This window comes from Somniosus microcephalus, chromosome 19 (assembly GCF_052327205.1).
Source record: "Somniosus microcephalus isolate GS21.2 chromosome 19, FLI_Smic_1.0, whole genome shotgun sequence".
NCBI classification, from domain to species: Eukaryota; Metazoa; Chordata; class Chondrichthyes; order Squaliformes; family Somniosidae; genus Somniosus; species Somniosus microcephalus.
In genome coordinates, this window is record NC_141005.1 from 65,825,825 (window position 1) to 66,087,373 (window position 261,549).

The 261,549-nt window shown below is 45.6% G+C and overlaps 2 protein-coding genes across 3 annotated transcripts; one reads left to right on the forward strand and one right to left on the reverse strand.

Moving 5' to 3' along the window:
• Positions 1-12,974: 12,974 nt before the first annotated feature.
• Positions 12,975-190,351, reverse strand: LOC147104559 (septin-2). 2 transcript variants are annotated; one of them, XM_085961955.1, is made up of 14 exons: positions 190,165-190,349; positions 164,399-164,561; positions 161,108-161,160; positions 133,158-133,257; positions 129,149-129,235; positions 127,115-127,238; positions 111,893-112,027; positions 109,259-109,376; positions 91,769-91,870; positions 90,438-90,583; positions 70,809-70,892; positions 59,193-59,250; positions 25,302-25,412; positions 12,975-15,684 (listed from the first exon to the last, which is right to left on the reverse strand). In XM_085961955.1, the coding sequence occupies exons 3-13, from the start codon at positions 161,126-161,128 to the stop codon at positions 25,332-25,334; spliced, it is 1,056 nt and encodes a 351-aa protein (XP_085818081.1). In that variant the 5' UTR covers positions 161,129-161,160; positions 164,399-164,561; positions 190,165-190,349; the 3' UTR covers positions 12,975-15,684; positions 25,302-25,331. The 2 variants fall into 2 exon arrangements, 1 of the variants encoding a protein (XP_085818081.1); XR_015072360.1 differs by lacking the exons at positions 12,975-15,684; positions 25,302-25,412; positions 59,193-59,250 and adding an exon at positions 82,217-82,335 and having other exon boundaries at positions 70,806-70,892; positions 190,165-190,351.
• A 44,486-nt stretch (positions 190,352-234,837) lies between these two features.
• cldn5a (claudin 5a) lies at positions 234,838-239,322 on the forward strand. The gene has a single exon (XM_085961956.1). The coding sequence runs from the start codon at positions 234,978-234,980 to the stop codon at positions 235,626-235,628; it is 651 nt and encodes a 216-aa protein (XP_085818082.1). The 5' UTR covers positions 234,838-234,977; the 3' UTR covers positions 235,629-239,322.
• The last annotated feature ends 22,227 nt before the right edge of the window (positions 239,323-261,549 follow it).

A 261,549-nucleotide genomic window follows, 5' to 3' on the forward strand; every position in this document is an offset into this window, starting at 1 on the left:
CCGAAAGAGCCCTGCATAGCTGTCATTGATAAGAATATAAAGAGTCATTCATCATGATCCAATTTTGTGTCCACTCACAGGTGCAGATCAATAAAAATCGGAGGAGATGTAAAACGGGCTGCTGACTCGCTAGCACCCATTTTACACTATCACAAAGTCAAGATCTATTCTACAGTGTCTTGCATCCAGCTGCTCAGCTCCACCAAACTTACCAAGATGTTAGTGTATTCTAGGAGGCTGCAATGCCATGTCCCACCGAAGGCCCTGAAAGTGTCATGGCCTGCTCCTCTAAACTTATGCTAGGTGCTGAGAGGATCAGTCAACTGAGAAGCACAGGACTGAGAGAAACACAAGATGACCACTTTGTTGGTGGGCAGATTCATTTGTTGCCAAAGCTTTTCATTCCCTATTACTCTGTCCCTGTAGCTCAGTCTGACCCTACGTGTAACTGTCTTTGTATAGCACATAATTTCATGTACTCTTCTGTGTCCCAGCTGTTATTTTAATCTTGTATGCTACCTCAATTCCATGTATATTCCTACCAATCCCCTGTGTACTGCCCTACCAGAGCCAGCAGGATGAAACTGAATGTAGGACACGCTGGTGCTGGCAGAATGGCAACTACTATTCTAGAAATTCTTTTGAGATTTTTTCCTGCTGTTGGCCAGTAGCATTAACAGACCATTTCCAAATTCTTTTTTTGACTCTGACATTAATCCATTACATCTAATTGGATTCATTCGATTGGTGCGAGACAAAAGTTTTTTTTTTAAGTTAAGTCTTAGTTGCGTCTTAAGGACATGGGAACAGGGCACTTGGAAAAATCACAATATGATTAGGCAGAGTCAACATGGTTTTATGAAAGGGAAATTGTTTGACAAATCTATTAGAATTTTTTCAAGGTGTAACTAGTAGGGTAGATAAGGGGGAACCAGTGGATGTAGTATATTTGGATTTTCAGAAGGCATTTGATAAGATGCCATACAAGAGTGTGTTACTCAAGATTAGGGTGAATATATTAGCATGGATTGAGGATTGGTTAACAGACAGAAAACAGAGAGTAGGAATAAACGGGTCATTTTTGGGATGGCAGGGTATAACTAGTGATATGCTGCAAGGATCAGTGCTTGGTCCTCAGCTATTTACAATCTATATCAGTGAAATAGAGGAGGGGACTGAAAGAGGCTGCAAAGGGATATAGACCGGTTAAGTGAGTTGGCAAGGTGGCAGATGGAGTATGTGGGGAAGTGTGAAATTATCCACTTTGGTAGGAAGAATGGAAAAGCAGAATATTTTTAAAAGGTGAGAGACTAGTAAATGTTGGTATTCAGAGGGATTTGGGTGTTCTTGTACACAAATCACAGGAAGTTAACATGCAGGTACGGCAAGCAATTCACAAGGCAAATGGTATGTTAGCCTTTATTGCAAGGGGGTTTGAGTATAAGAGTAAGGAAGTCTTGCTGCAATTATATAGGGCTTTGGTGAGACCACACCTGGAGTATTGTGTACAGTTTGGTCTCCTTACCCAAGGAAGGATATACTTGCCTTACAGGGCATGCAACGAAGGTTCACGAGATTGATTCCTGGGAGGGTGGGAATTTTCCTGAGGAGAGATTGAGTAGAATGGGCCTAAATTCTCTGGAGTTTAGAAGAATGAGAGGTGAACTCATTGAAATGTATAAAATTCTTAGAGGGCTTGACAGGGTAGATGCTGAGACATCGTTTCCCCTGGCTGGACAGTCTAGAACTAGGGGTCATAGTCTCAGGATAAGGGGTTGGCCATTTAGGACTGAGATGAGGAGAAATTTCTTCACTCAGAGGGTGGTGAATCTTTGGAATTCTTGACCCCGGAGGGCCGTGGAGGCTCAGTCATTGAGTATATTCAAGACCGAGATCAATAGATTTTTGGGCATTAACGGAGTCAAGGGATACGGGGATAGGGCGGGAAAGAGGAGTTGAGGTGGAAGATCAGCCATGATCTGTTTGAATGGCGGAGCAGGCTCAAGGGGCCGAATGGCCGACTCCTGCTCCTAGTACTTACGCTCTTAACACAAGCAGATCGGAGGGTTGATGGGCCTTTTTTGAAATTAAATTCTGACTTTGTAAGAATTATTATCCTCAAGTGCCAAGTGAAAACATAGAGAAAATATCGTGCTATAATATTTACTGCCAAATGGGCATCTCTGTATTTAGCGATACACTACAGTGCAAGCCTGTGCCATCTGTTTTACTGATGCACATACAAATCATTTAAAAGGCAACTAACTAACCTGAATCTGAACTACTGTATCTAGCGCACAATATTTCACACATTCATTAAACAGAAATGTCTGTCCTGTATTTCTAGCACTTCATTAAGAACATGACAGTCAAGGAGTTAACTCATCAGCAAAAACTATATTTCCATGTGAATAAATTGCACTCCTTAATCTAGATTTATGCCCACAATTTATTTTCCATTAAACAACAATGAACTTCCTACAAACCAGCGGGGACTCAAGAGGAGTTGAACACACTGCAAAACAAAACTATAATACCTTGTAAGGCTGATGTAAGAAGTCACACAACACCAGGTTATAGTCCAACAGCTTTATTTGAAATCACAAGCTTTCGGAGCGCTGCTCCTTCGTCAGGTGAAGTGGAGAGATGCATAAAAACACAGCTTATATAGTCAGAGAATGTCAGATGTTTACAGGTAATCTTTCTAACTGCCATTTATCACACCTCGGCAGAGAGATAATCACAGCAATCAAGGGTGTGAATGGTGTCCAAACAGGTCAGTCAGGAAAACATTACATCAAAGAACAATGAGGTGGGGTCACAAGGGGTCAAATGTTGCAGATGTTGGGGTCTGTATGAAAAACAAAAAAAGACAAAAAACATTTTTTTTGCTGGAAATCACAACAGGTCCTGCCGCATCTGTGTGGAGAGAACAAGCCAACGACGACTCGAGTCTGGATGACCCTACATCAGGTGGGGTTACATGTAGCATGACATGAACCCAAGATCCCGGTTGAGGCCGTCCTCATGGTTGCGGAACTTGGCTATCAGTTTCTGCTCGACGATTTTGCGTTGTCGTGTGTCTCGAAGGCCGCCTTGGAGAATGCTTACCCGAAGATCGGAGGCTGAACGGACACCGCGCAACAATCGCCAGGCAGGAGTGTTCCCTCCCAGTCGGGGAACACTTCAGCAGTCAAGGACATTCAGCCTCCGATCTTCGGGTAAGCATTCTCCAAGGCGGCTTTCGAGACACACGACAACGCAAAATCATCGAGCAGAAACTGATAGCCAAGTTCCGCACCCATGAGGACGGCCTCAACCAGGATCTTGGGTTCATGTCATGCTACATGTAACCCCACCTGATGTAGGGTCATCCAGACTCGAGTCATCGGTGGCTTGTTCTCTCCACACAGATGCGGCCAGACCTGCTGTGATTTCCAGCAAAAAAAATGTTTTTTTGTCTGTTTTTTTATTTTTCATACAGACCCCAACATCTGCAACATTTGACCCCTTGTGACCCCACCTCATTATTCTTTGATGTAATGTTTTCCTGACTGACCTGTTTGGACACCATTCACACCCTTGATTGCTGTGATTATCTCTCTGCCGAGGTGTGATAAATGGCAGTTAGAAAGATTACCTGTAAACATCCGACATTATTCTCTGACTATAAAAGCTGTGTTTTTATGCATCTCTCCACTTCACCTGACGAAGGAGCAGTGCTCCGAAAGCTTGTGATTTCAAATAAAGCTGTTGGACTATAACCTGGTGTTGTGTGACTTCTTACATTTGTCCACCCCAGTCCAACTCCGGCATCTCCACACCATGGCTTGTAAGGCTGATGAAGAGATGTAGGTCTGGTGGACCTCTGTCTTCACTTTAAATCACTCTGAATTTTTTCCACTCAATCATCTCACAAACTCTTCGCTCATAGACAAAAGCAAAACACTGCGGATGCTGGAAATCTGAAATAAAAACAGAAAATGCTGGAAATACTCAGCAGGTTAGGCAGCTTCTGTGGAGAGAGAAACAGAGTTAATGTTTCAGGCCGACGACCTTTCATCGGAACTGGAAGGGAAGAAGCTTCGGCCTTTGAACTCCCTTAGCTGTCTGGCAATGTTTTCGCCTACTTCAGCAACCACTGGACAAAATGGAGCAGATTTTACTCATCCGTGGCCATTGCATGGATGAGATTAGGATTGAGATGAGAAGAAATTTCTTCACTGGGAATGCATATCAGGAATGTGGAGATGAAGGTCAGTGGGCTCAACAGGACTTTCGATCCAGTCCTGATATTTGTAAAATTCACTCATCTCTCCGCACTCAGCTGTATGCCTGTTTAAAATGTATCAAACTCATCTGTGTTTTCAATCATCTGTCTTAGCTGGTAGATCTGTTCAGTATATCCAAGTCATGTTCGGAAGCTGCATTGAATTTGCTGCATGTTACAACATGAATTCCTACAGTGCTCCTTACATGTGGGAAGATATCTCAAAGCATTTTATACTAAGGAGCAGAAAACAATTGACATTTTGCAACAGGGGGAAAATAGAAAGAGTTAGGGTAAGGGACCAAGGCATGGTCGAAGAAAAGAGTTTTGAGGAAGTTTTTGAGAGCAGGAAGAAAAGTGACAATGAGGAAGGATTGGGACAGGGAGTTCGAGAAGGATGGGGCATAATGGTTAAATGAGCAGCCATCAGTGATGGAGCATAGAGAATTGGGGGAAGCGGAAGGCTATGAGAAACAAAATTAACAAAAAAAAGACAATAAGAGGATTTTGCATTAGTAGCAAGAGAATGGTCAAGGTTAGGGGTAGGCTGCTAAGAGATTAAGGAGGCAAGCTTGCTGTGGTAAATGAAGGAATGGCAGAAATATTAAAGCACAGTCTCAGTTTTCATAGAGGAGGTGGGAATAGAACAGTTAGCGAGGCTGATTATTCATAGGGAGATGGTACGACAGGTGCTACTCAATTCAATGAGATCGTGGCTGATCTGTAACTCAAATCCATTTATCCACCTTTTCACCATATCCCTCGATAGTCTTTCCTAACAAGAATCTATCGATTTCAATCTTGAAAATTCCAATGGGCCCAGCATCCACAGCCTTTTGGGGCAGAACGTTCCAGATTTCCACTGCCATTTGTGGGGGTGAAAAATCCTCTCTTATTTCAGTCCTAAATGACCTAGCTCTAATTTCACGATTGGATTTCCCCACCAGAAGAACACGTTTCTCTGTATCTACCTTATTGAATCCCTTATCATTTTAAACACCTTGATTAGATCAGCCTCAACCTTCTAAACGCAAGAGAATACAAATCAACTTTATGCAAGCTGCCCTCAATTAAACTTTTAAGCCCTGGTTTCATTCTGCTGAATCTACGCTGTACCCCCTTCAATTAAATATATCTTTCCTGAGGTGTGGTGTCTGAATACTTTTTGTATTTCAAATTCCAGTAGCCTTTTTGATTACCTTTTCTACTGGTGCATTAGCTTTTAGTGATTTGTGTACATGGACACCCAAATCCTTTTGCTCCCCCACAGCTCCTAGTCTCTCAGCATTTAGAAAAATTCTGAATCATCTTTCCTGGATCCAAAGTGGATGATCTCCCACTTCCCCACAATGAACTCCATCAGCCATAGTTTTTCCCCACTCACTTAATCTGTCTATGCCCTCTGCAACTTCCTGCTCCTATCTACACAACTTACTGATATCCTAACTTAGTGCCATTTGCAAGCTTGGATATACAGGAAACTCTTAACCGGCACCTAAATATCCGGAAATCTCTCTTAACCGGCAAAATTCAGGAGTAGGTTCAGGTAAGTTTTACTATATATTAGTGGCCGTGTAACCGGGGTTCCTGCACCTGTGGCCGTGCAACAGGGACTCCTGGATCTGTGGCCGTGTAACCGGGACTCCTGCACAAGTGCCGTGTAACCGGGGCTCCTGCACCTGTGGCCGTGTACGGGGCTCTTGTACCTTGGTAAGTATACCTCTCTGTAATCCGGACTTTTTGATCAACCGGCACCATGCCGGTCCCGTCGGTGCCGGATAAAGAAAGAGTTTCCTGTACAACTCTATTTCTTCATCCAAGTCATTAATGGCCCGGCTTTTGCAGTGGTAATGTTGGTGAAACTGTCAGCATTCGCCGTCATTACCCCTCTGAAACGGACAGCAACTTCAGGATTTAGCACATGCACAGATAAATGTGGAAATTCTGAAGTTGCGGTCAGTCATTCGCTGCTCCGGCACATGTTGCGCTGTGGAACTCCCCAGAGCCGGCAATCAATTCAAATCACTTGAACTAACGAAAATGTTCCCTTTTACAAGGGAATATCACTATTTAAAAAAAAAAAAACCTAAAACATTAAGCCTTGTTGAAAGAGGTTTTTAACAGCATTATGACAGCTGAACAACTGTTCTGGCCCTGAAAAACTAATTTTATATTTGTGGAATGTCAAATTTTTCCATTAATATGATTAAGAATTACAAGTTGTGATATAACTTTTTTTTAAAAAATATTTCAGCTTCTACCTGAATCCTATGCTCTTTCGAAGAGCAATCCAGTTAGTCCTACACCCCCGCTCTTTCCCCATATCCTGCAATTTTTTCTCCTTCAAGTATTTATCCAATTCCCTTTTGAAGGCTACTATTGAATCTGTATCCACCACCCTATCAGGCGGTGCATTCCAAATCCTAATCACTTGTTGCGTTAAAAAAGTTCTCTCATATGTCGCCTCTGGTTCTTTTGCCAATCACCTTAAATCTGTGCCCTCTGGTTATCGAACCTTCAGCCATTGGAAACCGTTTCTTTTTATTTACTCTATCTAAACCCTTCATGATTTTAAGCACCTCTATCAAATCTCCTCTCAGCCTTCTCTGCTCTAAGGAGAACAACCCCCAGCTTCTCCAGTCTATCCACGGAACTGTAATCCTTCATCTCGGGAACCATTCCAGTAAATCTGTGTGTACCCTCTCCAAAGCCTTCACGTACTCCCTAAAGTGCGGTGCCCAGAATTGAACATAATGTTCCAACTGGGGCCAAACTAGTGGTTTATATAGGTTTAGCAAAACTTCCTGGCTTTTGTATTTTGTATTCTGTGCCTCTATTTATAAAACCCAGGATCCCATGTGTGTTGTTAACTGCTTTGTTAACCTGTCCTGCCACTTTCAAAGATTTGTGCACAAACACCCCCAGGTCCCTCTCTTCCTACACCCCCTTTAAAATTGTACCATTTACATTCTTCCTACCAAAATGTATCACCTCATTTTTCTGTGTTGAATTTCATCTGCCATGTGTCCGCCCATTCCACCAGCCTGTCTATATCCTCTTGAAGTCTATTACTATCTTCCTGACTGTTTACTACACTTCCAAGATTTGTGTCATCTGCAAATTTCAAAATTGTGCACTGTACCCCCAATTCAAAGTCATTAATGTATATCAATATACATTACATAACATAACTTTGGAGAACATCAAACTTTGCTGGGGACACCAGACTGGGGAATGCGACAAATTTTGATGAGAACTGCGAGAGTGACAACCAGCATCACTAAAGTACATTAACTGGTCGTTATCACATTGCCGTTTGTGGGACCTTGCTGTGCGCAAATTTGCTGCTGCGTTTTGCTACATTAAAACAACGATGACACTTCAAAAGTACTTCATTGGGCCGCCCCGAGGGTGTGATAGGCGCTACAGAAATGCAAGTTCTTCTTTATGGACACCATGCTGGCAAAGGAATACCTCTACCATCTCCCCTTGCTGTGAGGAAGACTTTTCCTCAGATTCCCCTCTCTTTCCTGCAGGGGAGGGGGTGGGGGAGGAGAGTGCCTGGACTTCACTTGGCAGCTACCTACGTTGGCAAAGTCTAATAATGTGATTTATTGCGAGCTTGTGTCATCCATAGCTGCTGCTCCAACCCAGTGCACCCCTGCCTCAACCGGTCAGTGTTCTTTTGGTATGACAACTCGCACATGATTGGAATTACATTATTAGGTTTCTTTCAATTGAGAATTCAATTCTGAGCATTCAATTGCTGCTCGATTATTTCTAAATAAAAAGGGCACATGTGACCACCACTGTGTTGAAAATGGTGACTCACAATTCCCACCCGCATGTTAAAAGTGTAGCTGGTGCTCCACAAACAGAGCACGGGAAACTGTGTAGAGCACTCTCAACACAAAGGAAAGCAGCTCACTGCACCAGGAATTGAACAAAATATTGCCTGTCCTCCATTGTTAGAGGGTCTTGAAAGAGACAGCTCATCTGAAGTTCATTTTATAAATCAACATTTTAATCTATCTGTAAACCAGCACCACTGATCAAGCTAGCATATTTCAATTTCTTTTTAAAATGATACAAGGCCATTTGATCTCCTTCCACTCCCCCCCACCCCACCATCTCCGCAATTGTACTGCAATTTAAGTCACTTATGTAAAACAAGTTCAGAAATCTTAAATGGAAATATATTCAAAGATTAACCCATAACATGGCGTAATCAGGCAGAATATTAAATCAGTTTACAGATAAACATTTATTAAAACCATCAGGGGCTGCTGGCAGCTGGTTCCTGCTGAATGGCAGAGTGATTTACAAAGTCAGATAACAGTAATGATAAAAGAGCTCAGTAATTTAAAAACATAGCAGTGTTTGAGCCATTACCTAGGCCTTTTTGCTTTCCTTACAGTCTGTTGACCACTTAGTAACTGGAATGTCCCCTTGTCCTTGACCCAGATGAATGTGTTTTCTCGATGATTTTCCTCACCATCTACTCCAGCAAGAAGTCAACCCCGCTTGGAGAGGTTTCACACGTACCGGGTGCCCTGATACCAAGCCCAATTATATACTGTATTAGCCCTCCATGAAGCTCGTGTGTCAACACTCGCTGTGAAGGCTATTTTTGCCAATTGCAAGTCAAGTGGTGGAAAAGGCTGCTTTCTGAAATTTTGCAGGCTTCTTTTCAGTCTCCTGCTGAGAGCGCTGGTGGAAAGCCCAGAGAAACGGTGCTTACAGCTAAAATGACAAGCTCCCTGGGGCTGCTGCTGACCTTCCACTGGAGTTGCAGCTAGAAACTGGAAGAACTCCCGTGGAATTTGAAAGGCCGAGATCTTTCAATTTGTGCGAACAACAGAGTCAGGAGTAGTTTACAAGATCCTCTTCCACGTCTCAACCATACAGTTGGTGAATATACTGCCCATGAAGAAAGTGAGCCATACAAAACCAAGACGGGCCCAGGTTCGATCAGTGACCTGAGCTCAGTTAGCCAATTACAGCTAGGGCAATGATGAGGGCAAAACAATTGAGTCTCAGTGCCCCTGGGGCGGACAAGGGGAAACAAATTGGCCAGTCCTGACCAGTTCCAGTGACTCCTGCTGGAAGGAGCATATTATTAGCATGTTAGGTGGTGAAACAGTCGGCCAACACCCAGTCAGGTCTCACGGGAAGAATGGCCACTTGGGCGAGGTAGCAAAGGAAACACACCAGGAGAGAAGGGGAGAAAATAACAGGGACCAAAAAAAAAGTTCTTCAGTTCTCACTTGAATTTCAAAAGTTCAATTGGTCTTGTTCATTTTTCACAAACACAACCCACAACTAAGCAGTCTGAACTACACGCCCGTGCTTTTTGGAGAAAACCAGCTGATCTAATGCCATTTTGTCACCACCAGGAGGGTTATTGATTTGGCATGCAGTGCATTGCGGGTAGACTGACAGTGGCGTGACCAGCTACTACTCTGTAGATTGTCATTGGCAAAAATAAAACTTCCCACAGAACTTTGGCTGATGAACAGAAGTTACTAGGATGTGACACGGATTTCTCTTGAAGGATTGAGCGCACAATCTGGCTTCAACTACGCCTTCCTTCTCAAAAAGCACTTGAGAGAAGCAGTGGTAATTCCCTTGGTAACAAAAGTATGTAATGTCATAGACTGGATTTCTCCAAAAAAAATCAGGACACTTGCCAGAGGACTTTATTAGTGAGTAAACTATTGGAATGTCAGATGCGACAAAAATAAAATCAAATTCTTATTTAAAATAAAGTAACAAAAAATAAACCCCTTCTCCCCACCCCTCTGAATATACAAGAGCTGGCCTTTTACAACACAATGGTAAGACATTTTAAAATCAAGTTCTTGCGCAAGATAAATCCCATTTGGTCAGGAATTATGCAATTTATAGAAAATAATTTAATAAATCGACTTTAAAAAAGCAACATTAAACAGTAATTAAACGCACCAAGAATCAGCCCTTAAAATCAGTGATTTTAATATTTTGATAACGGTCACTTTTCTTTCTTTGATCCATTAGAACAGAAATCTATAGTGTGTTTCTGGTGCTTTAATTTTATAATATTTCACAGAAGTTTAAATAAAACTCCTGGGCATGCCTTAATGTTAAGCTTTAACTCACAAGACAGATAACGGAGGCCTATTTCAGCTAATCCATCCAGAGTCCCCAACCAGTTAGCATAGGTGAAATCCCTTAATAGAACATTTTCACCAAATCCAAGGGACATGATGACAGCAAATCAAAGTTTATTGCTCCCACTGCTTTTTCTTTTGTGCATCTAAATGACATGTCCTTACCAATGCTCCTCAGCATAGGTAACATTATACTAAGATGAACATGGGTAAGAACATTGCAGGGTTGTCAATTATAATGGTTATATCACAACACCTATCATTTTTAATGTTTCTTCAATCTTGCAATTCAGCCATGATTTAATGTTTATTTTATATAGATGAGCAAATCTCCTGTGACGCTATTCATGGCAAGTCAGAGGATGCAGTTAATAAGGATAGGACCATTACCCTATGTAAAGCACAATTCTACTGTTAAAAGTGTAGGTGTGCATCCCTTTAAGGGTACTTAGTCCAATTGATTTATATGTACTAGATCAGTTCATTCAAAGATTAATTGCTGTTCAGAGATCAGAATCCTGGCTTTGTTTGTGGGAAGGTCAATTACATAGAAATTGCAACACAGAAACCATTCAATCCAACTAATCCATGTTGGTGTTTCTCCTCCATAAGTGCAGTAGTGCTAATCTCATGTACCCATATCCCACTTTCTGCCAACCACCTATCTAACCTATTCTTAAATGTTGACATGATCTCTGTTTCAACAAGTGCCTGCAGATGTTGTGGCTCTAATTCATTGAGTTCTTGTGCACTTGCAATGACACCCATTATATTTAAAAATAAGTTGCATTAAAAAAATTACAGAGGTTTGCAACAGGTAGTGTGTAATATCCCAACTGTGAATGACAAGAAATGCACGCATAGGTAAAGTTTTTATAATACTGTTGAATCTCCTGTGGTGCTACTCAAGGCAAGTCTGACCACCTCCCCATGACATTCAATGGCATTACCATTGTCAAATCCCACATCCTGGGGGGCGTCATCGGCAAGAAACTCAACCGAACCAGCAATATAAATGCCATGGCTACTAGAGCAGGTCAGAGGTTGGGTATTGTGCGTCGAATGGCTAATCCAGGCTCCCCATAGTCTCTCTACCACCTACAAGGCACAAGTCAGGAGCGGCTGGAATATTCTCCACTTGCCTGAATGGGTGCAATTGTAACAAAGTTAGAGAATGCACTGATTTACAAAGGAAAAGAACATTATACCAAGCAAAACAGAATGCATTTTTCTGTTGACGTTTAGGTGTGTTCCCCTTTAAGAATACAAATCCTAATTGATATTTAAGTAAACACAAGGTGAGTTCAGATCAGTTAACAGGCTGCAGACGTGGCTTCAGAACACACTACTGCTGAAATGTTTTGTCTGTGCAGTTCAGAATGATTACCTTGGCTTGTTTATACCTGTTTGCCAGAGAAATTTGCATTAGACAGATGTAAAGATTTTACAATACTATTTCCTAATATTTTTCTTGGTAACTCTCCACGCCTCCCATTTAAAATGTTAGTTTTCTCCTTTTCTGTCTTTCACTTCCTCCGACTGGCAACCTGCTCCCAAGGCTTGCTCAATCTCCCTTTGTAAATGGTCTCATCAGGTTTGTAACAGATGCTCCGAGCAACTTGTTCTCCAATCTTTTTCCTCCCTCCCACTGGGTACATAAGTAGCATTCGCTTTGCAACTATCCCCGAGCACTCTGCAATTTTAACTTGTTTAAGTGAAGCATCTAAATCAGACTTCCTAAGCTGAGTGAGATACAGTGAGAGTTATTAAAATAGTCCTCAAAACTAAGCAGCTGCTTAGACATGCACAGAAAGAGAAAATAATTAAAACCATATAATTGGACCATATCAAATTCCTTAAAATATGTTGACAAGCCGCTGTACTAGCAAGAAACCTCTGTTGTTCAATGGTTTAAAATTCTCTTGTTACTAGATGATTGTTTACACATCCACTACACAGCCAACTAACTGCTTCTGAGGACTAAGTGGAAGCTATTTCCTCAGCTTCGTTTTGGCTAACCTCCCAAAGACCATTGAGGAAATATCAACACAACTTCCTTTAATAAATCATTGAGTAACTATATGGGCAGAGGCTACAAACAAGGGACCATACTTCAAGCCATTATACAGACCCATGTCACATTGTAGCCCATACATCTTACTCACTCAGTTAGTATCAACACATTTTAATGACTACTTCTGGCAACCAAGCCTTATTAGTGAGCAAAAACCCTTATTAAACGGAGACATCCTGCATTACTGTTCATTTGTCACCCATGAGATCTGAGGTCTTTGCACCATATTTTTCACAGCAGGTTACCTTAATATGCCAGACATTATTAAGAAGTTTCTTCAGCTTACGGCTATCATTAAGTGCCCTGCTTCACAAAAACAAAGGAGGAAAAACATCTATATGCAGTTTTGCCCCTTCTACTAAGCTGGCATCTGTTGCGTGGTCATACAGTAGCGAGTGACCAGCACTGTCCTGCTCTCGGCTGACGGAGGCCTTGAGGGGGAAAACAGGTTAAATGTAATGAAATGATCAGAGTCAGTTGGTTCAGTCCTGTACAGTTTATTGTTGACTACTTGATACAAAAACAAATGTAGTGTACAAAGATAAAAGCATTTTTATGATTATGTCTGGAATTACTAACAAAAGCTCCTAGAGGCAGATTATTGGCATCTGGCCAAACAAAACCAATCCCACTTCCCCCCCCAAAAAAACTAAAGTAATTGTCAATCATAAGGCAATGTGGTGAACGTAACAGTGCCTGGCTATGAAAACGATATGACAAAACACTGAACTAAGCATCTAGGAATCTCCCTCCTGGCACAAATGGAATGCAACTCATTCTGTAGTATGCACAACTCCTACACAATGAACATAGCAGCCACATATACGGCAAAAACGGTGGCCACATACACCGTCAGAATGTTGGTGCTATAAAGTATCTTGACCACACTTAAATGGTCAGTTCTCGGCAACTGGGCAACTCCTGAGACAGTGATGCCCTTTGGTCAATAGGTCCTTGAAGATCAAACCAGAGTCATTTAGTGCTTTGAAACATCTCCATTTTCAAAACGGAGACACATTCCAGCTGGCTTGGTAAGTAGGCTCCTTGATGAAAGCACCAGTTACCGTCTATAGGCACCTGCTAAACTGCTGAACAGGCCTTGTAATGATAAAGTCTGCCATTTAAAAGAACTGCACATTATAGCTATTATGCTATAACCAAAGAATTGCATTAAAAAAGGTTGTAAAATGCATTAGGTATAAATCAAGTGAATGACTTTTCTCTGACATTATTGTTACTCTATTCGCGGTCTTATCATACAAGTTGAACGGTCTTGTTAGCTGAAGCCTATGAACTGATAAAGCTGCATCGTGGAGGAGCTTTAGAACACTAATAAACTTGGCCTAACTGTTCCAATAGCGACTAAAGTAGTAGTGGGAAGACAGGATGTAGCAGCTTCTCTGAAAATCAAGATTTGCACCATTTCCATTTATACATTATCCTTTAAATCAGGGATCTTTGTACACACAATCAATGAAGCTTCAAATTCAAAGAGTGCACTTAACTGCTTCATTTAAAACAAGTTTTAATTACAATCTGTACGATTTTATAATTCAAAAACCAATTCAATAATTGAGGTCACTGAATTGTGGTTTTGTGGAAGGAAGGATAGATTTGTGGCATATGATCTCAAAAAAATTGATTAAAAAATCCTGGAATGATCTGTACCAATTATAATAAAGCAAATCAGTGGTCCGGCTTAGGACACGAGCAAAAAGACAGATTTACCTTTAAATAATATCTGGAACTCTCAAATATCTCAATGCATTTCCCACACAATTAATTACTTTGAAGTGCAATACCTGTTAGGTAAACAAACATGGCAGCCACTTTGCACACTGCAAGGTGCTACAAACAGGAGTGAGGTAAACAGGTCATTTGTTATTGCTAGTGTTAATTGAGGGAAGAACGTTGGGCAGGACACTACCTTGCTCTTGGAAAGGGCCAAGAGATCTTAATCGTCCACCTGAGCCACCAAAGATCAAAATCTAATCCAAACAACGGCACCTCCAACAATGCAGTATTCCCTCAGTATGTCATGTCAGCAATAGACTATATGCTCAAGTCCTGGAGTGTGACTTGAACTCTCAACCTCCTGACTTCTGTGCAAGATTACCATCAACTGAACCAAGAACCACCTGCATTTATACAGCATCTTTCACGACCTTAGGACAAAGACAAGGCTTAAGATATTGAAAATGTGGAAGTAAATGACCAAAAGTGCAACGATAATAAATGTATGAAATGTTAATAACCTCACAGCACAGCTATCCTTCTAGATGCTACAGTGCACTGTGTGTTTAAGGGAATCCGTGGCATGTCTGAATCTCACTCTTTCAATACATTGAATTACGAGGTTTAGCTACAGGCTTCACATTTCAGCATATAGAATTTTGTAAAAAGCGCACTTGCTAGCACTAAACCTGAGGTTTTCAACCCGATAAAAAATAATTCAAGGATTGAATCTGTCTGTCACAGATCAATGAGTAAGCATTTCAGCTGCATCTGTTGCAGATTGGCAAGTAAATGGGTAAACTACTTTGGCCCTTCATCAAAGTTTAAAAAATAATGATGGGGATGGGAATTACCACCATTAATTGTGTTCACTTATCAGTGAACTTGTCAGCAGGGTTGCCACTTGTGACACAAAACAACTGTGCCAATTAGCTGGATTGGATAACGATCATGGTGTTTAATTCAGTTGGCATTTTGGGTCTTTGTCAGCATTCTATTTTTGCTTGGTTGGCAAATTAGAGAGAGGGTTGGTGTACTGGCTTTGTGTTGCTGCATTTAACCCAACGCTAATAGACGATTTTATTTCAGGGATTCCATTGGGCAGCACTGTTGGCTGTACCTTCACCTCATTGATGACCATTTATGATGTAAACGCACCAAAATCTGCCACTTGGAGGAAAGGGATTACATGCCTGTGAAAGCTCGAGAGTGTGTAGCAATAATACAAGGAGGTTTACAAACTATATAAAAACCGTAAAAAGATTCCCATTGTAATCAAGTATCAGTACAGATAGGCAAGATAGAAAATATATCTGATTACAATAGAGTGATACAGAAATTCCATGCAAGTGAAGACTGCTTCCTCTTCTGTTTTGCCATAAACTCATACAGTCAGCATTGCATCCAAGAGATAGCAAGAGTGTTTGCAGCCTCGGGACTTGCACCACATCCTATCCCTACAGAGAAAAACACAATGGCATTACTAACTGACAGCAGCTTTTAAAGAAGCTTAGACAGGGGGAAATAATTGTGTATTGCATTTATCCCGCAACTGAGGAAAGACCAGATAACCCTGGAAGCAGATTATGAAGTTCCTCCTCTCAGGACCAATAATTAATACAACCCACAGATCCTACTATATATTCATGATATACCACAGCTATTACACATTTTATACCCAAGTCTCCCATAGTAGATCTATGTATGTCACAGGTACCATACACAATTTTCTACAGCAACCCTACCAATGCATTAAAATTAATACATCCATTTAAAAGTAATTTTTCATTATCTGAACTCTTACACATGCTGGAAAGTTCATTATGTCACTAGCTATAATATGATGATATCATAATGTTACTGAACAGATACTGAATTACAGTGTGAACACCCAGAGGGAAAGGAGTCACAAAATCTTTCGGCACAGTTAAGGGGTTCAGACAAAAGTACCTACAAAGGTCCTCAGAAATTTATGTTCGATTCTGGGCATCGCACTTCAGGAAGGATGTCAAGGCCTTAGAGAGAGTGCTGAAGAGGTTTACTGTAATAGCACCAGGGATGAGGGACTTCAGTTATGTGGAGAGACTGGAGAAGCTGGAGTTGTTCTCCTTAGAGCAGAGATGGTTAAGAGGAGATTTGATAGAGATGTTTAAAATCATGAACGGTTTTGATAAGAGTAAATAAGAAGAAACTGTTTTCAGTAGTAGAAGGGTCGGCAACTAAAGGACACAGATTTAAGGCGATAAGCAAAAGAACCAGAGGCAACATGGGGACATTTCTTTTTAAACGCAGCGAGTTGCTGTGATCTGGAATGCACTGCCTGAAAGGGCGGTGGAAGCAGATTCAATACTAACATTTAAAAAGGAATTGGATAAATACTTGAAGGGAAAAAAATTTACAGGGCCATGGGGAAAGAGCAGGGGAGTGGGACTAATTGGATAGTTCTTTCAAAGAGCCGGCACAGGCACAATGGGTCAAATGGCCTCCTTCTGTGCTGTATCATTCTATGATTCAGATGATGCAGAATCTTGAACACACGTTCATCCATTGTATTTTCTATAATGGGTCGAAATGAGGACACTCCCGCATAATGTGCATGTCCAGTTTGTGTTTTTGATACATCCAGTTCCAATTCTCATTTCTAGGCAACAATTCCATTAAAAAAAAAAAAAAAATTCCATTTCTGCTTTCCTCTCCTGAAGGTGACGTCATGCTGGGCTATAGTTCTACAAGTTCCATCTGCTCTCTGGCCATTCTTTTTGAGAGTCTAGAAAGCAAGTGTCATTGATGCTATTCAACTTTGGGGAACATCGTAGTTGAGCATGATCCTGTCGTCGCCTTTTATCCACACACTCCACAACAATCAGAAATAACGTCCCATGCTGATCTTTTTCTTCCTCTTTGCCTAATTTTAACATCTGTAAAATTGCTGACTCAGATCGACTAATTTAAAACACCGACTGAGGATCAAATTTCCTGGGTCTATATTTCAGTTCCACGCTGAAAAGTGCATTCAGCAATCGAGTCTTAAGGGAGAACTCAATGCTCACTATTTTAATGAAGCTCCATTCTTGGTCACTTTCACTTGTTTTTAGGATATCCATGAGGGAGCAGAAATGGAACCTGCTTCTAGGTATCCAATACATTTCAGTGGCTAGATGGTGCATGAATGTGCCTCAGTAAGACTCACCCTGTTTTCCAATCTTTCCACCCGGAGACACTACAGCCTGGTGCACAAACTCTCTCCCCCACCCTGGTTGAGAGCTGCTAATGCAGCACTGACTGGGGAAGGAACCACTGATGTTGATGTTTTAGTTTAGTTACGCAATGCCTCCTACCAAGTCTCCTAGAGCCCACAAACGAGCAGGCTTGTTGGTTTAGAGGTATGATTCTCACTTCAGGGTTGTTGGTTAAAATATGCGAGAGGACTGGATTCAAATCTTGGATGAGCTCCAATGTTTTGGCAAAATGACCAGAGAGGAGATGAGAGGTTTTTTTATGCAGTGAGTTATGATGATCTGGAATGCGCTGCCTGAAAAGGAGTGGAAACAGATTCAATAGTAACTTTCAAAATGGAATTGGATATATACTTGAAAAGGAAAAATGTGCAGGGCTATGGCGAAAGAGCTGGGGAGTGGGACTAATTGGAGAGTTCTTTCAAAGAGCTGGCACTAGGACCAATGGGCCGAAGGCCTCCTTCTATGCAATGAAGTGAAACAAAGGGGAGTTTATATTCAAAGTTCAATTGAAAAAAACAAATATAAAGGTTAAATAAAAAAATTTAAATCTCCATTCACAAAGGGTTTTAATAACTAGACTACAGTATCATTGAATCTTAAGTCGCTGGTCTCTACATTTCTACCCTTTTTCCGATGATGAGCTCCTTTCAGCTCATTCCAACTTTTTTTTTTTATTCGCTTATGGGATGTGGGCGTCGCTGGCAAGGCCAGCATTTATTGCCCATCCCTAGTTGCCCTTGAGAAGGTGGTGGTGAACCGCCTTCTTGAACCGATGCAGTCCGTGTGGTGAAGGTACTCCCACAGTGCTGTCAGGTAGGGAGTTCCAGGATTTTGACCCAGCAACAATGAAGGATCGGCGACATACTTCTAAGTCAGGATGGTGTATGACTTGGAGGGGAACTTAGAGGTGATGGTGTTCCCATGCGCCTGCTGCCCTTGTCCTTCTAGGTGGAAGAGGTCGCGGGTTTGGGAGGTGTTGCCAAAGAAGCCTTGGCAAGTTGCAGCAGTGCATCTTGTAGATGGTACACACTGTAGCCACGGTATGCCGGTGGTGGAGGGAGTGAATGTTTCAGGTGGTGGATGGGGTGCCTATCAAACAGGCTGCTTTGTCCTGGATGGTGTCAAGCTTCTTGAGTGTTGTTGGAGCTGCACTCATCCAGGCAAGTGGAGTGTATGCCATACTTGTGCCCTGTAGATGCTGGAAAGGCTTTGGGGAGTCAGGAGGTGAGACAATCGCCACAGAATACCTAGCCTCTGAACTGCTCTTGTTGCCACAGTATTTATGTGGCTGGTCCAGTTAAGTTGCTGGTCAATGGTGACCCCCAGGATGTTGATAGTGGGGGATTCAGCGATGGTAATACCGTTGAATGTCAAGGGGCAGTGGTTAGACTCTCGCTTGTTGGAGACAGTCATTGCCTGGCACTTACTCATAATGGTAAATTGGAGAATGATGCACAAGATTAACTGCTTGGGGTAATTGTCGTCTTCACTACTTGGTCGGCAAACCGGCAGAGCGGATCGGCTGCCCGTTATAGAACCCGCCGGTTTTCAATTTCCATTGAGGTAAGTGGAAATGAAAATTAGGCAGGTCTTTAACGGTCATGTGATCCGTTTCGCTAGTTCACCGACCAAATACTGAAGGCGAAAATTACACTCTGTCAAGGCCTTGGAGAGGTTGCAGAGGAGATTTACCAGAATTATACCAGGGATGAGGGACTTCAGCTACATGGAGAAAAAGGGGAGCCATATGGCAGATGTCAGGTTGAGAATACAAGCGAGAACCAGGCTGAATATAGAAAATTCAGAGGGGAAGTGAAAAAGGAAATAAGAGGAGCAAGAGAGAGTATGAGAATAGACTGGCAGCTAACATAAGAGAATCCAAAAGTCTTCTATAGGCATATAAATAGCAAACAGGTAGTAAGGAGGGGTGGGGCCAATTAGGGACCAAAAAGGAGACAGAGGGCATGGCTGAGGTACTAAATGAGTACTTTGCATCTGTCTTTACCAAGGAAGATGATGCTGCCAAAGTCAAAGTGAAAGAGGAGGTTGTTGAGATACTGGATGGTACTAGAAAGTCTGGCTGTACTTAAAGTAGATAAGTGTCAGCTGTGGCTTAGTTAGTAGCACACTCGCCTCTGAGTCAGAAGGTTGTGGGTTAAAGTCCCACTCCAGGGACTTGAGCACATAAAGCTAGGCTGACACTCCAGTGCAGTGCTGAGGGAGTGCTGTACTGTCGGAGGTGCCGTCATTCGAATGTGATGTTAAACCACGGCCCCGACTGCTCTCTCAGTTGGATGTAAAAGATCCCATGGCACTATTTCGAAAAAGAGCAGGGGAGTTATACCCGGTGTCCTGGCCAATACTTATCCCTCAACCAACATAACGAAAAACAGATTATCTGGTCATTATCACATTGCTGTTTGTGGGAGCTTGCTGTGTGCAAATTGGCTGCCGCGTTTCCCACATTACAACAGTGAGTCCACTTCAAAAGTACTTCATTGGCTGTAAAGCGCTGAGAGATGTCCGGTGGTTGTGAAAGGCACTATATAAATGCAAGTCTTTCTTTCTTTTATACGTCACCAGGACCGGATGGGATGCATACTAGGATGCGGAGGGAAGTAAATGTGGAAATTGCAAAGGTACTGGCCAGAATCTGCCAATCCTCCTTAGATACGGGGATGGTGCCAGAGGACTAGAGAATTGCAAATGTTACACCCTTGTTCAAAAAATGGTGCAAAGATAAACCCAGCAACTACAGGCCAGTCAGCTTAACCTCGGTGGTGGGGAAGCTTTTAGAAATGATAGTCCGGGACAAAATTAACAGTCACTTGGGCAAGTGTGGATTAATTAAGGAAAGCCAGCACAGATTTGTTAAAGGCAAATAGTGTTTAACAACAACAACTTGTATTTATATAGAGCCTTTAACATAGTAAAACGTCCCCAGGCACATCACAGGAGTATTAAAAGACAAAAAAAATGACACCGAGCCACATAAGGAGAAATTAGGGCAGGTGACCAAAAAGGTAGGTTTTAAGGACCGTCTTAAAGGAGGAAAGAGGGGTAACGAGGCGGAGCGGTTTAGGCAGGGAATTCCAGGGCTTAGGGCCTAGGCAACAGAAGGCACGGCCACCAATGGTTGAGCAATTATAAATCAGGGGTGCTCAAGAGGGCAGAATTAGAGGAGCACAGATATCTCGGGGGGTTGTGGGGCTGAAGGAGATTAGAGATAGGGAGGGGTGAGGCCATGGAGGGATTTGAAAACAAGGATGAGAATTTTGAAATTGAGGTGTTGTTTAACCAGGAGCCAATGTAGGTCAGCGAGCACAGGGGTGATGGGTTAACAGGACTTCACCCAGAGCGCTGTAAGGCTGGAGGATGTTACAGAGCTAGGGAGGGACAAGAGCCGTTTCGGTACTGTGGCAAGGGCGGAAACCTGATTGGAGGGATTCAAACATGGAATTGTGGGAAAGATGGGCACGGATTTGGGAGGCGACAATACGTTCAGGGACTTGAGAGGAAAGGGACTTACTTGATTGAGATTTTTGATGAGGTAACAAAGAGGGTTGATGAGGGCAATGTGGTTTAGCTGGACTTCCAAAAGGCGAAAGTGCCACATAATGGGCTTGCCAGCAAAATGGAAGCCCATGGAATAAAAGGGACAGTGGCAGTATGGATACAAAACTAGCTAAGTGACAGGAAACAGAGAGTAGTGGTGAACGTTTTTTTTTGGACTGGAGGAAGGTACACAGTGGGTTTCTCCAGGGGTCGGTACTAGGACCACTGCTTTTCTTGATATATATAAATGACTTGGACTTTGGTGTACGGGGACAATTTCAAAATTTGCAATGGCACAAAACTTGGAAGTATAGTGAACAGTGAGGAGGATAGTGATCGACGTCAAGAGGACACAGACAGGCTGGTGGAATGGGTGGACACGTGGCAGATGAAATTCAATGCAGAAAAGTTCAAAGTGATACATTTTGGTAGGAAGAACGAACAGAGGCAATATAAACTAAAGGGTACAATCCTAAAGGGGGTGCATGAACAGAGAGGCCTGGGGATATATGTCCATAAATCGTTAAAGGTGACAGGGCAGGTTGAGAAAGCAGCTAAAAAAGCATACGGGATCCTGGGCTTCATAAAGAGAGGCATAGGGCTCGAATTTCCAAGCCCCGTGGAGGCGGGTTTGGAGGCAGGAGTGGGGGAAAATTGCTGAATCGGGGGGGCACGAACCCTGCCCGCCCCCAACCCGCCTCCATGCCCGTTTCCCAGGAGGCGGGTACCCGACCTGTGCTGGGAGCCGCCTCCCCGAGGCGGGAAGGGGATTAGTGCCAATTAACTGCCTGTTAACAGGTAGTTAACAGGCAGTTTTTGGCCTAATCCCTATTTTTAGCCCTGAAGTGTGGGCTGCCCGACGGCTCCAAACCACGCCAAGTTAGCAAGGCGGACCATCGGGCTGAAGGGTTCGAGCTGTCCGGTGTTCAGGTGAGTGATGGGTGCATGAGTGCAGAGGTAAGTGTGCTTGGTGTGTGTAAAGTGTTTAAATAAGTTTTACTTACCTTTACTTACTAATGCAGGCTTCCTTCCTTCAGGTCTCGGGAGTCCCTCATCTCACCAGCACAGAAAGCAGAATGGCCGCGAGCTGTCAAAAGTTGCAGCATTCAGCTTTCTGTTCTGGAGCAATTTCTAACCGAGTCTGTGGAGAAGGACTCAAATTAGAAGTCAGATTGTCAGTGTTTGACAGCTTCACAGAGCTGTCAAACGCTGATATTGCATCTGTCAAAAGCTCTTGACAGATGAAATGTCAATCCCTGATGTCACCTGTAACCGGGTGTCCCTTAATTGGCCTGCTGAGCCCGCTGGGCGGGCTTAACAAGGTCAATCAAGGGAAAATCACGTGGGTTGGCCACAAATCGATGACGGCGAGGCTACAACCCGAAAAGTGGGAGATCCGCCTCCATCATGTCCCCATTGACAAAATCCAGCCCATAGAGTACAAAAGCAAGGAAGTTATGATGAACCTTTATAAAATACTGGTTCAGCCACAACTGGAGTATTGTGTCCAATTCTGGGCACCGCACTTTAGGAAGAATATGAAAGCTTTAGAGCGGGTGCAGAAAAGATTTACAAGAATGGTTCCAGGGTTGAGGGACTTCAGTTACGTGGAAAGACTGGAGAAGCTGGGGTTGTTCTCCTTAGGGCAGAAGGTTGAGAGGAGATTTGATAGAGGTGTTCAAAATCATGAGGGGTCTAGTCAGATAGAGAGAAACTGTTCCAATTTGCAGAAGGGTCAAGAACCAGAGGACACAGATTTAAGGTGATTGGCAGAAGAACTAAAGGCGACATGAGGAAAAACTTGTTTTTACGCAGCGAGTGGTTAGGATCTGGAATGCACTGCCTGAAAGGGTGGTGGAGGCAGATTCAATCGTGGCTTTCAAAAGGGAATTGGATAAGTACCTGAAGGGAAAAAAATTTGCAGGGCTACAGGGAAAGGGCGGGGGAGTGGGACCAGCTGAATTGCTCTTGCAGAGAGCCGGCATGGGCTTGATGGGCCGAATGGCCTCCTTCTGTGCTGTAACCGTTCTATGATTCTATGACTAGAGCAGCTGGGATTGTTCTCCTTAGGGCAGAGATGGTTAAGGGGAAATTTAATAGAGGTGTTCAAAATTCTATGGGGTTTTGATAGAGTAGATAGGGAGAAACGGTTTCCACTGGCAGGCGAGACAGTAACCAGAGAATACAAATTTAAGATAATAAGCAGCAGGAGGGAAATGAGGATAACATTTTTACGCAGCGAGTGGTTATGATCTGGAATGCACTACCTGAAAGCATGATAGAAACAGATGCAACAGCAACTTTCAAAAGAGAAATAGATATATACTTGAAAAGGAAAAATTTGCATGGCTATGGTGAAAGAGCAGGGGCGTGGGACTAATTGGTTTGCTCTAAGAGCCGGCACGGGCATGATGAACTGAATGGGCTCCTTCTGTGCCATATGATTCAGACATATTATATCCCTCGTTACTTCCGAGAAAGACTAAAATTACTGGAATTTCAATTCCGCAGCAGAGAATAATGGGAACGCTGCTGCAGTTTTAATCTGAAGTAAAACAACAAAATTAGCTTAGTGCGCGTTCCACAATTCCACTGACAGCCCGTCCCGTCAGTCAAACTTGCATACAGTCATTATCTACAGATAAAATAACCCAAACCACCCACACTAAAAGGAAGCTGCTCAGAGATACAACTGTCAAGAGCTTGTAATTTGGAGCATGCTGAAATGTAAACACCACCCCCCCACCCCCCCCACCCGCCAAAAAAAAATGAAGGAAAAAAAAAATCAGACATATCTGCGGGTCCATTTGACCTCTGGCCAGCCTCAATTCGAATTCCACAGAACCACACAACAGCCTGATTGGGCAGCTTGAAAAACATGCCGAGGTGGAAGCAATTAAACAGAAGCAGTGGGAGGATTCTTTGGGGCATTGTTTAAAATGCAGCCGACAGAGTTTCCCCATTTTCTCCTAAGTCTCATATTTTCACATACATTCCTGTCCTAAATTAGAAACTCTGCGGTAGAACTGCACAATCCTAAACATTTATGAAAAAAATAAATCATTTTTCACTGCAGTCTTCCAGCTGTTGCTTCTTTGACTGTGCTTTGCAGTCGGACTCCATTCAACCAACAACAGGACAAAATGTTCCATAGTGAAGACCTAGCTGTGCTTTTTGATCTGGTCAAGAAAGCTTCCACATTAACCCTTTGCTGTTAAGCAGGCGTTTTCACAAAATGGTCACAAAATAAAGATGGGCCTTAATAACGAGAACCGTCTCACTATGGTCCTGAAATTCCAGGGGCTTTCACCCTCATCTCCTACCCTGCAGAAATGGCATCAATGGTTAAAGATGGCCCTTTACGTTTTTCTCTGGAGGGTACCAGCCATCTCCTGTTGAAGTTAAAGTGGGAGAGCACGAGAATCCCAGTGGAATTTCCAGGCCTTCGTATTTATATTAGGGAAACGAACTCTGGAAAGAGTGCTTATGAATAATGTTTCTGCTCATGAGAGATGGATTCATGTGGAAGATCGTTCAGGCGTGTGGATACCCAGGAGCTGGCTTCATGTAAGGGATCGTTCAGGTGTGTGAATACCCAGGAGCTGGCTTCATGAAAGGGATCGTTCAGGTGTGTGGATATCCAGGAGCTGGCTTCATGTGAGGGATCGTTCGGGTGTGTGGATATCCAGGAGCTGGCTTCATGTGAGGGATCGTTCAGGTGTGTGAATACCCAGGAGCTGGCTTCATGTGAGGGATCGTTCAGGCGTGTGGATACCCAGGAGCTGGCTTTATGTGAGGGATCGTTCAGGTGTGTGAATACCCAGGAGCTGGCTTCATGTGAGGGATCGTTCAGGTGTGTGGATATCCAGGAGCTGGCTTCATGTGAGGGATCGTTCAGGTGTGTGGATATCCAGGAGCTGGCTTCATGTGAGGGATCGTTCAGGTGTGTGGATACCCAGGAGCTGGCTTCATGTGAGGGCTCGTTCAGGTGTGTGGGTATCCAGGAGCTGGCTTCATGTGAGGGCTCGTTCAGGTGTGTAGACACCCAGGAGCTGGCTTCATGTGAGGGCTCGTTCAGGTGTGTGGATATCCAGGAGCTGGCTTCATGTGAGGGCTCGTTCAGGTGTGTAGACACCCAGGAACTGGGTTCAGGTGAGTGAGAGGTTGCTCAGGTGCAATTCCATTTGTTTAACCCGGACAGCTTGCCTCTAATTACATAACTCCGATACCCTTTCAATCCCAGAGATCGGGGATGAGCGAAGATCACCAACGGCTCTTACCTGTAAATATAAGCAGAACTGGTTCATCACTCAGTGCCCGTCTCCATTATCTGCAGGCTTCATTCGCATCTGTGCCTGCATCTGAGCGATCATTTCCTGCATTCGGCGCAACTGAGGAGAAAATAATTAGGCATTTAAGTTATGATATTATTACTGCACAGATCACTGCAAACACTTGCACAAAGGGAGCAATGTCACAATTGCACAACATCAATACAAAACACCCTAATCATTAAAAATACAGCAGCAAAATATGAGGCAGTGTGCTGTATATCGTGTACAGGCACATACTGTACATTATTAACCAAGCAGTTATTTCATTAGTAAATGAATTATAATGGTACATTTCAGTCTGTCTCAGTTACAAACACCACCTCTGATTAAAAAACGGCCCTCAATACAAGGCTCCGGGTGAGAACAGAACAGTACAGTATTTTTCTGAATACATTTTATGTTCCATCTGACGCTATTCACTGTTGCACATACTCTTTATAAACATTAAAGGGCTATGCTATAATGAGGATGGTGGGAGTGGGGGGCAGGGGTGGGGAGAGGCGGGAAAGTATACAGTCTCAGAAAGATCCTTTTACACTGAAACGGAGCACAATGCATCCTGTGCAGTACACAGCACAGAGTCTATGCTTTTAAAGGGCTCAAAATAGTTCTGTGGAGTAGATTAGCAGTTCTAATGGATTTGGATAAGCAGCTTCTATAGACTGTAGCTCCTGTCTCAAGCACAGGTTTACAGATCACAGCGTGCCAGTAATGCAGGCCTGAGACCCCAGTGCAGTTAGTCCATGTAACAGGAGGAGGCTTGTATGCTGTTGACATTTATTTTCAGAACCACTTCAGGCACCCCTCGTGACATTCTCCAAAACGTCATGTTCAGCTTTCAGTTTGTTATGCTCATCACTGACGTGTCCTTGATGGGTGGGGTCATGTTGCTGAGTGGCTGCTTATTCTGGGGCACAAATCCCAATACTTCATACATTGATAAAATGCTGTGGAGATTCTGAACAGGATTGTGAATGCATGTCACAACTTCTGCTCAAAATAATTCATGTTAAGTCCCAAACAATTGCCCATTATACTTGTGGTCCCAGATGGATTGAGTGCATCTGGAGGGAGATGCAGTCGATGTTACTTAGTGAAATTATCTGAACTCGCACGGAGATGCAGTCTTGGTCATTATGTTACGCTGATAGAACTGGTGTCTGAGCTTGTGGGAAAATGCAGTCTTGGGTTATTCAGATGGAATGGAGGCTCACAGGTCATCTCAACATACTGGAGTAGGTAGTTACTGTGTGTCTGTAACCGGATATTGTTGAGGATGTGCTGAGTACCGGTCAGTCTCCAGCTTTCCTCAGCATTCATACTCTGACAGTACTGTGCCATCCAGTGGCAAGCACTACCAATCACTTCAGCCGCTCTCTCCCTCCCTCCCCCCGACCCCACACCCGCCCCTTCCTGCAGGGCTGCTGAACACTCACAATGAAATTAAATTCCAGACCACTGACTGGGAATATTTAATTCTGTCCTCAGCAGGCAAGCCTGTACAGCCAGTGAGGAGTAAAAAAAATGCATTCTCGGGGAAAGCTTTCTGAGTAATTACACATTGCACAGACCAGAACAAAGCAGAAATGGAATGGACAGGCTCATCAGGCCTGATATTAGAGACATAGCAAGATTAGATACATTTTCTGCAGATGGAATGGTAGATTAGAAAGGTACAGAATGATGAAATCAAAGGCAAGCCAGAATGATTGACAGAATTGCAGCACAGCTACTAGAGACAGAGCATGTGTTTGCACACCAGCTAGACACCAAACAAGGTGTTTTTTTTTTTACAATTAAAGTTGAAGGAGAAGCAATGCCTGCGTAAGGGAAACACGTCCTCAACAGGGTTTGTTCCAGGAGGTTCAATGCATTGCTGTTGTAAGAGATCCCTTTGAATGGCTGGACTGAGAAATGCAGAAATGCAAAGGGCTATTGGCACCCTACGATTCAAACATCAGGTAACATCTGGGTGCTCAATTTATGCCCATCAGCCATTTGTAGCCCATGAGCTCTGCCCATTTAGTTCACAAAGCCTTCGTGACTCTTTCTATTTTGCATTTAAATTTCTTAAGCCACAGTCTTGCACCGTTACATTTCTTACGCCACTCGTCTTTCCCGTTTGAAATTTATGGATCTGTTGGTTTTGAAAGAGCTGCTCTCTCACGGATAGATTGAGGATTTGTCCCTCAAATGAGGGAACAGCATTGTTGTTTTAAATAAACAAATTTGGTGTTATAATCATTTATATGTATCTTCATGGTGCGCCATGGTCTACAAGGAGAAACGGTTCAGACACCTGCAGGAAACCCCTGCAGAATTCAGAGCCCCCATCTATAATGGGTCGATTACAGTTGTACAGGAAACTTTGGTTTATCCGGAGGTTGTATGTCCGGAAACCTCTGTTTTTTTTTAAAAACAGTCAGGCTCTGGAAAGCGTCTCTGTAGCTTAGCAACAGCTTCAGAGACGCTTCCAAGGTACGGGCCGAGTGTTTACAAGCTGTTGCTAAGCAACGGTGTTTGTTGTCAGATACGGAGATGAAAACCTCCGTATCCTTCAATATTAGTGCTGGTCTATCCGGAAGTTTTGATAGATCGGCAGCAGCTCGGTCCCGTCGGTGCCGGATATCGCGAAGTTTCCTGTACTGACTGCACAGCTCTGACAATTGGTCACCACGACTAAACTGAAGTGAGGTATTTCCTACCCTTGCACTCCATTCCAAAAATAATTTAAAACAGAAAATTACCTTCACTTTGCAGGTAACATTACATTCAGAGCCCACAGTACGGAGGTTACCGGAGCAGATCAGACTCCATTCATTCTATGCAATTTAAAAACACTCTGGTGGAAAGGTTGCTCTCAGATCAGGTACAGCAGTGGGTTAAAGCCCCCAAAGCACCTTCAACCAAAACTTTTGCACCAGTGTGGCATTTCTGTATCATCTCCCAACTGCCCTTGCGACCTTTGAGTGAGATTGCCAAGATGTAGAAAATTCATAATATATATCAATGAGGGAACCAAATGTAATATTTCCAAGTTTGCTGATGACACGAAACTAGATGGGGCTGTGAGGAGGATGAAAAGAGGCTTCAAGGCGATTTAGACAAGTTGAGTGAGTGGGCAAATACATGGCAGATGCAGTATAACGTGGATAAATGTGAAGTTATCCACTTCGGTAGGAAAAACAGAAAGGCAGAGTATTATTTAAATGGTGATAGATTGGGAAATGTTGATGTACAGAGGAACGTGGGTGTCCTTGTACACCAGTCACTGAAAGCAAACATGCAGGTGCAGCAAGCAGTTAGGAAGGCAAATGGTATGTTGGCCTTCATTGCAAGAGGATTTGAGAACAGGAGCAAGGATGTCTTACTACAGTTATACAGGGCCTTGGTGAGACCACACCTGGAGTACTGTGTGCAGTTTTGGTCTCCTTACCTAAGAAAGGATATACTTGCCATAGAGGGAGTGCAGCGAAGGTTCACCAGACTGATTCCTAAGATGGCAGGACTGTCACATGAGGAGAGATTGGGTCGACTAGGCCTGTATTCACTAGAGTTTAGAAGAATGAGAGGGGATCTCATTGAAACGTATAAAATTCTGACAGGGCTAGACAGACTGGATGCAGGGAGGATGTTTCCCCTGGCTGGGGGCCTAGAACAAGGGGTCACAGTCTCAGGATACAGGGTAGGACAGTTAGGACTGAGATGAGGAGAAATTTCTTCACTCAAGAGGGTGGTGAACCTGTGGAATTCTCTACCACAGAAGTCACTGAATATATTTATGAAGGAGATAGATAGATTTCTAGACACAAAAGGCATCAAGGGGGTATGGGGAGAGAGCGGGAATATGGTATTAAGATAGAGGATCAGCCATGATCATATTGAATGGCGGAGCAGGCTCGAAGGGCCGAATGGCCTACTCCTGCTCCTATTTTACTATCTCTGATCCAGGTACAATTCTGCACCAAATACAGAATTCAAATAGACCAGATCCTGGACCATTCCTGTTCATTATACAAAACTTTACACTTACTTTCCAGAGGCCTGTGAAGCTGCCACTACAAGGTGTGCAACATCAGCCTAGACCATCCCAACTTGAACATGCATCATTGTTCCTTCATCGTCACTGGGTCAAAATCCTGGAACACCCTACCTAACAGCACTGTTGGCCAGCTCCACAGGAGTACACATGGTGGAGGATCATCTTTCCCAAGTTAACAGTACAATAAGTGTTGAACAGTGTCATTTTCCTGTAGACTGTGTTCCAGAACGGGTGATTGAATGGACATTTACTATAAACAAACTGTCTTAATATGCTGCTTCATTTTGCCTACGCAGGGACAAAAAATCTTAAAATAACAGAGTATTACCCTCACTTTGCAACAGTTCAGATGCAGGTAACAGTACATTCAGAGCCCACATTGGTATTGAGGTTACAAGAGCAGATCACAGGCTGCAGTCATTCTATGCAATTTAAACAGTTCAGTGGAAACGTGCAACAGATCAAGGGCATTGCTGCACACAGCAAGGGTCGGAATTTTAATTTTGAAGTTGTTTTTGTCTTCATCGATGAATGCCAGTGCTTTGCGGCTGGTAGAGTAAGGAAAGCTTGTGGTTGGAAAGTGAAACAGAGACATACACCTGCAGAGCATATGTGGAAGAAACCTTTCCAAAATACCACAGGAGTTAACGGGACAATTTCCAGACACGCAGACAATGCCTGTAGTCAGCAGGAGATCGAATGGTGCAGTTACCTTACAGCCCAGATAATGGCTACAATACTGAAATGTAGAAGAAGAAACATTGCTGCTGCTAGTATAAAGAACAGCAGGAACTTGGTATTTGCATTGCCGGCCTGTACAAACCTCCTCCACCCTTTGGGGAAGAAAAGTTGCAACCACCACTTTTAAACAACTGCGCAAGTGCAGGATTGCTCCAATGCCATTGCTCATCTATCACCACCCACACTGTGCAATCCTCCAGCGATATAAACAGTCCACAGCACCAGGGGCCGCGCATACAGAACTGCTTGTACTTGAAGCAATCGCTATAATATAAAGACAATGTCAGTTTCTGTGCAAAACAACCCAGAAAGCCTGCATTACAAGATCTAACTGTATATCTGCAGTATAAAACTCAGGCAGGTTCTGGCAGAGCGAGATGCGAGCTCCAATCATTGGCATGTGTTAGGAAAAGCTGCAATATAAAAACCCTGCTGAATTCAATACAATCACAGAGTGATCACCCCTTAACCAACAGAACAAATGGAACTCCGTACCGTTACACCTACGTACAGGCTAGCAGCCTTGAAGAAATACGAGGCTAACATTACTTTTGCCTCCTTTATACTACGGAAGAGCACCAGAGGCAATCCTGTTGTGTGAAGGACCTGATGCTCTTGCTATTGCAGCTGCAGAAACATCTTTCAAGCAGGGGTTTTGCACGATATACCTTTGATAGAAAGTCCCACTGGCTGTAAAGCTATAGGACACCTGTTAGTCATATTTAGGTCAGGTCCGCCATTGTGTGTCTGGCTGCGACCTCCAACCACCCCAGACTGGCACATAATGTATTTTCCACATTGCTGGCCTGTGTAAACCTTCCCTCGTCATCAAGAATCACGCATTTGCAGCAACATAAATGGGGCCAATTCAGCATCAGAATGAGACAATTCAGTGAAAGGAACGGAAGGTTTATGGGAACCTTAATGCAAGTGCAAGTCCAAGGAATGGAGGATTTGGGTTAGGATATATGGCTGGAGATGATTCCTCAAATTGGTTGTGGGAAGTGTCGCAATGATTTAAAAATGAGGGTATTGTAGTCGAGTTACAGAGGCCTAGGTAGCTGGCGGTGCTGGGCAAGGACAAAAGGAGACAGGAGTTTGGGATTTGGAAAGGGAGAGGATTCTGATCAAAGATTTCTGGATTAGCTGAAGTTTGTGAGGAGGTGGGGAGTGCTGTGCAAAAAGCATTTGAGAAGCCAATCCTTGATGTGAACACACAGCTGAAGGTTTCACCAGTGGAGAGGTGTAATCAGCTAACGTCCAGACGGCAGAATGGGCTCTCCTTTGGCAATGGAATCGGATGCAAAGTAGAAAGCTCAGTTCAGGCTCAAGCCAAGACGGGCTCAAATAAGCAGCTGGGGAAGTCGTTTGACAGTTAATAACCTGTATAGAATAACTGCAAACATGTTAAAGATTAGACTGTTTCTCTGCAGAAAAAGGATTCCAAAGAGAAACTGTGGAGAGTAAAAGCATGAGTAATTGATCAGAGAGATTTTTTCTTTATTCGTTTATGGGATGTGAGCGTCGCTGGCAAGGGCAGCATTTATTGCCATCCCTAATTGCCCTCGAGAAGGTGGTGGTGAGCCGCCTTCTTGAACCGCTGCAGTCCGTGTGGTGAAGATACTCCCACAGTGCTGTGAGGGAGGGAGCTCCAGGATTTTGACCCAACGACAATGAAGGATCAGCGATATACTTCTAAGTCAGGATGGTGTGTGACTTGGAGGGGAACTTGGAGGTGCCGGTGTTGCCAGATTGCAAGACTAAACCTTTAACGAAAGTGTAAAGTGATGCGAATTGAATCCTCACTGCATGCAGCAAGATAGCACCATTTTCAACACTGGATTTAATTAGCCTTTTCTATCTTCTTCTGTTGGGGCATCCCCACTAATGGGCCAGGCTCTGCATCACCTCACTGCTTATTGTCCCCAAGGACCCAGTCCTGATTATTTGCTCAGTGGTGACCAGGCCATTGTTTTACATTTTCTCATTCACTGTGGCATTAAGGACACAGCTGGCGTGAAACATAAAGGGATAGACAGCACAATGTCAACCTCCAGCAAACACCAATCTAATTTCTAAATTACAAACGCCACAAAGGGCCTCTCACGAACAGCAGTTTGCAAGTACTAGTGTGCAGCCCAGCATCATCCCAGCAGCTTTTGAGAATCGCCATTTCCCCTATACATTACTAGCTTCCTGGCTTCACTTCAAATGCACAAATCGAAAGGTTTTCATCAACTGGTAATGTTTTGAACAGGTGAAATTTAGTGTGTTCGCAAGAAAACCACACCAAAGCCAACAGGAGCCCCCCCCCCCCCCCCAAACCCCTCTAAAAATAAGCCTGGTTACATAAGGGGAACATGTGTGCACAACTGCCTGGTTTCGATTTTGTTAATAATTAAACCATTCATTTCATGTTCTGCACTTGTAATTCAGTATTTTAGTGCATTCAGCTGCCACATCAATTTTCATGCTGCAATGCATTATACGAATTAACGCAAAACAGAGCGCAGAAATTCACTTCGCACACATGAAACCTCTGAAATAGTGCAATTATTGTGAACGGCCCTAAATGAAGAGACCAGGTTTACAAGAACAGGAAAATACTAACTTATCTTTAACTCGTTACAACCGAATCAAAACTAATGACTAGTGGTTAGTTTGGGGCGGGGAGAGGGGTCAAAAAAAGTTTCCACTCCAGTTCATGAAGCCGTTTGACCTTTTATATACCAATAGACAGTGTTCTCTTCTGTGTAGACATCTCTCTTTTCCTCCCTTCCACTGCAAATGTTCAACTGACGTGCTGCTGAAAAAGCAAAAAACGCTAGAAATGGTCGGTCAGTACCCAAAAGAGTAATACGATTAATGTTTTGGCCGTAATATCCAAAACCTTCATCTGTCTTCCTCTCTCAGGTGCTGATGACTTGCAGTGCATTTCTTCCTTTTTTTGTTTTTATTTCAGATCTCCAGCATTCGTGTTTTCTTTTTATTTCACCCTCCAAGTGTCAGCCATGGCTCAGTGGGTAGTACTCCTGCCCGAGTCACAAGGCTGTGGGTGCAACTCCCACTCCAGAGACTGGAGCACAAGCTGACACTCCAGTGCTGCACTGTCGGAGGTGCCGTCTTTCAGATGAGACGTTAAACCGAGGCCCTGTCCGCCCTCTCAGGTAGGCTTAAAAATCCCACAACACAATTTGAAGAAAAGCAATGGGGAGGGGGTGGGGGGCGGGGAGGTGTCTCCTGGCCAATATTCATCCCTCAACCAACATTTAAAAAAAAACAGGTGGTCTGGTCATTTATCTCATTGCAGCTTGCTGTGCTCAAATTGGCTGTCGCGTTTCCTACATTACAACAGTGACTACACTTTAAAAGTACTTCATTGGCTGTATAGCGCTTTGGGACATCCGGAGGTTGTGAAAGGCGCTGTATAAATAAAAGTCTTATAAACACATATATATACACAACTTGCTTAGTGCTTTTAATGTAGAACAAGGTCCCAAGTCATTTCACAGAGAGGTAGTGCTCTCCAAGGGGTTCCCTTACTTCACATCACCCTCACATCTGCTCCACTGTTTTCTGAAGGAAGTGGTGCAGCACAGAGCCATACAGAGCAGCTCTGTCAACAGAAACATTTATAAAACCTAGAGTTTCCACAAATCAAAACAAATGCTCGTCCCTAATAAGAGGAGCTGTCGTTTCCAAGTTCCAGTTGGTAAATCAAGGTGTACAAATGCACAGGGAGTGGTGTGTGCATTTCTAAAAATGGCACCTAACCAGAGGAAGTCAGCTCCAAACTATTAAAAGTTTTGACGTTACCCGTGTGATGGGCAATATCAGCCTAAAGGACACAAAGCCCACTAAAATGGTTTGACTAATACCATGCAAACGGCTGCAGGCCAAGAATGCTGTATTTTTACAAGAAAATTATACAGAAATGGTGTTGAACTGCAATTCTCCCGGGTCTTAAGAGACATAGTGCAATGGTTCAGGTGAGCTGCTGGAGCCAATCTAACACAGGTGAAATTAAAGTAACTTTGCAGTCTTGAACACGTGTTATCGGACACCAATGTTCATTTCTCCAAATTCGTAAAGCACAGAATCACAGAAACCCCACAGTGCAGATAGAGGCCATTTCGGCCCATCGAGCCTGCACCGACACATATCCCACCCGATCCCCGTAACCCCTACACATATCCCACCCTATCCCCGTAACCCCACGTATTTAATCCCTCTAACACGAAGGGTCAATTTTTTATCATAGCCAATCAACCTAACCCGCACATCTTTGGACTGTGGGAGGAAACCGGAGCACCCGGAGAAAACCCACGCAAACACGGGGAGAATGCGCAAACTCCACACAGACAGTCGCCCGAGGCCGGATTCGAACCCGGGTCCCTGGCGCTGTGAGGCAACAGTGCTAACCACTATGCCACCGTGCTGCCCAAGGAATAATTATCATTGATTAAAAAAAACTAATTGTAGCTTAGTGCATTTATCTTTGTGGTTTCTGATACATTCCCTATTTCAGCATGCATGAATGTATCTGGGAGAGATTCCATCCTCGGGTGACGTGGAATCTGTATGGGCAGAGCTGAGAAATACCAAGGGGCAGAAAACGTTAGTGGGAGTGGTATACAGACCCCCAAACAGTAATGCTGAGGTCAGAGATGGCATTACAAGGGAAATTAGAGACGCGTGCAATAAGGGCACAGCAGCTATCATGGGTGATTTTAATGTACATATAGATTGGGCTAACCAAATTAGTAACAATACTGTGGAGGAGGAATTCCTAGAGTGTATACGGGATTGTTTCCTGGACCAATATGTCGAGGAACCAACTACAGATCAGGCCATCTTAGACTGGGTAATATGTAATGAGAAAGGATTAATTAGCAATCTTGTTGTGCGAGGCCCCTTGGGTTGGAGCGATCATAATGAGACAGAATTCTTCATTAAGATGGAAAGTGAAGTAGTTGACTCAGAGACTAGGGTCCTGAATTTAAATGAAGGAAACTACGATGGTATGAGGCACGAGTTCGCTAGGATGGATTGGGGAACGTTACTTAAAGGGTTGACGGTGGATAGACAATGGCAAACATTTAAAAATCACATGGATGAACTACAGAATTTGTTCATCCCTGTTAGGCATAAAAATAAAACAAAAAAGGTGTCTCAACTGTGGCTAACAAGGGAAATGAGGGATAGCATAAGATCCAAGGAGAGGACATATAATTTGGCCAGAAAAAGCAGCAAACCTGAGGATTGGGAGCAGTTTAGGATTCAGCAAAGGAGGACAAAGGGATTAATTAAGAGGGGGGAAATAGAATATGAGAGTAAGCTTGCGGGGAACATAAAAACTGACTGTAAAAGCTTCTATAGATATGTGAAGAGAAAAAGATTGGTGAAGTCAAGTGTAGCTCCCTTGCAGTCAGAATCAGGGGCATTTATAATGGGGAACAAAGAAATGGCAGACCAATTAAATACATGCTTTGGTTCTGTCTTCACAAAGGAGGACACAAATAACCTCCCAGAGATGTCGGGGAACATAGGGTCTAATGAGAGGGAGGAACTGAATGAAATCAGTATTTGTAGAGAAATGGTGTTAGGAAAATTGACGGGATTGAAGGCCAATAAATCCCCAGGGCCTGATAATCTACATCCTAGGGTACTTAAGGAAGTGGCCCTAGAAATAGTAGATGCATTGCTGGTCATCTTCCAAAATTCTATAGACTCTGGAACAGTTCCCATGGATTGGAGGATAGTTAATGTAATCCCACTATTTAAAAAAAGGAGGTAGAGAGAAAATGGGGAATTATAGACCGGTAAGTCTGACATCGGTAGTGGGGGAAAATGCTAGAGTCCATTATAAAAGATGTAATAGCAGAGCACTTGGAAAACAGTGACAGGATCAGACAAAGTCAACATGGATTTACAAAAGGTAAATCATGCTTGACTAATCTACTGGAATTTTTTGAGGATGTAACTGGTAGAATAGATAAGGGAGAACCAGTGGATGTGGTGTATTTGGACTTTCAGAAGGCTTTCGATAAGGTCCCGCATAAGAGATTAGCGTGCAAAGTTAAAGCACATGGGATTGGGGGTACGGTACTGTCTTGGATAGAGAACTGGTTGGCAGACAGGAAGCAAAGAGTTGGAATAAACGGGTCTTTTTCGAGTGGCAGGCAGTGACTAGTGGGGTATCGCATATATATGATCTAGGCGAGGGAACTAGATGTAATATCTCCAAGTTTGCAGACGACACAAAGCTGGGTGGGCTTGTGTGCTGTGAGGAGGATGCAGAGAAACTCCAGTACGATTTGGACAGGTTGGGTGATTAGGCAGATGCATGGCAAATGCAGTATAATGTGGATAAATGTGAGGTTATCCACTTTGGTGGCAAAAACAGGAACACAGATTATCTGAACGGCAACAGATTGGGAAAAGGGGAAGTGCAGCAAGACCTGGTATCCTTGTGCACCAGTCGCTGAAGGTAAGCATTAGGTGCAGCAGGCGGTTAAGAAGGCAAATGGTATGTTGGCCTTCATAGCGAGAGGATTCGAGTACAGGAGCACGGATGTCTTGCTGCAGTTGTACAAGGCCTTGCTGAGACCACACCTCGAGTATTGTATGCCATTTTGGTCGCCTTATCTGAGGAAGGATGTTCTTGCCATGGAGCGAGTGCAGCGAAGATTCACCAGATTGATACCTGGGATGGCAGGAATGACGTATGAGGAGAGATTCGGTCGATTCTGCTTATATTCGCTAGAGTTTAGAAGAATGAGAGGGGATCTCATTGAAACTTATAAAATTCTAACAGGAGTAGACAGACTAGATGCAGGAAGGATGATCCCAATGGCGGGAGAGTCCAGAACCAGGGGTCACAGTCTAAGGATAAGGGGTAAGCCATTTAGGACTGAGATGAGGAGGAATTTCTTCATCCAGAGAGTGGTGAACCTGTGGAATTCTCTACCACAGAAGGCAGTTGAGGCAAATTCATTAAATATATTCAAGAAGGAGTTACATATATTTCTTAAGGCTAAAGGGATCAAGGGATATGGGGAGAAAGCAGGGACAGGGTACTGAATTTGGATGATCAGCCATGATCTCATTAAATGACGGAAGAGGCTCGAGGGGCCAAATGGCCTACTCCTGCTCCTATCTTCTATGTTTCTATGTCACCTGAGAGTATCTCCAATACACATTCCCCAAGGTGTTTATCTGCAAGCGTCACTAGGAGTCACTCTCCTTGCAGAGATGTTCTGTACAGAGGTCAATATTATGATTGGGAAACGTCAATCACCAAGGAGAAAGACTGTAATGATCCACCCCCCCGCCCCATGCGAGTAATACGTTCAAAACTGGAAAAACTCCAGGAGAGGCTTCAGCTTTCTATATTAATTGCAAGACGGGTAAACTGCTGGGAGACTACTGCATTGGAGTGATCTCAAAATGTTCAGTCTGGAACTATCGTAATGGCCATTCTTGCATTTCCTGACAAGAGTTCGAGAGATTAAACTTTCCTCTAACATCATAAAAGCAATGAGCAGTGCTTAAAGGAGGAGGTGGGCTTGGACCCGGAGGTCACATTTCCATGTCCTGGCCTCAGAAATGCTGGGAAGATGGTGGCCCTGTTTGAGAAACCAGCTACCCTGTGGTGAATTGTTTTTTGTTCAAACTTATTTTTAAAACTAATTGCAGGGTATGTTTTGCAAACACTCGAATATTAAGCCATGGTAAGGACTTAACTTGGAATATTTATTTCACACAATTCAAACAGAACCTCAGCTAACGAGCTTTAAACAGGTATGGAACACTGCAGAACAGTGATCTCAAGTAGGGAGGGTTGTTCTCATTAATAATTAGTCATATTTTACTGGTTGTGTTCTGGCAATGAATACAAAAACCTGCTTGTGACATTGATGGAGCACAGTATGTTACAAAAGCACAGAATCCCTGCACAGGGGTGATTATTGAACAGGAATTAGTGCAAGACAGGAAGCAGGCTTATGATGCTGGGCAACTTAGAGTTTGTGTATAACAATGACCAGGGAGGGTGTCAAAACAAGAGTCAGCAGAAGCTGAACCTGCAAGGTAACAAAGGCACGGTGAGGTGGGGATAAGATAGGGCAAAGACGGGAAATACTGATGAGAGTGTGCATTATTGAGTTAAGCCTGAGCAAAGCGCCAAGATGGCGGATGGGGTCATGGGCTAAGATTCAAAGTTTTTAAGGGAGCGGGACCCAAAAAGGAGCTGTTCTATTTTGATGACAATGGCTTAGAGAATAGCACAACGAAAGCCGTGGAGTTGAGAGCGGTGGCAAGGAGATAAAACTAGATATTGTAAGTATACGTAGGGAACCAGACTCATAACTTGACAATGTTGACAAAAGGAAGTATATAAATAAGGAACAGGAGGGGACCAAGAATTGATGCTTGGGCACACGACATGATTGTGCGGGTATGGGAAGAGGAGACTTTGTACATATGCTGGTATGTACACTGGAATGTATAGATGCCACAGTAGTGGAGCGGCAGTGGAGAGGGTGGAGTGGTTGACCACTGGAATCTATAGATGCCACAGAAGTTGATAGGCTGGCGTACTTGACCGCTGGCTGCACTGGAATGTATAGATGTCACAGAAGTGGAGTGGCAGTGAAGAGGATGGAGCAGTTGACCACATTAAAGACCAGAGTGGTCGAGGAGGATCACAAGAAATAAAGCACTTTTGGTGATTTTGACCAGTACTATGGGCTGAGGACTACATTCTTTTTCAGTCAAGAGGCAGCAAACGGAGACAGCATTTATGTTCCTTTTGTCCGTGCTACACCCCTATTAGGAAGTACCAGGTAAAATATCAGCACTTTTTCTACCTTTTCTGTTTTCCTCACTCTTTTCATCAGAGTGTATGCCTTGTAACAGGTCCTTTGTCACATTCTACACCTTTGGCTTGTTGTCTGTTACTTTAGATTTTGGTTCGGTAAGGGTAACAAGGGATATGGAGCCAAGGCGGGTAAATGGAGTCGAGGTACAGATCAGCCATGATCTAATTGAATGGTGGAGCAAGCTCGAGGGGCCGAATGGTTCTGTTCCTAAGTGCCTGTGAGGATATAGAATGCAAAATATGGTAACAACTCGCTTCGCATAGCCATGGACCCTGTCAATCTAAAATGGAGGATCCTGTCAGCATAAAATGGTGGTGAAATGTCGACATCGCTGAGTCACTTGCATATTGTAAGAAATGATCATGTTAACTCAAGAAACTGTGAAGGCAGCAGGAAGTAAAATAAAAGAAGCTAAACTGATCTGTGGCTGCTAATATGGCTGGCACCCACAATGTCACACCTTGCTGGTGGAAACAGTGTAGGGCGGAGTGCAGAGGTTATACAGACAATAGGCGATCAGAAAACACATTACCATGATTGCAAACGCATTACCATAATGATTAGGTGATCATGAAACCATTACCAGGATATTTACTTAACTATAAACCATTCAGTGAAATGTGACTTCTTTGTTTCATACTGCCAGGCCAGGAAATCAAATTAAATGTATACGTGTACAGCTCGGGATTGGTGCAGACTGTACGATGTGTTAATGTCTTCTCAAATGCAAGTATAATAATGTGGCACACTGTATGAAAGATTGCTTGCTCTGGTTTAACCTGTCAGACTCTTCTGGAGTCAGGACTGTGCTGTATCAGAGTAAGTCTCCCGGGATGACGGAATAAAAACTGTTGAACTCAACCAGTATTCGACTCAGTGTTTGTACTGAACCAGATGGAGGACCAAAAGAATCCTTTTCAACACCTGTAAAATCTGTTCACCAGAACCGGTTTCTTTTCTTTGCCAGTTGCTGCTGAATCCAGCACATGAAATACACCTGATCTTCCATGCAGCATTTCCTCTTTCTAGCTGCAGTGCTTTCTTGGCCTCCAGTTCTACCTCACCACCTCTCTCGACCCCTCTACAGTCTCTGATTTGTCACACTGCTTGTCCGACATCCAGTGCTGATGAATAAAAATTTCTTCCAACTAAATATTGGGAAGACTGAAGCCACGGTCTTCAGTCCCCAGCACAAACACCGTTCCCTAGTCACCAGCTCCATCCCTCTTACTGGCAACTGTCTGAGGCTGAGCCTGACTGTTTGCTACCTTGGTGTTCTATTTGACCCAGAGATGAGCTTCCGGCCACATATTGGCTCCATCACCAAGACTGCCTCCTTCCACCTCCGTAGCATTGCCCGACTCCGCCCCTGCCTCAGCTTACCTGCTGCTGAAACCCTCATCTGTGCTTTTGTTACCTCTAGACTTGACTATTTCAATGCTCTACTGGCTGGATTCCCATCTTCCACCCTACATAAACTTGAGCTCATCCAAAACAGTATCCTAACTCACACCGAGTCCCGTTCACCCATCAGCCCTGTGCTCGCTGACCTATGGCAATCGCTCAATTTTAAAATTCTCATCCTCGTTTTGAAATCTCTCCATGGCCTCGCCCCTCCCCAGCTCTGTAACCTCCTCCAGCCCTACAACCCTCCGAGATCTGTGTCCCTCCAATTCTGGTCTCTTGCGCAGCCCGAGTTTAATCGCTTCACTATTGGCGGCTGTGCTGTCAGCTGCTTAGGCCAAGCTCTGGAATTCCCTCCCTAAACATCTCCGTCTCTCTTTCTCTCCTCCTTTAAGATGCTCCTTAAAACCTGCCTATTTGATCAAGCTTTTGGTCACCTGTCACAAGATTTTATTCCGTGGCTCGGTGTCAAATTCTGTTTGATAACACTCCTGTGTGAAGTGTCTTGGGACATTTTACTATGTTAAAGGCGCTAGATAAATGCATGTTGTTGTTTAGTTAAAGCAGGAGAATTAACTAGGCCTCTCCAGATAGTAAGCAGAAAGACCAAAGGTCTTTATGCTTTCTGTTGGGAAGTATGTGGTCCCAGTTTTGACTCCAATTTTTGTGATAACTGAAGAAAGTAATGACAGTAATGACGGACCGCAAAATTTTTAGTTGAAACAGTTCCTCTGAATTCATCTCCCCTCTGCCTCAACTGTGGGCACTGGATAGCTTCACACACTGCTGGAGACAACAGAGCTACATAGGACATACGGCACAGAAACAGGCCATTCGGCCCAACTAGCCCATGCCAGCATTTATGCTCCACTCAAGTCTCCTCCCATTTTTCCTCATCTAAATCTATCAGCATAACCCTCTATTCTTCTCCCTCATATGCTTGTCTAGCCTCCCCTTAAATGCATCTATACTTTTCACTTCAACCACAAGTTCTACATTCTCACCACTCTCTGGGTAAAGAAGTTTCTTCTGAATTCCCTATTGGATTTCTTGGTGATTATCTTATATTGATGGCCTCTAGTTATGCTCTTCCCCACAAGTGGAAACATTCTCTCTGCATCCACTCTATCAAAACCTTTCATAATTTTAAAGACCTCTATTAGGTCACCCTCAGCCTTCTTTTTTCAGAAAACCCAGCCTGTTCATCCTTTCCTGATATGTATTTCTGGTATCATCCTTGTAAATCTTCTCTGCACCCTCTCCTGTGCCTCTATATCCTTTTTATAATATGGCAGCCAGAACTGTACGCAGTACTTGTTAAGTGTGGTCTAACCAAGGTTCGATACAGGTTTAGCATAACTTCCCTACTTTTCAATTCTATACCTGTAGAAATAAACCAAAGTGCTTGTTTTTTTTTTTTATGGCCTTGCTAACCTGTGTCGCAACTTTTAGTGCTTTGTGTATTTGTACACAGAGATCCTGTTTTTCCTCTACCCCACCTAGACTCGTACCCTCCAAGTAATAAGTGACCTCCCTATTCTTCCTACCAAAATGTAATAACTCACATTTATCTGTGTTGAACTTCATTTGCCAATGATATGCCCATTCTGCAAGTTTATTGATGTCCTCCTGTAATTTGTTGCACTCCTCCTCAGTACAGTATTGACTATCCCCCCAAATTTGGTGTCATCCACAAATTTAGAAATTGTGTTTTTGATTCCAAAGTCTAAATCGTTAATGTAAATTGTGAACAGCAGTGGTCCCAGCACTGATCCTGTGGAGCACCACTTCCCACCCTCTGTCACTGCGAATATTTTACCCCTACTCTTTGTCTTGAAGCCAGCTAGCTATCCATTCTGCTACTTATCCCCCGACTCCGCATTCTCTGACCTTGTTCATCAGTCTATTATGGGGTACTTTACACCTAGTTCCTCGCAATGCACGATTGCCTCCAGATTCCCTGTTTTATTACAGACACTGTGTGCATTGCTGCACAGACAGTTTAACTCATTTTTAATAAGATTTTCTCGCACTTTATGTTTAACCATCTTTTTAGACTCCTGTTCTATAACTCTATTCATTCCCTTGTCATCAATGTCTTCCCTTTTTATTCTTTCCTATGCTCTCTTTTCTGTTTTTTTTTATAATTAGGTTACGTTTCTTGTAGATCTCTCCCCCCTAGACAAAGCTGACGCATGTTTTAAGTATTTTCAAATGGACTTGCTAACAAAGTAAAAAGAATCAGTAAAATAACCACTGCCAAATTCTTGCTTTGCTTTCCCAGAAGAATTCTATTTCTGATTGGTGGAGTGAAAGGCCGCACAGCATACTCGAACTGAACTGCTCCAGTTGCCTATTGCCGTGGTTAGCAGTACCCTGTGATCTTTAATATCAGGGCTGACTTTTCTCAACGCATGTTGTCCTGGTCCCAGGGCTGCTGTTTTAGTGATTAGTGAAATGGGCAGACACATGGCAGATGCAATTTAATGCAGATAAATGTAAAGTGTTGCACTTTGGGAGAAACAACATGGAGAGGCCGTATAATCTAAATGGTACGATTCTGAGGGGGGTGCAAGAACAAAGGGACCTGAGGGTGCATATTCACAAATCACTGAAGGTGGCAGGGCAAGTTGAGAAGGCAGTTAATAAAGCATATGGGAAACTTGGCTTTGTAAATAGGGGCACTGAATACAAAAACAAGGAAGTCAGCCTAAACCTTTACAAATCTCAGGTTAGGCCTCAGCTGGAGTATTATGTACAATTCTGGGCCCCACACTTCAGGAAGCATATCAAGGCCCTGGAGAGAGCACAGAGGAGGTTTACCAGGATGATACCAGGGATAAGGGCATTCAGTTATGTGGGGAGTTTGGAGAAGCTAATAGAGGTATTCAAAATTATGAGGGCTTTTTACATAGAATATACAGCGCACAAAATATACAGCGCATAAACAGGCCATTCGGCTCAATCAGTCCATGCTGGCGTTTATGCTCCACTCGACCCTCCTCCCATCCTTCCTCATCTAACTCCATCGGCATAAACCTTTATTACCTTCTCCTTCATATGCTCATCTAGCCTCCCCTTAAAAACAGCTACACTATTTGCCTCAACCACTCCCTGTGGTAGCAAGTTCCACATTCTCACCACTCTCGGGGAATTCAGAAGAAACTGCTTTACCCAATTTGATTTATTGGTGACTATCTTATATTGATGACCTCTAGCTTTGCTCTTCTCCGCAAGTGGAAACATTCTCTCTGTATCCACTCTATCAAAACCTTTCATAATTTAAAAGACCTCCATTAGGGTCACCCCTCAGCCTTCTCTTTTCAGGAGAAAAGAGACCCAGCCTGTCCATCCTTTCTGATAGGTATAACCTTGCATTTCTGGTAGCATCCTTGTAAATTTTGATAGAGCAAGTAGGGAGAATCTATTTCCTCTGACAAGTGGGTCGGTAAACAGAGGTCCTAGATTTAAAATAACTGGCAAAAGAACTGGAGGGAAAATTAGGAGAAATTTCTTCACAAAGACAGGATTTGGAACACACTACCTGAAAGTGTGGTGGAATGAGATTCCATAGTAAGTTTCAAAAGGAACTTGCAGCATTATGGAGAAATGGCTGGGGTGTCGGACTAAATTGGACAGCTCTTTCAAAGAGCCGCCACAGGCACGACAGGCTGAATGGCTTTGTTCTGTGGTATAAGATTCTATTCTAGAGATGGCTGCAGTAAGCGCTTGTGTTGCAGCCTTTGGCAAAAGCCCCCTTTTGGTCATTACTGGAGGAGTGAGTCAGGTTTTGTATATATAAAAAGTGAAATTCTCAGACAAATCAAGCCCTGCCCACAGAAGAAATCCAAAAAGCACTCAAATTAAAAATAGTCAGCCTCTCATCGTCTTTTTTATTCTCATCTTAGTATAGTGACCTTGGTACGCTAACCCCCCCCTTCTATTTTGGTGCCAGGTGCTGGTCTCCATTTTCTACCACAAATGTACCTCATCTTGAGGCGTGCAAGCATTTATCACAAACATAAACGAATGATTGAAAACTTCCCTTTGGGCTTGTAGAGTGGACGCTCTAAGTTTTCTTAAGGCTGTGTAATTATACCAGCCACAGCACCTCAAACAGAAGTTGCTTTCCAGAGTCACCAAAACTTGCTTAATTTCCAGACTTGAGACCCAAATGGTTGGTGCTGTGTACTGCACTGGTACATGCCACATATGGCACTGAGTGATCAGCAAGGGCAGTATAAACTGTGCCAATGCCATATCCTTACTTGCTTGTGTTATATAGCAGCTGTTGCTCAGAGAAGAAAGCTATAAAGGGTTAGAACATAAGAACATAAGACGTAGGAGCAGGAGTAGGTCATTTGGCCCCTCGAGCCTGCTCCGCCATTCAATAAGATCATGGCTGATCTGATCTTGGCCTCAACTTCACTTCCCTGCCTGCTCCCCATATCCCTTTTTCCGTTATCGTTCAAAAATCTGTCTATCGCCACCTTAAATATATTCAATGACCCAGCCTCCACAGCTCTCTGGGGAAGAGAATTCCACAGATTCACAACCCTCAGAAGAAATTCCTCCTCATATCCGATTTAAAAGGGTGTCCGCTTATTCTGAAACTATGCCCCCTAGTTCTAGATTCCACCACGAGGGGAAACATCCTCTCTGCAGCTACCCTGTCGAGCCCCTTCAGAATCTTAAATGCTTCAATAAATTTGGTTGTCAACTTGCCGCCCGAGTGTAAAGCTGGCATTTTGGATGAGCCGCCTGTTATAAAAACCGCCCGCAAGTTGAAAATCTACCCCATAAAATCTGAAGCTGTAATCTGTATCAACGTAATTAGGTAATAAGTAGTCCAAATTGTGCTGGACGGCAGTCATTTTCTCTGCCGGCACATCTAGACAGGACATTTACTGCAGAAACCCAGGAACGGCTCAGGAAAGGAAGCAAGTATTTGTTTTTTTTTGAAAAATTCCAAAAGCCACAGACTGTCAGCTGATTTCCTCCCAACCCATCCAGAAAGTGTTCTGCTGATAAAGGCACATTTCACAACAGCTGAAAGATGCAACTCAGAGGCCCTTACTGTATGAAGCGATTAAAGACGATTAGGCAAAGTGGCAACACATTATATAAATGCAGTTATTTTCTTCCTTTCTGGTTGAGTCAGGTACTTCAGTTTATCATAAGTTGAGCCCCATTATAGGAGGATAAAAAACAAGTTTTATGGCCTCGCCAATATCCCCTCACTTCAATGAAAGAATATTTAACCTTCTATTAAAAATGCTGTTGTAAAAATAAAAATGTCAAAATGAATGATTGCTGCATTCAGCCCATTTTTTCCAGTCGTAAAACAGTGTGTGCATTGTATTATATAAAAAGAGGGAAAGGCAGAAGGCGTGTGTCTGTGTGCATCTGCGTGTAACCCAGCTCTCCGACTTAAAAGGACCGTATCTAACCCATTCACACTTACCGCACATTTCTCAACATTTATGGTTACAGAAATTGACAACCACAAAAACAGCTCATTAGGATTCTCTAACTGAAAGAAAAGGCTTGCATTTATATAGCGCCTTTCACGAGCATCGGACGTCCCAAAACGCTTTACAGCCAGTGAAGTACTGTTGTAATGTGGGAAACGCGGCAGCCAATTTGCGCACTGCAAGCTCCCACAAACAGCAATGTGATAATGACCAGATAATCTGTTTTTAGTGATAGTGATATTGATTGAGGGATAAATATTGGCCAGGACACCGGAGATAATCCCCCTGCTCTTCTTCAAAATAGCGCCATGGGATCTTTTATGTCCACCTGAGAGAGTAGACGGGGCCTCGGTTTAACGTCTCATCTGAAAGGCGGCACCTCCGACGGTGCAGCGCTCCCTCAGTACTGCACTGGAGTGTCAGCCTGGATTTTTGTGCTCACAGTGCCTGGAGTAGGACTTGAACCCACAACCTTCTGCCTCAAAGGCAAGGGGACTACCAACTGAGCCACGCCTAACACTTGAGAGCACCGAATAAACTGAATGAACATCATAGTTTAAGTTTATTTCACTGGAGTACTAAAGGCCAGAAGCTTAGGGTGGTTAGGAGCCAGTTAACTCCACAGCAAGATACACATTTAAACCGCACCCCTGCAATGTCAGGCTCCTGCTCCCTGAGGAAGTCAGCAGCTTGCATGTTTGCGATTAGATTAATCTTAGTGCTCCTCGCAGCCACACACACGCAATCGCCTTGCAGCTAAAGTCTAACTACAGTACCACGTAGCAACATGCCAAGCCATGCGAGCAATAAGCACATCCCAGGGCAGAGAGCACAGTAATTAGATTAGAATGGATTCATGCACAAAACAATGGTTTCACTCTAACTGCAGCTATCTGGCTGGATGGCAGTAATCAACTGAACAGATCAACTAGTGGGTATTTTTCTTCCTTGATTGGGAGAACCGATGATCCTGAATGACTGTACTGCTCTGATTAAATGACATTTGCAACAGTCTTATGCAACACGCTCTCTCTCTGGTATTACAGCCCTCTCTCTCTCGCCCTCTCTCTCTCTCTCTCTGGCCCTGCACACCTCTCTCTCTCTCTGGCCCTGCACACCTCTCTCTCTCTCTGGCCCTGCACACCTCTCTCTCTCTCTGGCCCTGCACACCTCTCTCTCTCTCTGGCCCTGCACACCTCTCTCTCTCTCTGGCCCTGCACACCTCTCTCTCTCTCTCTGGCCCTGCACACCTCTCTCTCTCTCTGGCCCTGCACACCTCTCTCTCTCTCTGGCCCTGCACACCTCTCTCTCTCTCTGGCCCTGCACACCTCTCTCTCTGGCCCTGCACACCTCTCTCTCTCTCTGGCCCTGCACACCTCTCTCTCTGGCCCTGCACACCTCTCTCTCTCTCTGGCCCTGCACACCTCTCTCTCTCTCTCTGGCCCTGCACACCTCTCTCTCTCTCTGGCCCTGCACACCTCTCTCTCTCTCTCTGGCCCTGCACACCTCTCTCTCTGGCCCTGCACACCTCTCTCTCTCTCTCTGGCCCTGCACACCTCTCTCTCTCTCTGGCCCTGCACACCTCTCTCTCTCTCTGGCCCTGCACACCTCTCTCTCTCTCTGGCCCTGCACACCTCTCTCTCTCTCTGGCCCTGCACACCTCTCTCTCTCTCTGGCCCTGCACACCTCTCTCTCTCTCTGGCCCTGCACACCTCTCTCTCTGGCCCTGCACACCTCTCTCTCTCTCTGGCCCTGCACACCTCTCTCTCTGGCCCTGCACACCTCTCTCTCTCTCTGGCCCTGCACACCTCTCTCTCTCTCTCTGGCCCTGCACACCTCTCTCTCTCTCTGGCCCTGCACACCTCTCTCTCTCTCTCTGGCCCTGCACACCTCTCTCTCTGGCCCTGCACACCTCTCTCTCTCTCTCTGGCCCTGCACACCTCTCTCTCTCTCTGGCCCTGCACACCTCTCTCTCTCTCTGGCCCTGCACACCTCTCTCTCTCTCTGGCCCTGCACACCTCTCTCTCTCTCTGGCCCTGCACACCTCTCTCTCTCTGGCCCTGCACACCTCTCTCTCTCTCTGGTCCTGCACCTCTCTCTCTCTCTGGTCCTGCACCTCCCTCTCTCTGGTCCTGCACCTCCCTCTCTCTCCAGCATTACAGCTCTCGCTCTCTCTCCAGCAATATTTCCTGTAACAAAGTGACACAAGAAGTTCAGGAAAAGGAACTGTTCGTTTGCCCACTTGTTCCATGGTATTAACTAAATTATGCCTCTCAGCTTCAACATTTAAAAAATATAATGGTCAGCTCATGATATTATGCTCTGGAGCAGCCTACATCTGAAGACAATACAATGTGGAGTGCAGATTCAGGATTGTGGCACTTTCTGGATTGGGTTTTCAACAAAGAACAGCACTGGTTAGAATTTAATAATTATACTACGGAGTTGGAAATTACCATTTTTCTCTCCCTCTCACCCCACCCCAATTACACAATTAATAATTCCTCACAGTTACACAGTGAGCAAGTGTTACCTGCTGGATTAACAGGAACTCTATGCAGTTATGTAGTGATTAGTTCTTAGCATGCTGAACAGGAAATGTGACAAAGCTTTAAAGTTCTGTCATAAGTGAGATCTGCATTAACATTTAAGGTTTAGTCTTTCTTGTTATCTGGGAATATGATGCAAAGGAAAATCGTACTTCTGAAATTGGACACATCAGTTTGTGCTGTTGTAGCCAGTGGACACCAATGAATATTATGTTGCAAGCAAGAAATATCCAGAAGCCACAATCAAGTCCCACCACAGTGCATCACTGAGAAAGCTCTCTCATTTTAATCGTCTGTGACTATCCAGTCCTAGAACAGGATTTGTGTGGAAAAGTGTTTCAGTGGTGTAAAGTTCTACAGAATAACTTACCTGTTGTCTAAAAGGAGCCAGATAGACCCCTCTAATCCTGACATTACAAAGTAGGGGAACGAGATACTGGCCGAGTTTCAGGAGAACCAAACAATGTCTATTAATTTATTCTTTTATTTGGGACATTTATGCCAACTATGCTCATTATGATACACTGTTAATGGAGATAGGGCAACACCATCCACCGCAGCCCCCCCCCCCCGGCAAATATCCAGCTTTTCTAAAACACAAATGTAAAGAACCCATCAAATAGCAGCGTTCAGTTTATGTTACAGTTGATAGAGTGGAGGGCAAGTACTTCAGCTGTTATGTTGCCCCCTCCCAAACTCCTTTCCCCACCCCCTTCACCAAAGAATCGCCCCTCCACGCTACTCCATCAACTACCAGATTTTGATTGGGACTGTTCAGGAAAGTACATCTCCTGTCTGAAGACAAAAAGTAGTTCTGAAAAACAGGGGTGATGGCAACGAGACAGCTGTAAATAATGAAACCCACCGAATTCAGAAATGTTTGCTGCTTTGCTGTCCTATTGAAGATTATTCAAAAGCAGAAAATGTAGTGTATGTACCTTTAAGGGGAGAACTACTTTTTACAGCTCCTGTATACTGTAGTACCGGCAGTGACCACACCTGTATATAAACCCTGAGTAGGGATCTGTACTATTAGTTTTAGAGTAACCCTCATCCAGTAAACACCTGTTGATTGTTCCTCTGCAGTCTCTGTCTATTTATTGAAGGACACCATACATCAAGATTCACGGATTTAACATTGGCGACGAGTGGATTCAAACCTACCTGCAACTCTGCATCACCTCCCAGGGATTCGCTCCTGGAGAACAGTGAAAGAAGAAGGCAGAGTCCAGAAATACGGGCGTCGACCATCCAGAGAGAGAAGACTTGAGCATCGCAGAGAAGGCTGTGGATAGCTGGGCTTGGTTCTCCAGTCACAACGATCCAGCGCAACAGGCTGGCAACAGGTACGGCGCAGACCCTTCCCAGACAGCGGCGGCTGGAGCCGATTGACGGCACAGAAAAAGGCCGAGCAGCGTCGACGGGGTAAGAGAGGGTAAAGCGCACAGGGCGCAGCCGGGGTTCAAGACCGAGCGGCGTCAACGAGAGAGGCGCGCAGGAAAACGCACAGAGCGCGGCCAGTGTTCAAGAGCTGAGCAGCGTCCGCGGGGGAAGAAAGGAAAGCGCGGGAGACGCCATTTTTGAGCCGCAGCGGAGAAGAAGGGAGAGCGCGGGAGACGCCATTTTGAGCCAGCGGAGAAGGGAGAGCGCGGGAGATGCCATTTTTTAGCCAGTCTAACCACACCCAGGGATGCCGAAAAGTGGCAGTGTCACAGCGTTCGACAATGAAGTCGAAGATTGGGCGACATATGTAGAACGCATAGAAGTGTACTGCAAGGCGAATGAAGTGCCAGATGCCAGGAAAGCACTGGTACTGTTGCATGGGTGCAAAAACGTATGGCTTACTGCGAAACCGAGTAACCCCAAAGAAGCCAATGGAAAAGGATTTTGAAAGCATAGTGGCAATCCTGATAGCAGAAAGATTTAAGTTTCACAAAAGGAACCAGCATAAAGACGAAAGTAATGCTGAGTATTTAACGGAACTGCGCAAGCTATCGAAACACTGCCAGTTTGGAACGGGACTAGCAGATACTTTAAGGGACAAGTTTGTGTGTGGGCTTCAAAGTGAAGGAACCCAGAAACGGCTTCTATCAGAAAAGGATCTTACGCTGGACAAGGCTTTCAGCATGGCAGTATCACACGAAGCAGCCGCACGGGGCACTGCAGAGATACAATGGAGACCGCAAGAATATGGCACAAATGAAATGTCATATGGAGCAGTGAAGTGTTATCGCTGCGGCAGAACAACACACGACCATAAGGATTGTTGGTTCAAGGACCAAGTGTGCAGTGTGGAAAAGTAGGACACATAGCAAGAGTCTGCAGGTCGGGAAAGAAAACCAGCAGCAAGAAATCTCCACAGGAGAAGTACAAAAAGGTACATAAGGTGACGGAGAGTAGTTCAGACGAACAGAAAAGTGATACAGACTCCGGAAGCAAGGAGCTGGGTTGTCTGAAACTACATAATGTAATCAAAATGGAGGATCACCAAACTATCTGGGTCACGCTCAAGATAGACGGAGTCCAAGTGAAAATGGAATTGGACACAGGATCAGCCCCAACAGTCATAAACCGAAGGGACTACAAGTGGCTATTCTCACATATACCCTTGAGAGATACAGAGATTGTCTTGAAGACGTACACGGGGCAAAAAGTCTACCCCAAAGGAAAAATAAGGGTGAACGTGATATACAACGGCAAGGAAACACCAAAAATGGACCTATATGTATTGCCAGATGGAGGACTACCACTACTAGGATGTGAATGGATCCGGAAGATACAGTTAGATTGGCATTCCATACAAGCACTGACGGTAGAGGCCAAAAAGGATGACGACGTCACACCTGGACGACTGTCAAAAATGGTAACTGACGCACAAGAAGTGTTCCAGGAGAGACTCGGAACACTAAACGGCATAACAGCAACGATCAAGATAGAGGAAAATGCAAGCCCAAAGTTTAAGGCCTTATGCAATCCGCCCAGCCGTCGAAGCAGAGCTGGAAGGTTTGGAACGTTCTGGAGTACTGTCCAAAGTGGACTGGAGCGAGTGGGCTACACCCATCGTTCCTGTAATGAAGAGGTCGTTGAGTAATACGCCTGGGGAACCAAAGAAGGTTCGCATCTGTGGGGACTTTAAGGTGACAGTGAACCCAGTCCTTCACACGGTACAATATCCGCTTCCGTGGATTGAAGATATTTTCGCCTTGCTATCTGGAGGAAAACGCTTCACTAAGATTGATCTGGCCCAGGCGTACCTGCAAATGGAGGTAGAAGAATCCTCGAAACAGTACCTCCCGATCAACACTCACAAAGGTCTCTACCAATCCAACCGGCTGGTGTTCGGGGTAGCATCAGCTCCGGCTATTTGGCAAAGGGCAATGGATCAAGTCCTGCAAGGGATTCCAGGGACCCAGTGTTATTTGGACGACATCCTGGTCACGGGCGAAAATGACAGTGATCACCTCGCCAACCTGGAGCAGGTGCTCACTAGATTGAAGGAATATGGGCTCCGAGCTAATCGCCACAAATGCAAGTTTTTCCAGAAGCAGATCTCGTATTGTGGCCATGTTATTGATAGAGGGGTTACATAAGTCCCCTGAAAAGATTGAGGCAGTAGTCAAGGCTCCAGCACCGGTAAATGTGTCACAACTGAGGTCGTTCCTCGGGCTGGTGAACTACTACCATAAGTTCTTGCCAAATTTGTCTACAGTACTACACCCACTGAACAGCCTACTGCAAACGGGGGTACCATGGAAGTGGAATGACGAATGTAAACGAGCTTTCCAGAAGTGCAAAGAATTGATCACATCAAAAGAGGTGTTGGCTCATTTCAACCCAGCACTACCAATTCGGTTGGCGTGTGATGCATCACCCTATGGTATTGGAGCGGTGCTGTCGCACAAATTCCCAGACGGCTTGGAGAGGCCAGTAGTCTTTGCGTCTCGGTCACTAACCTTAGCCGAGCGTAACTACGCCCAGATTGACAGGGAGGCCCTCAGCCTAGTGTGGGGAGTGAAAAAGTTCAACTACTATCTGCACGGGCAGAAGTTCACCTTGCTGACTGTGGTAAACCACGTTCACTATCGTATCACTGTTAGTAGTTAGCACTGTTCACCACTGTTCGTTATAACTGTATCACTGACCACTATTGTATCACGGTACGAGGTCGCCTCTTGCCACACTGCTATACCTGGGATGACCACTGCCGACTCCGCCTTGGCTCCACCCACCAGGCCAGGTATAAAGGTGAGCGACTGGCTGGTATTCCTCCTGCTTGGATCGGATCATCCACGAGAGTGGGCTCTGTTATTTAGTCAATAAAAACCTTTAGTCACCTTCGTAACTCTTCGCCTTTTTATTGGAGGAATTGATAGGTATATCAATTTTATTGACTAAATTTAATGATGTCCGACAACGAGTCACAACCGGCGGAGGAGCCACCAGCGCAGCTCCCAGGAGCACAGCCACACCAGCCAGCTTGGCTGCGAGCCCTCAGACCGCCGTACCTGGACCTGAACCCACGAGCAGCAAACTCAGCCGCAGACTTTAAACACTGGCTGGTCTGCTTCGAATCATACCTGAGAGAATCCAGCGTCCCTCAGGCATCCAAACTAAGTGTCCTGCAGGCACAACTGAGCCCGAGAGTATACACTCTCATCGAGGACATGACTACCTACGAGACCGCCATCAACCTGCTGAAACAGAAGTACCGGACCCCGGTAAACTACATGTACGCTAGGCACCTCCTAAGATCACGGCCGCAACAGCCAGGAGAATCAGTAGCCGAATTCTCACAGGCGCTATATGCACTCGCCAGGAACTGTGAGTTTAAATCGGTGTCGGCAGCCGAAAATACTGAAGATAATATCCGCGACGCATTCCTGAAAGGCCTACGGTCCGAGTACTCACGGCAAAGACTGCTGGAAGCTAAAGACCTCAGCATGGAAAAAGCTGAAGCCCTCGCTATCTCCCTGGAAGTGGCCCACCAAGATCAGGAAGCATTCACCAGGTACTGCTCGCGACCCTGGGACTCGGGCCCGACCCCTACCACAGCACCCTTCCCAGCGCCGCCCCCGGGACCTACCTCTGCGTCGGCGTCCCGGACCCGACCGGCCCCGCCACCCCCGGCACCGGCCCCGACATCGGGCATCCGCGATCGGGCCGCCGGCTGTTTTTTTTGTGGCCAGGAGAAGCACCCGAGGTCGCGCTGCCCAGCCAAGAACTCCATATGTAAAACCTGCCTGAAGAAAGGCCACTTCTCCAAGGCCTGCAGGAGCGGATCCTCAGAGGCCAGCAGTGCCGCATGCGAACTATGGGGGCGGCCATCTTCGTTTAGGGCAACTGAGGCCAGCATCCCCACACATGAGTCATGGGGGCGGCCATCTTTGTTTAGGGCAACTGAGGCCAGCATCCCCACACATGAGTCATGGGGGCGGCCATCTTTGTTTAGGGCAACTGAGGCCAGCATCCCCACACATGAGTCATGGGGGCGGCCATCTTTGATTAAGGCAACCGACCCCAATAGTGCCTCATGGGGCCCTACCTCGTGGGAGACGCCATTTTACTCACCACGCCCGACCGCCTCGCCCGCAGATGACAACGACTCGCTCAGCTACACACTAGCTTCCGTCACCCTGGACCAAGCCCGCCCGCACCATCTGTCCAAGTCAATGATGGACATCAAAGTGAACGGCCACGCCACGACCTGCCTGTTCGACAGCGGAAGCACGGAGAGCTTCATCCACCCAGACACGGTGAGCCACTACTCCCTCTCTGTCCTACCAACGCGCAGCCGAATCTCGATGGCATCGAGGTCCCACGCCACGGACATCAGCGGCTACTGTGTCGTGACCGTCGGTTAAGGGCACGGAGTATAAAAACTTTAAACTCCTCGTCCTCCCCCATCTCTGCGCTGCCGTCCTACTAGGGCTGGACTTCCAATCCCACCTCCAAAGCGTAACCCTAGCATACGGTGGACCCCTCCCCCCACTCACAGTCAACAACCAGCAAACGTTAAACCGCCCACCGCGTAACACCTGCAGCCTCTCCACCCTCAAGGTCCCGCCACCCTCTCTGTTTGCTAACCTTACCCCTGACTGCAAACCCGTCGCTACCAAAAGCAGGCGGTATAGCGCCGGGGACAGAGCCTTCATTAGCTCTGAGGTGCGGCGCCTCCTGAAAGAGGGCATTATCGAGGGGAGCAGCAGCCCCTGGCGTGCCCAGGTCGTAGTCGTAAAGACCGGCGATAAAAACCGCCTGGTCATCGACTACAGCCAGACCATAAACAGATATACCCAGCTGGACGCATACCCCCTCCCCCGCATATCTGACATGGTCAATCAGATTGCACAGTATAAAGTATTCTCGACCATCGACCTGAAGTCGGCCTACCACCAACTCCCTATCCACCCTGAGGACCGCCAGTATACCGCCTTCGAGGCGAATGGGCGCCTATACCACTTCCTTAGGGTCCCCTTCGGTGTCACTAATGGGGTCTCGGTCTTCCAAAGGGAGATGGACCAGATGGTTGACCAGAACGAACTGCAGGCTACATTCCCCCACCTAGATAACGTCACTATCTGCGGCCGCGACCGGCAGGAACATGACGCGAATCTGGAGAAATTCCTCCATACGGCCCAACGGCTGAACCTCACCTACAATAAGGAGAAATGCGTGTTTAACACCACGCGCCTTGCCATCCTCGGCTGCGTAGTGGAGAACGGAATCATCGGCCCCGACCCAGAAAGAATGCGCCCCCTCATGGAGCTACCCCTCCCCCACTGCCCTAAAGCACTTAGGAGAACCCTGGGGCTTTTCGCCTACTATGCCCAATGGGTACCCAATTACGCGGACAAAGCCAGACCCCTCCTGAAAGCCACTTCCTTCCCCCTCACGGAGGAGGCGTGCGCGGCCTTCTCCCTCATTAAGGGAGACATAGCCAAGGCCACGATGCACGCAGTGGACGAGTCCATCCCCTTTCAGGTGGAGAGCGACGCATCCGACTTCGCCTTAGCCGCCACCCTAAACCAGGAGGGGAGGCCAGTGGCCTTCTTCTCAAGGACCCTACAGGGCCCCGAGATCCGACATTCGTCGGTCGAGAAAGAGGCCCAGGCGATCGTGGAGGCAGTACGGCGCTGGAGGCACTACCTGGCAGGCAAACGATTTACCCTCCTCACCGACCAGCGTTCGGTGGCTTTCATGTTTAATAACAAGCTGAAGGGCAAAATCAAGAATGACAAGATTTTGAGATGGAGAATCGAGCTCTCCACCTACGATTATGAGATCTTGTACCGGCCAGGCAAGCTGAACGAATCCCCTGATGCCCTTTCACGAATGACATGCGCCAGCGCGCATATCGATAGGCTTCAGACCCTCCACGACCAGCTCTGCCACCCCGGAGTCACCAGACTCTACCATTTCATTAAGGCCCGCAACCTGACCTACTCCATCGAGGAGGTCAGGACCATGACCAGGAACTGCCAGACCTGTGCGGAGTGCAAACCGCACTTCTATAGGCCGGACCGAGCAAGCCTGATCAAGGCCACCCGCCCCTTCGAGCGCCTGAGCATCGACTTTAAGGGGCCCCTCCCGTCCTCTGACCGTAATGTGTACTTCCTCAACATCGTTGATGAGTACTCCCGTTTCCCCTTTGCCTTCCCCTGCCCCGACATGACCAGTAGCACGGTCATTAAGTGCCTGAATGCCCTCTTCGCCTTGTTCGGGTTCCCGAACTATATACACAGCGACCGGGGCTCCTCCTTCATGAGCGAGGAACTCCGGCAATTCCTCCTAGAGAGAGGTATTGCAGCAAGCAGGACCACCAGCTACAACCCCAGAGGTAACGGTCAGGTGGAAAGAGAGAACGCGACGGTATGGAAGGCCGTCCTCTTAGCCTTAAAGTCTAAGGGCCTCCCAACCTCCCGCTGGCAAGAAGTCCTCCCGACAGCGCTGCACTCCATCCGGTCATTACTTTGCACGGCCACTAACACCACCCCCCATGAACGAATGTTCGTTTTCCCCAGGAAGTCGACTACGGGAACCACTCTACCAACCTGGCTGACCGCCCCGGGGCCGGTCTGGCTGCGGAAACACGTGAGGACCCATAAAACGGACCCCCTGGTCGAGAGGGTGAACCTCCTGCACGCCAACCCCCAGTACGCCTACGTGGCGTACCCAGACGGGCGGGAGGACACTGTCTCCCTACGAGACCTCGCACCCTCAGCCGATCCGGAAACACCGCCACCACCCCCCCCCAACCTCAGTCCAGGTAGACGGCATGCCAGAACCCCACGAGCCCTCGCCGACCACGCAAACACCAGCATCAACACCGGATAAGGCACCAGCACCGGATAAGGCAACACCACCGCTGCGGCGATCGGAGAGGCTTACGAAGCCTCCGGACAGACTGACCTACCAGAATTGGTAGTACACTTCACCCCGCCGGACTTAATTCTAAACAAGGGGTGAATGTGGTAAACCACGTTCACTATCGTATCACTGTTAGTAGTTAGCACTGTTCACCACTGTTCGTTATAACTGTATCACTGACCACTATTGTATCACGGTACGAGGTCGCCTCTTGCCACACTGCTATACCTGGGATGACCACTGCCGACTCCGCCTTGGCTCCACCCACCAGGCCAGGTATAAAGGTGAGCGACTGGCTGGTATTCCTCCTGCTTGGATCGGATCACCCACGAGAGTGGGCTCTGTTATTTAGTCAATAAAAACCTTTAGTCACCTTCGTAACTCTTCGCCTTTTTATTGGAGGAATTGATAGGTATATCACTGACTGACCACCAACCACTTGTCTCCATCTTTAATCCAAAGAAGGGCGTTCCGGTGATGGCTGCGCAACGGCTACAAAGATGGTCCCCTTTTCTAGGGGCGAACCAATATGAAATAGAGTATAAGGGCACGAAACAGCATGGAAACGCTGATGGGCTATCACGCCTGCCACTGCCTACTGCGGAGGAAGCACCAGCAGTGGACCCTGTCGAAATATTTTATTCGACTATAATTGAACGCTTGCCAGTAACTAACGCGGATATAGAGGAGACCCGAAATGACCCGACTCTGTCTCGGGTATATGATTTGACGGTGACGGGTTGGCCAACACATGGCGACTCAGTTGCCAGCATTCTCATCCAGAAGAGAACAGCTGTCAGTATGCCAGGGGACCTTGATGTGTGGATCCCGAGTGGTAATTCCACCCAAGTTAAGGGGAGAGTGCTCAATGAGCTTCACGAAGGCCATCTGGGAGGGGTGAAAATGAAAAGCCTTGCTAGGGCTTATGTGTGGTGGCCGGGGATCGATCAGCAAATCGAGGACCTGACAAAGAGCTGCTCAGGATGCCAGAAGGTCCAAAATGCACCACCACATGCCCCTCTACACCCATGGGAGTGGCCCTCCTCTCCATGGCAACGGGTGCATATTGATTTTGCTGGTCCATTCATGGACTCAATGTTAATAGCCGTGGATGCGCACTCAAAATGGCCTGAGGTGATCAAAATGTCCTCCACCACCATGGAGAAAACGATTGCAGTCCTACGGACCATATTTGCCAGGAACGGCTTGCCAGAGCAGATTTGCTCTGATAATGGACCACAGTTTGTGTCCGAAGAGTTTCAGAAATTTATGAGAAGGAATGGGGTAAGGCATTACACATCCGCCCCGTATCATCCAGCCACAAATGGATTGGCTGAGAGGTTCGTACAAACCTTTAAAAAGGCAGTAAGGGCCATGTGCGATGACGACATTCCACTGCAGCATAAGGTGGACAATTTCCTGTTAACCTACAGAAATGCGACACATGCAGTTACCAACCAGACCCCGGCCATGATGTTCTTTAACCGAAGGTTGAGATCTCGTCTGGATTTGCTCAGACCAAATGTACGGAGAAATGTTGAGAATAAGCAATTCCAGCACATCAATGAGAAGCCGACAAGGAGCTTCAATGTAGGGCAACCAGTCTTGGCCCACGACTACCGAACAGAGAAATGGCAACCAGGAATGATATGCACACGGCAGGGGCCACTAATGTACACAGTGGATGTTGGGGAGAACATTGAGAGACGCCATGTCGACCAGATCCTAGCGTCACAGGAACGAGTCAACCCCATGTCTCGCGTACCTGGTGATGAACCCAACATACAGGTAGCATCTACCCCAGAAACAGTAGCATCGGAAGCTGATGAACCAACCGACGACAGGGGGGCAGAATCGCCTCTGCACCAAGAGGAAGACACTCAGGAAAGGTGCTATCCAGAAAGGATCAGGAAGCCGCCCCAAAGACTGAATTTATAAATGGACTATTTTCAGTTAATGTTGCATGTTAAAAGTGTTAACTGTTAAATGAATGTTATGGTACTGTTAATCTAAAAGGGGAGGAATTGTAGTGTGTATGTACCTTTAAGGGGAGAACTACTTTTTACAGCTCCTGTATACTGTAGTACCGGCAGTGACCACACCTGTATATAAACCGAGTAGGGATCTGTACTGTTAGTTTTAGAGTAACCCTCATCCAGTAAACACCTGTTGATTGTTCCTCTGCAGTCTGTCTATTTATTGAAGGACACCATACATCAAGATTCACGGATTTAACAGAAAAGGCACGCAACTTTTTTCTTTTTGCAGATGCTGTGTGGAATGAATCTATATTTGTTAAGTACCGAAAGAGTTAATGACAATGGCTTCCCTTTTCATTGATCTCTGCACATTCTCCCCTTAGAAACTGATACACTCACCTCAGCCTCCTTCTGCAGCAGCATCTTGTCCTTGTCAACCGTTTCATCTTCCGCAGTCCTGGCGGCACAAAGAGACAGAGTCAGTAACCAGGACAACTCAAGCGAGGTCACCTCATCTGCCAATCCCAGCCCAGCCTCAACAGTGACTCTCCCTATGACAGCTTTCTCCGTGGGGCAATAAGTACGTTAATTACATACAACTTCCTAGTATGAACTGGAAATTATTTGTAGATAAACTTGCACGAACGCAGTCATAATCATCATCTCCGCAGTACAATCACACACTGCCAGTCTGTATGGTAGATACAGCGACACAAAAACCTGATCTCAAGCTGAACTTAGCCACCTTACTGGATGAAAGTATTGCATTATTAAAAAATGCACTACATCCAGGAGTCATTCCAATAGTAGTTTTCATCGTGGTCAACTGTCTCTTCTGGAGTTGACAGCTTGGACTCCTGAATTAAGATTTGTAGCCACTCCCAGCCATTCATTATTCTCTGCTTATCACTGAGCCCATATAAAAGCGTGATTGTTATATTTTCGCATCAGTAGACAGCTGCAAATAATGACAAGGGGCACAACATCAGGGCACATGACTGCAAAATGGTGGGGTCTCTGGGCAGGGTAATCTGAGGAATGTGATACTTGACTATATGTGATGCTCCTCATTGTGTAAGATAATGTAATTTAATGTTATAAAAATACTCAGCAGGCCAATCAGCATCCATGGAGAGAACAAGCAAATTAGCATTTCAGGCGTGGCTTCTTTCTCAGGACTGAAAACACAAGAAATAGGAGCAGGAGTCGGCCACACGGCCCTTTGAGCCTGCTCCGCCATTCAATAAGGTCGTGAATGATCTTCAACCTCAACTCCACTTTCCCATCCGATCCCCAGGAAATCCATGGAAGAAATAACTGGGGCTCAAAATATAATTTTCCAAAATTTTATGGCGAGGAACATTAGGTCAGAGAACAGAAGGGTGAAAATAGCAACATTCTTCATAAAAGGAGACCGGGATAAGCCAGGAAATCATAGGCCAGTTAATCTTACTTCATCTGTAATACCTTACCAACAACTGAACAACATTTAAAAAGGAACAATTACATAGAATTTACTGCACACAAACAGGTCATTCAACCCAAATGTTCTACGCCAGTGTTGTTCCACACAAGCCTCCTTCCACTCCACTTCATCTAACCCTATCAGCATATCCTTCTATTCCTTATTCTTGCTTCCACAATGCATTATTTCACATTCTCTATATTAAACTCCATCTACTACAAATCTGCCCATCCTGCTAGCCTGTTCTAGTCTTCCTGTCTTTCACAATCCTTGTCACAATTTTCCAATCAACCAGGGTCATTGGTAAATTTCAATATTAGTCCCTCAATTCCTAAGTCCAAATCATTCATACATACAAGTACACCAGTCGCTGAAGGTAAGCATGCAGGTGCAGCAGGTGGTTAAGGCGGCAAATGGTATGTTGGCCTTTGTAGCGATAGGGTTTGAGTACAGGAATAAGGATGTCTTGCTGCAGTTGTACAGGGCCTTGGTGAGACCACACCTTGAGTATTGTGTGCAGTTTTGGTCGCCTTATCTGAGGAAGGATGTTCTTGCCATGGAGGGAGTGCAGCGAAGATTCACCAGGCTGATACCTAGGATGGCAGGAATGACGTATGAGGAGAGATTGGGTCGATTGGGCTTGTACTCGCTGGAGTTTAGAAGAATGAGAGGGGATCTCATTGAAACTTATAAAATTCTAACAGGACTAGACAGGCTAGATGCAGGAAGGATGTTCCCGATGGTCGGGGAGTCCAGAACCAGGGGTCACAGTCTAAGGATAAGGGGTAAGTCATTTAGGACAGAGATGAGGAGGAATTTCTTCACCCAGAGAGTGGTGAACCTGTGGAATTCTCTACCACAGAAGGCAGTAGAGGCCAATTCCAAGAAGGAGTTGGATATATTTCTTAAGGCTAAAGGGATCAAGGGATATGGGGAGAAGGCAGGGACAGGGTACTGAATTTGGATGATCAGCCATGATCGCATTGAATGGTGGAGCAGGCTCGAGGGGCCGAATGGCCTACTCCTGCTCCTATCTTCTATGTTTCTATGTTTCAGTGCCAACCTGTGCAACCACACCTTTGCAGTCTGAGAAACTCTCCTTTATCGCTACCCTTTGCTTTATATCCCCCCAACCAATCCTCTATTCATGTGGCTACATTCCTCTTAATTCCATTTGTCATTATCTTTGCTATAAGTCTTTTATGTGGTACCAGATCAAAGGTATTTTTGCCAAAAATCCATATCCGCTGTATTTTCTTTATCTGTCAGTTATTTCATTAAAGAATTCTGTAAAGTTGATCAAGCACAACCTGCCATTTAGAAATCCTTCCTAACTGGCCCGGATTAGCCCATGGCTCTCCAAGCATTTAATAATTTCATCCGATGTAGCTTACCAACAACTGAAGAAAGATTAACTGGCCTATGATTTCCTTGCTTATCCCAGTCTCCTTTTATGAAGAATGGCACACTTTTCACCTTTCTGTTCGCTGGCTTAACGTTCTCCGCCATAGAATTTTGGAAAATTATATTCCGAGCCCCAGTTATTTCTTCCGTGGATTTCCTCGGTGTTCTCGGATGTAAACCATCAGGTGCTGGTGATTTGTCTCAATTAAGTTTGAGTAATTTCTTTAGTACCATTTCTCTGAATAATAAGTTCTACACCAACCTCTACTGGCTCTTGCCACCCCTTCTGAAAACTGAGGCAAGTACTTACCAAGTATTTCTGCTATTCCCTAACTCTCCAATTTAAGCTTGCTTCTTTGATCTCGTAGCAGCTGTATCCCTACCTTGACTATCCTCCATCAATGTGCCTATAGAAACCTATTTGTTACTCCTTACGTTTTTTCTGTTATTTTTCTCTCTATCCCTTTGTGTCTTGTTAAGCTTTCTTTTTGTGTTTTTCTGACATATTCTCCATGTTTGTCCTGGATTTAATTTTTAATCACCTGTCCTGTTAGTGCTAAATGTTTTTTTTTTAAGTTTCAAATTTAACCAAATCCTTTTTTCCCCCCCTTACGAGAATATGCTTGATTTGTACCCTTTCTATCTCCTGTTTAAATATTTCCCATTGCTGGGCTATGGTTATATTTGCCATTTCCCCCCTTTCATTTAATCTGGGCAAGGTCCCTTTTTGTCTTGCTATAATTTATATTTTTCCAGTCAAATTTCATTGTCCTCGACTGTTCTCTTTTCTATTAAATTGAACCTAATTATATGGTGGTCATTGTTTCCCAGATACTCCCATCCTTTCAAGTCACCTACTTGCTCTGCTTAAATACCTAGAACTAGGCTAAGTCATGCATCCTTCCTTGTTAGAGGAACAACATACGAGGAAACAGTGCCAAATACACTGCAAACAAGCCTCTCCCTTTCCATCACAAACATTTTCCCATCTCAGTCTAGTCTTGGATATAATTAAAACATCCTACAATTATAACTTTATCGCTAATACATTTCTCTTTAAATTTGTCTGCAAATTTCAGCCTCAATTTTTTCTTCACTGCTTGGCGAGTTAGAATATATTCCCAGTAATGTGACCAATCCCTTCCTATTGCTCAGCTCAGTCCGAACGGAATCTCTTTAGTCTACGTCTCTATTTAAATCCTTACATCCTAGTCCTACGATATGGTTATGAATTAAGAGGACTACCCCTCCTCACATTTTTCCTTACTTATACCTCCTGAAAGCTTTATACCCAGGAATATTTAATTGCCAATCTTGACCCAGCTGCAGCCATGATTCAGGCACTGCGATTAGATCATAATTTTGTATTTCGATCAGATCCCCAATTAGGTTTCTTATCCTCTGTGCATTAATATACAATACATTTTAGTTTACATTCCTATATTTTGTCATTTATTCTTTTTCACTACCTTGTACTGTTCAACTTCTCTCCATATTCCCTGTGCACCTAAACTGAATTTCCCTCCCAAGCTGTTTACTCCACTCTCTTGCATTTCACCTCCCCCTGCTACAATCGATTAAACCCTCCCCCACAGCTCGTGAACCTTGTTGTGAGGGTAATGGTTACGGCTCTGTTCAGGTGTAGGCTGTCCCATTGGTGCAGCTCGCTCTTGCCCTAAAACTAACCTGAATGCCTCAGGAATCTGAGCCCTTCCTTCCTACAACACATCTCTAACCACATATACACATAGTAAGCATAAGTGACATGAATCTTGTCATTCATGTGGAAATGACTTATGAAATAATACTGGGCGGCCTGCGGGTGGCGCTGTCCAGGGAGTGTATAAATACTCGGGCACGGGCCCAGCTTGCTCGGAACATTCTTTAACAGGAACTAGTGAAGGACACAACTCGACCTCCATGTTGTAAAACAGTTGATTAAAGCTTTGTTTAACGCTTAGACCAAGTGCTTAGTAGTTTTCTTACGTCAATAAGCGCACGATCCATACCCATACATCAGACATGAGCTCCTCCCCAGCCTGAACATGTATAAAGCTGCCAGCCTCCCTTCTCCTGCCCAAGACACAAACTCAGAGTGGACACTTGCAACCCCTCTCCCCAGCGGTCAGGCATCAGCCAATGAAAAGCATAAAGGAATAAAGTAGCAGTAACACCAAAAAGATGCACTCTTTTTGACAAAAAGGGGATTTATTCTTTAAAATACCATGAATTAACTGAAATCCCATGGTTCTGTTGTTTTTCCAGTTCTGCTACACTCAACAGATGTTCAACTTAAGGAATTAGTATCTGAAAGCACTCATAAGGTTAACAGGATCTGCTGGTTGAATTATTTTCAGATATGCTGAACATGGATATTAATCATGTGACCATCTGAATGCCAGAGTGGATAAATACTGCCCTCTGCTTTTCAGTGCATGTCACCAGAGCGTACAGTCTTGTACAAGAGATACCTCAGTGTAACAGAGTACAACAAACCAGAGAGGTTCAGTGGTTGGGAGACCCTGAGTGAAGCTCTGGTGTAGCTTCTGTAAACCTCCAACACAGACAATTGAGGTACAGATGCAGGGCATCTTCCTGACCCTAATAACTGTTACCTTTAATTGTGCAACTCTTCTTAAAATTAAAATACAGGAAACTTTGGTTTATCCGGAGGTTGTATGGCCGGAAACCTCGATCTAACGGCAGAAGTCAGCAGCCGTTTTGGTTAGGTTTTTTTTCTTCTCCTAGCATTATTTTTTTTTTTTTTTATATAAAAACAGTCAAGCTCTGGAAAGCGTCTCTGTAGCTTAGCAACAGCTTCAGAGACGCTTCCAAGGTACGGGCCGAGTGTTTACAAGCTGTTGCTAAGCAACAGTGTTTGTTGTCAGATACGGAGATGAAAACCTCCGTATCCTTCAACATTAGTGCTGGTCTATCCGGAAGTTTTGATAGATCGGCAGCAGCTCGGTCCCGTCGGTGCCGGATATCGCGAAGTTTCCTGTATGTCCTTTTGTGACACATCAAAACACAAACTTTTTTTTTTTTTTTTTTTTTTAAGTTTCAGCCTTACAACTGAATGGAATATAGAAACACATGGCACGAGCGCAGAAACATCAAAATGTTAGCAGCTTTTCCAGTTGTGATAAGAGTAGATTTTTACAGAAGGGATTGCGATGAGAGATAATGTGCACTCATGAGCGACATCTCCGCACTCATTAAGCCCAACTGACTTTCAGCATCTTGGAAATCAATCCAAAACACCCTTTTAGTGACACCATTTTAAAACTTGGATTAGACTATTTGAAGCAATCCTTAAGCATTAAATTATGAAGCACATTCAAATTTAGACCAAGATTCCTGCTCGTTATTTCTGCTCGCTGAGTGGAACAATAGTAAAGCTTAGGGCAGAGGCCGACAGCTGCAGGGTTGAAGAGTGTCTTTCAAAACACACTGCACCAAGGCCAAGACATGCGTCAACACATTCCCTCCTTGGGTGGATATTATGTTCTCACTCATTTTTATCTCTCCATGGGGCCCTGCTGGGCCAGTATTCCCATCAATGTTTCAATACACAATATTAGCTGCATTATGATGTTAGACGCTGTGAAATATTCCAAATAAAGCGCATTATAATGAGGGATGTCACTTTTATTCTTAGTTTTGCCCAAAGATCTGAAACAAGATAACAGCTGTGTTGTGTGAATTTCCCACAATCATCTGCACTACACAATTACTGCAGGCACCGTATTCAAGATTACTCAGCAGCTAACACTATTAGTCACATTTATGAGTCTGACCTGAGGCTCTGACAACAATACAATCAGGTTCTGCTCAAGAGAACGTTCCAAGGAAGTGAGGTCATGGAAATAGTGAAGGCTCCTGCTGGCATATTGTTGCAAGACTACAGTCAGGTGGGTACATGGTAGCACTAATTGGCCTGGTCTGGATAATGAAGTGGAGCATGCAGGTGACCCGAGGGGAACATTTGAGATACAGTGACCACAATATAATTAGATTCAGTTTAAGATAAGAAAAGGAAAAAAAGGAAAAAGAAACAGAGTAATTGACTGAAAAAGAAAAGTCAATTAGAGCAAGATAAGAAAGGAACCTTGTCTGGATAAAATGGGGGAAAAAAATTGGCAAATAGAACTTTACATCAACAACGGGAAAATATTGAAATGCAAGGGTGCATTCGGATAAGAAAACAAGTATATCAAGCCATATTGAAAGAGATTATAGGAAGCAGAAAGCAATGGGGCAGCGGTTAAAGTAAGTTACTTAGACTGTAAAAGTGTGGTGAGTGATGCTCCACAGGGGTCTGCGTTTGGGCAACTCGGATTTACTTTATGCATAAATAATTTGGACGAACAAATTGACAGAACAATCTCAGAATATGCTGACGATTCCAAATTGGAGTATGACAAATTCTAACAAAGACTATGGAAGACTACAGAAGGTCACAGGTAGGCTAGCAGGGTGGGCAGATAGGTGACAGATGCAGTTCAATGTTGAAAAATATGAAATAATACCATTTCAGATGTATTTGTATTCCAAAATCTAACATTTTAAATGAAGTAGAGTAGCAGAGAGACTTAGGTGTGCAGATACTCTGGTCGCTATGAAGTGTTGAGTGTAAATAGTGATAGGTCGTTTCTACTGATCAGTGATATGGTAACTTGAGGACATCAATTTAAAATGAACACAAATAGAATTAAAGGGGGAGGTTAAAAAAAATATTTTCAGAGAGTGACTAGAATGTGAAATTCTCTGCCACAAACAGTTGTTGAAGGCAAATCCAGAAACACACCAAAAAAGGACGAGATAGTGGCCTTGAAAAGGAGGAATAGTGCAGGATATGGGGACCAAACTGGAGGGTAGGATTAAACTAGGTGGCTCTTGGAGAAAACAGCAGCACAGACTTGATGAGCCAAATGGCATATTTCTGTGCTGTAACATTCTAAGATTCCACAAATGTAACAATGGTACAAGTAACAATATATTGTTGAGTAGGTATCACTGATGTGCATCTCACATACACTAAAGTGGTTCAGTCCCAACACAGCTTGCCAAACAGAAAATGTTGGAAAACACTAAGCAGATCAGGCATCTTCTATGGAGAAACAGATTTAATGTTTCAGATCAACAACAGCTTGTATTTCTATAGCGCCTTTAACGTAGCAAAACATTCCCAAGGCGCTTCACATGGGTATTAAAAGACAAAAAATTTGACAGTGCCACTTAAGGAGAAATTAGGGCAGGTGGCTAAAAGCTTGGTCAAAGAGGTAGGTTTTAAGGAGCGTCTTAAAGGAGGAAAGAGAGGTAGTGAGGCGGAGAGGTTTAGGCAGGGAATTCCAGAGCTTATGGCCTAGGCAACAGAAGGCACAGCCACCAATGGTTGAGCGATTATAATCAGGGATGCTCAAGAGTGCATAATTGGAGTGCAGATTTCTCGTGGGGGGGGGGGGGGGGCGTTTGTGGGGCTGAAGGAGATTACAGAGATGGTGGGGGGTGGGGGGCGAGGCCATGGAAAGATTTGAAAACAAGGATGAGAATTTTGAAATCGAGGCGATGCTTAACCAGGAGCCAATGTAGGTCAGCGATCACAGGGGTCATGGGTGAACGGGACTTGGTGCAAGCTAGGACACAGGCAGCCGAGTTTTGGATCACCTCTAGTTTACGTAGTGTAGAATGTGGGAGGCCAGCCAGGAGTGCATTGGAATAGTCAAGTCTAGAGGTAACAAAGGCATGGATGAGGGTTTCAGCAGCGGATGAGCTGAGGCAAGGGCGGAGACGGGCAATGTTACGGAGGTGGAAATAGGCGGTCTTAGTTATGCTGCGAATATGTGATCAGAAGCTCATTTCAGGGTCAAATATGACACCAAGGTTGTGAACAGTGTGGTTCAGCCTCAGACAGATGCTAGGGAGAGGGATGGAGTCAGTGGCTTGGGAACGGAGTTTGTGGCGGGGACTGAAAACAATGGCTTCGGTCTTCCCAATATTTAATTGGAGAAAATTTCTGCTCATCCAGAACTGGATGTCGGACAAGCAGTCTGACAATTTAGAGACCGTGGAGGGGTCGAGAGAAGTGACCTTCCATCAGCAGATAATCGACCCGAAACATTAACTCTGTTTCTCTCTCCACAGATGCTGCCTAACTTGTGGAGTGCTTTCCAGCATTTTCTGTTTTTATTTCAGATTTCCAGCATCCGCAGTATTTTGCTTTTTTTCTAAGTGTTAATATGCATCTCTACAAGTGTACAAGAACAAGAACCGACACGGCCACATACACAAGTTGCACAGTTCAAGTCCCTAATGAACTGTAAGCTTTAACCCAAAGTACACTGCATGTAGCTGAAGAAACATCGAAATATCTTTCTACACTTCGTGATCAATAACTCACATTTACTTCCATCACAAAAGCTTGTATGCTGTGCTTATGAAAGTCATGATTGAGACCCCAAAGAGATGTACAAATACCATGTTTACACATTAAAAGCAATGATTTACCGCAGTTGTGCAAGCGCTTGTCTCAGTTATGACTTTTATAGAATCTATCCAACACCCACAACATATTCTGTGTAACTGCAGCATAGAAACATTACTGCTATAAACTGGTTGGCCTTTTCTCCTGCACTCACTGCAATGAGACCACACCTTGAGTATTGTGTGCAGTTTTGGTCGCCTTATCTGAGGAAGGATGTTCTTGCCATGGAGGGAGTGCAGCGAAGATTCACCAGACTGATACCTGGGATGGCAGGAATGACGTATGAGGAGAGATTGGGTCGATTAGGCTTATATTCGCTAGAGTTTAGAAGAATGAGAGGGGATCTCATTGAAACTTATAAAAATTCTAACAGGACTAGACAGACTAGATGCAGGAAGGATGTTCCCGATGGCTGGGGAGTCCAGAACCAGGGGTCACAGTCTAAGGGGTAAGCCATTTAGGACAGCGATGAGGAGGAATTTCTTCACCCAGAGTGTGGTGAACCTGTGGAATTCTCTACCACACAGGGCAGTTGAGGCCAATTCATTAAATATATTCAAGAAGGAGTTAGATATATTTCTTAAGGCTAAAGGGATCAAGGGGTATGGTGAGAAAGCAGGGACAGGGTACTGAATTTGGATGATCAGCCATGATCTCATTAAATGGCGGAACAAGCTCGAGGGGCCGAATGGCCTACTCCTGCTCCTATCTTCTATGTTTCTATGTTTAATCTACACTCTTCAACGCAGAGAACAGGAAAATGACTTTCAGGCTTGCCTACAATTACAAAGGCGCTCTTGATCTGTATTCGGCTGCAGATCTATACAGATGCGAGATAATTTTTTCCCCCGATCATAAAAACAAGCGACTTTTTTATTAAATTCGTTTATGGGATCTGGGCGTCACCGGCAAGGCCAGCATTTATTGCCCATCCCTAATTTCCCCACTATTGGCACGTGTGGAAAAAGTCTGATTGAGAATTAAGACAATGTTTTCTAAAACTTCTCCACCTATTAAAACCAGGTTAGTCCCACAACTTAAGCCAAACACAGTGCCTCATGAAGGGTTGCATCACTACCAGGTGCAATGTCACTTATTTCATCTTCCATCCTCCCCTGAATGGTCTTCTGTTTGGCCCCCTCCTTGCCATGATATCGTTATTCATATACCAATTACTTTTGGGCATCTTACCCAGGTGGCCACTATTCATCTGGAAGCCCTGACAATGAATGGTGGCAGGCTATTCAATCACAAGGACATCACACCCAAGCCTAATTCTGTCCTTGAACAGATGATCACAGGGCCAATTCGTGTTCCATACAACAACATTAGGTAACGTAGCAAAGCCTAGTGATCAAACCCGAGTCTTTCCTGGTCTGTGTGGCTCAGCTATTCAATGAGCAATGGTGGGAGTTTCAGCATTTTACATTATATACAAACCTTTATCTTTCACTTTGCACATCACAGTCAATTGGTACACTCCGGGAACATAGTAACAGGTGCAGGCCATTCAGCCCCTTGAGCCTGTTCTACCATTCAATTAGACCATGGCTGATCTGTACCTCAGCTCCATTTATCCATTGTTGCTCCATATCCCTACCCAACAAATATCTATCTAGCTCAGTCTTGAAAATTTCCATAGGTCCAGCATCCACAGCCTTCTGGGGGAAGAGAGTTCCTGATTTTTACTACTCTAATGAAAAAGTGCATCCTGATTTCACTTCTGAATGACCTAGCTCTAATTTTAAGATTATACTCTCTTGTTCTGGATTCCCTCCCCCCACTAGAGGATACAGCTTCGCTGTTCTGTATCTACCCTATCGAAGCACTTTATCCTTTTAAACACCTCGATTAGATCACCCTTCAACCTTCTAATCAAGAGAATTCAAAGTCTGACCAAGGCTCTCTACAACTGAAGCATCACTTCCTCCCCTTTGTAATCCGGCCCCTTGAGATAAAGGCCAGCATTCCATTAGCCTTTTTGAACCTGTGCACTAGGTTTTAGTGATTTGTGTACACGGACACTCAAATTCCTATGCTCCTCCGTAGTTCCAAGTCACTCACCATTAAGAAAATAACAGGCTACAGTTGGAGCTGGTCATTAATTTATAACATGCATTTTCCTCCAGTCATTTTTTCTTAGAATAGCTCTTTGCTATCCAAGTCCCCCAAAAAATGTTGTCCACTCTTCTTCAAATGGCTATGATTCAGGTTGTCGGACAGTCCGACAGGCAGCAGCAGCTCTCTCGCGCTTCACCCAAGAAGCCATATTTCATCTCAACAGGGTGTGCTTGAGGACTGCCCAATGCGGGGGCATTAAACAACGATCAAGAGCAGAAACCGTGGATTGCTTTCTTTTTGCTCCTCCCTCTGCCAAAAGGTGCAGCGGCCAACTGGAGCACAATCCATTGTTCCAGTTGGTATCGGTTAATTCAACACAGACGCAGGAGAAAAGCTGTGATTTTTATGACTCAGCACACCTCTCTATTTACCCACTAAACCATCAGCATTCTGCAATCTTTGAATTTAAATTACCCACACATTAAAAGGTCAATACTAAATTCAGACCAACTGAGCAAAAAGTGAACTTAATAGAATTTTTCTTACAGAAACCAGAAGCATACGGCGGAAAGAAAGGGGCACTAGAAATATAGTAACCAACCTGCCAACACGCTTCAGCCGCTCGGAGCGGAAATTCTCATAATGCAGATCCTGGGTGACTTCCTGTAGATCCTGCATGTGCGTCCTGAAAGAACAAAGTAAGGGTTTTAAATAAACAATTCGACCCAAGTCAATGTTCTCCCGTTCCCCTCTACTTCTTTCCTATTTTCAAACATCCATTCCTGCAAGTGCAGACTCTTGCTTGGGGGGGAGGGGGGGGGGGGGCAGTTCCTTGGGCAGTGGTGTTCCCTCAGTATTTCAACCCAGTTATTCATCATGCCAAACTGCGAGTCCTAGCAGGCCACTCAACTGTGGAGGGTCCAGCTCTAGCCATGCCCTCACGTTAGCACTTTCCAGAAGGAGTCGTTGGATAATAATCAAAAATAAGAACCCTGGCTGATTCTTTTCCAGTCTAGCTGCAGTAAGGCCAGCTGCATTGCCACACTGTACGAGATCAACCAAGTCAGTACAAACTGGGCACCAAAACTGGGATCTTCCGAGTCAGCATGGCAATACCACATCAAACATGCATTTACCTACTGCACCACTGGGGATTCCCAGTGTTTTCAAAAATACACTATCAGGTCAGTTTACAATGGGTATTTTGGTCAGACTTGATCCAGATTTCTATTCATTGGCCTTTCCATACAGCTTAGATAAAGGACTGCAGTGCTACTATGGAGGTGGCAGTGTCTTGTCCTAATGTGGACAGTCAGAACCTATCACACATTACAGCTAACAACAGCACTGGAGGGTGATAAATTTGTTCAAAGCAATGGTTCAGCCACTTCAGTGTAGTGTAGTGAGAGCCCCATTATAAAAAATACATTACAGCCAAAGAGTGCAGTAGATTCACCAGGACGATACCAGAGATGAGAAACTGTAGCTATTAGTAGAGAATCGAGATACTGGGATTATTTACGCTGTGGCAGAGAAGGCCTGGGGGAAATTTAATAGAAGGTAGGGGTCAGTGATGAGCGGACATCAATTTAAAATTATCACTAGCAGAACAAGGAGAGGTTGGAAGAAATTTATTTTCGCAGAGTTGTAAGAGTATCAGTGCTTTGCCTCAGGGAGAGGCTGAGGTCGAGATCAGTGTATCTTCAAACAGAAGAGTAGATACACATTTGAAGCAGGGGATAGAGTGTCATTGGGAGACAGCGCAGCAGCAGGATTAGTTTTGCCCTGCTCCAGCAAAGAGCAGGCACAGACACGATGAGCCAAATAACCTCCCTGTGCTGTAAATTTCCATGGTTCTATGGTCGGCAACTTATTTTGGAGGTGCTTGATTACATCATGCACTGCACAATGCCTTGTGTAAAACTGGTGAAGACACCACAGCCAAGTTTCACACCAGCAGCCAGGGTAGATCTTCCCTCAATGAGAGTGTGCTAGTATCACATGTCTCCCACCACACACACCTCACGTTCACTTCCCCATCAGGAGCCTCGTATCCCAGCTCTAATGTCGTTTAAGTTCCGTGTCACGTTCCTACTTATTCCACTAGCTCCAAAATAACAGAATACTGAACATTGAACCATGAGACAACACCCAAAATAGTTTCATAAATCTTCTAAAACTCTTGCATCAATTTAAGCCAGCGGTGTCTCATTCGTAACAGTTTACCCCCTACCCCCAATAATACTGCCCACATGTACTTGTACAGAGTAAGAAGCCCACTAGCAAATGTACTGTATGGGATAAAGCAGCAATACTGTTAATAGCACATCTTTATAATGCTATCAACTAGTGAGAGAGTGAGAAGGTAGTATAGTCCCCACCACTTATACCATCCACGCTTAGCACGGGCAGTCGCCTATATTGAACAAATGGCACTAACCATTTCCCATTACCATAGGAGTTGATTACAAAGGCGGCACTTAATGTATTTCAGCCAAATTCAGGTCTTCAAACAGTTTCGATCAGTTTTTTTACACCTTGTTAAAGTGCAATTACCTTTGTGATGAGAGCCTGGATGCAACTGTCACAAATCTCGGCTGCCCGAGTCCTAACTCGCACCAAGTCCCGTTCGCCCAACTGCCCTGTGCTCGCTGACCTACATTGGATCCCGGTTAAGCAGCACCTCGATTTCAAAATTCTCATCCTTGTTTTCAAATCCCTCCATGGCCTCGCCCCTCCCCATCTCTGTAATCTCCTCCAGCCCTACAACCACCCCCCTCCCCCAAGATATCTGCGCTCCTCTAAATCTGCCCTCTTGAGCATCCCTGATTATAAACGCTCAGCCTTTGGTGGCCGTGCCTTCTGTTGCCTAGGCCCCAAGCTCTGGAATTCCCTGCCTAAACCTCTCCGCCTCGCTACCTCTTTTTCTCCTTTAAGACGCTCCTTAAAACCTACCTCTTTGACCAAGCTTTTGGTCACCTGCCCTAATTTCTCATGTGGCTCGGTGTCAAATTTTTTGTCTTAAAATACTCCTGTGCAGCGCCGTGGGATGTTTTACGATGTTAAAGGCGCTATATAAATATATAAGTTGTTGTTGTAGCAAATAATTAGAGATGGCTGCCAAGTGAGATTTACTGGGTTTAAAAAAAAATGTTGGTTACCTTTTTGGTTTTACTGTGCACCGCGCACGCCTAACTCAACCACTCTCCTGTGTCCCAGTCCTCTAAGCTGATCACTGTAATCCTCTCAGCCACTAGAGGGCCAACTATTCCAACAATTCACTGGCAGATGCTGGAAAAGAACGATCCCTAGCGGCAATTTCACAAGTAGCCTGCTGCTGACAAGCAACACTTCATATTACTCAAGGCAGCAGAGCTTTGGTCTAACTGAAGTTTTTATTGGCTGTAGGAGCCCTACAGAAGATCCTTGAATTTGCTCCAAGACAGTAAAATAGGATTTCCGGAGCCAAGCGCGTCAACACGGATTCAAAGCCACTCACTGATCGTGTGCCAATCTCCCCATTGAGGCATCTGTCAAATTGTCCACTCAAGCCTCATAGTCTACTCAGAAGAAAATACTTCAAAGAAAAGTGTGTGCGTGATTGGCTCCAACTGGCTGCGCAGTTCATTCCTGAGCTGAAGCTGGTACTTGCTTAGCTGCAGGCAGGGTCTGGTTGATGCAGCACACACTGCTCCATGTTATACCCACCACCAACAGAGGGTACTGGTTCACCACTGAAATTATGCAGTACATAAAGGACGATTCATTTTCAAAAATTCACCATAACTTGGGAATCCATCACAAAATAGATCTTTCTTCAAAGGTCAACCAGATTTTGAACCATTTAAAAAGCCAACAGTTCCATTAACTCATTCCTTTATCAACAATGGCGTAGAAAGTAAGAAACCATGCCTTTGTTTTCCTTGTCCATTTTCTTTCTTCCTCTTCCTAGCTGGCTCCTAATGCACATCTGCTGGTTGCATGCTTATATTTTGTCCAAGTGACAGCGAGCCTTTTCCAGGCTATTTGACTACAGGAGGCATCACAGCCAAGCCCAATACTATTCTCACCTGATGTCCACACATGTGCATTTTCAGCAGGATACTGGATAGCAACCAAGAACAGGAATCCTGGCCGGCCAATGTTCCTATACCTGCACCAACATTGCAGAGGCCAATTATAATGCCTAATTGCTGTCGTGGCTGATGTCAATTAATTCAGCACAAACAGGGGATCGAAACGGGGAACTTGCTGGTCTGATGATTCTGATACTCACTGGAATAGCTCAACTGGGTTTGTGTAATAAGAAATGCCCACAGTAAGCAATACAGATACATCTCAAGTAAAACAAGTTCCAATTTCAGATAAAGTTGCAGTTGCAACATTCTAGTTTTTTACATTTACACTGCAGTACCGTAACAATAATTTGATACTTAGATTCTCTTCTACATGATAGAAGATGGCTATTATGTACAAGGTTACAACAGACGCCAGTTCATCCTACAATCCAAGAGTAAAGCTCATGTTATTTGGTCTGCAACATATGGGACAACCTTGAAATGTACTGCTGCATATTTTTCTAGTGCCTAAATATTTACAGTCCCCTCCACTTATAGCAGGCGCCTTGTAATGTTCCCTCTAATTTTCTTTTTCGTGCACGGTCCATTCAAATTTTCACGCATGCGCGGTTTCTTCCATGTAAAAGCCGGCGATCAGCCCATGTGGGACCTCCAGACCGCTGTGCGGCTTAGTGGGAACATCGGCGCCTTGGTGTTGCCGTGATTTGCCCACTGTACGCGGTGGATGGTAAAACCAAAAAAGTAAGCAACTTATTCTTCAAAAACAGGAAATCTCACTTAGCAACCACCTCTAATTGTTAACAGTTGCCTCCAGAATCTCATCACGGAGGTAATTGCACTTGAACGAGGTGTGAACAGCTGACTGAAACTGTTTGAAGACCTGACTTTGGCTGGAATCAGCAAGACCTTTTAAATGGGTAAATACTTATTGAACTGCCCAAAATAGTCAGCGCCCATAATACATCAGAAGCAATGCCTTTATAATTGAATTATATGGTAACGGGAAATTGGTTCGTGCTATTTGCCAGATATAGGTGGAGGCCCGTGCTAAGCGTGGACGGTGTAAGTGCTGGGGACTGCATATCATGTGTGATGTCATCTACACCATATTTTTCATTCTTTTCATGAAGATCACAGTATAGCTTTGGTTTTCCAAGGCTCCGTGCCAACAGCGGAGCCTCATTATGGGCGTGTGAAGCTCAAATTCAGCTGCGCGACATTGCGTGCCGGATTCGCAGCCGGACTGATTTTGCATCCAGAAGTTTTGGTGCGCAAGAGAAGGCTACAATACCAGTGAACGCAAGCCTCAATTACTTGGAGTAAGTTATTCAAAATAGGTGCTATGCCAAATTTTAAAACTTCACCCTGAGCTATGCTCCCAGCAATCACTTTGCCCATATAAAATGGGCACAATTGACCCAAAGCCTGGCCTACTGTAGGTGCTTTCTTAAAGCTAGGTTAACATTTGGATAATTGCTTTTTTCATTCATTTGCATTTTAGGACTGCTGTATTATGTACTGTTCACTTTTTAGTGAAACCCTTTGTTTTGCATCAAAAGATTTTCCTGCAGTCTTTTTATCGCTGCTGCTTTGCAACTTGTAGCTAGCAAAGTGCCGAGTGTGGCAATTTCTTTGGATGTTCCTGCTGCATTATATAAATGAGGATCATTTCACTAGGGATCACCATGTGATGACACCTCACGAGATCTTTATGCACCCATATGACTGTACCATAGCATATCTGGGGAGACCAGCTCCACCCTCACTGGAGAGTTTGTGACACAGTTAGTCCAACTGCTCCAGGCTGACCTGAAGACAACTTCAAGAACGGAGACAACTCTTCCTTTAGTTGTGAAGGCTTCAACGGTACAGGGTCGCTCTGGGCCACCACAGGGGACACATGTCAAATCAGTCCGGTGCTTGTAAATACATAAAGTGACAGATGTCATATTTGCCAGGGGAACCTTTAATGGCCTAGATGAAGGGACCGAGTGTAATGTATCCAAGTTTGATGATACAAAGCTAGGTGGGACAATAAGCTGTGAGGAGAACACACAGTCTGCAAAGGGATATAGATAAGACTAATTGAGTGGGCAGTAAGGTGGCAGATGGAGTATAATGTAGGGAAATGTGAGGTTATTCACTTTGGTAGGAAGAATAGAAGAACAGAATATTTTTTAAATGGTGAGAAACTTTTAAATGTTGGTGTTCAGAGAGATTTGGGTGTCCTCGTGCAAGAAACACAGAAAGCTGGCATGCAGGTACAGCAAGCAATAAGGAGGGCAAATGGCATGTTGGCCTTTATTGCAAGGGGGGTTTGGAGTACAAGAGTAAGGAAGTCTTGCTATAATTGTACAGGGCCTTGGTGAGACCACACCTGGAGTAGTGTGCAGTTTTGGTCTCCTTATCTAAGGAAGGATATACTTGCCTTGGAGGTGGTGCAACAAAGGTTCACTAGAATGATTCCTGGGATGAGAGGGCTGTCCTATGAGGAGAGATTGTGTAGAATGGGCCTATACTCTCTGGAGTTTAGAAGAATGAGAGGTGATCTCATTGAAACATACAAGATTCTGAAGGGGCTTGACAGGGTAGATGCGGAGAGGTTTCCCCTGGCTGGAGTGACTAGAACTAGGGGACATAGTCTCAGGCTAAGGGGTCGGCCATTCACTACCGAGATGAGGAGGAATTTCTTCACTCAGGGTTGTGAATCTTTGGAATTCTCTGCCCCAGAGGGCTGTGAATGCTGAGTCTTTGAGTCTATTAAAGGCTGAGATAGATAGATTTTTGGACTCATGGGGAATCAAGCGATATGGAGAGCGGGCGGGAAAGTGGAATTGAGGTCAATGATCAGCCATGATCTTATTGAATGGCGGAGTAGGCTCGAGGGGCCGTATGGCCTACTGCTGCTCTTATTTCTTATGTTCTTATGTTGACCACCATCATGACTTTCCTGCAGCTGGAATGGGCACAGACCTCTTCCCAGGTGGCAGGCTTCCCAAGAGTCTAGAGCATTACAGATGGCTCCCACATAGGCAATCTCCATAACTCCTTGTGTAGCATGCATGCTGCGTCTGGCAGAGATTTCAGTGCAAGTTATGATTGGACCCCACTAGAATTGAGCCCTACACCTTTGTACATTCCCCTGCCCGTTCCCTTTTATTTTTAAACCTATTATTGATTCGGTTTCCACCACTGTTTCTGGCAAGCTATTCCATGTCCCAGCAAATTATTGTACACAAAAATTTCTATTGCTCCCTCCCTTTGTTTGGGTGATGATCTCATCCCTGGTATCATCTTAGTGAATCTCTTCTACACCCTTTCCATGGCCTTAACATACTTCCTACAGTAAATGTCTAAAACTGAATATAATATTCTAACTGCACCATAACCACTGATTAGTATAGGCTTAGCATTGTTACCTCTTAGCTTTTATACACAATGCCCTATTTTTTAAAATGTAGGATCAACTTATCCTTTCACAGACAGAGAGAGAGACACAGAGAGAGAAAGAGAGAACATAACTTGCATTCATATAGTGCCTTTAACTTTAAGGAGTGTAATCAGACAAAAACTGAGCCAAAGGAGACATTAGGAGAGGTAACCAACAACTTGGTCAAAGAGATAGGTCTTAAAGGAGGGGAGGTGGCGAGGAGGGTCTTAAAGGAGGGGAGGTGGAGGTGTTTAGGAAGCGAATTCCAGAGCTTAAAGCCTAGATGGCTGAAGGAACAGCTGCCAGTGGTGAGGTGCAGGATGTGGGAGATGGACAAGAGGCCAGTGTTGGAGGAATGTAGAGTTCCCAGAGGGTTGTAGGGCTGGAGGAGGTTCCAGAGATAGGGAGGGGGCGAAGCCAGAGGGATTGAAAACAAGCTCAAGAATTTTAAAATTGAGGCGTTGCTGGACTGGGAACCAATGTAGGTCAGCGAGCACAGAGGTGATGGGTAAATGAGACTTGGTGCGAGTTAGAATACAGGCAGTAGAGTTCTGAATGACCAAGTTTATGCAGGGTGGAATTTGGGAGGCCGGCCAGGAGAGCCTTGGAATAGTCGAGTCTGGAGGTAACAAAAGTATGGATGACGGTTTCAGCAACAGACAGACTGAGGCCAGGGTGGAGGTTGCGAACTGTCTGTTAAAAAGGCATATGGGATCCTTGGCTTTATAAATAGAGGCATAGAGTTCAAAAGCAAGGAAGTTATGCTAAACCTTTAGAGAACACTGGTTAGGCCCCAGCTGGAGTATTGTGTCCAATTATGGGCACCACACTTTAGAAAGAACGTCAAGACCTTAGAGAGGGTGCAGGGGAGATTACTAGAATGGTACCAGGGATGAAAGACTTCAGTTACGTCGAGAGACTAGGGAAACTGGGGTTGTTATCCTTAGAGCAGAAAAGGTTATGGCGAGATTTGAAAGAGGTGTTCAAAATCATAGGATTTTGATAGGGTAAATAAGGAGAAACTGTTTCCAGTGGTAGAAGGTCGGTAACCAGTGGACACCGATTTAAGGTGACTGGCAAAAGAACCAGAGGCGACATGAGGAAAAACATTTGTACGCAGCAAGTTATGATGATCTGGAATACACTGCCTGAAAGGGTGGTGGAAGCAGATTTACCAATAACTTTCAAAAGGGAATTGTATAAATACTTGAAGTGGAAAAATTTGCAGGGCTATGGGAAAAGGGCAGGGGAGTGGGACCAATTGGTTATTCTTTCAAACAGCTGGCACAGGCACGAAGGGCTGAATGGCCTTCTTCTGTACTGTATCATTCTAGGATTCGATCTGCACTGCTTTTGCTGTTCGTTACAATCCTGGGCAGTTTGTAATCTTCTTGTTCCCTCTCCTCTGAGTTCACGGCCCTCCTTTCCTCCCTCAATCTCTCCCTTCATGTCAACTCCCCCACCCATATACACAGCCACTCCCTCGATCTCATCATTTCACGTGGCCTCGCCATTCCCTCCGTAACCTTCACCGATGAGGGAATCTCCGACCATTTCCTTATATCACTCTCTACCCATATTTCCCCTTCCCCCTCCTAAACCCACTTCTTTTTGTATCCGCCCCTGGAAAAAATTCTCCCTCAAGTCCCTTACCACTGCACTAATTCCCAACTACCTAGCCTTTGGCCTACAATTCTCCATGACATCTCTGCAGCTACTGACTTACTAAATCACACCCTCTCCACCACCTTTGATGCCCGTGTCCCCACGAAATTCATTACACACACTCACTCTAGTCGTTCCCTCTGGTATACCTCTCATCTCTGCTCCCTTACATCCAAGGGACGCAGACTTGAACGTCTTTGTCGGATAACTGGTCTAATCATCCATCACCAGATTTAGCTCGATCCTACAAAGCACTACCGGGTCCTGCTCTCCATCACTAAAACCACCCACTACTCAAAGATCATCCAGGACGGCAAAAATAACACCAGGCTTCTCTTCTCCACCACTAACTGTCTTCTCAAACCACCCACCCTGCCTCCTCCTCCCTCACCTCCAACAATAAATGTGAGGAGCTCATGGACTTTTGTTAAAAATATCGACAGCATCCAATCAACTGCTTCAGCTTTTAATTCCCTCCCTTCCCCGAGCCCACTGGACCGTACTTCCTCTGTTTTCCCCCTGCCCTAACCCTAAATTTGCATATTTCTCTGTCTTCCCTCTTGCCCCTTCAAAGTTCATCTCGTCAATGAGACTGACCACCTGCTCTCTCGACCCTATTCCTACTAAATTGCTGACAACCCAACTTTCCTTCCTGCTCCCATGTTAGAGGATATTGTCAATAGTTCTCTCTGCTCCAGTATGGTTCCCCCTTTCCTTCAAATCTGCCATCATCACCCCTCGCCAAAAAACAACTCTTGACCCCTCCGTCCTTGCAAACTATCACCCCATCGCCAACCTCCCCTTCCTCTCCAAAGTTCTTGAACGTATTGTCGCCTCCCAAATCCGTGCCTACCTTTCCCAGGACTCCTTGTTTAAATCCTTTCAATCAGGCTTCCGCCCCTGCCACAGTACTGAAACTGCAGACAAATGACATTCTAATTGACTCCGACAAAGGTAATCTATCCCTTCTTGTCCTTCTGGACCTGTCCGTCGCCTTTGACACAGTTGACCACAAAATTCTGCTCCAACGCCTCTCCACCGTCGTCCAGCTGGATGGGACTGCACTCGCCTGATTTCATTCCTTTCTTTCCAGCCGTAACCAAAGAATCATCTGCAATGGTTTCTCTTCCCGATCCTGCACTGTCACCTCTGGTGTCCCCCAAGGATCTATGCTTGGCCCCCTCCTATTTCTCATCTACATGCTGCCCCTCGGTGACATCGTCCGACAACACAATGCGAGTTTTCACATGTATGCTGATGATACCCAGTAGAAATTTCCTCCAATTAAATATCGGGAAGACCGAAGCCATTGTCTTTGGTTTATGCCACAAACTCCGTTCCCTTTCCACTGATTCGATCTCTCTCCCTGGCCACTGTCTAAGGCTGACCAAGTCTGTTCGCAAACTTGGTGTCATTTTTGACCACGAATTCAGCTTCCTACCTCATATCTGTTCTATCATAAGACCGACTAGTTCCACCTTCGTAATATCGCCAGACTCCGCCCTTACCTCAACTTATCTGCTGCTGAAACCTCATCCATGCCTTTATCACCACTAGACTTGACTATTCCAACAAACTCCTGGCTGGCCCCCCTAGTTCTACCCTCCATAAACTTGGTCATCCAAATCTCTGCCACCCGTGTGCTAACTCGCACCAAGTCCCATCTCTGCTTCCTGACCTACATTGGCTCCCAGTTAAAATTCTCATCCTTGTTTTCAAACCCCCTCCATGGCCTCGCCCCCTCCTTATCTCTAATCTCCTCCAGCCCTATAATCCCCCTAGGCCTCTGCGCTCCACCTATTCTGGCCTTTTGAACATCCCTGATTTTATGCTCCACCATTGGCAGTCGTGCCTTCAGATGCCTAGGTCCTAAGCTCTGAAATTCCCTCCCTAAATCTCTCCACTTCTCTTTCCTCCTTTAAGACGCTCCTTAAAACCTACCTCTGCAACCAAGCTTTTGGTCATCTGCCTCATCATCTGCTTATATGGTTTGGTGTAAAAAACATCTTTTTAATACTCCTGCGAAGCGCCTTGGGACATTTTATTACGTTAAAGGTGCTATATAAATATAGAAAGTTGTTGTTGTTCTTAATACTTCGTTCTATATTGAGCTGACCCTGCATATCCCCTTGGCTCGGGCTAGGAGCCGCCTGACCGATTTGGATTTGGGAGTCTCCTTCCCTCCTTTTTGCCTGGTTTATCAACTCTTTGCTTCACTCTCTGAATCTCGTCACTGGCCTCAAATGAAGAACCTCATCTCAAGTTTTCTCATGCAAGGACAGCAGCAGCAAGGGTAGATTGTTTGAGGAGGGGTGTGATGACGGAAGATTTAAAGAGAGGGGGACAGTACCAGAGGAGAGAGAACTGTTTACAATATTAGCCAGCACGGTGGCTAGGCAGGGAAGTTGGGTTGTCAGTTTAGTGGGAATAGAATCGAGAGAGCAGGGGGTGGATCTCATGGACAGGATTAGCTTGGAGAAGGCATGAGGGGCGAAAGCAGAGAAACTAGAAAAAGATGCAAAATAACAACAGAAAACGCTGGAAAAACTCAGCAGGCCAGGCGACATTTGTGGAGAGAGAAACAGAGTTAACGTTTCAGGTCGAAGACCCTTCGTCAGAACTGAGAAAGATGCAATTGCAGGGCTAGGGCGGGGTGCAAGAGCTTGGCTTGGTGGGCTGGGTGAGGGAGGCATGCGGCAACTGAACAGTTGGTCTAAAATTTAGTGACAAACAAGTCCATGAGTTCCTCTCACTTGTTGGAGGCGAAGATGGAGGGGGCAGGGAAGAGGGGTTTAAGGAGGTGGTTGGTAGTGGAAAAAAGAAGCCGGGGGTTACCTTTGCATTTCAAGAGGATCCTGGAGTAGGAGAAGAGCAGGACCCAATAGTACTTGATGTAGTCCAGCTAGATCTGGCAATGAATGCTTACACCAGATGTCCACCATAAGAGTTGAAATCTGTGTCCAGGGGAAGATTGGGATATAGATATAGATCTAACTTTGCAATGCGATCTACAGTTCAGGAATCCATCCTACAGACTTTACCAGATCCATATTCATAACATTTCCCCAAAACAATTAAGGCCATAGAATGTGGCTAACACAGCACCAGCAGTCTCACGAGCAACACTGAAAATGCTGCTTAAAATCATACAAGAGCTACATTAGGGATTAAGTGAAGAACAATTGGTTTTAAAAACATGACAAACATGAGAAGAAATATTTGGCTTGAGCAGGCAATGGAAATAATATGAAAAAAAGCATTAAACAGAATGCCAACGTTTAACAGATTTCCTGCAAAGGGTTGGAATTGATGCAAAAGACATGAACCTTATTAGAAACCTTCAATAGGAATGAGCTGCAGTATGAGTTGACAAAATAGACAAAAAATCATGAGTTAGACAAGGAATGGCTATATCACCCAATCTTTTTAATACATACTCTGATTTAATTAAGAGACACATCATGAATGACTTAAAAATAGTTGGGTTTGAGATCAATAAACCTGGTGAGTGTATAATACAGTAATGACTGCAGATGCAAGAGAAGGGGGGGACTTGAAAAGGTTTGGCAGAGACTGAAGTAAGTGATGAAAACACAAAACCAAGAGAACCTTTCAAAACTGACATTTAGCTGAACAATGTGGAAGTAGAGCAAGATGATAAAATTGATTACTTCATTATTCACATCATATGGGCAAAGCAACACAAGTTAAATGAAGGACAGCAACTGCGAAAGAGACCTTTAACAACATGGAGTTTCTATGCAACAAAAACATCAAGGTGGTGATAAAAAGAAAAATGCTTAAATGTTTTGTGATCAGCATTGCTCAGATGTGAAAAGTGGACCTTGAGTGTTTAAGATAGTTTAAATTATGGTATTAGGCTGAAAATTAGCTGGGTATGGCGACTGACGAATGAGAGTCTTTGAATTAACACAAGAAAAGAGAAGTGATGAGGCTTGACGCAAGAAAACTACTAGGCACTTGGTCTAAGCGTTAAACAAAGCTTTAATCAACTGTTTTACAACATGGAGGTCTAGTTGTGTCCTTCACTAGTTCCTGTTAAGAATGTCCTGCGCAAGCTGGGCCTGTGCCCGAGTATTTATACTCTCCCTGGACAAAGCCACCCGCAGGCCGCTCAGTTGATTCATGTCATGGCTGATGTTAAGAACAATGCCACAATATTCAGAATTCACAAGGAAATATGCTGGGTTGTTTCTGTTTGGAAATGGAGATCGTAATAGATCACAAGACAGGTAAAGAATAATGTGGCTAGATGATGTGAAGGAATGGGTTTGTGTGCCATCACAGACAGATACAACACTCCTGTATAGAGATGGGAAAGTGTGGCGTATACTAGTCACCAACCACTGGAATGGAAAAGGAGACGTATATAGACATACGAACAAAAAATATCTTTGAACGTATTGTTGCCTCCCAAATCCGTATGCATCTCCCCTACAACTCTGTCTGGATCTCCCCAATCAGGCTGTCATCTCTGCCACAGCACCAAAATGACCTTAACCAAAGTCACGAATGACATTCTCTATGACTGTAATCACAGTGCATCAACCCTCCTCAATTTCTCGGATACGGTCGATCATACAATCCTGTAACAAATCTCTGTTGCCATTTCTTGGTTCCACTTTTACCTATCCAATTATAGCCAAAGCATCTTCAGCAACACGTTCGTTTTCCACTACCACACTATTATCTACAGAGTACTCCAAAAATCTAGTCTTGCACCCCTTTCTCTTCCTCTACGTACTGCCCCTTGGCAATAAAATCAAGAGTCAGAGTCAGCTTCCACACATACTGATGACAATCAGCTCTACCTCTCCACCACCTGTCTCGACCCATCCATAGCCTCTTGTTGTCAAACTGCTTATCCAGCAGTGGATGCACTGAAATTTCCTCCAGCTAAACTTTGGGAAGACCACAAACTCTGTACACTTGCCACTGATTCATTCCGTCACCATCCCCGACCACCGTCTCAGGTTGAACCAGAACTTTCACAAACTTTGGCGTCCTATTCGATCCTGATCCGAGCTTCAGACCCCATATGCTCTCCGTTACATAGACTGCCTACATTGGTTCGTAACATTGCCCGCCTCCGCCCCTCTGCTGCCGAAACCCTCATCCATGCCTTTGCCACTTCCAGATTCCACAAGTCAATGTTCTCCTGGCCAATATTCCAGCTTCCACCTTCCATATCCTTTAGCTCATCCAAAACCACTGCCCATATTCTATCCCACACCAAGTCCCACTCACTAATCACCTCTACTTTCACTGACCTATATGGGTACCCAAAGCATCAAATTTAAAATTCTCATCTTTTATTTAAATCCCTTCATGGCTTCGCCCCTTCCTATCTCTATCCTCATCCAGCCCTACAAACTTCCCAACCCCCTTGCTCACCGTTTCTCTGACTATGGTCTTTTGTACAACCCCCTGCCTTCACCCCACCACTGACGGCAGTGTTTTCAGCTGCCAAGGGCGAAGCGCTGGAATTTCCTCGCTGAACCCCTCTGTCTTCACCTCGTTTAATAGCCTCCTTAAAACCCAACTCTTTGACCAATCAACCCTGCTAATATCTCCTTTGTTGGCTTGGCATCCTTTTATTGATTACACCTCAGAATTGCTTTGAATGCTCTCCTATGTTAAAAGTACTATACAAATGGAAGTAGTTGTGGAGGTTGTAGTTATAAAGACTTGTGGAATAGGATTTATCTTTCATTATTAGCCACTGACCATGAAATCACTCAGGGGTTATCAGGTCACCACACTAGTATCTTGCAGATTTCAGGTATGGATCCTATATTTTACCATATTCTTCATGAGTCTGATTAGGTTTAAAAGACGTTTTAAACACCACTAGGGTTTTTTATTCTGCAATAACCAGGGAGCTGAGCTTGGAAGATTGGTTTGCGACAGGAAAACTTGGGGCCATTCTGCATACATCAGTAAACAGCAGGTAGAACCTGTGATACTACCCTTTGGAGGCTGCTTATTTTACAAGGAAGCCAATTAAAGAAAGAAAAAGACGACTTACATTTATATAGCACCTTTTACGACCACCAGACGTCTCAAAGCGCTTTACAGCCAATGAAGTACTTTTGGAGTGGTCACTGTTGTAATGTGGGAAACGCAGCAGCCAATTTGCGCACAGCAAGCTCCCACAAACAGCAATGTGATAATGACTAGATAATCTGTTTTTATTATGTTGATTGAAGGATAAATATTGGCCAGAACACCAGGAATAACTCCCCTGCTCCTCTTCGAAATAGTGCCATGGGATCTTTTACGTCCACTTGAGAGAGCAGACGGGGTCTCGGTTTAACGTCTCATCCGAAAGACGGCACCTCCGACAGTGCAGCACACCCTCTGCACTGCACAGGAGTGTCAGCCTAGCTTAATGTGCTCAGGTCCCTGGAGTGAGACTTGAACCCACAACCTTCTGACTCAGAGGTGAGGGTGCTACCCACTGAGCCACAGCTGACACGCCAAGAGTAAAGTAACATTTTTTTAAAATGACATCAGGACAGAAGTAAAGCAGATGTACACAGGGAGAATTTAAAAGGGCAAGAGTGGAGTTTAGTGACATAAATAGACATGAAGGCAGTAAGAAACAGCAGGAGTTGACAGTTAGGATGGTCACAAAGGTGTAAAGCTAAAGCTGGGAAACTTCCTGAAAGTGGGTCTGACCATAAACGTCACGAGGTGGTTGTATTGACACATGATATCAAGATGAAGATGGACAGGAGGACAGTAAAGGCCTGGACAGCAGAAGAATGCAAGAGATAATTCTCAACCTGGGCTTGCTTTGAAAACGATGGTGCAAACAACAAAAAACACTATTGTGCACATCGAACTCCCAGAGACTCGGGGGGCCTGTATTACATGTCAGTGTCACTGCCAAACTAAACATCTTGTAAACTAATACAGAAGACAAAGTGGAGCTCATCTCAAATCAGCAGAATCTTCGACTCGCGTTAACCCTCGCATAACATATTGTTATAAACCCCCTCATTAGTAGAGTTTAACTAAGTCCGGCATTACCAGCTCTGCTTATTACAGCCTCTGCATTCTTGGTATAAAAGCAAAATATTGTGGATGCTGGAAATTCGAAATAAAAACAGAAAATGCTGGAAATACTCAGCAGGTCAGGCAGTATCTGTGGAGAGAGAAACAGAGTTAATGTTTCAGGTCGATGACTAAGGGTTATCGACCTGAAACATTAACTCTGTTTCTCCCTCCACAGATGCTGCCTGACCTGCTGAGTATTTCCAGCATTTTCTGTTGTTATTTCTGCATTCTTGGCGTTGCTTTCAGTTTCTTAAAATCTTACCTATCCCTGTGTCTCACATCCTTGCATCAAGGGGGCATGCAGGAAGCCTGCACCCACAGCTCAATGAACCCTGATCTGGCCATCAGGGGATCATATAATCTTACAGCACAGGGGGCGGACATTCGGCCCATCGCGTCTGTGCCGGCTCTTTGAAGGAGCTGTCGAATTTAGTCCCACACACTAGTTTCTCCCCGTAACCCTGCAAATTAGTCCTCTTCAAATACATGTCTAATTGCCTTTTGAAAGTTCCTTCGGAATCGGATTCCACCACACTTTCAGGTAGTGCATCCAAGATGCTAACAATCCTGAGAGTAAAAATATTTCTACTCATTTCCCCTCTAGCTCTTTTGCCAATTATTTTAAATCTGAACTCTGGTTGCCGACCCACTTGCCAGAGGAAACAGGCTCCATCAAAACCCCTCATAATTGTGAATACCTCTATTAGGTCTCCCCTTAATCTTCTCTGCTCCAAGGAGAACAATCCCAGCTTCTCCAATCTCTCCACATAAATGAAGTCCCTCATCCCTGGTAAACCTCCTCTGTACCCTCTCCAAGGCCTTGACGTCTTTCCTGAAGTGTTGTACCCAGAATTGTACACAATACTTCAGATAAGGCCTAACCAGATATTTGTAAAGATTGAGCACGACTTCCTTGTTTCCTATGTACAAAGCCCAGTATCCCACACGTTTCTTAAATCACCATATCAACTTGCCCTTCAAAGATGTGTGAATATGCACCCCAGGTCCCTCTACTCTTGCACCCCCCTAAAAATAGTAACATTTAGATTATACTGCCTCTCCATGTTATTCCTCTCAAAGTTCAGACTTATCTGCATTAAATTGCATCTGCGATTTGTCTGCCCAAGGCCTCCTGAAGTCTGCTACTATCCTGCTCACTATTTACTACGTTGCCAAGTTTTGCATCATCTGCAAACTTCAAAATTGTACTCCCTATACCAAAGTTCAGGTTATTTAAATATATAAATCAAAAAATAAGTGGTCCCAATACCGACCCTTGGGGTACCCCATTACATAGTTCTCTCAAGTCAGAAAAACATCCGTTCATCACTACTCTCTGCCTCCTATCCTTTAGCCAATTACATACCGAAGTTACTCCCATCCCTTTAATACCATGTGCTTCTATTTTACGAATAAGTCTGTTGTGTTACTTTATTAAATGTCTCTTGAAAGTCCATATATACAACCTCTACTGCACTACCTTCATCAAGCCTCTCTGTTACTTCAAAGAACTCAATCAGGTTAGCCAGACAAATTTCCTTTAACAAATCCGTGCTGGCAATCCCTTATTAGCTCATGCTTCTCCAAGTGATTTTCCCACCACTAACGTTAAACTGATTGGCCTGTCTATCCCTCTCCCCTTTTTGAACAAGGACGTAACATTTCCAATCCTCCAGTACCACTCCCAAATTCAAGGAGGATTGAAAGATTGTGGTTAGAGCTTCTGCTATCTCCACCCTTGCTTCCCTCAGCAACCTAAGACGCATCCCATCTGGACTGGGTGACTTCTTAACTTGGAGTGATGGCAACCTATTTAGCATCTCCTTTCTATCTATTTTTATCCTATCCAATATCTCTACTCGCCCCTCCTCGACTGCAACATTAATTTCATCCTCCTCTTTATGTAAAGTACACATTCAGTACCTCAGACATGCCCTTTGCCTCCACAAGATGATTTCCTTTTTTGTCCCTGTCAGCCCCCACCATTCCTTTAACTATCCTTTTACTTTTGTGTGTTTATGTCTGGCAATTTGAACTTCCCTCCCTCCCTACGGGGAAGTGAGTAGAGTCTGCTCAGTGACACTCCTATAAAACTCTCAACTCTAGCACAGCACACAAAACCACCAACTATTTGGCTCTACAAATGCAAGATATTCAAGAGGCAACTAAACTGATGGGTGGAGCTTTTATTGTCCCACCAGCAATAATCAGGTGCCACGAGGAGAGTGACAATATTGGGAAACAGTGGCAATGACAGCCAGGAGCAGTGAAAAACTGCAAAACCTTGAATTTATAGTGTACCTTTAATGTAGGAAAGCATTCCAAACCACTTAACAGAGGTGACTTCAGACAAAAATGGATGCCAAGCCAATGAAGGAGATATCAGGAAGGGTGACCAAAAGCTTGGTCAAAGAGATGGGTTTAAGTAGGGTCTTAAAGTAGAGAGAGGGAGGTGTTGTGGTGGAGAGATTTAGGGAAAGAATTCTAGAGCATAGGGCCCACGTGGCTGAAGGCATGACCGCCAATGGTGGGGTGGGGGTTGTATAGGAGACCAGAACCAGAGGAACATTGTTCTAGGAAAAGGGAGAGGTGATGATGGCCTTGAGATAGTTAGAGAAAGGGAGAGGCAAGGACATGAAAGGATTTGTGAACATGAGAATTTTAATTTTGGTGTGATGGGGACCAGGAGCCAATGTAGGTTTTGGTTGAGCTGAAATTTATGGAGGGTGGAGGATGGAAGCCCAACCAGGTGAGCATTGGAATGGTCGAGTCTGGAGATGGCAAAGGCATGGCCGAGGGTTTCAGCAGCAGAGGGGCTGAGACAGGGCAGTGGTGGGCAATATTACAGAGGTGGAAGCATAGGTCTTTGTGATGGAAAGGATATGGAAGTTCAGCTCAGCGTCGAAAAGGAAGCCAATGTTACAACCAGTCTGGTTCAACCTGATGCAGTGGCCGGGCAGGGGGATGGAACTAGTAGCAATGGTAGAGAGTTTGTGGCAGGGTGGGGCAGAAAGATGATGGGTTTGGTCTTCCCTAAGTTTAACTGGTGGAAATTGCGGCTTACCCAAGACTGGTTGTTGGACTGAGCAATCTGACAGCACAGAGGCAGTGGAGGGGTTGAAACAGAAAAATCCTGCTATCTCAAATTCCTCAGCTTCAGTGATACATTCAAACCCTTCTGAGCAACAACAAATGTAAATGGTATGAATTCAAATCAGACCTCACAAAACACAAGTGGTCAACATGGCAGAGCACAGTGTGAGCAGATTACTCCACTCAAAATCAGGTGAACCTCTGGTGTGCAAGCAAGGTGGCTCCATTTAATTGCACTCAATTACAATCAGAGCTAGAGTTCAGGCTTCTCTAGGGTCAGTTCATTCAAGTTTCAGTAAATAACAGATATTTTCTTAAGTACAGCTTATTTGGTTTGAAACAATCTGAGTGGGCTTGACTTGATTCTGTAAAGAGACTGAAACAACAACCGTAGTGCATTCTGCAGGCAGTGGAGCAAAATTTATTGCCAAGGTCTCCAAAACATTATATTCTCCATGCTGGCTGCCTCTCTCTCTTTCTCTCTAATATATCATCCATCTGCATTAAAATCATTTCCTTGAGATGAACCAGAAGACACCACTGCCAGTTCCTTCTTAATCATTTTGCAACATGATTTAGGAGTGGTGCAATTCAGGTGACAAGAGAGCAGGCACGGTCTAATGAGTCACTGAAATCAGCCCATAGGTAATCTCAGGCAGCAACAAGGACCCCATGATTCTGTCTAGCAGTGCTTCAGCACACTAACAATGCAGCAAGTGCAAGGCGGTTTGCTCCAGCTGGAACCTATGTTCAATCAGGTGCGCATCTGTAGTTCAAATATTTAATTTGATGAACCGTTATTATTGGTACAGGGTTTGCACACAGTATCTATGTTGGTTATGGTACAGAGCAAATCATTACATTAGCGAAGGATACTTACACCAGCATTGTGCGCAGTTTGAGAAAGTCGTTATGTTCTGGGTTCTCCACTTCAACCACGCCCCATGGGTACAGGCGACCTCTGATCTTTTTACCTTTCACCTCAATCAGTTGGTTGGAGCCAATCACAGCAAAGGGAACGCTGGCCTAGGAGCAAAAGGAAATTTGGATCTGGTAGACATTGAACAGGAATAGGCCATTCAGCCCTTTGAGCCTGTTCCACAATTCAGTTAGATCATGGCTGATCTGTATCTTAACTCCATCTACCAGCCTTAGTTCCGCAACTCTTAATATCCTTGCCAAACAAAAACCCATCAATCTCAGTTTTGACATTTTCAATTGTCCCCCAGCCTTAACAGCTTTTTGGAGGAAGAGAGTTCCAGATTCCCACGACCCTGTGTGTGAAGAAGTGCTTCTAGACATCACCCCTTAACGGCCTAGCTCTAATTTTAAGGTTATGTCCCCTTGTTCTCGACTCCCCCACCAGAGTAAATAGTTTCTCTCTTTCTGCCCTATCAACTCCTTTAATCATCTTAAACACCTCAATTAGATCACCCCTTAACCTTTTTTACTCAAGGGAATACAAGCTTAGCCGATGCAACCTGTCTTCATAAGTTAACCCTTTTAGCCCCAGTATGATTCTGGTGAATCTGCACTGCACCCGCTCCAAGGCCAATATATCCTTCCTGAGCTACGGTACACAGAACTGAACACAGTGCTCTAAATTGGGTCTCACCAGAGCTTTATACAACTGTAACATATCTTCCACCCCTTTATATTCCAGCCCTCTTGAGATAAAGGCCAGCACTCCATTAGCCTTTTAAATTATTTTTTGTATCTGTCCACTAGCTATTAGTGATTTCAGTACTTGGACCCCCTAAATCTCTCTGCTCGTTGACTTGGTTTGCAATGCTCAGCACCAATTCTATATGCCACGTCTAGAAGAGAACTTCCTTCCAGTTTTCGGGTCGACGTGGTATTCATGGAGAAAAGAAAAACGAAGGAGAAAAGCTAGGGAACAGCAACGTTTTCCTAACTGAAAGCATCTCAACAATTGATAGTCAACTGTCGAACAGGAACTTGTTTGAGCCAATATAAACTGCTCTCCCGCAGGTGAGTTTGGTCTGTTTCCCCTTAGAATCATCTACACAGCTATTGGATCTGCTGCCTCATCTTGAACCCACTCCAAAATAGGAGTGCTTCTACTTTCCCCAGAGACAAATTTCACTACACCCAAGTGGAATCTTCTCCCACCCCCGCAGCACCTGCTTTTCACAACCACCTCCACTAGAACCTGCTCAATTCAGCAACACCCATCCATTAATGTCTCACCTTCAGAATCATGGTCTGCTCCTTGAACTCCTCATCCTCATCAGAGTCTGCATCTGGCAGCTGGTAGATTCTGATACCATGCTCAGTGATCTCATCCAGGATCTAAGAAACAAATTACAATTAAGCATCCCAGCAATGAGACTAAAATGTAGGATGTAAAATTTCAAACTTTATAGTTAAATAATTATTAATCCATGTAAAGAATTGCATTTCAGAACTGAAGCTGAACAATAAAACAATTTGTTGTAGCATGTGAGAAAGGGTAGGTACTGGGCTGGCTAGTGAGGTAACACAGCACAGGAGGAGGCCATTCAACCCATTGTGCCAGCTCTCTGAAAGCGCCATCCAATTAGTCCCACTCCCCTGCACTTTCCCCACAGCCCTGCAAATTTTCCTTTTCAAGTATATGTCCAATTCTCTTTTGAAAGTTACTATTAAATCTGCTTTGACCACCCTTTCAGGCACTGTATCCCAAATCATCATAACTCACCGAGTAAAAAAAATTCTTATCTCCCCTCTGGTTCTTTTGCCAATTATTTTAAATCTGTGTCCTCTCGTTTCCAGCCCTCCTGCCAGTGGAAACAGTTTCCCTTTATTTACTCTATCAAAACCCCTCATAAATTTGAATGCCTCTATTACATCTCCCCTTAACCTTCTCTGCACTTTGGAGAACAATCCCAGCTTCTCCAGTCTCTCCACATAACTGAAGTTCCTCATCCCTGGTATTACTATATTAATCGCCTTCGCACCCTCTCCAAGGCCTTGACATCCTTCCTAAATTGTGGGGCCCAGAATTGGACACAATAGGTGTAATTTTAACCCCCAAAAACAGGTGGGTTTGGTTCAGGTGGGAAGTTAGAAAGCTAAAAATCTGAAACAGGTACCCAACTCGCCTTGAACCCGCTCACTTCCGCTTTGAGCGGTGGCAACCAATCCACTCTCAGGGGGCAGGTTGATCATCATTTAAATATTTTAATGAGGCTGCGTGCCTTAATTTAAATGCGATTTTATTTTTAACCAGTCGGCTGGGATTCCCTGGCCTCGGGAAACCCGGCAGGTAAAAGGTGGCGCAAAGGGCTGAATCCATAAGGTAAGTGCCTTTATTGCACTGCTTGTGGGCCAGGAGGAGCAAAAATGTTACCTCCAGGTCCAACAAGCTTACCGCTGTACCCCCCACCACCACCCTTTGTGATCTGTCTGCTCAACCGCGCCCCCCCTCCCACCCCAATGACCAGACCCGCCCCCCCGACCACCATCTCCGCTTCTCCCCCCACCCCCGACCCACCACAGCTGAGGCCTAACCAGTGATTTATAAAGGTTTAGCATAATCTCCTTGCTAATGCAGTAACACACCATGCACCTATCATTCCTTTGAAGTCTGCAGCTTTAAACAAGCTATCTATGTTTGGCCAAGTGAATCATTGATCAGTTGGGATCGGCGCTTGAGAGAGGAGGGAGGGATATCCGCAGCCTCCGCTACTGTGCACTGTGTAGAGGCTGGTTAGAGAACACATTAGCCAAGGTTACATGGCAGTAGATCTGCCTTCTCATCCCAGGAACGTGTGTGGTGCAGAAATGGGGAAGATGGGTAAGATGGAGAATATAAAGAGGAGCCAAAAAAACTTCTCAAAAGGAATAAAACATTTTGTACAAAAGCAGAAATACTGCGGATGCTGGAAATCTGAAATAAAAACAGAAAATGCTGGAAATACTCAGCAGGTCAGGCAGCATCTGTGGAGAGAGAAACAGAGTTAACGTTTCAGGTCGATGACCCTTCGTCAGAACCGACGTCAAACATTTTGTAAATGTGTCCTTACTATTGCCACCAAAAAAGGAATTACAATGCAAACATTTTAACAAGTGACCAGCCCAGAGAGCTTTCAGCATTGAGTAATTCAATTCCACAGTGCTCATAAATAGGCATGCTGATTTTCTGCAGTGAAGTAAACAGAACTAAAGTTACTTTTCAGTGTGCTCCCCAATGGCAGTTCCTAAACCAGTATAATTTCAGTTTCAGAGCATATGATAACCACGAACGCTACAGGAAATTTCAGACTGCAAATAACCGTTTCAAAAGGATAAAGGATATTAAATTTCCCAAGAACAGTGTGTGTATGGATTACTAGTATTCCATAATAGCTAATATAAAGCACTGTGGTGTATCTCAAAATAATCACAACCGCCAAAAGCGAATTGATATTTGAACATCTTCCTCATACATGTGGCAAATGTGACAACCAATCCACACTGTTATCCATAGGACATTTTGACTGAAATCACAACACTTTTGTTTCTAAAAGAGAAAACCAAGAATATTGAAGGTACCAGCATCCTGGGTTTCAACAGCCATGGTTATCATACAGAGTAACATGCAGAGGAAGGAAAGAAAGAACCTGCAACCGTCACATCCTTTGGATGGACCAATGCAGCCAATGAATTTGTTTTAGTGTGGTTACTACAAACATGTCAGCCAAGTTGCAAGCAGCAAGATCCCACAAACAGCAAAGAATTGAACAACCAGTTAATCTTTTTGGGTAGCCGTGCAGAATAAATTGATCAGAACACCGGGAGAACTCCTTGCTCTTTTTCAAAAAAGCTTCGACGAGATCTTTGAAGTTCACCTGAACTGTCAGGACCTCGGTTGAACATCTCAGCCGTGGGACAGCACCTCCAACAATGCAGCACTAAGTCAGCACTGAACTGGACTGTCAGCCTGCATTAAATCCTGGAATAGGGAATGTATCCACAACCTTCTGACTCAGAGGCAACAGCGCTGCCATTGAGCCAAATTGATACTCCAGAGAGTAAACAACATCCATGGAGAAGTGAGAATACTCCCAACCTGAGCAAAGAGAGGGTGATACTACATCTAGAAGTTTGGACAGAAGATGGAACCTCTGAAGAGATGCGAACACACTCCTGACCCATGTGGTCACACCCGTAGACAGAGAATGGAGAAACATCTGCAGAGAAGGGAGAATGCTCCATTAAGTGGGAAGTGCAAATTTCTATTATGTTATAGGTTTTGGCCCAAATCCCAGTAACCAAGTGAACAGTGCAAGAAGTGTGGTGAAGCAGCAAAAAATTCCCACTTCTAAGACACATTTAAACCTTCTTTAGATGTAGCAAGTTATCAAATGCTGTAAATGTTTCACAATTATTGTGGGTATGGTCAATATCAAAATCCATTTTTTTCTCTGTGCTGTACTGCTTCAACAGCTCTGGACTTGAACTTCCCTCACTGACCCAACACTACTGTGGCAATATAGAGATAGGCTGAAATCCAACTGATCAGTAATCGAGGTGGGCAATAAAACAACATAGAATATACAGCACAACAGATCACTCGGCCCAACTAGTCTATGCAGGTGTTTATACTCCACAGGAGTCAATAATAATCCCTCCCCATTGGGGAATTGAACCCAGGTCTCCCGCGTGACAGGCGGGGATACGGACCACTACACTAACGAAGAACATGCCATTGCCACTTCACCCTCCTTACGGCCAAATGTAACTCTCCCATTCAGTGCTCCAGGGAAGTTCATTGGACGTGTCACCCTAGTAACTGAAAGCTGCAAGACAACATTCAGGTTCAAATAAAATGCAGTTCCTGATGGAAAATGGCAAAGATCAAGATCGAGGAAAATCTAGTACATCTCACAAAAAACCACACACTTCAGTGAAAGCTTGGTATCAGCAGGAATGGCAAAACTCACTCACCATGAACTGAATCCCCTCGGATCACACTAAGCTAGCGTACATGATCCATCTGAACTTATTCTATACTTGGCATGCCCACCCCAATACATTTCGTACCTCAGCGACAGCGTCGGTGTATACAACAGATTGCTGATGTGTTATGTTCTTAGCTGAAATTATGTTGCGAGAGAGAATGAAATGGACAGGGTTAATCAGGTCTAGCCCTTTGTGTACAGCACAAGCACACTGCCTGTATATGCAAGTCTAGCTTACAGCCAATTAGTCACTAGCAATGCCCATTTCAGCTCGTTTCCATTGAACCAATGGCTGATTCTAAACTATGTAGAGTGTTGACTTTTCAGCCCCTTTCAGGGCGCACATGAATGTTTCGATGGATACCATCGCCACTCAGACAGGAGACAGTCTGTGAAATTTATTTTTCCAGTAGAAGGCAACTGACAAATTAAAATTCCAACCCTGAACTAAATTAATTTAAGTCAAAGGCCACAAGCAGCAGGGTTTTATCAGTGGCTGTATCAGGGCACAGGTTATCCTCCTCTCCAGTGTGATGTGTTTGGATTAGACCCTGCTGGAGAGCTTTCTGTTGCCCCTTATCTTTCCCTGTGCTGATTATGGATCTTGCTGACCTCCCACACCATATAATGTAAACATACTGTGGGGCTCTCACTGGGACACTGGCTCCTGTCTCGTTCCAGCTGATGCTCCTGCACAGCATCGGCTCACACCAGCTACACAGCAGGTTCTGCTAATCCTGTAATTCTACAATTAATAAACCTATTGCAGACACTGCCTAGGGACCACCAGCACACCCAGGCCCAGCAAGACCACAGCGATGTCCATGTCCTTATACTCAACGTCGGTTATCAGTGTGAAATGATCTTTTTCCTGTTTTTCTTCGTTCGGCTTAGCACATCCTGCTACATAGCTCTGTACAGAAGCTATGTACACAGAGTGTTGCCGACGCTCAATATGGCCTTGAAACAATTAGATTTGTAGCAGTTGGTCTCGACAATAAATAAGTTTCAGTAGCTACTTTATAAAGTAGTAAAAGGTAAGCTTCTACTGTTCATCCTGCACAGGGCAATACTGACCAACTTTACTTACTTCATAACATGCATCAGTGTCCAGTCCCTCATTTTAAATGTCAAAAGGGTCAAATTCATTGTAAAACCAACCATCCTTTTACCCATATGCTTGCAAAATCTCTACTCCAGAATCATCTTCAGATCAGCAATAATCAAGCCTCAGGGCGCACTAAGCAAAAAGCCAATAAACTTAGTCGCCGGCTGATATAAACTGCCAGTTTGACTACTCGCTTCCGAATCCCAACCCTCCAATCAGCACTTTCTCTGTCCTCTATTTCTTCCTCATGCCTGAAAGCAAATGCTTGTTTAATATTTTAGCCAACGTTCACATTTAAAATTCTCATTCCAGGGAGCTTGGACATGGAAGCAGAAATAGGGCAGTGAGAAACTGGCACGGGTATCAATTTTATTTCCCTCCCATCCGAAGTACGTGCATTCGTGCACAAAATGTTGGCTCACAGCTTCTTCCAAGAAGCAGTGTTAAAGCATAAAAACAGGAACAAAGGAAGACTGATGAGTACCAGTAAACATACTGGAACATTTGTAACATAAATTACAAGACAACTCAATAGAATACACAGCCTCTTCTACACAAGAGTACTTGCAGGTCCACAACTGCAACTTTTTGGAAAGATGATACACAGAGGTTTCTGCCTTTAAACAAGAGTTATTTTCCTGCTTTGAATGCAGTGACTGAGGAATTGTACAGTTCAGACAGTTAAAGTCAACCACTGTGCAAAGAAAATATTCAATTGGCTACAAAGTAGTTCCCCATAAAATGTAATGGAAAGGCAGAAGGGAATGCGACAGTATTGGCTGTTTGTGGGGGTGGCTGTCATTCAAGTCAGGTCACAAGATAAATACAGATGAGGAAAGTCATTTGACTCAACTTACTTCATCATCCAGGAAGACCCAATATTAGCCCATCACAGCATCCCAATTGTTTCTTAAAGGATTCAAGGGCACTTGCCTTGACTACTCTACCTGCAAGTCCATTTCATATGTTGATAATTCTTTGCGTGAAGAACTTCCTGATATCAGTCCTAAATTTGCCTTTTACTAGTTGTCCCTCGTCTTACTCTCAATTTTCCTTTCATGTCTCTTTGTCCTGCTCCAGTTCATTTTTAAGTAATATTTCAGCCAACCGTTTCCATATCATTTACTTTCTTGTATAACTCTATAAAAAGGTCACCTTCCCCATAGCTTCCTTTCAAAGTTACAAATCCCCAAGTTTCTCCAGCCTCTCTGCATACTTCAACCCTCTGATGCTTGGGATTGGCTTCATCACTCTTCTCTGAATGGCATCCACAGCTTGAATGTCTTGATGACCAGAGCTGGACACAGTAGCAAATTTCAGACTTATAGCAAACAAATGTATATATAATCCCTTCTTGTACAACGTGCTGGGACAGATGTTATCCTAGAAATTAGTACGGCAAACTGCTGCGATTATAATGACATTTTCTGATGAGCAGCAGTGGGGTGGGAAAGTTCATTTGACTGCCGCTCATTATGCAATCGTTAATTCCCACTTGGGTTACCTGAAAGACAATGGTGCTTCAGGTCAAACCTGTAGTAATTTAAAATCTTGAAGCAAAGGAGGAGTAAAGTTAATAACTGGTTTGGTCCTTTAAAAGCAACATGCTTCCATTTTTGAAGATTTTTAAGACTCATAATAACATTTCAACATACTTATGCAGACAAATAACAATGAAAGTGTGGTGTGACCAGAGCACTATACATGTTGGGCAAAGTTTCCTCTGACCTGTTAACCATGGTTTTGGTTATATGGTTCAAAATTCCATTTGCTTTGTTGATTGCTGCTCTGCAGTGGTTGGACATGCCATGTGTTGTCTGCCCAGTCCCCCTCTTTATCATTCGCTTTTTCAACACCATTCGTAGGGTATTACCCATTGTTACCTATTTTTCCTTCCTATGCGCTTGGGTATTTTGCCCAACTCATTCTGCAGTTTCCAATCAAGCTCCTGAGATTCAACTGCTTGACCTAGTTTGGTGTCATTTGCAAATGTGACCAAGTTCCAAAGAGTTTCCAAATCCATGCCATTTAGAAACAGTAGAGGTCTCTGTTTCCAAGATGTGCTCTAACTGCAGGAGGCCTTTCCTGCAACTGGTCACCTTCTACGTCTCCAGCACTGATCCCTTGGATATTCCACTCAACATATCCCCTATCATGATATAACTCCTAAGTAACTACCCTTCAGCCAATGTCTTATCCATCCCCAAATTTTAACCGGAATCCTTACCGCTCTGAACTTTACCAGCAACTTTTCATACAGGACTTTTGTCAAATGCTTTTTGGAAGTTAGGGTACAGCATGTGTAAGGGTTTCCACAGTCACTGTGAGACAGCACTCCCTCAAAAAAGTCAAGGAGATTGGTAGGACAGGATCTTGCCCTTCTGGATCCATATTGACTGTTTACTAGGTTATTATTCCAGAAATATTGCAGAATCCTGCATAAGTGGTGCACCTATTAGATTCAAAGAACTCTGCTACATTGACATAGTTAGCCTTAGCTGGTTTCTTCCTTAATTTGTCAAGACAGAAGGTTGGGGAGATAACTTTGTTGAGTAATAGTTGTGAATACCATTCTTAGAATGTCTGAAGCTGATAAAGTTCTGATTTTAAGAGCAGTCAAAACAGACTTGGTCCCCGACAAACACTCTTCTGAACCAACACATTGAACTTGAGTCCCGCTCATACGCACTGCACTACTTCTCACAATGGAAACATGCTCAGGATGCTCAATTTGATTGTTAAAGTTATTAATTTCAGCAGCAGCATCCTGAAAGCACACAAGTATTTCTGCGAAGATTGCTGATCATACTTTCACACTTCACAGGCATGACCCAGAGAAATGTTCTGGAGACCAGTTACAGGAAAGGCCTTCCTGCAGTCAAAGCACATCTTGAAACCAGGGCTCCAGATGTCTATAAAAAACAAACAGAAACTTATAAAACAACATCAGAGATAACAGTCTGCAAACTGAACATAATGTGATTGTCAAGAGCAAGAGATGTGCAGATTATCACAGGGCTCTACAATAATACATTTTGCAGTATAAAATGGAAAGTGAGCAGTGGTTTCCAGGTAATCAATTCATTTTGGATAGGAAAGATTCTTCGGGATGCAGTGACACAGGATCTGGTGCATTAACTTACCAAACACCAGCCTGCATACCCCATCAGTGGTAATAAAGCAACTGTGAACCGCTGGTGACTGAATACAGGTACATTTCCCATAAGGTGGGTTGAGAGATAGGAAAACACTGGGTACAACCATTATCTTGTCAAGTTTAATGCTAAAAAGAACAGATTTTGAGGATCCAAGCAGCATGTGCAAAATGCTTAGTTCATGCAGTTTAACTAAATCTAGACCGTAGTAGCAAGTAACAAAAGTAATCAATGCCACAGTAGTGTTGAGAACAGAAAAAAATGGAATGAATCCCATCATATGAAAAGCTCAGAGTAAAAAAGAAATCCTGCAATAACTTCAAAGCTACAATCTCATCCTAGTGTGTCACATGTAACGTAAACCCCTCAATAAGATTACACCCTTATAGCTTACCTCCGGGAGATACCCCACATACGATAAATGCAACATTCCAGGACACAGGCAAAAGATTCGCTTACAGGGATGGTGTTCGTAACAGAGACGGTGTTGTAACTGACTGAATACTCTCACCTTCCACCCCAAAATGAATGTTCTCCTTCTGCAACGTTCCATGTGCAGTAGCAAAGTGGCTTGAGCTGAACAGCATTTCCTTGCGAATGGATGGCTCATAAAAGGAATAGTTAGGCTCCCAAATTACAACTGCAGGGGATGCGGAAAGAAGTTCAAGTCTATTGCAGTTCAGACCTCCTTTTCTGCAATTGCACAGCCACCAGCTACCATACAGCACAGGAGTGGAGCTGGTTCATTAAAATAATTTTCTTCAAAAAAAAGTTGTTCGCTGGGTGTTAAGCAGGTGTGGCATTCAGACCAACTATATCCCGTTCCAGCAGCCTTCTAACAACTTTGCCCAAGAAAAGCCATTGAATCATTGCTGTGGCCGCGATCCTCCAGATAACACTAAGCGAAACAATGAAGGGAAAGCCCCAGCTTGGGCTGTTGAAATATTTATTACAGCCTATCTGCCTTCAGCTTTCCTGTGGAAATGTGGATTTACAACACAAGAAAGCCTGTCATTCTCTTTCCGAAACAGTCTGTTTAATTCAGTCCCGTTCCTCCCAGAAGTCGGGCTTCTTACAATTAACTTTCTCATGAGAAACAAGAAGTTCAAATATGAGTTTCCAGCTCACAAAGCACTCCCTGCAAAAGATGTTGACAATTTCTTTGCGAATGTTCATTCTGTTGTATAATTATTCAAAAACACATCGCATGTCTCCACTACTCTGCGTTACAGCTGCCACTTTCTGACACCATATGAAACTCCGTTGCATTGCTTTCACACATCCCTGCAGCAGCACATCAGGAGAGTCCAGAAGCACCAAAAATCAAGGGATTTTCTTTATTTTTCAGAAAATAAGAGTACAGGCGAATAATGTAGGACAGCACCAAGACTTAAAAGAATAAAAAAAGACTAGGTAAATCAGGAAAGTAGGATTAGGGAATGCCAAATTCGGGTTTTATGGGTAAAGACTGAAGGTAGGCTGAAGGGTATAAGGAGTTCCACAGTTTTGAGTTAGAGTAGGAGACCAATGAGTCTTAGTTTCGACAGTGAGGGCATAGGGAGGAGTAACAACCTGCATTTATATAGCGCCTTTAATGTAGTAAAACATCCCAAGGCATTTCACAGGAGTGGTTAGCAAAACAAAATTTGACACTGAGCCACATAAGGAGATATTAGGACAGGTGACCAAAAGTTTGGTCAAAGAGATAGGTTTTAAAAGGTGTCTTAAAGAATGAGAGAGGTGGAGAGGCTAAGGGAGGGAATTCCAGAGTTCAGGGCCAAGGCACGGCCACCAATGGTAGAGCGATGAAACTTGGGGACGGTAGCATAGTGGCAATGTTACTGGGCTAATAATCCGATCATCAAAATCCACGACAAGGCCTTGGACAACGTGGACCACTTTCCATACCTCGGGAGCCTACCGTCAACAAGAGCAGACGTCGATGACGAAGTCCAACACCGCCTTCAGTGTGCCAGTGCAGCCCTCGGTCGCCTGAGGAAGAATGTTTGAAGACCAGGACCTCAAACCCGGCACCAAGCTCATGGTCTAGAGCAGTAGTAATACCCGCCCTCCTGTATGCCTCAGAGACATGGACCATGTACAGCAGGCACCTGCAAATCTATTGGCAGGATAGGCGCACCAACGTCAGTGTTCTCGCTCAGGCCAACATCCCCAGCATCGAAGCTTTGACCACGCTCGATCAGCTCCGATGGACGGGTCACATCGTCCGCATGCCCGATACGAGACTCCCAAAACAAGCACTCTACTCGGAGCTCCGACATGGCAAGAGAGCCCCAGGTGGGGAGAGGAAACGCTTCAAGGACACCCTCAAAGCCTCCTTGAAAAAGTGCAACATCCCCACCGACACCTGGGAATCCCTGGCCCAAGACCGCACAAAGTGGAGGAGAAGCATCCGGGAAGGCGCCGAACACCTCGAGTCTCTTTGCCGGGAGCAAGCGGAAGCCAAGTCAAGCAACGCACGTCAACCCAAGCACCCCACCCACCCGCCCCTTCAACCACCGTCTGCCCCACCTGTGACAGGGACTGTAGGTCCCGCATTGGACTCATCAGTCACCTGCAAACTCATTTTTAATGTGGAAGCAAGTCATCCTCAGTTCCGAGGGACTGCCTAAGAAGAAGAATCCAGAGGCCTGGACTAATGATCCAGAGACGAGAGTTCAAATCCCACCACGGCAGCTGGGGAATTTAAATTCAGCTAATTAAAAAAAATCTGGAATAAAAAGCTAGTTTCAGTAATGGTAACCATGAAACTATCGAATTGTTGTAAAAACCCATCATGGTTCATTAATGTCCTTTAGGGAAGGAAATCTGCCGTCCTTATCTGGTCTGGCCTATATGTGACTCCAGACCCACAGCAATGTGGTTGACTCTTAACTGCCCTCTGAAATGGCCTAGCAAGCCACTCAGTTGTCAAGGCGGCGGCTCAACACCACCTTCTCAAGGGCAATTAGGGATAGGCAATAAATGTTGGCCTTGGCAGCAACGCCCACATCCCATAAACGAATTTTTAAAAAATCGATGATGAGCAAGAGGCCAGAATTGGAGGAGCGCAACAGCAGTTTAAGGGGAACTAGCAGAACACTGAGCACAGAGGTACTGACAACAGAGATAGACAAGAAAGGTTCTGATGGCGAGGGGGGGGACAGGAAGAGGAGATTGATTGGAGGGGGATTGCCCAATAGAAGAGATTTTTCTTGCACCCGTCAGGAATGGGAGGGATGTAATAAAAGAGCCTTCCCAGATATGGAAGCAGTATTCAAGTCTTGGGTAGGATTAGGCTTTTCTCGTAATTCCATTTTTAATTTCATAGAAGCATCCCTCGAAGAACTTGCTAGTTATATTCAATGGTCACATTTGGAACAGGAGTGCTGAATAATCTCCATGTAAATATCAGTTAGTATGTTTTTTCGAAGAGTTCGGAACAAGAATGCAGAGAAAGGCTATTTGATAGATCCAATAGACCACAACATACAATTTGCACCATGAACTCCAGATATCAATTCCACAAAGCCACTGATAGTATTCAGTTGCAGCCTACAAATGACATTCCCATAGATGCAACAGGAGTAAAAGTTTGTGTTTGTTCTTGGGATGTGGGCAATGTTAGCAAAGCCGGATTTATTGCGTATCTCCAACTTGCTTTTCGAAGGTGGTGGGCCTTCTCATTGACGACTGCAATCCTTGTGTTGATCGTGGGTGCGCAGTAGGGAACTCCAGAGTTTGGCCCCAGCAACAGTAAAGGAGCAGTGATACATGTCCAAGTCAAATTGGTGTGCAACTCGGAGGTGATGGTCTTCCCATGATCTTACCGCTTTTGTCCCTCTCAGTAGTAGAGTTTGCAAGGCTCAGCGGTACTGTTGACGTAAGCTTAGTGAGTTTCTGCAATGCATCCTGTAGACAGTTCATTATGCATTGGTGGTGGTGGGAAATGGGGGGATATGGAGTCCATAGGCAGGGGCACTGATCAAATGCACTGCTTGGTGCTGAGCTGCTGGTTGCGACTGCACCTATGCAGAAAAATGGTGAGTATTCTATCATATTCCTGACTTGAGCCTTGTGAATGGTGAAGAGGCTTGGAGGGACTTAGAAGAGTCACTTGTTGTAGGGTATCCAGCCTCTACCCAGCTCTTGATATGGCTGGTTCGGTTAAGATTCTGGTCAATGGTGACCTCCAGAATATAGAGATGGTGGTGCCATTAAAAGGTGGTCAGGGAAGGTGGTTAAGCTTTTTCTTGCTGGAGATGGTCATTGCCTGCCACTTGTATGGCATGAATGTTACCTAACATTTGTCAGCCTAAGCCTGAATGTTGTCCAGGTTCTTCTGGCCTGGGCTGCTTTATTATTGGAGCTGCTGTGAATGAAGCTCAACACTGCAGAATTGTCAGTGAACAGCCTCACTCCTGACCTGATGATGAAGTGAAGGTCATTGATGAAGAAACTGAAGATGGTTCTGACGATGATGCTGCTTTTAGAGAACAACCATTTTGCAAATAATTTACGTTGTTACAACTTACAAGCAGTTCAAGCAAATAACAGCCAGCATCAGAGATTTAAAAAAATACTAAAAAATCTACTAAATCCAACATTAATGGGACAGAAGGGTTAAAAACACAAAGTGCAATTCCTTTGAAAAATTTTGATTGTCATTATAGAAAGGCTTTTTCAAAAAAGTCAAACTCAAGCTTAGGATCATTCTCTTTATTAAGGTGTTGTGTTATAGCTAAGGAGGCCGTCAGTTATTACTGCACATCTAACAGTAGACAGCTAATATATTAAAATAAATTAAAAACACAACTTAGTTGGATCTGAATGGAAGTAAGACCGCCTACTGAATTGAGGCAGATCACATCCTTTGTTATCCTGTATCTCCGACATGGAACCAAGTATCTTGGCAGAACATCTGAACAAAACATTCAAAGAGCTATTTCAGCCACAGAAGAACCGCAAGTGGCTTGCAAGACACGGGTTAGCCATTCCTAAATGACACTGTTTGACCTGCATCATTTAGCCAATTTTTAATGCTACAAACAACATCCTTCTTTACCCTAGGGTCTTCAGGCTCCATGAAAATTATCGTATCAACTGCTATTTGAGATATGTAATAGCTGCCAATTTAGGTGCATTTGCAAAGAATTTCAAAAACATTTGTTGGCATAATCTACCTTTTATAAATCCACAGCGCTTTGGAATTATTGGGGTAGAGTTTCCGCTAGTTTTGCGCCCAGATTCCAGTTCAATCGGCCAAACCAGTGCAAAAGATCAGTAAGATAGTAAGACTGAGGATTGGGAGAGTTTCAGAAACCAGCAAAGGACGACAAAAAAAAAGTTGATAAAAAAGGGGGAAAAAATCAAAAGAAAAACTAGCAAGAAATATAAAATCAGATTGTAAGAGCTTCTACAAGTATGTAAAAAGGAAAAGAATAGCAAAAGTAAACATTGGTCCCTTAGAGACTGAGACGGGAGAAATTATTATGGGGAATAAGGAAATGGCAGGAACGTTAAACAAATATTTTGTATCTGTCTTCACAGTAGAAGACACAAAAAGCATACCAAAAATGGTGGGGAACCAAGGGTCTAATGAGGGTGAGGAACTTAACATAAATAATATAAGTAGAGAAAAAGTACTAGAGAAACTAATGGGACTAAAAGCCGACAAATCCCCTGGACCTGACGGCCTACATCCTGGGGTTCTAAGAGAGGTGGCTGAAGAGATAGTGGATGCATTGGTTTTGATCTTCCAAAATTCCCTAGATTCTAGAATGGTCCCAGCGAATTGGAAGGTTACAAATGTAAAACCACTATTCAAGAAAGGAGGGAGAGAAACAACAGGGAACTACAGGCTAGTTAGCATGGCAGCAGTCGTCAGGAAAATGCCGGAATCCATTGTTAAGGAAGTGGTATCAGGGCATTTAGAAAATCATAACATGATTGGGCAGAGTCAACATGGTTTTATGAAAGGGTAATCGTGTTTGACAAATTTATTAAAGTTTTCGGAGGATGTAACTAGCTGGGTAGGTACATGGGAACAAGTGGATATAGTATATTTGGATTTCCAAAAGGCATTAGACAAGGTGCCACATAAAAGGTTATTACACAAGATTAGGGCTCATGGGGTTGGGGGCAATATAGTAGCATAGATAGAGGATTGGTTAACGGACAGAAAACAGAGAGTAGGGATAAACGGATCTTTTTTAGATTGGCAGGCTGTAACTAGTGGGGTGCTGCAAGGATCAGTGCCTCAGCTATTTACAATCTATATTAATGACCTAGATGAAGGGACCAAGTGTAATGTATCCAAGTTTGCTGATGATACAAAGGGAAAGGAAGTCATGCTACAATTGTACAGGGCCTTGGTGAGACCACACCTGGAATACTGTGCACAGTTTTGGTCTCCTTATCTAAGGAAGGATATACTTGTCTTGGAGACGGTGCAATGAAGGTTCACTAGATTGATTCCTGGGGTGAGAGGGCTGTCCGATGATGAGAGATTGTGTAGAATGGGCCTATACTCTCTGGAGTTTAGAAGAATGAGAGGTGATCTCATTGAAACATACAAGATTCTGAAGGGGATTGACAGGGTAGATGCTGAGAGGTTGTTTCCTCTGGCTGAAGTGTCTAGAACTAGGGGGCATAGTCTCAGGCTAAGGGGCAGGCCATTTAAGACTGAGATGAGGAGGAATTTCTTCACTCAGAGGGTTGTGAATCTTTGGAATTCTTTGGCCCAGAGGACTGTGAATGCTGAGTCTTTGATTATATTCAAGGCTGAGACAGATAGATTTTTGAACTCATGGGGAATCAAGGGATATGGAGATCGAGCGGAAAAGTGGAGTTGAGGTCGATGATCAGCCAGGATCTTATTGAATGGCGGAGCAGGCACGAGGGGCCGTAAGGCCTACTCCTGCGCTGATTTCTTCTGTTCTTCTGATCAGGGAATTTAAAACGCGAGTTACGCCTAAAAACACTTATGCTCATGTTTCCGCTGGTTCAAGATTCAGTTTGCCCGAATCAGGCTCCGCCCACAAAGCTGGCCACATCCCCGGGTTGAAATTGCGAGATTCCGCTGGTTCTGGAAGCCTCTTCAAATTGCCCGCATTCTCTTAGGCGCGCAGGCACTAATAGGCATGTTTTAAAAGTTTTTTCATACCAAAAATATTTAATTTACTAAAAAAAAACTGTTAAATGGTTCAGTATAGTTCTTTTAAGTCAGTTGCAGCGATTTTAAAATCAGGTTACTTACTGGTGGCGGTCTAGACACCCTTCTAAAAATGCTGATTTTTGGTGATAACCAAAACTGAACCAGTTTACTACTCTTAAATACATCAAGGAATACTTTTTAAATGGGGAAAAAAAGGAACGATTGCGTTCTATTACGCTGCCCGTTTGCACTAGATCATAAGATTGTGTGATTATGCAAATAAATTTTAGCGCAAACTTGAACTGTAACCTAATCAGCATATTCAACATTTTGTGCCCAGATCGGAAATGCTACCCCACTGTCTTTACTCATTAAATGGAATTCAATTGCTTCCTTTATAATGCATTCCAGTATTTTCCAACTATAGGTGTCAGGCTAACCAGTCTATAATTCACATTATCGTGCTTTTGACCTTGCTCAGAAATTGGACCGTGATGTTTTGTACATATTTTAGTACTACTCTTGGAGACTGTAGGTCCTGCAAATGCAGTAACCAATGTGCTGACAGCAAGGCCTCACAAACAGTAATGAGGTGAATAAATAGGGGGGTTTTTAATTAAAAGTGGTGGTGTTTCAGGCCAGGAAACTGGGAGAATTTCCTGCTCTTTTACTTCTATCTGAAGAGGCAAATGGGGACTCTTGTTTAACATCTCATTTGAAAGACAGCACCTTCAACAATACAGCACTCACTCAGTACTGCACTAAACTGTCAACCTAGATTATATGCTCAAGTCCTGGCGTGAGGCCACAATCTTCTAACTCAGGGCAAGAGTGCTATCAACAGAGCCAAGCCGACACATTAACTGCTCAGTGAAAGATTTCTTTTCGTCTAACCCTAGCAGTACACAGAAGTCGTTTTTTCATGAATGCAACATATTCCTGGTTAACATTGTATCCACAACAGAATACGTGATGTTGTGTACCCGGTACAGAATAGAGTATACATTCCTCTGTAGAATCCAAAAGGGAAGTGGATCTCTATTTGAGAAAGGGTATGGGGCAAGGGATGAAGTGTTTAGCTCTTTCAGAGCGGGCATGAGCGTGATGGGCTGAATGGCCTCCTTCTGTGCAGCAAAATGGTGTGATTCTATGTTCATTGTTGATCATTTTTAAAACAGAAGCTTGTTTGGTCTTTTGTTTCTGTTCAGTTGCAGAATGCCTCATTGAATGGGTTTTGGTACAAATATTGCAAAGCAATTTTACAGGAGGCATTGAGTGACCCAAGCCAAAACCAAAAGAATAGGCTAACAAACTACTTTTCCCAGGATTCAAAAAGCAGTCTGCAGAGAATCAAAATCATCCTTTAAACGAAGTGTGAAAAGACACCGAATGCCTACTCGAAAAAAAATATTTTACAAAAACCATGCTGTAAAGGTATCTTTAGCACTAGCTTGTGACTTGTTGCAGTAATGGCCTGAATGTTTTGATCTAGTGTGACTTAGACGTTTTGACTTCTGCATCCATGAGAACAAGAAGTGGGACAGTGAAACGGCTGGGTCCACAATCCCTGCAACAACTTAGTTTACTGATAAAGACTTTTATGTTTCCTTGTAGCTATTACAACAGTCAGCTACAATTTATGTACTGAATGGCCCACCTACCAAGCTGCAAGGACTGCTGAAACAAAGACTTCCGTCAGAAACAAACACCTCTACTAAACCTGCTCTTAATGTTAAGCCATTCCTGCCTTGTAGCCCAAACAAAGGAGAAAAAACACACCCAAACAGCTCTGTACTGGAAACCAAGAGTAGTCGCAGAAAAGCTAGCTACAGACTTGCCCACTATTCCGGGAAATTGCTATCACATCCGGAAGGATTTAAACACTTCAGTTCAACTCACATGGCCATAGCAGTACAGCCTGAAAACAGCTACCACTGCGCTGTGCAGGACTTTGTGAGGATGGCCAGTGGGTGTGGGGGGCGAGGGGAAGAGATCCAACACCCCATACTGGAAAGGATATCACCAATCATCATCATGGATGAGGGGCTCTGGGTGCAACATTGCCATGCTACAGGGATGTGGCATCACTACACACTCCATGGAGAGCTGTGCCCAAACATTACAGGAAGGGGTTATAACGTCTCTAGAAATGGAAAAATGAAAATCTATGTTGGATACTTGTGTCCAATTTCCAGCAAAAGACAAGAGATACTTGCAGTTGAAATTTATAGCAGACAAATGGGTAAATCAAAACAGAGGAAAATGCAATAAACTGAAGACTTCATACCGCTTTATGTCGCTGCTCTCTGCAAAGATCAGAAAGCGAGAACTACTTACTCTGCGCTTCAGTCGCTCCCGTTCCCTCAGCGTCAGTGTATCCGCCTTGGCGATCACAGGTACAATATTTACTTTGGTGTGAATGGCCTTCATAAACTCCACATCTAGAGGCTTCAGGCTGCACAAGGATAGCAACAGTTAAACACTGCATATACTCTTCCACTAATTCACTGCTACATAGGAACCAGACTGTTAAAAAGTACAACTCCATATTTCCAACAAAACTGAAGTTTATTATTGGAGGAGTGAAGTCCGCAGTCATTTGGATCTTTTAGATCATTGGTTTAGCCTTGCTTTTCGTTTTGTAAAATTGGCTGTAGCTCGCTGCAGAACCGGACTCCTGCTACCAGGATCACTTGCATAAATCAATAGACATCCGAGGTATACAATACTGCAATCGCCAGTATGGAGTGCTGTGGGCACATTAACAGGCAACACCGGTGTTTAAAAAAACAGGCAAAGGAGTGCTACACTAGAGGCTTATATGGGTATATTCACCACATGCTGCTGTACTGAACCACCCTCCAGAAAGTGCCCTAGTTAGATTCATAATCTGTACCAAGTTCGCCAATCAGGAGGGAGGAAAATAACTATTTGGCCAGGATTTTTTTCTCCCAATCTTAGCCACCAATGCCTACTGCAAGTCCATATATGTGAACAGGATTCAACTTGGCTCGAAGGGCCCCCACAATGGAATAACCTGCCTAAATTCAATGACCAGGCCTCCATAAGAATGGTCACATGGACAAAGTGCCAGAAGCCAATAACACCTTTTGAAGAATGGCCCAGAATGAGCAACCATATTGAGGAGAGATGGGGCAAGGAGAGGAAAATTGCAAGCTAAATATTTTAAAAGGCCAGGATACTGAAAGACAATTTCTTCAGCACCATGTGCAGAGGAAGCAGGAGCTTGTTTATAAAATAGGAATTCTCGATTGTGTAAATAAAAGAGAGATCTGAAGAAACAACTTCAAAGAAGCAACATTAGGGGAAAAGGTTTTCAAAAAAAAAACAATAGTTCCACCAGTACATACTTGAACTCCCAAGCACAGGATCAAGAGTTCAACTCTCAGTGTTATGACCATCTAAATTCACCCGAGCACTATGGCAGTCATAGATAGCTCCACCAAGGGAGGAAAGTTGCAATAACATGGACTAGTCCCACTCTGCAGGTATTGCCCAATAGGAGTGTGCGGCTAAAAGCTCTGCAGTCAAGAAGTATCTCTATAACCTTCAATCCCTCTTCAACAGATTTCGATCCAACTCCTAACTCACCCCAAATCAACTACCTTCTTTGAAAATCTCTTCCACATATGCACTATTCTACACCTTACTTAAGGTATTCTGAATGTTGTATTTTTGTTCTTGTCCAAGTTAAATAGATTGCTTACTTCCACCACATCTTCATCAGTTATTATTTTAAGGACCTAAAATCCCATCCAAGAATATCATAAATAGTCTCTACTGAAGAACTAAACAGAAACCATCTAGTGAGAAATGTTGTAGTTGTCACTGGGTACAGAGATGAGCAAACAATGATTCCAGGTATCAGGAATCTAAAGTTATGACAAAAGATTAAGAAAGTTGGGCTAGTTTTATCTGGAAAGAGGGGTTTTGAGGTGGGCCGATTTAGGTTTAAGATTATGAAGGGAATTAAGACAGCTGCTCGATAACAATATAGATTTAAAAAGGTACAGGGAGCCAGCAGGAGAGTGAGATTAGGCTGGTGTCTCGTGGAGAAAAACACTGATGCAGATCGAATGGTCTAAATGGTTTGTTTCAGTGCTGTAACATTCTATGATTCCAAGGGACTCCCTCATACAGCTTTTCCTTACTCATGCTCCAAAGGGTGGCAACATAACACTATTGCGTGGTTACCCTTGCTCATATCGCATTGTGACATGGTCAAAACAGTTGGCATTCCTCACTCACGGTTGGCACAGCAATGTGACTCCCCAAAGCCTTTCCACCATCTACAAGGCACAAGTCAGGAGTGTGATGGAAGACTCTCCACTTGCCTGGATGAGTACAGCTCCAAACACTCAAGAAGCTCGACACCATACAGGACAAAGCAGCCCGTTTGATTGGCACCCCATCCACCACCATAAACATTCACTCCCTCCACCACTGGCGTACCGTGACTGCAGTGTGTACCATCTACAAGATGCACTTCCGCAACTCGCCAAGGCTTCTTTGGCAGCACCTCCCAAACCTGCGACCTCTTCCACCTAGAAGGACAAGGGCAGCAGGTGTATGTGAACACCACCACCTCCAAATTCTCCTCCAAGTCTCACACTATCCTGACTTGGAAGTATATCGCCGTTCCTTCATCGTCGCTAGGTCAAAATCCTGGAACTCCCTCCCTAACAGCACTGTGGGAGTACCATCACCACACGGACTGCAGCAGTTCAAGGTGGCGGCACACCTTCGAGGACAACCAGGGATGGGCAATAAATGCTGGCCTTGCCAGCGACGCCCGCATCCCATGAACGAATAATTTTTTAAAAATTAAAAAAAAAGTTTAATTACTGGGCACCCTTCCTTAAACAAGCTCTATTGCAGCGTCGACAGTGGTGGGTATGTAGACAAGCACTTTTTGGTCATATACCTTGTAGAATCAGAGCCTTTCCTTACCCATGGCCGAAGGGGGAGATGAAGTAGAAACAGCAGTGGACTCTGTTGTCTACGATATGTCGTCTGTTCAGGCCACTCTCATCATGAAGATATCGTTCAAACTGATGGTCAATGTACTGAATGATGGGTCTGAAGCTGCAGAGAGAAAAAGGGTAGGGTCTTAGAAACAATGGCACCAATCGTCATACTACTGGAAGATCTGGTCGTTGGGTACCTTAGTACTGACCCATTAACTCCCAAATGAATACTGCTATTTATAGGTGAGTCCATCAATTTTATAACAAAGCAAAGGAGATCTTGGAAATCCTCTTCTGAATATTACTGCAGTACAAGTTGAGTCATTTCATACCCGTCAGATCTTACCACACTATTAGCCTTAGTATATTTTCAAGAATGCGCCACACTGCCTTTACCAAGCCAATTTGTTCACAGCAAGGATGCACAAATGGCAAACAAGATAAAGAATCAGTGTCTCTGTTTTTGCTGATGTTAGTTGAGGGATGAATGCTGATCAGGATACCAGGAGAACTCCCTGCTCTTTTGCAAATAGTGCCATTGATCTTGCACATACATTGAACATTCATAAGGAAAATACATCTGACATCCCATCCAAAAAACACCACCTTTGACAGTGCTGAAATCCTTCAGTACTACACTGAAGTGTCAGCCTAGCCACGTGCTCAAATTCTGGAGTGGGGCTACACCCACATACTTTTGGCTCAGAGGTGAGTGCGCTACCACTGAGCCAAGCTGACACTTATTATGGCAGAGAAACAACATGATTTTACAGATCAAAATAACATCGCAATATCTTGGTAATAAATTTTAATGCAATTCATTTTCTTTTTTGGTTGGTTATTTGTAGTGACTGTGTTTTTCTATTTTCTGAACATTCTGATTTAGCAATTCTATTATACAACAATGTCCTATTGGAGCTTACAAAACACATCAAATTCTAGGAATCAGACCGATCTTAAACAAAGGTGTATAAAGAAGGACTACAGACTACGGCTGCAAATAGTGACATCACTATTCCTAGCCAAAATAGATATGATTTGTTAATTCCCCCCGTCAATCACATCTGGAGATCACACGGCTATAAATGACATGGACGCACACAATTTGTTATGCAAGTTATCCTCCACTCACTGCATTTTGCTGGAGAAATCACCCTGCTTTTATTGGGAGACATTGCTGCAGTTTCGGTCAAGAGTTCGGTTTGCTGTAGTTTGTAGGAACTCTTTTTAAATAGACTCTGTAGACTGCTGTAAAGTGCTGTTTATACAGACCTCCATTTGCTGAGTAAATAGATTTTGCTTGCTGTAAAATACATTGTTTGCTGTGAGTTCTGCCGTAAGTCCCGCCCCGCCTCCAACGTATTAGCTGAAATGGAGGTGTCAATGAACACTCTGGTCATACTCTCAGAACTAAAATTACAAGAGCACCTGCAGCTAATGGTCCTTTATTGCTGGGAAATCAGTGCACTGTCTGATTCATTAACTACTAAAAGCCCCAGTCTGGCACTGAGATCAACCACTTACTCACCACTTACTACTTAAACTAAAATATTTTTGAAAAATAAAGAACAAAAAAAAGTTTAAAATTTTCTGCAGCAACAAAAGCAAAATCCTGCGGATGCTGGAAATCTGAAATAAAGAACAGAAAATGCTGGAAATACTCAGCAGGTCAGGCAGCACCTGTAGAGAGAGAAACAGAGTTAACGTTTCAGGTTGATGACCTTTTGTCAGAACTGGAAAAAGTTTGAGATGTAACAGATTTTAAGCAAGTGCAGGGGTAGGGAAAGGTGGGGGGGGGGAAGAAAGAAGGAAAGGACAAAAGGGAAGGTTATCGACCTGAAGCATCAACTCTCCATCTCTATCTCTCTCCACAGATGCTGCCTGACCTGTTAAGTATTTCCAACAGGTTCTGTTTCTTTTATTTAAAATTAGCAGCACTTCTTTACAACTGATCTTCAGAAGAGCTCTGAAAAGGGAGACTGTCATTAAGACAGTAATGCAACATTGTGGTTTTATGCAAGTTCACAAACCGGTTGTTTTTGAAGTCATGAGAATTGAACAATTGAACTACAACATTTAACTGCCAACTGCCTATTGTCCTATACACAATGACCTCCTTAGTATGGCAATACAAATCCATTCTCCTTCACAATGTATCCGTGCAGTTAGACCTGTGATCTCTTTCCTCTGTTTGGCATTAGCCAATGTTATGCTAATGTCAGCCCACAACGGATTTCAAACTGACCTTGTGCTAACAATGAAACATGATCTTGCCACTCTCAAAATGATTCAGATCCTCACTAGTTACCAATTGAGCACACAGACCGAGAACTTCCCAGATTCGAACCTCAGCTTGTGCTGAACTAGTTGAGCTCGGTCAAGGTAGCACTTTGGCTATTCCAATTGGAGCCTCATTACTCCAAGTTAGGCACAGCCAGGGGCCCAACGCCATCACTGCTGGAAAGTTCTCAAGCATGGACCGCAGGATTAGGATCAGCTGTGACATCCCCATGAATGAACAGCTCATCAATACTAATTCTGATCTTGATTCCGACGAAGGGTCCCCGACTCGAAACGTTGACTCTGTTTCTCTCTCTCCTCGATGCTGCCCGACCTGCTGAGTGCTTCCAGCATTTTCTATTGTTTTTTCAGCTTGCCAATACTATCTAGGCTTGCACATGAATAATGGCTACTTACGCGAGATACCAAGGGAGGCTGGTGCCCCTGGAACTGTACCCAAAAGTCTGCATCTTGAGGAGGAGGAGGATCTGGCTGATTCTTCCAGAGATCCTTCTATATATATGATAGCAAAATACTGCAGATGTTGGAAATCCGAAATAACAACAGAAAATGCTGGAAAAACTCAGCAAGTCAGGCAACATCCGTGGAGAGAAATTTGAGTTGACGTTTCGGGTTTGACCCTTCTTCAAAACCCGAAACGTCAACTCAAATTTCTCTCCACGGATGTTGCCTGACTTGCTGAGTTTTTCCAGCATTTTCTGTTGTTATTTCCTTCTATATATAGTTTAGTGATGTCCTGCAGGACTACAGAGAGCAAGCTGGGCATCATGCCTGCACTTCCCAAGTCCTTCTCTTCCTCCTCCTTGCAACTAATGGTTTTCCTAAGACACAGCGTCTGCAACAGCCCATTTGTAGAAATGTAGGTCAGCAAAGAACAAATGAACAAACTTGCATTTTATATAGCACCTATCACGTCCTCAGGCAGTTCCCACTGTTCCTATGTAGGCAGTAAAATATCTGTCTTGTGGTACTGTAGGCCCAGAGTTTTGTAGCGAACATGTAAATATTTTCATATTTCAAACAGCAGCCTGAAATTCTGTTGGGAGTTCTCCCAACGTAACTGGTGGAACCCCAGTATGTCTTACATGGCTGAACATGGCCATGTATGCCGTTTCTCTGGCAGTTCCATCGGTCTCCCATCAAATTTACATCAGGAGAATCCCTGTGTAATTTGAGGACCAGCATCCCCAGATTTATAAGAAAAATCATGTTCACTGCCGAACTGCCAAAGAAATCCGAATGAAGATCCAGGAAGATATTTTGCTGGAGTGATTTCAGCAAGGACAAGCAGATGGTGGATCCACCACTCTGTTAGTTTCTCCCCCTATATGGGAAGAGGTGACCTTGTATTAAAACTTTCTCTCATTCTCACACCAGAGGGAATACCTTCCCCTCCCCCACCCCAGTTCAATTCTTCCTTTAATCCCTTCCATCTCAAAGGCAGCAATTCATGTTGGGGTACCACTCTAGGGGTAGTAGTGGCCTCTTGATCCCTCACCCAGGTCCCCAGTCTTTACATGCAGGCCCGCTCAGCAAGTGTTCGCAGCTTGATTAACCAGACAGGCCAACCAGCCACGTATAAATATACACATGCACTTCCAGAAGCGCTTGCGGGATAGTGATCAGGAATCACACCCAACAGTGCCCTGCCCAGCCAAGGCACAATCAAGCCAACTCTACTGCACCCACTGCCACCTGGGCCAAGGTCCATACAACTCAGTGCATGGCATAAGGCCCACTGAGCTATCAGCAGGCTCAGGGGCCGAAAACCTTTAATTCACAGAATCTTGGATAAGTACTTGAATGGAAAAAATCTGCACTGCTATGGGGAAAGAACAGGGAAGTGGGACTAATTGGACAGCGCTTTCAAAGAGTTGGCACAGGCGCAATGGGCCGAATGACCTCCTTCTGTGCTGCATCATTCCATGATTATATAATACCAATCAGTACGAAACCTGCTATGGTGTTACGCTGCATCTCAAAGTGCAAGAACAGCCCCTCAACAATCATGACAAATGCTCTCTTTCAATTTCCATTCCCTTTTGTGGAAATGAATTAATGGAAAATACCATTCAGCAACCTGGGAACAAAAAGAACATTCCGATCCCGTGACTACCAACTCAACATTCACAGTGCAAATATATGTGACAAGGTCCTACAGTCATAGTGAACGATAAAGGCCGCAATTACTTCATGTCTCAGGTTTGTGTTTGATATATGAAATGAAATGACACACACCCCTTGGTGCAAATTTCTATAGGGCAGCACAATTGAAAGGAAGAGAGGCCATTGTAACGCCTTACTCAAACTGCTGAGCTAACTGCTCCCATGGGAGGAAGCACATGGGCAAAATTCAATTGGGTCAAAGCAAAAAGGTATACGCAGCCTGGCTATCGGAATATAGTACAGCAATAGTTATCGTAACCTGCTGAAATACTCCCGATGCAGAGTGATGAACTGTCACGGGCCAGCCTCTCGCACCCGACGCAGTTGGCGGTGGGAGGCTGACCACAGCTCCCCACACGGACACAAGACGGGGCAGATGGTTGGGAATGACAGACTCCCAACACTATACAGGACAGGATCCCGGTTACAAGTACTCGGGTTCATGAATGTGAATCTGCATTCGTTCACTCACCAGCATGTCTTCCTCATGGGTGCACCGCACAAAAACAATTGGTGCCTGTGACAATAAGAGACCATGTCGAAATCTTAATGCTTACAAGTAAAATTGCTGCAAGCACTTTTGTTTTTAATTACATAAAAGCTGCCCCGTTATGTTCATTTTTTCCCCAAATATTGCGACGTGATTCTCATTTTAGTTTTCTCCATAACAATATGCACTGAAAGATCCCCTCCCCCACCCCCCTCAAATAATGCATCATCATCATTCCAAAGGTGGCATCGCCACTCAGAACTCAACGAGTGCATTCTTGTCAAACAGACAAAATATCTCAACAAGCAACAGAGCACGCACTCTGCAAATAGTTTATGGAGTTTCAAATCAGTTAAAAAATCCTGTAGCTGGCCTGAAATGTGCCTGCATTCTGCCAATGAAAGGAAACTTCAACAGAAAACAGTGTGGCAGAATTACAATAGTGGGTGGGTCCCTGCGGAGTCGCATTCTCTTCATTGTTGAGAAAATGGTGACAAACAATGTTTCTAACAAGTGATAAATGTTTCACAAGTCTGTGGTACATTTTTGTGATTTTAATACAGTTGCATTCGCAGAAAATCCCATTCACTGCTTCCAAATAAGGCGAGTATCTGCGTCAGTAAAACTTTCCATGCACAGCTACTAACAGACATCAACATCATGGCAAGCAGTTATTACAAAAGAACTGGCATTTACATAGCGCCTTTTACACTCAACGACATTACCATCGCCAAATCCCCCACCAACAACATCCTGGGGGTCACCATTGACCAGAAACTTAATTGAACCAGCCACATAAATACTGTGGCTACAAGAGCAGGTCAGAGACTAGTATTCTGCGGCCAGTGACTCACCTCCTGACCCCCCCCAAAAGCCTTTCCACAATCTACAAATCACAAGTCAGGAGTGTGATAGAATACTCTCCACGTGAAGCTCCAACAACACTCAAGAAGCTGCACACCATCCAGGACAAAGCAGCCCACTTGATTGGCACCCCGTCCACCACCTTAAACATTCACTCTCCCCACCATTGGCGTACCGTGGCTGCAGTGTGTACCATCTACAAAATGCACTGCAGCAACTCCCCAAGGCTTCTTTGACAACATCTCCCAAACCCGCGACCTCTACCGCCTAGAAGGACAAGGGCAGCAGGTGCATGGGAACACCACCACCTGCAAGTTCCCCTCCAAATCACACACCATCCTGACTTGGAAATATATCGCTGTTCCTTCAGTGTCAAAATCCTGGAACTCCCTCCCTAACAGCATTGTGGGAGTACCTTCACCTCTTACGATGCAGCAGTCCCTCAGTACTGCACTGAAATATCAGCTAAAAGTATATGCTCAGGTCCTGGAGTGTGGCTTGAACCCAGAATCTTTAGTTAGAAATGAGGATGCAACCACTGAGCCAAACTGCACTTCTCTCAAAACAGGATTCTCCACAGAACTCCCCTTTATACAGATACCATTCAACACCTTCTCAATTAGTGATTCTCCTGACTTTTGCAAATAGGCATTTAGAAATATATGTATTTCACAGCAATAACTTGCACTTGTGGTAAAAAAGTGATTATTCATCAGCAGAACGCTGAACATCAAATCTATTTCATCAGCATAACTCACTGTTCAGGGAACAAATTCCTTCCCCAATAGCGTGCCAGCAAACATGCTCAATATCTTGCTCATATCGAATTCTGGGATTAAAAATGACTGACTGAATTACTTCCAAACCAATAAATCATGTTCGGTAATTCAACACTCCATCTATAACTAATAATAACGAGGTCAGCTCAACCTCACCGACAGCCACATGGTGCCCAGTTGGCCACACCCCTACTCACTGCAAGTGCTTGCGATGCCTGCTTCAGGGGATAACCTCAACTCCCAGGCAGAGTTTAAATGACAACTCTTGTTGACAAATCCAGTCTTGGGAGCCACAGTGTCAGAACCCAAACTGATGCGTGCAGATTGCTGTCTTGACTTCTTCAAATTTTAAAATTCCACAGGTCAAAAGGTCCCTGGCTGGTTTTCATATGCGTCAGTACGGAAAGAAATTCTTAACACTGCGTGACCCTTGAAGAAAATTGAAATGTACCTGCTTTAACCTCAAACGGGAATTGGTATGGCAAAATTAAGGGAAATTCTCCTCAATGTCCTGGTCAATATTTATCCCTGAATCGACATCACTATAAAACAGATTATCCGGTCATTTCTCTCACTACTATTCGTGGGAGCTTGCGGTGTGCAAATTCTCTGCCACATTTCCTACATTACAATGGTGACTACACTTCAAAAGTATTTAATTAGCTGTAAAGCGCTTTGGGATGTCCTGATGTTCTTTGTTGTTGAGAGCATTTGCGTTGACCCTTAGTGTTAGGGGGATTAAATACGTGGGGTTACGGGGATAGGGTGGGATATGTGTTGGTGTAGGGGTTACAGGGATCGGGTGGGATATGTGTCGGTGCAGGCTCGATGGGCCGAAATGGCCTCTATCTGCACTGTGGGGTTTCTGTGATTCTGTGTGAAATCAAACTGTGCACATAGGAACAGAGTAGGCCATTAAGCCCTGTCATTCAATTAGATCATGGTACCTCAAGTATATTTAGCCACCTTTGCTCTATATTTGATACTGTGGAAACATGGCCATAAGAACCATCCCAGAGACTAATGGGAAAAAATAGTAAAAGAATTGACATTGCTATAAACTGCATAAACAGCAAAAAACAAGGGGATAGGGTTAGTCATATACATCAGGAGTGAGCAGTAGGTCATAGGAGTCATGTAACCACAAGAACAAGGAACAAAGGATAAAATAGGTACTGATTATGGAACTTGGGGAAGAATTTCAGTATGTACTAACATCAGGAAACAGATGGGCTTAACCCAGTGCTTATGAATGCCTTGTTGCTATAGAACTAACAGCCATGATTGGCTAAAAGAATTAAGAACGTAGGGAACTGAAAATGGAATGTTCCAGTGAGTTTAACCTACTCTAACTAGAATGTGGTGTCAAAACTGCTTTTTTACACAATTGTATAATTAACCATTACACATGGTCATATGGAACTTGTTTACTCGACTGTATAAAAATGCTGCGAAATAATTAATCTGCGGAGTTGTAGCCTCAACCTTTGATTGAGCTGCCCTCCCCTTGCTGCAAGTAAAATAAAGATCTCTTTCTGACGGTATATTTGTGTAAAGAGTCTTACTCGGAGTCGAGATTTCGACAGTACCCTTACCTAAAAAAAAATCTGTCGCTATCAGTCTTGTAAATTTCAATTGTTCTAGCATCCACAGCCTTTTAGGGGAGAGAATTTCAAATTTCTACTACCTTTTGAGAAAAAGTGCTTCCTGATTTCACTCCTAAATGGCCTAGCTCTAATGTTAAGATTTTGCCCCCTTGTTCTGGATTCCCTCACCAGAGGTAATAGTTTCTCTGTATGTACCCGGTCAAATCATTTTATCATCTTAAACATCTCAATTAGATCACCCCTCAACCTTCTAAACTCGGGAATACAACCTGTCCTCACAATTTAACCCTTTTAAGCCCTGGTATCATTCTGACACGAGTCTTCACGTCAGATGAACATACAGAGCAAAAGTTATGACTGGATTCACTTCATTAATATGTAGTATAAAATAACAAACACACTATACTTCCTACACCAGTGGGTAGCAAGAATACACCTTTGCTTAAAAAAAAACTATAGGTATATCATATTTTCTATGAAAAAGTGGTCAAGGCATCCTGAAATGTGACAGTGCGGATTTGGCTGATCATAGCAGGGGGCAGCAATTGGGTTCAATACCACTAGACTAGACGGGGGGGGGGAAATCAGGCACGTTTCCTGCTTCTGATTGCTGTTTAGTGACCCATCCTTGAAAGTGTGCGTGCACGTGTGCGCGCGCGCGTGCGCATTTCGCACGACGACACGATCAGCCTCAACTGTGATGCCCGCCACGTTCAACAGCCAGTCCACATCGATTATCTATTACCTCTACTGGAGGATCTCCAGCATCTGTGGCACCAAATCCCGACAAGAATGGGTGCTTTGAGGAAAGGATGGAGCAAAGGGAGACCATTTGTTTTTAAAATAAAAACAGAATTTGCTGAGCTAACACTGGCCCACCACTCTGAGTTCCACTGGAGCTGTGCCACTAAAAACACCAATGGGGAGGAGCCACCTGCATCCTGAAGCAGCTTTGATCATTTTTGTGGGGAGTGAGGTCACATTTTTATAACATTCTGGCAGCCATTTCAGACACGCCCAATCCCAAAACACATGCTATTAGCTGTGGACTGCTGCATGTTCAGTACCAGGAGAATTGCAACACAGGCAGCTTCAGGTTGACTCCCTGAATGATCAAAAATTAAGTCTCCCCTGAAAATGGGGGGGGGGGGGGGGGGAAATCAAGATCACTGCAGCTGCTCTGGACTGTGGCCTGACATGTTGGTCTCTGTTGGGGTAGCAAATTTTAAACCTTATTTTAAAAATGTAACAAATATGTGTTTTTTTTAAAAATACGAACATGGAGGAGCATAGAACAGAACATACCACCTCCCTGGACTTTTTCTCCTCTAAATTTTAATGCAAACCTGGAAAAAAAGAGTTAGACGTCAGGAAATTAATCCTTCAAGTGAATAAAACATACCTATGGCACAACAACTAGAAAGGAAGAACTGCAGCAAAAGGATCAAATGTAGCAAAGATAATGCACACAAAGTGCTGAACAGGGGCAGAGGGAGACGGGTACACCGCATTATTTGGAGCTGGCAACTTGCTTTATTTTCAGCTGTACAATAACTCATCTGTGGGTAGTTATTACAAATTTCTGATCTGCACTAGATATTCTCTTAGCCCCAGTGTTCTTTACGATGCTCTACTGCCCAATATCTAGGCATACGATAGCATGATCTGGGGTCATTACAACGAAACCGCTTATTGTGTGTACTGGATACTGTAATCTCACACACGCTACTACGTGCATTCGTCCCAACTTCCAGAAGGTGGGCTGATAAATACTCTAGTGAGTGGAGGCCAATTGTAAACCAACAAGCTGGTTTATTTTACATGAAATGAATGAACAGAATACAGTTTACAGTGGAATTCAATCTAATTCTTATTTTTCCAAGTCAAGTCAGTACTTACTAAACTGACTGGCTCTAACCTCAGAGAGTGATCTCTCCCCAGTGACTGTTTCCATGCCAAGTTTTTGCAGACTGTTCTCGTGTCCCAGCTAGACCGGAAGCCATAGACTTGACTGCTGGCCCTCCCCCCAGCTCTCTATGCCCAGCCATTGGCAAGTTGAGCTGCAATCAGACCTGTTACTGCCCTCCTAAGTGTGGGGTCCTGGCAGTCACTCCCCTACCAGACTCAAATGAATGAAGCCATTCCAATATAGTATGGGTGAATATTCCTGAAATATCTCAACAAAGCCAGTTGTCTCACAGTGACATGCTGTGCAAGAAACACCAACCCGGACAGAAGCTTCATCTGGATTTAATTCGCATTTTCAGAAGCAGGGTGCATTGTGGATATAAGCACTTGTGAGCTGACTTTAACATCATGGCATAATCGCAACAGAAATGAATCCAAATTCCCTCCCAGGCCAAAAAGTCAAAAATCCCAAAGCATGACAGTAGTTGGGGTAGAATCTTCCAAGTTCTCTTTATCACATCAAGGATTCCCACAATCAGAAAACCTAGTATCTCAACCAACAATACCCATGACTGGAAGCCCAAACATCACACGTCCATGCCATACCCAGAATGATTCAGTAATCCCGTATTTTGCTTCAGTAATGGCCATAGGTAACAATGTAACGTCAAATCAAATTACTCGAGTTGAAAATGGACTTAAAGAGCCAGTATATCAGGGTTGTGGGATCCAAATCAGTGTATTTTAATTATCTGTTAGAAGTCCATGTTAAACTCTAAGCTCTGTGCACTTTGGCAAAAGATATGACTACATATTAATTTGGAGAATTTAAGCAGGACAAGTCCCTAATAGAAAGAAAGCACTAAAGATTTAAATTCATATAGCACTGTATCATGTCTCTCAAACATCCCAAAAGCTTCAAATGCAATGAATTACTTGGAAGATTGTTAGGTCAGCAAACAGGTGGCAATTTGCGTATGGTATGATCCCACAAACAGCAAGTTGATGGATGATCTATTAATTTGTTTTTGGCGTCGTTGTTTGGGGGAGGAATATTGGCAAGGAAAATGCTCTGCTCTACTGCAAATAGTGTCATGGGTCCTTTAGTTTCACGTAAACCACCAAGCCGGCAGAAGAGACCTGAGTTATGTGAAGGATGGCGCCTCAGTCAATGCAGCATTTCCTCAGTGTCAGTCTAGGCTAATGCTCTGATACAATCCATAGCATAATCTAGGCTGTGCCCTGGAGCAGGATTTGAATCTATTTCTGACACAGAGGCCAAAGAGTGGTACCAACTGAACCAAGCACTTAAAGTATCAATGCTACCCACACACAGTTGTGTCAAAAGAATAATTTAGTGTATTAGCACCAATACGCTGCAGGGGGAAAAAATTGTGTACTTCAGCCAATATATATTTGTATCATACTCTTAATTCATCCCCTCAAATTGCTCCCGTCGTAACTAAATAATGGCAGTTCTGTAGCCATGCAGGTGTTCCACAACTCAATGCTCTCTCCAGAGACAGCTCAAGTTTGGAAGGGCAAAGTCCACAATTCTACTGCAGGCTGCCTTTCATAGTTTCATTGAACATTTTATACACCCAACAGCATACTTCACGGAATCCCAGTAACTACACTGTACACACATTGCACTCTGTATCCTAAACCACCCAAGAATGAAAACAAGGCTGTAATTCACATTCAGCATTTATTATTTTGCACGTGCATGGACCCCACATTCATCATTCTATGGCCAACTAATTTAATGTTTCTGCAGATGTTCTGTGATTGAACCCATGCAACCTCTAAAAGCCGAACTGGAATCCTACGACTTAAAAAGGGCCAATTCATCACAGGGAACATACACCACGAGCTGCAATACTTAGTCCACTCGAGCACTGAATATTTTACATACCCTTAGATGCCTTCTTGCTAGTCTGTGCAGGCCGAGATTATCAAATCTTTCCTCATCATTCCCCTGCTGTCAATTGGGAGCAGTCTTGTTACTTTTCTCTGTACCCTCCCCAATGTGCCTTTTGCAATGTGCTGACTGGAACTGCACACAGTACTTCATGGTCTGATAGCAAAATACTGCAGATGCTGGAAATCCAAAATAACAACAGAAAATGCTGGAAAAACTCAGCAGGCCAGGCAACATCCGTGGAGAGAAATTAGAGTGACGTTTCAGGTCTAACCCTTTTTCAAACTGGAAAGGAAATAAAATAGATCGAAGGCAGGGCTGCGATAGAACAAAAGAAGTAAGAGAAGTAAGAGACATTAAGAGGTATTCAAAACCAGATGAGATGGTAATAGGACAGTGGAGACAAAAGACGGCAAGATTAGGTGTGAAGTGTACTTCATATTCTGCCTGGTACATTGCAAAGTTCCACCTTTGGACACTTACACTGCACTGTTCTGTTCCATCTATATATTCCAGCATTCTGTTTGCTTTTTAATTGCTCCACCACATTGTCCAACGTTGAAATTAGCAAGTCTATCATTACTTTTAGGTCCTTTTCTCATCTCTCTGCCAATTCAATCAATTTTGAGACCAATGTGGAACACCTTACATTTATTTTAAAGCACATAGTACATAAGAACATAAGAAATAGGAGCAGGAGTAGGCCAATCGGCCCCTCGAGCCTGCTCCGCCATTTAATAAGATCATGGCTGATCTGATCCTAACCGCCAATCTACTATCACAGAACCATCTCCTGAATCTAACAGAATTAGACACATGAAATAGGAGCAGGATCAGGCTACACGGCCCCTGGGCCCGCTCCGCTACCCACAGGGCCATGACCGACCCGAACCTAGACTCATGTCCAAATTCCTGCCCGCTCCCCGTAACCCTTAATTCCCTTTACTTCTAGGAAACTGTCTATTTCTGTTTTAAATTTATGTAATGATGTAGCTTCTACAGCTTTTTGGGGCAGCATATTCCATGGACCTACCACCCTCTGAGTGAAGTAGTTCCTCCTCATCTCAGTTTTGAAAGAGCAGCCCCTTATTCTAAGACTATGCCCCCTAGTTCTAGTTTCACCCATCATCGGGAACATCCTCCCCGCATCCACCCGATCCAACCCCTTCACAATCTAGGCTGACACTTGAGTGCAGTCCTAAGCAACGTTCCCGCTAAGCTGCGCAGCGGTCTGAAGTTCCCGCGCAGGCCACTCGCCGGCTTTTAAATGGGAGAAACCACGCCACGCATGCACAAAAAATTGAAAATTACGGCAGTGTAAATAATAACATAACTCACTTACGCAAATTATTTCCTGGAACGTCTATGCTGGAATAATTGCACAAGCCACGAATGTGTAGTTACTATGGCGCACGTTTCTAGGAATTTCGGACCAATGAAATTATCCTCAGGAATAGGTTAGTGGAGTAGCCGTATAGTTAATAGCTTAATAAGCAACAGCAAGCATGCATTTAGATGGGGAAGACCCTGCTTGACAAACCTCCTTGACATTTTTGAATACATTAGAGAGAAAATAGATAGCGGAAGTCCCTACAATAGTGTTTATTTGGACTTCCAGAAAGCTACGGACAATGCCCCACATGAAAGATTAATTCAATTAAAGTGATGGGAATGCAAGGTGTAAGATAGGACTGGATAATATGTGGATTAATGCAACAGAAAGCAGACAGTATTCACGAAAGACATAGTGTAAGACTGGTGGGGGGGGGGGGGGGGGGGGGGGGGGGGGAGAGATGTGGAGAAGACCAGAAGGATTAGTGCTTGGACCTTTGGCACAGATCTACATAAATGACCTGGTTGCACAAACCAATTATAAGCTTGTTAAATTTGCAGACAACACAAAGGTAGTTTTCTCCACATTTGCACCCAGATACACCTGTAATCTGGGCGCAAACCAATTATGTATCTTAAAAGATTGTGGAATTTCAGGTGTAAGTGAGTTACGTCGTAACTACATTATGCCCAAGTCTCCTCGATCTTTTGCGTCCGCCCATCAAACCTTCCATCGGAACGAATCTCCGCCCACAAAACTGGCCAGGGCCCTGACTCTGACTCTCAAAAGTGAGTATCCTCTAATTGTGCTTGTTTGGGGATCTCTCAACATTGCAACCAGATTTTCAGAATCAGCAGGAAACAAAGTTATTTTTCTGGTCTATTAGTTGCAAATTTGGAGTTTAGTTAGAGAAAGATGAAGAAGTCAAGGTTTTGCAGAATAATTCAGATTGATTATGCAACAGGGCAGAAAAATAGCAAATGAAACTTAAAGACAAATGTGGTTTGCATATCGGAAGAGAAATGGGCAACACAGATATACTGTGAAAGGGAACAGGGAAACTTTGAAATGGCCTTCTCGCCCATAACTTTTTTGTTATGTTCTTATGATTTCCTTAGCAACCATACAGCTGCTAGTTAACATACTAAATGCAGGAAGTCTAGATTAAACCAATTAAAAACAGCCTGAAGAATGACAGACATGACACCTGAAGGACAAACACACCAATCATAAGCAATCAAATTGCAACAACACATTCTTATTGGATCATTTTCTAAAAAGCAACTGCACTTATTAACAACCAGAAAAGTATATTTATCTTCACTTTTATCAATTTCTTTAGCAGATGTAAAAGTTAGTTTCCACTTCTGCAGGGATTGGCACCATTCTAGTTTTGGAAATTTCTAATGAAAATAGAACAAAAGAAAAACACAAATCCATTTTCCCCGCTTACTTTTTTGTCTTATATTATCACAACATTGATTTTAAATTAAGTTTTCAGTAAATTTTCATTATGAGCAAAGTAAATATCAAAGCTTAAGCAGTGGCACATCCAATTCTGGTGCCAACCATAGTTTTGAAACAAACAACAAAAAGCACAATAGGATACAACTTTTTAACAGAATCCTCATGTAATTCATTCACAACACAGACTCGTTTACCCATAATGTAGATGTCCTTTAAGAGTTTCACAATGCAATTCACATATATAACTGCTGGGACCAACTCCTGCACTAAATTAAAATCAAAGTGTGAACCTTCAGCTGCTTAACAGATTGAGATACAGCAAGGAAATTGCTTGCTAGCTCTGCATTATTTCAGACACCAGGAACTTACCAATCCTGGCTGTTGATGGCATCACCATATCCTGGGGTGTCCACAACGGTCAGGCGAAGTTTCACTCCTCGCTCCTCAATTTCCACCGTTGAGGCTTCAATTTGGACTGTCCTTTCGATCTTTTCTGTGAAAATAATCATTAACACATTAAGCTCACCATCTTAAACACAACCCCTTCCAACTCCACTCAAAATCACTAATGATACTGTTACATAACCCCCAAAGCAGCCAATAGCTTTCTAGGAGTCACACCATTAAGGTTTTGATTGAAATTTGCTTCATAATTTAACATATAAATATGCATTGAAACTTATGAGGCTCAAAAGTTAGATGCAATAACAGTTTGCATATACTGTGTCTGTCATCGAAGTTAATTTGAATTGCACTTTAATTCCTACTGAATTAAAACTCCAATTTTTTTTTTTTACATTTTACATCCAACCCCTTTGTCTATTTGTAATTAGCTGCATTTTTGACCCTATTTATCTGTTCTTGAAGAATACTTCTTGCTCTTCCAATTCTGGAGGAAAACATTTATAGCCACTAGCAGCAGGTTTTCAGGTCCTGTTGCGTTTTGTCAACAGCCAGAAATATTAACAGTTGAGGAAGGCTACTATCTCGTGACCCAGGGTTGTTTAAATTCTCTTACAATCTCCCAAAAAAATAAGTATGGCTTCTCATACTGGACTGTGTCCAACTCCTCAAATCATTCCACTGGGGACAGGCTGTCATGTGGTTAACTGCAAATGAAAGAGGTAGGTGAAAAAGATTAATGGTCTCTCTTCTGGAAACTGTTAACTCCAACATGAGGAGATGGATGAGAGGGGGCCATTTGGCCTCATACGACAGGCGAATTACCATTGGCCTCATGAATGTAAATATGTCCCTTCCAGTACTCTGTTCCTCAAAAATGCAAATATGCAACTGGAAAGAAATTCACATGACCATTTAAGGATCTGCGGCTGGGCTATGCTGAAAGGAATCGGAGACCACAACGAGCCAAGCTCAGGGCCACACATCATCAGAATCATGTGTCAGAATCCTCATCAATCTGTGCACATAGAAATCACCCTTCTCTGGGGAGTCACATATTATCCCCATCCGACTCCATATTTGTTGTTTATTATCTATTGGAGATTTATGTTGCTTTTTGAGGAGGGAGGTAGGGTTTTTAAAAAAAGAGGCAAAAGGGGCCAACATAAATGTTTAGTTAACTTGGCACCACTTCACAACGCCTCTGCTGCAGGAAATTATCGAATTATCTGAGGGAAAACAATGATATTTTGAAAAGATAACATTAACTCCAAACATATGGAGGAGTTTTGATAACCAGTATGAAAGCTATCACATTGCACTCAGCAACAGGATTTCAGCATGACAGACAGCTCACCAGTTTGACCTGCAAACCCAAACAAGGATGGAACTCTTTAGGAAAACCACAAACACCAGCTCCAAATGTACTGCAGCTGTTTTTTTAAAAACTTTTCCCACAGCCCACTTACCTTTTCACTTTTCCTTCCCTGAAGGGGTCAACTTTTTCTGGGGTACAGTTTCAATAGCGCCCACAGCCCTCCAGTGTCACTCAAAAGGCTGTTCTGCCTGTTTAAGCCTAGATCGTGAGTGCCAGTTGGCTATTCAACTTTAGAGGGGTGTTACATGTGACCCTCATCCTAACCCTCATCTCATATGCATACACAAACACATTCCAGGATGGATCACTAGATATTTATCAGGAACACAGACCCTGGCTATTTTTCCCCTCCCTATTTCAGAGGCCCAATTGCAGCATCTGAACTTCTGTCCCAGCTCAGACTAGCTGACTTTGCAGAAAGCAGCGATTAAACCCGACCATTTTCTGTTGCATATGGTACACGCAGGTTATTGTTACTGTGATGTCACGCCTATGTTACTGACAGTTATAATTTGATGAAATTAAATTGTTGTATATGGTACACGCAGGTTATTGTTACTGTGATGTCACGCCTATGTTACTGACAGTTATAATTTGATGAAACTCTCCAATAATTCACTCACCTGCAGCTCCAGGTACATAGCGCTCAGGATAGAGATCGGTCAGGAACAGGCTGTTGATCAACGTGGACTTTCCAAGACCAGACTCACCTGAGAAAGGAGAAACGTGGCAAAATAAACACAGAAGAGTGATGAAATGCAAGGCAAAGGGAATCATACATAAGCTAAAAGAAAAAAATGAAGATACAGGTAGGAAAAAATTAAGGGATGAGTAGAAAGGAACAATTTGCACGATTCAATTTATTTTTCTGAATAACAGAAATGTTTTTTTGTTAACTTAATAGTATTTTTATTCCACATTGACATCTCCTATTTAAAACTGCTGATAGTGAATTATACCAATCTGACAAGCGTAAAGAAAATCCTTCAAATTACAATAGTCCATTTATACAAGACTATCTTAATAGAATCCCAGAATAGCGCAGCAGAAGGAGGCCATACGGCCCTTCAAGTCTGCGCTGGCTCTCTCAAAGAGCAAGCCAGTTAGTCCCACTCCCCTGATCCGTCCCATATCCCGGCAGTTTTTTCTCCTTCAAGTATTTATCCAATTTACTTCTGAAGGCTAATATTAAATCAGCTTCCATTACCCGACTAGTCAGTGCATTCCAAATCTTAACCAATCGTTTACACAAAAAACATTTTTCCTCGTGTCGCCTCTGGTTCTTTTGTCAATCACCTTAAATCTGTGCCCTCTTGTTATTGACCCATCAGCCATTGGAAACAGTTTCTCTATCTAAACCCTTCATGATTGTAAACGCCTCTATCAAATCTCCTCTTAGCCTTCTCTGCTCTAAGGAGAACAACCCCAGCTTCTCCAGTAACTGTAATCCCTCATTCCTGGAACCACTCCAGTAAATCGGATCTGTACCTCTTATATAGGTTTAGCATAACTTCCTGGCTTTTGTACTTTATGCCCCTATTTATAAAGCCCAGGATCCCATCTGCTTTATTAACTGCTTTATTAATCTGTCCTGCCACTTTCAAAGATTTGTGCACAAGCACACCCCAGGTCTCTCTCCTCTTGCACCCCCTTTAAAATTGTATCGTTGAGCATGTATAGTCTCTCCTCATTCTTCCTACCAAAATGTACCACCTCATTCTTTTCTGCGTTGAATTTCATCGGTCATCTGTCTGCCCATTCCACCAGCCTCTCTATGTCTTCTTGAAGTCTATTACTATCATCCACAGTGTTTACTACACTTCCAAGTTTAATATAACTCGTTTTCAGTTTGCTCACAGACGGAGTCAAGAGCAAGCAAATGATGGACATGCTGGGCAGAGCAGTCCAAATGATGCTACAGTACAAAGATCAGACAGAATCACTGGCCGGAATTTTAATCAGGAGGCAGGTAGGGAGCGGGCGGGAAAACTAGGAGAACAGGTTTCCCGCAGGCTGTGCCGAATTTAACAGCAGGGTCTGATTTGCATTTGAAACCTCTGTTTCCCACCTGCAGCCAGACACATGGAGAGGCTGGCTGGCTGCGGGTGGGTAGGCCTGCGGCACTAGGCCGCAAAGAGGAAGGAGGGAAGGATTGGTTCGGGGGCCGGGGGTGATCAGGGGAGCCAGAGGATGATCGGGGTGGGGGGGGGGGAAGCCGATAAGGAGATCGGAGGCCTGCAAGGGGGAGGGGGGGAATCTGAGGCCTCGTGGGGGGTCTCCGATTGCGGAGGGTGGGTTAGGCAGAGATGCTGGATCCAGGAGGTAAGTGTCTGCAAAACCTGACCAGCCACAGTTAAATTTAAAATGGTGGTTAAATCTGAAGCACAACAGCCTCATTATAACATTTAAAGGAGCAACCCACCTCCTGCAATTTTTAAAAGATCTTCTGAGGGAATGAGATTCCACACTTATAAAATTAGTTTTTCAGGGCCAGAGAAGTTGTTCAGCAGTAAGTATGACTTAGTACTCCGTTAAAAACTCAGTTACTCATGATTGAATAAGGCTTAATATTTTCACTGGTTTGTATAGCAGAAAGTGCGCTGAAATAATTAAAGTTCACTACAAATCAGTGATTTCGAATGTGGAGGAGCAGGGTATCACTGACAGCAACTTCCGGAGTTCCACATTTAACTGCGCATGTGCGGACGCCAGAAGTTGCTGTCACTTTTACACGATAATAATGGCGAGTGCCGACAGTCGCGCCGTTATTACTACCGCAAATTCCATTAATATATTTACAATATACATTAATGATCTAGACGAGGGAATTAGATGTAATATCTCCAAGTTTGCAGGCGACACAAAGCTGGGTGGGAGTGTGTGTGCTGTAAGGAGGATGCCGAGAAACTCCAGTATGATTTGGACAGGTTGGGTGATTATATTGCATCTGCCATGCTTCTGCACAATGTGGATAAATGCGAGGTTATCCACTTTGGTGTCAAAAACAGGAAGGCAGATTATTATCTGAATGGCAATAGATTGGGAGAAGGGGGAAGTGCAACGAGACCTGGGTGTCCTTGTGCACCAGTCGCTGAAGGTAAGCATGCAGGTGCAGCAGGCGGTTAAGAAGGCAAATGGTATGTTGGCCTTCGTGGCGAGAGGGTTCGAGTACAAGAACAAGGATGTCTTGATGCAGTTGTACAGGGCCTTGGTGTGACCACACCTGGAGTATTGTGTGCAGTTTTGGTCACCTTATCTGAAGAAGGATGTTCTTGCCATGGAGGGAGTTCAGCAAAGATTCACCAGGCTGATACCTGGGATGGCAGGAATGACATACGAGGAGAGATTGGGTTGATTGGACTTATACTCGCTGGAGTTTAGAAGAATGAGAGGGGATCTCATTGAAAATTATAAAATACTAACAGGACTAGATAGACTGGATGCAGGAAGGATGTTCCCAATGGCCGGGGAGTCCAGAACCAGGGGTCACAGTCTAAGGATAAGGGGTAAGCCATTTAGGACTGAGATGAGGAGGAATTTCTTCACCCAGAGAGTGGTGAACCACAGAAGGCAGTAGAGGCCAATTCATTACAGGAAACTTTGTGCTATCCGGCACCGACGGGACCGAGCTGTTGCCGTCACATCAAAACTGCCGGACAAACCAGCGTTAATGTTGAAACATACGGAGATTTTGAGCTCCGTATCTGGCAACAAACCCTGAACAGCTTCTAAACAGTCAGCCATACCTTGCAAGCGTCTCTGTAGCTTAGCAACAGCGAGACCTTGCAGAGCCTGACTGGTGAAAAAAAACCTAACAAAACGGCTCCTGATTTTTGCCGGTGCCTCGAGCATTCCGGACAGTTAACCTCCGGATAAACCAAAGTTTCCTGTAAATATACTCAAGAAGGAGTTAGATATATTTCTTAAGGCTAAAGGGATCAAGGGATATGGGGAGAAGGCAGGGACAGGGTACTGAATTTGGATGATCAGCCATGATCGCATTGAATGGCGGAGCAGGCTCGAGGGGCCGAATGGCCTACTCCTGCTCCTATCTTTCTATGTTTCCGGGTCAGTATGTAGATATGCCAACACCGCCACCGAAGTACAACAATTCTATTCCATCTACTTGAAAAAACAAAAAGGAATTGTGAATAAAAATGAAAGTGTTTTTTTTTCTTTTTTTTTTAAAATGTACCCACGCATAAACCAGTGTCGATACAGCTTACTCCAGATACACAATCAACTTAAAATTGGTTTCATCTTTAAACCCATTCATTGCAAGGCCACTTGCTGCAGGCTGCACCCCCATTCAGGACAACTGCAATGTCACTACTTGCTATTAGAAAAGACTACAACAGGAACAATGAATGGCATTTTTAGATGTGAAAGATTTGAGGGGCAATACACACTCTCCTCATTCTCCTCCCCTCACACACGATTATTTATAAATTTCACTTTCAATGTTTTTTAAAAAATTTTGAAAAAAATTACCTTCACACTTTCAAAATGATATCAAAGCATCTTAACACTCGTTGAACTCAAAAATTCATAAAAAATACGCTGCAGCAATTAAATTAGATATCAGACAGCAGTGTGAGTGCACTCGCAGCCTAAACAGGCGGCACAACATACCGACTACCATCAACGTGAATTCAAATCCTTTCTTCACTGATTTTCGATGGACCTGGTTGGGCAGATTTGCAAATCCCACGTACCCAGCTACATCTGGAAACTGTCAAGAGAGAAAAGGATTCCAATCAGTTCAATTATTTAAGCAAGTTGCAATGGAATTGCGGAAAGACGTGCAGCAACACAAGCAATTTTTCTTTCCCCGCTCCAGTTTCTTTCTCTCCCTCGGAGTCCAATTCTCTCTCCCTCTGAGACACGCAAACACCTCGATCCAACCGCCCAGCCCCCCACATCTTCAAACAACCCAACATATTCAGTTCCCCCCCTTCCCAACCTAGAAAGCAAGAGCCCCATCACAGGTTTTACAATGTACTACATCTTTCTACTGCCCCACCCCGCCATGCCAACCTGACTGCACAGGAGCCAACAGAGGCATTGCCTACTAAGTCATATATTGAACACAATCAGGCTGCACCGAACAGTGCAACAGACTTTCATTGATGGTATTTGAATGAAACGAATATATTCCTCCCGATTACATTTTTAGTCCAATAGGTATAGCATCATAATCCCATCAGGCTGCACAGACGCAGGGATATGAGTGCACTCAGAGCATTTGTCCAAGGCCCAATTTGGGAGGGGCAGAAAGGGAAGAAAAGTAGTTACAAGATTTCAGCTGTGCTCAATACTGTGCTGCTGTAGCTCTTGATTTCTGCTATTACAGGCTGTTACAGTATTGAGTTACGACAACAGTAAAGTGCCTCGAATAGCAGTGCAGCACTACTAGAATACCATTTCCTCAGAGGTGCATCAGACTTTGTCTTAACATAGTCAACAGGCCCAGAACATGTGCCTGTTATGGAGAACCAGTTATGGGTCCAGTCTTGAAACAGACTTTAAAATGCTGTGCATCATCTAAGCTTCTTTACCGGTCCCTTATATGTTTAGCTTGCAACAGATACAGACCAACTGGTTATCTCAAATGGCTTGTTTTCTAGTTATCAACAAACAAAGCTTTGTCGATTAATAAAGGAAGTCTCCCCACCAACAATAACAATTCTAATGTACACAAATTAATATCCGATTCTGCGACCATCTTTGTTCCATTTTCTTTCATCTGAAAGTTTAACCGCTGTTAAATCTGTTGTTTTTCTGCTCATAAACTTGGAGCCTATTGTTTGTACTCCTTTGAGAATCTCATTTTCAGGTGCAGTGAATGCAAAGTGCCAACTGCTTAGCTGCAGAATAAGAAACGCAACAAGTTCTTACAACAAAGTGATTCCTGGTTTATTTATCTACAAAAAAGGTTTCCTTTTTGTGTGTGTACGTGTCATGATCCGCATCATTGACAATTTTAGGAAATAAATCAGACGGCAGAAAGTAATGATTCTGCCACCAGCTAAAACCGCCTCCATCTGAGACTGAACACAGCTTTGCAAAAGGACTTTGGGCCTCAAATACATCCTATCGGGAGCCACTTTTCATATAGTCACTTTTCACAAGTCCCTTCCCACCCCCTAATATTTCTGTGACCTTGCAATTACTCTCTTATGACCAAGACCACAAGCAGCCTCGTGACTACACGAGAGCATTACATTTAGCTTCATCCAAGTGTTATACAGCTGTGGCTGCTGAGGCTTGGATTAGTCTCCAACAATGCCTTGAAGAAAAACAGCGAGGTGGGAGGGTTGACAGAATTTTTTTTTTTTTTTTTTTTATTTGTTCAAACTTTCCAGCGATAGGATCATCCAAAGACATCGAACAAAAACAAAGAAAAAAAAATTGTGTCAGAATAATACATGCAATTTTCTTTGGCAAAAACAAGGTCACTCCATTTCTAGCAGTCAGTGTTGTTCCGCTCCCTGTTCCCTCAGTGAGAAGGCAAAACAAGCAGTCAGCTCCATAATCGTCACCACACTGAACAGTTACAACCCAATGCCTGGCACAAAGAAAACACACATCCATCAAATGAACCATTTTGGTTTATGAAAATAAGCTACATTGATGCATCGCAGTCTGACTAGCCAACCCCGCTGCACAGAATTAAAGGGTTTTGCAAGTCAGCCTCATTCGTCAGGATCATAAATCTCACTCCTAGTAAATCTCTCATACACTGTTAGACAGGGAGGCAGCAAATCAATCAACTTAGCCAGGGCAGACATTGTAAGAGAGAGAGAGAGAGAGAGGAAGAAAAAGACAGGGGCAGGGCCTGGACCACTGTTGAAGTAAAAGTCTCAATACAACCATTTGCTAAATCACAAAATAGGACAATAAATCAAACCTAGGTAGCGAAGGAAAACTACAGAAGTGTTGCACACAAAGAAATGTGGCCTATTGAGTATTAGAAATGTAGAAATGCACGAACTTCCCTCCCTCCCCCGCCCCACACCACCCCCATAAACTGAGTAATTCCTTCTGGATTCAGGAGATGGTTATCAGTCCAGGGCATGACCCAAATTCCTCTACACAAGCCACTGTAAAGCCATGGTAAACATGGATTGCTTCTAAATTTACAACCATTTACAATGAAACTGTAGCGAGTAAACACTGCTGTCATTTACATGACACTTTCCTCTCCTCTGCTTTAACAACAACCTCAAGCAAAGGGATGAACTGCATATGTGGAGAGTGCAGAAATCTATCCGACTTGGTCAGGCTGGTTTCCTGTTGAGCGTATGCCAGCACGCATATAGTACAAATCTATCATATGTTTTTAATTTTTTTTTTTTTTTAATTTTTTTAAACTAGTCCCATGAATTGGTTTTTTTCTAAGAATGGATTCCCAGCAATTCCCATGGGGAAGTTATTGTCTCTGCAGCTTGGTATGCAAAGTCAGGGTCAAGAAAACGAATGCAGATGCCACTTCAAAAGTAGTTCTCGGACAACTGTTTATGTGGATTGCTTAACCAAGATTAGGAGACACAAAGTCTGTCACGCGACAGAAATAATTAATTGACCAACATGCTACTGATCACTCATCCATCTATGGCCTTTGCAAGTGTCCCATCAGTGAGTCCTGCGAGCAAGACTCTCAGTTTGGTGGTTTTGAAGGTGTATGAACTGCTTTTCTGCTTTCCAGGTGACTGCCCCGATACCTGTGAACTTGGTCTGTCACTGTTTTGCAGTCAGTTCGCTTTGATTGATTGTTCACAATCTCTAGCTGTCTTCCTTTCGTACCAGCCTAGACCAATGGGTAGAAAGTATATAAATGATACTGGTACATATGTTCCTCAGTTCCCTTCTTGGTATATCACTAGGCTGATGACAGCAAATGAAGAACTTCACAGGGTTCATTTCTTATGTAAAAGCTTTCTCCAAAAATGCATGATCCCGGCTATTTAAAAGAATTGCAAAGAACCGCTAAGGGTTTCTTTGTTGTTTTGAAAGACACTGGATTACGCGGAGTATTCTAATGTAGCAAAAAATGTTCTGCTCGTTTTAATCTTGCTCCTGTTAATCTTACTTCTTAATAAACTTGATTTATAGTTTTTTGTCCAAGTCTTATGGACCATTAGGGTGTTCATCTGCCATCAGTTGGGGAGTTAATGTGTGTATGGTGGGATTTCCATATTGTTTCCAGCGCACATCTTATGAAAAGGGTTAACTATTCACCCTGCAGACAGCTATCCAATAATACATCACAAACATCATTATATTCAGATTCAAAGGGAATGCAGATTTGCCTGTGGAAGTAGAATTATGTGATGGGCAGGAGCCTTAGATACAGGGGTGGTGCCAGATGACTGGAGGATTGAAAACGTTACACCCTTGTTCAAAAGAGGGGAGAAGGATAAACCTGGCAATTACAGTAAGTTTAACATCGGTGGTGGGGAAGCTTTTAGATACAGTAATCCAGGAGAAAATTAACAGCCACTTGGACAAGCATGGACTAATAAAAGGAGAGCCAGCACAGATTTGTGAAGTGCAACTTGTGTTTGACTGAGTTTTTTCATAAGGTAACAGAGTGGATGAGGGTAGTAGAGTTGATGTTGTGTATATGGACATTCAAAAGACGTTTGATCAAGTACCACATAATAGGCTGGTTAGCAAAATTGAAGCCCGTGGAATAAAAGGGGCAGTAGCAGCATGGACACAAAATCGGCTAAGGGGTAGAAAACCGAGGGTTGTGGTGAATAGCTGTTTTTCGGAATGGAGGGAGGTATACAGTGGTGTTCCCTAGGGATCAGTACTAGGACTACTACTGTTTCTGATAGACATTATGGCCCAGAAATTCGGGTCTCCACAGGTGAGTACGCACAGGGTACTCACCCGTAAGCCCAATGGAAGTGCCGGTTTCCTGCATGCACTGCGCATGTGCAGGCAACCGGCACTTCCGTTCCCCTGAACGAAGAGGTTCAGAGGTTGAACGCATGCGCAGGAGAGGCTGCGCGTGCGTATCGAACTTGGTTTTTTTTTTTTATATACAGGTTTTCCCAGGAGGGCAAGTCTCCAGAAGTTAAGACATGTAAAAAGCAGGCGTAAGGCCTGCTTTTCACAAGGTAAGTGGTGAATTAATTAAAATTAAAACATTTTTTCCACAGGTTTATTATTTTTAAATACTTGAACGCAAGGTAAGTTTATTTTTAGCCCCGTTAAAAAATAAAATTATTTTTTTCAAAAATTTAAATTATTGTTTAAGTTATTTCATGTAATTTATTAGTTTGTTTAAAAAATGTGATTTCTTTTTTTAACTTTTGAAGATTTAGTGCTGTTTTGGGGCTGTCGTATTTATAACTTTTGACAGGTCTTCCTGTCAATCTTATGAATGGAGCATTCCCTGCTCCAATTGGCTCCCCACGGCCCACGTGATCCCAGGGGACGCTTCGAACTAACTGCGCCCCTGGGATACGCAAGCACTGCGCGCCGGCAGCTGGACCAGGCCCCGGAACGGAATTCCACGGGGGCCCACAGCTCAACGGCCGCCGCGCAAGGCAAGTGCAGGTCGGAGGCTTGCACCCACGGGAAGCCCGCGACCCGAAATTCTGGGCCATTAATTATTTGGACCTGGTGGTACAGGGCACAATTTCAAATTTGCAGATGACAAGAAACTTGGAAGTGTAGTAAACAATGAGGAATTTAGTAATAGACTTAAGAAGACAGTATTTGTAGGGAAATGGTGTTAAGAGAAATTGACAAGATTGAAGGCCGATAAATCCCCAGGGCCTGATAATCTACATCCTAGGGTACTTCAGCAAGTGGCCCTAGAAATAGTAGATGCATTGCTGGTCATCTTCCAAAATTCGATAGACTCTGGAACAGTACCCATGGATTGGAGGGTAGCTAATGTTACCCCACTGTTCAAAAAAGGTGGTAGAGAGAAAACGGGGAATTACAGACCAGTAAGCCTGACATCAGTAGTGGGGAAAATGCTGGAGTCCATTATAAAAGATGTAATAGCAGAGCACTTGGAAAACAGTGACCGGATCGGACAAAGTCAACATGGATTTACAAAAGGTAAATCGTGCTTGACTAATCTACAGGAATTTTTGAGGATGTAACTGGTAAAATAGACAAGGGAGAACCAGTGGATGTGGTGTATTTGGACTTTCAAAAGGCTTTCGATAAGGTCCCGCATAAGAGAGATTAGTGTGTAAAGTTAAGGCACATGGGATTGGGGGCAAGGTATTGACTTGGATAGAGAACTGGTTGGCAGACAAAAAGCAAAGAGTTGGAATAAACGACTCTTTTTCCGAGTGGCAGCCAGTGACTAGTGGGGTACCGCAGGGATCGGTCCTTGGACGCCAGCTATTCACAATATATATTAATGATCTGGACGAGGGAACTAGATGTAATATCTCCAAGTTTGCAGACGACACAAAGCTGGGTGAGCGTGTGTGCTGTGAGGAGGATGCCGAGAAACTCCAGTATGATTTGGACAGGTTGGGTGATTGGGCAGAAGCATGGCAGATGCAATATAACGTGGATAAATGCAAGGTTATCCACTTTGGTGTCAAAAACAAGGCGGCAGATTATTATCTGAATGGCAATAGATTGGGAGAAGGGGAAGTGCAACGAGACCTGGGCGTCCTTGTGCACCAGTCGCTGAAGGTAAGCATGCAGGTGCAGCAGGCGGTTAAGAAGGCAAATGGTATGTTGGCCTTCATAGCGAGAGGGTTTGAGTACAGGAACAAGGGTGTCTTGCTGCAGTTGTACAGGGCCTTGGTGAGACCACATCTTGAGTATTGTGTGCAGTGTTGGTCGCCTTATCCGAGGAAGGATGTTCTTGCCATGGAAGGAGTTCAGCGAAGGTTCACCAGGCTGATACCTGGGAGAGTTTAAGCTAAAATGGCAGGGGGTTGGGAACCTGAGCAGGGAGACAGAGAAAAGGGAAACAAGGATAAAAGCAAAAGATAGGAAGGAGAAAAACAAAAGTGGCAGTCAGAGAAATCAACAGTTTAAATCAAACATGGCCACAGTAAATACTAATTCTAATAGGTCTAAGAGCGTTAAAAAAACAAGCCTGAAGGCTTTGTGTCTTAATGCGAGGAGCATTCGTAAGGTGGATGAATTGGCTGCGCAAATAGAGGTAAACAAATATGATTTGGTTCGGATTACGGAAACGTGGCTCAAGGATGGCCAAGGCTGGGAACTCAACATCCAGGGGTGTTCGATATTCAGGAAAGATAGGCAAAAAGGAAAGGGAGGTGGGGTAGCATTACTGGTTAAAGAAGGGATTAACACAATTGTAAGGAAGGATATTAGCTCTGATGATGTGGAATCTGTATGGGTAGAATTGAGAAATACTAAGGGGCAGAAAACGTTAGTGAGAGTGGTATATAGACCTCCAAACAGTAAGGCAGAGGTTGGGGATGGCATTAAAAGGGAAATTAAAGAAGCGTGCAATAAGGGCACAGCAGTCATCATGGGTGACTTTAATCTACATATAGATTGGGCTAACCAAATTAGTAACAATACTGTGGAGGAGAAATTCCTGGAGTGTTTACGGGATGGTTTCCTGGACCAATATATCGAGGAACCAACCAGAGATCAGGCCATCTTAGACTGGGTATTATGTAACGAGAAAGGATTAATTAGCAATCTTGTTGTACGAGGCCCCTTGGGTCAGCGCGATCATAATATGATCGAATTCTTCATTAAGATGGAGAATGAAGTAGTTGACTCAGAGACTAGGGTCCTGAATTTAAATAAAGGAAACTACGATGGTCTGAGGAGCGAGTTGGGTAGGATTGATTGGGGAATAGCACTCAAAGGGTTGACGGTGGATAGGCAATGGCAAACATTCAAAGACTGAATGGATGCACCACAGAATTTGTTCATCCCAGTTTGGCATAAAAATAAAACAAAAAAGGTGACTCAACCGTGGCTAACAAGGGAAATTAGGGATAGCATAAGATCCAAGGAGAGGACATATAAATTGGCCAGAAAAAGCAATAATCCTGAGGATTGGGAGCAGTTTAGGTTTCAACAAAGGAGGACAATGGGATTAATTAAGAGGAAAATAGAATGAGAGTAAGCTTGCAGGTAACATAAAAACTGACTGGAAAAGCTTTTATAGATATGTGAAGAGAAAAAGATTGGTGAAGTCAAGCGTAGGTCCCTTGCAGTCAGAATCAGGGGAATTTATAATGGGGAACAAAGAAATGGCTGACCAACTAAATACATATTTTGGTTCTGTCTTCACAAAGGAGGACACAAATAACCTCCCAGAGATGCCGGGGAACATAGGGTCTGATGAAAGGGTGGAACTGAAAGAATCCAGTATTTGTAGGGAAATGGTGTTAGGAAAATTGATGGGACTGAAGGCTGATAAATCCCCAGGGCCTGATAATCTACATCCTAGGGTACTTAAGGAAGTGGCCCTAGAAATAGTAGATGCATTGCTGGTCCTCTTCCAGAACTCGATAGACTCTGGAACAGTACCTATGGATTGGAGGGTAGCTAATGTTACCCAACTATTCAAAAAAGGTGGTAGAGAAAAAGCGGGGAATTATAGACCGGTAAGCCTGACATCGGTAGTGGGGAAAATGCTAGAGTCCATTATAAAAGATGTAACAGCAGAGCACTTGGAAAGCAGCGACAGGATCGGACAAAGTCAACATGGATTTACAAAAGGTAAATCGTGCTGGACTAATCTACTGGAATTTTTTGAGGATGTAACTGGTAAAATAGATAAGGGAGAACCAGTGGATGTGGTGTATTTGGACTTTCAGAAGGCTTTCGATAAGGTCCCGCATAAGAGATTAGCGTGCAAAATTAAGGCACATGGGATTGGGGGCAAGGTATTGACTTGGATAGAGAACTGGTTGGCGGATAGAAAGCAAAGAGTTGGAATAAACGGGTCGTTTTCCAAGTGGCAGGCAGTGACTAGTGGGGTACCGCAAGGTTCGGTCCTAGGACCCCAGCTGTTCACAATATATATTAATGATCTGGACGAGTGAATTGGATGGAATATCTCCAAATTTGCAGATGACACAAAGCTGGGTGGGAGGGTATGCTGTGAGGAGGATGTCGTGAAACTCCAGTACGAATTGGACAGGTTCGGTGATTCGGCAGAAACATGGCAAATGCACTATAATGTGGATAAATGTGAGGTTATCCACTTTGGTGGCAAAAACAGGAAGGCAGACTATTATTTGAATGGCAATAGATTGGGAGAAGGGGAAGTGCAAAGAGACCTGGGTGTTCTTGTGCACCAGTCGCTGAAGGTAAGCAGGCAGGTGCAGCAGGCGGTTAAAGAAGGCAAATGGTATGTTGGCCTTCGTAGCAAGAGCGTTCGAGTACAGGAACAAGGATGTCTTGCTGCAGTTGTACAGGGCCTTGGTGAGACCGCACCTTGAGTATTGTGTGCAGTTTTGGTCGCCTTATCGGAGGAAGGACGTTCTTGCCATGGAAGGAGTGCAGCGAAGATTCACCAGGCTGATACCTGGGATGGCAGGAATGATGTATGAGGAGAGATTGTGTCGATTGGGCTTATACTCACTGGAGTTTAGAAGATTGAGAGGGGATCTCATCGAAACCTCTAAAATTCTGTCAGGCCTGGACAGACTAGATGCAGGAAGGATGTTTCCGATGGCCAGGGAGTCCAGAACCAGGGGTCATAGTCTAAGGGGTAAGCCATTTAGGACTGAAATGAGGAGGAACTTCTTCACCCAGAGTGTGGTGAACCTGTGGAATTCTCTGCCACAGAGGGCAGTGGAGGCCAGTTCATTAAATATATTCAAGAAGGAGTTGGATATATTTCTTAAGGCTAAAGGGATCAAGGGATATGGGGAGAAGGCAGGGACAGGGTACTGAATTTAGATGATCAGCCATGATCTCATTGAATGGCAGAGCAGGCTCAAGGGGCCGAATGGCCTACTCCTGCTCCTATCTTCTATGTTTCTATGATGGCAGGAATGACATATGAGGAGAGATTAGGTCAATTGGGCTTGTACTCGCTGGAGTTTAGAAGAATGAGAGGGGATCTCATTGAAACTTATAAAATTCTAACAGGACTGGACAGACTAGATGCTGGAAGGATGTTCCCGATGGTCGGGGAGTCCAGAACCAGGGGTCACAGTCTAAGGATAAGGGGTAGGCCATTTAGGACAGAGATGAGGAGGAATTTCTTCAACAAGAGAGTGGTGAACCTGTGGAATTCTCTACCACAAAAGGCAGTTGAGGCCAATTCATTAAATATATTCAAGAAGGAGTTGGATATATTTCTTAAGGCTAAAGGGATCAAGGGATATGGGGAGAAAGCAGGGACAGGGTACTGAATTTGGATGATCAGCAATGATTGCATTGAACGGCGGAGCAGTCTCAAGGGGCCAAATGGCCTATTCCTATCTTCTATGTTTCTATAGACAGGCTGGTGGAATGGGCAGACACATGGCAGATGAAATTCAATGTAGAAAAGTGTGAGTTGATACATTTTGGTAGGAAGAATGATGAGAGACAATACATGCTAAATGGTAGAATTTTAAAGGGGGTGCAAAAATAGAGACACGTGGGGGGGCTTGTGCACAAATCTTTGAAGGTGGCAGGACAAGTTAACAAAGCAGCTAATAAAGCATATAGGATCCTGGGCTTTATAAATAGGGGCATGAAGTACAAAAGCCCGGAAGTTATGCTCAACTATTTATAACACTCGTTTGGCCTGAGCTGGAGTGGTGTATCCAATTCTGGGCACCACACTTTAGGAAGGACGTGAAGGCTTTGGAGAGGGTGCAGAAGAGATTTACTGGAACGGTTCCAGGGATGAGGGATTACAGTTACGTGGACAGACTGGAGAAGCTGGGGTTGTTCTCCTTAGAGCAGAGGAAGCCAAGAGGAGATTTGATGGAGGTGTTTAAAATCATGAAGGCTTAGATCGAGAAAATAAAGAGAAACTGTTTCCAATGGCTGAAGTGTCAATAACCAGATTTAAGGGCCCAGAAATTCAGGTCGGGGGCTTCCCGCGGGTGTAAGCCCCCGATCTGCACTTACCTGGCGCGCCGGCCGTTGAGCTGTAGGGCCCCGTGGAATTCCGATCCGGGGCCTGGTCCAGCTGCCAGCGCGCAGTGCTTGTGTATCCCAGGAGTGCAGTTAGTTCAATGCATCCCCTGGGATCACGTGGGCCATGGGGAGCCAATCAGAGCAGGGAATGCTCCATTCATAAGATTGACAGGAAGAGCTGTCAAGACTTATAAATACTACGGCCCCAAAACAACACTAAATCTTCAAATAAATTTAAAAGAACATCACAATTTTTAAATAAACTATAAATTACATGAAATAACTATTTTAAACAATAATTTAAATTTTTGAAAAAAAAATTATTTTCTAACGGGGCTAAAAATAAACTTACCTTGCTTTAAAGTATTTAAAAGTAATAAACCTGTGGAAAAAATGTTTTCATTTTAATTAATTCACCACTTACCTTGTAAAAAGCAGGCCTTACGCCTGCTTTTTACATGTCTAACTTCTGGAGACTTAGCCTCCTGGGAAAACCTGTAAAAAAAAAACAAAGTTCGATGCGCACGCGCTGCCTCTCCTGTGCACGTGTTCAACCTCTGAACCCCTTCGTTCAGGGGATCAGAAGTGCCGGTTTCCCGCGCATGCGCAATGCATGCAGAAAACCGGCACTTCCATTGAGCTTACGGGCGAGTACCCAGTGTGTACTCACCCGTGGAGACCCGAATTTCTGGGCCGTGGGACTAACTGGATTGCTTTTCGAAAGAGCTGGCACAGACTCGATGCGCCAAATGGTCCCCTTCGGTGCTGTACATTTCAATGATTCTAGGAAGAACAGACATCTGGAGCAAGCTCAAATCGTCACAAGCACGTCAGCTTTTGCGACAGAGCAGAAAGTAAGTGCAAAGAGAATATAACACACTTCTTTACCATACACCATTGAAGGAAGCAGAGCAGGCTGTGGTCCAGAGCACCCTGTCATTTTTGTAGACCATACAAACGATCTTCTCCATTCCTCAAATCTTCTCTGCTACAAAGAAGAATCAGAGCTTTGCAATCAAACACAGCGCTTAGCTGTATTTGACATTTAGTGAAACTGCTCAATTGCTGCAAATATATTGCCGAAATAAAACGGTGGGCAGTAGCACCCAGCATCACCACTGGCAGCACTGGAGTCAGGCAGTAAAACCATCTGCTTCCAGCAATAAGTATGCCACTAGACTAATACTTTTAAAAGTTCATTCTTGGGATATGGGCGTCACTAGGAAGGGCCAGCATTTATTGCCCATCCCGAGCTGCCCTTAAGAAAGTGGCATTGAGCCACCTTCTTGAACCGCTGCAGTCCACAGTTGTAGCCCCAGAGGCATGGCTGCGGTATACTATAAATGTTCAAGCACAAGATACCCGCAAAGAGTAAGCCCTCACCCATTTTAGCCATAAGTATTTTGAAAAATGTAGTGTCTACATACAATATGCTGCCCCATACACTTTCAGCTTCTGAAACTTAAATTATTTCACCAGGTATCGCTCATGTAGCAGTATGAACAGCCCATGAGCAGCACACTGTCACTGAACAGAAAATTCCCACCAACTTGGAAGAGAGACTTACCCAGTTTCAGAAAATCACATTAGAATCATAGAATTGTTACAGCACAGGAAGAGTCCACTCGGCCCGTTGAGCCAGTGCCGGCTCTCTGCAGGAGCACGTCAGCTGGTCCCACTCTCCCGCCCTTTCTTCGTAGCCCTGCAAATTATTTCCCTTCAGGTACTTATCTAATTCCCTTTTGAAAGCCACGATTGAATCTGCCTCCACCACCCTTTCAGGCAGTGCATTCCAGATTATAACCACTCGCTGCGCAAAAAAGTTATTCCTCATGTCGCTTTTGGATCTTCTGCCAATCACATTAAATCTGTGTCCTCTGGTTCTCGACCCTTCTGCCAATGGGAACAGTTTCTCTCTATCTACTCTGTCTAGACCCCTCATGATTTTGAACACCTATCAAATCTCCTCTCAATCTTCTCTGCTCTAAGGAGAACAACCCCAGCTTCTCCAGTCTATCCACGTAACTGAAGTCCCTCATCCCTGGAACCATTCTTGTAAATCTTTTCTGCACCCTCTCTAAAGCCTTCACATCCTTCCTAAAGTGCCCAGAATTGGACACAATGCTCCAGTTGTGGCTGAACCAGTGTTTTATAAAGGTTCATCATAACTTCCTTGCTTTTGTACTCTGCCTCTATTTATAAAGCCCAGGATCCTGTATGCTTTTTTCAATTGCTTTCTCAACCTGCCCTGCCACCTTCAATGATTTGTGCACATACACCCCCAGGTCTCTGTTCATGCACCCCCTTTAGAATTGTTCTCCTCATTCTTCCTACCAAAATGTATCACTTTACACTTTTCTGCGTTAAAGTTGATCTGCTGTGCGACCGCCCATTCCACCAGTTTGTTTATGTCCTCTTGAAGTCTATCCCACCCTAGTTCACTATACTTCCAAGTTTTGTGTCATCTGCAAATTTTGAAATAGTGCCCTGTACACCCAAGCCCAAATCATTAATATACATCAAGAAAAGCAGTGGTCCTAGTACTGGGGAACACCACTGTATACTTTCCCCCAGTCCGAAAAACAAGCGTTCACCACTACTCTGTTTCCTGTCACTTAGCCAATTTCGTATCCATACTGCCACTGTCCCTTTTATTCCATGGGCTTTAACTTTGCTGGCAAGCCTATTATGTGGCACTTTATCAAACGCCTTTTGGAAGTCCAGGTACACCACATCAACCCTCTCCAATACCTCATCAAAAAATTCAATCAAGTTCGTTAAACACGATTTGCCTTTAACAAATCCGTGCTGGCTTCCCTCAATTAATCCACCCTTGTCCAAGTGACTGTTAATTTTGTCCCAGATTATCATTTCGAAAAGCTTCCCCACCACCGAGGTTAAGCTGACTGGCCTGTAGTTGCTGGGTTTATCCTTACATCCTTTTTTGAACAAGGGTGTAACATTTGCAATTCCCCAGTCCTCTGGCACCAGCCCCATATCCAAGGAGGATTGGAAGATTATGGCCAGTACCTCCGTAATTTCCACCTTTACTTCCCTCAGCATCCTAGGATGTATCCCATCCGGTCCTGGTGACTTATCTGCTTTAAGTACAGCCAGACTTTCTACTACATCTTCCAAAATTCTATAGATTATGGAACAGTTCCTGCAGATTGGAGGGTGGCAAATGTAATCCCACTATTTAAAAAAGGAGCGAGAGAGAAAACAGGGAACTACAGACCGATTAGCCTAACATCAGTAGTAGGGAAAATGCTAGAGTCTATTATAAAAGGATGCGATAACAGGACACTTAGAAAATATCAACAGGATTAGACAAAGTCAACAGGGGTTTATGAAAGGGAAATCGTGTTTGACAAACCTACTGGAGTTTTTTTTGAGGATGTAACTGGTAGAATAGATAAGGGAGAATCAGTGGATGTGGTGTATTTGGATTTTCAGAAGGCCTTTGATAAAGTCCCACATAAGAGATTAGTGTGCAAAATTAAAACATTGGGGGTAATATACTGGCATGGACTGAAAATTGGTTAACAGACAGGAAACAGAGAGGAATAAATGGGTCTTTTTCGGGGTGGCAGGCGGTGACGAGTGGGGTACCGCAGGGATCAGTGCTTGGGCCCCAGCTATTCACAATATATATCAATGATTTGGATGAGGGAACCAAATGTAATATTTCCAAGTTTGCTGACGACACAAAACTAGGCGGGATTGCGAGTTGTGAGGAGGATGCAAAGAGGCTTCAAGGTGATTTAGACAAGTTGAATGAGTGGGCAAATACATGGCAGATGCAGTATAACGTGGATAAATGTGAAGTTATCCACTTCGGTAGGAAAAACAGAAAGGCAGAGTATTACTTAAATGGTGATAGATTGGGAAATGTTGATGTACAGAGGGACTTGGGTGTCCTTGTACACCAGTCACTGAAAGCAAACATCCAGGTGCAGCAAGCAGTTAGGAAGGCAAATGGTATGTTGGCATTCATTGCAAGAGGATTTGAGTACAGGAGCGAGGATGTCTTACTACAGTTATACAGGGCCTTGGTGAGACCACACCTGGAGTACTGTGTGCAGTTTTGGTCTTCTTACCTAAGAAAGGATATACTTGCCATAGAGGGAGTGCAGTGAAGGTTCACCAGACTGATTCCTGGGATGGCAGGACTGTCGTATGAGGAGAGATTGGGTCGACTAGGCCTGTATTCACTAGAGTTTAGAAGAATGAGAGGGGATCTCATTGAAACGTATAAAATTCTGACAGGGCTAGACAGACTGGATGTAGGGAGGATGTTTCACCTGGCTGGGGTTCTAGAACGAGGGGGTACAGTCTCAGGATACGGGGTAGGACATTTAAGACTGAGATGAGGAGAAATTTCTTCACTCAGAGGGTGGAATTCTCTACCACAGAAGGCTGTGGAAGCCAAGTCACTGAATATATTTAAGGAGATAAATAGATTTCTAGACACAAAAGGCATCAAGGGGTATGGGGAGAGAGCGGGAATATGGTATTGAGATAGAGGATCAGCCATGATCATATTGAATGGCGGAGCAGGCTCGAAGGGCCGAATGGCCTACTCCTGCTCCTATTTTTTTATGTTTCTACCTCCTCTATCAATTTTTATCCCATCCAATATCTCAACTACCTCCTCTTTCACTATGACTTTGGCAGCATCATCTTCCTTGGTAAAGACAGATGCAAAGTACTCATTTAGTACAAAAGCAAAATACTGCAGATGCTGGAAATCTGAAATAAACACAGAAAATGCTGGAAATACTCTTAGTACCTTAGCCATGCCCTCTACCTCAGCTGTGCCCAGGTTTCCTTTTTGGTCCCTAATCAGCCCCACCCCTCCTCTTACTACCCGTTTACTATTTATATGCCTATAGACTTTTGGATTTCTTTTTATGTTAGCTGCCAGTCTATTCTCATACTCCTTCTTAATTTCCATTTTCACTTCCCCCTCTGAACTTTCTGTATTCAGCCTGGTTCTCATTTGTATTCACAACTCGACATCTGTCATACCCCTCTTTTTTCTGCTTTATCTTACTCTATCTCTTTCATCATCCAGGGAGCTCTGGCTTTGGTTGCCCTACCTTTCCCCCTCGTGGGAATGTACCTCGATTGCACCCGAACCATCTCTTCTTTAAAGGCAGGCAATTGTTCAATTATAGTTTTGCCTGCCAATCTTTGATTCCAATTTACCCGGGCCAGGTCCGTTCTCAAGCCACTGAAATTGGCCCTCCTCCAATTAAGTATTTTTTTCTCTAGATTGCTCTTTGTCCTTTTCCATAGCTAACCTAAACTTTATGATACAATGAACACTGTTCCCTAAATGTTCCCCTACTGAAACTTGATCCACCTGACCCACCTCATTCCCCAGAACCAAATCCAGCAATGCCTCCTTCCTCGTTGGGCCGGAAACGTGATCAAGAAAGTTCTCCTGAACACACTTCAGAAATTCTTCCCCCTCTGTCCTTTACACTATTACTATCCCAGTCTATGTTAGGATAATTGAAGTCCCCATTATCAGTACTCTATAGCTCTTGCAGCTCTTTGTAATTTCCCTGCAAATTTGCTCCTCTATATCTTTCCCACTAGTTGTTGGCCTATAGAATACACCTAGTAGTGTAATGGCACCTCTATTGTTTCTTAACTCTAACCAAATAGATTCTGTCCTTGACCCCTCCAGGACATCCTCTCTCTCTCCAGCACAATAATATTCGTCTTAATCAATACTGCCACCCCACCTCCTTTCTTTCCGTCCCTATCTTTCCTGAACACCTTATATCCAGGATTATTTAGTACCCAATCCTGCCCTTTTTTGAGCCAGGTCTCCGTTATCACCACAATATCATACTCCCAAGTGGCTATTTGCACCTGCAGCTCACCAACGCTTTGTGCATTTACGTACATGCACTGTAAACCTATCGTGTATTCTCTCTTAGTCTGACCGCACCCAATACCGTACTCTCTCTTACTCTAGTGCTATCTGTCTCTTCCACTCTTTTCTACAGGAGCACAAAAAGAAATGCAATTCCGAGCTTTCGTCCACTGGAAAAGCTGAACGCAATCCACGCACAACTGATATACTGTATAAATGTACTTTTGCCTCGAGGGCGTACAATTTCCATCACCACTGTTTTGCATGAAAGGGCGCAGTTCATTGTAAACGCTCACATATACAGCAGACATAACAAATTTACCATACATCATATTTAAAAAGTAAACACAACTGAAGAAAAGTTTCTGAGGGCACTCGTGAGAATGCAAACTAAGGAATGGATGGACAAAGCGTTGAATTTGTGTTTGATCAGGGCAGTGTAGGATAATGGATTTGATGCTCTCCTTAATATTAAACATTCTTTCCTCATCTTGGATTCAGTCAGGCGTCGCAGAATGCCTTCTATAAACAAAGAGCTACCAAAAAAAACAAAGCTCACTAAGTGGAGATTTTCAGGGGAATGAAGGCAAGACATAAGAAATATTCAGCCCTTTGAGCCTGCTCCGCCATTCACTAAGATCACGGCTGATCTTCTACCTCAACTTCACTTTCCTGCAATATCCCCATATCCCTTGATTCCCTTAGTATTCAAAAATCTATCGATCTGTCTTGAATATACTCAACAACTGAGCATCCACAGCCCTCTGGGGTAGAGAATTCCAAAGATTCACCAAACTCTGAAGAAATTTCTCCTCATTTCGGTCGTAAATGGCCAACCCCTTATTCTGAGACTGTGACCCCCTAGTTCTATACTCCCCAGCCAGAGGAAACATCCTCCCAGCATCTACCCCATCAAGCCCCGTAAGAATTTTATATCTTTCAATTAGATCACCTCTCATTCTTCCAAACTCTATGGAATATAGACCTACTGTACTCAATCTCTCCTCATAGGATAATCCCCTCATCCCAGAAATCAGTCGAGTGAACCTTCGTTGCACTCCCTCGGAGGCAACTTTATATTTCCTTCGGTAAGGAGACCAAAACTATACAAAGTACTCCAGGTGTGGTCTCATCAAGGCCCAATATAACTGCAGTGAGACTTCTTTACTCTTACACTCCAATCCCGTTGGGCACAATCTTGCCAGCCCTGGGGAGGCGGGACTGCTGGGAAAATGGTAGAATTTGGGGGCTGGTGCCCAACCCGCTCCCCAACCCGTCTCCATGCCATCTTCCCGGGAGGCGGGTAGCCGTCCCGCGCCAGGTCCCATCTCCTTGGAGGCGGGAAGGGATTAAAGCCTGTTAACAGGTAGTTAACAGGCAGAAGATAGGATTATCCCCTTTTTGCCCTCACAAATGCAAGCTTCCCGAAGGCTCCGAAACCCGCCAGGTCAGCGAGGCGAGTAGGGGATCTGCGGGGGTGCAAAAGTGTGCCGTGAAGGTAAGTGATGAGAGGTGAGTATCTGAGGTAAGTGCAAAGTGTTAGTAAGTGTACTTACCTTTGTTTCTTCCTGCAGACTTCAGTCGGTGTGTATGCGGAGAGTCTCGGATCTCCGCGGTAGAGATGACAGATGGCCGTTGCATTCTCCAATGCAACAACCATCTCATTTCTGTAAAAGAAAGAAGTTTGATGAGGTCTTCAATTCAAGACCTCATCAAACTACAGAGAATGTCACTGTTTGACAGCTTCACAGAGCTGTCAAACGATGACAATTCATCAGTCAAAAATTTTTCACAGATGAAACGCCATACGTTGACATTCTCTGCAACTGGCTTTCCCTTAATTGGCCTGCTAAGCCCGCCGGGTCAAGGTCAATCAAGGGAAAATAGCATGGGTTGGCCAGAAGTTGTTGGAGGCGGGACTGAAACCCGACAAGTGGGAGTCCCATCTCCAAAAGCTCTAAATTGATAAAATCACTCCCTTTGTAATAAAGGTTAACATACTATTTGCTTTCCTAATTACTTGCTGTACCTGCATGTTACCTTTGTGATTCGTGTACAAGCACACCCAGGTCCATCTGAATATCAACATTTCCCAGTCTCTCACCATTTAAAAAATATTCCGCTTTTCTATTTTTCCTACCAAAGTAGATAACTTCACATTTCTCCACGTTATATTTAATCTGCCAAGTTCTTGCCCACTCACTTAAACTAAAAAAAAAAGGGGGGGGGGGGGGAAGGGGTCAGGTGAGGGGAAATTTAGGAATCTAAAGAGAAAGGTCAAGGCAATGGAGCAGTGTAGCGATTTGGGTAAAAATAAGCAGAGTGCGACAAGAAGGGACAGAGAGTTTAACGGTTGCAGTGCAGCAGGAAATAAGGTCAAAGCAGGGAATAATGGTAAAAAATGTGATTGAAAGGCTCTTTATCTGAATGCACAAACCATTCGTAACAAGATAGATGAACTAGTGGCACAAATAGAGATAAATGGGTTTGATCTAATAGCCATTACAGAGATGTGGTTGCAAGGTGGCCAAGGTTGGGAACTAAACATTCCAGGGTACTTGACGTTTCGAAAAGACAGGCAGAAAGGAAAAGGAGGAGGAGTCCTGATAATGAAGGATGACATAAGGACAGTAGCGAGAAAGGATCTCGGTTCGGAAGATCAGGAAGTAGAATCAGTATGGGTGGAGATAAGGATAACAAGGGGCAGAAAACACTGGTAGTAGTAGTAGTATATAGGCCCCCTAACAGTAGCTATACTGTTGGACAGAATATTAATCAAGAAATAGTAGGAGCTTGTGACAAAGGTAATGCAATAATCTTGGGGGACTTTAATCTTCATATAGACTGGACAAATCAAATTGGCAAAAGTAGTCTGGAGGACGAGTTCATGGTATGCATTCGGGACAGTTTCCTAGAACAATGTGTCATGGAACCAAACAGGGAACAGGCTATTTTAGATCTTGTATTGTGTAATGAGACAGGATTAATTAGAAATCTCACAGTAAAGGATCCTCTGAGGCAGAACGATCAAAGGAACTGTCAAAAGTATGAATGGGGATTACTGAAAAAAGACACTAAAACATTAAATAATTTTTTTAAAAACCATCACGTTTTTAAAATGAGTTAAAATTACATTAAATTAAATATTTTAAATAAAAATTTAATTTTTTGAAAAAAATAATTAAGGTTTTTTATGGGGCTAAAAATAAACTTACCTTTTTTTGAAGTATTTCTAAATTATAAATGAGTTTACTTTTTTAAACTCATATGCTGGTAAAAGCAGGCCTTACGCTTTTACCAGGCGTAAGATTTTTAAGTGATTTCAGCGGGCGGAGGTTCTGCAGAAAGTGGAACGCTCCACCCGCAGAGGCCCTTCTCCAGGGCAGGCATCCGATCTGTCAAGAGGATTCTTGACAGATTAGAAATGCCGGTTTTCAGTGCATGCGTTTCGCATGCCTGAAACCGGCATTTCCAATGTCCCTATGGGCGTGTACACAGCTTGTACACAACCGTAGCCATCGGAAAATATGGGCCAATATGATGAGCTTAATGTGAAATTCTGAGAGTGGCTTGCCTAAGTCCAAAACTAGAGTCTTAAACTTAAATAAAGCTAATTACATAGGTATGAGGGGTGAGTTGGCTAATGTAGATTGGAAAAATAGATTGAAAGGTATGGCGGTAGATAAGCAGTGGCTAGCATTTAAAGAAATATTTCATAATTCTCAAAAAAATACATTCCATTGAGAAACAAAAACTCCACGGAAAAGTGATCCAACTGTGATTAACTAAAGAAGTTAAGGATAGCATTAGATTGAAAGAAGCTTATAATGTTGCAAAGAATAATAGTAAGCCTGAGGATTGGGAGAGATTCAGAAATCAGCAAAAGTTGACCAAAAAATTGAAAAAAAAGGAAAACGGGAATGAGAGAAAACTAGCAAGAAATATAAAATCAGATTTTAAGAGCTTCTACAAGTATGTAAAAAGGAAGAGAGAGTAGCAAAAGTAAACGTTGGTCCGTTAGAGACTGCGACAGGAGAAATTATTATGGAGAATAAGGGAATGGCAGAAACGTTAAACAAATATTTTGTATCTGTCTTCACAGTAGAAGACACAAAAAGCATACCAAAAATGGTGGGGAACCAACGTAATTAATATAAGTAGAGAAAAAGTACTAGAGAAACTAATGGGACTAAAAGCCGACAAATCCCCTGGACCTGACGGCCTACATCCTAGGGTTCTAAAAGAGGTGGCTGAAGAGATAGTGGATGCATTGGTTTTGATCTTCCAAAATTCCCTAGATTCTGGAATGGTCCCAGCGAACTGGAAGGTCGCAAATGTAACACCGCTATTCAAGAAAGGAGGGAGAGAAAAAACAGGGAACTACAGGCCAGTTAGCTTGACAGCAGTCGTTGGGAAAATGCCGGAATCCATTGTTAAGGAAGTGGTATCAAGTCACTTAGAAACATAGAAGATAGGAGCAGGAGTAGGCCATTCGGCCCCTCAAGCCTGCTCCACCATTCAATGCGATCATGGCTGATCATCCAAGTTCAGTACCCGGTACCTGCTTTCTCCCTATACCCCTTGATCCTTTTAGCCTCAAGAAATATATCCAACTCCTTCTTGAATATATTTGATGAATTGGCCTCTATTGCCTTCTGTGGTAGAGAATTCCACAGGTTCACCACTCTGGGTGAAGAAATTCCTCCTAATTTCTGTCCTAAAAGGCCTACCCCTTATCCTTAGACTGTGACCCCTGGTTCTGGATTCCCCGACCATCGGGAACATCCTCCCTGCATCTAGTCTGTCCAGTCCTGCCAGAATTTTATAAGTTTCAATGAGATCCCCTCTCAATCTTCTAAACTCCAGCGAGTACAAGCCCAATCGACCCAATCTCTCCTCATACGTCATTCCTGCCATCCCAGGTATCAGCCTGGTGAATCTTCGCTGAATTCCTTCCATGGCAAGAACATCCTTCCTCAGATAAGGCGACCAAAACTGCACACAATACTCAAGATGGTCTCACCAAGGCCCTGTACAACTGTAGCAAGACATCCTTGTTCCTGTACTCAAACCCTCTCGCTATGAAGGCCAACATACCATTTGCCTTCTTAACCGCCTGCTGCACCTGCGTACTTACCTTCAGCGACTGGTGCACAAGGACACCCAAGTCTCGTTGCACTTCCCCTTCTCCCAATCTATTGCCATTCAGATAATATTCTGCCTTCCTGTTTTTGACACCAAAGTGGATAACCTCGCATTTATCCACGTTATATTGCATCTGCCATGCTTCTGCCAAATCACCCAACCTGTCCAAATCATCCTGTAGTTTTTTGGCATCCTCCTCACAGCACACACGTCCACCCAGCTTTGTGTCATCTGCAAATTTGGAGATATTACATCTAGTTCCCTTGTCTAGATCATTAATATATATTGTGAATAGCTGGGGTCCAAGGACCGATCCCTGCAGTACCCCACTAGTCACTGCCTGCCACTCGGAAAAATACCCGTTTATTCCAACTCTTTGCTTTCTATCTGCCAACCAGTTCTCTATCCAAGTCAATACCTTGCCCCCAATCCCATGTGCCTTAACTTTGCACGCTAATCTCTTATGTGGGACCTTATCGAAAGCCTTCTGAAAGTCCAAATACACCACATCCACTGGTTCTCCCTTATCTATTTTACCAGTTACATCCTCAAAAAATTCCAGTAGATTAGTCAAGTACGATTTACCTTTTGTAAATCCATGTTGACTTTGTCCGATCCTGTCACTGTTTTCCAAGTGATCTGCTATTACATCTTTTATAATGGACTCTAGCATTTTCCCCACTACCGATGTCAGGCTTACCGGTCTGTAATTCCCAGTTTTCTCTCTGCCACCTTTTTTGAATAGTGGGGTAACATTAGCTACCCTCCAATCCATAGGTACTGTCCCAGATTCCATCGAATGTTGGAAGATAATCAGCAATGCATCTACTATTTCTAGGGCCACTTCCTTAAGTACCCTAGGATGTAGATTATCAGGCCCTGGGGATTTATCAGCCTTCAATCCCATCAATTTCCCTAACACCATTTCCCTACAAATACTGATTTCATTCAGTTCCTCCCTTTCATCAGACCCTATGTTCCCTGACATTTCTGGGAGGTTATTTGTGTGCTCCTTTGTGAAGACAGAACCAAAATATGTATTTAATTGGTCCGCCATTTCTTTGTTCCCCATTATAAAGTCCACTAATTCTGACTGCAAGGGACCTACGCTTGACTTCACCAATCTTTTTCTCTTCACATATCTATAAAAGCTTTTACAGTCAGTTTTTATGTTGCCTGCTAGCTTACTCTCATATTCTATTTTACCTTTCTTAATTAATCCCTTTGTCCTCCTTTGTTGAATCCTAAACTGCTCCCAATCCTCTGGATTACTGCTTTTTCTGGCCAATTTAGATGTCCTCTCCCTGGATCTTATGCTATCCCTAATTTCCCTCGTTAGCCACGGTTGAGTCACCTTTTTTGTTTTATTTTTATGCCAAACTGGGATGAACAAATTCTGTAGTTCATTCATGCGGTCTTTGAATGTTTGCCATTGCCTATCCACCATTAACCCTTTGAGTGACATTCCCCAATCAATCCCACCTAATTCGCGCCTCAGACCATCGTAGTTTCCTTTATTTAAATTCAGGACCCTAGTCTCTGAGTCAACTACTTCATTCTCCATCTTAATGAAGAATTCGATCATATTATGATCTCTCCGACCCAAGGGGTCTCGTACAACAAGATTGCTAATTAATCCTTTCTCGTTACATAATACCCAGTCTAAGATGGCCTGATCCCTGGTTGGTTCCTCGACATATTGGTCCAGGAAACCATCCCGTAAACACTCCAGGAATTCCTCCGCCACAGTATTGTTACTAATTTGGTTAGCCCAATCTATATGTAGATTAAAGTCACCCATGATGACTGCTGTGCCCTTTTTGCACGCTTCTCTAATTTCCCTTTTAATGCCATCCCCAACCTCCGCCTTACTGTTTCGAGGTCTATATACCACTCCCACTAACGTTTTCTGCCCCTTGGTATTTCTCAGTTCTACCCATACAGATTCCACATCATCAGAGGTAATATCCTCCCTTACAATTGTGTTAATCCCTTCTTTAACCAGTAATGCTACCCCACCTCCCTTTCCTTTTTGCCTATCTTTCCTGAATATTGAATACCCCTGGATGTTGAGTTCCCAGCCTTGTCCACCCTGGAGCCATGTTTCCGTAATCCCAATCAAATCATATTCGTTTACCTCTATTTGCGTAGCTAATTCATCCACCTTATTACGAATGCTCCTCGCATTAGAAAATCATAACATGATTAGGCAAAGTCAACATGGTTTTATGAAAGGGTAATCGTGTTTGACAAATTTATTAGAGTTTTTTGAGGATGTAATTAGTTGGGTAGGTACATGGGAACCAGTGGATATAGTATATTTGGATTTCCAAAAGGCATTCAATAAGGTTCCACATAAAAGGTTATTACACAAGATTAGGGCTCATGGGGTTGGGGGCAATATAGTAGCATGGATAGAGGATTGGTTAACGGACAGAAAGCAGAGAGTAGGGATAAACGGATCTTTTTCAGGTTGGCAGGCTGTAACTAGTGGGATGCCACAAGGATCAGTGTTGGGACCTCAGCTATTTACAATCTATATTACAACTATATTAATGACCTAGATGAAGTAACCGAGTGCAATGCATCCAAGTTTGCTGATGATACAAAGAGAAAGGAAGTCTTGCTACAATTGTACAGGGCCTTGGCGAGACCACACCTGGAATACTGTGCACAGTTTTGGTCTCCTTATCGAAGGAAGGATATGTTTGCTTTGGAGGCGGTGCAACGAAGGTTCACTAGATTGATTCCTGGGATGAGAGAGTGTCCCATGATGAGAGATTGTGTAGAATGGGCCTATACTCTCTGGAGTTTAGAAGAATGAGAGGTGATCACATTGAAACAAGATTCTGAAGGGGATTGACAGGGTAGATGCTGAGAGGTAGGGGGCATAGTCTCATGATAAGGGGTTGGCCATTTAAGACTGAGATGAGGAGGAATTTCTTCACTCAGAGGGTTGTGAATCTTTGGAATTATCTGCCCCAGAGGGCTGTGAATGCTGAGTCTTTGAGTATATTCAAGGCTGAGATAGGTAGATTTTTGGACTCTAGGGGAATCAAGTGATATGGCGATCGGGTGGGAAAGTGAAGTTGAGGCCGATGATCAGCCATGATCTTATTGAATGTCAGAGCAGGCTCGAGGGGCTGTATGGCCTACTCCTGCTCTTATTTATTATGTTCTTAACCTGTCTATATCCTTTGGCAGCCTCTTCGCATCCTCCTCACTACTTACTTTCCCACCTAGCTTTGTAACGTCAGCAAACTTGGATACATTACACTCGGTTCCCTCATCTATGTCATTGATATAAATTGAAATAGCCGAGACCCAAGCACTAATCCTTAGGGTACACGATGACCCACTAGCTACAGCTTGCCAACCCGAAAAAGACCCGTTTATTCCTACTCTTGTAGTCTATCCATTAACCAATCCATTTTAATATATTACCCCCAATCCCATGAGCTCTAATTTTGTGTAATAACCTGTTGTGTGGCACCTTATCGAATGCTTTCTGAAAATCCAAATACACTACTGTGGTAAACCACTGTTATACCTGTCTGTGTCTGTATGTGTATTCCACTAGGTACAGGTCTGGACATGCCTCGGCTGACTCCTCCCACTATTCCAGGTATATAAGTGACTACCTCCCAGTCCCTTAGTATTCTGGACGGGTCGACCTCTCGAGACAAGACCTTCATTCTTTAGTTAATAAAAGCCTGGTTGTTACTCGCTTAACCTCAGTCTTTTGAGTAATTGATGGCGCATCAACTACATCCACTGATTCCCCTTTATCTACCCTGCTAGTTACCATGTCAAATAAAATTTCCCTTTCATAAATCCGTGTTGACTGCCGAATCATATTATGTTTTTCTAAGTGCCCTGTTACCACATCCCTAATAATAGATTCTAGCATTTTCCCTACTGGCTTACAGTTCCCCATTTTCTCTCTCCCTTTCTTGAATAGCGGGGTTACATTTGCTACCTTCCAATCTGCAACAACCACTCTGAAAGCTAGGGAATTCTGGAAGGTCAAAACCAGTGCATCCATTACCTCTGTAGCCACCTCTTTTAAAACCCTAGGATGTAGGCCATCAGGTCCAGGAAATTTGTCAGCTTTTAGTCCCACTAATTTCTCCAGTACTATTTCTTTACTATTAAACTAATTTCTTTAAGTTCCTGATTCTGAATAGACCCTTGGTTTCCCACTATTTCCGGAATGTTTTTCATGTCTTGTACTGTGAAGAGAAAAACAAAGTGTCTTTTTAATGTCACTTTTCTTATTCCCATTATAATCTCTCCTGTCTCTGCCTGTAAGGGACACACGTTTACTTTCACTGATCTGTTCCTTTTTACATACATATAGAATCTTTTACAATTTTTTTTTGTCTCTCGCTAGTTTACTCTCATTCTATTTTTTTCCTCTATCAATTTCTTGGTCATCCTTTTTGCTGAATTCTAAAATCCTCCCAATCCTCAGGCTTACAACTCTTTTTGGCAACATTAGAAGCCTCTTCCTTTAATCTAATACTATCTTTAACTTCTGTTGTTAGCCACGGTTGGTCCACAAATCCCGTGGGGTTTTTAATTCCTTAACAGAATGTATATTATTTGCAAATTATGAACTATTTCTTTAAATGTTTGCCATTGCTTATGTATCATCATATCTTTTAATCTAATTTCCCCATGTACCTTAGCCAACTCGCCCTCATACCTACATAGTTTACTTTGTTCAGATTTAAGACCCTCATTTTGGAATTAACTAAATCACTCTCAAACTCAACACAACATTCTATCATATTATGATCACTACCCCAGAGGCGCCTTTACTACAATTAATTAACTCTATCTCATGGCACAATACTAGATCTAAAATAGCCTGTAGAAAAGGGCGAGGCAGGGAACGGCGTGGTAGTAAAGGGCAAGGCCAAGAGCAGAGCGGTAGAAGAGGGTGAGGCCAAGAGCGGAGCACATATTGCAGCTGCTGAATGCAGCTTTGAACTAATCGATGAAGGCCACTCTGTAATTAAAGTGTAATAGTCGGAGCAACGATGCAACCACTTTCACGGAAGTTTCTTCCAGAGATGGAGTTCCCAACAGAGAACGGATGCATGAAGAACACTGGATCCACAAATGACTGTGAACGGCTTCAAAAAAATGCTACGTAGCGAACGCCATGAGTCGCATTGAAGATGATGTTCTGCAGGAGGGGGGCGAGCCTCAGCTTGAACAGATATGTGAAAACAGCATTGACGGCAACAGCTAAAATGTGGACAACTTACGAGACGCTAACTGCGTGCACTGCTCAGCGAATCCCATTCTTCTGAATGAAGGCTCCTGGAAGCTCTTTCCACAGTTACTGTTACATCCGGTTTTGACATATCTTGCAGTTTCAGTTAGATGCACATATTGTACTTTAAGTTCAATAAACCTTGGGTTCACCATTGCTCAGGAATCTTGTGTATTGTTCATATTCCCCAAATTAGATTTTTTTTCAGGTGGGGCAGGGATGAGAAAGTGTGTTACAATAGAAAATTTACAGCAAAAAGAATATACAACTGCATACAGCAGAGAGGACAGTGTAAATACTGGAAGGGTTGGATTCAAGCTCGAGAAATAGGAGCATACACAGAACTACTGGCCAGGTCTCCATTCACACAGATCAATAGCTATCTGGGAAGCTTCTTACTGTTCGTGTGGTTTGGAAGAATTGCATGTTGTATGCCTCGGCATGGATCAGTTCCAGACAATTTCACTCAAACACTTCATACACATGGTAAAGCCTTCCCGAGACAGGGGATTTATGTTAATATCAGGGGATCAAGGGTAGATTCCAGCTCTTTCTTTACATCTACTTTTTTTTTTTTTTTTTTAAAAACAGGTGACAAAAAAGTAAATCAAACGGAAAATGGCCATGTGGATCTGCAATTGGGAGCTCAATATTCATCACAATCAGCAAGCTAAACTGTTATGGAAACAGTAGCACTAAACTGTAGTCCCTTTCCCAGCAACCCAGAACTGGAACAATTTCCTATCCCCCCAAACCAATTGTTCAATGATTAAGCACTTGAGAGATTGTTAATAGCGATACAAAACAGTACATGTCTTATCTACTGTTTATATGTAATACTAAACTCAAGGCCATTGTCATTTATAATGTTCCACCTGCCTCCACCCTTCCCACAATCATCTGACATCCATACATATCAGAAGCACAGAACCAACCCACTTAATCCTCCCACACGCGCACACACCACTTCCCCCAAACCATCTCACAGCAACACACCGTATAAGCTCATGACCAATCCCCCCCATAATTCTACAGTAGTCACTTTTGAGCATTTCACTCAGCAGCATCTTTCAGGGATGTTTACATCCAAAAGATATTTAAAATCATTCCACTGTGTAATAAAAAAAACCATCACTACTGTATTCCAGAGTCAGGCCAGCAAGTGCAACCATATAACTACACAATGAAGTTGCTCACCTTTGCCTTTTCTGTCGACATACTGGCGTTAAAACTTCACAGCTCTCAACAACCTGCAGGAAAAATACACACACACGGCATTAACAAGATGTATTAGGAATCTCTGCACACCCCAGCACAGAGCAGAGCACACAAGCAAATTAGAGTCACAAAGCAATTACAGACTTCATTGAACGTTTAGGCACCATGTTATTTCAGGGTCAGCACAAAGCATGGCACAGTTAAATCATCGACAGCTGTGGGTCGTTGCCGCATAGCCACCCAGTGCAACCACCTGCATTTGAGATATATTCCCAAGGTAAAACTTCTAATTGGAATCACAACTAGAGCTGTGAATGGAACCACGTCGTCAGCATATGCTAGATTGGAGAAAAGGAATGCACCAATGAGAGGCTCAAGACACTCCAGGAGCCAGAACACATGCAACACTTAACCACAGTACAAAAGCTGAAAGAACTTAGAGCGTAGCTGTGCTCGAAGAGGTAAGAATAGAACTGCGTCTCTCGTTGCAGATTTGGCAACAGGGTCAGATGTGGTTTTCTGACTTATAACTACATACAGTAAGTAGCCATTGCAAAATGATGTCCCCGCAAATCTTTCTAGGCGACATTGCACGTTGGTAGTTGACGTATTCAATTGGTGCACCTTCTCAAGAGGACAGGATGGTGTTTCCTTCCATTCTTTGTAGACAGATCCACTTGCAGCTGAATTACGAGGGAGGATAACATGAACTCAAGAGATTTAATTACATCCTTTAATTCACCTTGATGATTATGGATTCTATCTTGTTGTGCATCAGGAAGTAATCAAAGGTATTCTTTATCATGCAGTAAAAACTGGGTCTGCTGAGCAACTGGCTGCACCACAGAGCACCTGTTGCATATTTGAGCTGTAAAAGGCACAGGAGGTTCTACAGTTTTGAGAACCACAAGCCTGTACAAAGCCCTTTCCATACTGGCTCCGCTGCACAACCATCCCAGAATTCCCATGTTCCATAGCATACCGGAAATAAAAGCAAAGATCTTTTCATTCCTGACACAGCTGCTAAGTTGATTTGAAATCCCACTGGCTCACTCAATCAGTGCGGAAGAAAAGCAGTTTGGAGCATGGTTGAGATTAGAGGGTGCCTGCACGGAAAGCAGCACCTTCTGTGCGACATTCCATAATCCGTGTAAATTTATTTTTGAGAACAAATACACACAAAGCGTAATGCCCTGCTCTGGCAGTGACTGCGGAGTTCAATCTCCAAACTAATCACTCTGTTGGGAGTCACAGGGATCAATGGGTTTTTCATTCCACCAAGAACCCATCCCCAAAAGTGCGTACTCACAGTATAACTGCATTTAACCAACAATTTACATTTATATTGTGCCTTTAACATAGAAAACTGTCCCAAGGCACTTCACAGAGGATGCTTTTGTGGCAGAAATTGTAACATAACCTATCAATTGGCAGTACTATACTGGGAGGGTGTAATTAGAGCATGTCAAGTTTACATAACAACAACTTGTATTTATATAGCGCCTTTAACATAGTAAAACGTCCCAAGGCGCTTCATAGGAACGTTATCAAACAAAATTGGACATGGAGTCACATAAGACAATAATAGGGCAGATGAGGTAGGTTTTAAGGAGTGTCTTAAAGGAGAAAAGAGAGGCAGGGTGGTTTCGGCAGGGAATTCCAGAGCTTAGGGCCCTGGCAGCCGCCAATAGTGGAGTGATTAAAATCGGGGATGCTCAGGAGGCCAGAATTGCAGATATCTCGGAGGGTTGTAGGGCTGGAGCAGGTTACAGAGATGGGGAGGGGCGAGGCTACAGAGGGATTTGAAATCAAGGATGAGAATTTTAAAATCGAGGCGTTGCTTAACCAGGAGCCAATGTAGGTCAGCGAGCACAGGGATGATGGGTGAACAGGACTTGGTGCGAGTTAAGACACGCGCAGCAGAGCTTTGGATGACCTCAAGTTTACAGAGGGTAGAAAATGAGAGGCCAGCCAGGGTTGCGTTGGAATAGTCGTCTAGAGGTAGCAAAGGCATGGATGAGGATTTCAGCAGCAGATGAGCTGAGGCAAGGGCAGAGATGGGCGATGTTACGGAGGTGGAAATAGGCGGTCTTAGTGACGGCGCGGATATGTGGTCAGAAGCTCATCTCGGGGTCAAATATGAAACCAAGGTTGCGAACAGTGTGGTTCAGCCTCAGACAGATGTTAGGGAGAGGGATGGAGTTGGTGGCTAGGGAACGGCGTTTGTGGCGGGGACCGAAAACAATGGCTTCGGTCTTCCCAATATTTAGTTGGAGGAAATTTCTGCTCATCCAGTACTGGATGATGGACAAGCAGACTGACAATTTAGAGACAGTGGAGGGGTCGAGAGGTGTGGTGGTGAGGTCGAGCTGGGTGTTGTCAGCGTACATGTGGAAACGGATGCTGTGTTTTCGAATGACGTTGCCGAGGGGCAGCATGTAGATGAGAAATCGGAGGGAGCCAATTATAGATAGTTGAGGGACACCAGAGGTAACGGTTTAGGAGTGGGAAGAAAAGCCATTGCAGGTGATTCTCTGGATAGATAAGAATGGAACCAGGAGAGTGCAGTCCCACGCAGCTGGACAATGGTGGAGAGGTGTTGGAGGAGGATGGTGTGGTCAAACTGTCGAAGGCTGCAGGCAGGTCAAGAAGGATGAAGAAGAAGAATTACCATTGTCACAGTCACATAGGATGTCATTTGTGACTTTAATACATAGGTAGTTTCCTTTATAAATTCCCAAGTCCATATTTGTAATGGGAAAAGCTGAAAGGAAGTCTGCCCAGATGGAAGGTTTCTAATATATTACTAGTCGATTTGGCACATGAGGAGTCATGACTAAGTGCAGTCTTCTGGTGAAGTGAGGCTAGAGGGCAGGGGAAAGTTGGATCGAGGCGGAGATATAATTCAATCCCCATTTTAAAGTCATACATTCTGTCCTTATGTTTATGTTTCCATTACAGATTCCTATGTCCACATTTATAATAGAAAACTGCCTCTGCAAACTTGTCACACGATAACTACCCCATCCTGGCAGTGATTGCACTGCAGCATCTTCACCCAGAGATAGGGGAAGGGGGAGACAATGTAATTACAGTCTGACAAGCTTTACATAGACAGTTTCAATCATAACTGCAGCCACAGGAGTTCATAATGGGAAAGTTAACAGGAAGTGTGTGCACATGCAATATTTTTAATATATTAAATAGATATGCACATAGATTAATCCCTCTAATTTTCTGCCCTTCATTGATTACAAGTCTTCCCTGTACCTCTGGTATTTTTGTTGTTCACTGCGAAGGCTGACGCAAGGCTCCCCAGCTGGCTCAGAAAGGTTCTGCAGTGGTTAACAGACTTCAGGGAACTCCTAGGTCCGATTCCCAATCGTTAGAGTTAGCCGATCACAGGCAGGGCACTCAGTTGGTCTCAGCAATCCTTGTAGAAAGGGGAAAAAAAAGATCAGCCAGGGTTACTACCACTGATTACTACCAGGACAGGCATATTGTAGGTCACTGGGTCCCATCATAAAAGCAGATAAGGGTAGAAATTCATCATAGGCGGTCGCGCAAAGCAGGAGTTAGAGAATCGGCTGCTATAGTTATATGTCTCACCCGATATTTAGTTCCATTGACTGAATATCACACGGGGCGTATAACGGGCGGCCGTTTTGCGCAACCACCCAAGACAAATTTCTACCCCACAGACTTTACAGAATATCATGCCTCTTAATTGTGAAAATCCTGGGAAGTCTCCATTTCGGATTCCCCCTACTAACTAACATGGACTAAATGAAATATTATTAGTTATAGGTTCAAGTTTGTATTAAGTAACTGTTACGCGATGTATGCCGATTCTTGAATAATCATGCTTTTAAACTTCTGCAATATGCCCTGGGTAGACCCGATTAGGTTTAAAATAGAAGAAACCAAGGCACTGGGCCTTGCTTGGCCAAATTAAAGATGCAGTCAGCAGCTTTCCTAGCAGAAAAGACAACAGCCTGTTCATGGGACCCAAGGCTAAAGAATTAATGGAATTCCAGGGACTGAGATAAGACACAAAGGGACTGTAAGATTATCATGGATAAGTTGATTTTTAGAATACTTGTTTCAATATCGCAAAACCATTAATATCTTACAATCATCGGTAATGGATTTATAATCGTGTGTAAGAATTAAATGTAGAAGTTTGTAATCATCAACTGTATGCAATGATAACCTGAATTATACATGACGTGTAACCCTTTTGCTTATAATTAAAGTCTAAGTAAGCTGTAACCAGACAGCATGGGGTAAGAAAGAGGGTTGCCATGGCCGAAGAGTGCAGCTAGCCTGGGAAGCAAGGTCATTTTTAGCTGCCACCGTGTTGGAATGTTATGATCTTTGCAGTGAATTAAAAACGTAGGCAAACAGCAAGGGCGCCATATCTCTACACATGTTGCCATAACTACCCCAGATATGGGTCCTGATGGTCAAAAACAGATGATGCAAGGGTGTCATAAGACTAAGAACCTACGTAAACCAGGGTGCTGCAGACGTACAATCTTTATGATTGGATTTTGGGTGTAGGCCAGTGATTGGCTCAGGAGGACTCCATAGGTTTTGAATGAGAGTAAGGGTATAAGAAGGGGTCTCTCAGATACTTGGGTTGTAGAGGCATTCGGCCAAGAGCTTGGGAACATCCACCAGATGAGCCGAGGAGGGATTAGAGTCGGCGGAGGACCCACAGGCGACACACCGGGTGGACCCATGAGCCTAGAGCCAACAGGGGTAGACTCGTGGAGATGGGGACTTCTACCCAGGGCATCATAACGAGTAATATAACTCACGACTACGCCCTGTTATACTGCTCAGATGCTGTAACGTATCAAGTCTCACTTGCACTGAACAAAATATAATCACTGTCACAATACGGGTCAAGTCCAATCTTTTGGAACTTAGCAGTGAAAGGGTTAATTGGCCAGAACCCCATAAACTTCAAGTATTAAATATTTTAAAAAGAAAAACAGCCAAAGCCAAATCCAGTCTTTCAACCACCTATAGACCAACTGCCTAGTCAACACGCTCAATATATCCAGAGCACTTTTCTGCTACACTGAGGGTAGCATACAAGTGTGTTAAAATGTTTATGCTAGAGCAATCCTGAAAAACACAACCATTTTCCCAGGACTAATAGTTCCATTCCTCCATTAAAATAAATGGCAAAAAAGGTGCGGTTTCTCAGGGTGACATTTGGGCACACTGGAAATGCTGGAAGTCAGCCCACTAGGATTCAAGTAGCTAAGAGACACAGCATCAGTCATACGGTTGAAGAAGTATTTAAGATCTGTGTACCAAGAAGCAGTCAGGAAATTATGTAACATTCCCACGTCCTAGCACTTTTAAATATCAGTTGCAGACACTCGCGACTATATATTTCACCGGCTGCAGGCTGAACTGATGCCGAAGGGAACAATCTCCAAACATTAAAAGTCTTCAGAACCAGCTGTGCTGGTCAGCACAGTACAGAATCTGTGCACCACATCGCTGGTTTGTCACCTCACTCAATGGTTTGATGCAATTTACTGATTTCCAATGTCACTGCCTTAGTTAGTCCAGAAAGAACGTCATGCTTCAAGGATAGAATTATTAGGATTATTACAGCAGAGGCAGGCTCTGCAGCCCACCACACCAGTACCACCGCGCACTCTTTAACTGGAATTAACTACTTTAACGCCATTTCCCTGCCCTTTCCTTGTGTTCTTCGATGCTCTGCCTTTTCAAATACTTAACTAATTCCCTTTTAAATGGTGTTATAAATCTTGGCTCAAGGCTGTTTGTGGTAAAGTATTCCATGGTCTAATGACCAACTGTGAAAGCATTGCTTCTGACGCACACCCCTTTGTTCTATTGATAATCCGGAGTTTTGGCCAGTTACTGATTCTCCAACCAGTGGAAACAAGCTTCTATTATTTACCCTCTCAAAACCTTTCATAAATTTGAAAACCTCTGTTACATCCAATTTCTCTGTTCCAATGAAAAAGCTCCAGTTTATTGAGCCTTTCTTCATAACTATATCCTGAAATCATTCTAGTCAATCTACCATTATTGAAAGGATATTAGAACCCTTTATTGGGCTGCCCAGAACAGCACACAGTAAAAAGAAACAATTTGCATTTATATAGCACCTTTCACAACCTCAGGGCATCCCAAAGTGCTTCACGGTCAAAGGAGTACTTATGAAGTGTCATCACTGTTGTAATGTAGGGAAACACAACCTCCAATTTGCGCACAGCAAGCCCGACAAACAGCAATGTGTTAATAACCAGATAATCTGTTTTAGTGATGTTGGTTGAGGGATAAATGTTGCTCAGGACACTGAACAAACTCCCACACTCTTCTTGGAATTGAAGAATGAGAGGTGATCTCATTGAAACATACAACATTTTTACAGGGCTTGACAGGGTAGATGCAGGGAGGATGTCTCCCTTGGCTGGGGAGTCTAGAACCAGGGGTCACAGTCTCAGAATAAGGGGTCGGCCATTTAGGACTGAGATGAGGAGACATTTCTTCACTCAGAGGGTGGTGAAGCTTTGGAATTCTCTACCCCAGAGGGCTGTGAATGCTCAGTCGTTGAGTATATTCAAGACAGAGATCGATAGATTTTTGGGTATTAAGGGAATCAATGGATATGGGGATAGTGCAGGAAAGTGTTGTTGAGGTCGTAGATCAGCCATGATCTTATTGAATGGCGGAGCAGGCTCGAGAGGCCAAATGGCCTACTCCTGCTCCTATTTCTTATGTGCCATTGGATCTTTTACATCGACCCAAGAGGAGAAATGGGGTCTCAGTTTAAAATCTTATCCTAAAGACAGTATGTCCCTCAGTACTGCATTGACGTGTCAGCCAAGATAAGGTGCTCAAGTCTCTGCTGCAGGACTTGAATCCATGGAGTCCTGACAGAGGCAAAAGTGCTACCCATGAGCCGAGGCTGACACCCCGTTAAGCCCGTGAATCATGCACTATTCTCTAACTAAAAGTACCAACAGAAGAAGTGATCCCAGTCCACAGCCAATGCTTGAAAAATTAAACTGATTTAATTAGACATGACTTGCTCATTGCAAGTCCTTGCTGACAGTCCCCGATTAGCCCACACCATTCTACGCGTTCACCAATTTCAGCCTGTAGTATGGACTCCACAAGTACCCACTACATGGGTAAGACTAACTATTTTCAGGCTTACCCTTTTCCCCTTTCTTGAACAGCAATTTAAAGATTTGCCACCCTCCAGCACAATTCCTGTTTCCAAATATGTTTTTTGAAAATTATGGTTAATGTCCGTGCTGTCTGTAGCCCGTCGTCCCTCCTATTGGTTGAATAATGACTGGAATGAATGTTTACATACTGCCTACCAGGCTCTCTTCAAAACTCAGCCAACAAAAAGAGTGCAGTTATAAGAATTCAGCAAATGCGATTTAGACATCGTCAAAAATAAAAGTTCTGGACTTCAAACATACTGCACAATGCAGTGAAAGATCACAGGTTCATGCGCTCAGCTCCCCAGTGGGATGCAGATCGCATCTGTACCATTGTATAGAGAAGCAATGGAAAATTGCAAATATTAGACTGGACTACGGACACATCACATCTGTCTGTCTGTCTGCTATACACTCAAAAGTTATAGAGCGTATCTACACATGTTATATCAAAAGAAAGCTTATGATTAGGGGAGTCTCATAGGCGTATTTACTTTTTGGTCAGACAAAAATTGTTCGGACAGTATACAAAAATGTTCAAAAATCCGCTCATTAGCGGTTGACCAATCCTACCACTCATTAGCGTTGAGTGACGTGATGGTTGACCAATCCTACAGTTCAGTGACCTGACGGTTGACCAATCGGTGCGTCACGGGGGGGCGTTTCATTCCGTGTGTGGGCGGGACCTAATCCTGCAGCTTCCCGAAACTTAGCCGCCATTTTTTTCACTACTTTTACTCAACAGCGAGCGGGGCAGCTGCGGCGGCCCGCCGGAGCGGGAGGGGAGTTGGGGTCACTCGGGCCGGGCCTGACAACCACTCGGCCCGAGACACAGCGGGGGAGCGGCAGCGGCCGGCCGTCAACCGGGCGGCCCTGTAAACTGCCGTTTTACAAAAAAGCCTTGTCAACGCCGGCCCCCCCCCCCACCCCCCTGCTAGTTTTCAATAAAAAAGTACTCTCCATTTATATAATTAAAAATAGAACAGACATTTCATAAGGATGTAGCTTTGATGTTGCATTTCATTCTCCTTCACTCACTCCTCCTCCCATATATCTATTTTTAGTCTCTTCTGAAATCTAAACCATTCTGATGGTTGTGGGAACCCAAAAGCCATTTGGAGTGCCATTTACTGCAGAGCAGTTTCAGTTTTTGCAAAATCCCAGTGCAAACATGTTCCAAGGCAAGTTGGTGGTATTCTTGATTGTCAGTTGTCTGTACATCATTGCAACTGGCTGTCTGAATTTCATTAGGTTAACTTGCGTTTAGTAATATATCACAAGAAGAAATAATAATGTCCTATGCAGTCGCGACCGGGAGTTCCGAAGGCTGTGTTGTTAACCAGGGTTAAGGATATCTCCTCGCGGCTGGAGAAGAACTTGGAGTGGGAAGGGGAGGATCCAGATGTTGTAGTCCACGTAGGAACCAATGGCATAGGTAGAACTAGGAATGAGGTACTGCTGAGAGAGTTTGAGGAGCTAGGGTCGAAATTAAAATGCAGAACCTCAAAAGGTATTAATCTCTGGATTGTTACCCAAGCCACGCACAATTTGGCATGGGGCAAGCAGATTAGAAGGTTAAATGCGTGGCTGAAAGAGTGGTGTGGAAGGCAGGAGTTTCAGTTCATGGGGCACTGGCACCAGTACTGGAGAAAGAGGAAGCTGTTCCATTGGGACAGGCTGGGACCAGTGTTCTAGCAAATCAAATAACTAGGGTGGTAGATAGGGCTTTAAAGTAATGAAGGCAGGGGTGGGAGGATTCAGGAAAGGGTAAATTCAAAAGCAGCAAGAGAAATGTCAAGGCTGTATAGCAGAGTAGCGATCTGGGTAAAAATAAGCAGAGTGGGTCAGGAAGGGACAGAAAGCTTAACAAAGGTAAAAGGGCATCAGTGACGAAGGTGTCATCGGGGAAAAATAGAAAAAAATTTAAAGCTTAAGGCACTATATCTGAAGGCACGAAGCATTCGTAACAAAAATAAATGAATTCATCGCACAGATAGAAATAAATGGGTTTGATTTAATAACCATTATGAAGACGTGGTTACAGAATGACCACGGTTCTGAACTAAATATTCCAGGATAATTGACTTTTAGAAGAGATAGGCAGAATGGGAAATGAGGGGGGTTAGCCCTGATAATAAAGGATGGGATTAAGACAGTTAAAAAGGATCTTAGCTCAGAAAAATAAGATGTAGAATCACTTTGGGTAGAGTTAAGAAATAACAAGGGGCAGAAAACACTGGTGGGAGTAGTTTATAGGCCCCCTACCAGTAGTTGTAGTAGTAGAACAGTATAAATCAGGAAATTAGAGGTGCCTGTAATGAGGGTAATACAGTAATCATGCAGGACTTCAATTTTCATATAGACTGGGCAAACCAAATTTGCAGTAATAGTGCAGAGGACGAGTTCATGGAATGCATTCAACATAGTTTTCTAGATCAGTATGTCGACGAACCAACTAGGGAACAGGTTATTTTAGATCTAGTATTGTACACTGAGTCAAGGTTAATTAATAACCTTGTAGTAAAGGAGTCTCTGGGGTGCAGTGATCATGATATGATAGAATTTTATATTGAGTTTGAGAGTGATTTAGTTAAGTCCGAAACTAGGGTCTTAAATCTGAACAAAGCAAACTACATAGATATGAGAGGCAAGTTGGCTAAGTAGATTAAAATATATAACAGTAGATAAGCAATGGCAAACATTTAAAGAAATAATTCATAATTCACAATGAATATACATTCCCTTAAGGAATTAAAAACCCCACGGGGAAAAATGGTCCAATCGTGGCTAACAAGAAAAGTTAAAGATAGTTTTAGATTAAAGGAAGAGGCTTATAATGTTGCCAGAAAGCGTAGTAAGCCTGAGGATTGGGAGGGTTTTAGAATTCAGCAAAGGATGACCAAGAAATTGATAAAGAAAGGGAAAATAGAATGAGAGTAAACTAGCAAGAGACAAAAAGAATGTACAAGCTTAAAAGGTACATAAAAAGGAAGAGATTAGCTAAAGTAAACGTGGGTCCCTTGCAGGCAGCGACAGGAGAAATTATAATGGGAAATAAGGAAATGGCAGAGACATTAAACAAATACTTTGTGTATGTCTTCATGGAAGAAGACACAAAACATTCAGGAAATAGTGGGGAACCAAGGATCTGGTGAGAATGAGGAAATTAAAGAATTGACTATTAGCAAAAAAAATAGTACTAGAGAAATTAATGAGACTAAAAGCCGACAAATTCCCTGGCCTACATCAGAGGTGGCTACAGAGATAGTGGATGCATTGGTTTTGATCTTCCAGAATTCCGTGGATTCTAGAATGTCCCCACAGATTGGAAGGTAGCAAATGTAACCCCGCTATTCAAGAAAGGAGGGAGAAAGAAAACAGGGAACAGGCCAGTTAGCCTGACATTTGTCAAAAAGATGCTGGAATCCATTATTAGGGACATGATTACAGGGCACTTAGAAAATCATAATATGATTGGGCAGAGTCAACACGGATTTATGAAAGGGAAATTGTGCTTGACAAATCTGTTAGTTTTTTTGAGGTTGTAACTAGCAGGGTAGATAAGGGGAACCAGTGGATGTGCTGTATTTGGATTTTCAGAAAACATTTCAATAAGGTGCCATACAAGAGCTTATTACACAAAGTTAGGGCTCATGGGATTGGGGGTAATATACTAGCATAGATTGAAGATTGGTTAATGCACAGAAAACAGAGTAGGAATAAATGGGTAATTTTCAGGTTGGCAGGCTATAACTAGTGGGGTACCACGAGGATCAGTGCTTGGGCCTCAGCTATTTACAATCTATATCAATGACTCAGATGAGCGGACCGAGTGTAATGTATCCAAGTTTGCTGCCGATACAAAGCTAGATGGGAAAGTAAGTAGTGAGGAGGATGCAAAGAGGCTGCAAAGGGATATAAACAGGTTAAGTGAGTGGGAAAGAACATGGCAGATCGACTATAAAGTGGAGAAGTGTGAAGTTATCCACTTTGGTAGGAAAAACAGAAAAGCAGAATATTTTTTAAATGGTGAAAGACTGGGAAATGTTGGTATTCAGAGGGACCTGGGTGCCCTTGTACACAAATCACTGGAAGTTAACATGCAGGTACAGCAAGCAATTAGGAAAGAAAATGGTATGTTGGCCTTTATTACAAAGGCAGTGACAGCTGCCAACGAAGTTGAAGTAGTCGCGAATCACGGGGTCTAGGGGAAAAAAGCCGGGAACGGAGCGGGTCTTCAGGACTGTAAGAAACAATGCCGGAAAAAGAGCGGGCTCTGTGCAAAAAAAGAAAAACGGGAATGGAGCAGGCTCTGTGTGGGGGGGGGGGGGGAAGCTGGGAATGGAGCGGGCTCTGTGGGGGGGAAAAAGCCGGGAATCACAGAATCACAGAAACCTCAGTGCAGATAGAGGCCATTTCGGCCCATCGAGCCTACACCGACACATATCCCACCCGATCCCCATAACCCCTACACCAACACATATCCCACCCTATCCCCGTAACCCCACGTATTTAATCCCCCTAACACTAAGGGTCAATTTATCATAGCCAATCAACCTAACCCCGCACATCTTTGGGAGGAAGCCGGAGGAAACCCACGCAAACACGGGGAGAATGTGCAAACTCCACACAGACAGTCGCCCGAGGCCGGATTCGAACCCGGGTCCCTGTTGCTGTGAGGCAACAGTGCTAACCACTATGCCACCGTGCCACAGCGGGCTCTGTGTAAAAAAAAAAAAAAAAAAAGCAGAAACATCATCGATATCAACTTCCAGATTAATGTGCAGTACACTTCTGCGCAGCTTCCGATCGTTGGCAGCAGTCACTCCGGTATTACAAAAGGATTGCAGTACAAGAATAAAGACGTCTTACTGCAATTATATAGGGCCTTGGTGAGACCACACCTGGAGTATTGTGTACAGTCTTGGTCTCCTTCTCCAAGGAAGGATCTACTTGCCTTAAAGGGAGTGCAAGGAAGGTTCACCAGACGGATTCCTGGGCTGGGGGGGGTGGGGGGTGGGCAGGGATTGTCCTATGAGGAGAGATTGAGGAGATGAGGCCTATATTCCTTGGAATTTAGAAGAATGAGAGGTGATCTCATTGAAACATATAAAATTCTTACAGGGCTTGACAGGGTGGATGCTGGGGGGATGTTTCCCCTGGCTGGGGAGTCTAGAACCAGGGGTCACAGTCTCAGAATAACAGGCCAGCCATTTAGAACTGAGATGAGGAGAAATGTCTTCACTCAGAGGGTGGTGAATCTTTGGAATTCTCTACCCCAGAGGGCTGTGGAGGCTCAGTCGTTGAGTATATTCAAGACAGGGATTGATAGATTTTTGGATATTCAGGGATTCAAGGGATATGGGGATAGTGAGGGAAGGTGGAGTTGAGGCAGATGATCAGCCATGATTTTATTGAATGGCGGAGCAGGCCCGAATGGCCTATTCCCACTCCTATTTCTTAATCATAACCTAAGAACACAACCAACTTGCCTTAGTCCTTGTGCACTAGGCTAGAATTTCAAACTTTTCAAGATGGATATCAATTTATCACCAGTTAGTGAAATGAATGTCACAATCAGTTCCATATATCATAACTCTAGTCTAGGTATAAAATTATGCTTCCCAAATGGGTTTCTGTCCCTTTGCCTATCCCCAAATTCAAACTTTATGCCTCACACCAGACAAGTCTGGTATTTGTTAACCACTTGCCTTATCTGCAATATTTCTAAGTGATGGGAATGCAGGACAACAGAAATTCTTGCTCCAGCAAATTCTAGCCACACTCAGCACATTGTCAAATCTACAAATTCAAACTGCCATAATCTGCCTAACACCTCTACATGCAGGGCTCAGTGAACATAGAACATATAGAGATAACAGAAAACAAATTAAATTAAATATTATGCAAGGTTCATAGATTCGTAGAAGCTTGCAGCCATTCGGCCCATCGTGGCTCTTTGAAAGAACAGTCATGTTTAGTCCCACATCCCCGCATTCTGTCCGTAACCCTGCAAGTTCTTCATCCTCCAGTACCCGTCCAACGCCCTTTTAAAATTATGAAATCAGCTTCCACCACCTTTTCAGGTCGAGCGTTCCAGATCCCAACAACAATCAGTGAAAACATTTCTCCTCATCTCCCTCGAGATCTTTTCCCAATGATTTTCAATCGATGGCCTCGAGTTATTGACCCACTCGCCAGAGGGAATATTTTTCCCTATTTACTCTATCAAAATCTTCATCTTGAAAACCTCTATTAGGTCACCTCTTAACCTTCTCTGTTCCAAGGAGAACAGTCGTAACTTTTCCAACCTCTTCGCATAACTAAATTCCCTCATCACTGGTAAACCTCCTCTCTACCCTTTCTAAGGCCTTTACATCTTTCCTGAAGTGTGGTGCCCAGAATTGTCCACAATACTCCAGCTGAGGCCTAACCAGTGATTTATAAAGTTGACCTAATTTAAATATCTGCTTATACACATCTGGATTCACCAAACTCTAATGGCTAGATCACCTAATGATCCACAGGTAAAACTAACAGTATGGTATCAACCATGAAGCCCCAGGTTTGATGCCAGGTCTCTGCTGAGTTAGTTGATCTCAGCCAGGACAGCAGTTGGATGCTAGTACTGGCCGCAGTGCCCCTGGACTAATTTGGGGGAAGATAAGCCAAGGATCCTTCTACCAATCACCATCTAGTGATCCCGTCTGGTAAGTGCACGTTTTGGTGTTAACTTATGACATCCACCATGCTGAAGCAGCATGCTATGACATTCTTTGTCTAGGCTTACCCATGAAGAATGGTCACTGAGGCAAGGTATTGGAGAGAACTGTACCCTAGCAGCAGCCAACATAAGAGATGATAAAATTGGGAGAAAATCCTACGATAGAACTCCAAAATGCTGCTGTTAATCAAAGAAATCCATCCCCAATCAAACAGGGTTTAAAAGACACCATTAACCACTTTACACCAGTTCTGTCCAGCTTATTTCCCCCCCCAAACATTGCTTTGAAAACATCCTGTTTATACAAAAACATGTATGCAACACTTAAGCAAAACGACACCCTGCCCACACAAAAAAACATTTGATTATTGTTCTGCATCGATGATGTATCTTTCATGAAGCAGCCTTACTATCTGGTTCTTTATCTTGATCAGGAAGCAGCCAGTTCCCACACCGTACCTTCCACCTGATAGGAAGGATTCACTGTGCAGAAAATCACAGGCCTAAACCCATGGCCTATCACCAGGGCAGCACTGATATTTGGCACATCAAACCACTCTGAGTGCAGCCTGTTCCCGAGATCTTCTGAATGTGTTTTTAAAAATTTGTTCTGATTTCAAGTTACAGCAAGAAAAAACAGAATAAAAACTGTTAAGCAAATCAAAATCAAAGTCAAGTGTGTTGTGAGGCATTTCGATTTTAGCATTTCCTGTCCAGTGACATACCTACAAAATACTGAAAATATTTCAATCCTTACCCAATATAGCATTGCTGAAAAAACAGTTGTTTTTGTTTTAGAATGCTCCTGTGAAGCGCCTTGGGACGTTTTACTACCTTAAAGGCGCTATATAAATACAAGTTGCTGTTAAAATTTGACTGCATGCTTCTAATAGCCTTCCTGCATCACATGGTCTATGTAAAGTCCGCGCCTCAATAATACATGGACTTCGGGAGAACAATTAAACAGGTATTTTACTGAACAGAGGGTAACTCTTGTTTCCAGAGGGTAACTCTTTTGTTCTGAACAGAGGGTACTCTTTTATTTGGACCCAAAAAAAACCAATTCGACTGTAAATAAACAAAAGTTCAACTAAAGCTTAACAAATCAAATTAAAATTTGGTTATCCGTGTTGATGATGCACTCCAGTCCCCGCGGCGCCCACCGGTCGCGGAAATACTCAAGCGCACCGGCGGACACCGCGTGCTCCATCTCCAGGGCCACCCGGGCGCGAACATGGCCGCGGAAGAGATGCAGGCAATCCGGCTGGACGACCCCCTCGACCGCCCGCTGCCTGGACCAATTGATGGCTCTTTTAGCCAGGCCCAGGAGCAGGCCCACAAGGAGGTCCTCCAACCTGTCCGCTCCCCTCCGCACCGGGTGACCGTAGATCAAGAGCGTGGGACTGAAGTGCAACCAAAAATCGAGGAGCAGCCCCTTCAAGTAGTGAAAGAGGGGCTGCAACCTCTCACAATCCATATAAACGTGAAACACGGACTCCTCCAGGCCGCAAAAAATGCAGGCGGCCTGGGAGTCCGTGAACCTACTTAAAACCTTATTGCACGGGACCGCTCCGTGCAACACCCTCCAGGCCAAGTCCCCGATGGAACAAGGGAGGACTCCCGCATAGAGAGCCCTCCATTGGGGACCTCCGCTACCGCCGGTCGGCAAAACGCCACGCCAAGGCGTGTCCGGACGGTAGACGAAGATGGCAAAGTGGAGAGTGTGCAGGAGCAGCCCGTACAGGAAACCCCTCCGCGCGGAATGAAAAGGCACGGAGGGTATTTCCTCGAGACGGCTCAAGTTGTGAGGCGCCGGTTCCCGAGGGGAGTTTCGGGGCCGGGCGCCGATGAGGAATTCCGTCCGAACGGGGGTAAGCTCGGACGGGATCGCCCCACATGCTTGAGCCGCCTCGATACACCTAGTGGAGTCGGGGCCCAGTGCCGCTTTTACCGATTCGATGGTTTCGACCGCGAGCCGGACGTTGGCCCAGGACAGGCGCCGCGCCAGCTCCTCCGGCGCCATCCAGCCCGCTCCTCCGCCATCGAGCAGGTCCCCGACTCTGGTCACCTTGCCAGCCACAGCCCTACCCTCCGCCAGCCGCCCGAACCCGTGTTCGTGGAGGTGCGGATTCCTGAGCAGCGGCTCCCGAAGGAGAGCCGCCGCTCCTGACGGGGGAGAGCTCCGCCTGGAAGCGACGTAGTTCCAAACCCATAGTAGTTCCTGGTAGAAGACAGGCAGCTCCCGCAGGCCGGCACGCCTGCTGCCCACTTTCGCAAACAGGAGCTGCGTGTCGTAATTGAGGCCATGCAGCTGGCGGAAGAAAAACGTCGCCAGCGCACACCATCTCGGAGGATTCTCGACGTACAGGTATCTCTGCAGCGTCTGAAGACGGAAAGTCGCAGCCTGGGTGCGAAGGCACACCAGCGCCTGACCGCCCTCCCTAAGCGGGAGACACAGAACCGCGGCAGAGACCCAGTGCTTCCTTTTGTCCCAGAAGAAGTCGATGAGCTTCTTCTGAATCTTGGCGACAAACGCAGGGGGAGGGATCAAAGTGACCAACCGGTACCACAACATGGCGGCCACCAGCTGGTTTATGACCAGCGCTCGACCCCTGTAGGACAACACTCGGAGCAGTCCTGTCCAGCGTCCTAGGCGAGCGGTGACTTTGGCCTCCAGCTCTTGCCAGTTCGCCGGCCAAGCGTCCTCGGCAGGGCTAAGGTAGACTCCCAAATAGAGGAGGTGCGTGGTGCTCCAGGCGAAAGGCCTGAACTCCTCCGGCAGGGAGTCCACCCGCCACTGACCCACCAGGAGTCCGGAACATTTCTCCCAGTTGATCTTGGCGGAGGATGCGTCCGAGTAAATCTGCTGGCATTCCCGCATCCTCCGCAAGTCAGCGGGATCCGTGACCGTGAGGAGCACGTCATCGGCGTAAGCCGAGAGGACCACCTCCACGCCCGGCCCTTGCAGAGCCAGTCCCGTCAACCTCTTCCGCAAGAGGCGCAGGAAAGGCTCCACGCAAATGGCATATAACTGGCCGGACATGGGGCATCCCTGACGCACCCCCCTCCCGAAGCGAAGGGGCGCCGTCAAGGACCCGTTAACTTTAATCAGACACTCCGCGGCGGCGTACAGAAGTCGGATCCGGGCGACGAAATGCGTCCCGAACCCGAATGCGCGCAGAGTCCCGAAGAGATACTCGTGATCCACCCTGTCGAACGCCTTCTCCTGATCCAGGGAAAGGAAGGCGACCGACAGACCAGCCCTCTGGGAGTGGTGGACCAGGTCCCGGACCAGATGGATGTTATCGTGGATGGTCCGGCCCGGGACCGTGTAGGACTGGTCGGGGTGGATCATGTGGGCCAGCACGGTGCCAAGGCGAGCAGACATGGCCCTGGCAAAGATTTTATAGTCCGTGCTGAGGAGGGAGACCGGGCGCCAGTTCTTAAGGAGGCGGAGATCGCCCTTCTTAGGCAGCAGGACAATGACCGCCCTGCGCCAAGAGAGGGGCATCTCCCCGGTCGCCAAACTTTCCCCCAGGACCCGCGCGTAGTCGCCCCCCAAGACGTCCCAGAACGCCCTGTGGAACTCCACGGTCAGCCCGTCCAGCCCCGGGGACTTTCCCCTAGAGAGCTGGCGGAGGGCGCCGGTCAGCTCCGCCAGACTTAGCGGAGCGTCCAATTTTTCGGCGCCCTCCGGGCCAACCTTCGGCAGGTCCTCCCACAAAACTCTGCGCGCATCCTCGCTGGATGGATCCGGAGAGAACAGAGCCCCGTAATAGGCGCGGGTCTCCACGCTGATTCCCTCCGGATCCGAGACCAGAGATCCGTCGTCGGCCAGCAGCCCCAAGAGCTGCTTACGGACCCCCCGTCTTTTTTCCAGCGAGTAGAAGAAGGGGGAGCCGCGGTCCAGGTCCCGCAGGAGCTGGATCCGCGACCTCACGTACGCGCCTCGGGACCCGACGAGCTGCAGGTCCTTCAGCGCGCCCTTCTTCTCTTCGTACACCTTCCGCAGGGCCGGGTCCTCGACGACCTGACCGAGACGGGACTCCAGGTCGAGCACCTCCTTCTCCAACCGCCCGACCCGGGCCTCCCGCCTCTTGGTCGACCCCTTCGCGTACTCCTGACAGAAGAGACGGATGTGAGCCTTGCCCACATCCCACCATAGCCTCAAGGAGGGGAAGCCCCCCTGCTTCCTTCTCCAGTCGGCCCAGAATCGACGAAACGAATCCCGGAACCGTGCGTCCTCCAGCAGCAGGTTGTTAAAATGCCAGTACACGGACCCCCCCCGCGCGCGCAGTGGAGCGAGCTCCGCCCACACCAGGTGGTGGTCCGTGCACGGCACCGGCCGCATGGAAGCTGCCGGAACGCAGGAGACGAACGCCCGGGAAATGTAGAGGCGGTCGATTCTGGACCTTCCTCCCCCAGACCTCACACTAGTGAAGGCGCTGGAGTCGGGGTGGAGATTTCGCCAGACGTCCACCAAGTCGAAGGACCCAACCAGGTCCCTCAACTTCTCCATCGCCGCCGGGCTTCGCGGGGGACCCGAACGGTCCCTCGCCTCGAGGGTGCAGTTAAAATCCCCCCCGAGGATGACGCACTCGCCCACGTCGATGGAGCCCAAGAGAGCGGACACTTCTTCGAAGAAGCGCACTTGCTGCGCACTGGTCTGAGGGGCGTACACGTTCACTAGATGGAGCGGCACGCCCCCCAGGCGAACAGTGACATGGAGCAAGCGGCCCGGCACGTGCTCCTTGACCCCCAAGATCTCCGGCTGAAAATGCGGGGCCAGCAAGATAGCCACCCCGCTGGAATTGTTGGAGAGGTGACTCATGCTGACCCCTCCTTGCCACTCCAGGAGCCACGTGGCTTCGTCTCCCGGAACGGTGTGGGTTTCTTGCAGGAAGCACACCGCATACTTCCCGTCCCGAAGGACCGAGAAGTTATTGAATCTGCGGCGCGCCTCCCTGCTGCCGTTGATGTTGAGGCTGGCTATGGTTATCTTCATGTCAGAAGCATAGTGCAACCTCTACCTACACCTAATGGGGCGAGGAAGCGCAGCCGCTGGTCCGCCGCCACTTCCTCAGCAGCCCAGTGAGAAACGTTGTGAGCCGACGCAGCTCGAGCGGGTTCACACCCTCGTCCGCGCCCAAGATCTTAACGGCGGCGCGGACGGAATCGATGAGCAGCGCCAGCTCCGACCACCTGTCGAGGGCCAGCCGGACCTTATTGCGCTGACCCAGGCACGTGGCCATAAAATCCCGGAGTTCCCTTACGGAAATGAGGGGAGACTTGGCAAGGGGCACGAGGTCATCCATCGCCATGTCGGCGCTGGAGTCCGAATCGTCCTCCGTGCCCATCACCGAGTCCCCATCCTCCTCCAGGGGGTCGTCACCAGCGGCCAACCCGTCCGCCGCGCAGTGCGAAGCGAACGACTCGGCCGCGCCAGCCAGCCCCGCCTCCGCCCGGATCCCACCCCCAGGATCGGCGGCAGAGGATTTCTCCCTGGGCTCCTCTAGGGGTGCCGGGCCAGAAGACGGCGGCGGTTCAGAGCTCCCCTCCGCCTCAGACGCCGGAACGACCGGAGAAACCGGGGAGAGAACAATTTCCAGCTCCTCCAGTACGTCCGGCACCAGAGACGCAGCCAGGGGGCCATCCTCCTCCCCGCCACCAACCTCCGACCCAGCGGACGGGGGGTTTTGAATTAAAAGCTCTACCAGGACGAGCATCCCCTGGGAGACGTCCGGGTCGCATTGGGCGAGCTCATTATCCTCGAGCTCGCCCGACCCAACCCCCAGGCTGCCCGACCCGGCGAGGGGTAACGACACCGATAAAAGGTCAACTTCAATTAATGCCGCGGGTTGTTCCGCAACCCCCCCCACGGGCAGGGTCTCATCCCCATCCCCGGGAGGCACGTGCTGGACAGACACATCTGCCTCAGCCTCCCGAGGGACAGGCGACCCCTGCCGATCGCTGGTGATGACGACAGCGCTGGGGGGGCGGGGGGGCGCAGTACCCGCGGCGGGCGACGACTCCCCCTGCTCGGAGGGACCTTCCTCCTCCCGGTCCTCCTCCTCATCCAGGGGGTCGCGCCTTCTTTTTAGCACGGAGGGAGCGAGGGAGACCTCCATGTCTGCAAAGGCCTCCTCCTCGACTCCCTCCGGCGGAGCAGGTTTGTCGGGTTCCTCGGGCCCGAGCCCGGCCGCAGGTATTGGCATTACCGCTGCGGCGGTTGCGGCCACAGGCTCGGGCACGGGGCCCCTCCCGCTCACATCTGCCCTGATCAACTCCGCGAGGAGCGCGGGTGTAAGGGGCTCAAGGGGCAAGGGCTCACCATCCACGGGGGGACCTGCCCTAAGGTGCTTCTTTTTTCCCCGCGCCTTCTTTCCGGCCGGACACGCTCCCTCCCCCCCGCCGGAGGCCTTGGTGGCATCGGCCCCCGACGTCAACCGCGCATCAGACGTACTTGACGCGTGGGCAGATCCGGGGGGAAGGGCGGCGGCGGCGGCGCCAGCCTCGGCCGCACGAGATGATCCGGCGGCCTTGGAGGCAGGGCAGTTCCTCCTGATGTGCCCCACCTCCCTGCAGGCATGGCACCTCACACCGTCCGACGTCCAAAAGGCGCGGTAGGCGGTCCCCTCGTGGAGGACGACGAACGCCCCTTCAGTGTCCTCCTCCCGCGCCAGCTGGATAAACAGCTGGCGCCGGAAGGAGAAGACGTGGCGAAGGCTGGCCTCCCGGAAGCCGAGCGGGATGGGCGTGATCCCCGACCTCACCTCCCCAAGTTGTCGCAAATGGGGAAGGAGGAGCTCACCAGGAACATAGGGCGGGACGTTGGAAATAATGATCCTCTGCGCGGTGGCCTCGAGAGGATCCACCGGCAGGAAGGTCCCGCCCACGGTGAGCCCCTTGGCGACAGCCAGGGACACCGCCCGCTCCGACCCCAGGAAGAACACAGCCTTCCCATACATTTTCGAGGCCGCGACGATGGCTGAGGGGCCGACAACCCCAGCCATGGCCTTGACGCAGGCCTCGATGGTCATAGTGGGGTGAGTGTAGCTCTTCACCCCAAGCTTTTTTGTTATTAATCGAAAAGGTGACGGGGCAGCAGGAACAGCGGGAGCAGCTGTGGCCGTGGCTACCACTCTCGCATAGGTCCCGGCTGGCCCCGCCACCGGTGAAGACGCAGTCGCCATTCTGGGGTGCTTTTTTTAAGGGCTACACTCACCCCAAGTCACAGGCCTGAAGGTGTTAATGGCCTCGGTGTATATATATATTTTTTGTCCTCTATTGAGCAGAGGGAGCTGATTAAAATGAGGACACACCTCTCTCCTTATTGATTTAAATTGGGAGAGTGGCCTCTCCCCTCTGCTCAATTGGCAATTAATAAAATAGATGAAACTAAGGTGCCTTAGAAAGACAGGCAGAGAGAGACAAAGAGAGAGAGAGAGGTGGGGGGGTGGGAAGGAGGGAGGCCGCAAAGCGCAGTGTTGCCACTCAGGATGGTGGGTGGGTGTAGGCAGGGTTGCACTCTCCGATGGAAAAAGTCTTTGGTGATGGTGGTCTTCTGGCAGGGGGAGAAGACGTCTTCACCTGGAAAAGCTGGAGAAGCCCAGGCTTAGTCCTGCAACAGGTCTTAACGATGTAATTAAATTAAATTAAAGACTTCACCTTGGGCAGCTCCAAGCTCTCCCAGGGCAGGCAATAGAAGGGATGCTAATTAGTGGTGTGTGTGGCCTAGCTTTTAACAAGAGCACACACACACACACACTACACCCCTTGATGATCCGGCCTTGCTTCTTCTTTTCTCCCCCCACCTAAAATACAAAGTCTTGGGAGAGTGCCCCAAATAACACCCACCTGTAGATGTTCCGGATGAAGTTTTCTTCCCTCCTTTCAAGCAGTTGGTTTCTCTCCCCTCTCTCCCTCTCCTGAAGTGGAGGCCAAATTGGGGAGGCAGTGATAGAAAGGCCTCTCCCCTGGTTGATGTTGATGTAGGCCTCCTTTCTCCTTCTCCTCCTCTGTCCTCTCTCTCCAGGCACCTCAGTTGATGTAATGATGGTGGAGTTGGTGGTGGTGGTCCAACGTTCTCCTCCTCTTCCTGGTCAGGGGACCACCACTTTAATCCACTCTCCAAAGTCTGGCTGCTCCCTCTGCTCGTGCTTGCAGCTGAACAGAGGGTAACGTCAGACTGAAGTACAGAAGCCTGCTAGGGCCTTTTTATACAGGGGTGGTCACTGCCGGTACTGCAGTATAAAATCAGTTCTTCTCTTAAAGGTACATACACAACAGTCTAGTTTTCTGAAAGGTCATTTGTAGCCAAGTTTTCCCTGCTACTGCCACACCTATCCAGATTTCCAGGATAAATACACCCTTTTCTCCACACTTCCTTATCTCTGGGCATATGAACAATTTACATTCACACAGTACTTTTCACTTCACAAAGCATCCCAAGACACTTTACATGATGTAGTGAACACCAAGCAAGCACGATAGAAGCTAGAGGAGGTGGCTAGAAGGATATTCAAAGAGTTTGAGTTTTCAGCAGGCTTTCGGAGGATGATGGAGAAGTAACGTGGTTAAGAGGTTTGAGGAGAAAGTTCCAGCATGCAGGGGTGAATTAGCTGAAGGTTCCACCATTGCTTGGGATGGGAAATGCACAATTGACCAGAGTTGAAAGAGGGCATGGCTGGAGCCGGAACTGATGATTGGAGAAATAGGATATAGAGTGAATCTATAAAAGATATTTAAAGACAACCATGAAGATTCTGAAATCAATATGCTGGGGGGAATAGGGAACCAGTGGAGGTCCACAAGGACATGGGTAATGTGTGTGTTGGTCAGGGTACTAACTGCATAATTCAAAATGGGTTCAAGTTTGTTGTGTATGTACCTTTAAGAGAAGAACTGATTCTATACTGCAGTACCGGCAGTGACCACCCCTGTATATAAAGCCATAGCAGGCTTCTGTACGTCAGTCTTAAGTTACCCTCTGTTTAGTAAATACCTGTTTTATTGTTCTCCTGCAGTCCGTGTATTATTAAGGCGCGGACACTACAGTGGCGACGAGCAGGTTCGAACTCACCTGCAGTACTGCATCACCTCACGGGGATCTATCCCTGAGAAGAAGCTTTTGGAGGTCAAAGTCAGAACAACAGGCGTCAACCGCAGGCAACCGCCCAAGGATCCATTGGAGTTCGGAGAATTGCAGGAGAGGCTGTGGAGAGCTGGGCTTGGCTCCCCAGTCAAGGTGTTCCAGCAAATCGTGCTGGTAGCAGGTAGTGCGCTGACCCTTCCGGACTGCGGCGGGCTAGAGCTCGATCGAGCAGCTCTGCAAAGGGGCCGCGCAGCGTCGTCGGGAGGAAAAGAGAGAGAGAGGGTGGAGCGCACAGGGCGCGGTCTGTGCTCAAGAACCGGGCAGCATAGCGAAAATAAAACAAGGGGAAGGAAAAGTGAGACGCGCCGAAGCCACGGGTCGCCGCCATTACCCTGCAGAACGCTAGGAGCAGCGTGGCAGCAAGGGGAAGAAGGAAAAGCGCGGGAGGCGCCATTTTATTCCATTGGGGGAAGAAGGAAAGCGCAGGAGGTGCCATTTTAATCAATTGGTGAAGAAGAAAAAGCGCGGGAGGCGCCATTTTAAATCACCCAAGATGCCGAAAAGTGGCAGTATCACTGCTTTCGACAACGAGGTAGAAGACTGGACCACATATGTGAAAAGAATTGAAGTGTACTGCAAGGCAAATGAGGTGGCCGATGGAAAGAAGGCGTCGGTATTATTAAATTTGATGGGCGCAAGAACGTACGGCCTATTGCGGAATTTAATTACCCCAGCTAAACCAATGGAGAAACGTTTTGAAGAGATTGTTAATACCTTACAGGAACACCTAAACCCTACACCGCTGCTGATAGCAGAAAGATTCAAGTTCCATAAAAGAAACCAGCACAAAGATGAGAGCAATGCTGACTATCTTACGGAACTACGCAAGTTATTGAAGCACTGCCAGTTCGGAGCAGGACTGGCAGACACCTTACGGGATAAGTTTGTCTGCGGGCTCCAGAGTGAAGGAACCCAGAAACGACTACTTTCGGAAAAGGACCTGACGCTAGAACAGGCTTTCAGCGTGGCAGTATCCTACGAAGCAGCAGCACGGGGAGCTGCGGAAATACAACAGAAACCACAAGAATACAGCGCTAACGAAATGGCGTATGGAGCAGAAAAGTGCTATCGCTGCGGCAGAACAACCCATGATCAGAAGGACTGCTGGTTTAAGGACAAAGTATGCAGGCAATGTGGGAAAATGGGACACATAGCAAGAGTCTGCAGGTCAGGAAAGAAAACCAACACTACAAGAACTGCTAAGGAAAAGTACAAGAAAGTAAAGAAATTGACAGACAGTAATTCGGAAGATCAGGAGAGTGATAAGGACTCCGGGAGCAGGAGACTAAGTTGTCTAAAGTTACACAACGTGATCGCAAAGGAGGATCACCAAACCATTTGGGTCACCCTCATGATAGCAGGGTCCCCAGTAAAGATGGAATTGGACACAGGATCAGCCCTAACTGTCATGAATCGACGAGACTATGAGCGGCTATTCCCACACATACCCTTGAAGGACACGTCCATTGTATTGAAGACATACACGGGGCAAAATGTCTACCCCAGAGGAAAAATAAGGGAGCCAGTTGAATACAACGGCAAGGAAACACAGAAACTGTATCTATATATACTACCAGATGGAGGACCACCATTATTGGGACGTGAATGGATCCGAAAAATACAATTGGATTGGCATTCCATTCAGGCGCTAACTGTGACTGATAAAAAGGATGACGACGTCACACCTGGACGACTGTCAAAAATTCTAACTGACGCGAAAGAGGTGTTCCAACAAGGACTTGGGACTCTAAAAGGAGTAACAGCAACGATAAAAATCGAAGATAACGCAAACCCAAAATTTTTTAAGGCCAGACCAGTACCTTACGTGATCCGCCCAGCCATTGAAGCAGAGCTGGAGAGTCTGGAGCATTCGGGCGTGCTGTCCAAGGTGGACTGGAGCGAGTGGGCCACACTCATCGTTCCTGTAATGAAGAAATCATTGAGCAGCACGCCTGGGGAACCGAAGAAGGTTCGCATCTGTGGGGACTTCAAGGTAACTGTGAACCCAGTTCTGCACACAGTACAATATCCACTTCCACGGATAGAAGATATTTTCGCCTCACTATCTGGAGGGAAATGCTTTACAAAGATTGATCTGGCCCAAGCGTATCTACAAATGGAGGTGGAAGAAGCATCTAGGAAATACCTCACGATAAACACTCACAAAGGCCTTTACCAGTACAATCGACTGGTATTCGGGGTAGCATCAGCCCCGGCTATTTGGCAGAGGGCGATGGAACAAGTCCTGCAAGGGATCCCGGGGACCCAGTGTTATTTGGATGACATCCTGGTTATGGGCAAAAATGACAGTGAACACCTTGCCAACCTGGAGCAGGTGCTCACGAGATTACAGGAATATGGGCTACGAGCCAACCGCCCCAAATGCGAGCTCTTCAGGAGACAAATCTCGTATTGTGGCCACATGATTGATGAGGAAGGGTTGCATAAGTCGCCGGACAAGATTGAGGCTGTAGTCAAGGCTCCAGCACCGGAAATTGTGTCGCAACTGAGGTCGTTCCTCGGGTTGGTGAACTACTACCATAAGTTCTTGCCGAATTTATCTACAATTCTGCACCCACTGAACACCCTGCTGCAAACTGGAGTAACATGGAAATGGAGTGATGAGTGTAAGCATGCCTTTCAGAAATGTAAATGCCTAATCACTTCAAAAGAAGTATTGGCCCACTACAATCCAACACTACCGATTCGGTTAGCATGTGATGTGTCTCCCTATGGCATCGGAGCGGTGCTGTCACACAAATTCCTTGACGGTTCAGAGAGGCCAATAGCCTTTGCGTCGTGCTCGTTAACCTCAGCCGAGCGTAACTACGCCCAGATTGACAGGGAGGCCCTCAGCCTGGTGTGGGGGGTGAAGAAGTTCAATCACCATCTGCACGGGCAGAAATTCACCCTACTGACTGATCATCAGCCCCTGGTCTCCATTTTTAACCCAAAGGGCGGCGTTCCGGTGATGACGGTGCAACGGCTGCAAAGATGGTCACTTTTTCTAGGGGCACATCAGTACGACATAGAGTACAAGGGCACGAAACAGCATGGAAACGCTGATGGGCTGTCACGCCTACCGTTGCCTACGGTAGAGGAAGCACCTGCAGTGGACCCTGTTGAGATATTCCATGCGACCATAGTCGAATGTCTACCTGTTACAAACTCAAGTATAGAGAAGGAAACCCGAAATGACCAGACGCGCTCTCGGGTCTATGATTTGACGGTGAAGGGATGGCCAGCACATGGCGACTCACTGTTGCCAGCATTCTCACCAAGGAGAGAACAGCTGTCAGTGTGCCGGGGGACCTTGATGTGTGGATCCCGAGTGGTAATTCCACCCAAGTTGAGAGATAGTGCTCAATGAGCTTCACGAGGGTCACTGGGAGGGGTAAAAATGAAGAGCCCAGCCAGGGCATTTGTGTGGTGGCCGGGAATCGATAAAGAAATCGAGGATATGACCAAGAGATGCACAGGATGCCAGAAGGTCCAAAACGCTCCACCACCGGCCCCGCTACATCCACGGGAGTGGCCCTCATCTCCATGGCAACGGGTACACATTGAGTCCATAAATGGACCAGCAAAATCAATGTTCCTAATCGCTGTGGACGCCCATTCGAAATGGCCAGAGGTCATCAAAATGTCCTCCACCACCACGGAGAAAACTATTGCAGTCCTACGGACCATCTTCGCCAGGAATGGCTTGCCAGAACAGATTTGCTCCGACAATGGGCCACAGTTTGTGTCAGAGGATTTCCGGAGGTTTCTGAGGAATAATGGGGTGAAGCATTACACATCTGCCCCATATTGTTAAGTCTGTGTGTTATATTGAGAATTACTACACAGACCACAAGAGTAAACTTTAACAGGTCTTTACTAGTTGAAGGTCAGGGCGGAACTGCCCAATAAATCATTACACAGCACTTATATACCGGTGTGGTCACCACCGGTATTACAGTATACAGCAGCCAAGATGAAGTAGTGCAACCCTTAAAATAGTTCTCTTAAAGGTGGAACGGTTACATACACTACACATATCATCCAGCCACAAATGGATTGGCTGAGAGGTTTGTTCAGGCCTTTAAAAAGGCAATAAAGGCAATGCATAATGACGACATACCACTACAACACAAGGTGGATAATTTCTTGTTTGCTTACCGGAATGCGACACATGCAGTCACCAACCAAGCTCCAGCCATAATGTTCTTCAACTGAAGGCTAAGATGTCGCCTGGATTTGCTCAAACCAAACATAAGACGAGATGTTGAGGATAAGCAATTCCAGCACATAAAATGAGAAGCCAACCAGGAGCTTCAAGATAGGGCAACCAGTCTTGGCCTGCGACTACCGAACAGAAAAATGGCAGCCAGGAACGATATGCACACAGCAGGGACCACTAATGTACACAGTGGACGTTGGAGAGAGCATCGTGAGACGCCATGCTGACCAGATTCTAGAGTCACAGGAACAAGCCAAACCCATACCACGAGCAGGTGCGCCTGGTAATCAACCCGAAGTACAGATTGCGTCTACCTCAGAAGCAGTGGTATTGGAAGCTGACGAATCAACCAATGACAATGAACCAGAATCAACTCCGCCGCAAGAACAGGATACTCGAGAAAGGCGCTATCCAGTCAGGATCAGGAAGCCTCCTCAAAGACTGAACTTATAAGTGATTATTTCAGTTGATGTATATAGTACAGAGAAAATTGTAATTGTAATTAGTTATTTAGTTGTTAAATGAATGTTATGTACTGTTTATCTAAAAAGGGGAATTGTTGTGTATGTACCTTTAAGAGAAGAACTGATTCTATACTGCAGTACCGGCAGTGACCACCCCTGTATATAAAGCCATAGCAGGCTTCTGTACGTCAGTCTTAAGTTACCCTCTGTTTAGTAAATACCTGTTTTATTGTTCTCCTGCAGTCCGTGTATTATTAAGGCGCGAACACTACAAAGTTTATGTAGGGTTTAGCTGGGAAGGCCACCATGGAAGGTGGCCAGTGGAGAAACTGTTCCTTTAAGTGACAAAGGTGTGGACAAGAGTCACTCATGAGTAAGATAGGGGGCTGATGGTCTGGAGGTGGAAGTAAGCAATCTTTCTACCTACAAAACAGAGAAGACACTTCAAAAGCACTGCACTGGTTATGAAATGCTTTGCGACATCCAGAGGATGTAAAGAGTGCTGCATAAATGTAACTTGCTTCTTTCTGATGGACTGGAAGAGTGGTATGAAGCTCACTGCATGTTTAAGCAGGACACTTTGATTGTGAAGAGTTGGTTTCAGTCTGACCAAACAGCAGGGATAGCATTAGAATCGACACCAAAGGTGCACAGTGCTGGGAATCAAATAGGATTACTTATACCTTGCTATTGTTGAGCTATACATTGAACTCCAGGACTTGAATATCCAACAGGCAATCAAACAGCACGGTGACAGTTGTAGTGACCTAGCTGTCCTCGGCCTCACGTTATGCAGATAATGCCATGAAGGGACACTACAAAGATGACCACACAGGCATGGGAGAAGCTGATAGAAGGGGTGCATTGACCGCTTTGGGACAGATAGGACTGGAACCAGGACAAAGCAGTGCTGTGGAGGTGGACCACATGGGTAGGTGATGAAGGATGGAGTTAATAGGAATTTCCTTTTTTCCACACTCTCCTGTCAAATTTCTCTTTTCTCGCTTTTCCATTGCTCACTTTAAGCCCTTCTTTCTCTCACACATTCTTTCTTCTCTTTCTCTCTCACTCACTCACTCACTTTCTCTCTCACCCACCCATCCCTCGCTCGCTGCTCCAATCCCTCCCACATTCCTCTCTCAGGCGGGTATTTTTTTTTACCCTGGAGCTCCCTTCGGCTGCCCGTGTCACAGCTGCACCGTAACCCCGCTCCCAAGCGCCGCTGCTGCTCCACAGTACTTACCCAACAGCTGGGCCTGTGTCTCCGGCTCTCTCGCTCTGGCTAACCCGCTCACTCAGGCCGCCACACCAATCAATCAGCACCGCTCGCCTGATCGTCCCGGAGACACACTGCCAGCGTCCCGTCAGCCACCGCGCGCACAGCTCCTCCGAATTCCCGGCAGGCCCCACGGCAGGATTCATCCAGTGTCCCGGCAGGCCCTGCGGCAGGAGCTGGCGGTTTTGTATTCTCATTGCAAGGTTTACAGGCTCTGTTTATTCGGGATTGGTTACATTTTTAGTTCTGTATTTGAGGTGAATCACTGGTTGTTTTCTTAAGTCAGAGAACGCTTTCAACTACAGCAGTGAGACTTGTGTCAGCTGTGGCTCCCTGGGTAGCACATTTGCCTCTGAGTCAGAAGGTTGTGGGTTCAGTCCCACTCCAGAGACTTGTGCACATAAAGCTAGGCTGACACTCCAATGCAGTGCGGAGGGAGTGCTGCACTGTCAGAGGTGCCGTCTTTCAGATGAGATGTTAAACCGAGGCCCGTCTGCTCTCTCAGGTGGACGTAAAACATCCGAAGAAGAGCAGGGGAGTTATCCCTGGTGTCCTGGCCAATATTTATCCCTCAAATAACATAACAAAAACAGATTATCTGGTCATTATCACATTGCTGTGCGCAAATTGGCTGCCGCATTTCCCACATTACAACAGTGACTCCACTTCAAACATTGGCTGTAAAGCACTTTGAGATGTCCGGTGGCCATGAAAGGCTATATAAATACAAGTCTTTTTTATAGCCCTGTCCTGCTCAAAGGACCAGCATTAGAGATGGGTGCCTGCTCAACAACAACTTGTATTTACTTGTAAAACGTCCCAAGGCGCTTCACAGGAGTACTAAAAGACAAAATCAAATTTGACATCGAGCCATACAAAGGGAAATTAGGGTAGGTGATCACAAGCTTGGTCAAAGAGGTAGGTTTTAAGGGGCGTCTTAAAGGAGGAAAGAGGCGGAGAGGTTTAGGCAGGGAATTCCAGAGCTTAGGGCCTAGGCAACATAAGGCACGGCCACCAATGGTTGAGCGATTATAATCAGGGGTGCTCAAGAGGGCAGAATTAGAGAAGCGCAGATATCTCGGAGAGGTTGAGGGGCTGGAGGAGATTACAAAGATAGGGAGGGGCGAGGCCATTTAGGGATTTGAAAACAAGGTTGAGAATTTTGAAATTGAGTTGTTACTTAACCGGCAGCCAATGTAGGTCAGTGAGCACAGGGGAGATGGGTGAACGAGACTTGGTGCGAGTTAGGACACGGGCAGCCGAGTTTTGGATCACCTCAAGTTTACGTAGGGTAGAATGTGGGAGGCCAGCCAGGAGTGCGTTGGAATAGTCAAGCCTAGAGGTAACAAAGGCATGGATGAGGATTTCAGCAGCGGATGAGCTAAAGCAAGGGTGGAGACGGGAGATGTTACGGAGGTGGAAATAGGCGGTCTTAGTTATGTGGTCGGAATCTCATTTCAGGATCAAATATGACACCAAGGTTGTGAACAGTGTGGTTCAGCCTCAGACAGATGTTAGGGAGAGGGATGGAGTCGGTGGCTAGGGAATGTAGTTTGTAGCGGGGACCGAATTACTTCGTTCTTCCCAATATTTAAGAGTAGAAAATTTCTGCTTATCCAGAACTGGATGTCGGACAAGCAGTCTGACAATTTAGAGACCGTGGAGGGGTCGAGAGAAGTGGTGGTGAGGTAGAGCTGGGTGTCATCGGCGTACATGTGGAAACTGGCGCTGTGTTTTTGGATGATATCGGCAAGGGGCAACATGTAGATGAGAAATAGGAGGGGGCCAAGGATAGATCCTTGGGGGACACCAGAGGTAACGATGCGGGTGCGGGAAGTGAAGCCGTTGCAGGTGATTCTCTGGCTATGATCAGACAGATAAGAATGGAACCAGGCGAGTGCATTCCCACTCAGCTGGACAACGGTGGAGAGGCGTTGGAGAAGGATGGAGTGGTCAACCATGTCAAAGGCTGCAGACAAGTCTAGGAGGACGAGGAGGGATAGTTTACCTTTGTCATTTGTGACTTTGATGAGAGCCGTTTCAGTATTGTGGCAAGGGCGGAAACCTGATTGGAGAGATTCAGACATGGAATTGCAGGAAAGATGGGTACAGATTTGGGAGGCGACAACACGTTCAAGGACTTTGGAGGTTGGAGGTGGGGTGGTAGTTTGCAAGGATGGAGGGGTCAAACTTTGTTTTTTTGAGGAGAGGGGTAATGACGGGAGTACTTGAGGAGAGAGAACCATTAACAATATCCACTAACATGGGAGCCAGAAAAGGAAGTTGGGTGGTCAGCAGTTTATTGGGAATAGGGTCGAGGGAGCAGGAAGTGGGTCTCATGGACAAGATGAGCGCGGAGAGGTCATGAGGGGAGATTGGAGAGAAACTGGAGAAAGATGAGTGTTCAGGACTAGGGCAGGAGGGAGCCTTAGAGGAAGTTTGGCCTGGTGGGCTAGAGGAAGGAAGGGAAGTGGCAGAGGCAGCTGAATGGATGGTCTCAGTCTTAGAGACAAAGAAGTCCATGAGCTCCTCACACTTGTCAGAGGTGGGGGTGGAGGAGACAGGGGAGAGAGGTTTAAGAAGACGGTTAGCAGTACAGAATAGGAGCCAGGGTTTATCTTTGCTTTCCAGAATGATTCTGGAATAGTGAGCAATTTTGGCAGACAAGAGCAGGACCCGATAATGCTTTATGTGATCCAGCCAGATCTGGTGGTGAATGGATAAACCAGTTGTCCGCTATATCCGTTCAAGACTGCGTCCCTTGGACTTAAGGGAGCGAAGATGAGGGTTGTACCAGGGGGAATGGTCAGGTTGAGAGAGAGTCATTGTTTTAATAGGGACTAGGGCATCAGCGGTGGCAGTGAGGATGTGGTTGAGCAGATCGGTAGCTGCAGAAATGCCATGGTAAATGGAGGGCCAAAGGCTGGACAGTTGGGATTTCATAAGTGCAGTTGTAAGAGAGTTGGGAGAGAGCTTTTTCCAAGGGCGGACACAGAGGAACTAGGGTTGGAGGCATTGGAGAGCGATATGAGGAAGTGGTCAGAGATGGCCTTATCTGCGATTGATACGATGGGAGTAGCGAGGCCACGAGAGATGGCAAGGTCAAGGGGGTGGCCGTGAATATGGGTTGGGGAGTTTACATGGAGGGAGAGATTAAGGGAGGATAGGAGGCTAGTGAACTCGGGAGAGAGCATGATGAATTGAGATGGAGGTTGAAATCACCAAGGGTGAGAAGTCGTTCGGTGCAGAGGCTGAGGGAGGAGAGAAGTGAAGATATCTCGGTATTAAAATTTTTATGGTACTTGGGTGGTCGGTAGAGAACAAGAATCTTAAATGAGAGGTGAGAGGGGTGGATAAAGGTGAGATGCTCAAAGGAGGAGAAAGTGCCGGAGGAGCAGGGGGACAGACCAAGATGTGATTTAATGATGAGAGCCACACCGCCACCATGGCGGTCTGAGTGGGGCAAGTGGTGGAGGGTATAGCCAGGTGGGGAGGCTTCATTTAAGGGTAAGGTGGCATCACCCCATCTTCAGCTGTTTCATCAATGACCTTCCCTCCATCATAAGGTCAGAAGTGGGGATGTTCGCTGATGATTGCACACTGTTCAGCACCATTCAAGACTCGTCAAATACTGACGCAGTCCATGTCCATATGCAGCAAGACCTGGACAACATTCAGACTTGGGCTGACAAGTGGCAAGTAACATTCGCACCACACAAGTGCCAGACAATGACCATCTCCAACAAGTGAGACTCTAACCATCTCCCCTTGACATTCAATGGCATTACCATCGCTGAATCCCCCACTATCAACACCCTGGGGGTTACCATTGATCAGAAACTGAACTGGACCAGCCATATAAATACTGTGGCTACAAGAGCAGGCCAGAGGCTGGGAATTCTGCGGCGAGTGTCTCACCTCCTGACTCCCCAAAGCCTTTCCACCATCTACAAGGCACAAGTCAGGAGTGTGATGGAATACTCTCCACTTGCCTGGATGAGTGCAGCTCCAACAGCACTCAAGAAGCTCGACACCATTCAGGATAAAGCAGCCCGCTTGATTGGCACTCCATCCACCTTCAACATTCACTCCCTCCACCACCGGCGCACTGTGGCTGCAGTGTGTACCATCTACAAGATGCACTGCAGAAACTCGCCAAAGCTCCTTCAACAGCACCTTCCAAACCCGCGACTTCTACCACTTAGAAGGACAAGGGCAGCAGACGCATGGGAACATCACCACCTACAAGTTCCCCTCCAAGCCACACACCATCCTGACTTGGACCTGTATCGCCGTTCCTTCACTGTCACTGGGCCAAAATCCTGGAACTCCCTTCCTAACAGCATTGTGGGTGTACCTACACCATATGGACTGCAGCGGTTCAAGAAGGCGGCTCACCACCATCTTCTCAAGGGCAACTAGGGATGGGCACTAAATGCAGGCCTAGCCAGCCAGCGACGCCCACATCCCATCAATGAATAAAAAAAAACAAAGTTTCCATCAGGGTCATGATGTCGATGCAATCATCCACAATAAGCTCATGGATGGCAAGGGCCTTGTTCGCAAGTGAACGGACATTCTGGAGGGAGATGCGGAGAGGTTCAGTGATGGCAGCCCCACTGCCAGTGTCCACAGGGTCAGCGCTGGGGGGTTGAGTTGGATGGGGAGGAGATTGGCAAGATTTGCCCCCAGTGGGCGCGCTGGACGGGAAGGTCGGCGAGAGTAGGATGGGACAATTGGGGTTGCTGCTTGTAAGGCGGCAGTGACGAGTGCCTCGATGGGCCCTTTGTAGGATGCCAAGAGAGGCACAGAGGGAAACTAGGCTTATCTAGGTGGGAGTCAAACCTGAGACAGCAGCAGGAGAGTAGGATGGTCAAAGAGTAATGAAGGATTGCGGTAAGGATTGGGGAGGGCAGAGTAGCTGAGAGAGGAGAGATAAAAAAGAGGCATGACGACAGGAGAGGGCGGTCAGGGAGGGATAGAGAGAAAAGAAAAAGAGGGAAAAAGTGGGAAAGTATTGAATGGCTCGGGTCCGGAGCGGCAGCCAAAGTGCACACGCGAATGGACACGGGTAAAGCTCAAGTTACAGAGGCCTGTTTAAATGCAGTAATTAATGAAATATATGTTGCCTGGTCGCAGGGAATAGGTTGGAGACAACAGTAGGGAGACCAGGGTCAATGTCACAGGTCTCGTGGAAGGACACAGCCGACGTAAGCACCCTGTATAGTAGGATTGCCAACCCTCCATCATTGTCCTGGAGTCTCCAGGAATTAAATATTAATCTCCTGGACACTGCTGCAAGTAACCCAGGAGAAAAATCATAGGGTCATTAAAAAAAATTGTTTAAAAAAAAAAAATCACTTTTTCAACACTTGTTTATTAATTATAAAATATTGGAGGAGGATGAAAGGCTGTTGGACTGGGAGGGGTGGTTGGAGGTGGGAGGTCATGTGATGGGTGATGAGTTGGCAACCCTACTCCAACTCAATGTGCCGTGTTAGAGGCAGACCGAGCTCCAAGCTATTCGAGCTATATTAGTCAATTACAGCCACAAATGTGTAGTCAATCTCCTATAGTGTGACGCACGGGGAGTCAAGTCCAGGAATAATCTTCAGGTGAAGCGGGGTTAGTGGATCAGTGGGCAATTCTGTCCCAATTTTAAAGTAATACATTCTGACCTTATTTTTATATAATACTTTGATGTTTTATCATTATTTATAGTTAACAGCAAAACTTACAGGAATTTGGGAAGCATAGAGAGTTGGTTGGCGCACAGACGTTTTCCTGCAGTACAGGCTGAGGAGCTGGGCGATGCAATACTGAGTATCACTGCAGCGCCACTGGTGGGACAGTGTAATTTCAGTGTGACTGGTTTACATAGGCAATTTGATTATAAATGTGGACAAAAGAATTTATAAGAACATAAGAAATAGGAGCAGGAGTAGGCCAATCGGCCCCTCGAGCCTGCTCCACCATTCAATAAGATCATGACTGATCTGATCCTAACCTCAAATCTTCTATCACTGTGCATCCACCCGAACCCATGTGATCTCCCGGGAGAGGAGAAAAACCAGATAAAGACCCAATGGCCAATTTGGGAGAAAAAAATCTGGGAAATTCCTCTCCAACCCATCTAGGCGATCGAAATTCTTCCAGGAGATCACTCTGTCCCTATATTTTCTACAGTACTTACCTTCTGTAAAGGCGATCTCCACCCCAGCCAGGAACAGGAATAAAACCATCTCCTGAAATCTAACACAGAATTAGAACACAGTAGGAGCAGAACCAGGCTACACGGCCCCTGGGCCCACTCCACTACCCAAAGGGCCATGACCATTCCGAACCTAGACTCATGTCCAATTTCCTGCCCGCTCCCCGTAACCCTTAATTCCCTTTACTTCTAGGAAACTATCTATTTCTGTTTTAAATTTCTTTAATGATGTAGCTTCCACAGCTTTCTGGGGCAGCAAATTCCACAAACCTACCACCCTCTGAGTGAAGAAGTTTCTCCTCATCTCAGTTTTGAAAGAGCAGCCCCTTATTTTAAGATTATGCCCCCTAGTTCTAGTTTCACCCATCATTGGGAACATCCTCACCACATCCACCCGATCAAGCCCCTTCACAATCTTATATGTTTCAATAAGATCGCCTCTCATTCTTCTGAACTCCAATGAGTAGAGTCCCAATCTACTCAACCTCTCCTCATATGACCACCCCCTCATCCCCGGGATTAACCGAGTGAACCTTCTTTGTACTGACTCGAGAGCAAGTATGTCTTTTCTATGGATACCAAAACTGTATGCAGTATTCCAGGTGCGGTCTCACCAATACCTTGTACAACTGCAGCAATACCTCCCTGTTTTTATATTCCATCCCCCTAGCAATAAAAGCCAACATTCCATTGGCCTTCTTGATCACTTGCTGCACCTGCATACTAACTTTTTGAGTTTCGTGCACCAGGACCCCCAGATCCCTTTGTACTACAGTACTTTCCAGTTTCTTGCCATTAAGATAATAACTTGCTCTATGATTTTTCCTGCCAAAGTGCATAACCTCACACTTTCCAGTATTGTATTCCATCTGCCAAATCTCTGCCCACTTACTTAGCCTGTCTATGTCCCTTTGCAGGTTTTTTATGTCCTCCTCACTCACTACTTTCCGTCCCATCTTTGTATCATCTGCAAACTTTGATATGTTACACTCGGTCCCCTCCTCCAAATTGTTAATATAGATTGTAAAGAGTTGGGGACCCAGCACTGACCCCTGCGGAACACCACTAGTTACTGGTTGCCAATCTGAGAACGAACCATTTATCCCAACTCTCTGCTTTCTGTTAGAGAGCCAATCCTCCATCCACGCCAGAATATTACCCCCAATCCCGTGATTTTTTATCTTGAGCAATAATCTTTTGTGTTCCCCTTTATCCACCCTGTATGTTACTTCCTCAAAAAACTCCAGCAAATTTGTCAAACATGACTTCCCCTTCATGAAACCATGCTGAGTTTGTCCTATTAAATTATGTTTATCCAAATGTCCCGTTACTGTCTCCTTAATAATGGACTCTAACATTTTACCAACCACAGATGTTAGGCTAACAGGTCTATAGTTTCCAGCCTTCTGCCTACTACTCTTTTTAAATAAGGGTGTTACATTAGCAGTTTTCCAATCTGCCGGGACCTTTGCTGAGTCCAGTGAGTTTTGGAAAATTATTACCAATGCATCCACAATCCCTACCGCTACTTCCCTCAAGACCCTAGGATGCAAGCCATCAGGTCCAGGGGATTTATCCGCCTTGAGTCCCATTATTTTACCAAGTACCACTTCCTTAGTGATTTTAATCGTATTTAGTTCCTCCCCCCCTAGAACCCCCTGTTTGTCCAGTGTTGGGATATTCTTAGTGTCCTCTACTGTAAGGACTGATACAAAATAATTGTTCAGTGTTTTTGCCATCTCCATGTTTCCCACCATTAATTTCCCGGTCTTATCCTCTAAGGGACCAACATTTACTTTAGCCACCTTTTTTCTTTTTATATAACTATAGAAACTTTTACTGTCTGTTTTTATATTTTTTGCTAATTTACTTTCATAATCTATCTTCCCTTTCTTAATCAATCTTTTAGTTATTTTTTGCTGTCTTTTAAAGACTTCCCAATCTTCCATCCTCCCACTAGATTTGGCTACCTTATATGCCCTTGTTTTTAGTCGGATACTATCCTTAATTACTTTACTTAGCCACGGATGGCTATCTTTTCTTTTACACCCTTTTTTCCTCAGTGGAATATATATTTTTTGGAAGTTGTAAAATAACTCCTTAAATGTACACCACTGATCATGTACCGTCTTACCCTTTAATCTATTTTCCCAGTCCACTCTAATCAATTCCGCTCTCATACCTTCATAGTCTCCTTTATTCAAGCTCAGCACGCTTGTTTGAGATCCAACCTTCTCACCCTCTAATTGAATATGGAACTCAACCATGTTATGGTCACTCATTCCAAGGGGATCCTTTACTAGGACATTTTTAATTAATCCTGCCTCATTACACAGGACCAAATCTAAGGTTGCTTGCCCCCTGGTCGGTTCAGTTACACACTGCTCAAGAAATCCATCCCTAATACACTCAATGAACTCATCCTCAAGGCTGCTCTGCCCAATTTTATTTGTCCAATTAATATGATAATTAAAATCCCCCATAATTATAGCTGTTCCCTTATTACAAGCCTCAACTATTTCCTGATTAATACTCCGTCCAACAGAGTTGCAACTGTTCGGAGGCCTATAGACTACACCCACTAGTGTTTTTTTCCCCTTATTATTCCTTATCTCCACCCAAACTGTTTCACTACCCTGCTCCTTTGACCCAATATCATTTCTCTGTATTATAGTGATTCCTTCCTTTATTAACATAGCCACCCCACCTCCTCTCCCTTCCTGCCTGTCCTTCCTGATTGTTAAATAACCTGGTATGTTTAATTCCCAGTCATCGTCACCCTGCAGCCATGTTTCTGTAATGGCCACAAGATCATACCCATATGTCGTTATTTGTGCCGTTAACTCATTCATTTTGTTACGAATGCTACGTGCATTCAGATAAAGAACTTTCAAATATGTTTTGTAACACTTAGTTCCTGTTTTTTCCCTTTTTAGTACTTTACTTTTTGCTCCATACCTTCTGTCCCTTCCTGACACATTCTGCTTTTTAATTCCCCCACTGTTGCCTAAGTCTATGACCTTCTCTGTTGTCATTTCTATTATTTGCTCTCTAGCAACCTCCCCCCCACTAATTAGTTTAAAGCCCTCTCTACAGCCCTAGTTATATGATTCGCCAGGACTCTAGTCCCAGCACTGGCCAAGTGGAGTCCGTCCCAACGGAACAGCTCCCTCCTGTCCCAGTATTGGTGCCAGTGTCCCAAGAAGCAAAACCCATTTCTCCCACACCAGTCTTTGAGCCACGCATTTAACTCTTTAATTTTATTTATCCTAGCCATATTCGCTCATGGCTCAGGTAATAACCCAGAGATTATTACCCTTGAGGTTCTGTTTTTTAATTTGACCCCTAGCTGCTCATACTCCTTTAACAGAACCGTCTTCCTTGTCCTATCTACGTCGTTTGTACCAACATGGACCACGACAACTGGATCCTCCCCCTCCCACTCCAAGTTTCTTTCCAGCCCAGAAGAGATGTCCTTAACCCTGGCACCAGGCAGGCAACACAGCCTTCGGGACTCCCGCTCTTGACTGCAGAGAACCCTATCTATCCCCCTAATGATACTATCCCCTACCACTACAACATTTCTTTTTACTCCCTCCACTTGAATGGCCCCCTGTACCACGGTGCTGCGGCCAGGTTGCTCATCCTCCCTGCAGTCCCCGCTCCCGCCCTCACAGGGAGTAAGAACCTCGATCCTGCTGGACAAGAACAAGGGCTGCGTCTCCTTCAACACTACATCCTGGATCACTGTACCTTCCTCACTCGTAGTCACACCGTCCTGTCCCTGACCACGGACTACATCTGCAGTAATTAACTTCATAGGTGTGACCATCTCCTGAAACACAGAGTCCAGGAACTTCTCCCCCTCCCTGATGTGTCGCAGTGTCTGAAGCTCGGTCTCCAGCTCCATAACATGGAACTTGAGTTCCTCTAGCAGCAAACACTTGTCGCAGATGTAATCACCGTGAGCCTCAATGGGGACCACCGGCTCCCACATCTCGCATCACAGAAATCACAGAAACCCCACAGTGCAGATAGAGGCCATTTCGGCCCATTGAGCCTGCACCGACACATATCCCTCCCGATCCCCGTAACCCCTACACCAACACATATCCCACCCTATCCCTGTAACGCCACGTATTTAATCCCCCTAACACTAAGGGTCAATTTATCATAGCCAATCAACCTAACCCGCACATCTTTGGACTGTGGGAGGAAACAGGAGCACCCGGAGAAAACTCACGCAAACACGGGGAGAATGTGCAAACTCCACACAGACAGTCGCCCGAGGCCGGATTCGAACCCGGGTCTCTGGCGCTGTGAGGCAACAGTGCTAACCACTATGCCACCGTGCTGCCGTAACACATCACCTGCTCCATTCTATATAATTAATTAAATTTCTTATTATTAGTTATGAAGACCCTGCCCGGATATAGATGATAATATCACACCACTATTCAATAGGACTTACCAACTTAAAGGTATAAAAGAGAAGAGAAGGAAGAAAACCAACCAACCAGCTGATCACCAACCTCCTCCTTGAATACTGTCTGTGGGGCCTGTTTGGTTGACTCGTCTCGCTGCTCCGCCTCCACAGTGTTGTCCAAGCCTGGGAGTGGGGAACAAAACAGAGCAAAAAACACACCCTCACCTCCCACTTATCTGAACTCTCCCACTTAGCAAAACTCCAGCACCACTCAATGCACAAGGCACTCCGTGCACTGCACTAGCCCCTCCCCTTTTATACCCGGATTCTACTTCCGGTTTAAACTGCCCAAGAGTTTAAAAAACCCTTAAAAAATTTAACTTACTTCAAATAATTGACTTCTTAACACACTAAAATTCACAAAATACATTTAAATGATTTTTCTCCCACTTAGCAAAACTCCAGCACCACTCAATGCACAAGGCAATGAAAAAATTGAAACAAAAGCGTAACAAAAACATGACAACAGGAAGTGTTTAAGATTTTTAATATATCAATAAATGTATTACAACGGCTAATAGACTAGGGAACAGAGATTTGTAAGATTATGTACAAGGTGCAACGTTAAAAACATGCTGATTTTGTCATTTAACAGATAGTGATTGACTTGTGGCGTTGAGCTCATTTTGAGAACATCTGTCAACTATTGGATTTTCCAGTGCATTCTAGTTTTGATGAGAAAGCAGATTGTGTCATTTACCCAGCCGCGCTTAATTCATATTTTCATTCGGACTTGGTTGTCATTTTAATTGTGCAGTAATGCAAAAAAAATATGTATTATGCGCAGCCAGAGGTCCAACTATCACATTATGTCTGGCAAGTTACAAGGTGAAACCTGAGCATATGCAATGTGTGGTGCTACCATACAAACCAGGAGACACCAAGCTCAATCCTTGGTTTGAATATTTAATTGATCTCAGATGAGCGGTCAGTTAGGGCCATTATTGGCCAATGGTCTGTCTTATGTTCATTAATAAATAGACATTCTTATTATGAACACAGCTAGCTTTTGCTAGACACTTTTATTGAGCACATGTGGACTAGATACAGTATCTGTAGAGGCTTCCATCTTGACTGCTGCCTTGTGGGTAGCCTAGTGCCTCATGGGTAATGTAGTCTTAATATACATACAGCTGGGTAGTGTAGTCTTATACATACAGCTATATACAGCTCTACACAGCTCTACGGCTCCACCTAGTGCCCACTATAGAATGACATGTTATTGATCATTACATCCCCCTTTGAGGTTTAACAAAATCAATATCAATCAACTTTCAAGAAAACAATAAAGATAATATCAGTAACACTTTTGTTAGTGCTCTATAAACATAAACATTTTCAAAACAGTCAACACATTTTCAAAGCTTTACATTGTACTCAAAGATGAAGTCTATCAGGCTTTTTTACTTCACGTGTGGATCTTCTCAACACGAGTAAGTCTGATGTGTCTTCATGAGATTGTTCTGGCGGTGAATGACAAGATGCAGTTGCGGCATTGTCTTAACTGGTGTTTGTAACCACAGCGTTTACAATTAAAAATTTCATCCTTCGATTGCTTTTCATTTCTGTTCTGCCCATGTTTCTTCCCCTTGTAGGACACAGCACCGACAGCAGCATTATCACTCATTACAATCGCATCATTATTGATTTCACTGAACGTCTTCGCGTGCTTTCGAGCTAACTCGCTGGCTTGGCATATTTTCACCGCATTTTCCAAATTTAGTTCGGTTTCTCTCAACAGATGTTCCCTGACTTTTTTTATCATGAATACCAAACACAATCTGGTCACGAATCATGGATGCTTTGAGCTCAGAGAAATTACATGTCTGTGCTTTCAGTTTCAGATCAGTTATAAAGCTATCAAAAGTCTCATTTTGCTGCTGTGTCCGAGAACAGAAGATGTATCTTTCATAGGTCTCATTCTTTTTGGGAGAGCAATGTGCATCAATTTTTTTTAGCACATCTTCTAATTTTTCTCTGTTCTCTGTTCTCCTGCGGGCCTGCAACCGTAAGCAGCAACGCTATCTTCCTTGCGTCTGGCTTCGTACCGAATCCGATGGCTGCAATGTAGAGTTCGAATTGTTGTTTAAGAGTCTGCCAATTGTAGTCGATGTTTCCTGTGAGTTTCAAACGCTCTGGTGGCTTCAAATTCTCCATGTCACTTTTCACAATTTTCAGCAGATCTTCACCATCCTGGTACCATCTTATGTTCATTAATAAATAGACATTCTTATTATGAACACAGCTAGCTTTTGCTAGACACTTTTATTGAGCACATGTGGACTAGATACAGTATCTGTAGAGGCTTCCATCTTGACTGCTGCCTTGTGGGTAGCCTAGTGCCTCATGGGTAATGTAGTCTTAATATACATACAGCTGGGTAGTGTAGTCTTATACATACAGCTATATACAGCTCTACACAGCTCTACGGCTCCACCTAGTGTCCACTATAGAATGACATGTTATTGATCATTACAGTCTGGAGGTGCTTTGGGCAGTAAATATGGCCTCGGCAACCAAAGCTTGGGTGGAAAATGAAAATTTGCCTGAGTCTCCCTTGATCACCATCGAGTGTTCCCTGCAAGAAATGTGTGGATCAGTCTTGGCTGTTATGCCCCTTCTCCCCCTTCCGCACCCCCAAGACAAATAGCCTGCCAACATTTGCTGCCTAGCCTTGTGCATGAAGATTGGCACTTGGACAAAATCCTGGCGGGCTTCCAGCAATTGAGGAACTCTGTGCCAGCATAAGTCAGTGCCTGCAAGTGGGATGGGGGGAGAGAATGCATCATTTTTTTAAAAGGCACGTTACAGCAGAGCATTTTTGGTTTGTGGAAACCAATGCAGAACCTAGTTCCTGAGGGGAGGGTGTGGAAAAAAAGATACAAAAGAAGAGGTGGGAGGCAAAACATTAAGAGCAGAAGAAAATTTCCATAAAGAGGTTTGAGCAAAAGGAAAAACAAGAATCAAGAAAAGAAAAACAGTGGAATGAAAGTAAGTAACTAACTGAAACTCTGTGTCTTAGTCGGGAAGCAAAATGGTACTGTTAAGAAATAGAGATAAGAAGAACCAGAAAAATAACAAACTGAAAAAGAGATTAAGGAAAGGAAACACAGTCACAAGCAACTTGTTTTCCAACTTTAATGTGAATAGGCACTGTGCATTTCCCTCAGATTCCACCTCTCCTTGCTGTTACTATTTCAAATTTTAGAGTTTCTAGTAGCACCAAATCAACGCCCCACCCCCTTGCCATCACCTATGCACCCTTCCCCTCCAGTTGCCAACCACATCAAAACTACTGCTGTCTGTTACTATGACTGCTAAGATACTTGGTTTGGAAATCTGAGGGTACATGGGAAATCTTTTCAAGACACCATGAATTTTCAAACAAGAACCAGGGGAAAATAACAGAACTTCATCACTGCTGGGAAGCAAGATAAACAAATTTCTCAACAATGAAACTGGAATGTTCCAAAGAATCTGGGACAGTTTACATCCTCGTTGTATTGAAATAAAGACACATCACATCATCTACGTAACTCATTCTTTCCCAAGAACAGTGGAATTCCTTATCTCCTCAGTTGTCCTTTCCTCCTACAATCCACTGATTTTCAAAACCCAAGCTTGGTATCATCCAGTAATTGTTTTGTGATTTACCTCGTCAACAATAACTTGCACCTTTAACGTAGTAAAAGTTCCAATGTGCTTCACAGGAGTGTAATCAGACAAAAAGTGACACCGAGCCTAAGAAGGACACATTGGAACAGGTAAGCAAAAGCTTGGTCAAAGAAGTAGGTTTTAAGCAGCATCTTAAATGAAGAGAGAGAGGTAAAGAGGTTTGGGGAGGGAATTCAGAGCTTCGGACATAGACAACTGAAGTCATGGCTGCTAATGGTGAGGTGAAGGAAACAGGTGATGTACAAGAGGCCAGAGTTGAAGAAAGGCAGAGTTCTCGGAAGGTAGGGCTGGAGGAGGTTGCAGAGATAGGGAGGGGCGAAGCCATGGAAGGATTTCAACACAAGGATAAGGTTTTTTTAATTGAGGCGCTGGTGGACCAGGAGCCAATATAAGTCAGCAAGCACAGGGGTGATGGGTGAACAGGACTTAGTGCGAGTTAGGAAATGGGCAACAGAGTTTTGGAGGAGCTCAAGTTTATGGAGGGTGGAAGATGGGAGCCCAGCCAGAAGAGTATTAGAATAGTCGAGAACTGGAGGTAACAAAAGCATGGACGAGGTTTCAGCAGCAGATTGGCTGAGGCAGGGGTGGAGCCGGGCAATAATACGGAGGTGGAAGTAGGCGGTCTTTGTGATGGAGAGGATATGGGGTTGGAAGTTCGGCTCTGGGTCAAATAGGACACCGAGATAGCGAACAGTCTGGTTCAGCCTCAGACAGTGGCCAGGGAGAGGATTGGAGTCAGTGGCTAGGGAACAGAGAAAATGGCTTTGGTCTTCCCAGTGTTTAATTGGAAGAAATTTATGCTCATCCAATAGCGGATGCTAGACAAGCAGTCTGACAACATGGATACTGGAGGGGTTGAGAGAGGTGGTGGTGAGGTAGAGCTGGGTATCGTCAGCTGACATGTGGAACCTGATGTTGTGTCTTCAGATGATGTTGCAAAGGGGCAGCATGTAGATTAGAAATAGGAGGGGGCCAAGGATAGGTCCTTGGGGGACTCCAGACATAATGGTGCAGGGCAGGAATAGAGGCAATTGCAAGAGGTTTTCTGGCTACAATTGGCAAGAGTGGAATGAGGTGAGAACAGTCCCACTCAGCTGGACAACGGAGGAGAAGTATTGGTAGAGGATGGTGTGTCAACCGTGTCAAAGGCTGCAGACAGGTCAAGAAGCATGAGGAGGGATAGTGCACCACAGACACAGAGGATGTTAATTGTGACTTTAATTAGGGCCGTTTTAGTGCTGTGGCAGGGGCAGAAACTAGATTGGGGGGATCAAACATGAAGTTGCGGGAAAGATGGATTTGGGAGGCGAAAACCCGTTTATTGACTTTGGAGAGGAAAGGGAGATTGGAGATGGGAAGGTAGTTTGCAAGGACAGAGGAATCAAGGGTGGGTTTTTTAAGGAGGGGGTAATGACAGCAGCTTTGAAAGGGAGTGAGATTTTTTGTCCTACTTTTCTGGTTTCTATTTATTTGTTTCTACCAATTTTTCTCTCATCCACTTTCAACGGTGCAGAGCTCTCATTGGGGTATGGTCCACAGATGCTGGGCACCTTCAAGTTGCTCCTCAAGTGACCATTATTCAGTGATCACCAGGTTATGTCACCTGGAGTATTACAGCTAAGCTCAAACCTGCCTTCACCAGCATCTCTACATATATTTCCAACAACGGTTGTAGGATAGCGATTGCACCCAATAGCCCTCAAATTCTGCAGGGATTCTCTTGATTGGCTGCCGTAATTTCGGTCCACATTACCATCGCCAAATCCCCCACTATCAACATCCTGGGGGTTACCATTGACCAGAAACTTAACTGGACCAGCCACATAAATACTGTGGCAACAAGAGCAGGTCAGAGGCTAGGTATTCTGCGGCAAGTGTCTCACCTCCTGACTCCCCAAAGCCTTTCCACCATCTACAAGGCACAAGTCAGGAGTATGATGGAATACTCTCCACTTACCTGGATGAGTGCAGCTCCAACAACACTCAAGAAGCTCGACACCATCCAGGACAAAGCAGCCCGCTTGATTGGCACCCCATCCACCACCTTAAACATTCACTCCCTCCACCACCGGTGTACCATGGCTGCAGTGTGTACCAGCTACAAGATGCACTGCAGCAACTCGCCAAGGCTTCTTCAGCAGCACCTCCTAAACCTACGACCTCTTCCACCTAGAAAGACAAGGGCAGCAGGTGCAAGGAAACACCACCATAAGAACATAAGGAATAGGAGCAGGAGTAGGCCTTTTGGCCCTTTGAGCCTGCTCCGCCATTGAATGAGATCATGGCTGATCTTCTGCCGCAACTCCATTCACCGGCCCTATCGCCATATCCCTTGATGCCCTTACTAGTCAGAAATCTATCGACTTCTGTTTTGAATATACCCAATGACTGAGCCTCCACAGCCCTCTGGGGTAGAGAATTCCAAAGATTCACCACCCTCTGTGTAAAGAAATTTCTTCTCATCTCAGTCCTGAATGGCCTACCCTGTATCTTGAGGCTGTGGCCCCCGGTTCTAGACTCCCCAGCTAAGGGAAACATTCTCCCAGCATCCATCCTATCAAGCCCTGTAATAATATTGTATGCTTCAATTAGATCCCCTCTCATTCTTCTGAATTCAAGAGAATACAGGCCTAGTTTACTCAATCTCTTCTCATACGACAGTCCCGCCATCCCAGGAATCAATCTCGTGAACCTTCGTTGCACTCCCTCTATGGCAAGTATATCCTTCCTTAGGTCAGGAGACCAAAATTGTACACAGTACTCCAGGTATGGTCTCACCAAGGCCCTATATAATTGGAGTAAGACTTCTTTACTCCTGTACTCAAATCCTCTTGCAATGAAGGCCAGCATACCATTTGCCTTCATAATGGCATGCTGCACATTCACTTTCAGTGACTCATGTACAAGGACACCCAGGTCCCTTTGAACATCTGCAATCTTTCACCATTTAGGAAATACTCTGCCTTTCTGTTTTTTCTACCAAAGTGGATAACTTCACATTTATCCACATTATATTCCATCTGCCATGTTCTCGCCCACTCACTGAGCCTGTCGAGATCCCCTTGAAGCCTCTTCACATCCTCTTCACAACTGCCACTGCCACCTAGCTTTGTATCATCAGCAAATTTGGAAATGTTACATTTAGTCCCCTCATCCAAATCATTGATATAGATTGTGAATAGCTGGGGCCCAAGCACCGATCCTTGCGGTACCCCACTAGTCACAGCCTGCCATCCTGAAGTTCCCCTCCAAGTCACACACCATCCTGACTTATATCGCCGATCCTTCATCGACGCTGGGTCAAAATCCTGGAACTCCCTACCTAACAGCACTGTGGAAGTACCATCACCACACGGACTGCAACGGTTCAAGAAGGTGGTTCACCACCACCTTCTCAAGGGCAACTAGGGATGGGCAATAAATGCTGGCCTTGCCAGCGACGCCCACATCCCATAAGCGAATAAAAAAAGGTAATTGGAAACCTCCAGAGAAACAGCGTAACAGCCATTTTTCAGCATTTCGCCAGGGTTTCTGCCAATCTCCTGCCAAGGTTGCAGCAGAAAATCTGGAAAAAACCCCCACAGAATTTCCAGGCCTTTAACTCTGCCTGATTTACCCTCCATCACCCAGGGCGACTGAGGCCAATTCTCGTGCCTCCCCCACCACCCTTGCTGAGGTCAACTAACTCAGCACAGGCAGGGAACCAAAGCTAGGACCACCCTAGTGTTTCTGCTCAGCTATCCGATGTGTAAACATGCTGAACCATCAGGGGAGCCTCCCTTTTTGCACTGACCTTCACTCTTCACCCAGGCTTCTCGGAAAAAAATGGTAAGAAAATAAAATGTCCCTTATAGAAGTTCTGCCTGTGATTAGCTGATTCAGAGATATAATTCAAAGAATGCAATTCTTACCACACCCTAATCTTACTCCATTGCCAGGATTAATTCTATTAACTATTACCTTCTATTTCATCTTCAAACCTGTTTGTTCAAAGTTAATTTGAATCACTGAATCTTTGAAAAGTGGATAGACAATAAAACAGGACATCTTCAATGGCTCAACTGGTAAAACAGTGTGGAAATCCAGAGCAGGAAGGGCCTTTACTTAACTGATCCCAAGCTGCAGCAGCAATAGGGTGCTTTAATTGGTAGTGTAAAGATTATGCTACTGAACTTGTAATCCAGAAGATCTGGACTAATAATCCAGATGATATGAGTTCAAACCCCACCATGGCTGTTTGAGAATTTGAATTCTGTTTAAAAGGAAAAATCTGGAATAAAGTGAAGCTATCGGATTGTCGTGAAAACCCAACTCGTTCACTAATATCCTTTAGGGAAGGAAACCTGCTGTCCTACACACCAACTCTTAGCTGCCCGCTGAAGTTGTCTCGCAAGCCACTCAGTTGTATCAAGCACCACTTACAGCAGTTTAAGAAGGCGGCTCACCACCACCTTCTCAGTTTACCAACCTTGACGGCCAAGCACATTTATTACCGGGCAATAGAATGTATTTTTGCAATAGTAATTAAGCTTTGCTAGCTCCTTGTATAATAGAAAAGTAATAAATAGATCACAACTCTGTGCTAAAACTAAGCTATTTTCCTATGTAGTGATTCTTTTTTTGCTTTTTCCATTACCTATGGCAGTTTCCACTCTCAATGTGACTCTTACAAAATTCCAGACAGATTGCCATCTCTTTGAAGGTTCAGCTCAAACTCACCCATTTGAAATAATAAATACCTCTAAAATAATTACCAGGGCTTCGTAAATTTAAAATACTGAGTCATATTCAAAATATCCGCCAATCAGATGCATATCTGAACAAATCACGCAGTATGCTTGTATTTGAATTGAATGGCTTGGCTCCTGTATGAACAGACTGCCCAACAATCAACTGAATAATGTCTGCAACAAGTTAAACGGGGACATGATTTTGATGAGTGATGCAGGTTTTCAACCCTTTTTGTACTGTAACAGAATTCATTCAGTACCAAGCTATATAGTGGATTAAAATACTTTATAAAATGCTTTAGCTGTAAAACGCTCTAATACACTCTATAGATATGTGTATGGAAGACAGGTGCTAAGCCAGAAAAGAAGAGATTAGGAGGGTGACCCAAATCTTTTTCAGAGATGGGTTTTGGGAGGGAATTCTCGAGAGTAGGATTCGGGTAGCTGAAAGCTATGCTGCCAATGATGGTGCAGAAGGATGGGAATGCCATGATTTAAAGATGAGGATTTTATTCTTGAGGCTTTGGGGATTGGAAACCAATAATATAGGGCAGTAAGAATGGGGGTGATGGAGAAGCAGGATTTATTGTGGGAAAGGATACATGCAGCAGAGTTTTGGACAAGTTGGGGTTTATGGAGGCCAGCAAGAAGAGCATTGGAGTAGTTGAGTCTGGAGGTGACAAATCAGGTGATAGGGGCTTCAGCAGCAGAGGGGCTGATGTAAGGGTAGAGTCGGGCAATGTTGTGAAGGTGGAAGTAAGCGGTCTAGGTGTTGGAGATGATGTAGGATCTGAAGCTCTGATCAGGGTTGAACAGGCATGGAGTCTGCAAACAGTCTGGTTTAGGCTGAGACTGGCTGGGGAGAAGAACTTGTGGCAGGGGCCAAAAATGATGGCTTTAGTCTTCCCAGTGTTTAGCTGGAAGAAGTTAAGACTCAGCCAAAACTAGACGTCAGACAAGCAGTCTGATGGCACTGAGGCAGTCAAGGAGTGAAGAGAGATGGAGACAGGTAGAGCTAGGTGTCATCAACATACATGTGGAAGCTGATTCCGTGTCTACGAATGATATCACAGAGGGATAGCATGTGGATAAAGAAGATGAGTGGAGTCAAGCATAGATGCTTAGAGAACTCTAGAGGTGACGGTGTGTGGGATGACTTTAAAAAGCCATCTCTGGAGCTGCTCTGGCTACATTCAAATAGGTAAAATGAAACATGTGAGGCATATTCATGGAGCTGCACAACAGAGGAGAGACGTTGAAGGAGGATGGCATGGTCAACTGTGTCAAGCATTGTGGAAAGGTCGAGGAGAATGACCATAGAAGAAAATCTACCACAGGAAGCAAGCCAAGGAGTGCCACGAATAAGGTGCAGCACATTATAGTGTGGCATACTTATCAAATAGGAATATCTGTCTGTTTAATGTTGATGAGAAAGGTGAAGAGCTATATTAATTGTCAGCACAATGATACAGCCCATATCTGTCTCTATTTCACAATTGCATACAATAATTTATAGTTCTATAGCACTGCTCACACAAAGAAAACATTTCAGGGCACTTAACAAGTTGGAAAGGTGAACACCAAGTAGGAAAAAAAAGACAAAACTTTAGGAGGGTGGGCCAAAATTATAGATCAGAGAAACAGCAATCCAGAATGAAATAACAATTGTGTAAAAAAAGTGGTTCCTGAGCTCACTCCTAAATGGCTTAGCTCTAAATTTAGGATTATGAGCACAGAATTGGCAAATCCTCAGCAATCTGGGTTCCTTCCAACCCATCAGCTGATGGGTCAAACAAGAGAAAATAAGCTAGATTTTCCTCTTTTGGCACAATGGCTATTGGTGGGTTTTAGACTGAAATGGAAGTGGGCTGTTTACAACAAATTGTACTCCACTAGCTCATTAATATAACTTTGGGTGTAAGTATTAATGGCTCAACTTGTGGTGGAAGAGCAAAATTGCATGTAAATCAAATTTAATGGATGGGGCAGGTAGAGCATCAAAAATTCAGAGAGGCTATGGAGAGCCTTAGAAAATATCACAACCCATTAGCAACCTTGGTCAAGTTTGAAGAGGCAGGGAACGAAGAAGGCACATCCAAACTGAGGGGAAAGTTTGCTGACACAAGTCGGCAAAGTAGCCCAACACCTGACGCTCTATTTTGTGACGGGTGTAGTTGACATGGTGCTGCAAAGGTGGTTGTGAAGAAGGTTGCCCTCTGCCGCTTTATAGTATCATACCCATAGGTTGGCATTGCAACTAATTTCAAGCCACCACTGACCATTACTGTAACTGTGCCAGCCTTGTGCTGCACAGTAGTCACAAGTGTCCTTAGAGCTTATTGCACAACTCTGCATCTACCTCTACTGACCCAGACCCTGAGAAGACAGTGCCCCCAGTGTCATTGCCAGGTAGGTATGCCAGGGCCTACAGAAATGGTTGGTGCCATCTTGGTGGGTTCAACCAATCAGGCAACGCTAGCTGTTGATCATCCTGGCATATCTACTTTAATGCAGCACCACTGAAAGCATGACATACTGTGCTTGCAGTGAGCACCCAATAATCTGATTGGTCAAGCACCCACATATCTTAGTGCTGCTCTTGGAGGTCTGTTGGCACATCTTTTGGGAAGAGAAGCCTCCATGAGCACCACATCTGCTGAAGGAAAGTGATTTACTTCATAGCATAGAACATCTCGTGTAACTGAACTGCCTAGCGTCCTTCTATAGATCTTCGAACACATCATATGGGGGAATTTCCATTGGAAAACGCATGGGAAATTCCCATTGGGAAACTCATGGAGCTGGAGGAAAACAATTTTTAAAATTACATAAATTAGCACAAAGAGTGCCAAGAGGAAAAACAAAAAAAGGGTTAGGAAATGATAAATATGTGTACCTTTTATATTGCTTTGTTCTTTCCTTGAGCGTTTCATTGTTTACGTGGCATTAACCCTGGCCAGCCATTTAAAGTTGCAGTTCTTAATGTCAGAAATCCTGTAGCCTGAATTGTGGAATCTGCAATGCAAGCCCAACACGTTCCCAAATTAATATTCAAATGAAGCTCCCGTTGCTTGAAGGTTGGCATTTCTAACACTGCTGATCCCTCCACCTCCCTCACTCCCACCCCCACCAGAAAATGCATCGGAACAAAACCCCAGTGCTTTTCCAGTGGGGGCAGATTGCCCCATTTCCTGCATCTACCTCCCCGATAGCGCCCCAAAATCAGGAGGAAAATCCTGCTTCATGAATTAGTCTACTTTCCCCAGGCTGCTAATGCACTTACATTAACACCACAGAAGGGACTTGCTTGCATATCAAGTTGTCTTCTCACAGAATTTATTTCTGAATGTTGGCAACAAGACCAACAGTGAAGCCAGCTCGGACTCCTATTGAAATGCTATGCGAGTTTTGTGTATTGGCTACACTTGTGACACCGAGACAAAAAAACTTTTAAAGGTTCAGCTAATTTAAAGCCGAACATGGAAAAAGGACAGAGTTTAAAACTACACTGGAACAGGTTCGAATCCGGCCTCGGGTGACTGTCTGTGTGGAGTTTGCACATTCTCCCCGTGTTTGCGTGGGTTTTCTCCGGGTGCTCCGGTTTCCTCCCACAATCCAAAGATGTGCGGGTTAGGTTGATTGGCTATGATAAATTGACCCTTAGTGTTAGGGGGATTAAATACGTGGGGTTACGGGGATAGGGTGGGATATGTGTTGGTGTAGGGGTTACGGGGATCGGGTGGGATATGTGTCGGTGCGGGCTCGATGGGCCGAAATGGCCTCTATCTGCACTGTGAGGTTTCTGTGATTTCTGTGATTTCTGTGATTTTGGTGAAAGATCAGTGAGGAACAGGAAGCCCTGAACCCCAAACTCATAGCTAACCCAAATCTGTATCCACCCTCCGCCCCCGAGCCTGCACAGGGAAGGTCGATGCAGATTCGGGATGATTGGGAAGTTTGTATATAAGAACAAACTTGTCCAATCGACGATCCTTTTTTAACCCACGGCTTCTATCTTTCTCTTTCTGCCTCCATTACAACCTTTATTGTCTGTATTTTACCCACACGACTGTAACCACCGCTCCTGTGAACTTTTGTTTCTGTGCCACAGAAGTGTTTTTTGCTCCTTTGTTGCCCCACCTTTCCTGTTTCCAATTCCACCTTTCAGTCAGCACTTCTCCGGAGTCTCTGCTCTTTCCCAACTCTGCTTCTTCCACTGAGTTGGTGCACCCGGCCTCAATTCTGCACCCTTCTCAGTCTGAACCATCTTTTCTTATTCTGAATGGCTCTCAGTCCATGCTTCCCGTCCCCAATGCTGCACTCCCTTCAAAGTCTGAACAGCCCCTTCTTGACTTCGCTTTCTTGTCAGTCTGAACCAACTCTGCTTTCCTCTCAGTCTGCACTTCCCTACCCAGATTCTCAATCTCTCTCAATCAGTACTTTCGCTCCCCAATTCTGCTTCCCTCTCAGTTTCATTCTCCCTCCCTGATTTTGCACATTTTGATCTGCACTTCCCCTCCCCAATTTTGCACCGCCCTCCCGTTTTTGCTTTCCTCTCAGTTGCACTCTCACTGAGAACTCCCTTTTTAATTTACATTCATGCCCCAGTTCTGATCCCTTCTCCATCTGTGCCGCCTCCCCAGTTCTGCTTTCCTCAGTCTGAACTCCCATTTCCTGATTCTGTACAACTCCCTTCAATCTGCAACACTCCTGTTCCAGTTTGCTCTTCCTTTCTCATCTGAATTTCTCTTGAAGGCCAAACATCTTATTTTGAATTCATTGGTATTTTGTTGTGCTTTTCTGTCTTTTGGATTGTATACTGTATAATGTTCAGTATTACATACTATTGCAGCCACTCCAAGCTGCAGGTGGGAGCGGTATTCTGAGCTGCCGAGAGACAGCCTGCAATAACATTTTCTAAGAACTACAGATTCCTGAGAGCTAATTGTGGAATCCAAATGCTCCCACTCTGTGGAATCATTCATTTAAAAGAATCAATGCTGCCTGAATAAAATATTGCAAAGTGGGCCTGGGTTCTGACTAAATCTAACCACCCAGGCACTTGAACACTTGGTATTTTGCATGGTGACAAAATATGAGCAAAATTCCCTACATTACGAAAGTGACTACACTTCAAAAGTACTTAAAATAAAAACAGAAAATGCTGGAGATACTCAGCAGGTCAGGCAGCATCTTTGAAGAGAGAAACAGAGTTAATTATTGGCCCAGAAATTCGGATCCCAACGCGTGAGTACGCACTGGGTACTCAAGCGTAGGCCCAACGAAAGTGCTGGTTTCGTGCATGCACTGCGCATGCGCGGGAAACCGGCACTTCCGTTCCCCTGAAAGAAGGGGTTCAGTGGTTGAACGCGTGTGCCAGAGAGGCAGCGTGTGCGCATCGAACTTACGTTTTTTTGCAGGCTTCTCCAGGAGGGTAAGCCTCCAGCAGTTACACTTTTAAAAAGCAGGCGCAAGGCCTGCTTTTAACAAGGTAAGTGGTGAATTAATTAAAATTAAAACATTTTTTCCACAGGTTTATTATTTTTAAATACTTTAAAGGTAAGTTTATTTTTAGCCCCGTTAGAAAATGTAATTAATTTTTTCAAAAATTTAAATCATTGTTTAAAATAGTTATTTCATGTAATTTATAGTTATTTTAAAAATGTGATTTAAAAAAAAAAATTATTTGAAGTTTTAGTGATGTTTTGGGGCTTATAGTATTTATAGGTTTGACAGCTCTTCCTGTCAAACTTATGAATGAAGCATTCCCTGCTACCATTGGCTCTCCATGGCCCACGTGATCCCAGGGGACGCATCGAACTAACTGCGCCCCTACGATACGCAAGCACTGCGCGCCGGCAGTTGGAGGAGGCCCAGGATTGGAATCCCACGGGGGCCCACAGCTCAACGGCCGGCGCGCTAGGTAAGTGCAGGTCGGGGGCTTGCACCCGCAGGAAGCCCCCGACCCGAATTTCTGGGCCAATGTTTCAGGTCAATGACCTTTCAATGAAAGATCATCGACCTGAAACGTTAACTCTGTTTCTCTCTTGACAGATGCTGCCTGATCTGCTGAGCATCTCCAGCATTTTCTGTTTTTATTTTAGATTTCCAGCATCTGCGGTATTTTCTTTTTGCTTCAAAAGTACCTAATTGGCTGTGATGCGATTTGGGACGTCCTGAGGTGATGAAAGGCGTTATATAAATGCAGTTTCTTTCTTTCAAGAGATCTGAATCATCTGTAGTTTTGATGTTGCTCTGTGCACTACGACCCTGAACTTCACAGCCAGATGATATCCGAGACTAAGGGTGATATTTCAGTATAAACTGCGAGTATTGATTAAAATTGTTCCCATGCAATTTTCTTCCCTCCTCTCATCAAGCCACTGACTCTTGCTGGAGAATGGATCCACAGCTGCCAGGTACAATCCTGCACTTCGCCATGTCTTTATTTGTGAGCATAGATAGTCCTTAGCAAGCTATTCTCACTGGAATTCAGCTCATAGACGGCACAGTACGATAACGATAAGGCGCTTTGACAGTGATTGTGGGGGCCTCACAGCCGAGCCTGATCCTGTCATCACCCCACCTCCATGCACAGGCCCCTTCCAGCAGGGGTCACTGGACAGTAATTAACAGCAGCAATCCTGGCTGATTTCCCACTCTCCAGTTGTAGCAAGGCCCACCCAACTGCTGCTCCAGCTGAGATCAGCAAAGTCAACACACAGCACAATTCAAGCCTGGGATCTTCTGATCTGTATGGCTGGATAATGTCATTATGCACCTTCAGAATAGCCTGTGAGCTTGTTCCTGTGATCCATCATCAATCTGTCAGTAATACCAGAGAACAATAGAGGTTTCCAGCACAGAAGGAGGCCCACAGCATTCCATGCTCCAACAACTCTTAGTGACCATTATAAATTAATGACTCCTCAACACTGACTCCCCAACCAGAGACAATAGTCATTCCCTATTCGCTTTAGCACAACTTTTCATAATCTCCATTAACTCTCCTTTTAGCCTTCTCTGTTCCAGTGGAAATAGTTCCAGTATGTCATGTGCAGTAGTGAGGGAGTGCTGCACTGTTGGAGGTGCCATCTTATGGATGAGATGTTAAACTGAGGCCCCATCTCCCCTCTCAGGTGGATGTAAAAGATCCCACGGTACTATTGAAAGAAGAGCAGGGGGTTCTCCTGGTGCCTTGGCCAATATTTATCCCTCAACAGCGTTTCCTACGTTACAACAGTGACTACTCTTCAAAAGTACTTTATTGGCTGCAAAGTGCTTTGGGACATCCTGAGGTTGTGAAAGGTACTATATAAATGCAAGTCTTTGAAGTATTTTCTTTTTTAATAACTTATAGTTTCCCATGTCTTACATCATCCTGATGAATCTATGCTCTATGGACTATATGGCCTTAATGTGTTTTGTATAATAGGGGGCCCAAAACTGTATTCAGTACACTAATTGTGGTCTGACCACATTTGGGACATTCTACTACGTTAAAGGCGCTATATAAATACAAGTTGTTGTTGTTGACCAATGTTTTGTAAGATGCAACAGACTTCATGTTGACTAAAAGACTAGCTTATAGAGAGCAGAGAGATAGCGATAGTGCTTACTGCATTCTTCTGTACTCACTATTGTACTGACTAGAGAGAACATCATGAGACAGTGACAGTGCATTCTGTGTTCCTCTGTACTCATTACCGTACTGACTACAGAGAACACAGTGAGATGTGCTCCTCTGTGGAGCTGACTTTTTCTCTTCCACCCTTAATGGAAAAGCCTTTCTTTGCATTTTTTCCCCTCTGACCAGCCTGATGAGACCAGAAACATCCTTGAAATATGAACACTATTGTAGTGAGGGGACCCAGCCCTTTCCCACCCACATCATATCCAAATGTGCATGTTGTCAGGTAGTGACTTAGTGAGGGGTATTGTGACTTGACTTTTGTCAGCTCAGGGTTATTATTGATTTAAAAGGCCGTCTCCGAAGCAGATGGTCTATTCCAAAATGACCCTGGAAACATTGTTTGTTTTCCTTTCAGTTTGAAAGATTGTGACAGTTGTAATTGAACGAGGTTTCTGGAGATAATGATGCATTGTTTACAATAACAACTGTCAGCTATTTGATAAAAAGGAAAAACCGCAAGTGGTGAAAACCTGAACAGAAAATGTAAGGAATACGTAGCAGGTACGTCAGCGTCTGAAAAGAGAAATGACCAATAGATAGATTCGAGTGTCGCTACTTGTTAGTTCTGATGAAGGGTCTCTACCCAAAACATCAAGTTATCTTTTCCCTTCTCAGGTGCTGCCAAACTTGCTGGACTATTATTTCTCCAACCTCACTTTCCTCTCCAAAGTCCTTGAACATGTTGTCACCTCCCAAATCCGTGCCCATCTTTCCTGCAACTCCATGTTTGAATCCCTCCAATCAGGTTTCCGCCCCGCCACAGTACCGAAACAGCTCTCATCAAAGTCACAAATGACATCCTTTGTGACTGTGACAAAGGTAAACTATCCCTCCTTGTCCTCCTTGACTTGTCTGCAGCCTTTGACACGGTTGACTACTCTGTCCTTCTCCAACGCCTTTCCACCGTCGTCCAGCTGGTTGGGACTGCACTCGCCTGGTTCCATTCTTATCTATCTAATCTTAGCCAGAGAATCACCTGCAACAGCTTTTCTTCCCGCTCCCGCATCATTACCTCTGGTGTCCCCCAAGGATCTATCCTTGGCCCCCTCCTATTTCTCATCTACATGCTGCCTCTTGGCGATTTCATCCAAAAACACAGCGTCAGTTTCCACATGTAAGCTGATGACACCCAACTCTACCTCACTACCACTTCTCTCGACCCCTCCGTGGTCTCTAAATTGTCAGACTGCTTGTCCAACATCCAGTTCTGGATGAGCAGAAATGTTCTCCAATTAAATACTGGGAAGATTGAAGCCATTGTTTTCAGTCCCTGCCACAAACTCTGTTCCCTAGCCATTGACTCCATTCCTCTCCCTAACATCTGTCTGAGGCTGAACCACACTGTTCACAACCTTGGTGTCATATTTGACCCTGAAATGAGCTTCCGACCACATATCTGTGACATAACAAAGACCGCCTATTTCCACCTCCGTAACATCGCCCATCTCTGCCCTTGCCTCAGCTCATCCGCTGCTGAAACCCTCATCCATGCCTTTGTTACCTCTAGACTTGACTATTCCAACACACTCCTGGCTGGCCTCCCACATTCTACCTTACGTAAGCTTGAGGTAATCCAAACTCGGCTGCCCGTGTCCTAACTCACACCAAGTCCCGTTCGCCCATCACCCCTGTGCTCACCAACCTACATTGGCTCCCGGTTAAGCAATGCCTCAATTTCAAAATTCTCATCCTTGTTTTCAAATCCCTCCATGGCCTCGCCCCTCCCTATCTCTGTAATCTCCTCCAGCCCCACAACCCCCCGAAATATCTGTGCTCCTCTAATTCTGCCCTCTTGAGCATCCCTGATTATAATCACTCCACCATTGGTGGCCGTGCCTTGTTACCTAGGCCCTAAGCTCTGGAATTCCCTGCCTAAACCTCTCCGCCTCTCTACCTCTCTTTCCTCCTTTAAGACGCTCCTTAAAACCTACCTCTTTGACCAAGCTTTTGGTCACCTGCCCTGATTTCTCCTTATGTGGCTTGGTGTCAATTCTTTTGTTTTATAACACTCCTGTGAAGCGCCTTGGGACGTTTTACTACTTTAATGGTGCTATATAAATACAAGTTGTTGTTATTTTTTATTGCACTGAAAATTTTAAAATATTGCTGAGAATGCGTTTATTTGTCTTTTAGTGTTTTGTCTCCTGTTGTTTAAAGTTGCAGATACTGGACTATATTTCTCAATGCTGGTAGGCAGCCTACACCCAGGACAGCACATGGGATGAACCTGGGAGCCCTTGCACTGGATACTAAAAGTTCACCTGTTTACAAACACATAGGGGGAGAAATTCGGTTGCTAGCGCCAGCGATTAGCACCTAAAGAGCCCGAGAATTGGGGCGTTACCCAATTTTCGGGCGGGCGCAGTGAACCCAGCGCCTCCTGCCATATTGAGTAGCCTTTGAGCGCCGGCGCTAAATCTTAGCACCCGCTCGCGGGCGCAGGCAGATCATGGCGTCATTTCAGTGTGCAATGCCTTTTTGGCGCCCCGGACCGGAAATTCAGTGGCGCCTGCCTCCGCTCCGCCTGGCGCTAATAGTGACAGTTGGATGGAACATTCCCCGGTCCTTGTTGGACTCGAGGGGCGCTCTTTAAAGAGGACAGCAGTAGTATAAAAGCGGCAGCCATTTGGGGTGGGCATCCTGCTCGTTGCTGGAGAGAGTTGCTGACCTTCAGTGGGAGAGCGTTCTTTTCATTGAGCCAGCGGTGCCTTTGGACCTTCAGCCCTGTCCAGAACACTTTGATCGTGAGAGATTACTGCGTCTTACTCGTCCCACTTTATAATGGGAGCTGCTTTGGAGGGTAACGTCCTCCTGGCTGAACATCTGGCAAGGGCACAGAGGCGGAGGAAGAGAGGGCCGGGATTGGCCAGAAGGAGGAGGGGCAATGGACGTCGCCAAATCCGACCGTACGCTGCCAGGGTTTTCAGGCAACAGGTGTCATACCTTACCATGTCGGAGGAGCAGTGTCTGCGAAGGCTCAGATTCGGTAAGGATGTTGTGACTGAGCTGTGCCACCTGCTTGCTGAAGATATGCAGCCGCGGCTACGGTGCAGGACCTCTCTGTCGGTGGCTGTCAAAGTCACTGTTACCCTAAACTTTTTCGCCAGCGGATCGTTTCAGGCAGCTACAGGGGACATTGCAAATATTTCGCAATTTGCAGTGCATTGCTGCATCCGGCAAGTGACAGCTGCCCTCTATAGAAGGAGGCGGGAATTAATCACCTTCCCTTTGACCCTGGAGAAGCAGGGGGAGCATGTGCAGGGCTTCGCGGCTATTGCGGACTTCCCCATGGTGCAGGGGGCCATTGATTGCACACACGTGGCTTTGCGGGCGCCATTACAGAATCCCGAGGAGTACCGCAACCGCAAGGGGTTCCATTCCCTCAATGTGCAGCTGGTCTGTGACCACCAGCAGATGATCATGGCGGTCAATGCACAATTCCCTGGCAGCAGCCACGACACGTTCATCCTGCAGCAGACCTCAGTGGCTGACCTTTTTGAGGCCCCGGCTCACCCACGAGGCTGGCTTCTTGGCGACAAGGGCTATCCTCTCTGCCCATGGCTCATGACCCCGCTCCGTTTGCCCAGCACCCCGGCAGAAGAGCATTACAACAACAGCCATCAGGCGACCAGGAACATTGTGGAGCACACAATTGGTGTCCTCAAGCAGCGTTTCCGATGTCTCGACCATTCGGGGGGCGCCCTACAGTACTCGCCGGAGCAAGTGGCGCGCATCGTCGTGGTCTGCGACATGCTCCACAACCTGGCCATTCGACGCACCCAGCCAATGCCAGCCGACCCTCAAGGTCCAGCAGAGCAGGCAGACGAGGAGGAGGAGGAGGAGGAGGAGGAGGAGGAGGGGGAGGAGGGGGAGGGGGAGGAAGATGGGAGGGCTCCAGAAACTGGAAGGGCCGTCCGTCAGAGGCTCATAAGGGCTCGGTTCTAGGCCCCTCTGACGGAATGCTGGGTGTGATTGGAACAGCGCCCTTCGGTTCGCTCAAAGCCTATGAAGGCCACCATGCTTGTAAATAGTCTAGAGCTGCATTGTAAATAAAACTTTTACTTTATTTTCAAAAAAGTGCTTTCTTCCAGCATGACAACGTAATGGCAACAGAAAGCATAACTAACGAACTAACACATAACTGTCTGGCAAACCCGCGAGACGAACCAAAACATGACAAACAATCACAGCAGGTGTGGACGGCCTTGAATTCTACAAAAGAGACGTCTCAGCACCTCCTTCTACTGTTGACCCCTTGATGGAGACCGACTTCTCTTACGAGATCGGCCCCTTCCCTCCCTGCAGCTCCTCCGTAATTGGACCCCAGTGGCTGCGTCAAGGCTGGGGGACGCCTGCAGAGTGTCTGGAAGTGCAGAAGCCCCTGAGGGACGGCCTGGACGACCTCTAGGCTTGGAGGGCCCGGGAGCTGGCTGCTCCAACTGCGCATGGTTGGAGGCAGTCTGTCCTGCAGGTGGTGGCAGCTGCAGTGCAGATGTTCCAGCGGTGGCATCAGGAATGCTTACATGCCGAGAGAGGACACCTGCTCCGTGGTCGGCCGACACACTGGCACTCTGACGGGGCAGCACCGCAGCATCCGCCACAATCGGCTGGTCCACAGATTCATGGCCTGCTGTGGTGCTGCAAGGGCCCCGGGTAATCCTGCCTGATGCAGCTATGGTGGCAGCAGTGAGTGTTCGCGTGGCCTCAATATGCGTCTGCACGAGGCCAGCAAGTGACTGCGGAGAAGCCCTGGACAGTCCTTTCCACTGCTTCGGACAAGGCCGGGACAGTCCTTTCCACTGCTTCGGACAAGGCCGGGACAGTTCTTTCCATTGATGCCCCGAAGCCCTGGACAGTCCTTTCCATTGCTGCCCCAAAGTCCAGCCCACTCTTTGCCAGTGTGTCGATCGAGTCAGGTATCCTCCCCACTGCAGCCATCAGCTCAGTGTGCCTGAGGCGGGCCTGGGTGCTCATTTCGGAAAGGCTATGCACCTCCTCTGCACTCTGTGCAGCAGTCATCGTGGCCTGCCTCGCCCTCCGGGGAGACGGCCCCCGAGCTTCCCTACCCCCCTCGCGTTGCTGCAGCCCGCTGGTTCCTGCAACTGGCTCCTCATCAGAGACCCCCCCCTCCCCTCCAGGGAACTACTATCCCCAGTCTCCAGATGGGTTGGCTCCCCTGAGGCTGGCATGGATGTTCCGGCTTCCTCCTGATCATCGCCTCCGGAGGTAGTGGCACTGGCAGCTTGAGGGCCCAGCTCCCAAGCTGGTGATGCTGCATCTGAAAGCAGGGAGGTTGAAGAGTGGCTTTAGCGAAAGGACAGCTTGGCAACAAGGGATGCAAGATTGCGGCAATGCTATGACATAGGTCCACAGTGAGAAAGCATGCTGGTGGGGGGAACAAGTGGAAGGAGACAGCTGTAAAAGGTGAGGACCTTACCATCGCTGTGGACAATGGGGTAGGCAGCTGCAGTGGTGACAGGACCACTCAGATGACCTCCAACAATCTGGTGGACTCTCTCTTCGAGATCCGTTAGAGTCTGCAGTTGAGGACGTCCTCCTCTGGTGTGAAGCTGGTCCTTGCGGCTCCTCGCTAGCGTGGCCTGCAGGAGAAAGGATGGGAAGTTATGTTACATGATACCCTGAGTTATCATCTCATGCTCCCCATGATGGAAGAGCCCTTTCATGATGCCCTGAGTTATCATCTCATGCCCGCCATGGTGGAAGAGCCCTTACATGATGCCCTGAGTCAAATGTGCATGTGTGTGCCCAGAAAGGGCCATGGGTGCTTGCTGACACATGGCCACTGGGGCATCGCACACCCTGTAGCCATAAAGTCAGGTGCAGATGGAGGGATGCAGAAGTTTGCATAAACACCACGCACCCTCATGACCCGAGTGAGGTCGTTGAATTTCTTCCTGCACTGCACAGGGCTCCTGGTCACCATGCTGCTGGAGTTGACCCTCTGAGAAACATCCCTCCAAGCTCGGCGGTATTCCTTTTGATTAGGCCTCCTGCCATTGTCGGGGTAGAGTACATCTCTCCGGCGCTCCACTGCGGCCACCAATTCCTCCAATGCCCCATTGGTGAAGCGCTCTGCTCTCTGCCTCACCCTCTCCATCTTCTCCAAGTTTTTTGCGCCAGAGAATGGCCTGCTCCGATTTTCAGGCCTACAAGGTGCAGAGTGTGGCTGCTGATGCTTACTCACCCATCCCTTTAAGAGCTGGCCGGCGCCGGGAGGTCTCGTGGTCATCGGTAATTGAGAGCACCTGTGCTGCTCCCACCCGCCCCAATATTGGGTTGCGCCGCCAGGTTAGCGCCTTAGGAGTCCAGTGCAATGCATGATTTAGCGCCTCAATCACCTTTAGGGGCGCTGCAACCCAATATCGCGCAAGGTGGCGATAAGTTGCGTCTGGCTATAAAATTTGCGCAGCACCGAATCTAACGCCCCAAGCGGGGCTATACCCAATTTCTAGGCCATAATGCAATCATGGATACAGTGTTGAAACAGTTTGTCTTTAGCCAGTTTTCTCCTCTCCTGCAGCCATTGGCACCTCCTGAGATCCATTTTTGCAGGCAACAGGTATCCTGGTACAAAAGCAAAATACTGCAGATGCTGGAAATCTGAAATAAAAACAGAAAATGCTGAAAACACTCAGCAGGTCAGGCAGCGTCTGTGGAGAGAGAAACAGAGTTAATGTTTCAGGTTGATGACCTTTCATCACAACTGGCTCCTGGTACTCTCTCCAAGTGCCTGTTCTACTGAGTCGGTGAGTGTGAGCAAAAGATTTAACTGCAGGGGAAAAGAATATCAGTTGTACTAGCTGTCTTCTTACTTGATGTCCACACGGCATGGATCACTGGATAGCAATCAGGAGCAGGAAGCCTGACTGTTTTTTCCCATCGAGTCTAGGGATACCGAGGACATTTGTAGCAGACCTACATGTTAACTGTGGCTCAGTGAGTGGCACTCACACCTCTGAGTCAGAATGTTGTGGTTCAAGTCCCACTCCAGAGATTTGAGCACAAAATCTGGGCTGACACTTCAGTACTGAGGGAGTGCCGCACTGTCGGACGTCTTTTGGATGAGACGTTAAACTGAGGCCCCATCTCCCCTCAGGTGGATGTAAAAGATCCCATGGCATTATTTCAAAGAAGGGCAGGGGACTTCTCCCCGGTGTCCTGGCCAATAGTTATTTCTCAACCAGCATCACTAAAACAGATTATCTGGTCATTATCACATTTCTGTTTGTGAGATCTTGCTGCCGCATTTCTAACATTAGAACAGAGACAACACTTCAAAAGTACTTCATTGGCTGTAAAGTGCTTTGGAACATCCTGAGGTCATGAAAGGCGCTATATAAATGCAAATCTTTCTTTACTGCTGTTCCAGCTGAGATGAATTCAATCAGCACTGACTGGATATCAAATCTGATGCCTTCTTAGTCTTTATAGTTCAATGATATCTTCTTCTTAGGCAGTCCCTCGGAACCGAGGATGACTTGCTTGCACATTAAAAATGTGTTCGCAGGTGACTGATGAGTCCAATGCGGGACCTACAGTCTCTGTCACAGGTGGGGCAGACGGTGGTTGAAGGGGCGGGTGGGTGGGGTGCTTGGGTTGACGTGCGCTCCTTGCGCTGCCTGCGCTTGGCTTCCACTTGCTCCCGGCGAAGAGACATGAGGTGTTCGGCGCCTTCCCAGATGCTTCTGCTCCACTTTGTGCGGTCTTGGGCCAGGGATTTCCAGGTGTCGATGGGGATGTTACACTTTTTCAAGGAGGCAATGATATAAGTGCATTTTCTCAGTCGCCTGTGGGGCTGCTCCATTTGTGTTTACTCCGCTCCTGTTTTTCAGGCCTGCAGAATTCCCTAGTCTCAGAGTGTGGGGAGACAGATTGCTCCCAGCTGGTGCTGGAGCGTATGCAGCAAGGTTTGAAATTGGGAAGACTCTCGAGGTTCACAGCCGTCATTAGAAATAATTTGGCAAACTTTTACCGGTTTCTTCACAGATATAAGCTGTGATGGATGAAATGTTGTGTCAAGACGCTTTGCCTGCACATGATGACAACTCATTTCCTATTCAAAAAAGAGATAAGCCAGAAAATTATAGGCCAACTAGTGTCATCTCTGTTGTGGGTAAATTTCCAGAGTCCATTGTACAGGATGAAATTAGTGAACACTTAGAAAGGCATGGGCTAATCAGAGAGAGTCAGCATGGATTTGTAAAGAGCAAATCAAGCTTGACTAATTTAATTGAACCTTTTGAGGAAATCACAGAGTGTATAGATAAAGGGAATGTAGTGGAATGTGAAGTAGTACACACTAGGGGGAAAAGAACAGTGCAAGGAAGTATAATATAAATGGCAAGAACAGAGAGATCTAGAGGTGCAGATGCATGGATCTTTAAAGGTGGGAGTACAGATTAAAAAAAGACCATAAAAATCTAAATGAGATTCTGTTTGTTATTAAAGCCAAGAAGTGATGTTGAACTTGTACAAGGCATTTGTTCGGTCACATCTAGAGTATTGCACACAGCTCTGGGCATGTCATTATAGGAAGGATTATTAGAGCCATAAATAGATTCATTGGTATAAGACTAGGAATGAGAAGTTATGGCTACGACGAAAGGCTAAAAGAAATTGGGGCTTTAATTAATAAACAGAGAAGGTTAAGGGGGACTTAGTAGAGGTTTTAAAAAGAATGAAAGGTTTTGAGAGGGTAAGTAGTGAAAGATTGTTTCTACTGGTTGGTGAATCAATAAGAAGCGGGAACTCAGGATTATCATTAGAGGAACAAAGGGGAAAGTCAGAAGATTTTTTTTCCACAGTTGCTTATTAGACCATGGGATGCTTTACCACAAGTGGCTGCTGAGGCAATGTCTACAACAGTAACTGAAAAGGAATTGGACAAATATTTGAAAAGGGTAGCTGCAAAAGGCTATCCACACCGCATCTACTAGCCTAAATATCCAGCACCAGCAGCCCGTGGCTGCAGCGTGCATGATCTATAGGGTGCACTGCAACAATTCGTTAAGGCTTCTTTGACAGCACATCCCAAACCCACGACCTCTACCACCTAGAAAGACAAGGGTAGCACCTCCAAGTTTGCATACAAGTCACACATCATCCTGACTTGGACATATATCACCAACCCTTCATCATTGCTGGGTCACAATCCTGGAACTCTCTACCTAACAGCATTGTGGGAGCACCTTCACCACATGGACTGCAGCAGTTCAAGAAGAAGGCCCACCACCACCTTCTCGAGGACAACGAGGGCCTTGCCAGCGATGCCCACATTGTGAAAATAATTTTTTTTTAATGTGAGAAAGGACAGGGAAATGGAATGAGAGTACATAGTACAAACAAAAATACAAAAGGTTTGACAAACAATTTACATAGGCACTGCCCTGTTAAAATTGTCCTTTTTTTCTCCCACTGATTCTCCCCTCCCATTTTCTCCTCTTCCGAAGGCACTGACACAGGTTGGACAATGGTTCCACATATATCCGTGTTATAAATCCGTGTCATGAATTGTGGATGCACAGGGAGCTGAGAAGTGATTTAATTGTGGCATGGGCGATTATTTTGCACAGATCCCGAATAATGGCCAATATCTAACTGGGTTCATTGGTGTCGGTTGCTCCCTTAAGAGGCCTGGTCGCTTGCTTCTTACGGACATTGACTGCCACTGTTCTATGCCCACTAGTGTGGTAAAGCAAACCCGGGACTGCAACAATGAAACTCCCTTGTGTTTTGGACCAAATCACGTGTCTTACGCACGTGTACTCTTTCACTCTCTCTGAAGGAGGACTGAGTTAACACTGGGTACGATGATTTTTGGTCCGATTCATAAGCTGCTTTATTCCACAGCAGGCAAAACATACAGAATATTGAGAATGATGAGTACTGTTCCAAAAATAAAGAACACTCTGGTGGGTCGACTAACTCAACGTAAAGCAAAGTCTTTCTTTGCACTCTCCTTTAGCCCAAGGCAGAGGTACTCTCCCCTTCAAAGCCTTTATGTTGCTTGCCTGATTTTCTTGAGTATATGCCCCAATTTTTAAAAGCCACTCTCCCCTACCCACAGAGCTCACAAGGAGTTGTCAACACCAAGGTTCCAGGCTTCTTGAATGACCAGACATTGCTAATGAATTGGCCGTTAGTCGGGATCTGCGCAAAATAATCGCCCATGCCACAATTAAATCACCTCTCAGCTCCCTGTGCATCCACAATTCAGCACGGGAAAGCTACCTCAGAACACATTTTTTTATGCTCAAGTTCCATTGGAAAAGGTCCAATGAACCCCGAGCTGTGATAGCTCGCCAAGTAAATGATGTATTAAGTTTAAATGGTCTCTTTTATTCTAGGGGTCATAAATGAGCCACACATGCCCACGTTTTCAGCTGGGATCATTAGATAGAATGAACAGCGAGGACCTGATTTATTTTTTCACCTTCCTACTCTATCAGGGTGAAATTCAACTTTGCCCGGGACACAAAGCGGACGGGAGCGATCGGCCGCCCGTTATTCACCTCGGCCGAGTTTTCTTTCCATTGACTTCAATCGGGCGGGTGTAAAATGGGCGGCCAATCCGCTGCTGCCCATTTTTTTGTCCCCTTGGAAGTTGAATTTCACCTCCACTGAGACCTTTGGTAGCATCCGCCCTTACTGAGATCAGCTAACTCTGCAAAGACAAAGGATTGAACATGGGATGTTCCTGGGATGTATCGCCCTGTCTCTAAATACAGCTGAAAATTTCATTTTTTTCTTTTGCCGGTTAAATGGGAAGGAAATTTGGGCAGGGTATACAACGGATGTTTTCAAATATCGCCTGGTTTACGCTCTGCCGAAATGGACAGATCCATTGGTCTAATAGCTGAATATTTCATGTATTTTACTGCTTCTTTAAAATGTCATTAATGGTTTCACCTGGATAACTTTGTATTTGAGCCTCTTATTTTACTGCACCTTTACATTACAAGTCACTTGTTCAATGTTTTGAGGAAGAGTTTTCTTCACATCTACATTTGGGAATTATTTATAAAACATGGAAAGAAACTCCAAACCTTTTCGATCCTAACCTTGGCATGCATCCCTCAACTGATAACTATAAATCCTTTGACCCTGGGAGCTATTCTGCCATGGAGACACGAGAAATGTTATAATAGGTGGAGTTTTCCTTATTGCATCAGTTCCCAGTTCCCCATCTTCAACTACATGCTTCCATGTTGCAGTGATGAGACAGGACTCCCTGGAGCAAAGAAGTGCTCACAATATGATCATCAAAGACTCTGTTAAATAATTCTCAAAAGGACTCTAAATTGTTAGCATGTTGTTTTTAAACCACTTGAGTATGTAAGTCAGGCATTGCTGATTACCCTGCTGTATTTATTTTGTTTCTGTGTAATCACAACACTTATCAATAAATTTGACCAATATTTTTAGCCGGAATGTTACATTCTGACATTATGCTATGTCCCACCTTTTGGAGAGGACAAAGGTGCATGGTGGGCAGCTGTGCAATTTCCAGTGCAAAATAATTTGGTACATGGGTAGTTGTTAATCTTGAGGCATGTTAGTCTTGTTCACGATAGGCAGTTTTAGATCATAGGAGATACAAAACCATTTACAGAAACTACAATATTTTGTCAAAACAAATAATGAGTTGTGGGAGAGAGCCCAAACAGAAAAATCCACTAATCTTTCTAGCTTGATATAATCTCTGAACTCAACACCTCTACACCGATAGTGCAATTCCAGGGCATTTTTTATACCAGAAAAGGGAGGGTTGTGGCACAGATCCCTGAAGCACTCCGCTCTCCTCCCTTTGAGATTTCAATGCTCTTCTGATTACTCTTTCACCAGACTTCCTCAGTGAGTATTTCACAGTAACTATGAATCACTTGTTGATCATTTCTCAGTAATGTTGTATCTCACTCAACTTTCTAACCCATTTTCCATTAATCATTAGTTTCTCATTATAAAAGATGTAATAGCAGCGCACTTGGAAAACAGTGACAGGATCGGACAAAATCAACATGGATTTACAAAAGGTAAATCATACTTGATTAATCTACTGGAATTTTTTGAGGATGTAACTGGTAGAATAGATGAATGAGAACCAGTGGATGTGGTGTATTTGGACTTTCAGAAGGCTTTCGATAAGGTCCCGCATAAGAGATTAGCATGTAAAGTTAAAGCACATGGGATTGGGGGTAAGGTACTGTCTTGGATAGAGAACGGGTTGGCAGACAGGAAGCAAAGAGTTGGAATAAATGGGTCTTTTTCCGAGTGGCAGGCAGTGACTAGTGGGGTACCGCAGGGATTGGTGCTAGGACCCCAGCTATTCACAATATATATAAATGATCTAGATGAGGGAACTAGACGTAATATCTCCAAGTTTTCAGATGACACAAAGCTGGGTGGGCATGTGTGCTGTGAGGAGGATGCAGAGAAACTCCAGTACGATTTGGCCAGGTTGGGTGATTGGGCAGATGCATGGCAAATGCAGTATAATGTGGATAACTACGAGGTTATCCACTTCGGTGGCAAAAACAGGAAGACAGATCATTATCTGAATGGCAATAGATTGGGAAAAGGAGAAGTGCAATGAGACCTGGGTGTCCTTGTGCACCAGTCGCTGAAGGTAAGCATGCAGGTGCAGCAGGCGGTTAAGAAGGCAAATGGTATGTTGGCCTTCATAGCGAGAGGATTTGAGTACAGGAGCAAGGAAGTCTTGCTGCAGTTGTACAGGGCCTTGGTGAGACCACACCTTGAGTATTGTGTGCCGTTTTGGTCGCCTTATCTAAGGAAGGATGTTCCATGGAGAGAGTGCAGCGAAGGTGCACCAGACTGATACCTGGGATGGCAGGAATGACATATGAGGTGAGATTGGGTTGATTAGGCTTATAGTCACTAGAGTTTAGAAGAATGAGAGGGGATCTCATTGAAACTTATAAAATTCTAACAGGACTAGACAGACCAGATGCAGGAAGGATGTTCCCGATGGCTGGGGAGTCCAGAACCAGGGGTCACAGTCTAAGGATAAGGGGTAAGCCATTTAGGACTGAGATGAGGAGGAATTTCTTCACCCAGAGAGTGGTGAACCTGTGGAATTCTCTGCCACACAGGGCAGTTGAGGCCATTTCATTAAATATATTCAAGAAGGAGTTGGATATATTTCTTGAGGCTAAAGGGATCAAGGGATATGGGGAGAAAGCAGGGACAGGGTACTGAATTTGGATGATCAGCCATGATCTCATTGAATGGCGGAGCGGGCTTGAGGGGCCAAATGGCCTACTCCTACTCCTATCTTCTATGTTTCTATGTTTCTCTCTTTTCTATTCACCATCATCAGTTAATTTCCCAGAGTGTCTATAGGGTTTGATTCTGTGGAGGCTTCTAGGTGAGAATGTGGAACTCGCTACCACAGGGACTGGTTGAGGTGAATAGTATAGACGCATTGAAGGGGAAGCTAGATAAGCATATGAGGGAGAAGGGAATAAAAGGTTATGCTGATAAGAGTTAGATGAGGAAAGACGGGAGGAGGCCAAGTGTAACATAAACACTGGCATGGACTGGTTGGGCCGAATGGACAGTTTCTGTGCTGAATATTCTATGTAGTTCTATATAATTCTATGTAGATCGATATGTCTACAAGTATATATTACTCACCGAATCCAAATGTCAGGTGCGGTTTTATTCTGATCGCTCATAAAGTCAAGGAATGCCAATAAGAGTATTAGCTTTTAGTGAAACCCTGTTTGCTGAGTGTCAAATATCTCTATTAGGCATGTAATCCTTTCAAAAGCATTGTGCTCATTGGGGTTGATTTTAACTTTTGGACGGCTGACCAGCAGAGCCCGCCGGTCGCCCGGCCATGCCAGCAAAATCATTGACCATTTTGACAGAGTCACCAACTGCCCAGTCATTCCGGTAGCACACGCCGACCGCTTGGTCAGTGGTAGGCCCCGGTAAAAATGGCAGTGGATAGAGCGGGTATGTTAACGGGGCGGTAAGTCTATCGACTCCATTTCGAGGCCGCTCCCATACTGCCAGGTGTACGCTCCCGCACAAGTTGAACGTTCCACCCATTGCTTTTCCTGCACTGGGGGTAATTTTCCTCTTACTGCCCGAGCGTGAAGCTAGCACTGCAGATCGGGCGTCTGTTATAGAAATAGATAGCTTTTCCTTTCCATTGATTTCAATGGAAAGAGAAATCCGCCAGTTTCAATAACAACAATCCAGGGGCTTCGCAGGAATGTAATCAGACAAAAATTGACATCGAGCCAACGAAAGATACTGGACAGGTGACCAAACACTTTGTCAAAGAGGTAGATTTAAAGCAGCCACTTGAGGGAGGAGGGAGAAGCGGAGAGTTTGAGGGAGGGAATTCGGGAGCTTAGGGCCGAGACAGTCGAAGGCATGGCACAAGAGGCCAAACCTGGAGAGATCTGGGGTTGTAGGGCTGGAGGAGGTTACAGAAATAGGGAGGGGCCAGGCCATGGAGGAATTTGATCACCAGGATGAGAATTTTAAAATCCAGGCGTTGGTGGACCGGGCTCCAATGAAGGTCAGTGAGCACGGGGATTTGGTGCGAGTAAAGACCCGCAACGCCAGTTTTACGCTGCAGCGTGAGTTGAAATTTATCCTCGCCCTCTCTCCGTCTTCGTTGCAGTGCACTTAGTAGCCTAGTCACCAAAACACGAATCACCTCAGGACCTTTGCAGGATGGCGTTACTATCCATTTCGCAGAAGTGGCGTATTTAACTCGGATTTATTTAACAATAAACAAAACGCGACACCCATAGAGGGTTTTTTTGACGGCAGCTTAAAGGCATCCTCCATTCTGCTCGGCCTCATTCCAGGTCTCTACACCCACTGCAGGAACACAATGAAGGGTCAACACCCCAGAGGCGAGCAGATTCTCTTCACTCAGTGTGTGTATTCCCAGCATGTTTCTGTTCTTGTTGCAGGAATCAGTCAAGCAGCCGCTGTGAAGCTCCGGAAGTTTAGTTACTTTTCCAGCTTCTGTTCTGGGGCCTCGTTCTCCGGGAGCGGGGATTGTTCGTTTCCTCAATTTTTCCCCCCGCTCAAATGCACTTGGCCCTTTTTAAAGTGGGAACTGAGGGAGACGAGAAAAATCGGTGTGTGGGAAGTATTGCAACTCCCAATTTTAACCTTTAGTAGCCAATGCCTCAACCATAAGCGCACAAGGCGCTGCTCATCTCCCGTGTAAGCTAACTCCTGTGGGTTTACTTTTCTCTGAGCACGGTGTGTATTGTAATTGCGTTAAAATAGCGCAGACAGGAATTTACCTGATCCAGTGCTGAAGACAGCGCACAGAGATAATTGAACCTCAAATGTCGGGTTTCTGGTCAATGCTTATATAATAATTTCATAATGAAAATTTCTAAACATCTTTTCACAGTTCTCCATGTAACAGTGCAACCTCACCACTGCCACTTTCCGTATATTTACAATCTCACCATTGGTTACTCTCCGAACGTGTGCAATCTCAGCTCTCATCCCTCGGGGTCAAGACACATTCTCGCCGTTCATTCCTCTCTGTAAGTGTGAATCCTCACTATTGATCCCTCTCTAAGTGTACATTCTCACCATTGATCCATTTCTGTAAATGCAGATTCTTATCACTTCACAGAATCATAGAAATGTGCGGCACAGAAAGAGGCCATTCGGCCCATCGTGTCTGTGTCGGCCAAAAAGGAGCTATCCAGCCTAATCCCACTTTCCAGCTCTTGGTCCGTAGCCTTGTAGGTTACAGCACTTCAAGTGCATATCCAAGTACTTTTTAAATGCGATGAGGGTTTCTGCCTCTGCCAGCCTTTCAGGCAGTGAGTTCCAAATCCCCACCACCCTCTGGGTGAAAAAAAGTTCTCCTCAACTCCCCTCTAAACCTCCGACCAATTACTTTAAATCTATAGTTATTGACTTCTCTGTTAGGGGAAATAGGTCCTTCCTGTCCACTCTATCTAGGCCCCTCATAATTTTATACACCTCAATGAAGTCTCCCCTCAGCCTCCTTTGTTCCAAAGAAAACATCCCCAGCCTATCCAATCTTTCCTCATAGCTAAAATTCTCCAGTATTGGCAACATCCTCGTAAATCTCCTCTGTACCCTCTCTAGTGCAATCCCATCTTTCCTGTAACGTGGTGACCAGAACTGCACGCAGTACTCTAGCTGTGGCGTAACTAATATTTTATACAGTTCAAGCATAACCTCTCTGCTCTTATATTCTATTCCTCTACTAATAAAGGCAAGCATTCTATATGCCTTCTTAACCACCTTATCTACCCGTCCTGCTCCCTTCAGGGATCTGTGGACATGCACTCCAAGGTCCCTCTGTTCCTCTACACTTTTCAGTGTCCTACCATTTATCGTGTATTCCCACGCCATGTTAGCCCTCCCCAAATGCATTACCTCACACTTCACCGGATTGAATTCCATTTGCCACTTTTCTGCCCACCTGACCAGTCCATTGATATCTTCCTGCAGTCTACAGCTTTCTTCCTCACTATCAAACCACACGGCCAATGTTTGTATCATCTGCAAACATCTTAATCATGCCCCTTACATTGACGTCGAAATCATTGATGTATACCACAAAAAGCAAGGGCCCAGTACTGAGCCCTGCAGAACTTATCCCTTCATGTAACTGTACCTTCTGACTTTATCCTGAAATACAACTATATTCTCACCATTGATTCCCCTCTGTACCTGTACATTCTTACATTGATTTCCCCTTCTGCATTTATAGATTCTCATGATTCATCTATCTCTATCATTGAATATCATTGTATAAGTAAAAACAAAAAATACCTGTAGATACTGGGAATCTGAAACAAAACCAAATGCTGGAAACACTCAGCAGGCAGCAAGGGTCAGCACCTCAGCCCCCTCTCCTCCTTTAAGACCCTCCTTTCAACCCAACTCTTTGACCAAGCCGTTGACCACCCCTCCGAATAGCTTCTTCTGTGGCTCGGTGTCCACTTGTGTCCCATTACACCTCTGTGAAGCGCCGTGGTGGGACGTTTTTTCCGACCTTAAATACGTTGTATAAATACAAGTTGTTGTCTGTTCTCTCCATAGATGCTGTTCATTGTACCTTGGCCCCTCTCTCTATATGTGCTAACTCTCACCACAAGTCTAGTGCTAACTCTCACCACAAGTCTAGTGCTAACTCTCACCACAAGTCTAGTGCTAACTCTCACCACAAGTCTAGTGCTAACTCTCACCACAAGTCTAGTGCTAACTCTCACCACAAGTCTATGTGCTAATTCTCCCAGAAGTAGAAAGTAACTGAGAGCAGGGTTTAACCCTGTGCCGATTGCACCCTGCTCTGGAGCTGTGTTGGTTTTAGTGGCACCAGCTGTTCTTTCCCTCTTTGCCCAGTATTCGTGTTTTCAGCGGCTGATAAACACTTTTCCTTTGGTGGATTTGTTGGGTCCTTACTGTGTAAAAGTGTTAAAAGTGCTTTAATTCTAAGCACGTGTATTAGAACTGGTACTCGGAGATGGGAAGGGGGACATTCTGGTCCATCTCCGTGTGTTCCCGCTATATTAGAACGGACGGAAGCAGCGCGGTGCCGATTTGAGGCCTCCTTTGTGCAACTCTGAGCTGTTGCCTCAGTCACAACTGTGGAGCCCCCGCTCACTTCTTGCGTAATCCCGCTCCATCCAGACTCTTTGATGTGTGGACTTTTTGTTTCTGTTCTTTTCCCATTGGCTGTGCCTTGGATCCGATGCGTGCAATCGGCTTGGAGCTGGGTTGGCTCCGATTGGTCAGCTGGCCCGCCTCTGGCTCTTATTGTCCACTTGCCTGTTGCCTCAGTTTCTCAATTTGAACCGAAGGGGGCTGAGAGATCGGGAGCCATGCACATCATTACCAAGGAGAGCACAGGAGCTGCCGACGGACGCGTCCACTGAGCAGCCTCGTCCGTTTGCATAAACCCTTCGCTTCTGCGGGATGCCGTCAGCGGGTTTGGAGATCGTGGGCCTGGGACTGTGTGTCCTGGGCTGGCTGGGAGTCATGCTAGCTTGCGGGCTGCCCATGTGGAAAGTAACGGCTTTCATCGAGAGCAATATCGTGGTGGCGCAGACAGTCTGGGAAGGGCTGTGGATGAACTGCGTGGTGCAGAGCACCGGTCAGATGCAATGCAAAGTCTACAATTCCCTCTTATCCCTGGGGCAGGATCAACAGGCCGCCCGGGCGCTGACTGTCATCGCCTCTATCATGGGACTCATCGGGCTGCTGGTCACCATCCTGGGAGCCCAGTGCACCAACTGCACCGAGGGAGTGAGCACCAAAGTCCGGATCGTCATCAGCGGAGGTACCATTTTCATCCTGGCCGGCTTACTCGCCCTCATCCCCGTGTGCTGGATGGCGAACACCATCGTGCGCGATTTCTACGACCCGATCGTCCCGGTCTCCAAGAAGCGGGAGATGGGGGCGGCCCTGTACGTGGGCTGGACGGCCAGCGCGCTCCTTTTCATCGGGGGCTCCCTGCTCTGCTGCTCCTGCCCCCCAAAGCAAGACCAGTCGTCCTTCGCCGTCAAGTACACGGCCCCGAGGAGAGCATCGGCCAACGGGGACTACGACAAGAGGAATTACGTGTGAAAAGTTCTCCACGGCAATCTGGAGAGACCAGAATTGGACACAGGGGGCCGGGTGAGCGAGCAATCGCAGAACCTGACCTCCCACCAGCTTTCTTACTCCTGCTTATCTAAAGCAGTCTTTTTTTTATTTAATGGATTTGTATTGTAAACGAAAACAGGAGCGTTCATTGTGTATCTACAGTATTTGTACAGCTTTGGGTTAACCCTTCGAGAACTGGAAACGGCCCCCCGAGAGTGACTTTACAAAGTTGGACCGTGAAGATCGATTGCCAAGAGACTTTTGAACAGTCACTCGGACTCTGCTCGAATTCATTAGCAATGGACCTTTCTGTGAGCATAGCTGTTTTAGTGAAAGGTGCGGGGGACCCTCTTCCCTCCCTCGGTCTCAGACGCTCAGCCTTCCTCTGTAGCGGCTCCGCCCGGGAATTTAGCCTGAACGCTGTAGAATTAATTAGAAAGTTTGATTTGAAAAGGAACAGAGAGCGGCTCCGCGAACTGCTCTTGTTCCGTGTTTTCAGCCATGAGTAACCCAGCTCTTACTTACAGCTTTAGCCCAAGTCTGGCGTCAGATTGTTCGATTGATTTTACAATATAGATTATTGCAGAACTTAATGTGTAACTAGACCTTCGGGTCTGCCCTCGTGTTCACGGTTTAATGAAACTAAGTTTAGTGTGCTTGGTGTAGTTAGGTGTATGAATGAGATCTCGGCGAAGAGTGAGTTCACGATCTGCTTTATGTGGTTGTCTGTTGTCAGATTTGTCCAGTTAAAGCCCTTAACATGTTCTTTGTGACTTGAGTTCGCAGCGAACGGTCCAATAATCAAACAGCCTGAACCGAGATCCCACTGTCTCTAACAGCGATGCTCGCTTCGACCTGTTGCTTCTCTTTAGAGCATCACTGGCGAGCAGAAGAGTGGACTTTGATTTTCAGATGGAATTCCCAGCTCGCTTCTCTCCCTCCTCGTGTGAATAACCGTTCATATAACCAGCTACCTAGCTGTCCGTTAGTAGATTCAGCGCCTGCAGCGCGCAGCTCTCTCCGGAGATAGTGAAGTGAATATTAATGATGGAGAGAGCATGGGCGATGGGGGCAGTACTGGTGATGTAGCGAGTGTTGGTGGCGCAGGGAATGACCTGAACAGTATTAATGTGGTCAGTATTATTCAGTGAGCGCGGAGAGTTTGCAGAGCGCAGTGTCGCGTATGGAGAGTATGTTCAGGATGGGAGCATTAACAGAGATCGTGAGAATCACTGATACAGACACAGGTCAAGGTAGGGGCCGCGTCTGGATGGTGAGAGTGTATGTGGCGGACACAGTATTGTCGACGGTGTTCATATTGGGACAGTACTAAGCAGAGAGTGAGTACTGACCGAGATTAGTGTTGATGGCTGGATCAGTTTTGCTATCGTATTAGTATTAATGATGTTGCGACTATTGATGAGTTATATTAGGCAGTTATACTCTTTACGTTAATTTGCCAAAGGCTTCAGACAGGAATGAAGAGCTGCCGACTGGTTCCAGTAATGATTGCCCCGCTCTTTGTGCTGTGATGTAAAGTGCTGGCAAAACATTTGAGTCGTTTGTCTCCCGTTTCTGTGAGTTGGTGGGTGAGAATTCTCCCCCCCTAAAACCTCGTCCCGATGACTGGCCTGCCACCTCCCCAGCAGTTTGTCTTTCACCTTTGTCTGAGCGTGAATGTAATAAATGCTCACAATAAACGACCACGTGACTTTCTCAGGGGAGGTTTGCGCGGGATTGCTGGCCAGAGGACGTCCCGTCGCCATGGTTACCGGAGATGCTGCTGGTAACTAGGAAACCTGCGATTATTTGTTGGGCCCCATCCAGTGCGCCCCTGAGCCCTTCACAGCACAGAGGCTCCACATCACACGCCCTTGCTGAATAAACCCTCGGAGCTCAGGCACAAACCCGCAGAGCACAAAGCGCTTCAGTGGGCTGGCTCAGCAATGTTCTGTTCTCCGCGCTGGCCTGTCTGTGGACCTCTTCCAAGTGAGCGGGAAGCAACTTTGCGGAAAGAAACAATTCCAATTTACACTCAGCACTGGGGGTAATTTTAACTGGTGTAAATTGGGAGATATCAAATTGGCCGTCCGTTGTACACAACGCCCGATTTTCATTTCCATTAAAGTCAATGGAACGAAAAATCTGGCGGGCGTACAATGGGCGGTCAATTCCACGTCGCACATTTTACGTCCTCGCCCACAGTTAAAATTACTCCCCAAGTGACTTAGCATCAACAACGTAGGCTCCATACAGCACAAGGGACCCTAACTTGTTCCAATAGTGTACAAGGAACCCATCTTCGGAAGTGCAGTTACCATCTCCCAACCCTGTGCACCTCACAGGTAGACTACAAACCCAGCCTCCCAGGGACACCCATTACACCATCCCAATAATGTACTATAACCCCAAACTAAAAAGACCGCTACCAACTACCTCCAACAGGCTTCTGTTATAGAAACATAGAAACATAGAAGATAGGAGCAGGAGTAGGCCATTCGGCCCTTCGAGCCTGCTCCGCCATTCAATGAGATCATGGCTGATCATCCAAATTCAGTACCCTGTCCCTGCCTTCTCCCCATATCCCTTGATCCCTTTAGCCTCAAGAAATATATCCAACTCTTTCTTGAATATATTTAATGAACTGGCCTCCACCACCCTCTGTGGCAGAGAATTCCACAGGTTCACCACCCTTATGTTGCATTATTACTCCCCCCGCCCCCGCGACTACTTATGCTTATTGCATGAGCAAGATTGCCAATTAATGGGACATTTGGAGCACAAAGTAGCGCAAGAACGTATGGATCCAGGCAGACCACTCGGCTCAAAAGTCACTCCCCTCCATCCACCGTGTTATCGTCTCTGCCTAGTTCCTTTAATCTCCCGAAGGAGTCGGAAGACAGTAAAACATCCAAGAAGTAATCTGGGACAACGCTCACTGACCACTAAGAATAATTGAGCAAAACTCCCGAATATGATTCCAACCGTACAATCCTGGCCAGTAGGATTGGATTCTGCTCTAGTGCGTGTTTCAGGGTTTCACTCCCACGTTGGTTGTAAGTTCCGAATTTCCAGTTAGAAGATGGAGCTGCTTCAGGGCGCCTGCACCAGCCCCCGGCGGGGACTTGACCAGACCGGAGAGAAGCGGACCTCCACTGCGGGCCTCCGCTGAGCAGCACCTTTGATTTATTTAATATATATATATATGAAGTATTTGTGCTTCTACATTTCTCGTGATCAATATGGGACAGGGGTTTTAAACAGGCATTCCACCGCCACCACCCCCACCCACCCCACCCCAGGCTTTCCTTCCTATTTAAGTAACAGAATTACCCTTGATCCCGGTCCAATGAATTAATGTCGCTTTGAGGGTAGGGTTCCAACATTGCGCAGAACGTTGTGATTGTGGCTTTACTATTGAGTTGTATTCGTTTAAAAGAACCTGTTTGCACTTGTAAGTTGCCCCGTGAGATGCATCTCGGTGCTTAACTAACCCCATTGATAACAGTTTGACACTGCCTGGATACTTTTAGCGAATGGTTAATAATTACAACCCTCTGTCTTTTCCGTTTGCACTTTTGCTAATGGATACCGATTGACTATGTGCAGGTTCGATGTTTTCCGTGCTATTGTGTATCATCTCACATTTATCTACATTAAAAAATCATTGCTATTCCTTAGCCTGCCTGCTTAATGTGTTGAGAAACTTCTGCGCGCTATTAATCTCCCCGTCACTTGTCACCTGCCAAATAACTTTCTGATGTGGACTGGTTGACACGTAACGCAATTTCATCAATAGCAACGTCTAGAGAGGAAATTGTCACATCTTCTGTCTAGCCTGGTTTGAACCCAACACCAGTAGTGACAGGACGTCAACGAGACTCAGCCCTACTATGATCCGCTTGTTTATTACTGTTCTAAAGAAAGTTTAGCAGAGGGATTATATGCTTTGTTAATTATTTTGGCCGAGATCAATCATTTCTGTTCACTTTATATATGTGTTCAACTTGCAAATGACCTCTGCCCGTAGTTCCCATGAGATGGCATTAAGGGGCTGGGGAAATTCTGCTCCCTGTACCACAGAAAATTGACCAAGATTCTTGTTCTCATCTTCAAAACCATCCATGGTTTTGCTTTATTCTAGCCAAGCGATCTTCTCCAGCCTACATCCTCTACTTAAGATTAATGCTTGCTCCCCAGTCCATGAGATGTCAGCTTGGCTTAGTCGTAGCAAAATTGTGTGTTCAAGCCACACTCCAGGGGCTTGACGACATAATCTAGCCCAATACTTCAACACAGTGAGTGCAGCATTGTCAGAGGTGCTGTTTTTTCCCTGATGAAACGTTAAACTGAGAGCCCCTCTGCCTATTCTGTGGATTTAAAAGATTCCACCACACTATTGGAAGAAGGGAGCAGTTTTCCCGCTCTCCTGGTCAACATTTGTCCTTCAATCAACACCACCATAAACAGATTAAATGGTCATTTATCTCATTATTGTTAGTAGGACCTTGCTGTGGGCAAAATGGCTGCGGTGTTTGCCAATATAACAGTGATTACACTTCAAAGTAGTTCACTGCTCGTGAGCAGTATGTGCCCAGTATGCTGCCGGGCCGAGAGTTAAAACGCCCTCTAGCCATATCCCAGCATCCATGGCCGGTGGAGTAATTTGCAGATTGATTACGCTGGCCCATTTCAAAGGGCTCAGAAGGGTAACCAGTAAGCCTTGGTTATAATTGACCGTGTTTCCAAATGGGGCAAAGTAGCGATCATCAGAAAGTGTAAATCATTTTCAGGAACAGAAAAATGTGTGTGCAGCTGGACACGTACATGCTGTCCACATGATTGGGTAGAATAAGGGGAGCACTGGGGAAATACCTGATTGGGTGTATTTTGCCATAGTTCCATTTGTTTAAGGTATAATATAGGAAAATGGGGCTTTTGTTAACGTAGAGGCAATCACCAGGCGAAGAAGACATAGACGGGAACAAGCAACAGGCATTCATAGTTACCACCCCAACCCAAATCGGACCGGGTAATATAATTTCTTGCTACGTTTTATTAATCGATGCATGGATCGATTTTCGTTTTACTTCTGAAAATAAACTGTTAGTGCAACCAATTAGTGTCAGCGCTAACCTGTTGGACAAGGAAGTGGGCTAAAACTAGATTTTCTCACACACGAGGAGGGAATAATGGCCACGGGAAGGGAGGGGTTGCCCTTGGGAGAGAAGGATTGCCGCAGGAAGGGAAAGATTGCCCCCGGGGAGAGAGGGATTGACCGGGGGGGGGGGGGGGTAGGTGCGTGGGTTGCCCGGGGAAGGAAAAAATGCCCGGGGAGATTGCCCCGGGGAGGGAAGGATGGCCCTCGGGGAGGGAAGGATGGCCCCGGGGAGGGAAGGATGACCTCGGGGAGGGAAGGATGGCTCCGGGGAGGGAAGGATGACCCCGGGGAGGGAAGGATGGCCCCGGGGAGGGAAGGATGGCCCTCAGGGAGGGAAGGATGGCCCCGGGGAGGGAAGGATGACCTCGGGGAGGGAAGGATGGCTCCGGGGAGGGAAGGATGACCCCGGGGAGGGAAGGATGGCCCCGGGGAGGGAAGGATGGCCCCGGGGAGGGAAGGATGACCTCGGGGAGGGAAGGATGGCCCCGGGGAGGGAAGGATGACCTCGGGGAGGGAAGGATGGCTCCGGGGAGGGAAGGATGACCTCGGGGAGGGAAGGATGGCTCCGGGGAGGGAAGGATGACCCCGGGGAGGGAAGGATGGCCCTCGGGGAGGGAAGGATGGCCCTCGGGGAGGGAAGGATGGTCTCGGGGAGGGAAGGATGGCCCCGGGGAGGGAAGGATGACCCGGGGAGGGAAGGATGGTCTCGGGGAGGGAAGGATGGCCCTTGGGGAGGGTAGGATGACCCGGGGAGGGAAGGATGGTCTCGGGGAGGGAAGGATGACCCGGGGAGGGAAGGATGGTCTCGGGGAGGGAAGGATGGCCCCGGGGAGGGAAGGATGGCCCCGGGGAGGGAAGGATGACCCGGGGAGGGAAGGATGGTCTCGGGGAGGGAAGGATGGCCCCGGGGAGGGAAGGATGACCTCGGGGAAGGAAGGATGACCTCGGGGAGGGAAGGATGGCCTCGGGGAGGGAAGGATAACCTCGGGGAGGAAGGATGGCTCCGGGGAAGGAAGGGTAACCTCGGGGAGGGAAGGATGGCCCTCGGTGAGGGAAGGATGGTCTCGGGGAGGGAAGGATGGCACCGGGGAGGGAAGGATGGCACCGGGGAGGGAAGGATGACCTCGGGGAGGGAAGGATGGCTCCGGGGAAGGAAGGATAACCTCGGGGAGGGAAGGATGACCCCGGGGAGGGAAGGATGGTCTCGGGGAGGGAAGGATGGCCCCGGGGAGGGAAGGATGACCCGGGGAGGGAAGGATGGTCTCGGGGAGGGAAGGATGGCCCCGGGGAGGGAAGGATGGCCCCGGGGAGGGAAGGATGACCCGGGGAGGGAAGGATGGTCTCGGGGAGGGAAGGATGGCCCCGGGGAGGGAAGGATGACCTCGGGGAAGGAAGGATGGCTCCGGGGAAGGAAGGGTAACCTCGGGGAGGGAAGGATGACCCCGGGGAGGGAAGGATGACCCCGGGGAGGGAGGGATGGCCTCGGGGAGGGAAGGATGACCTCGGGGAGGGAAGGATGACCCCGGGGAGGGAAGGATGGCCTCGGGGACGGAAGGATGACCCCGGGGAGGGAAGGATGGCCCTCGGGGAGGGAAGGATGGCCCTTGGGGAGGGAAGGATGGCCCCGGGGAGGGAAGGATGACCCGGGGTGGGAAGGATGGTCTCGGGGAGGGAAGGATGGCCCCGGGGAGGGAAGGATGACCTCGGGGAAGGAAGGATGACCTCGGGGAGGGAAGGATGGCCTCGGGGAGGGAAGGATAACCTCGGGGAGGAAGGATGGCTCCGGGGAAGGAAGGGTAACCTCGGGGAGGGAAGGATGGCCCTCGGGGAGGGAAGGATGGTCTCGGGGAGGGAAGGATGGCACCGGGGAGGGAAGGATGGCATCGGGGAGGGAAGAATGACCTCGGGGAGGGAAGGATGGCTCCGGGGAAGGAAGGATAACCTCGGGGAGGGAAGGATGACCCCGGGGAGGGAAGGATGACCCCGGGGAGGGAGGGATGGCCTCGGGGAGGGAAGGATGACCCCGGGGAGGGAAGGATGGCCTCGGGGACGGAAGGATGACCCCGGGGAGGGAAGGATGGCCCTCGGGGAGGGAAGGATGGCCCTTGGGGAGGGAAGGATGTTCTCGGGGAGGTAAGGATGGCACCGGGGAGGGAAGGATGACCCGGGGAGGGAAGGATGACCTCGGGGAGGGAAGGATGGCACCGGGGAGGGAAGGATGACCCCGGGGAGGGAAGGATGGCACCGGGGAGGGAAGGATGGCCCCGGGGAGGGAAGGTTGGCCCCGGGGAGGGAAGGATGACCTCGGGGAGGGAAGGTTGACCTCGGGGAGGGAAGGATGACCCCGGGGAGGGGCGGATGGCCCCAGGGAGGGAAGGATGGCCCGGGGAGGGAAGCATGACCCCGGGGAGGGAAGGATGGCCCCGGGGAGTGTAGGTTGACCTCGGGGAGGGAAGGATGACCCCGGGGAGGGAAGGATGGCCCCGGGGAGGGAAGGATGGCCCCGGGGAGGGAAGGATGACCTCCGGAAGAGAAGGATGGCCCCGGGGAGGGAACGATGGCCTCAGGGAGGGAAGGATGACCCCGGGGAGGGAAGGATGGCCTCGGGGAGGGAAGGATGGCCCCGGGGAGGGAAGGATGGCCCCGGGGAGGGAAGGATGACCTCGGGGAGGGAAGGATGGCCCTCGGGGAGTGAAGGATGACCCTCGGGGAGGGAAGGATGACCCCGGGGAGGGAAGGATGGCCCGGGGAGGGAAGGATGACCCTCGGGGAGGGAAGGATGACCCCGGGGAGGGAACAATGGCCTCAGGGAGGGAAGGATGACCTCGGGGAGGGAAGGATGGCCCCGGGGAGGGAAGGATGGCCTCGGGGAGGGAAGGATGACCTCGGGGAGGGAAGGATGGCCCCGGGGAGGGAAGGATGGCCCGTGGAGGGAAGGATGGCCTCGGGGAGGGAAGGATGGCCCGTGGAGGGAAGGATGGCCTCGGGGAGGGAAGGATGACCCCGGGGAGGGAAGGATGACCCCGGGGAGGGAAGGATGACCCCGGGGAGGGAAGGATGGCCCGGGGAGGGAAGGATGGCCTCAGGGAGCGAAGGATGACCCCGGGGAGGAAAGGATGGCCCCGGGGAGGGGAGGATGACCTCGGGGAGGGAAGGATGACCCTCGGGGAGGGAAGGATGACCCCGGGGAGGGAAGGATGGCCCCGGGGAGGGAAGGATGACCTCAGGGAGGGAAGGATGGCCCTCGGGGAGGGAAGGATGACCCTCGGGGAGGGAAGGATGACCCCGGGCAGGGAAGGATGGCCCGGGGAGGGAAGGATGACCCCGGGGGGGGGGGAGGATGACCCCGGGGATGGAAGGATGACCTCGGGGAGGGAAGGATGGCCCCAGGGAGGGAAGGATGACCTCGGGGAAGGAAGGATGACCTCGGGGAGGGAAGGATGGCCTTGGGGAGGGAAGGATGGCCCCGGGGAGGGAAGGATGGCCTCAGGGAGGGAAGAATGGCCCTCGGGGAGGGAAGGATGGCCCCGGGGAGGGAAGGATGGCCTTGGGGAGGGAAGGATGGCCCTCGGGGAGGGAAGGATGGTCTCGGGGAGGGAAGGATGACCCCGGGGAGGGAAGGATGACCCCGGGGAGGGAAGGGCGGCCCCGTGTGGGAAGGATGACCTCGGGGAGGTAAGGATGACCTCGGGGAGGGAAGGATGGCCCCGGGGAGGGAAGGATGGCCCCGGGGAGGGAAGGATGGCCCCGGGGAGGGAAGGATGACCTCGGGGAGGGAAGGATGGCGCCGGGGAGGGAAGGATGGCCCCGGGGAGGGAAGGATGGCCCCGGGGAGGGAAGGATGACCTCGGGGAGGGAAGGATGGCGCCGGGGAGGGAAGGATGGCCCCGGGGAGGGAAGGATGGCCCCGGGGAGGGAAGGATGACCTCGGGGAGGGAAGGATGACCCCGGGGAGGTTGTCATCTCAGGTTTAGTCCAGATTTGCTGCGACAGAAATTTGCAATTTCTGAAAGCTTTTCAGCCTTCAGTTAGATAAAGAAACACTTCATTCCTAACCACATTGAAAGAGAGAGAGATGCCAAGGCAACAGTAGAGGCTTTCCTCGTTGCCTGGATACCGCGCGCTCTTTATCGCTTTGTAAAAGATGCGTTTCACCAAGAGACGTGTCGCCACATTACCGGACAGATTCCGGCCATAAGCAAAAGGGACCGTTTCTTCAGTCGGGATCAGGGCATTGGTTTCCAATCATCTCTTCCTGAAGCATTCAGATATTATTTTTTAATTAGGAAGGATTAAGAGGAAGTGGGAGGAAAACGGGAGGTCAATTAAAACGGTGAGAAATGCCAGCAGCAATTCACAACGCTGTGGATTTGGGGAGGCCCAGTGAAAGGTTTAAAGTGGCTTCATTAGAACAAAGCGAACGCGGATTAGTTTGTGAGCTCCTTTCGCCGATTATTTACAAGAGAAGGGAGAGGAGGAACGAGATGGCGATAGAGACACAGAGAGAAGGAAGGAGATAGGAAGGGAGAAAGAGGTTAACAAGGCCATAAAAAAGCAAACCAAGCACTAGTTTTTTTTTAGAAGGATTGAATTGATAGAATTTCAATAAGTTTGATCCAATAAATCAATATGTCGAGGAACCAACTCGGGAACAGGCTATATTGGACTGGGTACTGTGCAATGAGAAGGGACTAATCAGTAATCTTGTTGTACGGGGACCCTTGGGTCAGAGCGATCATAACATGATCGATTTCTCACTCGAAATGGAGAGCGAAGAAATTGACTCAGAGACTAAGGTCCTGAATTTAAACAAGGGGAATTATGATGCCATGAGACGGGAACTGAGTAGGTCTGATTGGACAACGTTCCTGGGAGGACTGGAGGTAGATAAACAATGGCAAACATTTAAAGATAGAATGACAAAATTGCAAAAATTGTTTATACCAATCTGGCATAAAAGGAAATCTAAAAAGGTGACTCAACCGTGGATAACAGGGGAAATTAGAGACAGCATAAAATCCAAAGATAGGGCGTATAAAATAGCCAAAAAAAGCGCCAGAGCGGAAGATTGGGAACAGTTTAAGATAGAGCAAAGGAGGGCAAAGGGCATAATCAAGAGGGGCAAAATAGCTTACGAAAACAAGCTGGCGGAAAATATAAAAACTAACTCCAAAAGCTTTTATAAGTATATCAAAAGGAAAAGACTGGTGAAAACCAAAGTTGGTCCATTGCAGTCAGATACGGGGGAATATATAATGGGAAATAAGGAAATGGCAGATCAACTAAATGCATACTTTGGGTCAGTCTTTACGAAGGAAGACACAAAAAACCTCCCTGGGATATCGGGAAAAATAGGGACATTGGCAAAGGAGGAACTGACGCAAATCAATATCTCTAAGGATATGGTGTTAAGGAAGCTAAAGGGATTGAAGGTGGACAAATCCCCAGGGCCTGATAACATGCATCCTAGGGTACTGAAGGAGGTGGCCCTAGAGATAGCGGATGCACTAAGGATGATTTTTCAGAATTCATTAGACTCGGGAACAGTGCCCATGGATTGGAGGGTAGCTAACGTTACCCCACTATTCAAAAAGGGGGGTAGGGAAAAAGCAGGTAATTACAGACCTGTAAGCCTTACATCAGTTGTGGGCAAAATGCTGGAGTCCATCATTAAGGATGAAATAGCGGAGCACTTAGCAAATGGGGACAGGATAGGACAGAGTCAACATGGATTTACAAAGGGTAAATCGTGCTTGACTAATCTATTGGAATTTTTTGAGGGAGTAACTGGTAGAATAGATGGGGGAGAGCCAGTAGATGTGGTGTACCTGGACTTCCAAAAGGCCTTCGATAAGGTCCCACATAAAAGATTAGCATGGAAAATTGAGGCTCATGGGATAAAGGGGAAAGTATTGGCGTGGATAGGGAACTGGCTGTCAGATAGAAAACAGAGAGTTGGAATAAACGGCTCATTTTCTGAATGGCAGGCAGTAACAAGTGGGGTACCACAGGGATCTGTCCTGGGCCCCCAGCTGTTCACAATTTACATTAATGACCTGGATCAGGGAGTCGGATGCAGCATTTCCAAATTTGCAGACGACACTAAACTAGGAGGGGGGGTGGGCTCAGAGGAAGAGACCAGGAAGCTCCAGAGCGATTTGGACAGACTGGGCGATTGGGCGGATAAATGGCAGATGCACTATAATGTGGACAAGTGCGAAGTTATCCACCTTGGGTGCAGGAACGGGAGGGCAAATTATTATTTAAATGGCAATAGATTGGGAGAGGGGGAAGTACAGAGAGACCTGGGTGTTCTTGTACACCAGTCACTGAAGGCGAGCATGCAGGTGCAACAGGCGGTCAAGAAGGCAAACGGTATGCTGGCCTTCATAGCAAAAGGGTTAGAATACAGGAACAGGGATACCTTGCTGCAGCTGTACAGGGCACTGGTGAGACCACACCTCGAGTACTGTGTACAGTTTTGGTCGCCTCATCTGAGGAAGGATGTTCTTGCCATGGAGGGGGTGCAGCGGCGATTCACCAGGCTGATACCAGGAATGGCGGGAATGACCTATGAGGAGAGACTATGTAGTTTAGGGATGTACACACTGGAGTTTAGAAGATTGAGAGGGGACCTCATAGAAGTGTATAAAATTCTGACAGGTCTAGACAGACTGGATGCAGAAGGAATGTTTCCCTTGGCGGGTGAGAACAGAACTAGAGGACATAATTTAAGGATAAGGGCTAAACCATTTAGGACAGAGATGAGGGGGAATTTCTTCACTCAGAGAGTGGTGAACCTGTGGAACTCATTGCCACAGAGGGCAGTGTACGCCAGCTCATTAAATATATTTAAGAGGGAATTAGATATATTTCTACGGGCAAAAGGGCTTAAGGGTTACGGAGAGAAGGCGGGGACGGGATACTGAATTAAAGGATCAGCCATGATCTCATTGAATGGCGGAGCAGGCACGAAGGGCCGAATGGCCTACTCCTGCTCCTATCTTCTATGTATCTATGTATAACCATTACGGAGACTTGGCTGCAATGTGGCCAAAGTTGGGAACTAAATATTTCAGGATATATAACTTTTAGAAGAGATAGGCAAAATGGAAAAGGAGGAAGGGTAGCGCTGATAATTAAGGATGGGATAAAGACAGTCGAGAGAAAGGATCTTAGCTCCGAAAATCAAGAAGTAGAATCAGTTTGGGTGGAGCTAAGAAACAGCAAGGAGCAGAAAGCATTGGTGGGAGTTGTTTATAGGCCTCCAAACAGTAGTTGTAATGTAGGGCAGAGTATAAATCAGGAAATAGGAGGCGCATGTAACAAGGGTAATACAGTAATACAGGGGACTTTAATCTACATATAGACTGGGTAAACCAAATTTGCAGTAATAATGTGGAGGACGAATTCATGGAATGTATGCAAGATAGTTTTCTAGATCAGTATGTTGAGGAACCAACTAGGGAACAGGCTATTTTAGATCTAATTGTGCAACGAGGAAGGGTTAATTAATAACCTTGTAGTAAAGGGGCCTTTAGGGAAGAGTGACCATAATATGTGACTTAATTAAATCTGAAACTAGGGTCTTAAATCTAAACAAAGCAAACTACGTAGGTATGAGGGGTGAGTTAGCTAAGGTAGATTGGGAAACTACATTAAAAGGTATGACGGTAGACAAGCAATGGCTAGCATTTAAAGAATTAATACATAATTTACAAAAATATACATTCCTTTAAGGCACAAAAACCCCACAGGAAAAGTGGTCCAACCGTGGCTAACAAGAGACGTTAACGATAGTATTAGATCAAAGGAAGAGGTTTATAATGTTGCCAAAAAGAGTAGTAAGCCTGAGGATTGGGAGGATTTTAGAATTCAGAAAAGGAGGACCAGGAAATTGATAAAGAAAGGGAAATAAAATGAGAGTAAACTAGCGAGAGACATAAAAACAAATTGCAAAAGCTTCCATAGGTATGTAAAAAGGAAAAGATTAGCGAAGGTAAATGTGGGTCCCTTACAGGCTGAGACAGGAGAAATTATAATGGGGAATAAGGAAATTGCAGAGAAATTAAACAAATACTTTGGCTGTGATTTCATCAGCAGAGGCAGGATCGTGGTGGGAGAGGTGATTGGCGGGTTCAGGTCGCGCTTCTGGCTGCAGCCACTCTGTAAAAAGGATTTTCCATTAATAGGGCTTGTTAAGCCCACCCTGCAGGGTTCCTGGCCAATTAAAAGGAAGCGGGTCTGATGATCATTTGATAACGCGTCATCAGCCGGTTTCCTTAAAGGGACCATGGCCACATTCACTTTGACAGTTGTGCTGTCAGTGCTCTGCAGCATTGAGGTGCTTCAAACACTGACAAACACTGCACAAAGGTGCACAGCTGAACCCAGGCTCTTGTATGACTCCCTCCATATGCTTATGGAGGGAGTCAAAGCATGCAGGGAGGTTCAGCGGCTGACCTGGGAGTGGAGTGAGCAGCGACGCCCAACCAGAGAGGACCTGCATGAGCTACAAGCAGCATGGCAACTTTAAAAGGAGGGGCGAGGCGAGGCCCGACCACAGCGGCTGACCTGGGAGTGGAGTGAGCAGCGACGTCCGACCAGAGCGGACCTGCGTGAGGTACAAGCAGCGCGGCAACTTTAAAAGGAGGGGCGAGGCGAGGCCCGACCCCAGCGGCTGACCTGGGAGTGGAGTGAGCAGCGACGCCCGACCAGAGCGGACCTGCGTGAGGTACAAGCAGCGTGGCAACTTTAAAAGGAGGGGCGAGGCGAGGCCCAACCACAGCGGCTGACCTGGGAGTGGAGTGAGCAGTGACGGCCGACCAGAGCGGACCTGCGTGAGGTACAAGCAGCGCGGTAACTTTAAAAGGAGGGGCGAGGCGAGGCCCGACCACAGCGGCTGACCTGGGAGTGGAGTGAGCAGCGACGCCCGACCAGAGCGGACCTGCGTGAGGTACAAGCAGCGCGGCAACTTTAAAAGGAGGGGCGAGGCGAGGCCCGACCACAGCGGCTGACCTGGGAGTGGAGTGAGCAGCGACGCCCGACCAGAGCGGACCTGCGTGAGGTACAAGCAGCGTGGCAACTTTAAAAGGAGGGGCGAGGCGAGGCCCAACCACAGCGGCTGACCTGGGAGTGGAGTGAGCAGCGACGCCCGACCAGAGCGGACCTGCGTGAGGTACAAGCAGTGCGGCAACTTTAAAAGGAGGGGTGAGGCGAGGCCCGACCACAGCGGCTGACCTGGGAGTGGAGTGAGCAGCGACGCCCGACCAGAGCGGACCTGCGTGAGGTACAAGCAACACGGCAACTTTGAAAGGAGGGGCGAGGCAAGGCCCAACCACAGTGGCTGACCTGGGAGTGGAGTGAGCAGCGACGCCCGACCAGAGCAGACCTGCATGAGGTACAAGCAGCGCGGCAACTTTAAAAGGAGGGGCGAGGCGAGGCCCGACCACAGCGGCTGATGTGGGAGTGGAGTGAGCAGCGACGCCCAACCAGAGCAGACCTGCGTGAGGTACAAGCAGTGTGGCAACTTTAAAAGGAGGGGCGAGGTGAGGCCCGACCACAGCGGCTGACCTGGGATTGGAGTGAGCAGCGACGCCCAACCAGAGCGGACCTGCATGAGATACAAGCAGCGTGGCAACTTTAAAAGGAGGGGCGAGGTGAGGCCCGACCAATTCAACAGCAGGGGAGAGAGGTAAAAAGTAATCAAAGTGTGACATCACCAGGAAGCAGGTAAGTGATTGTTTGGTGAGTATTTCTCTCTTTTTTTAAACTTTAACTCTGGTTTATAGTTTCTAAGGTCTCTCTAGTGTAGCAGGGACTGTTGGTAAACCAGTTAACTGTAGTGTAATTAGTGGGATTGATTGATTTAATTTAAATTCAATTAATTAAAGGGTAAGTCATGGCAGGACAACCGGGCCCCATGATCTGCTCCTCCTGCGATATGTGGGAACTCAGGGACACTTCCTGTGTCCCTGACAACGACATGTGCAGGAAGTGCATCCAGCTGCAGCTACTGACAGACCGCATTGCGGCACTGGAGCTGCGATTGGATACATACTGGCACGTTCACGATGCTCAGGACATCATGAATAGCACATTTACGGAGTTGGACACACCGCAGGTAGAGGTTGGACAGGATGAAAGGGAATGGGTGACCAACAGGCAGAGTACTAGGCGCAGGCAGGTAGTGCAGGGGTCCCCTGTGGCCATCCCCCTCTCCAACAGATACACCACTTTGAGTACTGTTGGGGGGGATGGCTTATCAGAGGAAGGCAGCAGCAGCCAACTTCCTGGCACCAGGGGTGGCTCTGCTGCACAGAATGGGAGGAAAAAGAGGGGTAGAGCTATAGTAATAGGGGATTCAATTGTAAGAGGAATAGATAGGCATTTCTGCAGCCGCAAACGGGACTCCAGGATGGTGTGTTGCCTCCCTGGTGCAAGGGTCAAGGGTGTCTCCGAGCGGCTGCAGAGCATCTGGGAAGGGGAGGGTGAACAGCCAGTTGTCATGGTGCATATAGGCACCAATGATATAGGTAAAAAGCGGAATGAGGTCCTAAAAGTGGAATATAGGGAGTTAGGAGATAAATTAAAAAACAGGACCTCAAAGGTAGTAATCTCAGGATTGCTACCAGTGCCACGTGCTAGTCAGAGTAGAAATAGAAGGATACTTCAGATGAATACGTGGCTAGAGGAATGGTGCCGGGGGAGGGATTCAAGTTCTTGGGACATTGGAACTGGTTCTGGGGGAGGTGGGACCAGTTCAAACCAGATGGTTTGCACCTGGGCAGGGCTGGAACCGATGTCCTAGGGGGAGTGTTTGCTAGTGCTGTGGGGGAGGGTTTAAACTAAAATGGCAGGGGGTTGGGAACCTGAGCAGGGAGACAGAGGAAAGGGAAACAAGGATAAAAGCAAAAGATAGGAAGGAGAAAAACAAAAGTGGCAGTCAGAGAAATCAATGGTTTAAATCAAACATGGCCACAGTAAATAATAATTCTAATAGGTCTAAGAGCGTTAAAAAAACAAGCCTGAAGGCTTTGTGTCTTAATGCAAGGAGCATTTGTAATAAGGTGGATGAATTGGCTGTGCAAATAGAAGTAAACAAATATGATTTGGTTGGGATTACGGAAACGTGGCTCAAGGAAGGCCAGGACTGGGAACTCAACATCCAGGGGTATTCGATATTCAGGAAAGATAGGCAAAAAGGAAAGGGAGGTGGGGTAGCATTACTGGTTAAAGAAGGGATTAATACAATTGTAATGAAGGATATTAGCTCTGATGAGGTGGAATCTGTATGGGTAGAATTGAGAAATACTAAGGGGAAAAAAACGTTAGTGGGAGTGGTTTATAGACCTCCAAACAGTAAGGCGGAGGTTGGGGATGGCATTAAAAGGGAAATTAAAGAAGCGTGCAATAAGGGCACAGCAGTCATCATGGGTGACTTTAATCTACATATAGATTGGGCCAACCAAATTAGTAACAATACTGTGGAGGAGGAATTCCTGGAGTGTTTACGGGATGGTTTCCTGGACTAATATGTCGAGGAACCAACCAGAGATCAGGCCATCTTAGACTGGGTATTATGTAACGAGGAAGGATTAATTGGCAATCTTGTTGTACAAGGCCCCTTGGGTCAGAGCGATCATAATATGATCGAATTCTTCATTAAGATGGAGAATGAAGTAGTTGACTCGGAGACAAGGGTCCTCAATTTAAATAAAGGAAACTACGATGGTCTGAGGAGCGAGTTGGGTAGGATTGATTGGGGAATGGCACTCAAAGGGTTGACGGTGGATAGGCAATGACAAACATTCAAAGACCGAATGGATGAACTACCGAATTTCTTCATCCCAGTTTGGCATAAAAATAAAACAAAAAAGGTGACCCAACCGTGGCTAACAAGGGACATTAGGGATAGCATAAGGTTCAAGGAGAGGGCATATAAATTGGCCAGAAAAAGCAATAATCCTGAGGATTGGGAGCAGTTTAGGATTCAACAAAGGAGGACAAAGGGATTAATTAAGAAAGGGAAAATAGAATATGAGAGTAAGCTTGCAGGGAACATAAAAACTGACTGTAAAAGCTTTTATAGATATGTGAAGAGAAAAAGATTGGTGAAGTCAAGCATAGGTCCCTTGCAGTCAGAATCGGGGGAATTTATAATGGGGGACAAAGAAATGGCAGACCAACTAAATACATATTTTGGTTCTGTTTTCACAAAGGAGGACACAAATAACCTCCCAGAGATGCCGAGGAACATAGGGTCTGATGAAAGGGTGGTAGTGAAAGAAATCAGTATTTGTAGGGAACTGGTGTTAGGAGAATTGATGGGACTGTAGGCCGATAAATCCCCAGGGCCTGATAATCTACATCCCAGGGTACTTAAGGAAGTGGCCCTAGAAATAGTAGATGCATTGCTGGTCATCTTCCAGAACTCGATAGACTCTGGAACGGTACCCATGGATTGGTGGGTAGGTAATGTTACCCCACTATTCAAAAAAGGTGGTAGAGAAAAGGCGGGGAATTATAGACTGGTAAGCTTGACATCGGTAGTGGGGAAAATGCTAGAGTCCATTATAAAAGATGTAATAGCAGAGCACTTGGAAAGCAGTGACTGGATCGGACAAAGTCAACATGGATTTACAAAAGGTAAATCATGCTTGACTAATCTACTGGAATTTTTTGAGGATGTAACTGGTAAAATAGATAAGGGAGAACCAGTGGATGTGGTGTATTTGGACTTTCAGAAGGCTTTCGATAAGGTCCCACATAAGAGATTAGCGTACAAAATTAAGGCACATAGGATTGGGGGCAAGGTATTGACTTGGATAGAGAACTGGTTGGCGGACAGAAAGCAAAGAGTTGGAATAAACGGGTCATTTTCCGAGTGGCAGGCAGTGACTAGTGGGGTACCGCAAGGATCGGTCCTAGGACCCCAGCTGTTCACAATATATATTAATGATCTGGACGAGTGAATTGGATGTAATATCTCCAAATTTGCAGACGACACAAAGCTGGGTGGGAGGGTATGCTGTGAGGAGGATGTCGTGAAACTCCAGTACGATTTGGACAGGTTGGGTGATTGGGCAGAAACATGGCAAATGCACTATAATGTGGATAAATGTGAGGTTATCCACTTTGGTGGTAAAAACAGGAAGGCAGATTATTATTTGAATGGCAATAGATTGGGAGAAGGGGAAGTGCAAAGAGACCTGGGTGTTCTTGTGCACCAGTCGCTGAAGGTAAGCATGCAGGTGCAGCAGGCGGCTAAGAAGGCAAATGGTATGTTGGCCTTCGTAGCAAGAGGGTTCGAGTACAAGAACAAAGATGTCTTGCTGCAGTTGTACAGGGCCTTGGTGAGACCGCACCTTGAGTATTGTGTGCAGTTTTGGTCGCCTTACCTGAGGAAGGACGTTCTTGCCATGGAAGGAGTGCAGCGAAGATTCACCAGGCTGATACCTGGGATGGCAGGAATGACGTATGAGGAGAGATTGGGTCGATTGGGCTTATACTCACTGGAGTTTAGAAGATTGAGAGGGGATCTCATCGAAACCTATAAAATTCTGTCAGGCCTGGACAGACTAGATGCAGGAAGGATGTTTCTGATGGCTGGGGAGTCCAGAACCAGGGGTCATAGTCTAAGGATAAGGGGTAAGCCATTTAGGACTGAAATGAGGAGGAATTTCTTCACCCAGAGAGTGGTGAACCTGTGGAATTCTCTGCCACAGAGGGCGGTGGAGGTCAGTTCATTAAGTATATTCAAGAAAGAGTTGGATATATTTCTTAAGGCTAAAGGGACCAAGGGATATGGGGAGAAGGCAGGGACAGGGTACTGAATTTGGATGATCAGCCATGATCTCATTGAATGGCGGAGCAGGCTCGAAGGCCCGAATGGCCTACTCCTGCTCCTATCTTCTATGTTTCTATATTTCTCTTCCCTTCCAAGGGCGGTAGAGACCTCCCCAGGACACCAACGCAGCCTGGTTGCACATTGCACAGGAGGGCACAAGCAGGGATGTCGTCAGGAGGACCTGGCTGCAGTGGCGCAAACCTTTCAATGATCTCAGTAGATCACAAAACGTTACTGCAAAGCCACACTCAACCTCATCCTGCTGTGCCACACATCACATCCCCATAACTCTGCCTTCCCTACCCTACTCCTGCACATCCTTGCTCACACCCACTTACCTTGCACCTCCACTCATCCCTTTCTATCTACATTATCACTTCCCCATTTCACTAGCCACCCCTCACCCTCACCCTAGTGCAATCATACCAACTAACAACACACAAGGGTAGGCACTTGGGTGTTTTATGCAATGTTCACGTAAATTTTCTGTTAATGTGTTGTCAAATATTGAAATCTTTATTTTCAACACTTTGCCTTATTGTACAGATCTGTGCTTACCTTTGGAAGGGTCTTAGTGAGTTGCAGTGAATGGTGAGACATAACCGTATCCCCTGCAATGGTGATGAGTGTGAAAGGGATGGCTTGGTCATTGTAGCAATGGGTTATGGTGATGGTGTGGGGTGGTGTTAATCTGGTGCTTCATGTGGCAGCCAGAGTGTACAGCGTCAAGTCAAGTAAATCTGGCCATGGCGATGCCATTACTGGCCTCCCAGGCAGCAATGTTGTCGGGTGCTGATGCCCTGTGTCCTGTGCAGCATCAGGTGATTGCGGAGGAGATTGGTATTGTTGTTGGTGTTGGGGCTGATCGTGGAGGGATTCAGAGGACCAAGATGTGATTTTTTCCAAGTGCACCGATGTTGCTGGAATAGATGGCAGCTGAAGTTAAGATGACAGAAGCGATCTGCCAATGGTGAGAGAGCTTGCTCCAAGGAGGTGTCAGTGGATAGAGAGTTTACTCCAAACACTTCCAATCTGCATACAGCTCAAAAGTGTCTTCCAAGTCCTGAAGGCTCAAGCTTCTGACATTGGAAAGTGACCAGCTGTGAAATGATAGCTTTCATACCATTTTTATTAATAATAATAATAATAATTCAACTTTATTGTCATTGCACAAGTACATGAACAACAAAATGTGATCTTGCAAGCTCCCATGACTGGGAGAAGCAAAGCCACTGCGTCGGTGCGTGCTGCCATTCCATTTCCACCATTCCTCCTGTCCGACAATCTTCAGCCCACCGCCTGGGCCTGCTCACCAGCCGCTCCTCCCGTGACCTTCTTACCAACCGCCCCGCTCCTTCTGTGACCTTCTGCACCTGGTTTTCCCTGATGGTCACCCCTCCAGGTACTAACCAGGCCTGGACTCTGCTTAGCTTCCAAGCCTTGCCAGTGACCCTGTCCCTAGTTCCAGGAACAGGGCTTTGTATTTGTCACCTATTTACAACAATGGGGAGACATAGAGAACCCGATCTACTTGCCTGACGTGATGTGAACCCCATTAAAAATGTGGTAAAATGGAAAAAGGCTGGCAAAGTAGTAGTAAACAAGCAGTTAACAAGCAGTTAAGTATCTTAAATGCCTCCCCCGCTGCTTGGCTGTGATTTCAGAACAGACCCTTTGGAAACTTACATGGGACGAGTTCACAGCGGGTTCAAACCCACACTCTGAGTTCTGGCAAATTTCAGCCATTTGTATCTGTCTTCGCAAGTTTGCTGATGACACAAAGCTAGGTGGGAATGTAAGTTGTGAGGAGGATGCAAAGAGGCTTCAAGGGGATATAAACAAGCCAGGTGAGTGGGCAGGAACATGGCAAATGGAATATAATGTGGAGAAATGTGAAATTATCCACTTTGGTAGGAGAAATAGAAAAGCAGAGTATTTTTAAATGGTGAGAGATTGGGAAATGTTGGTATTCAGAGGGACCTGGGTGTCCCTGTACATGAATCACTGAAAGTTTACATGCAGGTACAGCAAGCAATAGGAAAGCAAATGGTATGCTGGCCTTTATTACAAGAGGATTTGAGAATAAGAGTAAAGATGTCTTACTGCAATTATATAGGGCCCTGGTGAGACCTTACCTGGAGTATTGTGTACAGTTTTGGTCTCCTTACCTAAGGGAGGATATACTTGCCATAGAGGGAGTGCAACAAAGGTTCACCAGACTGATTCCTGGGATGGGGGGATTGTCCTATGAGGAGAGATTGAGTAGTCTAGGCCTATATTCTCTAGAATTTAGAAGAATGAGAGGTGATCTAATTGAAACATGCAAAATTCTTACAGGGGTTGACAAGGTAGATGCAGGGAGAATGTTTCCCTGGCTGGGGAGTCTAGAACCAGGGGTCACAGTCTCAGAATAAGGGCTCGGCCATTTAGGACTGAGATGAGGAGAAATTTCTTCACTCAGAGGGTGGTGAATCTTTGGAATTCTCTGCCATAGTGGTGGCTCAGTCGTTGAGTATATTCAAGACAGAGATCGATAGATTTTTGGAAATTAAGGGAATTGAGGGATATGGGGATAGTGCAGGATAGTGGAGTTGAGGTAGAAGATCAGCCATGATCTTATTGAATGGCGGAACAGGCTTGAGGGTCCAAATAGCCGACTCCTGCTCCTAATTCTTATGTTCTAAAAGTAGAGAAGTTATGCTAAACTTGTGTCGAACCTTGCTTTGACCACACTTGGAGTGCTGCGTACAATTCTGGTCGCCATTTTATAAAAAGGATATAGAGGCACTGGAGAGGGTGCAGAGAAGATTTACAAGGATGCTACCAGAAATGCGAAGGTACACCTATCAGGAAAGGATGAACAGGCTGGGCCTCTTTTCTCTTGAAAAGAGAAAGCTGAGCAGTGACTTAATAGAGGTCTTTAAAATTATGAAAGTTTTTGAAAGAGTAGATACAAAGAGATTGTGTTTCAACTTGTGCATAATTAGAGGCCATCAATATAAGATAGCCACCAAGAAATCAAATAGGGAATTCAGAAGAAGCTTCTTTACCCAGAGAGTGGTGAGAATGTGGAACTCGCTACCACAGGGAGTGGTTGAAGCAAATAGTATACATGCATTTAAGGGGAGGCTAGACAAGCATATGAGGGAGAAGGGAATAGAGGGTTATGCTGATAGATTTTGATGAGGAAAGACGAGAGGAGGCTCGAGTGGAGCATAAACGCCGGCATGGACTGGTTGGGCCGAATGGCCTGTTTCTGTGCCGTATATCCGATGTAATCCTATGTAAAGAGAGGTTGAGGAGAATAGATTCCAAGAGACGAAGGTGTAAACGGGAGCAGAAAGGGACAGAGACATAAAGGCAATGAGAAAGTGTAGGAGACACAGACAGAAGAGACAGCAATGAGACACACTCAAAGAAAGTGAGAAAGAGCAAAAATAAAATGCAACATACACTCAAATATCGCGTCCTCTGCTCCCCTCATCCTCCCACATGACCCCCGTTAACACACGGTCTTTAGCGCTGCCTCACAGTCTATTCAAACAAAGCCTTGGAAGTTTCCGAGTGTTTTCCTGTGTTTAGGCAGTGAGTGATAAATAGCCATTTCTAATCCCATCGTGTTAGTCATCTACAGCAGAGACCTTTGTGAGAGAAATAGGAAATGCGAGGATTGTTAACGATATTGTGATGACCTTATTGAAACAGATCAACTAGTTAGACGGATAAAGACAGAGGATCGGCATCACAAACTCGATGAAGAAACTGCAGTATACGCGAGTCGTTAACAGTTAAATTCCAAAATCGTACTGGGAGTGATCTATGGATAAACACATCACTTTCCCAGTGCTGGTCATTAACCTGATTATTTCACATTCTCCTTCCATTATCTGTAACCTTGCAGTAACTGCAGCCAAGGCTCAGTGTGGGAGGCGGTTGTCTTAAGTTTTTTTTAAATAATTGCTAATTAAAAATGGAATCCAAGGGCTGTTCGAGTCTCAGAATCGATGCTCCCTGTAGGGTGTGTTTCTTTAAAAAAAATCTGGCCCTCTGGATCACAAATAGCAAATTAGAGTGAGAATAGCTTCAGAACCGCAAGAACAAAGCGACGGGATGGATTTAACGTCACTGGTGTACAATTCCCTCTCTCCCCGGAGTCGTTTTCTTGTGGCCAATACAAAAGCCGGCTTCCATAGGTGATCCCACACTTCCTCTGAACTGGTGAGAATTTGTGTGCAAAGTAATGTGAGATAATGTGCCCTGGATAAACAATAGAGTCATTTGTTAGCTCTGCACGTGGCACTTTATATGACGATTAATATCAGTCACTTCAGACACTTTCTAACAGACTAAAATACGAAAAAGGTTTATTCAATTTCAATTTTATTTATTTGTCACATAACCAAATACAACAAGTGAAATCCAGTCAGTGAAATGCTTTTTTCTTAACGAGCCGAGCGCACCAAGCAGCAAAGGACACTTAGCTGCCTGGTACGCACGGAGCCCGCAAGGACGGCAGCCATCTTCATCGGCGCCATCACAATAGGGTCCACTCTCGCCTCGCTCCGCCTTTCCCGCACTCCTGCCCGCCAATCTTCAGCCGCCGTGGTACCAGGAGAAAACAGCGACAGCGAGTTATTGAAGTTATTCCAAATGTCTTGGCTCAGTGGTAGCACTCTCGCCTCTGAGTCAAAAGGTCCTGGGTTCACTGCAGAGACTTGAGCACTAAATCTAGGCTGACACTGCAGTGCAGTGCTGAGGGAGTGCTGCACTATTGGAGGTGCTGTCTTTCAGATTAGATGTTAAACCAAGGCCCCGTTTGCTCTCTCAGCTGGATGTTAAAGATTCAGTGACAAAAGTTTGAAGAGGAGCAGGGGGAGTTCTCCCCGTGTCCTGATCAATATTAACCCGCAACTAATCTATATATATAAATAAATCGGTCGATCTGTCTGTCCTTCTGTCTGTCCTTCTGTCTGTCCTTCTGTCTGTCTGTCTGTCATCACGTGTGCGTCTGTCTGGTATGCGCTCGAAAGTTATAGAGCGTACCTACGCGTGCGTTACGTCGAAAGAAAGCTTACCTTTCCAAAACGGTCTTAAGCGTATTTACGTTTCGGCCGGGCTAAAATCGCGCCCGCGGTATCCGAAAAACCTTCAACATTCCGCTCATTAGCATCTCATTATCCGCTCATTAGCGACAGAGTGACCTCGAGGTCGACCAATCGTACGCCGGGTTGCTGCCGCGTGCGGCCGGGCCCTCCTACGGTCGAGTGACGGGACGATTGACCAATCCTACGCTTTGGTCACCTGACGGTCGACCAATCGGTGCGTGTGTGGGCGGGCCTTATCGTTCTGAACCGAGGTGAGTGGCTGCCATCTTTATTCTCACCTTCTGTGTGTTTATTTGTTAGGAGCGATTTTTTTTTAATGTGTAAAACGTCAAAACACAATGTCTAAAACGTTAAAACACAATGAAGATGGTGTCCCATCTTCTTAACAGCCGTTTAAAAAAAAATAACTTTTGGTGTTTTCAGCAAGAATGCGCGTTCCTTCTCCGTGGCAGCTTTTTAAAAACATTAAAAAACTTTCAAGATGGCCTCCCATCTTCTTAACACCCGTTTATTAAAAAAAAAATTAAAAAAATCTCTGTTGCTTTCACAGACTGCGCGTTCCTTCTCCGTGGCAGCTTTTTAAAAAAAAAAAAAATTTTCTCTTGGTTTCACAGACTGCGCGGGTTACCCCGGCAACCGGGCCCGCCGGCCGTCTCTCTCAGCCGCAATCGGTGGACTTCAAGCCGGCTCGGCCGGGGGGGGCGGGGCTCTCGGGACTGTGGGGCGGGGGGGCGGGGCTCTCGGGACTGCGGGGCGGGGCGGGGCTCTCGGGAGTGCGGATCTCGACCGGGGCTTGCTGAGCGTGAAGGGTTACCCCGGCAACCGGGCCCGTCGGCCGTCTCTCAGCCTCAAGACGGCTCACACCTGTTCTCGGCTCGGGAGTGCGGGGCGGGGCGGGGCGGCTGGGGCTTGGAGAGCGGGGCTCTCGGGAGTGCGGGGCGGGGTGGCGCGGCAGGGTTACCCCCGGCAACCGGGCGTGGCCGTGGCCGTGGCCGTCTCTCAGCCTCAAGCCGGCTCACGCCTGTTCTCGGGGCTTGGCTCCATTTGCGGCCGCGGGCCACTCGCCCTCTTCTCCTTCCCTCTGTCTCTCTCCCCCTTCTCTCCCCCCTTCTCTCCCACGCTCCTCCCTTCTCTCCCCTTCTCACCCCCCTTCTCTCCCCCACTCCCCCTTCTCTCCCTCCCCCCTCCTCCCCTCCCTGCCCTCCCTCCCCCTCCTCCCTCCCTTCCCCACCCCGCCCCGCCCTCCCTTCCCCCCCACCCTCCCTTCCCCCCCTCCCTCCCTTCTCCCCCGCCCTCCCTTCCACCCCCCCGCCCTCCCTTGCCCCCCGCCCTCCCTTCCCCCTCCCCCCCCGCCCGCCCTCCCCTTCCCCCCCCGCCCTCCCTTCCCCTCCCCCTCCCGCCCTCCCCCCTCCCCGCCCCCCTCCCGCCCTCCCCCCCGCCCCCCCTCCGCCCTCCCCTCCCCCTCCCCCTCCCCGCCCTCCCCCTCCCCCTCCCCACCCTCCCCGCCCTCTCTTCCCCCCAGTCGCTCTCTCTCTTCCCCCAGTCGCTCTCTCTCTTCCCCCCAGTCGCTCTCTCTCTTCCCCCCAGTCGCTCTCTCTCTTCCCCCCAGTCGCTCTCTCTCTTCCTCCCAGTCGCTCTCTCTCTCTCTTCCAACAACAACATGCCCTCGAAAAAAGCCTCGGCACCGCCAGGCACTCCAGCTAGTCTATATATATAAACGGATGCTTCTTTCTGTCTGTCTGTCCTTCTGTTTGTCCTTCTGTCTGTCTGTCCTTCTGTCTGTCCTCA

Bases quoted from the DNA above. Each gene is read 5' to 3' on its own strand.
- LOC147104559 (XM_085961955.1), bottom strand. From the start codon at position 161,128: ATGTCGACAGAAAAGGCAAAG. The intron at 59,251-70,808 runs GTTGGTTACTAT...TTGTGCCGCCAG, and splicing joins CGGCTGAAGCGTGTTGGCAG to GACTGCGGAAGATGAAACGG. The intron at 25,413-59,192 runs GTGAGTGTATCA...TTTTCTCCTCAG, and splicing joins TGCTGCAGAAGGAGGCTGAG to TTGCGCCGAATGCAGGAAAT.
- cldn5a (XM_085961956.1), top strand. From the start codon at position 234,978: ATGCCGTCAGCGGGTTTGGAGATCGTGGGCCTGGGACTGTGTGTCCTG.